At 38.4% G+C, this 246,288-nt stretch overlaps 4 protein-coding genes across 6 annotated transcripts in view; 1 reads left to right on the forward strand and 3 right to left on the reverse strand.

Moving 5' to 3' along the window:
* PTPRN2 (protein tyrosine phosphatase receptor type N2) overlaps positions 1–21,164 on the reverse strand; it is a 630,254-nt gene extending 609,090 nt beyond the window's left edge. Inside the window, exon 1 of the mRNA XM_041487587.1 lies at positions 21,029–21,164. Coding sequence (XP_041343521.1) covers positions 21,029–21,164 — 136 coding nt within the window. The remainder of the gene's footprint in view (positions 1–21,028) is intronic.
* Positions 21,165–37,863: 16,699 nt separating this feature from the next.
* NCAPG2 (non-SMC condensin II complex subunit G2) lies at positions 37,864–78,450 on the reverse strand. Its single transcript, XM_041488895.1, has 27 exons — positions 78,376–78,450; positions 75,061–75,252; positions 73,938–74,052; positions 73,308–73,465; positions 72,464–72,598; positions 67,386–67,480; positions 66,471–66,540; positions 66,006–66,092; positions 63,733–63,828; positions 59,362–59,487; positions 58,280–58,459; positions 57,139–57,291; positions 55,329–55,551; positions 53,957–54,072; positions 53,309–53,482; positions 51,017–51,087; positions 50,611–50,764; positions 50,273–50,446; positions 49,656–49,766; positions 49,399–49,542; positions 48,517–48,616; positions 48,043–48,227; positions 47,115–47,258; positions 45,171–45,274; positions 42,108–42,205; positions 41,775–41,877; positions 37,864–37,941 (listed from the first exon to the last, which is right to left on the reverse strand). The coding sequence occupies exons 1-27, from the start codon at positions 78,448–78,450 to the stop codon at positions 37,890–37,892; spliced, it is 3,435 nt and encodes a 1,144-aa protein (XP_041344829.1). The 3' UTR covers positions 37,864–37,889.
* A 10,001-nt stretch (positions 78,451–88,451) lies between these two features.
* Positions 88,452–169,532, reverse strand: ESYT2 (extended synaptotagmin 2). 3 transcript variants are annotated; one of them, XM_041487129.1, is made up of 23 exons: positions 169,050–169,532; positions 139,127–139,168; positions 138,403–138,537; positions 136,552–136,628; positions 130,717–130,789; positions 129,798–129,887; positions 118,393–118,448; positions 113,530–113,650; positions 112,724–112,900; positions 112,187–112,269; positions 110,905–110,953; positions 110,181–110,270; positions 109,568–109,663; positions 102,080–102,142; positions 100,100–100,174; positions 99,263–99,349; positions 98,358–98,507; positions 96,956–97,344; positions 94,764–94,862; positions 94,096–94,227; positions 92,661–92,766; positions 91,721–91,770; positions 88,452–91,598 (listed from the first exon to the last, which is right to left on the reverse strand). In XM_041487129.1, the coding sequence occupies exons 1-23, from the start codon at positions 169,401–169,403 to the stop codon at positions 91,553–91,555; spliced, it is 2,640 nt and encodes an 879-aa protein (XP_041343063.1). In that variant the 5' UTR covers positions 169,404–169,532; the 3' UTR covers positions 88,452–91,552. The 3 variants fall into 3 exon arrangements, with proteins under 3 accessions (XP_041343063.1, XP_041343056.1, XP_041343072.1); XM_041487122.1 differs by lacking the exon at positions 102,080–102,142 and adding an exon at positions 106,657–106,758; XM_041487138.1 differs by lacking the exon at positions 102,080–102,142.
* Positions 169,533–177,385: 7,853 nt separating this feature from the next.
* DYNC2I1 (dynein 2 intermediate chain 1) lies at positions 177,386–203,128 on the forward strand. Its single transcript, XM_041490091.1, has 24 exons — positions 177,386–177,448; positions 180,012–180,065; positions 180,671–181,085; positions 181,576–181,628; positions 182,236–182,562; positions 183,894–183,952; positions 185,659–185,716; positions 187,211–187,288; positions 188,477–188,672; positions 190,140–190,242; positions 192,381–192,510; positions 193,044–193,155; positions 193,543–193,637; positions 193,958–194,084; positions 194,960–195,132; positions 195,686–195,848; positions 197,064–197,177; positions 198,424–198,485; positions 199,498–199,549; positions 200,763–200,823; positions 201,073–201,169; positions 201,417–201,548; positions 201,856–202,079; positions 202,674–203,128. Exons 1-24 carry the CDS (start codon positions 177,434–177,436, stop codon positions 202,843–202,845), a joined length of 3,072 nt encoding a protein of 1,023 aa, XP_041346025.1. The 5' UTR covers positions 177,386–177,433; the 3' UTR covers positions 202,846–203,128.
* The last annotated feature ends 43,160 nt before the right edge of the window (positions 203,129–246,288 follow it).

Consider the following 246,288-nt stretch of genomic DNA (forward strand, 5'->3'; position numbering starts at 1 on the left):
TCTCAAGGCCATTTCCCCTTCTGCTGTCACTACATGACCTTGTAAAAAAGTCCCTCTCCAACTTCCTTACAGGCCCTGCTTCAGGTACTGGAAGGCCACTATAAAGTCTCCCCAAAGCTGAACACTTCCAACTTTCTCAGCCTTTCCTCATAGGAGAGCTGTTTCAGCCCTCTGATGATCTTTCTGGTTCTCTAGACCCCCTCCAACAGTTCCGTGTTCTTCTTATTTTGGGGACCCCAAAGCTGGATGCAGTACTGCAGGTGGGGTCTCACCAGAGTGGAGAAGAGGGACACAATTCCCTCCCTGCCCTGCTGCCCATGGGGCTTGGATGCAGCCCAGGCTTGTTTGGATTTCTGGGCTGTGAGTGCCATGGTTGAGTCATGTCCAGCCTCTCACCCACCAGCACTGCCAAATCCTCCTGGGCAGGGCTGCTCTCAATCTGCTCATCCCACAGCCTGGGTTGATAACAGGGGTTGTCCTGATCCAGGTGCAGCACCTTGCACCTGATCTTATTAAATCTCATGAGATTCCCATGGGCCGCTTCTCGAACTTGTCCCGGTGCCTCTGGATGGATCCCATCCCTCAGGCAGTCAAGCACACCACTCAGCTTGGGGCCATCTGTAAATGTGCTGAGGGTGCACTCAGTCTCACTGTCCGTGGCATTGGTGAAGACACCAAATAACACTGGCCCAGCAGAGACCCCTGAGGGCACCACTTGTCACTGATGTCAGGATCTCAACCATTGACCACTGGATGCAATCATCCAACCAACTCCCTATTCACTGGACAGTCCACACATCACTGGAGAGATAAATCCTTCTCTCTCCAATTTAGACGGAAGGGTGTTGTGAGGGACTGTGTCAAAGGCTTTATGGAAGTCCAAATAAATGACACCTGCAGCCCTTCCCTTGCCTACTGATGGAGTCACCCTATCACTGATGGCCACTAGATTGGTCAGGCAGGACTTGCCCTTGGCAAAGCCATGCTGGTTATGTCAAATCACCTCCCTGTCCCCCATGTGCCTTAGCACATCTGCCAGGAGCATTTGTCCCATGATCTTCCCACGCACAGATTGAGAGTTCCCAGGATCCTCCTTTTTATCCTTTCATAACATGGGTGCAACATTTCCCTTTTTCCAGTCACCTGGGACTTCACCTGACTGCCATGACTCTTCAAATATCACGGAGAGTGGCTTGACAACTACACCACCCAAATCCCTCAGGACTCTGGGATGCATCTCATCAGGTACCATCAACTTATGTTATATTCAGATTCCCTAGGTGGTCATGGACTTTGTCTTAACCTACAGTGGGAAGCACTTTGCTTCCCCAGTCATAATCAAAAGTATAATTTCAATAAAAAGACAAGTGATATTAGCAGCAAATTGTTTCCTTACTGCAGATGAGAGAAATATCCAAATACCAACAGAAAGAAAAACTGTTTTCATTTTAATTTACCTAAGCCACCAACTGACTCAACAACCCACAAAGTGACTCATTCAGATATAGGTTTTATCCAGATCTCTCAATCATTTTGCATAAAATGTTAACTTCAGAAAAGATAAGTTTTCTCAAATGTCAATAAAATTATTACCACCTTCAAAAGTGAGCTCCATGGTATTTTTATAAAGAACTTTTTGTCATTATGTGTTTTTGGATTGCTGTCATATCCAACTGTTTTCCAGTGCATTGACATGTGCAATTGACATGACTAATTCATAACTTTATGAAGTTTTCTCTCTACTGCTCTCTTTCTATGTGAATTTTTCTCAGTCTTGCCCATTCAGTTCCAGTGGTATTCTTACACACAAGGGTGTAGTCTTTGAGCTTGATCTGTAGGAAGCCACTGTTCAAAACAGAATCCAACTCATCTCTGCCTGCGTTGCTGAATTCACCCGGTGCCTTTTTCTGGATTAGCCATCCTTTACTAAAGAATGGTAACTTTAAACCACAGTGTATTATCCTACTGAAATCCAGAGGAGAGGCAGTGAAAGGATGTAAAATCCAGCTTTGGTCATCATCTACCAGCATGAGACATGGTACTATAGCCAGCTGGACATGGAAGACAGGAATTCTTAGAGATAATATTGTGTGAGATTGTCATGGATGTAACAACAATTCTTGAACTTCAAACAGATTCAATTCTTAGTATTTTTTAACCTTCAAGAAAAGGAAAACCCAAGTATTCCCTCCAGAACATTGTTGTTTCTCTGCAGTACTGTATCTTGCTTTTACGAACTGTACTGCTCTGAGCATATCTTACGTGGTAAATTCTTATTTGGAAAATAAAATCAATACATGCACAGATTGTTTCTGCAGCTGGCAATGGGATTGCACATGTTTCTCTTATGTAATGAACAGGGACACTAAATGTAACAGTTAGTGACACAGTATAATCTCCTACCTATGTATTTTTTAAAAATTCTTAGGATCATGAAGTACAAAGAGAAGGACACTTCCTCATTAGCTATTCAATATGGCTACAGATTAGAAAGAAAATCACCTTGTAGAAAGTTGCTTTCCATAAATAAAAAGCTTTGTATACAGAAATCAAGCTCTGCAGAAATCTTGATTACAGAAAAATATGTTAATGAGTACTACAAAAAGTAAGTTCAAGGAAAGTGTGAATCTAATGTTTTTACATCACCATGTTCATTTAGGAATTTTTAAAATTAGTAAATTAAATATCTCATTTACATTGCACCAAGATCAGAGCTGCCACCACAGTTTGCTACTTGGTATGCAAGCATTACCCACATTTTCAACTCATAAAAACCAGAGAAATGTCCTGATTTGCCTAATGTCACATAACAGGAAACAGGAATCAAATCCTGTTGTATGGCCACTTGACATTCAAAGCCCTTCACAATCTGCTTCTAATATTTCTCTCTTCTCCCATCACCCCCACCTCTCCAGTCCAACAGCTTGAGTCCTCCAACTCATTTTACTCTCATTTGCTATTGCCTTCCTGTTAATACATTTGGAGTTCCCTTTCTGAACCAAGTTATAGCGTCTCTTCATTAATGCTCATCTTAAAACCCAGTCCCTCAGGGCTGTTGTGGGCCAGCACAGATGTCCCTGTGTGTGACCAGTTCTCAACCCCTCCTTACCCATATCCATGGACTTCTCAGCCCCTCAGGCCTGGTGCAGCACCACCCGGTGCTGTCTGACAGCACCACCTGTCTTTTTCAACCCAAACCATTCTGTGATTCTATTCTGATTCTGTGACTTTTGGGTATTTGAAATGCCCCTTCCAGAGCTGGCCTCCTGGATCAGGTGAGCAGCAGAGCCTGGCCCAGTGACAAGATTGGGTCCTCCTGCCCATCATGGACACAGCACCACCCTGGTGCAGGTGGGTTTTCAGCCCACAGTGGTTACAATATTGCTCTTTCTTCTGTGAGTTAAATATTTTTCTTCTTACTACAGTACAGAATAGGATTCACTGTCAAATTAAGTTAACATAAGCAACATATTGTCAACCATCTTTACTATTAATTTATGTAACCTCTAAATCCTTGCATTAATTATACATCCTACCTAATTTATCAACCCCTTCAGGCTGGAAGTGTATCTTTTCAAAGAGCTTTAAAATTTTCAACACGTTAGGTGGCAACATAAAATAAATAGGTTCTACGTAGTTCACTATAGAAATTTGGAAAAAATGCAGTACTTCTATATACAAAGCAGTCCACATCAGATTTAAGACAGGATTATTTCCTAATAAGCACAGGTTAAGGAAAAATCCCTAAAACATATCTCTGAACTTTTTACAGTAACCCAAGATAAGTCAGTACTGGAAAAAAAAACAAACTATGCTGAACATGAGCAAAGCATGATAAAGTAAATAATAATCAAAAATTATGAAACTTGTTATACTGTAGAAGAAGGAAGGAATGTATTTGCAACCAAGTGTGTCAGTGCTGGGGCATTTGCATGATTATATGCCATGGCAAAAAATTTTTGAGCTTAGAAACAAATTGGAATTTAACCGCATATTTTCAGTTTAAAGTTAGTGATCGCTTATTGCTTATTATATTTTAATTGCTTATTTCAAACTATGAATTTATTCACAAACAAGAAGATTACTTTTTTAAAAAGTCAATTGCCTTTTCAAAAATATAATTTAATCCCAAATCATAAGATACTCCATTACTGTAGAGCCAAAATGTCCTTCAAGAAAAAGAAGACAGTGATATCCATCTACAGAGTCCCTGTTACTGTGGTTCTCTTAGTTTTAAAAACTTTGGATGAGAATGTATTTCCCTTCTATCTTTTTTAGGTATAACAAAGGCGCCACTAAAGATTATAAACCTTAGCACTACAAAGTATTCTTAAGACAGAGGATTTGGAAACTATCCCATTTGAAGATGCATTAAGATGCAGATCTGAAGTTTAAAAAAGTTCCTGGAGATATTACAGAAACTTTGGATGGGAGCTCATACTCCTCTACATTTCTCTAATACAGTCTTTGCTCACACTGGAGTACCACTCATCTCCTCCTGACGCAGACACGTAAAATAGGTCAGATCAAGTATGTCCCATGAGCATCTCTTCCCCTTCAGTGACTATAAATGGGACAGAGTGACTGACTCAGCTGCAGAGATCTGATGTAAGATGGATCCCACACTACACAACTAACAATCCAGCAAGTTTTCTCAAAAGAAAAAAGTTGAAATGTTTCTTATCAAAAGCAATTTAAGAAAAAAAAAGCCCAGATTTTAAAATATCTAATCTAACACAGTCTTATTTCTGAGAGAGCACTAAATTGCTAGAGTTGAAAAGGAATTTGGTACATGTTGCTATTTCTCATGAGGTTTGTCAATAGGTGTAGCTTCCAGTCTGTCTGGGATTAGAAAATAATTGAAAAATTGTGCAGAACCCATTTTGCTGTAATTCTCACTAGAGGACAGATACCTACACATTTCGTGATATTTTGTAAAAGCTGGAGCTTTTGAAAGCATGTAAAAACACACTTTTTTTTTTTTTTTTCAACATATTCTTTGAAGACAGTTGAGAAACAGGATGTCTTTTCCTGGTATTAAAAAGGAACTAGACCAGGTGGCAGACACCTCAAGAAGCAGAAGTAAAACAAAACCCCACCACTTTCATGAAAATTTCAGTCACATTCTGCTCTTGTGTAAGAAAAATTAAAAGATTGCTTTATTTTGGGTTGTTTGGGTTTTTTAACAAAACCAATTGACTTCTCTGAACATTCTGATCCTTATATAAACCAAAGCTGATGGAGACTGTCAACAGATCTTTCAAAGAAAAATGCAGTTTTCAGAAAATTGAGGTTCTGCAAGATAGTTCTAAGGAAAAAAAATAGAATCAAAATATTTAAATTGAAGTAAATTTAACACTACAATGCATCTGAGACAGATATAAATGGTGGGATTTTAGATAAAAGAAAGAAGCTGGACAGGACTCTGAGCAACTTGACAAGGTTAAAGATGTCCCTGCTCATTGCAGGGGGATTGGACCAGATGACCTTTAAAATGTCTTTTTCAACCCAAACCATTCTGTGATTCTATTCTGATTTTGTGACTTTTGGGTATTTGAAATGCCCCTTCCAGAGCTGGCCTCCTGGATCAGGTGAGCAGCAGAGCCTGGCCCAGTGACAAGATTGGGTCCTCCTGCCCATCATGGACACACCAGATCTGAGGATACAACTTCTAGGATGAGGACTGGCAAATCCTTCACTCTGCCCTTGGGCTGACAAACCTTGCAGTTCATGCTGAAAAAGTTCAGTGTTAACATAAAACCCCCAATTCTAAAATATTTCAGTATTTTACCTTCTGCAAAAATAACATTTTAAAGTGGTTTATTCCATTAATACACTTTAATTTTCTATTTTATTTTTGCCTTGAGATGGAGCAAAAACAAATGTTAAAACATGAGAGGCTCCTATAAAGAAAAAATTCCACATGTTGAGCAGATAAGCTAAAACCTCTTCAAGGAATACTCTATGCTGCAATTAAGGAATGAAAGCAAACAATCACAAAAACTATCCAGGCAAAACCATCCCAAAATATAATGTATTTCCTTGTTCTGTTGGGTCATGTAAAACATAACTTTAGTATCTGTACTACACTGAAGAGTTTTAATCCACACAAAACCAGTGGCTCAAGAAGTTAAATACAGCAGCTCTACACAGCCACACTGCACTTGGGAGCAATTTGAGATCCCTTGCTCTTCAAGCAAAAACTCACAATCATTGCTCAAATAACCTATATACAACAGCCAGAGATTTGGAGGAACTGCCATTTTATGTCACTGTAGTAATTTTTGAGGAAGAGTCAAATGTTTCCTTCATTATTTTAATTTTAAAGAAAGTGACAAACACATTCCTATAAGTTTGTTTTAGAACAAACTTGTTCTGATAGCTGGAAGATTTGAGGAACTGTTTTGTTTTAAACTGCATATTCAAATAACTAGAAATGCTATTAAAAGGAGCAAATCAGTCTTATTTTTTAAAAAAAATCTTTCACCTTCCTCCTTTAAAGAAGCCTTCAAAAGTTATGCTTCTTTAAACTCAGTGACTTCAAGGTTACAAAATTGTAACAGATCTTGAATCTGAACTGCCTTTCTCATTAATATTATCATCCTTGGTTTGTTTGTCTCCACACTTATTTTTTAAGACTTTGTTCATTTGTGAAAGTAAACCAAGGCAATGGAAAACAATTGGTTCAGCTGTGGTTATAATATCCAGGAATTTGATATAAGATCATGATAAATCAGCCCACTTATTGTACCTTTTTCTACTTTATTAAATTACTTATTTTTCTGAGTGTCCTATTGAGCTATTTTCTCTTAAAATTCAGCACGCTTGCAATTGAATCTTGCCTCTCACACAGATCTCATGCACAAAGATGCACATTCATTATTTCACACCCAAGAAGTAAAACAAATCCTAGTTCTGTTCCTTCCCATCACCTGGAGCACAGCAATTAGCTGAAGGCCACACTGGAATCCCACTTGCACACTCCCAAGTCCATGTTTTCACCTGCTCTCACACGCTGGAGAATACAGAACTGCCACCCAGTCTGAAAGCAAAGGCAGAAGGATGCAGGGGAGGCCTGGCTTGGCTGGGCAGAATGATCTTCCAATTCAGCAGACCATAATAGTCTGTGTGTTCTGCCTTGATGTGACATTTTTCTATTCACGCTTTCTTATCTGAAGTGACAACCAATTTACAATGCAAATACAGGGCTTTTCCTCTCACCAAAGTTAGTTACATACTTTCCATGGCTATGGGAACCCACTGGGAGCACTTTAATATAGAGACTTCTGGCTAGAACACAGTTATAAAAACTCATCTAACTACTGTATTTTCTGCCCACACTTAGCACTGCATTAGCAGCTCAGTAGCAAAAATCCATGGAATTTTGTTTCTCATTAAATATTTCTTATTCAGGGCCTGATGAGCAAATCCTAGCATAAATTTTGATTCACGATTGCTGTGAATATATCTGTTTCTTTTTCTTCTAAGGAAAGTTTGTGAATTCCTGCACCTAGAATCTTTGTCCACATCAGAATTGTTCTATCATTCTTCAGAATACCCTCAGCACTGCAGCCTTCTGGCCCCATCAGTCTGTAAGGGAACCCAAGCATTATTCAGGGCTGCCATTTGTGCTTACTCAGTTTGCTCTTGTCAAAAGGGGTAAACAATACAAAGAATCAAATCAGATTAAACCAAAATCATCCTCTAACAGAAACCATTTGCTGAGGGAAAGAAGGCAAGAATGGGGCAATAGATCATAACACTCACATTGGTGTGATCTTCCCAGCTGCCAGCCATCCATCACTGTGGAATATCCTCAGATCTGCCAGGCCCAATACCAGCCTGGAGAGCTGATCCACAAACAGAGGGTCCCTCAGCAGATCCAAGAAAAAACAGGAATTATCACTTTATTAATATTTTAAAGCCTCATATAATGGAACGGCAACATATTACTGTAGGTAAGACTATTTTTAAAAATCACTATCTGAAATCATCATTTTTGTCTTTGCACCACTTGATTATTTTTTGGTAATTCATCCAACAAATACCATATGTGACTTTGAAAAAAAATCATACTGTGAAATCTGGAAGATACAGTCAAGAAGGACACTAAAGGTTTTTGTCAAATCTGAAAAATACTACTTTCCTGTTGCTACAGTAACATCTTCCTAACAAGCCCTTTAAATTTAAACACTGTCTTAAGAGAGTTCTAGGTCAAGTTAAAAAGCACAGTCAAGCTCTTCAGAGGAATCCAGTTCATATTCAGCATGGATAAGGATGGAACAGAAAAGGTGAACTAAAGTTTTTATCTATTTCCATAATGACTTCTCACTTGCTGAGGTCTGTCCTACTTTCTTTCCCCTTAGCCACCCAGTAGTCCCTCTTGTGAGGAGAGAATTCTCAATGGTCTCTAAGGAAAATTCCCTAATAATTTTTTATCCTAGAGCAACCTATCATCTTCATTAAAAAAAAAAAAAAAAAGCTTACATTTGCAAAAATATATATTTGCAGAAATAAGTTTTCACCTCCTGAGATGAAACCAAGAAAAAAAAAGCTACTTCTAATTTATCACATATGGAGAATAACTACACACAGATCATATATGAACTGAGAAATTGCAGAGTGAATACAAAATTCATTCATGAGGCACCTGGGGATTCTGACACGAATTTATATTTATTTTTTCTGTAACTATGCAATTATCTCACTGGTCTGTAAGGTAAGGTCCAGAGCTCAAGTCATTCTTCGGGGGAAGCATTGGCAATATGCATACTGAAGATCATCTTTGGAAAAGGAGGAATAACCTCTTTCAGTTTTCATGCAGTTGTAAAGCATCAGTTGGTGGATTTTTGGCACCAATATGATTTCAAAGAAATATTCATTTGCATCTTTTTACAGTCCTTCCTGGATGTCAGCAGACATCCTACTCATTGGAGAAGAATGAAAACCAAACCTTCTAGCTCATCTAGATTTGTGCCATATCAAATTTTAAAAAGTAAGTAAAATGCACGAAGTATTTTTATTGCACAAGGCACTACAAACAGCATATTCAAGGCAATTTTAGGAATTTCTATCTAGACTCATTTTAGAAACCCCATTATAACTATCTTACTTGGAAATGCAATGAATTCTTTGAGTAACCTTGAACATGTATGCAAGTGACAGCACTATGAAGTCGGAATTCCAAGTTTTTGTAGTGTGTAAAATTTTGATGTCATCAAAGTGCTCAATTACCAACTAAATGAGTGAAATAAAGGTCTGGACTCTACAAAAATTCAAAGAACAAAACTGCTGTGACCTATATTTTTCCATGCTGAAAGCATAAAGGGTGACCACTCACGTTTACTAAGTGAAAACAGCACTTACTTATAGTTAGGCACATGCTTAACCCTTTGCACTGGCAATCAGTACCAAAATTAAACAGACAGACTTAATCACAGATTTCATGTAATAAACTATTACAGAAATAGCTCTTCTTTGATTTGTGAAGTGAAAAAATATCATTATAATAACTGACACACATTATCCACAAATGAAACATGACTAAAAATAAATTATGAATAAATATAATGTAAAATACTGTGGTAGGAAGAAGTGGTAAGAAACTACTGAAATTAATCTATTTCCAACAGAGCTGCCAGTTCAACTTTTACTTACAAAGGCTAGGAAGAAGAGGTGTTGCATACTGACTCCAACATAACAGATAATATTAGAGTACTCTGACTCCCAGCTTAATAACGTGTGTTCAGGAAGAGCTGTATTGGCAGTGTGTAAATGGTTTGGGGGATTTTTTTGGTTTTGGGTTTCTGGTTTTTTTTCTCAAAGTGGTGTTTAGTTGACATCTGTACAACTGGGAAGGACTTTCCAAAAGTTCCACAGCAATGACGAAGCTGGTCAAACAAAGCTCTGCTAGCACAGCTGAGAGGAGCTAAAGGGCTGGAAAGTGGGTGGAAATCCCAGGTATGAATGAGCCTTCTCCCAAGAGAAACCACAGCACAAAGGCAGGTTCTTCATGTAAAGTCAGTATGCATTTTGGGGGATGAGACTTGACCAAAAAATAATCTGTCCCTGGGAAATGTAATTAAGCATTCTGATAATTACTTTACTCTGACAGTCTGGTAAAGATTACAGCTTATGGAGTGTTATGTGATCTTCCTCTGCACCTATTCTTTTGTATCATAGCTATTTTACTGAACTCTGCACAGAGTAGAATACTTGCTTTTCATTTGACCATGAACGTTGTCTAGGCTTGGGAAGTGACTTAGGTGTGGCCAGCAGAATGCTGCCCTCTGTTTCCCAGAGTGACATTCCCACACAAGGTAACACCCACACCCCATTCTGTGGGATCAGGGTGTAAAATGGAACTCCATCAAACCACCAAAGCCCATCATCTGGCAAGAAGAATTCCCCACACTGAGAAGAATTAAGCAGAGTATCTTTGTCAAGTAGAAGGAAAACATGGGAGCTCCTGAGCCAAGTCTATCTTCAGACTACAACACAGACAATGGGAAACTGACTAGACAGAAAATGTTCAAATATTTATTTGGTAATGCTTTGTATTAAATAGAGCTAAACACATTGTATAGAATCAGGCAAGCCCTGTTTAAATATTTGCTGTCTTAATCCCCTTAAATCCAGGAACCTTGGACTAATACCAGTGGCATCAAAAGGAACTGTACCTGCAACCCCTCTAATTTGCACCAAACACAGAAACAAAGTCAGGAAAACTGCTGAAACTACTCATTAAAGGCTGTACTTTATATGCCTCTCGTGATAGCAGAGTCTCCTTGTGCAGGGATGAACTTTCATCTGAAAGCAACTTGATGTTTTTCTAATTCCACATGGAGAAAAAGAAAGACACTGAATGACAAAAGTGGTAGGTGGCCAAATATATGTAACATAAGTTCAGATTCTGGCAGTTTCATGCAGACTTAGGTAAAGCTCATCCCCTTTTTAATGCACTACTATTTAATATAGTCTCTCTGGCATGAAATTCCCTAAACAGCAAGAGAAAGAAGCACTACCATACTCCTTTTACAACCTGTGTAGCCACCCTATCAGTGGGTAGCTGATCCTTCCAGAGCTCTTCCCTACCTGCTAAACTGTGAAAATAGTTCCATAATCTCAAGAGGATAACATATTGTTCTAGAGTTCTCTCAAGTAAATCTTCAATTAGGAAAGTTTGACAACTGGGTGTGATCAGTTCCTTCATTCAAGCTGAATCAGATTCTCCATCAAAACTGTGTGTTCCACTTTCTGAAACAGCAGCCATTTGACAGCTGTTTATTCTCAAGCCTGTGTGTTGTGTCCATTTCCTCCTCCCTGCTAAGTTATTTACTTTCAGATTACAAACTCGTTAGAGCAGGTGTTACTCAGAGAAACAAAAGCAAATGGACAGAAAATAACCCGCCCTCATCCCTAGATCTTTGTTGGGCAGCATAAAACCCAGCACATATAGTACTAAAACAACCTTCCCATTCTGCTTTTCAAATGTCACTTGATTATAGCATTATAAATTTTATATTGTCTGAAAGTGTGAGTGATTGCTTCCAAAGAACATGATTGTTTTATTTTTCTGCAGCTCTTACGATGGATAGCTTCAGTTAACTTTGGGTTTTCCTTCAAAATTTCAGTTTTCATTCTTGTCACAATTATTCTGAATATACGTTTTTTTATAGCTGCTTTTTGTCCTTGGAATTTATCCTCTGCATCTAACATATGTTAGTAAACTGTAATTATGAGCTGACCTAGTTAACGAAAATAAATTTCCAGGTAGGTAGTACTAGCAAGAATATTTTAACAACTTTAAAATTGAGGTAAGACAAATTTGCAGAACCTGACCTCAGTTTTCAAGAGGAAAATAAAAAGAAGCACAGCCAAACAGACACTTCTTAAATACAGACCAAGCCAAAAAAAAAAAAAATTTAATGAATACTCTGCACTGAAGAATATTTGGGGTGGAGTTATGTCTATCAACTGCGTCACTACCTCCAAGGTGACCTACCTAAATGCTTGATGATATTTAGCTTGATATCTTGTTTTCATTAATATTCTGCTATCTCCAAACAGTCATGACAGATGACTAATCCCCAAATTTCTTTTTCCCCTCCTTTTTTTCTTCCTTTAAGATGTTAAAGTAAGAACTGGGATAGTCACCAGTGAGTACAGCCATCTTCAACAAATGGAAGGAGTTGCACAATCTACAGATTGATGCCATGAAGATAAGAGCCAGTGTTTAGCTGAGGAGCTGGGCTGGGACGTGTGGCCAGGTCTCAGAAGAGGCTTGGTGGAAGATTTTCCTAGTTTGAGTAAGGCATTGAGTGACTACATCCTGAGACTACTGAGCTTTGATGAAATCTAGAACAGGAAGGAAGATTTCATGAGTAATAGCTCACTGAAGGCATTTGATAGTTAACATCTACCACAACAGAGATCAAATAAAGCTGAAACATAAGTATTTCATATACAAATACTTTAAATTTATACTTATATAAATTTCACATTCATTACACACTACAAATTAAAATTATAACAAACCATTTTTCCAAGAGAAATAAACAATAATGTATACATTCTTAAAAGAAATAGAATGGACATTCACATTATTTGGTGGTGATTGATCCACATTAATCAAGGCCTATAATCTTTGATGCTATTTTTTTAATTCAGCACAAAAGTGCAAATACAATGTAATGTCTGACTTATAAATCTACTCTGTAAGAGAGGACAGGCTAATAGGAGACTATCTTTTACACAGACACAAGTCAAGATTTCATGCCTTTGAGACCTTAAGAGTGGCATAAACTAATCCTGCCCCCAAAACCCATCTCCCTGTTGCCATGTCGTAGACACCAGCACCAATACCAGCACTGATTTCACTGCTTGCAAGCAAGGCTATGGTTTAGGTCCATTTTTTTTTTTTATTTTATCCAAAACAATACCTTTTACAAAAGAAAGATCAACAGTCACTGTCAGGAATAGCATAAAATTTTGTTACTGCCATTCTGTACTGCAAAGCTGCAGGCTGGTAGTAGCTGAAAAACACACAGACAATTGCTTAACACACAAACTCTTCCTCAGGCCTGAAGACGAGGCATGACCTTCCAGGTGAAATAAAGTTGTTGCCTGAAACAACTGCTCTGAGTTTAACTGAATTGCATCAACCAACTAAAAAGTTGTAGAGAAAAGACAACTTCTGCTCTTGGTGCAGGGCAGAAGAGTAAGAAGAGAAGAGATTATAATATCTTTACCCCTTTTAGGGCAGCCACAGACAGACAGGTAATCGTCTCCTGCAGAATAATTTGAGCAGAAAATTTCTATGCACCAGAAATTCAAAACACCTCATTCAGCATCCACGACTGATTTTCATAAGGTACCTCATAGAATATATTGAGGTTCAGACTTGAGATCAAAGATTAATCGGAGAAGAGGGAGTAAAAAGGGGGGCTTACATCTATCTGGATATTTCCTGAGTTTTGTTGAACTTGTTAAGTTCGTTGCAATATGTAGTGTGTGTTTGGTCCCTGCTGCATTGTTTTCTATGAGGACATCTGGAAGTATGTGACATTTTGGGAGGCACATCTATGTCTGCACATTACCTTGCTCTTGCTGGCTGTGATTTCAAGCTTATGTAACCATCTTTGCATGCTGCTAAGCTGTGACTGAAAGAAGAGACCTTACACCCACTACAACCAGCTGTACTTCCCATAAAACTTCTAGTTACTCATTTTACATGCAAAAAGAGCTTGTTTAATCAATGTGTTACTTGGAAGCAAAATAGGTAAGCAGTGCAAGCACTAACTCTCTGTCCAGAGACACTGTGTAACAAACTAGGTTTGGTGTAAGTACCATTTGCTGAAACAAACTATAGGGGAAAAAAACAGAGTAAGATGTGGTAATTTACTAAGCTACTTCTCAAGAAATTTCTTCTCAAAAATAATAAAATCTATAAAGTTCCTCTAATCTTTGAAGAAATAAAATTCCTTAATTGTTGGATGAATACAGCTGTTCTGAATGGCAAACTCTTACTGGGAATGCAGTAATGTATTGGCACTGTGAAATGGTTGAGGTAGATATAGAACCCTTCCACCACCTCACAAATAAAGGCCCTAAAACTCACATAAGAAAGCTCATTAATTTATGTACACATTAACATGCATTCTCTTGACTGTCCACAGCTCATGTCTTCATGGTCCCCTTCCTTCAGCTCTCTAATACCAGACTCCCCTGCCTTTTTCTCTGTCCTGCCTGCAGACCTCCTGCACATTTACCTGCTTTTTTTTCCCTTTGCTTGCTCATTCTGTTATGCCCATTTCTCCTCTGTCTCATTTGGAGGTCGTCTTCACTTGTTTGCAATTACCAGAGGCTGATTTTCTCAAAGAAATATCTTTCAAGTATTACAATTATCCATCAGCCACCTCACTTCAGTCCCTTATGTGACAAACCTGCTAGACTACTAACAGAACCTCCCTAAACAGCTCACTGGCAAGACCTATAGATCTCAGAAAGGTTTTGTAGAAATCTAGCTGGTGAGCCTCAAGCAACCTAACTTTAGTTTGAGCTACTTCATTAGTCTCACCTAGTGGGGAAAGAAAGGTGAATCACTCTCCAAATGTGTTTAGCTCTCCCCAGGTTTAACCTGAGCATCTTATTTTTGGAGCTGAAGTGCAGTACCTACCATGTAGATATTTACAGATACTTGCCCTAGCCTGGGAAATGTATTTAAGACAATACTAAGTGGAAAGCAATAGCTGCATTCAGAGAGACATTTAGCTGACCTGTGTTAGATATGTACAGTTGAGTAAAATTAATTGAAACTTACAAACTAGAAATAGGTTAAAAGGAGCCTAGAGTGATTAGCTCAATTAATTACATTTAGTTAGATGATTCCCAACTCTTACATTAAGAGAAATAAATCCTTTCTATTCCCAGAGCAGTTTCTCATAGAGTATATGCATTTCTCAATTCCCTTTTTTTGCCACAGCTTTGGCCTGAAAAAAATGAATTAAGAGTTTTATTTTGCAAATCCCTTATCTTTCTAGTCACCTTCCTTCATTTTCTTACGTCCCAAACTGATATACTGAACATCTCAGGTTTGCTGCTGCAATTGACTGTTTCTTCCAAGAGAAAAGGTAACTCCATTTAATCTTAAATTTACATCTCTACAGATCATATATAACTCACTAATCTCCATTTCTGATCTCCTATTCTAAAGACTTAATTTTTCATTCTGTCCTTTAAGCATTCCAACATGCTTCTCTCTCTTCCTTGGCTTCTTTTCTGCTTGCTTCCCTTCTTCACCTGCTTACTCCTCATTTGCAATTATAAAACTGTTTGACCAACAACAATATTACTCACTGCCTTCCTAGATTATTAATAATGACTACACTGAGCCCAACCAAATACACATCCAGCTCAGCACTCCTGTGATGGAAGCTAGCAGTGAACTTTGCCTCTTGGAGACTTTCCATCCTCTGCCAAATTTATGACCAAAACCAAATCAATCTTTCCTCCAGTTACTGAATTTCCTCCCAAATATGCCTGTGCTGCTTAAACACCAACACAGGTTTTAGCAAGACAGTAGATACACTGATTTTGTAAGAATAACTGCAGAGATTTTAGCTAAATTTTAGGCTACATTGTCAGTGGGATGAGACTAAAATATGTATCATTCTCAGGCAGCTGGAATATACACTGCCTTTTGACTTGCACAAGCCTTCTTACGGATTTGGACACATATGAATGATGGCAACCACCTACATCTGAGCTCATGTTCTTATGCTCTCTTTCCAGGCAGTGGAAATCTGACTGACACAGGGGACCTCAGCTCCTGCTTCTCAATGAGCTCAGCACCCCCAGGGACTGCAGCTGCACTTTCCTCTCCATGGCAGTCTCAGCACAGTGCTGTCTGTAACCCACAGGGCTCACAGTCACAAAGTACACAGGCCACTGCCTGTCTATCAGCAGTGTGTCAACATGACCTGCCCTGGGCTGTTTCAGCAGAGCTGCCCAAATGTTCCGGGATCTAAGGAGGAACGCAGCAGCCTGGCTGACGTCATGGCACCATGATGGTGTGCTGTGGTGAGGTTTAGAAGGGCTGGGGCACACTCAGGTAGGAAGCAGAGACAAGATTATCTTGCCAAAAACTTCTCTGTTTTCTCTTAGTCAGTAAGACAAACAAGAACACAGAAAAACTCCCAAGAAATCCCATCCCATGAACAACTGTAACAGCAGCCTGCAACTGCTTCCTTTGACTGACAGAAAATAATTCACTTCCTGTCCACTTGCAACTTTGAACACAAACAAGTTACAGTAAAAAAGCTGTTCTAGAACAGTCATGGCATGATGCCAATAATATTAATGCATGTTCTTACCTGTAATTCAGTGGAACTGACAGATAGACATGCTTTGATATCAATCTACCTTAAAGCTGCTTTTTAATGTAACTGATAACTTAAGAAACATTTCTAGGATATGCAAAACTATTTTTGATGAAGGGAAGAATCCAGTTTCCTACACTGAATCCTTCACATTCTGAGCACACAGCCTTGTCTTAATTAAATTATTTTGCTGTTATTTTTATTTTCTACTATTATATCATAAATTACACTCCACCATCAATAATTACATCAAATAAAGACATTATTAAAAACCAGAGTGCCTATGAGAAGTTCGAAATTAATGCAACCGGAAAGTCAGGCAATTTTTTTTTGTACTGAACAGATGGTAAAACTCTAATTCTCCTACTTTCTCAGCCAGTCTGCTACAAGCCTCAAACCAGAACTTTGGTCCAAATGCTACTGAAGTCAGTGGGAAGGTTGACATTGACTTCAGTGAGCTTCAGCTCAATTACTGCAATAAGCAAAACTTCTGCCCTCATGGATCTTCATAGCAGTTAGCAATGATGGCTGAAAACAACAGCTACGTTAAGTTTTGTTAAGGTGACATCCATCCCACAAGGACTAAATCAAGATACACTTCTTTGCCATTCCCCATGGGACATCCATAGCCAAAAGCTCTCTGTTGCTTCCTCCTTTGGATAGTGTTCAAAACACTGAATGAAATGCAGAAAAGCTAAATAAATAATTTTTTCACCTGTCCTACTCTTTATTTAACTCTTACAATTTAAGAATCGACACTGGAGAAATGCTTTTCACCAATAGTAACTGAAGTCCCTGTTGTTGCAGTTTCTTAATTCTGATCAACTTTAGCCATTTGCAACTCCTAACCCACCTCTAAAATATTTTTTTTCAGTGGTTAAATATGCACACAGTACTTTGTGAAAGTACTAAACTTAACATGCAACATTTTTTAAGTCTGAGTAAAGTTTCTATCCTCAATTACATTTAAATCCTAGAGAAATGTAAGACACTGTCTTTGCTCACTGTATGTGTCAGGAACTCACAGCTAAAGGTTTAGGAGTATATTTCATATTTATAAGCTGAAATGTGACTTGTCTTTTTGTTAGCAAGTTAAAAAGTAAATTTACACTCATTTGACAGACAAAAATTCTGCCAGTGATTACTTCAATACAACTCTGAAGGAACTTTTACACAGTGTATGGAACAAATTTACGTAGAGCGTGGAACAAATGTTTCCAGAAATTTCCACAGCATATCAATGTACTCATTTAAGAGGAAAATGCATACTGAAAAATGGGATTGCACACAGCACAAAAGATCAAATTATATTGCAAAATTATATTCGCTGAAGGTTATAAGCATCATTTTACACATCAGAGGTCAATGTGAAGGTACTGCAGCAAGCACATTTACTCTGTTCTGAAACATATGAGGACAACTTCTGCTATAAAGTACTGATGTTTCAGTACTAATGAAAGAATGTGATTGAGAATGCTCACAGCTTACTTTGTTATCGAGTTCTCTATCTCACCCAGCCTATCTAAAATGAAAATAAAGTACCACTGCAACTTTCTGAATCAATTAGTCTACTTAAAAGGCTGTACAGTGAAAATATTTCAGTAGTAGGAGCTGTAGCTTTCATTGAAGGTACTGCTTAGTGTTATGGCCAACACAAGAATGGAACAACCCAAACCTTTGGAACTGAGCAAACATGATCAGGAAGTATTTTTCCACAGATGATTACTTTGTAAAACACTTAAAAAGAAGTTCCATAATCTTAAATGAACTGTATCTTATAAATTAATAAAGATTTCTTTAGAATATTAAACTCTCAAGCCCAGTGTTTCATTAAAGACTAATGAATACTACTATGTACTCTGTTGATTTTTTTTCTGTGAAAAAGAGAAAAATCTCTCTCCTGGCCTAGACCTAGGGAAGAAAAAGAGAGAGGAAAAGACTTTACTTTTCCTTATTTTTTCACATTTAAAGTGTTACTATAAATCATCACAGAATGATGAATGATGAAAGGCAAATGTCAAGAAATGAAAGAATATGTGCTTCTGTTGGTAATTGCACCTTAACAAAACACCTCACCACAGGAAGAATCTACAAAGCTTCATGAATTATTGAGGCAGAAGACGCATGAGTCCAAATCGTGTATCTCAGTTAACTCCAACTTTAAATCTTCTAAATTCTTACACAAGTTTGTAATAATGTTACAAAATAAAGGTCAACATTTAAAGATGCTCACTATACTGGAAAGTGCATGCCAAAGTTGACCATAGAAAAGAGGAAAAGAATGAAATTGGATTAATTCATTCCATGAAATGGTAAAGGTCATGAACTTCTGCTTCTGAAACAACTTATAGGAAGAGTTCCTGAAATAATGGGGTAAAAACCCCAATAAAAATATGTTTCTATAATTACTTTGCTTTTAAGACAGTTTTCAGCACACATTCTAGCGGTCCCATAACACATCTGTCTGTCTTCAATTTTCAATTAAAGAAGATGGGACTGAGCACAAGAAGAAACCAAATTAGTATCTTTCACACATAACTACAAATAATCCCAAAACTCAGATACCGTGTACAATTACAGTTATGTCCCTTGATTGTGTCTAAAAATTGTACTCCAAAATTGAACAGAATCTACAATAATAAATAGTCTGAACTCAAGATTAATGAGATCTGAAACACTGGTCAATAAAAGAAATAAAGGAACTCTAATGGAAGAGACAGCTAAAACTGTTTCACTTCAAGCAATGCAAACATTTTCCTGCATCTTGTCAAACACAATCAATCCCTTCCCATCTTTCACAGAGATCCCTGACATATCAGTGAGGCCCTATCCCAGCAAGAAGTAGGGAGGCTCAGCTTGTTTTGCTGCTGTTGAAATGCCTCCAAATTATACCTCCAGAGCAGTGGATTCACTGTGTAAAACCAAGGCTGCTCTTCCCCCAGTCCCTTCCATGCAAGGACAGCCTTAACTGGCAGGCAGGGATCCTTGCCGAGGCAGGAGCACAGGGAAGCTGGAAGGAAGTAACAAACACACACATTGTTTTTGTGTTTCAGCTACAACAAAGTGAAAAAATACTCTGTGACCCAAACTGATTTGCAGTTTGTGTTAAGGGAGAGAGAATCAAAATCGGATTACTTTGAAAGCACAGTGCAGGCTATTGCATTATTAGAGGTGAAAATTACAGCTACTACTTGCAATATTTTTATGCAAGCTTTCTCTTCAGCAGATTAGGAGAAACAGTCTATATCTATAGCAACCAGGAGAGAGGAGAGATTGATAAATCCAGTCCAAGCCATTTCTCCTTAAAACCTTGCATCACTACATTCACTATATAGCAAGCATAATAGCTCATTTTTATTGCCACTTGACTGAAGCCTCATTATAAACATGGTCAGCTGATTTTAATTCCTTCATAATAAACAGAATGTACATGAGGAAAACTGCAGCAATATTCCTCTGGAAGGCTTCTTTTGTTTCTTAAATTTAATTTTTTTTTTGTCTTAGAAAAAGGTTTCTTAGGGATAGTTTGTTTAGCTTTCACTCTGATCTCCATAACCACCCTAGGTAGATATTAAAATGCAAAAAATACAAAATTCTCCTATTCATGACCTTCTTGACTTAAAGTGAGCTTTGGGAAGATATTGTAAGTGAAATGAGACCGACTCTATTAATAGATATTGATATTAATATTAATAGACAGTTCAGGTGAGCATACAGTGCTGAATGTGTCAATGCAAGGAAAGAATTGCCAGGGAGAGTGTCACAGGAGAATTGCATCGATTTGAAACAGACAGAGTTTGTTTTCAGGATCCCTTCATGCCGGTGTGGGTCACTTCCCAAGTGGGGCTGTTTAGTGCAGATGGTACCTTCTAAATGAAGAAGGGGTCGGTCAAGAATGTCTCAATAGAAAGTGGCTCTTTAATGGTCCGCACTGGGCAGCACTGGGGATTTTCTGACAGCTCTGAAAGAGCCTTAACCCGGAGCCAGTGCTGACTTCCACCTCCAGCAGCACGAGTTGGAGGGGGGACTCCGCCAGAGGCTGCATCTGGGGGATTGTCGCCTGGAGATTTCCTGTCTCCTTCAAATGGAAGAGCTGAATCCAGCAAACCGGGAGAAGGGTTAAATATGTGGAGGTTGGAAGCATTTTCGGGGGCATTTTCTGGCGCACCTCGATTTTCGGGGCCTCGCGAGCCCTGGCGGAAGTTTTCGGCTTGCGGGGACAGAAGGTGAGAGCGGCCCCGCAGAGGTGTCCCCCGAGACGGGACACGCCGCTGGGGCAGGGGCTGGGGCGGAGCGGCGGGGCAAGAGGTGCGAGGGGCCGGGAGCGGGTCGTGACAGACCAGGGGACGGGGACGGGGACGGGCAGCGGGAGGCGGTGCGGAGACACCGGCAGACGGGGCTGCTTATCCGGAGCCGGCGGTGAGGAACCAGAGGACGGAGCTCCGGAGCCGGAGCCGGCGGTGAGGGACGAGCGGACGGGGCCGCTTCTCCGGGGACGGTGGAGACGGACGGGCGGACGGGCCCCTCAGCGTCCGCCGTGCGGGCGCGGCCGCCGGGGCCCTGCCGAGCTGCCTGCGGGGAAGCTCCCGGGCAGCAGCGCGGGGTGCGCTCCCCGCCAGCCCCGCGCCCCCTCCCCTCGCCCCACTCACCGATCCGCGCCTCAGCGGCGGCCCCCGCGGAGGGCGGCTGGATACGCGGGGCGGCGGCGAGCACCTGCGGCAGCGGCGGCGGCAGCAGCAGCAGCAGCAGCAGCAGCGGAAGGACGGAGCCGAGCGTGTCCATCATGCCTGGCCCATCGCATGTCCCGCTCCCCTGCCCGCCGCCGCCAGCCCTCACTCCATGCCGCCCGCCCGCCCTGTGCCACCCGCGGCCGCTCCCCGGCCCCGGCAGCCGCAGCAGATTCAACACCCAGGACAGCGACCAGCGCCGCCCGCCCCCGGCCCCGCCCCGGCCCGCCCGGCAGCCGTGAGGGGGGAGCGCTCCCCGCCGCCCGCTCCGCCCTGCCCGCCCCGCCGGGACCGCGGGGAAGCGGCTCCCCCGGGCAAGGGCAGCGCTGGGGCCCCCGGCCCCCTGCCCTCAGCGGCCCTGGCGGAGACCGGGATCCTCCGCCGGCAGCCCCCGTAAAGATGGCTGGGCATGGAAGGGAGTTAATGTGCTTGTTTCACACACCTGTACGGGGAGACAATGGAGCCGTACAGGGGCAATGGCCATAAACTGAAACACAAGAAGTTTCACCTCAACAAGAGGGAGAACTTCTTTACGTTGAGGGTGTCAGAGCACTGGAACAGGCTGCCCACGGAGGTCATGGAGTCTCCCTCTCTGGAGACGTCCAAACCCAGGACATGTTCCTGTGTCACCTGCTCTGGGTGACCCTGCTTTGGCAGTGAGGTTGGACAAGGTGATTCCAGATGTCCCTTCCAACCCTAAAAATTCTGGGATTCTGTGAAACCAGTCCACTCTATCAAAGTTTTGTCCTGAAACGTGTGCCAGCTGAGTGGATCCTCCCTGTGGTCTCCTCAGCAGCTGTTTGTGTACCAATGCTTTCTCCACAGAAAATTCCTGGCTGTTCCAAAGGGTTTAAAGAGCCTTCAGGTAAACACCTCTGTGAGTTTGCCTGGGAGACATCCACATGTGTGACATGTTCATCTGTCCCCTCCTGTCCCCAAATCACTCTGTGCAAGTGGGAGCATCAGTCCAGGCTGCCAGGAGGGATCAGGAGTCTCAAGCTCATGGAGTCCCTCCTGGTTCACAGGCTCTCCTTGTCTCGCAAATTCACTGTAGCAATACTCAGCCACTAACGCAGCAGTCATAGCCACCAAGGTGACACAGCACAGGTGCCACCTCTCCATACAGGGTGATGTGTTTTTGGCCAGGACAGCCAGCTCCATGCCACACCATATGATGTTGGTCCCAGCCCCCCTGTCACCTAAACATCTGCTTTATTCCTCCCTGAAGTTTCAGATTCACACAACCTTCAGGTGAACAGCTCTAACTATACCTGACCTGCTTCATCTCTACCTTTAACCAGACTGAGACACACTCAAGATATTTAAAAAGAGTAACAATTTTAGTACATGAAGTGGCTTTGCCATAGAGCAGAAAAGCAAGTAACAAATGTCCACAGAACAGACTAACCCTGGAAGAGCAGAGACCTTCCCCCTTGCTCACTTCCAAGACTTGGGGCGGGGGGCCTGGGTGGGAGCTCACGGGGAGAGCAAGGGGCACTTCCAGACACCTGCAGACAACACTTGTCCTCTCAGTATTGCTCTGTGGGAAAACCATGAACCTCTGTGCTGGGAAAAAAAATCATTGCTTCTAGAACTGGTGCAAAGTCACCTCCTTTCCTTTGTGGTTAAGGTTGGTGACTCAGATGAAAAAAGGGTAATACTTGATTGAGAAAACTGAAATTTCAAAAAATTGTATGGATGGTCTTTTTGAACATTTCTGCTCTTGAGGTCTGTTACATGACTGTTTATGTCTTGCAGGAGAGTGGTTTCACAAAGCCAAAAGGTCCCTTTACCTCAGAAAAATCAATTTTGACGACTCTGAGAGAAATCTGAGCTCTAAAAGGGGAGAAACAAAAAAGGAGGGAAAAGCATTCTGTGGAAAGGACAAGATGAGAAATGAAAGTGCTGAAACATAAATTAGTATATTCTCATGGGTTATGCAAACCATCTGGCTTTAAAAGCTAGTAGTGGGAACAAGGAAAAAGGTCATCAGAATTAGCAGAGAACTGCAAAACAACTGAAGGTAAGAAAGCAGCAAATGGCAGGCACAGCGAGAGAACAAGTTGTACGTCAAAATACAAAATAGCAGTGATATTACTGAGAATTGGTGCAGCTCTGCAAGGAGTGATTTGCATAGTTCCTGTGAATTTGTGATCAAATACTATGCAGATTTTAAAAGGAAATTAAAATTCTCATAGCCACTCCGTGCAGAGGATTAGCAAAATAACAACATTTGTTCAAAAGCATTTGAAGCAATGTGAAAAATCAGGACAAGAAAGGGCATTCATCGAGGACAGGAAGAAATCCTTGAATATCCAAATCCAGTAAAAACAGGAGTCAGGTGTCAAGGAAAGAGTAAAGAGTCAATCAGTAGGTGAATTAGGCATTTGGAGATAACTCAAGTAGCAATTCTCAGGACTGGGAAGTGCAAGGCATTCCCTGCCTGGCTGTATTTTACAGTTTTGTAGTAGGCTTCGCCTAACAAAGATACACAGATCTGTCTTAAAGCCCCAGGAGCAGACAGATTGAAGTAATGTGTATTAGGTATAATGAATTTTGTTAATGAAGTGTAAAAACTGCAAGGCTTGAGTCTGTGTGCAAATTAGATGAAAAACAGTATCACAGTGTAAATAACGTGTCACATGCATCTTCCTTGCTGCTTCACAGTCATTTTATCAAGACAATTATCAGACAATTGCCAAGGTTTTCAATATCTCATATAATAAATTAAGCATCCATGTTTAGGTCTACCAACCTTGTGAGGCTGTTTTGATTGTGGTTTTTCTTATTATGCTTTCAATAAGTTTCTGAACTGTAGAAAAAGAAATCCTAAAGTGTGCAAGTAATCTGTGAAGATTTCTAGAAAGACTAGAGAAATTACTCCATTCCTGAAGTCAGGGATGCTGTGGGGCTCAAACAGAACTGTAGGACTTGATAGTTTTGAAAAAATGTTATCAGCAAATGATTTCTCTAAGGACATATTTAAATCTTTTTGGTAAGGGATTCGAAAGATATTGAATGGTAGGGTAGAATATCAGTTCTCCCTTGCTAGTGTGTCTGAAGGTGTGAGTCTTCATGAAAGAATGACATTGGGAATTGCAGAACTGAAAAATTCAGCCCAGTGAAAATCCAGCCCAACACCCTGAGGTTTAGCATGCCCTTAATTGCTGAAGCTAAGTCTTTTTATGATGCCCATTTAGATGTGAAAAACATGCTAGGCAAAGTAAAAGGAGAGCTGGATAATCTGTATGATTTTATGCATGTGGAAGATTTACATCCTTATCCATGGCAACCACAGCTGAGCAGGAGTTTTTCAAGGGAACACTTTTCTGCTTGAAAATGCTGTGTTGTCTGACTAAGGTTTTTCATGAGAAATAGCCATGTTTTAATCAAAAATCCACTAGTAAGGGCTAGAAAAAAAAACCCAGAGGGGGACAGAAATGATCCCAGGATAGCTAATTAGCCCAGTAGCCAGGACACCTGTGTGGCCTGGTATTTTAAAGGTTCCAATTTTTTGCTTTGGTTGATTCAAAGACATGAACTAACCACTGGAAATTTAGGTCAGCCTCTCTCAATTTCACTAGGCCATTCAAGATTACACTGAAAGCAAATGGCCCTGCTAGAAAAGACCTTGTAGGTAGTAGTTTAGCATGGGAGAGGTAGATCATTATAGGATTTATTTTGTTGATTTATTACTGTTTAGAATGAAATATTAGGAGTAGTGAATTAATCATCTGGGAATTGAGTTAATGGTAGAATTTTTTAGAGATGTAAGAACAAAAGGTACCAAAATTACACAAACTATTGATTGGATGTAAAAAAGAAACACAGGATTCAGTCAAAGTAGAACACTGCCAGAGAATAAGTTAGACATAAAGATACACAAAGGGAAAATACTCTTAATACTTATCAATTTGTAAAAAATTGTGATATGAATAAAACGTTATAAACAGAATTTAAATAATACAGGTTAGTTAAAGGCTAAGTATTAGAACTTACAACACAAAGGTAACAGCTGAGTTTTACTGTGTACTTAGTTGCTGAGGTCATGTTTGAAAGCCTTTGCAGGTCTGTTTTCTAATTTCAAATGGGAATTATATTTACAAGCACAGGTACACCTGTGTGATTGTAGAAATTGTATATTTTTACTGGATAGAAGTGCATGTTTCATCCAAGGATCACAGAGCTATTTGTCAGTTTATCCAAGTATAAAGAAGAGCCTGAACAAAAGGTCAGTTCCAGCTATGCTAAATACACTCTACCTGCACAGACAAACAAGCCCTTAGAGAAAAAAAACTCCAAACATTAAAATTACCTTCCTCATTTTCTTTCTTCCTCTCATCCCCCTGTCCCCTCCACTCCCCCCTCCCCAAATCAAAACTTCTGAGCACATTAATTGCAGATCATTTGTCCTGCTAATGGGCCCAAAGTCCACAGGGAACAATATCGGGCAGTTTATCTCAGATTCAGTAACCTAGATATCTTGGCAGAGCTTTAAGATGTATTGGGGGGTTAAAGGTGAAAGAAGAGAGAAAGACAGAGAGGCTTGTGGTGTATCTGTGCCCAGAAAAGACAGAATTTACACTTTTTTATTATTTCTATTTTTGGCTTGAGAGGATGAAGGTAAAATATTCAAAGCCTGTAGACATATCTACAGACACCGAGGGAGGTTTTGAAGGCTCTGATGCACGTGTAAATTCACCACATCTTTCTGAGTGCAGCTCGAGCAGCAGTGATCCTCCTGCACCTTGTGTGTCATTTGAGGACTTCTTTCACAAGACTGTGAAAAATGAGGTCACAAAACCCATCTCTAGAGCCACATCTTGGGGTGCCATGGTTACAAGAGGAGCAGCACCAATTGCCACTTTGCAGGTTGTTGGTGTGAGCAGTCATGCACTGGGCGCTCTTCAGGGTGATCTTGCAGAGACACTCAAACAGTGACTGCAGAACTGTTCACACATTCATATCCTGGCATATTTTAGTTACATTGTTGATGGAAAGCTCAAGTCAATAAGATATATAATATTCAAATTATGTGAGGGGGGTATTTCAACTGTATTGCAGATGCTGTAATAGTCCTTGGTATTAAAAACTATCAAGAAAATTTAATAGAAATTTTGTACTATCCACTTAACCAGCAGCTTCTTTTACTCATGTATGTTGAAAAAATACAGATGTGGTTATATAGCTTTGTGTATTTGATCCTTTCAGTATGAGAAAATGTATAACTTACTCCATGTAAACATTTTTTAAAATATAGAATTTAAATAGTTAATATTTTAAAGCAATTAAGAAGGAAAGACTTTACTCTGCAATAGTTATAAAAAATATGCCTAAAAAGACATCCAGTGCCTGAGACAATGAGAGTGTTTAAAGCATGAGAAGCTCTACAGAAGAAGCCTGGATTACTGAGACCTAAAGTCATACCAGTCTCTCCACAGCAGTACAAATATTCAAATTTCAGTTTGGTGGTTGTATTCTGAATTTGGGGACAAAGTTTTAGGACAAAGGAATAGAAAGTTCCTAAAGAGAAAAGTCTTTAACTGGTGTGAAAATGTACAGTCCAAGGTCATATCAGCAGTGATTGTGGTCTTTTTCAATTGTTGAATAATTCATAGTGTAACTAAAAGTATTTGAGAGGATTTTAGCATTTGATACAGAAATTACCGATTTTCAGTATTTTTTATTTAATGTCTATAAAATTAGCAGAGCCTTAGATTTTTTTTTATGAATTCATACTGAATACAGTTTAGCACGAAAATAAATATTTTCAGGGTCTAGAAGATATCAGACTGCTTGACGGAAGATAGTGGTATGACTAACTTTATGAATATCATAGCAATTCTGTTATATCTAAGAGTGATGTTGTCTGGCTGTTCTCAGCTATTTTAAAGCTTTTTTCCTTGTTTCCAAAATTTTATTAGAAAATGCATTTGCTCTGGTGCACACTAAAAGTTTTACTCTAGATATTTTAGCATCATTGAAGAACAAGAGTTCAATACAGAGCCAGAAGGAAAAATCCTAGAGAACTGTGCAAGTGCATGACTGATGAAGTTTAAAAAGGGGAAAAAAAAAAAAAAAAAAAAAAAGGTAGGTTGGTTTTAGTTATGACTGCTAAGATGTGAGCCTGTCTTTTATTCCCTGTGCTGTAACTGAATGATAATGGTTTTTATGTGTTTCTGGAAAGGAGCCTAAAGTGGAATGTTCAAGGCCTAAGAGATGAAATGCAGCTAGAGAAAATTACCAGTGAGAATAGCAGGCGATGTGACTTACATTAACTGAAGACCTAAACATCTTTGTATATGAGTGCTCAGGGCTGACTTCCAAGGCTGCAAGAAGCCTTGGTAACAGACCAGCCACTTCAGTATGCATGTGTGAGGAAAATTTCCATAATCTCTCCTGCTGGTTTGCTAGGGATGCTGGAGAGAGCAGCTTCTGCTAATGTAGGCATTTGCAGGTCTGGATTGAACCCAAATTCATTTAAAACTCATCTAAAATTCTAGCTGACTTGTTCAAATACCACTGATGGTGATACCTACAGGAAACAGGTTGCTGAAGCTGCGTTTGGTGTGAAGCTGTTGGAAGAGAAAGCAAAGGTGGAGTGAAGCAAGTAAAAAGGTGTGGATGTCCAGAACCTGTGAAGAACAGAACCCTGGTGTCTCAAGGCGGGGCTACAGTAACTGATGAATCCAACTCTGAGGCCATTCTGACATCTTTATATCTGGTGTCAAGCTATAAAAGGGAATTTGGGCTTCCCTGGGAGAGGGATGGCCTCTGTGAGGATAAGCACAGGTGACTGAGGTGTTCTGGAACTGGTCGCTTTTGACTGAGAAAGGCTATATGTATTTCCTGCTAATACCCACTGTCACCTCAGTCCAGCACAGGCTGAGCTGGGACTTGCCTGCTTTGTAGTCTCTGGAGACAGACTTTAAAACAAAACCACATGAATTTCTGCTGACTTTCATGGGCATTTAGAGGCCTCAGCACAGCTTAAAAATTGCTGTTTGAGCACACCATGATGGGATATCCAAGTGAAAGGATTAGACAATTGTTTTTTGATAATAGGTTCATATTCTTCAAAACCATCTTGAAACCCTTAGGTATGCAATGAATAATTAGATTTGGTTACAACTGATCAAAATTGATTTGAAATGTCAACAGGGAGCCAATTTTTAAAATTAATTAGGTTCTTTTAATGGGATGGAGTTCAAAATCAGTTTAAAAAATGTTTTCATCCAGCTTTGTTAATCTGTAAGACTTGATACTTGGTGAATGGATTCTACAAGTAACTAATCCCCTGGGATACCCACTCCTCTTGTACTCAATTAAAGGATGAATGAGATTACTGCACTTCGTCTTTCTGAAAAAATTGGCCCATAGTTGACTGAAGCTGCTGGGGAGGCTCTGGTTATGTGTCCCCCACTTGCTGTACCTGACTCAGATCCTGCAGCCTGGCTCCAGTGCTAAGCACCCACAGCTGGAGATGGGTGTCTCGAGGCAGCAAGTGTTATAATCTGACAAACATGGAAAAAATCTGTGGAAATTTTTTACCTAAGTGTCACTGTGCATTTTTAAGATGGTGTTAAGTAAACCTGCAGGGAGCTGGAAAGAGGCATGAATCACTGTGAAATTGTGGGACTGCAGTAGTGCAAAGGTAATGTCATTGCAGAAGGAGCTGGGTGTGCACAGCAGGCAGCAGGCTCAGTGTGGAGCTGTGTGCTGAACCATGAGGGGATGAAAGCACTGACCATTTGCTGTGTCATCAACAGCAAGGGGTTTGCATGATCCATAGAGCAGGTACAGGAACAGTTTGTGTAGAATAAGTAACTTCTAATGTGATTGAAGGTATGTCACTTGACACATCACATAATCACAGGAGAGATTTAAGCTGTGCACATCTTCATTTTCATATCACTTGACTTTTGAGTGCATGACTTTTCAGCTCCAATAACACTCTTAAACCGTGTCTTTATGTGTTTCAAAGAATCGTAGACTCTTTAAGGTTGGAAAAGACCTCCAAGACCATTGAATCCAACTGTTAATCCAGCAACCCTGTGTTTGCCACAAAACCATATCCCCAACTGACACATCCACACATCTTTTGAACACTTTCAGGGATGGTGATTTCATTCCTTCCGTGGGCAGCCTATTCTAATGTGTAACCACCCTTTCAGTGAAGAAATTGATCCTAATATCCAGTCTAAACTTCACCTGGCACAGCTTGAAGCCATTCCTCTCATCCTGAAAACCCAAGAGGGAGGATCTGGTTTCACAAAGCACAAAGTGCAGATTCTTGCATTTTTCAGCCCTTTGCTGTGCTGGTGAGAGGAAGTGTGGGACAGCAAACTGTCACGAAGTCACCTGTGCTCCTCTCCATTATTTTCTCCAGCATCTCTGTCTCACTTTGGCTGCCTGTTACTGGAGACAATCTGCCTTGGGGGTAAGCTCATCCTCAATGTTCTATCCAGGAAACATTGTTCTGCTTACTGTAAAACACAGAAGCAAACCTGGTGGTTGCCCAGAGGTTAGAATATTTGCTATAGCTGCTGTGTGTCTATAAGCTTGGAGTGTCCTTGAGGATATTTTCTTCCTGGTACACTGTAAAGAAAATGTAGAATTGACCAATATGTTTGATAGCAACTCAGAATGGAGCGGGAGCAACTGAGCTCAGATCCTTTTCACTGCAGTTTTATAACAATGCTTATTGGCATAGGTTATTTTGAATAGCTAAAAACAAATAAAAAATAAAGTAAGCATATAATTTCCAGTTTAAAAAATTAGGAAGTCTTGCTGAAAGCATTCTGATATCTCAGAGTACAAGACTGCTTGGGGCTGTGATGCATTTCTTTTAAAGGAGGGTCCCTTTTTGAGGGTATGCTGTGATCAAGGAAAAATAAAGATAGGGAAAGTTCATGGTAATGACAGCTGGGGAGAGGAACATTGTTTAGACTACACTGAAATTACATTATGTGTCTCTGCAAGTACAAGATTATGTTGAGAACAATCATGGGTTTTGAAGAAAGTATTAAAAGTTGAATAATAGAAAAGACAATGCTCTTTTTCTGTTCTGAATCACCACTTTAAAAGCCTTCCTGTTGCTCCCTGTTGTAGTTCAGAGTGTTCCAATGGAGCACCAAAAACCAAACAAAAATACCTACTTTGCTTCTCAAGGGAATCTCCCTCCTAGGCTGGGCATTTCTCATGGAGTTTTCTGCTCTGTATAACAGAGCTTCTACTGTGCATGATGAAGAGGTACACAAACAGGTGACAAGGTTCTTGCTCTGAGGTGTGAGATGGGTACTTAATATTCTATCATTTCACCTCCTACATTGCCAATGAAAAAAGGAAAATCATGGTTAAGAAATAGTAAAGGCACAAAATTCTACTGGCAAGAATTACAGTAAACGCAATTAGAAAAAATACCAGGACAAAAATAAACTTGAAACTGGCATTTTCTTTCATTAGCAGATGAATAAAATTAGAGATAAAAGTCCTAAACTGGAACTGCAACAGGAAGCTTGAGAGCCAAGAGGACAAAGATGGTCTTCACAAATAGGTTTATGAAAAAAATTCTTTGCTTCCCTGTCACTATAATTAAAATAAACAAACAAACAAAAAAAAACCCAACCAACCAACAAAAAAAGAAAAAATTCTATGTATTTTTTCCACAGTTTATTTCTAGAGTCAAAAGCATTACACCTGTTCAGATGTGCTAATTGCCCAGGAGAGTCTCATCAGATAGCACAGATAGAGTGCTTTCTAATATTAGATCACACTGAAACAGGCCTGCTTTTAAGCATTCAATCAATGCATCATGATCCACTGATAAATTAAAAACTGCAGGCTACTCCCTGATCTCTATGTGCTGCTACTCAGGCAGTTTAAGGCTCCGTGATCTCAGCTGGGAAGATAAGAATCCCCCAGAGGCTGGCTGACCTGTGATGGATGGCTTAGGAACCAAAGTTTGCTGTTAGTTCCAGTGTAGATCAAATCAGGGAACCGGGAGGCTGTAATCAGATCCCTTGAGCTCTATCTTGCATCACAGTTCTCAATTTCATGGCAGGTCGACTGGTTTTATATCCTTTTTGAGCCCTAGCATAACATTAACTTTTAAAATTCTGACAATTTTTTGTAGGAGACACCTACAAAAGGAGAAAAAAATCTGATCTGGAAAATGGTAAACCTACCACTTTCATTTCAAAATCAGATTCTTGGGACAGAGAGAGCACCATGCAGTGTCCATCTCAGACATTTTTGCTACTGTCCTTGAGTTTGAACATAGGTTGTTGTGATCATTGCACATTTCCCAGCAGCTCTTGTACACAAGGCAAACTCATCTGCTGTGCCCAGTGACCAGCTGAGGCACTAGCAAACAAGTGTTTTACACACTGTGGGGGGACAGACCCACGAAAACCACTGTCCTGCAGACCAAGAGAGCAGCCCACGAGAGGGAAACTGGGGACAGAAGAGAAAGGTAATGATTTTTGTCAGGAAGGATGATCCTCTTTAATAAAAGACCACTTTAAAATACAGAACAAGCCTGAGAATTTCTCTTTGTGCAGAACTGAGAAAATGCTGAGAGTAAAAGCCTTTTTTTTATCCTGTGTATTGGTGGTGTCCACCACAGAGGATGGTGTAAGAAAGGACACAGTTTTTGTCAGTGTGATCAGTAAAATCAGCCTATCCAGTCAAAGGAGCTTTGCCTTCAATGCAGGACAGTCACACTGTCCTTAAATAGCCAGAACTAGAGAAGTAAGTAGAGTTACTTTGGGGTTTTGTTTTGTTTTGTTTCTAAGTACTGTCCTAGACTGGTCTAATTGAATTTATAGGCTCTTACAGATGCTGTATTTTTCCTTTAGAGGCTGTTCTAAGAAAATAAAGTTGCAAACACCTATTTTTAATAACCACAGCAAGACAGCAAGACTTCAGAAAGGTCTGTGCATGAAGCCTGAATTCCTCACTAAGAAGCTTGTGCTCAGGTACCATTTTAGGCAGTGGGTAAGTAAGGATGTCAACAGGTAGGAAACAACACAAAAAAAAAAAAAAAAAAGCTAAATCAATATTCTTTATTCAGATGGAAGCTGAGCTAACACAAACAGTTTACCTAAATGTTTAATAATTACCCCAAAAGGCAGGAAGCACACATCACTGCACATTGCAAAGAACTCTGAAGGAGGCTGGGCTGGCTCTATCCTCTATGTCCTTTGATGTGGGCATGGGGGCACACAGGATTCAGGTACCTCTCCAGAAAGAGCTGCTAAAATGTACCTGCTTAAAATGTAAGGCTTCACAGCAGAGCATCTGCTACTGCAGCACAATAAAAATGTATTAACCCAAGACAAGGATTTATTGTAGGTGTAGTAAGATGGGTAAGGAACCAATTGAACGGAAGAGGGAATTAGATTAGGCTGAAAAGTAATTACTAATGATGTTTTGGAACAGCATCTTATTTAATATTTTCATGAATGACAGCACAAAAATAAGCATAAACCAATGAAGTTTGAACATATATTTGAAACTGGGACAAGCTGACAGAGTATAAAACAAAATACTAAAATGTAACATAGGAAGAATTTAGTAAAATGATGTCCTAAGCAATGAAATAAACAATTGTCATGTTATGTGTTTGAGAACCAAGTTATTTTGCTAAGAAAAAGGTGGTCCCCTGGTTAAAAAGAATGACACAAGAGAAGAAGATTGGTAACAGCTTCTGCTTACTAGAGTCATGAGCAGTAACAAAATAAAAGTAACAGAACTCCTACTGCCACACTGTTTTCAAACAGTAATGACAGATACAAGAGAGAATGAAATTTCCTCAGTGCCTCAGCATATCATTTTTGCAACTTTGCTAGAACCATGATGTGGAACTGGAGAGACAAAGGACTCTAATTAGAGAAGACCCAGAACACATCTATGCTGAACACCCTAACCAAGTGAAAACCCCCCAGTGACTGCAGAGTAATGAAAGCCAAAGGTTCAGCACTGCTGGAAGCCTGGGGCTGTGCCTCAGGTCATGCTCAAACAAGCAGCCACACAGAGCCCAGGACCAAGAACTCTTATCCAGAGCAGATTAGGCAAGATCTGTGCCTATTTGCAAGTGTTTAATGAACCTGAAGAACTGCTGGCCTCCCGTGGAAAATTCTGCAGCTGCTCCTGAAAGCTGCCCTTGGCCAGCTGCTTGTCCAGGTGCCAGCACTAAGCCATGCTCTTCTCTGACAGGGGCAGCAGCCACAACAGGGACTCCTGGTACAGGCACTGTACCAGGACCACTGCTGGACTCTGCAATGGTCTTGGTTTGCAAGACCCTGGAGCAGATCAGCAAAGAATATGGGAAGTTCACTGCTGTGTGTCATGGTTTCACATCACAGTCATCAGCAGTATCCTTCACTAAGCATCCTTCAGATAAGCTGAAACACTTTGTCCAAATTAGTCTGATTTCCTTCTGAAAGTCAAAAGACCTCAGAACACTTGAGAGCAGCACATGGGAGTTTAAATAAAAAGTGAGTTTCAGCTCTCATGGAGTAAAAAACAGGTGCAAGATGGATTTTTTTTAACTTCCTTGGCTATTCTGAAGGTTTGTGTGCTTGGATCCATACCTGAAGACATTTATTTGCTAAGAAAGAAGCTTGAGAATTTATCCTGGTTTTTCCTAGCTCACAAGTTGAACCTGTGATAGGTGGCAGATGCAGGGCTTTGCTTCCCATCCAGACAACAAAGGAAATTAACATTGTCATTACAAAAAGGGCCCAAGTCCTTACAAAAAATGTTGATTAGTGAAAGTAGCTTCATTCTCATTGATCCTGAATGCATATCCACAAAGGGAAGAGCTCCAGACATGGCACTCACAGGTACAAATGTGTCCAGAATGTTTCTTCTGCAAGCAGCTCTTCATCATCAGCACCTGCCAGTGCCAGTTGCCCAAAGGAGTGTCATAGAGTGATGTTTTCTTGCTCATTTTTCAAGAAATTTTACTAATCAAAGTCAGGTTCAACTTCTTCAAACAGCTGAACAGATCTCAAAGGGTCTGTCTCAAGATTAAGGGAAGTTTTCAAACATACCCAAAGAACACCACCTCTTCCGCAACAGCACTTTTGATTAATAAGATGAAACAAATCTGTTTTACAGGTTTACAAAAGATAGCAGCTTAAGAAATGGCCTATATATTTGTCTCTTCCAAACAGAAGGAAAATATAGATTTAAATTTTTTGCAAGATTAAAGTTTGCAATGAGAACAGCAAGTGAAACACAGAACTTCTCTGATATTCTTGTGAAATTTGCCACAAAGGCCTAAGGAGAAAGCCCTGACAGACCTTGACTCAAGGAATGCCAACACCATTACTTGTATTGCAGAAAGCCAATGTTTTTTCATGGCAGAGCAGTTTAGTAGAGCTGGACTAGAAATTGAGCTGAAATATGTTCACCAGCTGCAGGACTAACAGAAAATTATTTCAACCCTCTTAAGAACCACTTGAGTACCAGCCACCAGGAAAAGAAAGGTTTATCTTTAAATATTTTACCTTTCCTAGCAGTATCGCCTCTGAGTTCTTCAAAGGAAATCCACCATATTTCTGATGTTGATGGAATGACCTTTATTTCCTTCTTAGCTGACAGGACTATTGCATCTGTACCATGAATTCCATGAATAAAACAAAATTATACACTGAGGAAAAACAAGGCAGTAAATTTGGATTCTTTTCTAATCGAATGATATGAGCAAATACTGAGAGACTGAGAAGCAGAAAAAAGAAACTTATTTACATATTCATTGAGTAATTTGTATAATCAGAAGATTTAAAAGGTCATTACCGGAACACCTGCCTGTTAACAGATGTAGAAGAATGAAGGCCAAAGAACACAGTTTTTATAAAGATGTTGATAGATAAACAGTTGGCAGATTTGCAGCTACCTGCTGGGGCAGCATTAGTTCTTTTGGTCAGGCCACTGTTGTGGATGAGGTACATCTGGAACTCATGAATCCATGCACACACTAACTATCCTGTTGCAAAGCTTACCAGTTGTTTATTAAGAACTGCACTGCTTTAAAATATCACTATTCCACCTAAAACAGCTTTTATCCAGTAGGGAAGTTTTATGTACTAAGCTGAAGTATGGGTCTGATGTTTGCACAGACAGCAGATACTAAAAAAACCTTACAGTCCCTTATGATGGAAAGAAAACCAGCACAGCAGATTGGAGGTACAGCTTTGCACAAATCTTAATCAAGAATGAAGAGCCTGCATTAGTTTGGCCAGATTAGTTAACTTCAATGTCAGTGCCCCTCAGTAACACTGGAGACTCAATAGCCATTTGCACAGGCCCACCCTGAGAATCACTTCACTTAACTGTACATAACCAAGAGCTTCATGTCCAGGTCTCCAGGTCTAAGCTGGAGGATGCAACTTTGGTCTGTGGCTGAATTGTTTTCTGGAGATTCCTATTAAATCTCCTAAACCAGACAAAACTAAAGCATCAGTAGCTGTGGTTCTGGCTGAGATAAATTCCTTCACAGTAGCTGTCATAGGGCTGTATTTCAGATTTGTGCTGGAGACAGTGCTGATAACAGAGATGTTTCAGCTATTGCTGAGCAGGGCTTACACAGCATCATGGCCTCTCTGCTTCTCACCCCACCCCTAAGGAGGCTGGGAGTACACCAGGAGTGTGGAGGGGACACAGCTGGGACAGGGGACCCCAAGTGACCAAAGGGATGTCTCGCACCATCAGAACAAACTGCAGGGGGAGGTTGTGGGGAGGGCACTGCCAAGGGACTGGCTCAGTCGTTTTATTTCCCTTTCTTTTTATCTCTTTTCCTCACAATTTGAAAAAGTACTATTATTTTTTCTTAATTATTCAAATGTTGCTTTTTGACTTGTGTCCTTTCAGTCCTGCCCCCATGTCCAAAGGGGTGGAGGCAGTGAGGGAGCAGCTGGGTGGTGGCTGGCTGCTGGCTGGGCTTGAACCACCCCATGAGGTCAGCCAGGTAATTTACAGGCATCTCCATTAAGGCAAAACAACATTGTGCAATCAGCATTCTTTTAGTCTTGGTGATGCCTCAGGTTTTAGCTTTTATATTTTTCACATTCTGTACTGCTTCAATTTGTAGTTCTGAGCTTCATATTAGGGGATAGTAAGCTCTCTTCACAGAATAGGGAGACAAAACAATTCCTTCTCTATCTGAGGACCAAGGACAACCAGTCTGGATCTCAGGCCCAAGAGCCTGATAAACAACATGGACTGAAGAGAGAAAAACAAGGATGGGACTTCATGAGCTAAAGCTGTAACTGGACAATTAACTCCAATGCGCTAATGCACCAGAACTGATAAAAGTGAGAGAATTTATAAAAGTGACCAGTCATCCATTTTGTGACCATTTTGGTTCAGCTTGGGTGTAGCCCTGGCTGGGCTCTTGTGCTGCCCAAGGTGTAGTACACCTTTTATTAAATACCTACTTTATTCCTTTAACACTGTCTAGCCCCTATTCTAGGTCAGCCTTCATAAGGCATAATTGGGAGAGCATCTGGTTGCATGAAGAAAATTAAATAAGTGGCTTAGATGCCTGCAATATCTGCATCCTTAGTACTAACTGATCAAAATAGCTATAATTTTTAAAAATAGTTAAATATAATATAATTTATATATTACTCAAGCCTATGTTTAATAATTAAGACATCTCCCTGCAGTGTATGAGGTGTTGAATCATCTGAATATTCAATATTCAATACTCCCCCCTTGTCAGCCAAGTTCTGCACGTCTCCAAGGATGGGTATTCCACAGGCTTTCTGAGCAACCTCTTCCATTTCCATTTACCTCTCATAATGATTGTTTTTCATGTCCAACAAGAAATTCTCTTGCTCAAGTTGTTTCTGTAGAATCATATTCTCCTCCATTCATCTCTGGGGAAAGTCTTTCCTTTACCCTCCTGCAGGCAGGTGCAGGTAGCAAGGAAGCTGCCCTCGTGCAGGTGCCTGTGTGGGTGGTGCAGGATTTTTCCATCAGCTCCAGGTCTTTGCTGAACATCAGGAGATGCCCCTTGGTGTCAGCTGTGGTTCCCAGCTGCTGTCATCTGCCATCAGTCCAAGGCTGCTGCTCACCCTGCCACCAACCAGCCCTGGCAGCAGGGCCTGCCCTCAGCAGTGCCACAGCTGCCAATCTCATCCCTTAGCAGATTATTCCTCCATTCTGATGGTCCAGCCAGTTTTCCACTCATCTGCCAAGTCTACCCATCCATCCCCTCTCTCTCCAGTTTGGCTGTAAGGATACTGTGTAAGACGTGTAAAAGTCTTTGCCAAGGATAGGAAACAGGACATGCTGTGCTCTCTCTTCTACAAAAGGGAGGGAAGTCAGGCTGGTTAAGCAGAGTTTGCCCCTGGAAAAGCCATGATGGCTATTCCCAATCACCATTTTGACCCTCACATATCTCAAAGTAAGATTCATTTCCATAACCCCTAAGAATATGCTCTAGTCCTCCCAGGGCCTGAGGTTATGTGTGACCTCAGTCTTAAGAGTATCTATGATATAATTAGTATTTGTTTTACAAATACTAAGATATAAAAATATTGATTTTACACTTCCCCCAAAAAGACATTTTTATACAGAACAACCCCTTTGCAGCTGTTGAAAAATATTTACTATTACATAATTTCTATACATACTTTTATACATTTTGCTTGCTTTAAATGTACAGAATAAGAGAAAACAGTTTTAAGCAATTCACAAGTTTACAAGGTAAGTTTTTTACAAAGCAATACACCTTCCGTCAATTTTCATGACAAAAGCTTCTGCGTGCTCAAGGATTGAAAAACTCATCCAAAATTTTCAGAGATGATTCACACAGGAATCTGAAATGCCAGAAAACAATGCATAACAGAATCAGAAATACTAAATGCCAAATCAATCCTCAACTATTTGATTCTCAGAGTACAGCCACCACGTGATTTCTTTGACCAGTTAGTCCACATTAGTTTATTAAAATGCCTTTACAAATTACTTTTGAAATAGCTGGATTCTTTTTCTTTCAACTTTTCCATTTTTCTCCTGATCATCTCTGTCTCTAGAATAACCAACAGCAAACCATTTTAAATTACTATGTCAATTCAAGAACATTTTCTAATATTTCATCATCTAGTTAAAGAACCCACTCATTTTCTGCACAGCATTGTTACTCTTTTATTCAAACAAAACAGTGAAGTCCTTTACAGGTAATTCATTCTAAGACTACTTTTCATTTGTCTATTTTCTTCATTTCTCCCTCACTCTTCAATCTTTAGAATTTTTCTTCTCACCTGTGGCAACTTTTTTCCAAGCCTGAGCTTTCACTCTCACCCTTATTAGCAGCTGCCTCCTCGAGCTGCCCTCACACTCCTCTTAGCCCTGCTCTGACTCTGATCTCTAATCTCATGCTCCTCTCTGTAGTGCCACAGCCTTTAAGCCAGGATGAAACTCCAGTGTCAACTAAAGGTAATGTACAAGGTACTACAGAATTAGGAGAATTGTTAAGTTCTGTGGGTTTAAGCACAATGCTGCTTTGTATAAATTTTATTTCATTACAGTTTATCAAGGCTAAAAACCCAATGGATTTGTAATGTGGGACCATTGGCACGTTGGCCAAAAGCCATCACTTGGGATAATTCTGCTCCTCCCAAACAGACAAGCTAAAGTCAGTTTTACCAAGTACCTTCCTAGGGAACTTAAAGATGGGAGGCAGAGAAATCATACCCAGTTATACACCAAAACAATTCAAGAGCAATAATTTACAGACACAATGACAGTGCAATTAAGAATTTGGGAACCAGCTAAATGATAATACTAAAATAAAATATTTCAGCACAGACATTAGCTAAATTTAAATTCTAATATTCATATATCAAAATGCTAAATAAATACACAGTATTAAGTAAAGGCTTATAATAATAATTATTAAATTATCCTATAGCACATCAGGTTTTACAGAATATGAGACATTTTTCTCTAGCCTCCAAATAACTGCTTGACAGCTTTATCTGCATGTTTTTCTTAGGCATAAATATTTGCATTTTATAAACTAATGTGTGTGCCATTACTCTTGAGGAAATTCTCTCAATACACAGTATGTTGTCCAGATTTTTTAAATGCACTGAACAGCATTTTTAAGATAAGAGACCCACAGGACCATCTGAAACCACTAGCTCAGCTGAAGAGGGAAGAGTAAATTGCAGTGAAAAGTTTTGCTTCTGAATTAGTGCACCAATTCCTTGTATAAGGGCAGCACCTTAATTACCACACCAGACAGCTTTTTTACTTTTTTCTTTCATTGCTAATATGTAAGAGATTACTGCTAAGTCTGAAGTTAAGATGCTGGCACAGAATGCCAGTTCTCTTGGGAAATTAAAGAATGTCACCATTTCCTGGTATACCTGGGTATTGAATAAAATAATCCCTCAAGGAGTTATTAGGAGATAATGCATTCAGAAGCAAAAGATAGTAATATTATTAAGAATGAGTTAAAATCCAGTAACATATTTTAGCCAGCAGCAGCACAGTAATGTGTGTTAGAGGACTGTCTTCAAATTAATGACCAGAGATCTAGCTTGCAGCATTACCATAACTAAAATTTGTTGTTTGGTAAAACAACAACAAATGATGATAAAATAGTTTACAAACAATAGGGCATGCTTTAGACCATGTATAATCACATTTTAGCTACATTAGCACACAAGCAGCAGAGCACTACAAATGGCACATCAGAAGCCACCAGAGGCCCGGCCCAGTCTGACGGTCTGTCTTAGCTGTGAGACTGCAAACACACTTTAATTCATCATGCAAAACCTGATCACTGCAGAACTTCCTCCAAACCTCTTTCCAGCATCAATTATTTTACCCTTCTGGAAGAAAAATTCCCCAACATAACTGCACAAATATGAAATCCCCCCAAATTCTGCAAAGCTGTGTGATAGCTTCTGAATTTTATCATGGTGTGCAATTTCGATTCATAGAAAAAAATCTTCCCATCACATCCCTAACCCTTGAATTTTGTCTGCAACTGCCTCCTGGGTTGGTATTATACAAAGGTAGCCACTCATATGTCACGAAATTAAAACACTGTGTAGCATCTTATGCTCTTCATCTGCCCCTACATGCAGGTTGATTTGTCCCAGTTCACTGGGCAGAGACAATCATATAGATTCATAAAGCAATTATCTGTGTTCTCACTGAAATTTATAGTCACTAGTGCTCTCAAGTGGCAGCAATTATTCACTTTAATGTGCCTATTTATTTAATCATGTTAAGATTCACTTTAATTTCACAGCTTTTTCTACTGTCTTGATTAGAAGTGCAAACTGAATCACAATACCCTGCTGCTCTCCTTCTTTTCCAGATAATTATTATTATAATTGTTAAAATATTCTAGTAGGACACTTGGCAACCCATTGTAAAATAATTTCAAGGGGAAAAGAATGGGGTTTTGTTTATTTGTGTTTGATTTTGTTTCTAAGCTAGCTCCTGACCAAAGGACATCTTGTGCACAGCCAAGCAACTCTCCAGCTTTCCTGCAGGTCTCTTTGGGGTACTGGAAGGGACCCAGAGCACCATCCTCTGGACGGAGGCATGGCTCAGCCACCAGTGTCTATGTCAGGTCACTAAAATGCCAGAGAACAATGTGCTTCAGCCGGGGATACATGAGAAGAGTACACTGGGGAAGAGCTATGCAAGAAACTGTTGAGTAAATGAAGCTCCTATACAATGAGGTTCCTATACAATGGGCTTTTTGGCTCGTTTGGGAGGCTCTGATTTGGTTTTTTTCTATTTTAAAGTCTGTCTACTCAACATCCATTGTTTGACCCAATAGTAAGGATCACTAGTTTGAAGAATGAAAGACTGCAAGGGCCTCTGCATGTTCAGGCCTCAATGGTGTGCTGCAAACTTTCTCAGAAATTTTGGATTCATGTCCATAACCCCAGTCAGGTTTTTTCACATTCTGTATTTGTGCTTATAATGTCTCCTTTGCACACTTTCTGATTCCATGGGCAGTCCAATACTTAGGCAGAAATCAGATGTTCACAAATTTTAAGAGTTAAGCAAGTTTGAGGACTAAAGGCCAAAACATTTACCTTGACAGGCCTGAGATAACTGATTGCAAATACAATGCAGCCAACCACTTTCAAAAAACTTTTCACGAAAGATACACAAGATATGACTTGAAATCCCACCCCAACAAAAAGAGCAAAATAAAATCACCTGTGGAAAGGTCTCAAAGTCATTGTTATATTCAGTTAAATTTTTGCTACCTGCATAGATTTGGATTTATATGCCTAATGCCAAACTGGGAGAAAAATCTTCTAGTGATAAGAAAGAGTAACTGGACTATTTGCTTTGTTCTACCTCTGCTGCAAACAGACCTGGATTTGAGAAGTGAATCCTGCAATATACAGGATCAAGTGATAACACATTCAAATTAAATGAAAAAAGCCTGAAGCTAAATATGTAAAGATTGCAATCACAGCAGATATAAGGGCAGGAAATTTAATACTGTGCTGGGCTCAATACCTCCCACTTCCCCCCCTCCCCAGTATTTTAAACCTTGCAATCAATCACTCAGAACACTCTTAACAGTGTTATGTAAGTACAGAGCAGAGCCAATTATTGCAGAGAGGGGATAGGAGAGCTCAGCGCTCCTTTCCTACAGCACACCCACCTTTCAATGCCTGTGGATTCTCCTGTGGCAGCATCCTTGCATATTATCAGCTTCCTTTGAATGGCAGGTGCAATATCCTTTAGAAGTGAAGTTTTGTGCTTACCTATTTGAAATGAGTTGGACAAAAATAATAATGTTGGACAAAAATAATAATTTATCAAAAAAACAACCCCACCCTTCCACATTTTCATAGACTAACTTTAAACATAAAAGATTGCTTAATGGAAGATTAGATATTAAATTGGATTTTCACTGCCCTGGATTAACTACTGTGTATTTCAATGCAGTACATAAAAAGAAAGATGGAAAAAGGACAAAAATGTTTTAACTGACCTTTAATTAGAATCACAATGCAGACAGTAGCTGTTAGACTAAAAATCCCTTCAATTTCTTCAGAGAGAATGGACTCCATTAATTCATTTAAAATTGACCTAAGGAAAAAAAAAATTTAAAAAATGTTATAAACCACATTTCTTTCAAAACAGAACTGAACAGAACATGTTTGTAATTATGCTAGTCTGCCACCACAGCTTCAAAGACACCATGCAGGACAAAGCAGTGTGGCTGGGTAACTGAAAACTATGTGCTGCCTCTGGATCTGAGAATACCAATGCATGGTAAATTGTTTGGGAAGAAAATAAAGTCTGAAAACAGAAAAAGTGGCTGTTAAGAGAAGTGAAGAGCTTGTGATACATTTTAGGAAAGTCAATCAATGAAAAAACTACTGGTTCTACTGGAATTTAATTCCCAGAATTTGTACTGAAATTTCTAACTCAAATTTCTACTGAAGTTTGAAAAAATATACTTTATGACTCCATCGGTTTGCTAGTACCTACTCAGGCTTAATTAACATTTTGATCTTAAATGTGTTTCTCATAAATATTAAAATAGATGTTTTTCCAATTCCAACCCAGTGAAGATCATTTATAACTGAACAAGGCTCTGAAACACATCCAAGCAACATTTTAGTTACTGAAACTATGGACAGAATAACAGAACCATGACAGCAGCTCCTTGTAAAATACTAACTCAGTATGTATCTTAAAGAGATTTTGTGACTTCTAGCAAGGGATGAAAGTATTACCAGAAAACTCTAGAGGTCTTCTGGGATATATGTCAAGGTAAGAAAAATGAAATGAGAGTCCCAGATGGGGTCCAGCAACCAAACTAAACTGCAGGGGGGATTAAGTCAATACCACAGAATGGAAACTAACTGGTCATTAGTGTTTGTGGTAAAAAACTCAAATTTAACTCAGAAGCAATTCTCAAAACCAGAGAAAAATAAAAGAACAAAAGCGATAAAACAGGAGATGGAAGAGATCCATAATCCTGATACTCCTCAGAGCACAAAGCAAAAATATCTGTGAAGAACTAAAGGGAAAATTGAGCAATGCTACAGAAACTTTCCCTAACATATTTCAAAAAACCTTTAGCAATATTATTATCTGTTATGAAAACTGAAGATCATACATTGCCAGTACTGACTTCAATTTTTCTTCAGTCTTTTATTGTGCTAAGATTTCAAAATGAAATATGCAGTTAAGAACCAATTCAGTAGAAACGTTTTGTAGAAATTCAAATATTGCTTCTGAGAGCTGAGAAAGATGAAAACTCTTTAGCTTCAGAGATAAGCATTATGAAGTTGCTCATGCATTGCTTCAGTTTCATTGTATCATTGTGGACTAATGTGACCAAGCATTGATTCCATTTCACCTTGCTCTTAAATTGCTAATGGACAGCACTGGGATCAGAGCCCTGACTTCGTTGTTATCATTGTTTGGGTCACTAAGCACACTCTTAACCTCCATGAAGGAACACTGGAATTTCATTAACCTGCAACAAGACTCACTGAAGCTGCCTTTTCCCACCTCCCTCTGAAAAAGGGTCACATGAGCCTGCAGGCAAAGATAAAACAGAACAGAACAATAAGGTGTTTAAAATACATATAAGGTTCAGAGGTAAGTAATTGGCTCCTATACAGATAGTTCCCTACTAAAATGAAGGATACTCACACAATTGGACAGATACTGCCAAGCCTCCCAGTATTATCACTGTTAGGGGGATTGAAATTCAGTGCTAGAGACTGAGTAGTTGGTACTGAAAATAAAACAGATTCTGCAGAACTCACAGCAAGATGACTACGAGCTCACAGAGCAGAAGCTCACATCAGATTTCGTAACATCAAAGGGTTTCATGTTGACAAAGATTTTTGAAATACTGAACCATTCACTACTGGATTCTGATTATGGCCTATCAATACAGATTTATAAAAAAAGCCTTAAAAGTAGTCTCAATTCTGAGGCACCAGTAGAACCAGATGGAAATTATCTCCAAATCTTTGCCCCAAAAACATAAATGCCAGAAGATACATTTTTTCCCAAGTACACAGAAACAATTTGGCTCAAACTTGCAGTTTTCTCCACTAAGAATGGACAAGATTCACTTTGGTTACTACAAGAAAAAGTTTCAGAAGAATTAACTGATTTTCTGCAACTCTTTTGAAAAGAGATGTGTAAAATAATTGTTTCACTAGAAGAGAACACCTTGAGCTGCTGCCTCATGGCAAGATTTGGATTAGTTGGACTATTGCTGGAGTCTCCGGAGTCTTTTGTTTTGAAAGTTCAACTAGAATTAGAGAAGGATTGAGAAGGAAAAAAACACCTCATAACAGCAGAGACAGGGGTATTCAGTGCCTGTCAGATGAGGAAAGAAGAGGAATTAGCTGTGGTAAGTCAGGGAGAGCAATAGGACTTCTAAGCCCCCTTATAATTTAAAACAAGTCTAGTGTGTAGAGTCATGTTAAGAAAAATTGAATATGAACAAACCATGCAAAATGAAATACAATTGTGAAAATTTTTAGAAGATATTCAGGGCCCCCACTAAATAGAGCAAATACTCTCCCAGTTTAAGTCTTAAAAAATAAATAACATCAGCTCACTTTTGGAGGCTTTCAGCACTCAGATACTTCCTATTTTAAATGTTGTGACTTTAATACAGCCACAGGTACACATCACCTCATTGCAGATGTTCAATCAAAGGATTAATTCTATTTCTGGTAAATATTTTATCTCATCTTAATATCTCTGTGTTGAGGGGACTCAGCTTTATAAGTGTCTTATGAAAGAAGCAAGCCAAGATGTATGATTAAAAAACTCCTAATGATTAACAGTCTTGTAAATAAGAATCACCCTTGGTTAAAAAATGGACTCAACCCCAGCAATCAATACCTACAGGCAATATGTCAAGAAAAAGGGATTATTAAATAGTTCAGATTAATTTAGAAAGCAACTAGTTCTTCAAAATTTATTTGAATTTAGAAATTAAAATTTTATTGACAACATAGAAACTATTCTATATTGGCAAAAATCTTGGAGAAATTAATATAGAAACATTTACCTGACAACATTAACTGACTTCATAATTACAGTCATTAAACTGCTTGAAAGAGGGGGAAGGTCTGAAATACTCTTTGGCATAGTCAAGTCTTTTTCACTGGAAGCCTAAAAAAGAAATAAGTCAACAACTGTTATAGCTCAAGAAAGATATGTATGCAGAATATTATATTTCAATAATTACACTAACAATTGGAACATTCACAAGTATTCTTTGAATAGCTTTAATTCAACTGTGTTGTGTCCAAATAAACAAAACTAATTTAAATTAGAAAGACTGAAACTAAACCACATAAACATTATTTGTACCAAGGCAAATATTCTCTGCAGTTGCTTTCACCAGAAGTTTCATTCAACAACATTGGTGGTCAATCTTTACCAAGGCACAGCCTATTAGACATAAATTGAGTCCACTCTGTAGCTCCAAGTTGAAGTCTGCATCCATGATTTCTAAAGGAAACTTCAGTGACAGTGATTTTCTGGATACCTGCTCTGTTTGATGTAAAGTTCTGAATAGATGACAAATATGTAGTTAGAACTGAATGTTGATTTACAACAACCTGGGGGGGTGTGGAAAACCCCAGCTCGGATAGGTGACTGGAATGAACACTCAGTCTCTGAGTATGAATCTACACTATATTCAAGCCCAGAAATGTTTCTTCTGCATCATCTGTAAAGAGCACCTGTCACCCCACAGCCTCTCAGCTGATACATCAATATCTGCAGGCAAACAGCTGGTACTGCTTCAGTGCCTCCTGTATAACAGAACCTTGGAATCTGCTCTGTGGTTCCTTCTGGCAACTGTTTCTTGCTCTGTTTCTGACACATCCAGAACCCACAGCAAAAGTACAGCCTCTACTAAAGAGCCTCTGCTCTTCCTTTTTAGTTCTCAAAGCTTCCAATCTTACTAATCATATTTGCTCCTGACAGTACCTGCATTAGAAAAATGGGGTGAGAATGTTGCCCTTCTCCTTCAAGCACAGTTGTGGTTCCTGGGACTTTCAGAACGTGAAATAACCTCTGTCTACACATTCTTTTCAGTATCAGAGACTCTTTCTTTACTTTCCAAAGCAACACAGATCAGATATTTGGAAATCCTCTGCACAAAAACTAAAGGAACCATGTGAAATGCCTCTGCATGGAAGTAGAGAATGCACCAGCGATCAGTGCCAAGGAGGGCATCAGCCGTATTTGGAACAGGACTACAGAACCTTACGGGACCATTCCAAGAGTTGGGAATGGGAATCCGTCACACATCAGCAGTTCACTTCCAAAACCCCCTAATGCTGGGTGGGATGAAGTGAGGTTTGTTTAGAACAAGCCCCTGTCCTCCTCCTTTTCCTGAGCCTTAATTGCTGAACACAACACTGCATGGCCTTTGATCAGTTTGGGTCCATGGTCTCAGCTGTGTTCCCTCTCAGCCTCTTGCCCATCAACAGCCTTACTTTTTTTTAGAGTGAAGGTGAAGGAAGCAGGGAAATATTGACACTCTGCAAAGCACTGCTCAGCAACAGCCAAAACAAACTGGTGTGTCCTTAACAATGTCTTGGCTACAAATGCCAACCATAGCAGCACAGGGACTGCAGGGAGGAAAGCTGACTCCTTCCCAGCCAGACTCAGTACAAAAGCACAGAGGGAATATCCTAGAACCCATGTTATAAATTCCCAACACTGCCTAACTGCTAAGTTCTCCTGTCAGAGGCAGATACTGAAATAGGCATCAGGACAAGTGTGTTCCTACACAGCTGTAGTCAGAAATCTGAGAGATGAACACTAATACAAAATTATAGCAAATAAAATTTCCTGTTTGTTCCATGCCGACACACACAAAATCCTCATCTGCAGTGCAAAGATCAATTTTCTGAATAAAGCTCTGTCCTTCCAACATAATATTTAAAAAGCAGAAGGTGTTAAATAGAAAAAAGAAAATTAAAAGGATTAACTTTACCTTCTGTAGCACACAATTTATCTCTGCTACTATTGCAGCCAGGAGAGTGGAGAGTACCCCCTGGTGAACTGCTGGGAATGTGGAATGCCAGCACTGAAGTGCATGGATGAATTCTCCAAGAGGTATCTGAATGGAGTGAATCAACTAAAACCAAAAAGAAAAACACATCTGTTTTTTCAGACTGCTTGAGTATAAATATATATATATATCAGCAAACTTCTCTGTGAAATGTGGACCACACTTTGAAAGCTTTTGAGATATTCTAGTCACTTGGGATCAGAGGGGAAATCAGCAACAACAGGGAAGTCTACTCATAGATTTGAGAAAGAAACAAAGCAGTGGTTCCTACAAAAAGAACAGAAAGTTTTTCAGAAGTCCTGAAAAGTAGATCAGCAAATTTCCCAGTGTGATCCACCCATTTCACTACTATTTTGTATCTGTTTTAAAATACAAGAAGTCTACTTTTCTGTGAAGATGTGAGATTTTCAAGAATGTTAGAACATCATACATATTTTGAAGTTGGGATCATTAAGGCTAAAAGAAATAAATAATAAAGAAAATTTCTCCTCCCTCCAAGATCATTATATATATATATACACAAATCATTTGCTCTGGATTGAGGAAGTTAATCTAATTGCAGATTAGATTAACAGCCTAGAAGTACCACCACTGTCCAGAATCATTGGCAACAGAACGCATTTGTTCTGCAATTTACTGGTTCTTCTGTCAGACCAAAATGGATCAAAAAAAAAAAAGGTAACAAGAAAACTTTGAAAATTTAACTGAAAATTTAATCATGTGTCTATCCAAACAGTTGGTAATAGCAAGGTAACAACCTCAAAGTGTCTAAGTATACCCCATTGCATAAAAATTATGGATTCATCTACACATTAGCAATTACATAGCAATTTGAACTGTAATATGATACCTGAATTCCTTCTTCCTGTCCTTTCTTAAGTCTATGTGCCATACATTCTAAAATTTTCTGAAAGACGCTCTGTAGAGTGTGGAAAAGATTTGTCACTTCCTCTGCCTCAGTATTCTGATTTAAAGAAGCTTCAATAATTTCTTTTAGAACACACAGCAACACTGGAGCACAAAAGCCACCTCTTTCTAGAGAAAGAGATAAATGCCACAATATAGAAGTTGTAATATTAATCAGGTACAATCTTAGAATGAAACTCAGTTAGCTACAACAAACAGTGATAGTTTACAAGCGTAGACAATACATTTAGTTTCTGAGCACCCTTAGCTGAAATTTTCATCCAGTCCAATTAACATTTGAAGTATGAATCCAGTGTTCCCTCCAACTCTTAAAAGTTAGGGATTAACTAACTTGCTAATACAAGAAAAGTTAGCCAAGTACAAATGCAGATGTTGCTGTTAGTATAAAATAGGGTACCTGTTTGCACAATTTGAAGGGCCATTTCTAAAAGGTGTGCTTGAAACATGACATTTCCCAGGCCCACCATTATGACATCTTTACACACTGTCAGGTAGACCTAGAAGAGAGGTGCAAAATTATAGGAAACCCAAACTTTATGTAAAGTAAGCATTCAGTAAAACTCAATAAAACCATGAACTCTTAGCCAAGGTGCCTTGAGAGCTGGTGTACCTACCTGGAGTTACTCAGTTCACACCTGTTGGAAAGCATGAATTCCAAACAGTCCTTCAAATGCTTCCATTGCCCTTTCCCAACAGTAAATGATTTCTCAAAAGGCAGTAAATCCTCTCTTTTTTCACTCAGGCTCAGTGTAAATGATAGGTATCAATGACAGGCATTGATACCTATCATTTACTGAAGCAAAATATGACACCTCTACCTGCCTTCAATAGCAAAATTAAAATCAGCAGACAAAAAGAGTGTTTCCCTACAGACTAGTTGTTACATACTAAACAGATTATGAGATGGAAGTACAGACAGAGTGAGTGAGAACTTTTAATCAGTCTGTGTATATATGAGCTGGGTTGCTCAAAGACACTGACTGGGATTAAAGTCAGCCAAATCTTTCCTTTCACCAAAATCTGGTAAAAGCTCAGTACTAAAATGCACCTAGGGTTAAATGAAATGTCAGAAGAATGCAACAGAAACAACAATTCAGAACTAGCTAAAACCTCACCCACATTATATCATGAAATGCTTTCTTTGAAGGGCTAATCAAGATCAGGGGTATGGGACACTGTAGGTGATGACACAAATGCCAGCGCAGTTTGTCTGCATACAAATTGCTACACCTACAGCTTTTCAAATTGAAAGCAGCTTGATTTATAAGAATCCTCTAACCTGGATAATTAATTCAGAAACATCATTATGTTTCGAAATACCATCCTCTTCATCACTTGCTAGTATAAAAGGTACAACTTCACTTTCTATCCAAGCACCTGTCTTCGTCAGAAGTGAAAGGTGATCTTCTCCTTCTTCAGAAAACTGGAAAAAAAAAAAACCCCAAAGGGAAGTTTACCAATTGTCTCTCCAGTAGTTTTGGTACTTCCTTATACTGTCAAAAAAAAAAAAAAAGCTATGGAAAGCTATAACCATACCTTGTGCTGAAGATGAACAGCCAATCTGCAAAAGAGGCTGAAGGCTCTTAGGCTGGTTGCTTGATTCCAGCCACCAGAATCTATTCCTTTCAGAATTGAGCCAAGAACCCTCTGAAATATCAAGGTTAACATTTATATTTTTCAGAAAAACCTTTCAAATATTTCTTTACTCAACAGCTTTAAACAAAAAAAAAACCCTCAAACCCATAAAAACAGCAAAGCACCAACCCCAAATAAGCAACAAGCGTACTTTAATTACTTCAATTTTTCAATGCCATAACTGATTTTCAGACTATTCCTTATTCACATATTCTAAAAGTCAGGTCCCTTAAAAACACTCAACACTAGATCACAAAATTTTGAGACATCTAAAACTGAGAAGCTGGTCAAAATCTGCCATCTATAAACATTTTTGAACTACTATACTTTTAGTTTAGAGTATTTGTTGGAAATACAAACCAAAAGGAAAATCATTTTACCAAAAAACCTTTTTACAAAGGGAGAGGGCATTATGAACCTCAGGTATTTGTTCTTGCAGGCATTTTAGTTTGACTCAGGCAATATATGATGTTAAGCACTGATTTTATAAACACTGTTTATGAGAAGGAGAAAACTACCTTTGCAGCACCGAGGATTTTCAAAAGCTTCTTCAGTTTATTTTTAGGAACAGAAAGTAGGCAACCACAATTGACAGGATGAGTCAATAAATACTCAATGTAATCAATTGCTAAGTCTGGCTTTGATTCCTGTGTTATATGGATACGTACACGACGCCCAGATGTTTTAGTATTCTGAATAGGAAGAAAGCACAAAACCAGTACAACTCTGTTAGTATCCGACTTTAGAACTGATTACAAAGCAGAAGAATACAGCATTTGAAAGTCTTATTCTATTTTAAAAAAGCATGGTGCCTTAAATCAGTCTGGCAATTCCTATACTCCCTGCATATGCACACCTTTGTAGGGGTGAGTGAGTCAGACAGCCAATCACAGGCTAATTCCATAATGTGCCCCACTTGACCCCAGCGGCACAGGCAGTCGATCAGGATAGAATACTTGTTTTGGTCAGCTCCACTGTCAATATTTCTGAGTCTGGAAACCACACCACAGCTTAAAAGAAAACAGACAGACAAAGAGACACATTACCTTCACACCCATAAGTGCAGAAAACAATTAGTGTAGTACAAAAAAAGGATTCACCAACAAGACAGACTTGAACATCACAAATTTTACTGACTTATCACAGTTTTAGTGTCTTAATTTACCCAAATGGGCATTTAATATATCAGATTGCAAAAAAATGAATGAATACAGCCAGTAAGAAACTTCTTGTCACTTGTATTTTGGATTTCCAAACAGTACCTGAATGTAGGAATAGCAGCAGGGGGCATAAAGGATGCCAGAATAATCAGTGGAGCCATGCACCGCTCATCCTAGGATAAAAGAATTACACTGTATGACACAAAGGTACACATGCAAGCAAAACTAAAGACTGTACTGAAAAACTGTGATTACATTTCCTCAAATTAAGGATTTCCCTTTTCCACTACAAACGGAGCTGAAAAGACCTCAAAACAATATGGCTTGCAATCTGAAATGTCTGTTTCCTGTTTTTGGAGGTCAATTACCAATTATCATATCCTTCACTTTCTGCCAAGCTGCCAGCATTGACTACTATGATAGTCATGACTCCATTAGGTTAATACTCATTGCAAAAGAAATAGCAGCTCCACATCACTTTTTTTTTTCCACTAGAGACTAAGGTTTAATTGCACAACCATGACACCATCTAACTCCTCTCAGCCTTAAGTGCCTTAAATTCATTCACAAGACTAACTTATTAAAAACACTAAAGAAAAGGGTTGTTAAATAAGGATGGTAATGTTTAACATGTCATAATACATGGTCTAGGTCACAACATAATCTCACTCAGGTTATACACAAACCAATGTATGTTAAGAATGCTTCAAAAATGGCTTCTCTCTATGTCCAAGCTTCATGGAAACAGCCAGATGAAATTATCATCTACTTAGCCATTCCAAGATCTAAAACCTTTTTTTAAAGCTCATATTTTTAAAAGAATTTTTAAAATATATTTGTAGCTTTTTCAGGAAAGAGACAGGCAGCTTCAGTATGTTTGTAGCCTTTTAGGAACTAAGCCTCTGATGACAGGTCCTTTTAGATCCAAAATGCATACTCAGTATATAAGAATATCAAAGTCAAAGAGGTTTCTTGCTGAAGCTGGATATCTTGTCTGTTCACCAGACCCTTTCAGAAAGGATGCTACATCCTCTACCAAAAAAGATTTGGAATGTCTTTGACAACTTCCAAATGCTTTCAGGGTAGAATTTATGTATCTGTGCTGCAGAATAATATGTAGCAATGAGTTGCTTTTCACTCCCTGATTATCTAACACAAAGTTGCAGTGGAGCAGCCACCACATTTCAGGATACTTCAGCATAAAAGTCATCAACTAAGAGAAAGATATCCAGTATGTAATCCTTCCAAATTCATTGTGGGCACTCTCAGGATGGCATCCTCCTCAAGAATAACACTAAAACAACCAGAGCAAGGAGACTGACAATTTGAAAATGACTGATTTTAATTAACTGCCTATACTGAACCAAAGCAATAAATAAATGCATCGACAGATCATTAGAGAATAGATTTAAGTTAGCAGAAACCTCAGAATCGCAGAGTGGTTTGGGTTGCAAGGGATCTTAGAGATCATCTTGTTCCAACCACCCTGCCATGGGCAGGGACACCTTCCACTTAGCCAGGCTGTACCAAGCCCTATCCAACCTGGCCTTGAACACTGCCAGGGATGGGGCATCCACAGCTTCTCTAGACAACCTGTGCCAATGTCTCACTACCCTCACAAAAAAGAATTTCTTCTTATGTTTAAACTAAACCTACTTTCTTTTAGTTTGAATCCATTCCCCTTGTCATGTCATTACACTCCCCTGTAAAAAGTTCCTCTCTGTCTCTCTTGCAGGCTCCCTTCAGGCACTGGAAGGCTGCAATTAGGTCACCCCAAAGGCTTCTCTTTTCCAGGCTTAACAATCCCAATTCTTTAAGCCTTTCTATTTAGGAGAGGTGCTCCATCCCTCTCATCATCTTGGTGGCCACCCTTTGGACTCACTCCAGCAGGTCAGCAGGACATGTCTGGCTTTCTGGCCTGCAAGTGCATTCTGCCAGCGCATATTCAGTGAAAAAAGAGCTGCAGCTGCTTCAGTTGCAGCTGAATCACAAGAAGTGGTGCTGGTGGGAAGAGTCTGGGGGACAATGGGTAGGAAAACACGTGGACTTCAATGTACACTGAGTATTAATTTTTCAATGGCTCTTTTGTATTTACTGTTTTCCAAAAGTTCCAAAACATTCAAAAGAATAAAACCCTAGAAAAACCTTACAAGGAGAGCAATTTATTGCATAAGTATTTTTGAGCTATTTAGATAACCATTCTTCAGTCAGACACTGCAGCTGGAGAATAGTTTCTGCCCATTTGTGGGATCCCAAGAAAATTGCTGCTGTTTATAGTTTACAGCAACAATGAAAAAGAATACTTAATGCCATAAAAATAGATAAAAGACATAAAACATGAAAGCATCTGAAGAAAATACTGAGAAAATACAGGAAAATCTAGGCTTTCTTTACCTGAAATATTTTAAAATATTCAGGAAGTACAGAAGCAAACTTCCTGATAGCATAATCTTTGGCATCTTCATTGTGATCTAGTGCTTTGTGGATGCTTCTCCAGAGTATTACAGTGATCTCCAACAAACTTGCCATGCTGGCCACATCATTTACTGACAACACATTATCCAACACCTGAAATACAAACATTTAGATGATATTACCCATTATATTTTCAAATAGAAATTTAAATTAAATTCTAGTGTCTTTAAAGACACTAGAAAAAATCCTTCTAGACCCTTTAGAAAGACACTGTGGTTGCTATAGAACAGGAACTTCCACAATTCAGTCTTAATCTCTCTAACTTCACATATATTGCAATAGTAATTTTTAAAATAATTTAACTGCAAAACCAAACCAATTTATAATCAACACTGGAATTAGGCAACTATTAATTTAAAATATGCTTCATATTCCTTCTATCTTCTTCTAGCTACTTGACCAGATTTCTGCTACTGCAGGACATGAAAATCCAATAATGGCAGTTCTCCCCTTCCAATTCCAGAGATGCCCAAGGGCATTCCTTTAGACCTTCTGCCATATTCTGTCTCACATTAAGCACCACTGAAAAGAAGTTACCAGAAGTTAGAATAGAGTGGTTTTTCTTACACTGTTCTCCTTTTCATTTCCATCTTCATCATCACCCCCACTATCATGAAGATTATTTTTCATTGCTTTCTGGATGCAGGCATTCAAGCAGCGCCGAATAGTGAGCATCAATTTAGCTATATTTAAATAGAGTAAGAATAAATTAGACATTTACTATTTGCTAAGAATGTTGTTAATAAGTGCTTCTAATTACAATGGAAAGCCAGTATGAAAAAGTAGGCAACAGAACCAGAAACAGCTAGGAAAAAATGGAGAAAAATTCCTTGTAAAGGAAATGGAAAAAATGTGAACATGTTTTATATCCTCAAGTATGAAGAAGAAATGACAACATTATCGTCAGGGTCTGTAATTTTATTGTTAAAACAGTATACTAAAAAACCCACAAACAGCCACCACCTTATCAAATCGGAACCAGAGGAAGCTTCCACAACTCCTACATCTAATCTGGCATAGCTGTTAACCTAATGACCCACATTCAAGAACACATTCCCTCCAATGTCAATGTTCACTCCTATGTCGATTCCCATTCCCTCCTGTGTCAATTCCCATTCTTTGGAAAAGATGTAGCCCAACCATTGCACTCCTGAACGAGGAGCTCAGCTCTAGAAAAAGTGAAAGAGTTATGCCACTCTGGTGGAAGTACAAGGTGATTTCATAACTGTGATTTCATAGCCTTATCAAGATGATCAGTGAGAGGTAATGGTTTGGGCATTTCACCCAAGTCACTCCATGCTGATTACTTGAGTTTTAACAGAACTCCTCTGAAACAAAATTTTCCTGATTTTACTTGTTTCAATAGAACTTTTCTAAGCAGCAGTGACATGCTGGGCAGCACATGCCCTCTTCACTGAAAGTTTCAGCAGCTTTCTAAAGGAGGACTTTTTAGATTTCCCCTGAGCAACCTGAAAATACTGATCCACAAATCCCAGATACACAGATTATCAGGTGTAAACATTTTTTCAGTTTCTATATAATCTTTCACATGAAGATCTCAAATCACTTAAGGCATCAGGGTATTTGCTACGCTATTTCTACATGAGAAATAGGTATCAACTGAGAAAATTTTAAGGTACGTGTGGGGAGAAAAGGGACCCAGAAGGACCACGTATCACCATGGGCTGGAGTGTACAGTACAGCATCACAAGAACAGAGATGAAAAGCTTTGATCTCCTCGCTGTTGAAAAAGCTGATGACTTTGCCTGCTGTGCTCATTGCTGGTGTCAAGAATTTCCAAAAATACACACCAATAGTATACTAAACCCCACCCAAAAAACTAGCGACAATGTACCACTGTTACAGAAATAAGAAGATAAAAGCATTTACATAGCATGATATCAGTAATTCCAAAAGCTCACAAGGTTTTGTGCTTTACCTATATTGGTGGGGGCAGTGAATTCATAGGCATATTGATAGAACTTCCTGGCTGCTGCTGGATTCATCTGGATCAGAGTGACACAGCGCTCGCACCACACATCCTCAGGCTGGGCACTGGGGAAGAAGGAGTTCAGCAGGAGGTTCACGATGCGCCGCGACACCGGCCGAGAGTCAGCTTCGAGGCGAGACAGAAGATGCTCCATGGGACAGATATTCCAGAACTTTGTGAAATGAGAAAAAGATGTTCAAAGGAGTGAAACAAAAATAGAGGAAAAAACCCATCACCTTCATTAAGTGAATCAAATACAAAGAACGTCAACCCGGAAAACATGAGCATTTTTGATTTTTACACCAAAGTGTACTGGAGGTCAAATTCTGCTGCAATAATGTTATTCTGCCGTGCTGATGTTTTACATCTCCTGGTATCTCTGACTCACTGCTAATATTGTGGTTCAAGCAATTCCACTTCAATACACCTGCAATACTAATGCAATTCCATAGATATAGGGAAGAACTATTTACCCTGCAAGGATATCATCATAAAATACAATTATTGTCATTATGTGCCATGTTTCATATTCTCCTCACAGGACAAAGTAGGACCAAACTACCTACAAGAATTGAATACACCTTAAAAACCTGTATGTATCAACATCCTTTACAAAACCATCCCAAGCCTTACATTACTAAATAGTGACTGCATCCCATTCTTAGCAGAGCTCTACTTTATTCGTAACACAGAAATCAAATGCTATGAAATTCAGAAAGACTACACAGCTGTTTGCCAGCTGCAACACTACATTTGTAGTTTTTGTGAGAAGATTCTGAATTAATTATGCTGGACAATTACAAATTAAAACAAACAAACAAACAAAAAAATTTTCAATGCCAAGGAACTTCTTTTACTCTTGAGTAGAAATATTTGTATCAGATAATTACCCTGTGAATTCAAACTGTGGATGATCCTATTAAAAATGCCATAAAAAGTAAGTTTAAAGTGATCCCAGGACTTATCAGAGATACACATTACAGTTTTTAAATCAATAGGAGTTATTGAAAAACATCTACCACTCACTAGGATTTTTTTTCTTTATTTAAACCTGATCTTTCCTTCCCCTAAAAAATCCCTGACATTGAGAATTATCTTTTTTCTCTGTCTTTACTGGCAGCAAACTCAGAATAATTCACAAACAAAGTGACCTCAGCCATTCCTTGTATGGCTTCCCCTCTACACCCTTCACCATCTTCAGAGCCCTCCTCTGGATGCTTTCTCATAGTTTTATGTCTTTATTAGGCTTAGCAAGAGACAAAACCATTGTTAAATTAAAATATAAAATTGAAATTAAGAAACTATTAACATTAGAGAGTGGAATAAGAACTCACAGATGCTATTATGTCTGTGGTTGAACAGTACCACCATAAATAAGAGTCCACAGTAGAACACAAAATACATTAAAAATCAATATAAAAAGACACCAAAATCCAAATGGAAGGCCACAAAGTAGAAACAAACATTATAAAAACAGGAGAATCAAAGCAAAAAGACTACTGGGTTAAGGTGTTAGGCATTTAGAAGAGCTGGGCAGCTGAGGGAAGTGTGGCTGCAACCCACTGCTCTCCCCTGCCCATCCAGAGAGAACAAGGGCCCACAGAGCACTCGGGATACACAGACATTAAGAGTGCTACCAGAGCAAAGCAAGTTACTTCTTTCTAAGGAACACTGCAGCAGTCTTAAAATGTACTTTTTGTTTTTTAAATAAATGCCATTATTTTGTCTCCTTGCTACTTATCAAATGTCATTACCCTACCTTAGCAGCCTTGGTAGCCTTCACTTTGAGCAGCATTTCCACAAATGCCACTCGCACCTTCTCAGAACTGTCATGAAGACTGTGTTTGGTTGCAGGCAGGAGCTGTTCCAGGAGTGGGTGACTTAGTTTGTTGTCCAAAATTATTGGTAGGCACTAAAATAAACAAATCCAGAAAGAGTAGAGCTGAAAAATCTGTAGCTAAAAATTGCTGAAGGGGACTGTGATACTTCTCATGTTAAACAAAGCAGTGGCAGACACTATGCATGCTTATTTTTCTTGTCATATTTTCTTTGGTCAAAACTGCTTTGATTACTTCAAATTTAAAGTGAACTGTGTTCAGTGAACTCATTTCAGCTGAATCAGAATTTCAGAACTACACTAAGACCATGGTCTTGCCCTCTGCCTGAGGACATAGCAGCTCTCTAAAATACGCTGATTTCAAATTAGAAATAAATTTCTTTTTTCCAATTCATTTTTAAATCAGCACTTTCTGCTTATCCAGGATAACTCCCTCATGAAGTGGAGCAAGTGAGGATTAACAGGATGACAGCTTCAATTTAAGGCTGAACTGACACAGACAAAATCTTCAAGTGAAAACGTTGACTAGTGAGTTCATTTTTCTGTCCAAGCTACCAGTTATTTCGCACATGCCAGAAAGATGTATTTCTTTCTAACATAGTGACCAATGCATGGGAGGAGGCATCACCAGACAAACTGTGGAATTATATCCATCCAAACCTCAGAGAGACAAAGTGGGATACAAAATCCTAATTGTGCAGATCTTGGGATGCCTTAAAGTCAATAATGTAAGAAATTATGGCACTGCCTACATATATTTTCAAGTCTAAGCATAATTTCTAATAGCTAAAAAAAAATTAATTATTGGGTCCAAACAGTGTGTGTACAACTGGAATTGAAAAACCTTAAGAGTCAGAAAGCCAATCAATTATTATTTCAAAAGACATTTGTTTTCCAAATATGTGGCTTTTATGAAATGTGCAAAACCTCCATGTACTAGGAATTCTATTCCCTAAGACATTTTGAAGAACAAGTAATTCCCTTGATTTAAAGTGGCCTATACTAGAAACCTGTACATCAAGTAAAATAGAAAAATTACTATCATGATAAAAAAAACATTTACTTTAAAAACAGAACATCGAACATCAGCAGATGTTATATCACATGCCAGATCTCCAGTTATCTTTTTTAAAAGATCAGCAAGAATTGTTGGAGGAATCATCTCCCAGTATTTGGATATGATCTGAGTAACTCCAAGTACCCCTGTAGAGCGGACGACTGGATGAGGATCTTCTAAGAGACTCTAAAACAAACAGAAGAATAATACTGTGAGCATATGGGTTATTGTGACTCTACTGCTGTTTGATCTGGGCCTGTCATAAACAAAATGCATTTCATTACCTTTTAAACATTATGAAAACTGTCATACAATAAAAGAACTGTAATATTAATAGTCCCTCCAGGCATTTTACTATGAAGAAAACAAGGAAATTTAAATCAGAAGCAAAATTAAGGTAACTCTTGGCCAACTTTTTTCATTGGACTTTTGAAATTATTTTTTTTTTTAATAAATCAAGTCTAAAATTTGTGACTTAATTAAGAATATTTGTACTTTATTTATATGAGTCTACACTGATCACTGTTCCTATGGAACAACATAACAACTTTTAAATTCATTCAATTATCTGATATCTACTCAGGAATCCCCAAACATTTTCTTAATGAAAATACCCACTGCCCATGGGTATGAAAATGCCCATTCTCACCCATCTGGACTGGTAAGGGAATTTTTAGGTTCTCTCCATTATGCTTAATTTCAGAAGTATTTAGTAATACAGTACTGAACTTTGATTGAGTGATTCCATAGTAACTGTGAAGCTCTCCCCCACAATCCCAGGTTAAATAAGGATCAAGATCATTATTCATGCATTTAATCTTTCAAAGGCATCTCTCATTCACAGATTACTGAATAACAAACCAAAATTCTTCCTTTTTAGAGTTTAAAGTGGTGTATAGCATCTGCAGAAAACATACTACAGAAATTTAAAATATTAGTTTATTTTTGTATTTTCTGTGCCACAGACCTCTTTTTCCCCACAATTACCCAGAAATTCCATAAATTTAGTTGCATCAAAAAAAAAATATTTTTTACGTTAGTTCTGACAAAAGTTTCATTTTTAACATTTTAGTTTCATTAAAACTTACAAAAAGTTCTTCAAACTGTTTCTGAATTTCCCTGTCCATCTCTTCAGCAGTAAAACTGGGATCACGAACAGGAAAAGCATCAACAAACAAAAATGCTGCATTTGCTCGAACTTCTGAGTTTCTGGCCTGTTACAATGGAGGAAAAGAGATTTTTTCCATAAGGACCAACTGCTAACATCCAAAGTTGTATCCTGTCAAATACTATTCTCCAAACATTTAAACAAGTGTTTTTAATTAAGCAGATGGAAGAGATTAATTTACAAATGGATGGAAGAACTTAAAAGTCACATATGAGTTTTAATGTTTTATCTTACTTTTCCGCCCAGTCAGTAAAACCTGAGTTATTGTTACAATCAGCTTTCAACTCACATCAGCTGCAATGACCCTGAGGAATCACAGTCAGAGCCCTTCTGCTTTCTGTTATGCTGAATAAATTAAAAGCAGTTGAGATTTCTCTTGGTGGCCTTAAAGCTCCTCTTCAGGACAGAAGACTTGAATTCAATCAGACTGGATTAATTAACTTGCTTGTCAAGAGACAGGTGATTTAATTGAAAAGCTCAAGCCTGTTTCTTCAAGAAAATAGTATTTAGTAACTAAGTACCAGAAAGCTTGGAGCGTAACTTATCCAGCAAAAACATATTCAGTTCTACATCTCTGCACAAAAGTATTAGGATCATGTTCTGAGCTCCAGGCAGCTCATCAAAAATCCATGGAAAGCCTCACAACATTTTACCATATTTAACAAATTTCACTGTACTCCACCATGTATTTTACTGGTTGCAAAGCCACAAACACAAAAAAGGAAAAAGGGGCATATTTAGATACTTATTCAGTGAAAGATAATTGATCCTGTGGGCCCTTAAAGACAGAAAAAGAGAGCAGACAATGAAACCATGAAGAAATTCAAGGCATCTCAAGGAGAAAGCTGAAATCTAACTACCAAACTACAATTTGTCAAAGACAGCAGTGCAGTGATCAAGAGCCTCTACTGACTTCTCTTGGAAAGAAGACTTGGAAGGAAGAATTTTGTCCAGATTTTGTGTCCAGTAAAAAAAATAAAAGCTCTCAATATAACAAGCAAAGTAGGCCTAATTTTAACAGCAAGATGAGATAATTCAGGGAAATTCTTGACTATGCTAATCATCTAATCTTCTTCCCTTGTAATAAAGCACACTGAGATCAAAGCAGGGAAAAGAAACATGGCAACAACCATGTAATATCTAGACTTAAATAAACCAATGACAAATAAAACCAGAAAACACAACAGAAATGAGTAACAATTACTTAATTTACAATCTGTTTCAGGTTTCTCTTCTTGACCAATCCCGATATGGTGGAGTAGGACCATAACATGCCAACTTCTTCATGTCAACAAAATTACTAGGAATTTTAAATTGAATACTACAAAAGCAAATAAAGCACAGACATACATTCTTTAGTTAGGAGCTTGTGTTTTCCTTTACATACTATGGATAATGCAAAGACTTTAAAGGTGAAAAGATTGTAATTCTTAATTCTATCCTATAAAGTTATAGAAATTCCTTTAACTCTGAGCTTGTCTATATTTAAGAATTAACACATAACAAGATAATATGTGAATTCAGCGTGAAATAGCTCTTCTGCACTAACATTGCATGTGAAAATTAATTCAAATGTGGTTTTGTGCAATAACCTAGACCTTGTCTACCATAGCCATTCCAGAAAGTTAATTTCCATAAACTTTTTAAGTGCATTACACTGAATTCCATTAAGCTCACTTTTAATTCTGAACTGAGTACCCACAGTTCAAATTCCTGCCTTTAATTAACTGGAATTTATCCCAAATGTATTTGCATATTCAGGCTCGTACAATGTCTTCACAGAGGTAGAATCCAAGACTTTAAATTCATGGCCAGTTTTAATCCACACTGACTTTTCCATGCCAGAGACTGCAGTAATTTAAATGACTAATATTTCTTTACCATTATACTTGTACAATTCTGAGGAACTTTCAGAACCTTTTAAAACAATATTTTACGTTTTTCTTCAGTTAATTTTCACAACTTTCTTTTAAATTTTAGCTGGTCTTGCAGGTTTTGAAATTAACTTCAAATTATTTAAAACACTGCTTCCCCAGGACATGTTAGTTTAAATGTGTGGGATGTTAAAAAAATATTAGAAAAGACAACCAAACACTTTAAAAGAGTCACTTCCTTCAACAGCTTGAATTCCTGGAAGAGTGGTTCTTGACTTTTTCAGCTTGATAAGAAATAGCTTAATCACTACTTACACTAAATAATCATATTTTTATATCTATATATCTTCTCATACTAACAAGCAATCACTGCACATCTCTTTTATGTTTGTATGACACTTGCTTTTCATAATAAGAAAATGAAAAAAAAGATGAAATTACATATGGCCTTATATTACAAAAACTTAAGAGTTGCATAAAGGCTTATAAAAGATGTACAGGTAAAAGCCCCAACAGAAGCTTGTGCAATCTAATTATTTGCAAAGCAATTAAAGAAAAACAGAGAACTGCATTACAAAATGAGCATTCTCAGTTTCAAGATTTCAGAGATGAAATCAAGTAGTTTCAGCATCAACAGTTCTGGAACTCACTGTATTCTTACAACAGAAGTATTTTTGCCCTCTGTAAGAAGGAGGAATAAACAGACCTTGTGCGTCCTTTCTGTTTCATAAACAATGTTCTAGAACAGAATTTGTTCTTCACTATATTAAATTAGGGATTTAGCTAAAATAAGAGTGTCAAACTAGTTATCTAAAATTAATCTGACATTTCAAGCTTTGGAGGAGAATCCATAACAGTTATAAGAACTGTTAAAAGCTTCCCTTCTTAGTTCTGTATTTTAAATTACTGGTGATTCTGAATCACAACAACAGTTCAAAACACCAAACACTTCATGCAGTACTATATGATTTGTTCTAGCCATGGAACCATTAGTGATGTGAAAATTATGAATAGCAGCTGTTAAAAATTTCAGCTGCTTGTGGAATCTGGAATTCTCCTATTGTCTTGCTGCAAATCAATCAGTAACCTTTTTTTTCTAGATCACACACCTTCTGTTACATTTCTCCAAATAAATGTATGCAGATTTCATAAGGTTTGACAGAATCTTCCTCCAAAAAGTAGTCTAGTCTCACATTGGAGTCCTGGGCTTTGGCAAGTGACTGTGACCCTCCACTGACAGGCAGCAACCCTCTTAAAAATGGAGCACTGTATTTTGTTAACTTAGCAAAAATCAGTTAAAACACCTATTCTTTTAGAGACAGAAATGTAGAAATTAAAGGAAGTCATGCTTTGTAGCTATCATTCTCTGGCATTAGGACATAAATGTTTCATCCAGAGTGCTCCTTGTTTATACAAATTCTAAAAGGATGGGATCCAACATTTAATGTAAGACCAAACAAGATACTGGGCTAGCAATGACTTTTCATATTCCCACCTCTACCACATGCTTCTGTTGAAACCAAACAGCTCTCAACTCCTTCCATTAACTCATAAAATCCATTGTAAACAATTTTTGAAGTTAATAGTGAATACTTTCAACACTGAGAATTTCAAATACCTTTCTCAGTCTAGAGAAGATGCTTATGACCAACCAGACACAAATGAAATTTATGTAAATGTTTGCCAGAAATTAACGTGGCTGTATGTGTATGCTCCCACAACAGGGATTTCATCACTTCAGACAAAATAAAAGCTGTCACCAAAGAAGGAAGCTTGGCTCCTCTTGATCACAGAATGTAAGTGAGTAGATAAACTGCAGTGGGTCCCCTTTAGTCCATGCATGCAATCCACAGAAGGACATGCACACACCCTGAAAGAACTACAAGTAAGAAATTTCATTCTGAGTGCACATCCATACCATTAATGTCTGTCCATACAATCCAACTAGAATAAAAGTTTCCTAAATTAATACTCCAATACATTCATTGAGCTGTATTCTAAGGCTGGTAATTAATCAACAGGTGAGACTAAACCATCCTCTGAACACTTCTGGCTCTGATCAATAAAACACTGATAAATCCCTAAAGATCTTGGAAAAGATAATACAAGATTACACAGAGTTTCTTCTTCAGATTGAGTTAAGAATACCAACTGCAATCCTGGAAAGCAATCTAGGTACCTGTAAACAAAAGTGAATTTTACAAGTAAATTATATTAACAAATTAGAATATTATTGTGCATGCTATGCCTAATTGCAACTTTAAAAGTTATGCAGCTACATCTGTGATGCCAAACACTCATTTTGGTTTTTGTGGCCATTCATTTTAAAAGCAAATAATAAAAACATAAGATGTGGAAGGGGCCCAAAATTTAATAGCTGGAGAAAGACATTTGTATTTTCTGAAAAGGATAATTACCTTGAGTGCTCTCCAGAGGATGGGCTGATACAATCTATAGAGCATTTCTTCAACTCCTTGACGGACTTTACTTTGTTTATGAAAATAACTCAGAATCTAAGAAAAAACAAATAAACAGGCCCCAAAGCTATTTTAACATTCTACATTCAGGAAGTGGTAAGGTGTTGTTGCATTTCATAATTATGTAAGACCAGAGTTTTCATACTATGAAAATTATAAAACTAAACATGTTAATTGACACTATATCTTATTAGGGAAGTCTCAAAAATAGTAAAATTAAAAGTCTAATAAATATAATATTTTATAACTTTATAGAGTCATTAAGTTTATATAAAGATGTACAACTAGGAAAAAAAACATGGCTAGAGAATTTCACAGCAACACCTCATTTTTGTTACTATAAAAAATTATTTTTAAAGTTGCTGGCAGAAATACTTTGAAACCATGAAATTATGAACTACAGATAAATAAGCTTTTTCTCTGTTAAGAACAAAGGAACTTTTGGTAAGTGGGGTTACCCACATACACATGTACAAACCTAATAAATTTTTTATGCCCTGATGAAAAGCAAGTATCAGCACTCTTTGGGACTCAAAACTGTGTTTAATTAGTTAAAAATACTGTTATTTTCCGTATCTGAATTATGCAGAAAAGAAAAAGAAAGTGGAAGACCAGAGCAGAATATGAGAAAGGACATAATGTAACTTGATACGAAGAATTCCTCCACTTTGAAACACTGAGCAGTTTGAGCTGTGTGCAAGGTTGGTAATTAATCAGAAAGTGAGATGAGATCATCCTCTGAACATTTCCGGCCTTGATCAATACAGCACTGATAATTCCCTGAAGATCTTGGAAAACAGAATACAAGATTACACAAAATTTGAAAAGAAGCTGACCCTCTAGTGGTCAGTTCAAATTTATTCCAAGACCTACTCCTCTTGCAGCCCAAAGACATATTTATTCACTGTCCTCTTTCAAGGTCATAAGCCCCAAAGTCTGAAAAGCATGAAATGCCCTGTCAAAAGCCTGTTCAATCGATCAGGAATCACAGGACAAGGAAATCCTATAGCTATGAGAAAACAAAACAAACACCCTAAAAAACCAACCCCAAAAAATCCAAACCAAAACAAACAAAAAAGCCACTCTAGTATTGTACACTGGTATGTCAAGCTGTATATTGCACACAGTATGCACTCTAGAGTCTGGGTATTTGGGAGGAAGCATGGGAGGGGAAGGGGCATTTATCAAATACAAATGTCTTAAAAAGCCTTGTGCACTTCTCATTCTGCTTCAAATGCTCTGCTCATGACTGAACGCCACAGACAGACAACTAGAATCAAAGCTTGTCCCTATGAACCTAAATAAATCCCCTACATACAGTAAAAAGAAAAAAGCCAAGTCTCATTTCAGACCCATGTACTAAGTTTGCCTCAAGAAGGTTATGACTGTTTGTCCTTGTGATCATCGATGGAAAAGTCAATTCTACAGGTAAAGAAAGCTTAGACAACAGACAGCAAAAACTATTTCTGGCACTCTGGAAAATCCCCTTCTACTTTTAAGCAGCAAAGACAAATCTGCTGCAAAACTATAAGCAGGTTCCTCCTAAAATTTGTTTTAACATTATTTCTCAGAGTATGCTATTTTTTAAAGTATTTGTGGCAGGTTGGCCCTAGTCACCAGCTAAGCACCCACAGCCATGCACATACTCCGTGCTCAGTGGGGAAGAAAAAGAATTGGAAGAGAAAAGTAAGTTCATGGGTCAAGATAAGGACAGTTTAATAAATAAAGCAAAGAGGACCCAAAAATCCCCAAAGGAGTGATGCAAATGCAACCACTCACCACCCGCCACAAGCAGGCCAATACTCAGCCAGCCTCCCAGCAATGGCTGCCTCCCTAAAACCCACTTTCCCCCAGTTTGCTGAGGGAATGATGATTATATGGCATGCAATATCCTTCTGGTCAATTTGGGTCAGCTGTCTCAGCTGTGACCTCCTAACTTCTTGCTCATGCCCAGCCAACTCCCAAGGGAAAATGTGGGGAGGAGAAAGCCTTGAGACCACACAGGCACCGCTCAGCAGCAGCCAGACCATTGCTGTGCCACCAGCACACCCCAAACACAGCCCCACACAGGCTGCTATGAAGGAAAGTATTTCCATTCCAGCCACACCTGGTATGGTATTTTAGTATGAAATGGAAATTTTCCACTTTATAGCAACTGATCTCATTTTGATGCTACCAGTTCATGCTACTAGTTGTGCTTTCCTGGAACTTACCTCTCTAACTTTAGAATGAACAGAAGAACTTCTGGGAAGATGAATTCCATGATGCATGAAATCCTGAATGCAGTTATATTCAAGTACCTACAGTAAAACACACACATGCTCCTGTTAACACAATAAAACAATAATAAGTACTGTAGCTATTCAGCAACTATATTTTTCCCTAAAACATGCAACTGAAAATAGTACCTGCTATTATTTCTTACTTGGCTTCTGCTTTGCCCAAATTTTTCCATGCTGGGGGCCTCAGTCTGCCTCAACCGATTTTCAAAATTTCAGAATCTACAATTAAGCCAATTGTCAGAAGCCAAAACTCCTTGACAATGCTGAAGAAGCCCTTTCCTTAGGGAAATAATTCTTTAAGGCTTGTTAAAGGAACCTCTCTGTAGTGGAAAGTCATGAGTCTTTCCCACCTTGAAATTCAAAACTATCCAAATGAAATTTCAAACATAGTGTTACCTCTATGAATTCTCCTGACACTTTCTTCCAGGCCCTGAAGTAAACTTCTGAAATGTATTCCACCAAGGATCTGTATTAACATATAGGAAACACTGTCAAGAAAGCACACTAACCATACCTCTGTACAATTCATAAAGGTGAAACATGAAGTTTTGTATAAGAACCAATATTGTTCTTAATTCTGTGCATCAAATTGGTTTTTAGAACAAATTCTCTTTTTCAAGTCTACACCCATAACTACCGAGTTAACTCTTAATGAACACAAGCACTATTACATGATACTTGAAATACCTCCCACGTGGGAGAGCCAAAACATTCAGAGAGATACTTTACCAGTTATGTCATGGAAAATGCCTGACATTCTTTATAGACATGTATAGGAATATATTATTCTACATGAAAGCATTAGAAAGCCTCTGATTTTAATATACAGAATTACTTCAGCAATATTTCACTGAATAATCAAAGAAAAAAAATCTCCATATTTTTCATCCATCAGCCAAGTTCTCAGGCCATAATTTATCCTACAAGTCACTTCTTATTAGAATGCCTTATATAGAAATCTAGAAAATTAAATTAGAGATTGCTTGTAGGAAAAAACAGGAACACCCTACAAAAGGAGAAATGGACCTGCAACCCTCACAGCACTGCAAATAATGCAGTCCAATTTCTATCCAAAGTCATTTGCTTTAGCTAATGGCAAATAAACGTTTACTGCTCCTATAACTGTACACTCAGGCACATCAGAGCGACTATTAAATGAAGTTGCTGAAACAATAAAGCAGTAATATTCAGAAGATTTGTAGGTTTCTGGATATTGATATATTTTTTCAATACACTAGGTATTTTTAGAGTGAGATAAACAAGATTTTAGACAAGCTCTTACTAATTAAGTACTCTAACTGGGATGCATACCTTGGAAAGAACTGTAATTGGTTTTTAACAGTTCCATGTATCATTTTAATGAAGTTTACATTCCAGCTGAACAAAAAACTCAAGAGTCTTCTTCCCTGTGGGGAGGGGAAAAGAGGAAAAAACAAAGGGAACTCAAAGGTAAGAAGAATACGCAATTTAAGAGCTACCTCAAAAATCAGCAAATACAAAGGAAATTGCATCTTTAATTTTAAAATGCATAGGTGAAATGGAAAAAGCTATTTAAGATTTTTAATTATTAAACAGAATTCAAGCACTACTTTTATTCATACTGTAGAAAAAACAGAACAAATGAACACGTGGATCACATATCTGCCTCCACTCTTTCAATGTCCTTTCTGTAATGGTGTGCCTTCAAGCAGCATCCCAGAATGCCAGCAGCCTGTGATCAGCACCCTCATCGAGGCCAGAGCACCGAGCTCTGCCAAGTGCAATATCATCCCAGGATGACACTGGTATCATGGTGAAGGCATAAACAAAACACCACAACTCTACCAGCACTGGATGCAGAAACATTTTTAACAAAGCCACAGAGAACAGCTGGCCACTGAGGAAATTAAATGTTCTGATCAGCAAGGACAATTCCTTTCCTCCTGCCACATGAAAGGTAATGTTGTGAACCTTCTGGAGCTGCTTTCATTCACGAAAACAGAAACTGTTTTTCCCAAATGAGTTTTCTTCCATTTTAACAAGTTAGGAACCGTGATGACAAATTTGATGAGCAATAGAATTTTGTAGCAAAAGGCAGTGGAAGGCTGTGGATGAAGGAAATAAGCCAGTGCTCTTCCAGAATCAGCAAAATCTGTCCAAGGAATTGGAGACTTATACAGTATCTGTACAGGCAGCTTCACTCTGACTTAGCTTACAGGTGAAGGTAAGACTTCAAAATGTCTGATCATACATAAGGGTGAGTCAGCCAGTTGTAAGGGTCCTTATCTCACAGCTTTCTAGCCAAAAATAAATTAGGTATATTAATATAAAGGAAGTGCAGTAGTAAAGAGCACATTGAGAGAAGGGCTGAATAAACAGCAGAGGTTCAGAGGCACTTCCATTGAGAGCTGGACCAAGAGTTGTGTTCACACCTAAGACCAAACAGAGAAAATAAAATACCAGACACACTTGGAGTTGGAACCTCACAGAGTAGGGGAGGGAGATGGAAGCACAGTCAGAAACTGCACTGTAGTGCAATTGATAGCTGAAATGCCTTTGGGTGAAGAAGTAACTCAGAATCTCATAAAAATCATGACCCAATGGCTAAATACAAGATTCTTGGCTCCAGGTCTGATGGAATCCTTCCTGTTGTCAACAAGTGTTGTCTCTATCTCCAACTTTGGTGGCCTAATATAAACATAGAGGAGTCCCACTTGGCATGTCACACATCAACATCCCTAACAAAACAAAAGGTCAGGGGAGTTTTGACCTGCAGTTCTTTCCTCAAGAAGGCAAACTCAAACTCATCTCATCTTCTACAACCCCAGCAAGACAGATGATAAAAAGTCAAAAAATTGCTTTCAACCAATTCTTTTTAGCCTTAGGTTTTAAAAGATTGAGCCTGCTCCTGAAAATGATGACAACTGCCTCTAGCTTAATCTACTGCTTGTGATTAATGGATCTGAAATAATTACTGGTAACAACATTCTCATTACCGTGAGAGATAACCTGGTGATAGGTGAATGAGACTGTGAACTTGTCATTTTTGGGACTAATGCAGTATCAGGGTCAGGTGTCTGGCACTGCTGTGCTTGTGGACACAGAGCACATGACTTTGTTCTATACACACAGAGAAGGTGAGCAAGGAAAGAGCACAACAGACCCACCTCTAAAACACAGTAACATGCTCTGCAGCTGTTTGACTGCAAATCCCATCTGAACAAGAATGTTTTCATAAATCACAGAGAGATAAATTCAGAGGATCACTCCACTAATGCAGCCTGATGATAAGCCTCTGAGAAATATTACTGTGTGTTGAACAGCACAGCCTGGGAAGGCAGAAACACTGAACTCCCTGATCTTACAATGAGGTGTAATAAACGTGCAGTTCTCTATTGGTTTAATATTGATTTAGAACAGATATACCGCATTCCTGACCCTTCCTTTCCTTCAGTCTTGCATATGATGAACCATTCCAGACAGTTAATCTGTCTGAAAAATAATTTTACTGGGAGAAAACAGCTACCTCCTTCAATCAACACATGATATTGCTGCTTGAACATTAGACAGTGAAAAGGAAAAGAGGAATGCTAGTCCGTGGCAACACAGGATCATTGCAACCTAGAGTTAGAGCAGCTTAAGCTACTATAGTACTGAGCTCTGGGATATGTACTCTAAAAAAACTAGGATTACTTTTCTTAGGAACTGTAGAAAAAGTCTGCAGGCATTAAAGGGAGTATTAGGCCTGGTATACAGAAATTCACTTTCAACTCAAAGCAATTCATACATCATGTTGATACCTGGTATTACTACAAGCATTTTAGAAGCAATACAGGATGCAAAAAAAGTCCAGCAGACATACTGGGGGAGTGTTGGTTGGTTTCTTGTTGCTACAAGAAATCTAACATTAGTGAAATGAACCAGAAAGGGAAATTAGAGAACATATATAAGGTGTGTTACCACTACAAATGAACTCCCACAGCACACAAATCCAAAACAAAAGGACTTGCAACTGAAGTACAATGGCCTCATAGCAACAGGAAAATGTTTTGAAAACTCTGAATCTCCTGTCTGCAGAGCTAGGAAAATCCAAGTCAGTTACCATTCTGGATAAGTGATGGAAGTTCATACAGTTAAGTTGGATTTCTGCTTACAAACTGAGACATGAATTTGGATGTCTAAGTCCCTGAATTGTTATTTGTCTGAAGAGTGATTCGTGTGATCAGCTGTTTAGTTACTGTTTTATGGAGCTAAACTGTTCTGTTGACTCTTCTGACTAGGGTTAATATGGCACACCCTAAACACAGAGCAATTTTACATGCCCAGATGGTTTTCCAGAAGGCAGAGATCTATGACAGTGTTTTACGTGCCAGCCCCACATGGATGTCTGAGGCAACTTAGGTCATTTACTGTAGCATGGGTCATTCACTTAAGCAATCAAATCCTTCCCAGGACCTGCACTGATTATGCTCCTGCACAGATGTCTAAATTTATTTCAGACACTTAATTTAACTGAACCCTGTCCTGGGATCTGTCCAGCATGGGTTAGCTTTTATTTTGAGCTGTTATCTACCAGGATGTAAAGAGACCTGTGTGTAGGGCTGGCATGGCAAGGTTTTGGTGGTGGAGGCCTGCAGAGGTGGTTTCTGTGAGAAGCTGCCAGAAGCTTTCCCCGAGCCCACAGAGCCAATGCCAGTGGGCTCCAAGGCAGACCCATCACTGGCCAAGGCTGAGCCCTTTGGCTACAGCTGGGAGCTGCTGCTGTCATCAATGCTTCCAGTCAGAAAGCAAAGAATCCAGAACTGAGGATCTGAACCACTAATGATCAGACAGAGCAGAGAGTGCAGTAAGGTGCTCTCTATATCTACCCAGAAAGAGATAGGCCTATGAAAATGCAAACTTGACAAAATGTCAAGAAACAGAAATCCCTGGGAGAGTGAAGAGAAAAATCTTGTGCAGGAAAGTGAAATGTGCAAAGCGTGGCCAAATCTGCATTCTCACGGAGCAAAGTGGATGAGTTTTAATATGCCAAGAAAAATATTCATTGCTGAGTCTGATTACCACTGCTTTTTTTCCCCCATATTTAAAAAAAAAAACAAACCCATAACAAAACCACAACTTTTATACTTTTTCACTCAAAGATTCAAGGTGCAAACTCCTTTAGAAAAGCTGTGTAGTAATTAACACATTATACGAAAAGTCTCACATGATGTGGAATTAAAAAAGAACTACAAGAATTTGCTTCTGAAGCCTAGATAGCAGTCATATTTTACATATATAATTACCAATTATTTACTGTGCCTTTATGAAGATGAAATATTAAAGTAATACAGTGGATTCAAACATAACAGAAGAAAAAAAACCATACAGAATCAAATATAGTTAATGCATTTGAAGTACTGTGACAAAGAACACACACAAGTACACACTTATTCCAGACGACAAAAAATGGCTTCAAATTAAATATACCAAAGACACAAAATTGGTTGTAAACTCTGTCAATAAAACCTTACTTGTCTTTCCTCTTTCCACCCACATTTTCTCTTCTTCCATTCCCACCTCTCATATTGCCTTGGTACATAATAATTTTACTCAAAACTAAAACAGCTTAAAATATCATATACAAGTAACAAAAACCCCACTAACTTCGTGGCAGATATCCAAACCCTGCTCTACCAAACATTTCACCTAAGTCCTTGGCTACCTCCATTTTTAAAATGGCATATCCTTAAATTGCCACAATCATGCAGCAATCTCAGGGCTCATTTTATGAAAGAAGTTCATATATTCCACAGGGGAATAGAGTTAGAACTTCAGAGACAAAGTCTGGTGGTCTGGTCACCCAACGAGAAAACAGGCTTGGACACCACAATTCTGGTGCATTGGCACAATCCAAAACCAACAAAACAGCAACTGTTCACTGAGAGAAATCTATGTAGTTAAATGAAGTAATTCTCGTTTTTCTGTGAAGTTGGGTTCTTTTAATGCTACTTTTAAAACAAAATATGGCAACACAATTTTGTAGATGAAGTAATTTAGAAGAAAAATTATTTTGCTACAGTTACTTGTCTTGAATAAAAGAAGAACAGCTAAAAAAGGAAAAAAAAAGAATTACACCAGGGAATGTTTTTAAGTATCAAGGGAAATGTACTTGAAGCAAAGCACTTGATTCTTATTGCCTCAGGATAAAAGAACTGGACTGAAGATTTAGACATAAACTTTCACACTTTAGTCTGGAATAGAAACAAGTTTTCCAAATGAAACAGTATCAACCATTTATAACTTGGAGTCAGAGCTGATTTGTCTCATGTTGCTATCTACTGTACCATAAAAAAAGACAAACTGCAAAACTATTAAAAGCAACCAAAGCTCACTGGCACAAAACCACAGTAGGATAAAAGTTGGCTTACCTCTTCTTTCTTAATGTGTTTTACACTCATAAAACACTGAAGCAACAAGTCTTTGACTTCATTACTCTCATCTGAATCATAATCAAAACAAAGTAAAGTCTGATGTAGATTCCATACACGAACTACATCTGCACCCTGACAGGAAAGAAGAAGCCCACATTAGAGTGGAGTAGCTTTGCTTTAATGCAAAAAACTTTGATTTAATGCAAAGCTGCATTGAGAGGATTTTAAATAAAGAACTTGAAATGCATTGTTACAGATTGTGAAAATATGAATATTCATTTCATCACATTACTGGAAAAAAAATATATGTGACTGCAGAAATTCTGACTTCCAACAAATGAAGATATGCTTAAGTACAGAAAAAAAAGTTGCCATTCCATGCAAAGTAGGTTAAAACCACATCCTTGCACTTTTTAAACTTCATACAATACATGCAGTTAACAGGGAAAAACAGGAGAAAGACATAAGGATACATCCATTGGGTTAGTGCAAAAGATGTGTATCACAATACTCCAAGTAACTCACACATTTTGAAAAATGAAAGAAAAAAGCAAGATAAAAAGATAAAAAGCAAGAGAAAATGAAGCTTCCTACAGAAGTCATTTCCATGCTTATCTGAACACAGTACTTAAAAATCTGAGTTAACAGAAAGTTAATTGCAATAAAAACCTTGGTCATTGGACTGGACAAAAGGGTGAAAAGATGAAAAGGAATGCAAAAAAAAAAAATCCAGTTTACTTGTGAAACTGATGCCAAAAACCTTTAAAATTTGCTCTAGAGAAGGCAGTTTATTGGAGGGATTATCTTTCTTGAAATATTCAGTAATAACCTGAAAGCCTACCGTAGCAGCTTTATTCAGGCTTTTTCTCAGTAGAATGGCAAACAGAGTCTTCCCCAGCTGCTCCTTCCCATCCAGCCCCTTCTCCCACCACATTTCACACACATGCTGGATAGCATCCTGTAGGATTTTTTCAGACGCAAGTAATGCAGGAAGAATACCTACAAGAGTAATGAAATAATTATTTACTGCAATGAACCAAGTCATTCCTGTAAAACAGCAGTCTGTTAGCACAGTAACTACACCTCACGGTGTCAGCTAGCTCCTGTCACATTTATACACTTTCATGGCTTATGCTCACTGCAGTATTTAGGCAACTCTAAGGTTTGGCCAAAATTTTTGGATGAGTAACAATGGAATATTGAGTTTCTCTTAAAAGTAATAAAAATCACCGAATAATCAAAGTTACCTTCCACTGGATGAACAGCTGGGAGAAAGAAAACTATTTACATTCCAACTTCTAAATTGTGCAGCTGATTTTTAAGTAAACATTCCCCTAATTTTGTCTCATAAATATGAACTCAAACCAGTACCAACTTTTCTCCTGTGAATTCTGTTTCACAGGCCAGCTGGATTTCAGTCAGATCAAACAGCCTCTGTAAAATGCTGCATTCTGTAGAGAGAAGCACTCACCATTTAGTATAAAAGCGCATTCTGCAAGAGCTTTGTAGTTTACATTTTCATCCACTGCAGGTATGGAAGCAATAACGACAGCTGCCACTCCTTGGATCACTGCTACAGTTTGTTTCTAAAAGAAAGCAATGCTGAGGAAACACTTTTGCAGTTTGTTTTGGACTCAGAAAATAATTCAAACAAGAAATGAACCTTAGCAACAGAGAGCAAAGCTGAATTGTTATTATGCTTCCATTCTGAAGAAGGAGTATACTGGCACCAAAAACCTTTCAAATAAGAGGCAAAAGAATAGATTTTTAAAGTACATATTTTCAAAAAAGTTTGAAAAGGGTTTTCAGCTCCAGTTAGTAGATAACTTTGTGACTGCACCTGTGCATCCATTCCTGCACTAAAATCCTCATCTGCAACAAACCCATTCAAACACACATCCATTTCAGAGCTGAAAAGCCCCTAACTAGCAGGGTCGTGTGTAACTCAGAGTTGTACATCTGGTGACTTTCACTCCAAGTGTGTGATTCTACAGGCCTCTGAACAGATGACTGATTTTTCTGCAAGCCTCTAGGTTTCCCTAATGATTTCCCCACTGCATTTCTTTTCTTCCCACCAAAATTAAATAGTCTTTTCCCCCAGTATTCTCGAGGCTACATAGACTACAGCACAGAAGGCAGTATATAAGGGTCTGAGTCAGAAAAATTCTATATATTCCAAATTTGTGGAAGGGGCAGTCAAATCTAGATGTTCATTAAAAAAATGACATTACAAATCAGGTAGTGAATTTCTTATACTATATGCCAGCTACTTAAACTTAACATCTGCAACATTAATATTTGTTTATTGAAATAAGACATAGAGAAAGCCCATTCAACTCTACTGAGAAAACTAAGTCACACCTTTCATAATTAAAATTATCAGCAGAGCTAGTCTTTTACAGCATAGACCAATCCTAAGTTCAGCTTAACTCGAGCATAAATTAAGTCATTTAAAAAAATGGGCAGGAAAGTGATATTTGGAACTGGTCTTATTTGATAACCCTTGCATGTTTTCAGATGTTATGGAAATATTCCATTTTATTTCCCAAAAAACACGAAACACTCATCACGTTTTCATTTTACAAGATTCTTACCATTTCTGGAACTAGCTCAACTTCCATGTCATCATCACTTTTATCATCTCCAGTCCTGTGCCATGTTTCCACAGGGTTCTCCATCAAGCTCTCTGTCAATAGCTGTGTCAGTCTCTGCCATAGCACTTCTTTTTGCTTTCTTGGCAATTCTTGAAGTAGTTCATTCAAGTCAAAATGATCAAATGTATTTTTCTATAAATCATCAGAAGATACCACACAATCTCACATCAGCAAAGTGGCTTATACTTCATCATCATATTTTCTACATTTAATCTGGGTTTTTACATTAATGATTAACTTATATTCCTCTGCAGTTATAGAGATGAAATACCTTCTATAAGTTTTTTTCTTTTTTAAATAGCATAAGAAATTCCTTCTAGTTAACTCTTTATCATGAAGCAAGAGTGCTGCTTTTAAGACAGAAGACTTTAGCCCTTGATAGCAATGAAGACAATTTCATACCCTTGACTAAGAAGCGCAAAACTGCACAGAATTTAAGTCCCTGATTATGTCTTTGCTCTCTTAAATATGGATTGATGATGGTTGTTTAAAGAAAATCCTTAGGCAAGGACTGGAACCGTAGCAGTCAGTAGAGCCATGGGGCCAGCACTGATTTGGGATACGATCTGCACACATCAGAGCTCTCCACACTGCACACATCAAACCCAGCTCCTGAGCCCGTTGACCCCACACCTCCTGCTGCAGCCCTGCTGACAGGGAAGCCACCATCAGTCTCCAGTAGAAACTGCACCACGAGGCTGATCTGAACTATTTCCTAGAAAGAACTTTGCTAGGAGAATTTACCTCAGGGACACAAGGAGTCTGTTAGCATCAAAGAATGGTAGGCAAACTGCTAGGAAAGGGAATATGCAGAGAGAAGATAAGAAGGAAGACCAGGCACAACCAAGAGAAAGAACAGATAATTTCTGAGATGTAATTTGCAATATGGAAGTGAAGGTTTACTGAATCAAAAATACTTCAGAGGAAAGAGAGAGAACGCCCGTAATCTTGAAATAAATCTATTTTTAGTTTGCAGATACACTGCAAGGCATCAAAAAGAGAAAGTCGAGGTAAAAACTGAAAAGAATGAAAGAAGCAGCACTAAGTATTAGAATGTTCTCAGAAGGGTATGAGAAGAAAGATCCTGATACATATTTATAAGAGAATTTCTATTCTATTCTAAAACTGAAAATAAATACAATAAACCAAAGGCCTCACAGGGAGTTCTGCAGCCCTGTGCTTCAAACAAACCCAAAAGACAGGATATTAAGATTGTAGCCTTTTGAACAGACAGAATGAACGCATAATAAGATCAGAGCTTTTAGATTTTTCTTTGGGATGATATGAGACAGAATTATTCCAAAATCTATGAGGAGAAAGGATGACAGTGAATGACAATCATATCTGTGATTCCTATTTTTCTAAGAAATTACGTATTTTCTTGACTTGGAATGGGATTTAGTGGAAAAAATTAATAGCACGTGCTGAAGATCTCAATGAACAGCACCACAATATGACATTTTTTAAATCTTACAAAAGAAAAAAATGAAAAGCCCATGAGAAACCTTGAAGGAAAATTAGCAAAGCCCTGGAATTTTAGAAGACATAGATGAATCTAAATATTGAGAGAGCAGAAGAGAAACATTCAAGGGATAAGTAAAAGGGGTGTCAGGGTGTGTGTAGAAAACAGACACTGAAAGAAGAAGCGATGCTAAAAACTGAACTTTGAAGAGAGTTTAAAAGGCAAATTCCAAGGCTAGAGCACCAGCTAAGCAGCAAATATAAAACAAAAACTAAGGAAAGTAGTGAAGCTTTAATGATGATTTATTTAACCACAGCCTCCTCCAGAAAAGCAATGAAGAATTTTTCAAGGGAGACCATAAAGGAGGATCCTCATACTAAGACAAGACAGGGTCACACATCCTCCATCGCTGCAGGTTTCAAAAGGAAATTAATAAAATAACCAGAGTATCTTGGACAGTCAAAAAGTCATGTGGATATTCATGTTTCCTTATGCTACAAAGGCATGAAGACAATTTCAATCAATACACTCATTGTAGCTGGTGACAAATTTTCCAGAGATATTGGCAACAACTGAACACTGTTGCAAGAGAACTCCTGTGAACTGGTGATGAAAAATAAAAGGATGAAAAAACCCAACCATTTTTAATCCAAATAGCCCATGGTTCATTAAAATAAATTACTGAATGCAGATGGCAGAATCAACACAACCAAATCAATTGAAAAAGGAAACACTGCAAGGGAATGCTAAAGTGAATAGTGAATAGTTTTTTGCTAAGTGTTTAGATTTAGGGAGAAATGGAAAGGAGACTTTAGGCAAAGGCAATCTGGCAATAAATTTATCATCCATAACTACATAGAGGCACACAAATGAAAGAAATAGCAAATTTCTTGGGGAAAGATTCAAGGACGTTTGGGAGATAAACCTTGTAAGCTTATACATAACAAGATTGTGGGATTAATATAGTTGCTACATGAAATAAGTTCATGCCTCTGTGCACATGGAGGTCAACTGATCCGCTTTATCCTGCCACAGGCACTACCAGGAAAATACCCATAGAAAGCTTCAGAAACAAACTTCACAATATCATTTATGGCAGCAAGCAAAAGATGTTTAGAAGAGCTCAGGTATATCTTAAGACCAGACAGATTGAAGCTGAGTGGAAAACACCTCAATGCAAATTATTATCTCATTATTATGCAATATGTACACAATGTGAAAATAGTAGATTTCAGGGGATTTGTTTTGTTGCTCCTCCCTGTTCTCTCCACATTTCATTTAGAAAGAGCAATCTACCCCTTCTCTAAGCATTCAGTGATAGAAAGAACAATTCAAGTAAAATTAACAATGGACCAAAGAACAAGTGGACAGCCCAAACTATCAAATGAATGAACAAATATTAGTGAAACACAATTCTGTTACGTTTGTACATTAACTCTTATTCATTATATACCAATAAACTATTTCATGGGTTGAAATTTAGTAATGTAATATTTCAGCAACATGAAATCAGTATTTGTTTAGAATTGCACAAACACTAATATTTTATTTTTAAAAAACAGTATGTGGAACAACCAAATATCAAAAAATTAGTTGGTTTATAAACATTCATATTTCAGATTCCACAACCTTTTCAGCCTATATTCCTTCAAGTGCCATTTTAACTTATTTCCTCCAGCAATCATTCCCACACATCTGCAAATACCAGACAAATAATTTCTGTCCCTTTGTCACGATTTCTGTAACAGACTCATGACTCCAGAAGTGATCTATGTATACACTGGCTCACTTACAGGATTCTGAGTGTAATGCAGGAAGTCTTCAATTGACTCTTTAGACACAACTTGCAAAAATGCTTCGCGTTTCATCCTGGAATTGGTCTTCCCTACTTTATAACCAAAACATAACATTAGAGAAGATACTGTATATCAAAACAAGATCATTTTGGTCTGCTGTAATAATGTATCAGCTATATACATAGCATTGATATCTATTTATGTACGTTATATATTACAGTAGTTATATATGTACTACATAGTTAAAGTAGTTTTCCCCTCCAACATATTTTAATTATCTGAATCAGGATTTAGATTCACAACATCACTAGGCTGCAGGGCTTGCTTTCTTTTTTGTTTGTTTTTTTTTTTTTTTGTTGTTTTTTTTTTTAGTAAATAAGTCTTAAAACAGAATAAATTGTTAATGGATACTTTGATTTTTAAAAAGCACAATGCATTCTCCAGCACACACCCACTATTTAACCTGGTCATCATTCCCAACAACAGTATTTATTGGTATCAGAAGCACTGAGGGGTAGTAAAATGGTCTCTTCTCGACCATCAAGTGAAAATCACGGGAAATGGGCAAGGCCACCAAGAGCCTTATTTCCTCACGCAACCACTCCCTCCATCCCAGGTATCTCCTGACGTGCTTTTCCAGGTGGGAAAGTGACTCACACAGCATTTAGTGTGTGTGAAGCCACATCACAGAACGGGGCTGGGGCCGCTCCTGGGCCCCGTCCCGAGCCACCCGGGAGCTCCGCCAGGCCGCGGTAGAGCAGGCAGCGGGAAGCCGGACGGGCCGCTTACCTCGGGCTCCCTCAGAGCGGCCGAACCCTCATGGACCCGCGGGACGGCTCCCAACGCCGCGGCGCCGCCCCAGCGGAGCGGAACGAAGCCGGCGGACACGCGCGTAGAAGAGCCCGCGGCGCACGGCAGCACCGCCGGAGGAGACACCGGCCCCGGGAGCAGCTCAGAGGGGACACCGGCGAACAGCCCGGGGCACCTGGGGACACTCCGGGACGGCCCCGCTCGCTGCCTCCCTCCCCCGCCACTTTTCGAATCCTCCCGCGGCCGACGTTGAGCGCGCGCCGCGGAACTCCCGTCTTGTCTCGCGAGAGCTCGGCGGCCGCCCCCGCCCTTTCCCGCGCGCGGCGCCGCTGAGGGCGGGGTAGGGGAAAGGCGGCCTTGGAAACCCCCTCGGGCCAGGGGATCGTATTCAAAACTCAGGGAAGCACAGGGTCAGCTGGGCTGGAAAAGGCTTCTGAGGTCATCGAGTCAAACCTGTGACCGAACATCACCCGGTCAACTAGACCGTGGCACTGAGTGCCACGCCCAGTCTTTCCTAGACCCCTTCAGGGAGGGCACCTCCACCACCTCCCTGCGCAGCCCATTCCAGTCGCCCTTTCTGTAAAGAAATTCCTCCTAATGTTCCACCTGAACCTCGTCTGGCGCAGCTTCGGGCTGTCCTGTTGTCGTGTTGCTGGCTGCTTGGGAGAAGAGCATGACCCTGACCTGGCTACACCCTCCCTTCGGGGAGCTGAGGAGAGCCACGAGGTCCCTCCTGAGCCTGCTCTTCAGGCCGACCCCGCCTCCGCAGCCGCTGCCGCCGGGTTTGGGCCGCAGCCCCTGCCCCGCTCCATGGCCGAGCGGCGGCTGTGCCCGCAGGCGCCTGCTCCCGGCAGCTTCGGCCGCGCTGCAAGGCTCCTTCCTCCGCTGCTTTCTAGCACAGGCTGGCTGGAGACACGGCTGGTCCCAGGGGAGCACCCATCAGTTACCCAGAGGCAGCTGCCATGGTTCAAACCCACCGCCCCGCTCGCTGTTCCCTTTCTGTGCCTACCTGCACAGTGTCAGTGCTTCCAAATGGGGATGAGACATAATCAGTTAAATTCATGTTCGTGCTTAAAAAATGGTATTCCTTCTTCCATGGCTCTCTGGTAACGTGGACATAATTGCTTGTACAAAACATCACACATCTGATGACACTGGTGGCTTTTTTCTCCAATAATGTTATTGTTGCTATTGCTGACAGGTATGCTTTTGCTCACAGTCCTGGTGAACAATACGAGTACTTTGCACTCTTCATCCAAAGCAATCAAGAGTTAAACAGCCTATATGCCAGAATGTATAGCAGACTATGTAAATCAGATGATATTTAGAGTTTGATAAGTAAGGATTTTTTTTTTTTAATGTATCAGGAAATTATATCTTCTGTTTCTTCTTTGCAATGTTTGGAAATAGAGTCAGATTTTGAATTCTATAATATTCTCCATTCCATTTGTTTGAGCTCTTCTGCAAACCAAAACCAGTCGAAATGTCTTGTTAAGGGCTTAGTTTGTATCTTTCCGTTTGGCATTTTCAGTAGCATTTCTCAGTGTTGGCTGTTAGAAGAGAGAGGTGCATAACTGAAGTAATTTATTTTCAATCTGTAGAAGCAGTACAGCATGTGCTGCTTTGCTGTGCAAACAAACAGAAAGCCAACTGTAATTTCTATAGAAGTTCTCACATCTGGTTAGACTTCACAGGATTGTAATTTTAAAAATATAATTCAGATTTTATTTAGTATTAAATGTAAAAATTCACTCCTTTAAAAGTAGCATTTACATCTTCTGCTATTTTAATTTTTAACATAGAATCTTCCTTAATGATCCTGCCTTTCACAGTTTTAGTTTACATTAAAAATTAAGATTTTTTTGCATTTTCTGCCACATTTATTTGATATGAGAAGCTGGCTTGTGTCAGATCCTGTGGACCTGACTTTATATCCCAAGTTACGTGTTCAGCTAAGTGCAAGGAGCCTGTGGAACAGTTTGCTTGGAGTAAGTTGCATAAGCAATCAGCATACTTGTAGAATTGTAAAAACAAATCAGCATACCTGTAGATTGTAAAAACAAAAAAAAAAGTGTAACACCTGACAATTCTACATTATGCTAATGTCTTCCTATATTAAAATTTGTCTGCATATATTAAAAATCTTTGCCATTTTCGATTCAAACTGATGGATTTATTCATCATGACTCATTTATACTGAATATTTCATTAATACCTTGATTAGTCTTTTAATTAGATGCTACATTAGTCACCTGGTTACTGTTTATTTAGTTGGGCACGTATCATTTTAGCAAACAAACTGAAACATATTTTAGTTTTTAATTTCTGTTGCATAGCAACCACAGAATGGTTTTTTTCATAGTATTGAAACTAGAAGTTGACACAGATAACAACAGGCTGAATAACACCAAGTGATTCATTTTAAAAGACCATACAGAGAAACCAGAGAGACAGAATAATGTTTTCTAGGTTTTTTTCAAGAACCGTGCATGAACTGCAAGCCAGTAATAAACCTACAACTCTATTTTCAGTTTCTCTAATATTCTCCCTTTCAAGGGTACCAAATTACATGCCTCTCTTTGACATATCTGTTCATCTGTTCAAAATAATCTATACCCTGTGATAATAATCTCATATTTATTATCATTTTCCTGTCAAGTTAAGGCAAAAATGAAAAATGGGCCTCTCATACGTGGTTGCTGAGCAACAGCAAATAAAGATTTGCTTTTGTGCTACTGCTTCATGAACCACTCTTCGTGTTGGTGGCCTGCATTAGAGATCTCAGGTGCAGATGGCTCACACCAGAATGTCGTTGTTTGGACTAGAGCAAGCCTTCCTTTTCACCCTATAAGAGTCAACAACATCAATAAAAAATAAACAAGTAGTTCCTTGAAAGTCAGAAGCTTTCTTGACAATATTCTCTTATATTTACAATGTTATTTGGTAGATAATAGTTTCTTATGAGATTATTTCACACGTTATCTACTACCATGTTGGAGTTGTAACTTCTATTTCGTTTTCTTTGAATATGTAATAAAATTTGTTATAGTTAATACAGTATGAACAAAATCTGCTCATCCTCTGAGGCAGGCTGTTAATAATTTACATGCATGCATTTCCCTTGATTTTTTTTTTTTTTTGATCTTCGCATACTTTGATAAATAATCCGAACAGCATGGGAGAGAGATGAAGTTTCACACTATTCCACTTCTCCAGATCTCCCCTTGCCTGAAGGTAATCCTGCCAATCATGCCATCCTTTATTCAGAGGCAACTGTCACTTCTCAATGCTGGTGTGATTAGACCGTGAAACGGCTTATTTCCCTTAAATTATTAATATTAACATGAATCAATTTTAGAGTTTAAGAGATTAACTAGAAAAAAAAAATCACTGCAGAAGAAAAAAAAAAATATCCTTGTTAACTCACACCAAAATAAGGAAATAAAATGCGCAGAGGGAATGCAAAAGCTGCTCGGGAGAGCCACTCCCTGGAGTCGCTGCCGAGGTACCGAAGTCCTGAACTGCCGCCCCGCGGGAGCTCCCCGCTACTGCCGGCAAGGGGCCACGCCCGGCTCAGTTCAAGCCGGGAAAACACAGCAACTTCATTTTCCTGGCTTTGTTATGATGCTTTATGACAAAATACTTCGGTATTACATCATGAAGAGGGCTGGAGCATGGAAGCAGGCTGAGAGAGCTGGGGGTGTTCAGCCCGGAGACCTCTGGAGAAACTTTAGAGCACCTTTCAGTGCCTGAAGGGTTTACAAGCAAGGAGAGGGAATTTTTATAAGAGCATGGAGAGACAAGACAAGGGGGAATGGCTTTGAACTGACAGAGAGCAGATTTAGATTAAATACTGGGAAGAAATTCTTTATTGTGAGGGTGGTGAGGCACTGGCCCAGGTTGTCTGGAGAAGCTGTGGATGCCCCATTCCTGGCAGTGTTCAAGGTGAAGTTGACTGGGGCTCTGAGGAACCTGGTCTAGTGGAAGGCATCCCTACCCATGGCAGGGGTGTTGGAAATACATGATGTTTACAGTCTCGTCCAACCCAAACCATGCTATTGGTCCTATAATTATTATTTACTGTATTATTATGCCCTTAAACTGTTACCACTCGTTCCTTATAAACAGTGCTACAAGTCACTGTAATTTTTCTCTGCTCATTATTAGTACCATGAAAATGGAAAGATTTCTAAAATGTTGTAAGATACAAAAAGAAATTACAATAACAGTATTTGCATAGCTGAATCCATCCCACAGTTCAAAAAAAAGGAAGTGGAATTTTTCATTGCAACTATAGCAAACATTTTCTAGTATAAAGTCATTGTCATCTTTCAGAATACTATGTATCACTGAGTAAATTTATAATATTAGTTTGTCAGTTAATTTGTTTCAGATATAAAACACTCCAGTTACAAATGCTATTTCTGTATTACTTTAACCCTATTAAATTAAATTCTGATAATGATTTACTGCTCTTCTAAGTGTCCTGTCTCCTTGCAGCTCCCATTCTATTTTAGTCTTTAAGAGAAAAATTGCTTCTAAGGTACAAAATCATTGTTATTATTAATTTTACAAGTGCTCTTAGAGGTTTCATTGTGATAGACGTGCATCCTTTAGATATGACACCATCTCTGTTCCATCTGCCTAGTACAAAACACGAAACTGCAGTACAAATATCAGAATGGACATGATTTGCTCATCCATATTAGTTTATACATATATAAACACACACAAACACACAACAAACTGCTTTACATTGCTTGGGCATCACACCAGCATTCACTTGTCTCTCACATCTGTGTTGGCCTTGTCACCAGGGGTGTTCCCATGTCCTTGATCCAGACCAGGCACCTGACCAAAGTCCTCTGGGGTTTTTTACAGGCTGCATGTCCTGCTGCCTTCCTGCAGAACTGACAGTAGTGTGCTATCAGCCTGGGGAGACGTGGAGCCAGGCACCCATGAGAGCTTCCATTTCCACTAAGTTTAGACATACTTGTCATTTATTCCTGTTCTGGCCATCAAACAGTTTTATCATCACAAGACCTGGTGTTTTAGCAAACTTTCTTATCATGTCCCTAAACAAAGGAAAATTGATTCTTATTTTTTTCTAGTAGAATTTTATCTGTTTTCCCTTTACCCCCATGTTGATTGTACTGCTCCATGATGGATTTAATTGTTAGCCACATGCTTGAATCAACAATAAATACTTAAAGCATAGTGATGTTTCAAATGTGCTGGCCGTTTTCCATATCCTGAACTGTGATTTCACTTCTGCCTGCTTCTGACTAATTTCAACTTTTTGCACTTAATCTCATTAAAGTTGTGTCAGCAACTCAAGGGGGTTCTAGAATCAAATCTAATTTGGTATCTAAGGCATGAAACACCTATGATGAATTGCTGATAGAAGCATGCAGAATTTCTGGTGAACTGAGAACTTTAATCTTCCAGAAGTTTCATGTTTCCTCACATAGTTTTTTAAAATTTCCCTGTGCCTTATGACTAAATACCTCTACAAAACCATTTTGGCAAATTGAATCCCCCATTATGAAACTCAATTCTTTTAGGATCTCTGGTGCCTCAGAGAAAAGGGGGAGAGCAGAGCACAGTGAGGACCATACCTGCTGTTCACTGCATTTAAGCCAGGGTGACTTGAGGCTGCCTCCCAAACATGCCTCTCATCCAGACCACTTCCTTACGGTACAAGAAATTGCACAGGCAGCAAAAAAGGATTCTGAGAAAAGGGTCTGCACTACCATCTAGTGGAATATAACAGTACCTTCAGAAAGAAACACTGGGCATTAATGACTATACATGGAGAAACTTTAATGTCTCAATGTGAAAAACAAGACAAGCAAAACTAAAATGTTTTCATTAAAATATTAGAGATTAAGCATTTTTTATGTCTCAAATAATCTGAACTTGAAAAAGCATATTGAATAAAAAACATGGCATAGAACAAAGTTGCCTAAAACTAAGATTGAAACTTGTCAGAAAGCTAATCTTAGTATTTTAAACTTTTGATTCCAACTTATTTTACATACAAATTAATTAATGATTTACCAAATAAAACAAAGAACCAGCATTGCTACCAGTATCATTAATGAGTCATGAACATCCATTTCCATTAACCCATTTTTGCCCTTTATTTCATTGTCATCACCTGGATAAATGACAGGTCTGGGGACAATCCAAGTCTTTTGTTTGGATGCTGTTGACAATTTATCAAATGTATCCAGTGGAACTCTGAGCTGAAAGTTACAACAGAGCACCCATTCAGTGGCTATCATAGTTACTTGAGCTCAGAGAATTTCATGATTCATGCAAAACTAGATAAACTTTCCTATAAACTGTAGGTGGAAAACATTGCAACACAGTAACTTCAACTTAACCTAAGAGACAGCAACAGCAATCATGCAAAATACATCAGGGATTTCAGCCTATCCGTTGAAGTATTTCTCCCATGGGAAGTCTGCATGAAACTATCTTGCAAAATATTCTGTATTAAATTATTAATCATTGTGACATGCTTAGTAAGCTCTAGTTGTCAGGCTCTCAGAGTTTGTAGAATAACACTAGCTTGCAAATTCAACTAGAACAAAAACAAAAAAACTTCTTTGAAATTTCATGCTGGAAACAACCTCTGTTAAATGTATGCACCTTTTTTGGGTTTAAGAATCTTGTCCCAGTTATCGAGTAAAATTAATGACCTTCATTCAGTACCTACAATTACCATTTCACTAGCATTATCAATGTTACAACTCAAGTTCTATGCACAAATTAATGTATTTTTAATTCCTGTCAAATTTTTGCATCCTGACTCAGCAAAGCTTGCAGCTCCCAGCTGTGTGACTCCTTGTTTCTGCCCAGCTGGAGTTGGGCTACATGCCCATCCCTGAGAGCTTGGGCTCAGGAAGAAGAATGCCCAGAAGACCAGCATCACAGCACAGGCTAGGAGTACACAGCACATTTACCTTAATGTTTAACAAAATATACTTGAGAGCCATAGAATTGAGGTTGGAAGGGACCTCACCACGTAATCTAGTGCAACATCCTGCAGAAAGGAGCCATTTTGCTTAAATAATTAATAAATAAATTTGATCATCAATTAGATCCTTACCACACAGCTGATGAGTGAATTCACAGGACACAGCTGGGTGCAGGGACATCACAATTTTCTTGTGTCATTTCGTGCACAGAGGCTGAGGTGCTTGGTGCCCAGCTCTGAGGGCTGGGTTACCAAGTCCTGCAGGAATGGCCCACGTGTCCCCAGGCCACAAAACACCCCGGGCTGGAACAAGCCCTTCCACTGCTTGGTGTGAAAGGCTGGAATCTTGTCTAGCTTTGGGCTGTCCTTGGACATGTTCCTATATGGATCTTAAAGGGAAGAATGATCACTGTTAGGCCTTAATTCCCTTGCTGTAAAGTTTACAGCTACTGAGGACTCAAAGATTAACATGAAAGACAGGCTGGCTTCACTTTGGTGGTGTCTGAGGAAACAGAGATGCAGGAGCCTGCTCAAATTGGATTCCACTGTAGATGACTGGCATGCAGCAATATTCCCTGCAGACAGGGAGAACAGAGAGTATCACCTCTATCACATGAATACAGATTAGAGAACTTTCCTCCCAGAACTGCCATCTACTCTGGCAGCTAAATTTTCTGCGTAACACTGAAAGAAATACAAGTAGATTTTTGCATTTCTCATAAAATGTATTTCAGAAAGTGCCTGAGAATATTGTTGAGAGCCTGACTGCCCTAGAAATCAGTAGGAAAGCTACAACAGTTGGACACTTTAGAATATACAAAGCCACCATTTGGGATTAAATAACCTGACTGCTTCAGCAGCCAGCTAAAACCACAAACGGGTCCAGGACAATCTGCAGTTTTGGTTCATTCTACCAAAGGTACCATCCAACATTCAGAGTTTGTTTGGGGGAGAACATAAACAATTAAATTGATTAAAAGAGGTACTTCAGAAAAAACAAATTTTGTATTCAGGTCTTAGCTGAGAAAATACTGAAAATAGCCACATTGGTAACTTTATTGGCAAACACTGCTCCTAGATGGAGGCTGGATGAATTACAAACCCAAACCAGTTTCAATATTACAGCAAATACTGGTACAGAATCCTGGGCTGGGATGGGCCCATCAAATTAATACCAAAGCCATCTGCAGGAGTGCCTTGCACAGTAAATTCTGCTCTCTAATAAGGTCTGTGAATAGAAAGATGAGCACAAGCAGTGCTGATCCAGGTACCACTTGTCTTGCAGGACTGAATAGAAGGTTTGATCTTGACCCAAGTCAGGAAAATGCTGACACCTGATCAGTACTGGCACTGCCAGGGAGTGTGCAATCCAGAACCATCTTGCCATGAGGGACATGTGGAGACAGCTATGCTTTTCCTTGGCTTTAGCTGCCTTCCCACTGATTAGCAGATGATTTTTATTCTGCTAAAAAAGGGACATATCTCCTTTTAAGGAAAAAAAAAAAACCCAAACCAAGGTGGAACATAATTTTGTAGTTAGTAATATTAAAGATTATGCAGTTGGGCCCATTCTAAATGGGATAGTGCCTGGTTGATGAAGTTTTGCAGCTTTTACTTATGGCTGGTGAAAACTGACTGAATATTATGAATTCAGACAAGCTGTAATTATTTATGGAAAGAGGTTATCATAATTAATGGTAGAATTATAACTAATTATAAATTAATGCTTCATGCAGGGAGCATGATTTCCATGGCAGTTTTTCTGGAATGGATAGAGGATAGAACACCCTTTTTCTTATTTATGCAGTACATCATTATATTTTTCATCAATTAGCCTTACCAACGTAATGAAAGAATAGGAAAGAATGCCATTGGTAGAAAGCTGCTGATTCTAAATCTAAGGCAATTAAATAAAGTTCTAGGTCCTTTTGAAAGATAATTAAAGACAATTAATTAATAAGTGCTAGAATTATGACAATTTGTTCAATTGATCAATTTAAGAGAAAAATAAAATTTAGACACTGAAATTGAACAAAGGATGTACTGTTCCAGAACAACAAGCACAGAAATCCCCATGAAGTGTCCTGCACTTCTCACTCCACTTTCTCTCATGTAAGATCCAAAAATCTGCCTACAGACCTTATAGCAAGGCTCCTTAGGTTACAGGAGTCTGGATACAGGACTATTTTAAAAATCCAATTCATTGTATTACCAGTTAGAACAGGGATATGCAAGAGAGGAGAAGGGGTCTGTGTGTAGAGGGAAGCAACACGCCGACTTCCATACGAACCATTTATTGAATAAATACATGCATCATAATGTAGAATTACATGAGCAAAAAAGGCAACCTGTACAAAATTGATTACCCTTTGTTCTCATTTTAACTCTCACCATTTGCTGCAGCTCTGATAAAGGATTCAAGACAGAAAATTAAAACTTTTTTAGTCCACTTCCAAGTGATATGCATGCTGATTTGAGTTTGAGTTATACCACTGCTGTAGTTAAGAAAGCTGGTTTTCTTGTCAGTGAAGCAGAGTAATTCTAAAAACAGTTTCAATAGTACAGAACATGTGTTGGTACATACAGGTAACAAAGCTTATTTTTTAACCATTTCTTAAACATCTTCATATGTTCATATTTTAAGGCACAGGATAAACAAGAACTACATGAAAAGCTATCAGTTGACATTGAATAAATGACTTGATAGTGAGGTGCAATTTTTGCCCAGAGGCAAAATTGTCCTTCCTACTTCCATATAAATGGAACAACTGGAATTTGGTAATACAAAAGTTGCATCCACTATCCAAAGAATCAATCTCATCTAGGCACTCACAGTCTGATCCAAATTCACTCAGAATGTTTCTGAAAATCTGGCATCCAGAACTGATTATAGACTATGGGAATTCTAGTTGCTGAATTGCAATGACAGTTCAACTTCTTTATTTCAGATTCCTAAATGGAAAATGGGATCTCTAAGAACCAATCCCTAATTTTAGGTAGGGAGCTATTTTGAAAACCTGCCCTATATTCTTTATTCAATTACTCACTTTGTGCTATTCTTTCACATTTGCCTGAACACAGCATTATTTTCCATCTTGAGACTTTAGAAGACAGAAATGTTTTTTGTTCAAGTGCAGTTTTCTGTCCCCAGACTTCACTTAAGACTTGAAACACTGAATCAGTTTAACACCCTGTTTGTTGGCTGCAGATCAAACTCTGTGCAGCTGCTGGCCAAGATGTAGAGCAAAAAATCCTTCCACCTCAGACTGAAGAAAGGCAAAAGACAATTATGCTGAACTGCCACTCTTAGACCTCATTTATTCAGATTAGCATTTGGAACAACTGCATTAAGAACAATTCTCTGTCTTTCCATTCTTAACATCTTAATGGAGAACTAGCAAAGAAAATATATATTTCATAATGTATTTAATATGAAGAGATGAGTGAATATATAGCTACTCATACATTTCAATATACAGTGAAGCCTTCAAATGGAAATGTTTTCTTACAAAGAATCTCTATTGTCCAGCCCAGTGACAGCAGTTACAGTACAATTTACAATGTAAGATTGTTTGATAAAATTGTCATGTATAAAATGTGGCAATGAGAAGGCCATCACCGTATAGAGGTGTATGGTGCAGGTCACACATAACCATAACAAATGTTCATATTAAATTGAATTTAGACAAACTTAAATTTTTAGACTTGAAAAAGACAAAAAGCTACATCTATGGTAGGCACTTTGGTACATCTAGTAATGTAGGCAAATTCTACATCTAGAGTTAAGGTTCTGTCAGTTTTCTTACAATAAAGCTAATTTCAGGAGTTTATCATTCTGCTTTAAAATTCTTTCTTGGCTGAGACATCATTCTAGAATCGTAGCTAAATAATATACTTTGTCTAATTGCATACTTCTCAAAGGATGAGGACACTGGCTTTCCAAAAGCCAAGCTGTTCTCTTGGATTCTTAATGCACATTTTTCTAACAGTCTGAAAAAACTTAGCAGAAAAAGAAAAACCAGTTCTGAATACAAAAAAGAAGTCCCATAATTCATAAAATTAGAGTTATGAGCTCAGCTGTTGGGGCTGATAGTCTCCCTTCAGATCCTGCCTGCCTGGATCAGTCTGTGCTGATGGTGTGTCCCTGCTGCCTCCTGCCCAGCCCATGGCAATGCTTCAGGAGAAGGACAGCATTGCTCAGAAACCTGCCTGGACCACTGATGTGCATTTTGTTCATACACCAAACATACTAAGCAGCAATGAAGCAACTGTCAAGGACAGTCAATTTCATCTCAGTTCCCCACTTTCTTACCTACTGGTGTTCATTTGAGGATTACAGAAGGTATAGCATAACATACTATTTTAGCACAGTACTGTATAATAAAAATAACATATGTCTTGTACATATGCCTGCTATGTGAACTGAACTTGCAAGCTGATTTGTCTACTTATAAATCAGTGAAACATGGTGGTATGGACAGTTTAAAGTGTTTAGACATCTTTATCATACAGAAAAATCCATGTCCTCATACCTTCAAAAGATCACGTCTAGTACTCCAGAGTACAAGAATAAATAACAAAATCCAACTGAACCTGTATAATAAAACTGTACTGTTTGTTATGTTTACTCCATTAAATGAAAACTCGGATTAAGAAACTGTTATTTGTGGACCTCATCCTGTATTTATACAATATTTATAGAATTCTCTTTTTTATTTATAATATTCTATAGCATGATTTCCCAATAATACATTTATATATAAATATTAAAATGTTAATGTTTTATACATTTTAAGCTAGCCCCACTGGGCCAGAAACACAATAAAGTAAAATGTTTTTCTGCAGTTTCTTTTTGCAGAGTATCACAAAATGATTAAGACCATTGTGCTGCAAAGACAAAGAGATTAATCTGAAGAAATTAACATGCATTTAGAAGAAAATATCTGCATCCTTGTCTAATTTTCTTCTGAATTCAAACCAGCATGAAAGAATTATAAAAAAATAGTATATATTTACATGGTACAGTATACCTTGGTGAGATATAAAACAAGGCAGGAAAACAGCAGAACATGTTCTTTTCACTTTCTAATAGGTACAGCCATCATAAAGATCAATTTAAATACAAAAGGTTACTTTACTGTACTATTGCACATTACAGTAACACATAGAACTGTTTAGCAAAATAAAATATAAAGTTTAACAATGAGGAAGGTTATGTCTACATAAAATGACAAAGTGTTATAAAATTATTGGGGATGTGTCTAAGAACTAAATCAGTAAAGCTATAAAAATAACATTGGTACATCTCTGAAAACAACGCGTTAAAAATATATAAAGGTTGGCAAAATTATGTGTGAGGAATTCCTGGTGTCCATGGACCTAACTTGCACCCTGTGGCCTTGTACCATCTTCTGTCAAATCATACCTGAAAAAGAAAATACCAAAGGATTGGTTTTTTTACATTTAGCATGTATTATTAAAGCTATTATTAACACAGTAGTTGTTAGTATGTAGTACTACTATTAAAAAAGGAAATGTTATACTTACCACTGGGTCCAGCCTTTAGCAAGTTCTTCAGATGCCAGAGGTATTAATAACTGTGGAAAGTTAAATTACCAGTCAGTGCACTGTGTGTGCCTTTCATTCTATTAAAGATCAAACGTGACAATCCCGTGAACTACAGTGTCAGCAATGCCATTGGTAAATGATGTATTTTATATCCTTGTCATCACAGCTCGCTGCTATCTGCCTAAAGTTTCAAGTTGCTGTTTTTGACCTTAAAATCCATACCCTTCAGTGGTACAGTCCCAGAGCATGTCACAGCATGGCAGTGGCAATCAGCAGGTGTGTTCCTACTAACAGCCTTCCAGATGAACAGGAAAATTGAGGACACTGCTCACCATGAACTGACCATGAGTCTGTATCTCTCTCATCCTCTTCACAGAGCTCAGATATGGCAATTTGAAAGGGTGTAGGAATTTACTATTCCTTTTTCATGCTCCAAATCACGTGTGTAGCAAATCGAGTGATTTAATGTGTGCCTATAGAACACTGAAGTTACAAACACAACAGCTGGTGTTGGCATTGGGAATGTCTCCAGTAGCAGCTCTTTCTCATGGATTTTACAAACTGGGAATTTAATTACTGTGTGTTTCCCTAAGTACTCGTTTGTCTTTCCAGTTTTGTCTGAACATTTTCTGAAATACTGCCTGGTTTCTACTGGTTCTTTCCTTTCTCTGACAGCATGATTAGAAAGTCTGACAAGCACATTTCTTTTGTTACTGTGAACTTACCACTCTCATCTTTCTAAGTCTGGCTCTGCAGTTTGGTCCTTCCCTTAATGAAGCCTGACATCTAAGGCACCTGTAATTTTTGAAAGCTTCGTACCTGAATCAGGCTTCAATCCACACTAACTCATATGTCAAGAGGATTTTTCTTTTATATAACAACAAGCTGTATTAACAGAATTTGCTTATTGTCAACTTACTTTGCCAAGCAGCCCTTTATCTTTGGACAAGAATCCACCACTGTTCTTCACTGCTACATCTAGTGTTCTTCTCTGTACTTCAGGCAGGGAAACACTGAAATCAAACCTGACAGGCAAAGAGATGCTTTAGAGGGAATTCTACACCAGAGATCCAAGTTCAGTTCCTACAGCCACTCAAATCAAAACCAAACCATCTCCCTCCCCAAACTAAAAAATGAGGTCTGAGACAAATGAAGAAAAAAATCCCAATGTTTTGCCTAAATTTTTTCTTGAAAACTGTGATTAATATCAACATCAAATGTTTGAGACTTCTGTTACCTTTGGCCTCTAGAGGCCACTAGTAAGATAAAACAAACACATGAACAAGACAAAAGGAAGCAAAGATCAAGCACCGACTCTAGAGAAAAGAAAATGTGGAATCCTACTGTACTGACAGCTCAGTATTAGCATTTTCCAAAAGGAAAAGACTGGTCAGTCTTACTGATCCTTGGTACTTGATAGCCAGAGCTCCTTTTCTTTCCTTGCTGGCTAAAGAGAACTATCAAACATAGCTTTTTGCTAGAGCTGAAACTTAGACAAAGTCAGGACAAGGTTATACCACAAACTAAATCTATTTGTCACTACAGTTCTTAAACAGCTTTATTGCTTTGCAATACATTTCCCTTGGAAAGGGCATGGTGAAATAAATCTATTACCTGGAATGAACAGGAGAGATCTGCACTACTGAGAAAGGAGCCTCTAACTAATGATTTACAGATCTGCCTTGGACAGAAGGGACTGAAGTGGTGTTTTCTCTGAGTTTATTTGCTGTCAGTAGAGAAAGGTCTTTATTGAAAAATGATGGGTGGCAGAGTAAGGGGCAGACATGTGAGTGAAACTACTATCAAAAAGATGAGTGCAAGGATAAGGATTTTTATGCAATATAATACTGCATAAGCTGGTACAACTTCCAACATATGGGCCAGGATATAATCTACAAGGAAATTTCCTGACTCCCTGGATGCTGAGAACTGCTACAGAGTGACTGAGCAATGTGATCATGCACAGGCAGTGGCTGGCAGCATCAGCCAGGCACTCAGCCCGCCAAGCTTTCTGGCAGGAAGGGAGATCAGCAGCACTGGCCAGCTAAAGGCACTCGTGTTCTCACCACCTGCCAGGAGAGCAAATCCTGCAGCTGAGCTACCAGCACAGGGGCATGGAGCTCATGTAGGAAGGCAGAAAAGACACAAGTGGCTGCTAACAGCAAGAAGGGCTATAGTGATAACAGGGAATGGAAGGATAGAAGAGCTGTTACAGCAGAAGAGAAAAGTATGATTAAGTCTAATGCTGACAACCAGGAACTTAAATAGCTCACCCTTCAGTAAGCACAGAAATCTTGATTTGACAGCTTTGTAATTACATGATACAAAACTACTACACATAGTTTAGAACTTACATTTGATCAAACACTGGGTTTAATGTCTTCTTTGATACATGTGTTTTTCTTCTTCCTGATCGTCTCTTATCAGGCAATAAATACATTCGCACGTAGGGATCGGATCCTTCTTCAGAAAACGCTATCAGATTTCTGGGAAAGTGAAAACCAAGGAAAAGCACTTAGAAAATCAACACGACATTGCTGAATATAAATGTCTACACTACCATCACGTAATTTAGTACATGAAGCAGTTCCCCTGCACAAAATATGATGTGGAGTGACTTGTACAAGACCAGATGACAAGTAAGCAGAGAGCAGAGGTAGGAATGCAATGTTTCCTAAATTCTAATTTGAAGTTTGGATATGGCTTTTTAGAAATCATATGTTTTGGTCATTCCATAAAAAAATCAGTCTCTTAGAAACAGCTTTCAGATACTGCTGATAAAAATCGGAATGTCATTTTCATTTAAAATCTGACAGAGGCATAATAGACAAATATAAAATCAGAGCAAAAGCTTCCACAAAGTTTTTCCTGATTCTGAGTACAGCTTTGTATATTTTTGTATTTATGCATATGTTGTTTTAAAAATAATAAAGATTAACCAATCCACTTAAGAGTAAGTCAGGATAGGACACACTTTATAATGAAATATGCCCAGATATGAAATTGTGTATTGTATGCTCACCTGCAGGAATGCACCACCACAATCAGTTTGTTTCTTTGTGAACTATGACGAATTGTTAGCTGAATCTGTCCTAATGGAGATTGCCCCAGAGTTGTCCCACTGCAGGAAAAAGCAGAACATTATGCTTAGTTTTTAAAATACACATTAAAAGTAAGCCTTAACTGAGCAGCTTTCCCAGAAATTATCCATTTAACTTCTCTAGACCAATGGGAAAGAAGAGAACATGTGTAAATGTGTGAGCATATCCTCATCAGATTCTCGTACTTCAGTTCCTTGGCCAACAACTCTGCTCTCCAAAATAGGCCAGGTATTCTTGTCGTTAGGAATATGGGACTTTATTCATTACAAGTAAAGAACTTGCTTGCCCTAAAATAAACATCAAAGCAGCATCTAGAAAACTGGAAAGAATAATAGTGCTAACTGCAATGAAAACCTCAGGCATGGGCCATTCTTACCTAAGGCCAGAAGCCAATTAGAAGAGCAGCTCATTCTTTTCTAAATTCTCGTATCGTAGAAATGTAGATATCCTTGGCACTAAAATAGTGATCATTTAAATCTACTTCCTGTCATAAAAGCTCAGTATAAACACAACCATTTTACTTTTCTATAGTTTGTATCACCACGAAAACAAGATTAGAAAAAATTTACACTTAAAGGTCATGTTTAAGTAAAAAGCAAGCACCATGCTGAAGAACTTGTGTTTTATGAATGGCCAGCATATGCAGTTCCCTCATCTCCATGAAATGCTCATTTTAGTTTGTGTGAACTGACTGTAAGTTTTTTCCATATCACACAGGACTGTATGTGCCATATTTGCCATTTCTCAGTCACCCAAAGGATATCTTATCTTCAGGGGAGAAGAGTGTCTGTTTTGTGAATATCTACTACAAAGTGATTGATCCATTAAAATTCGGAAGTAATTCACTTTAAAAAAATAGAATGAAGATTTAATTTCAGTATTTTCTTAGTTGAAATTAAAAAAAATAATAATCAAAGTATGTGGTCTGCAATAAAGAGCCTCATTACCTGCAGCTTTACCACTCTTACCAAATGACAAAGTATGACATTTGTGCATTGCATGAGGAGTAGTACTTCAATCTTTGTCACAATAACAAACTCTAACTCAGTTTTGGACTAGGAGAGAGCCTGACAAAGTCAAGACTAGTTAGCATGTGACTATGAAGATAAATGGGGGTCTGGAGCACATAAGCAGGTGGTGTACTTGTACAAATTGAAGAGAGAGCCAACAGCAGACTCAACTGTAGCCCTTCCATTACTTAAAGCAGACACTTTAGAGAAGACAATTCAGAATACTCATGGCTGCACACAGTAAAATACCAAGAGACCATAGTCAAGCTGCAGCAAGACAAATTTCAATAGAAATAAGGAAGAACGTTTTAACAGTGGAGTGGTTAAGCACTGGAGTTGCTGAACAAGCTATGGCATCTCGATCCTCGGAGATAACCAAAAGTTGTTTGGGCAAGGCCCAAGAAACCTGATCTAACTTTGAAGAGGAATCTGCTTAGAGCAGAGGGATGATCAAACAGAGATTCTGTCCAACCTCTATGACTCAGTTGATTCTATGAACAGAACAGAACAGAGAAAAAGATGAATTGGTTCAATCCCTTGCAAATAAAAAATTAAAATCTTTCTACTTAGATTCACAGAGAAGCTTGATGAATAGGGAATGAATAGTTTCCAGTCTCCTACTCAGAGCAGGATGGCTGCTCAGCTGTCTGTACTTGGTAAGTATAGCTGCCCACTGAGACAAGTAAAAAACAAATTGAAGAATTTAAAAAAGCATGTCTGCAGCAATCTTCAGTGACTGCATAGTAACTGACTACCCATTTAACATTCTTTATAGTCTAATATCCCTCTGAATTATTTTAAAAGACCAACCATTTCCAGCTTAATTGGCTTCATTAGTGCTAATAGCATTCAGTGGTGAAACAGGCAACTACTGCCATGAAACTACAAAGTGCAGCTATGAGAAGTGGGACTTTATCTAGCAGACGATCACAATGGTAAGGAACTTCTAATTGCAGCTTCTGTCTGAGATACCAGGAAGAAGCAGAAAATCCCAAAGACTGAACAGTAAAGAACATTTCTGACAGGTGAACTAAGCACTCTTGCTTGGTGGCACTCTGTGAATCAGCTGGGATGTGCTGCAGAAGCCACCAGTGAAGCCGTACTTCTCGAGCTGCCGGAGCCTCTGGCGCAGCTCCTGCGTGGCGATGGGCAGGGAGATGTCCGAGGCGATGCTGGGCGTGGGCTCCTTCACCGACAGGTGGCTGGGCGAGTAGGAGAAGTTGGAGGCGTGGAGACTGGAGGAGCTGCGGCTCAGATCTGTTGGCCACTGCGGGCTGGCATTGGGAGGCTGACTTTTATCAGCTGTGTCAGTCTTTTTATCACTGTCAGTCACTGGGGATGCTGGAACGGGCTTGTTTGGATCAGATGTTGGCGAGACAGGAACCTGAGGCTTAAAAGATGATTTTCTTGCATCTTTGGAAAGAGACGGCCTTTTTACTTGGGCTGAGTGTTGATGATCTGGAGATCTTGCCTGCTTTTCAAGAGAAAGGACCTGGATACAGGAAAATACACATAATGTTACTATTTTGTAGTATAAGAAACAGGAACAAATTACAAGAATACTGATTAGTGACAAGTTGTAAAGCTGAGACACCGAAGCAGGACCAAAACCATTCACAATTACTAACTCTTCACTATGAAATGCTTTACATGACAAAACACATCTCTACCTTCTTCATGGCAACTGCAGTAACTATAAAACAATGTAAAATTCTCTATTCATTAAGAATTATTCTCCTCATTATTCCCTTCCCATTTTCTACGCACTTCTGGTGTAAATGCTATTTACTCTGCAGTTCTAGCCATCTGGAAAGATATTCTGTAATTTTTTCTTCTACTCTTTTGAAATTTAATTTTACATCACAATTTTTTCTCATTAATTGTTCTTACTTTCTCTTTTATACATTGCTTTAATTTATTAATGACACCTAAGCAACAAAGTGCCTTAGAAAGAAAAATAATGTAAGTGTGACAGTGTTTGCAAAGAGATATAGTACCTTACTAAACCAAGTAATTTAGATGGAGAAAAAACAAACTAACTTTCAGGTATGGAAGTTTTGTTTTCGAAACTCCAACATGCTTGAAAGCTGGTTTGAATTGTTCCAGTACTATGCAGGTACTTCCTTTCCTTATACACTTTATTTTTTAAAACCATCAAAACCTCAGTTCCATTTCTAGATGGAGGCTTTTTCACTGATCTGTAGCCCACTGAGTTCAAAAGAGATTTGAAGGAATTCAGGTTCCAAACATGATTTCCAAGTCTAAAATCACAGGGGACCTTGGTTCTAATTAATGCAGGTGAATGTTGAGCATTGTACAGTTTTCAAATGGAATATATTTAAATTAGAGGCTATCTCTGTGTACTGATAGCTCTGCACAACCAAGACACTTGGCAGGTGACATCAAAGGAACTGCACTGGCTTCTTCAAAAGCTGGCAGACCAGGAGTCACCACAGCCCCAAAATATGCTTTCAGATGTTTGCAGTGGGAAAGGTTTTAGAGTACCCTGAGTGCAATCTTCATGTTTATAGTGCTGTTGGGACCAGAGTTGCTCAGGTGGAATCGCTGATGCATAGTTAAATCTTCACTCTCTAGCAACTGGCTTAGAGGCAGCTTGAAGTTCCCCAGAGAACACTGGTGTTGTTCATCCCTCACCTGAAGGAACACGGAAATTAAGTTACTTTGTATCATCTGCTTTGTAAGAATTCAAAGAAAGAAATTACATTTTTATTCAGAAAAAAAAATACAAACAATATGGAAAGTAGTTTGTTCTTAAACCAGATTTCCCTGATTTTAAGATTACTTTACATTGAAGGAGGAAAAAACAAATATACTCAATGCCTTGTTTCTTCAACCTTACCTTCTACAGCAAAAGTAAGACAGAAAAGTAACCACCACCACATCTACATCTATCAGACCTTTGAGCAAAATAACTACAGGGTTTCCAAACTGTCCGTGTGAAAATGAATTCCCACAGCTATTAGAGAAAGGGTGACTAAGACAGTCCTCATTTACACTTCAGTCTCTTAAAACTATGTAAAGGACATGTCAACAATGTAAAGGGACACATATCCAAAGTATTTGGATAAAGTGAATACTTCCTTGGTGTGAGAGAGGAAAGATTCCTAGTTCCAAACTGGTATACCAAATTTACTTTTGGATTTTTTTTTAAATTAGAAAAGACAATCATTAACTATGTTATTCATATGAGAGCCTGGTTATAGTCTTTCTTCCTTTTAGTAGTAAAGGGAAATAAAATTTCATTTCCTGGTCTAAAAAAATACTTTAAGTATAATTTGAATCATGTTCACATTATATTTAGTCTCATTTCATAACAGCCTTCAACGTGTGACTTTTACTGCTGCAACATCTTAGAAAATAAAGGTATCTAAAGACAGTGAGACACATACCTCAACTTCAAGATCTTGTCTTTTGGGATTGTGTACAAAGAAAGTAAAGTTTTCCTCCCATACTGGTTCATTGGTCTTGTATCTAATCTGAAGTTAAGAAAAAAGGAAGTACACAAATTATCAAACAGTTTGTCTAATAGAGGTGGTGTTAAGATATGAGCACACTTTTCAGTTTGGTGTTTTATTTGGTGTGTGCAGAGAAGGGCAGCAAGGCCCAGAAAGGACGTAGAGAACAAGTCTGATGAGGAACAGCTGAGGGAGCTGGGCTTGTTTAGTCTGGAGGAGGCTCAGGGGGAACCTTATTGCTCTCTGCAACTCCCTGACAGGCAGCTGCCTGAAAGGAGGCTGTAGCCAGGTGGGGGTCAGCTTCTTCTCCCAGACAACCTGACAGGACAAGAGGAGACAGTCTTAAACTGCACCAGGGAAAGTTTAGCCCAGACATTAGAAAAAAATTCTTCACAGAAATAGTGACTGGGCACTGGATGGGCTGCCCAGGGAGGTGGTGGAGCCACCATCCCTGGAAGTGTTTAAGAAATACTGGATGTGGCCCTTTGTGCCATGGTTTAATTGATAAGGTGGTTTTAAGTCATAGGTTGTAATCCGTGGCTGCTTGTTGCCAGTTTCAGTTCTGGTGCTGGATGTGGCCCTTTGTGCCTTTGTGTTTAGTTGATAAGGTGGTTTTAAGTCATAGGTTGTAATCCGTGGCTGCTTGTTGCCAGTTTCAGTTCTGGTGGCAACTTAGTGTGTGCACATGTTCCATGGTTTGTCAGCCAAATGCCAAGCTCACTGACCTCCCAAATATGTGAAGACAGAGCCAAATCTAGAGAAGGAACTTACCTTACTTTCCTGCGCCTTGTGTCCAACTGACAGCAAAACAAGTGGGTTGGGATTGCTGTTTATTTTCTTTCCTGACTGGTAAAGAAAAAGCGAAAACTTTGCCTTCAGAATAAAGCAAAACCTCTCCCGTCTGAAACTTAAATGTTTGCATCTTAAAATACAAATCATATGCATTCTACTACATGCTTCTCTATTATTCTCAGTATTTTATTCAGCTGGCTGGAATGGCAGACTAGTGAGTAGCTGGTGAACATACCAACATGAAGGCATCCAACTACCTGAATATGCTGAAGCAAAATGCTACTAATAAGCAGGAGTTTTAGACTAATTTCCCTTTTCTTTAAATGAAACTGGTAAGATGCAAATTCTTATCTTTTAATGAGCATTACAATCCCCAAAGCTAATGAAGCATAGTTAAAACTGCCAAATGAATATTGCATGCAGATGGAAGATATGAAGAAAGCACAACTCAGGAACTTTATATACAGTGCTGTAGAACTATTAAATTGGATGTGGTATCCAACACTGATGTTCCCTACTTTTCATTTTTGGGAGAAAGAATATGCACTAAAATGTATGTGAGGGATATTTCTACAGTTTACCAAATACTCTTTATTAGAGAATCAACCATCTGCCATATCTGAGCCTTGCTCACCAGCTGTATAGCATTACATCAAACTGTGAAAACAAACATCAGTTTAGAAACAGATTATATATGCAAAGGAACATTCCAACTACAGGTTTCTTTCATGAATTTCAATTTAATCTAACAAAAATTCAATTCAGAAAGAAAATTTAGACATGAAAGTTAATCATCTCAAGCAGGTGTTAATGCAGTTTAAAAAGCCTAGAAAATGTAGGATACATGGTTATTTTGAGTTCTACCCTGTAGAAAAGTCAGGTATATCAACAGAAAGTTAGTTAAAATCTTGATGCATGTAAGGTCACAATTACAACCAAGTGATTCAAATATTTTGTATTTTTAAATTAAGAAAGTGCATAGTTTAGATATATTTTTTGATCTGAACTTACATTTTGGACATCATACTTCCACTAATAATTCTCAACTTTAATGCCACATACTGCTTAGAACCATACTTTCCTTTAGAAATAAAGCAGTTAAGAAAGCACTCCTTTCTTGGATGAATGCTGCCTTTCTTTTTGTATGACTTTTAATAAAAAAATATTAAGCACTGAATACAAATGTTTACAGGACAGAAAGAAAGCCATACTACACTGCAACTGATGGTGTTTTAAAATGGTAGGTGACATTATCTTCATTTTTTCTTTGTCCACAAAATGGTGCCTGAAACTTTCTTCATAAAATGATGAAATTACAGGAGTTGACAAAAGACCCTATCACTTATGCTGATATGTGAAAAGGAATAATTTTTAATTCAAATTAAGCAATGTGCACACACATACAATGTACCTCTAACACCAGGTACTGACAGACTCATTGTTGACAGCCTGTTAAAAGTCTGTCCCTTGTTCAAGTTCCTCCAGCTGAACATCAGCACTTTCCAAGTTTGCCTGCCAAAAAGCTGGCCCACATTTCTTTAGCAGTCATATAAAAGATGTAAAACCTACTAAAAACATCTTGCAGGAACAAGATTATTCCAAAGCAATCATTCAGGGCTGAGTGATAAGGTATCACTCAGTATGTAAAAGATGCCTTAGCTTTCATGTCAGCTTCATTCTTTAGTTACTACCACAAATCAGTTCTCAGCACTTTCCCCAGTCTTCTCAAGCAGCCTGAACTCCACTAATCTGATCTAGAGTTCAAATTACCACAGAGCACAGTATTTTAACAACATCCTGACACTGGCTTCTTGAAATCAAATTCAAGTGAAACAGAATTACACTAAACATGTATCTGGCAATAGAAATCCCATCCAGTGTTGGAAGCGGAGTGTTGCAGGCATTCGTGCATTTCCAATGACTTTTGTGACCTTAAATGGACAACTATATTAATGTTACCTTCAGGGCTTTCTGAACAGCAGCCTTCTTCAAGCCATCAGGGTTAAATTCTAATGGATTATTCTTTTAAGTCAGGAGAGAATGAACATAGGAAGGGTTAATAAGACATGCAATGAAGCAATTTCACTAGGTTAATTAATTATGACATGACAACATAGGACAAAGCAGGGGAAGAAAATCAACCTAAAAAAAAAGAAACCAAAAAAACCCACAACATCTTTCAAACAAAACAAAACAATGAAGGACCACCACCACAACAAAAAAGTCTGACAATTTTTTTTTCCTCTTCTCCTTTGGATATTTTTATTCTGCTTTAAAACTAATATACCAAATTTCTGTCTGCTTGTACTTCTCTGATCATTTTTTTTTACCCTAGTAAAGATAATTCACAAAATATTGTTATTGAATGCCTGATGCCCTAGAACTGCCTTCTGAATTATCCTTTTTAGAATTTGTTTGAGCATATTTTCACAACCCAGAAGTTTCTCTGATGATAAGTCAAGTAATTATGCAAAGGAATTCTTTTATAGGAGAAATTACAACATCTAATTGATAGGGACTTATATCATTATAAAAGTTAAAGTTCTTTAAGCCTCTTCAGAAAAGTGATGCAAACACTGCATGCTAACTAGAATGAGGGTCTGCTGCTTTACTCTGTTGAATGAAGAGATGCAAATACACTAAAAATAGGAATTCAAACTGGCTAAGCAGGACAAAACCTCTGACTGCTTTCCATTAAATTTGGAAATTTTAGATTCTTATTTTAAGATTAATATATTGTTCTTTAAGTGAGACAATAATGTCTAGAAAAATTTGCATTCAATTCATAAGAAATCATTTCAGAAAATAAGATTTGGAAATAAAGCAGACTTCAAGTTAGTGTACTTATGGCTGGCTTTTTCTTTAGAAACATATTTCATTTTTTGTTTCAAGGAATAATTATTTTTTAGAAGCTGTAGATTGTGGCAATAAAAAAAATTGCATAGTGGCCTTTCAAAATATTCTGGTTTATGAACAGGAACTGGTATTAATGCTTTGCCAAAAGAAATGCCTTTCTGAAATGAAAATCTAAGTGACTAAAATTTGAAGAGATTTAACCTTTATGCAGAGATACTACTTTGCAGTTTCTTTTGAATGTCATATACTCCAGTTGGCCAAAATATTCCAAAGATTATTGGCATCCTGCTTGAAAATTTCTATTTCAGAATGAACATACAATATCCAGGACAAAATCATAGAATATTTTGAGCTGGAAGCAACCTACAAGGAACATCAAATCCAACTCTTAAACTTGAGAGAACCAGAAATAAGGTTTGACTACTTTTGTGGGGTATTTTTCTTGAACATTATATTTCTTAAAATAAAATCAAGGAATTGTCCACAGTTATTTACCTGATACATTAGGAACTTAGTATTGTACTCACAGAACCTCAAAGATGGAGACTGCACACTATCCCTAGTTGAAACTAATTGAAACTAATTATTCCTATTAACTGCTAATTATAATAACTAATTATCCTATTAACTGCTTTTCATTAGGAAATTTTTAAATGCTCAACAGGTACATTCTTTGCTGGGGTTGAAGCACTGTTTTCTGACAAAGATAGAAGTGTCACTTTGTTTGCAGCAATTGTGGATTCCCGTGGAAATGTTCCAAGCCAGGTTGAATGGGGCTTTTGAGGAAGCTGATCTAGTGCAAGGTGTCCCTACCCATGGCAGAGGAGTTGGAAGGCGACCATCTTTAAGGTCCCTTCCAGCCCAAACCCTTCTGTGGTTCCATGATTTACTTCCTAGGGCAGAAGTCCCTTTCTCTGCTGCCATGGTTACTGTCTCTCTCATCATCAGTGCTGTGCTCCAGACCTTAAATTGCTACAGCCAAGATCAGGGCCTTGGTAATGGCTAAGTAGAACAAAAAGATTAGACCATGCTTCTCACAGGCTGCATTCCTCTTTTCTACACAGAGCACAATGTTTTCTTTCATAATAATATGACACAGCATGACTACAAATCACTTTCTGTAGAAAGATCTCTTTTCAAATCTCTTCCTTTCTATTTCCATCCCACATTTATAAGGATGCAATGACTGTCCTCTACAGAGAATTACCTGATTTTTTCAGGTGGCATCTACAATTCACCAAAATAATTTTGAATGTTAAACTGCCACTCAACTTACTGGACTTTTTTCCTTCCCATCTGCACCTGCATATTCAACACAAACCTTTCCCCTCCTATATTATTATTTCAAGGAATTTTAGAAGTCAAAACCAAACCTATGTGATCATGCGTAAGGGCAGGCAACCACTGACTCCTGGATTTTGAGAATATCTCAATTCCTCTGGAATCATAGCAAGGACAGGCCAAGAGGGACATCAGCTGGGGCAAATATGTTTAAGCCAGGCCTCAGGTTTCAAGGGAAGAAGCTGCAGGTCCATGAAGATGGTGGCTGAAAGGCTGGGAGGAAGCAGACTCAGAGGAGTAAAGGGGATACTCAATATAAAAAGGGAAGGTCTTGCTTTGGGTGACATAATAGTCTTGTTATGGTTCTGAGTGTCTCTGCAGTAACAGGAAAAGAGATGGGTTATCCAAGAAATACACTGATAATGACACAGTGGAATTCTCTAACAGCCAGTGAGATTTGCAGTAAATCCTATTAACAAACCCATAAATTATACAAGTAACAAAGTCGTTTGTTATTCAGCCAGCTCCTGATTCAATATGCTTTGGAGAATGACTCATTACTTCTTCAGACTCACTAAGTGTTGCTTGGGGTATCTCTGAGTGCATCCTCACTGGAAAACCAGAAGACAGTCACTACCTGTAAGAGCTCATTTAAAATTTGGATAATTTATAAATTACACAGACCCCAAAACTGTTATGAACTACTGATTATCATAAAACTCGTGTTACTTTTGGAAATTAAACTAACACGTTTTTTATACCTTAATTTCAGCTAAATCAGATTTGCATGGGTGAATGTCTTGGTGTCACAAACCTAGATTTGCAGCAGTGAAAAAACTATCTAGAAAGGAACAGAGATCACTCAGAATTTTCCTCTCCCCACAGGACGTGAGCTCCCTTTTCAACACTTCCCCAGTAACTCATGTTCCACATGAGACTGAGCTTGCAGGTGTGAATGTTTGTGCAACAGCCCATGTGTAAGGATGCCCTGGGAACAAGTGCAGTTCTAGGGCTGCTGGAGCTCTTTTTATCCCTGGGCTACTTCAGAGCTCTCCTGTCCCCGGCCTTCAGCCACACCCCTCCTCCTCCTCTTGCAGCAAGAGCAGCACCCAGGACACTGCAGAGCCAGGCAGTTCCCAATGCTGCAGAAGGGAATCCAGACCCAGCTTTCCTTGAACAGCTGCTGTTCCACTCTGCCTCACAAATCCATTCAGGGATTTGCAAAGTTTTGTCTGATTTCTAAATACATGCTCTGTACAGACAACCTGTCTTAGCACAAAGATCCTAAGACCCACAAAAACCATCAGGTTTTACATCCTTAATCCAGCATTTTGATTTTTTTTAAATAATAACTAATTTAAAGATATATCTGGTATGTGTATAACTAAAAGAAGTAGCAACTCCTTAACAGTTTTAACACCAAGATGATGGAACTGTAGGTTATTAATTGTCTTTCTCATTCATTAATTTTTAACAAGATTATAGAATGATTATAACTTTTTAGATACTTTAAAATTAACCTCTACAGAGAAACTAACAGAAAGGATTTTGTTGGGCTTTGGAAAGGTGTTTTAAAATTAAGGATTATAATGTAGCCAGCCAGTTACAAATTTATCTGCACAATCTCCAAAGACAAACCCACCTCTCTCTGGCAAAAAGATATTTATTCTGAAAAGATTCTCAGTCGTTTTGAAGACGCCAAGGTTGTACTTCCAGATTTAAGTGTAACATACTCAGAGGCTCATCAGCTTTTAATAGTTTTGTAACATTAAATTCAAGCAAAAAATATTACTTGTTAGTTCACCCTAGCCTGAATTCTCCCAACTACAGACTAATTTCCAAAAAAGAAAAGGAGCTTGGGAATTTGCAAAACAAGGAGCATCATGGAGTGAGATAGAATTTACAAGGGAATTTATAGTCTGGGAAGCACAAAGAACTGCACCCATTTTTAAAACAACTTGAACCAGTGTGGAAAGGTTGCAAGTTCTTACAAACATTGAGTGTGTCACCTTTTGACAAAACTATTGGTTGCAATATTTATTATTTTAATTTCTTTGCAATAAAAGCCAACAATTAACCAGCACGCAGTGTGCTAGCACAGTATTCATTTTATTTCTCAATGAATCAGCAATTTAAGTCAAATGTAAGAGCTTTTACAACAAACTTATCTTGGGTTTTATCATAAAAGGTTAATTACTTACCCAATGATATGCTGATCAATGAAATTTAAGTAGCCTTTAAAATGCAATAAAAATAGCACAAAAACAATGCACACTTGTTGAAACCATGCAGGAAAACAAATTGCATGCTCTCATTCCACTAGAGTGAGTGGCTTTAGTAGCACTAATCCACACTCTGGCAGAGAAAAGGTACAATACAAACAATACCAGAGAACTCACAAATAGTGCTCTATAGAGTGAGGTAGTGTTTTCACAAAAGACTAGTCCCGATGCTCTCCTCTCTTTTAAGTATCCACACCCAAAGTTTCCCTCGTAGATACTCTTAGGAAGATGGAAATGGAAGGAGAAAGCAGAGTGATGGGATTGTGGCAGAATGAATGCATAAGCAGCTTTACTACACAGAAAAGTCAAGGAAAATAGTCAAAGGATTCCAGAGAAAACAGCAGGTAACAACAAGTAAGTAATTGTCATTACAAATAGTTTCATCCATTAAATGACTTTCTGTAGCACAGCAAGGTGGAATGCTTTTTAATTTATTTTTTTTTAATTAATTATTCAAATATCTTAACCCATTTTCCAGGCTCACTCTTGATAGTCCAGATTTATATGGCAGATCCAACTAATGTTTACTAACTTAGAAACCAGCCTTCTACATCATTTCTATTTCTTTTCCAGATCAATCATCCCAGTGTGCCAGAAACTCACAACTATGATGCAAAAGAAAGGCCTGTGTTGTGGTAACTCAACACTGTAACTCCAACAAAACAAGGCTGAAGGCATGACCTAAAATGTACCAGTGATAAGCATTCACTTAAGGCAATTTTCAAGGTAATTAAAAGTAATTATTCATGTAGAAAACATTTCACTGCAATGTTAAAGTGGTGCACAAAATTCTTCAAATTATTAATATGGGTCAGTGTAATTTTAACCATTCTCTTTGAATTCTCTCTTCTCCATAAATACAAGCAATCCAAGAGATTAATTTGCTATTTCTCTACATAACCCCTACCACTGAACTTGAGCAAAACATGAGAAACCAACAAATCTCATGTTTAGTCTTGTAAATGTTGCTCCATATTAGAATCCTATGGCCATAAAAAAGCTCTATTTACTACAATTAACTGCAGTTCATGTAGAAGCTCCATGACATTGTCTTTCTAGAATGTACAGGAACCTTTTCAGTTCTCCTGCATAAAAAAGTATTCCCATGGCATTTCCCCCTATTTGACATAACTGTGACGCCTTTCAGTCTCTGGTTTTAGAAAATTTGATTTAACACAGTATCACATCATACGTTTGTAGTAAACTTGTACATGGAATTTACAATTGTTCCATGTTATTTTCTAATACATTCTTTACAACACCGGAAAGAAAATGACTTGAAGTTAAATATTGAGTCATTTGTTGCAACTGCTTTTCTGGGCTGGTAGAGAAAGAAAAAAGTAAGAGGATTAGACAGGTCCCACATTATGACCATCATTCTCAACCCACCCAGCCAATTCTTGTACTGTAGACAGAATATCAGATGCAGCAACAGAAAATTCAGGATGCTGTTCCCAAATCTCCTAACTTGTCTGCTTTGTGCAAAGAATTCCCCCTTTCTACGCCCTAGAGTTTAGAGATCTACTGATTAAATGCACTGAAGTTAAAATGCTGTCTGCAAAAAAGATAGAACTTGAGACCTGCAACCTCATCTTTCTAAAGGAGAGAGATAATGTTAGAGAATGTTTGTTTAAAACAAAAACTTTAATTTATGACAAAGCCTCAGTATTTGCTGGAGAATGTAACATAGAGCTATGTGGAAAAGACTGGAATTGGTGTAGGAGAGAACTTTACACCACTTATTTAAAGTAAGAGGCTTTAGTGTATTTTACCAAACATATTACATTTGTAGCTGTTTCAGTAAAATTCAGTAGTTGAACAAGAAGATGCATAAATTGGTTCAACTGAATCTACTACACAAAATAGATGGCAGACAGACTCTTCCTATCTGTCGCAGTACTCTGAAACTGATGCTAAGCACACCATAATCCTATTCTGTTCTGTTCCTGCTTGCTCTGTACTGTAGTAATTCTATTTTTTTTTCTTCTAAGTTACAGATTTTGCCTGAATTTAATATACAGTGAGGTTAAAAAGGAAACATGAGGATCCATTCCAAATGAGTCTTTTTAGCTTTTAAAATAGCCTAGAAATACTGCTTCCAAACTCTGCTCTATACACCCTGGAACAGACATGAAATCACTAGTCAGTCATGTAAATTGTTTGGGCTACTAAGGTTTCATTTGTTACCACTATGATTTAACTTACTTTTAACCTAAATTTCAGCAGTCACATCTGCAAAATGCATGCAAAAAATCCAAAGCTTGAAAACTGTATTCTCTGATTAATATTTTAGTCATCACTTCCAGAACAACTCATCTAACAGCAATGCAGAAAACCAGCAAACTCAGTTAAGTTTCATGTATCTCTTTATGGTAGAGTTAACTTTATTACTGCTATCAATTACAACCAGGAACAGTACTTTACTAATCTGAAATAAACTGCAAAACAAGTTATTTCACAGTCCAATAGGATAAATCCATAGAGAGAGAGAACATGACTTATTTCTATGTTTTGCAAAAGCAAATAAACCACCCGGCAAAAAACAATCTGGTAGAAATCTCACACAAGTATTCTGGCAGTGTAACATCAACTGCACAGGACTGATTTCATGGTGAGGACTTCAGTACCTCCAAATCTCCAGCAATACCCTAAGCCAAAGCAAGCAAGTTCACCTGAACTTATGGAAGTGGATTGTTCCTCAGTTAGTTCCTTAAAATTCCTCATGCTAATCCCATACCATGTATGGAAAACATCATATAATAAAAACATGCAGCCTTTCAAGTCCAGGAAAGGAGCATTCTTTAAAGAAAAACCACAGTGATTAAAGAATCATGTTTTATTAAATATATAGCTAAATACTATGCTACTAAAAAAGTGGACCTTACATTACACGTCTTGAAAGGAGAGGAATTATAGAGAAGATGGCACAATGTGTGTTAGTAAAGCAGTGTCACACTACCAAGCAAGACATGCTGGGAGTACCCAAGAGACTCTGTGACAGAAGGGTATCCATGAGAACATAACTTACAGGCAGATTTCTTGCTGAGTCCAAATACAGAATAAGCAATGCAGATGAGAGCCCATCATTAGCTTGGTCCTTATCAGCTCTAATGCTTGTTAGCACCTAAAGCAAAAACACACTGTAAGCCTTTCTGGAAACCAAGTATTACTATTTCTGTCCCATTTCTGAAAAAAAACTAAACCAAAAACCATCTGCCAAAAAGCAAATATTCACAAATTCAGAGCATGAAGCATAAAAAATAAGTTTGCAAGACTCATATAGACATTTCAAAACCATTTGCATGGAAATTTGCACCCCACTTCCTACTTATTTTTTTTAGATCGGACAGATTGTAATACCATATCCATCTTTACCTCCCAGACTAATGAAATCTCAAACAGTAACATTAAGACAGAAGAAGAGAACCACAAAAGCATTTGAAAATCTCATTTAAACCATTGACACTTATAACTGGTTTGAGATTTCTAAAGACAGACAGCTTGGAATAAAGTTACAGGTTTCTCCAAATTCACAGCAGCTAGAAATCTGGTTACATACTTAACAAATAAACAAAAAAGTCACAACAAAATCACCCCAAAACAATTAAGATTAGATGGAAAGTAATGGGTTCCTTTCATACCTTGTCTAGATTGTCAGCAGTTGGCATCAATGTGAGCCATTCCAGTTTTAAATGCAACTTTCCTTTGGACACTTCATCCAAAGTAAACCACTGAAAATTAAGCAAAGTAATGTGACATAATATGGCAAACAAATCTATGATTGCAATTATTTCTTCAGGACATTTAGGAAGCACTAAAGTCTGCTAAGAATCTCTCACAGGTGAAGTCCACATAACCTGAAAGATCTGATCCATGAAAATGTCGTATTTTGCATAAGGTATTACAACACAGAATGAGAAAAGACAAACATTATACATTATATGATAAAAGCATCTTTAAAATACCAAGAAAATTCTTAAAGTTCTGTAAAGATGTTCTGGTAAAACAAACCATGCACAATGTTCCTATAAACTCTCTCTTACATATAGGACAAAAATTAGTCTGCCCAGCCATTACTATTCTCTTGCAATAAAACTTTCACTGAATATCTAAGTTACCATTTTTTGCATTTGCATAGGAGTAACCTTAAAACCCCAAGACCAACAAAGAATGTCATTATTTTTCCAATTTCACCAGTTTAAATATTTCTTAAACCACTGTACTGATCATCAGGGCATCTATTTCTACAGCATTGGGGTTATTCTTGCACATACAGGAATTATGCCCAAGAAAAAAATAATCCAAGGACAACAACATGTACAACATATGGGCCTTGTTAAACCAAAACTTACTGAACTTGATTACCTCATCTAGAAGACGCTCTTTTTCAACTTCAATTAAATCAATCATCAAACTAGAAAAAGAGAGAAAAAGAAGTAGTATTTTAGCCAAGAAACAAAAGATCTAACACAGAACTCAAGCACCACCCTGTGCTTGCTGAGTATCCACTGAGATCAAAAGAGCAGAATACTATTCTTTTAGCACCTAATAAAAGAAGGAGCAGTGAATGAAATGGCTGAGCAAAGATGAGTGCAGGATTTCAGGAAAATGCCTACACTAGAGCCCATTTTGTAGCCATGAGGGCAACTGGCACAACATAACTGACATATATATGACCTAGCTCTCAAAACAGAGAGCACATCCAAACTACCCACTGCAAATAGCACCTGGACATATGCTATGACCAAATTCATGCTTTGGCAGTGTCTGGCAGAGTTCTAGTTCACACAAGCTAAAAATGTAGCAGGGAAGGAATCTGCTAAAAATTAAGCAAAGCAGACCTCAGCATGCCAGTGCATGAACATTTGCCTGGATTTTTATTTTATTAGTACAGATGTACACATTATGTCACTTCCTCCCACCATTCCCTAATCAGTAAGATTAGGGAAGTGCAAAGAAAAAGAAGCCTTTGTACTATCTACTTCTTTATTTGAATGAGAAGCAGGTACTGTTGCTCCTGTTAAGAGAGGAGCTGGAAAGGCAAGGAAGCTCTGCTCTGTATGGAAAGCAACAATGGGAAGTTCCAAAACTTTGCAAGAAATAAAGGTGACAAATTATTGGAGAAAGAAGCTGGCTAAAACCCTGAAATGTTTATGAGTAAACACCTATGGAGTCAAAGAGTGAGTCATGTTTGTAAAAACATTACAGTAAAAATTTTTCTTTAATCAAATAGTTAAGATCAGCTCTTAAGAGGAAAAACAAACTCAACACAGTCATTTAGAAGCTATGAAGATGAAGAAGATACAGAGTTATAAAACTATATTAACTTTGCCTGAAGGAAGAATTAAGACTTAGTGCTAGCTCGCAGACATTAAAGAAGCTAAGGCACAACTCTGGGTACCCACAATACTCACTTGTTTTTTTTCAGAAAGGATGTAAACTTATAGACATGTATATACCCAAGCACATTTGCATAAAAATGTATTTACATACATGAAGTAGTTAGGGAATTACCACCAAGATAATTTATTTATAAATACAATTAGATAGCAGAACAACTGCAATAAAATAAAAATAATAATTGAAGAAAAATTACAATATTTAATCTCTTTCCAATACCTACAAACATATTCTCCGTAACATTTACCTGCCCAGGAAGTCATCTTTATCTGGATCTTCATCAAAGAGCTCAATCTCTAGCTCCTGTCCTGGATGTTCATACACTAAGGCCTGGAAGTTCATGGAGAGAACATTATCAGTAAAAATGACCAGCTTGGTTAAATGGCATAATAACAGTAAAACACTGAGCTGCAGTTACCTTTGTACAATCAAATACATTAGTAAGCAAATGCTTTAAAAAATTGCAATTTAATGAGTAGAGCAATTTTAAGAGCTTTTCCGATAAAATTTGTCAATGTTGGCTCTAAAAGCCCAAACTACTTTTTCAGAATTACTGATGCTCAGTCTAGACAAAAAAAAAAAAAAAAAAAAAAAAAAAAAAAAAAAAAAAAATAAAGGGAGAATTTCTGTTTTGTTGCAGAACTTTGGGCTTCTAGAGGGAGACATCCAGAAGCTCCTTAAGGACACCCCCAAAATAACCTCTTTAACAAAAGAAAGAGGATATTTCTTCTTTTGTTTCTTCCATAAAGAAGAACATACAACAAGGTATTTTTATTGGTAATACCTCATAAACTTCATTCCATTTTGGATTGAGATTTTCTTTGATGACCTTGCTTTGGAAAATTTGGTTGCCCACACGGATGATTCCATAAGGATCTGACTTTCCTTTGACAATCCCTTTTAGGTAAGTATCTTTCCCCTCTAGATCCTGAGCTTCAATAAAGTGTATCCTTAGAACACCCTGAAAAAGGAAAAGATGAGTTTGTATAGTAATCTGAAAGCTTCCATGTCATCACAATTTACACAAAGATGTTTTATAATTTCCATTGTCATTTCCTTAACATGAAACTTATTTTGGACATACTGTAAATAGAAGATATCAGTGATGATCCACACACTCAACAGACCTAGCACTCAAGAGACTCCTGAAAAGAAAAACTGCCATCAGCCATCAGAAACATGCCAGTTACATCAAGAAATATCATGTTTCTGGAAGTGAGTAGCAAAAAATAGCAACAACTGTTTAGTGAAGCACATTAATAGTAATTTTCCATGATAATATAAAACACATGCTACTTTTTTTAATCTATACAGTTAAACCAGATTGTAACAATCTAGTGATTGTAAAAGTAATAAGTTTAAGATTAAAAAAAAGAATAAATAAATAAATAAATCTTTCTTGGTGTTCTTTTGAAACATTAACTTCACAGAAATTGTTTATAAATTAAATCAGTTATTATCAGGGATTGAATTCACAGCAACTTGTACCAGGGAAGTAACTGTATTTCAAAATTCCTCCAGACTGCCTTGAAAAATTAGTACAGAAGAAACTAAATGCCCAATTATGGCTGTGAACAGAAACCTGCTTACCTTTGGTATAGGAAACCTCAGCTGAGCGATCTGCACTTCACTGACCAGGGGCACTGTAATTCTATTTGGAAGGACCAAGTAGTTGGATATGATATCCAGTATTATTGTATCTGATAAACCACTGTTGGAGAAAAGAATCCTCAGTTACTTTAAAAAAAATTCCTTTTGCTGCTTAACAATCTAAATGGAGAAAATATTTGCCTTCCTGGGAAAGCAGAAGACACATCTGGTTTGTAAACTTAAAATAAAGGATTCTTGCCCAAACGGCCACCAGGTGGAAGCAGCAGACACTGAACAGCAGAAACCACAGGGATGAATATCAAGTTCCCATTTCCCTGCCACAACCAAATTTCCCTCTCACCCTTGCCTTTTAAAACCAGCCTGGGTAAAAGGCTATTGCAGAAGTTCTCTTGCCTCTAATGCATATAACCAAGCAGATGGTAACTGTTTAATTACTTTTGTACTTCAATAATGATTTATCTGTCCTTGCAAGTTTGGCTACCCCTTCCTGTATTGTTATGAAACCACTTGTCTTCTTGAGCTGGGAGGACCATCACTTAAACCACAGACACACAGAACACAAGCTCATGGCTGAGTAAAACGTAGCCTAGGGAAGCAGAACTGGTTTTGCTCAGTGGAAAGGGAGTGGCAATGCAACCACACTGGTAATGAATCACATAAAACCCCACACCCCTCCACAAACACAGAGGAGAGAACAATTTCCTCAGCCACAAGGTCACCCAGCTGGGGTCTGAACTGACAACAAATCATTGTCAGACCAACAGCACTGGTTCCACAAATTGCCTACACAGGCAGAAGGCAGAACACAGAACACAAGCAACCAGGACACCTCAGGAGGATGTACAAAGGTTCAGAGAGGTCATTACAACAATACTTGAGATACTCTGAACTGCAGAGGGACACTCTCACTAAAGCTGGTGGAGCTGAGGTTTCTCCTCCTAAATACTCTCCATTATTCCCTTTTTACAGTCTTTGTGAAACCAAGATGCAGATAACGTTTGATTACTTTGAACATTTTCTGGATGAAGCACTTGTGTGTGAGCACCTTGTGAAGTTTCTAAGATTGAATCTGAAGCTGGGAATAGCTCTCACTCAGGAGCTAGCATATAAAAACACAAAAGCTGCAGTGAAACATGATATGTGGTAACAGTTTCATTTGGAAGGAAAATGTAGGGGTGAGCAATTAACATTATGCTAGAGATGGGCAACAGAACAAACCCATTAAATACAATCTGGCCCAGTAAAAATCCACACTGATTTTCATGCCAGAGATTTGCAACCTGAACAGCCTGCAACCCCTTGGCTGCCCACTTCCACTGGAAATCCAGGTAAGTACAATACATGATGGAACATGGCTGACTTTGTAATGGTACTCAGAACAGCAGGAACAGAGGGAGCTCAAGGCTGCACCAAAATCAATGGACAGGCCTGTGCACGCTTCTGGTTAGAAAGAAGAGACAGTGGATAATGTTAAGATACTGCTCAGAGGAAAAAAGTTTCCTCTCAACTTCTGAGTTAATTCACATGTGCCCTAAAGAGTCTTCCTTCCCCTCCCTTTCATGCAGAGCTCATCCAATCACATTTACAGAGGTTGTCATTCTATGTGAACCCTAGAAATTCAGTTTCAGTAAATCTTAAGACAAATACTACAAGATAATCATGTTATCTGAAGAGCAGCTTCACTTAGCTGTCATTTTAACATACTGCTTTTCAAACTTTAAAGTTTCATTTTGCCAAACATCTCGCTTTCAATTTATGCTCTCTGAAATGAGCCAAGAAAATAGAATTCATTATTTTGTCAAGAGGTGACAAAAAATTGTAGATAAACATCTCAACCAGTGTTAACATTAAAATGAAAAGAAAAACCAAACCCAAGCTGAAGTGATGGTAACTACATATGCAACAATCACACTTTTCAAAATACAAGTCTAATGACAAAGCTCTACTAGAGATCAGGTAAGCTTTTTTGTTCCTGCTTTGGTTAGTGTCCCTACTTGGCAAGAAGAGAAAGCTCTGCCTTCCTGCTCAGTCCCTTAAGAACAGGTGACTAATGGAGAAAAACAATTGACAGAAAGCAAAGGAGCCATGCAAGGAAAGCAATGGTACCAGAGCTTGCCCTGCTCTTCTCTAGTATTTCCTTAAGATCACAAACTTTACGTGATCACAGGCATAAATAAACCTACTCTGGACCTGCATAAAGGTTCAGAGACTGACTAATGTTCAAACAGAGCTACAGGAAATCTCCTTAAATAAGAGAAAGAAACACAGCCCAAGCACTGGGAGGACTCACAATCCTTTATGCCAGAACCAAACCCCAACTCTGGTTCCAGAGGTCAGTCTCATAATTTTATCCCAACATTACTACTTGGAATTTCACAAAAAACACCTGAGAAAAATGAGGCAGCATTAATGAAGTTTCACCAAGCTTTACACAGAGAAACTGAACTCCTAGAAGGTAGCAGATACCCTAACTTTAAATACAGAGCTGAAAAAGAACACTGAAGATTGTATGTGACTAATGAATTAAATGAATGCTAAAACAACACGATGCTTTCAAGCTGTTTAAATCTCATCTAGTATTAGCCAGCTGGGGTGCTCTTGGATGCAAAGTATTCTTCATGAATACAAGGCAAAAATGACAATCCTTTGCATTTTTTGTTATCTAAATTAAGTGGCCTGATCTATGGAAAACAGAGACAAAACACTGGAAGCAACAGAGAACGATGCAACAGAGAACGATATAAACCCTTATGTTGATGCATCATTAAAAACCAGCTTCCTAAGATCACAAAACTTTAGTCAATGATTCTATACAATTATTTCTTCAGTTAAAAAAAAATGAAGTGTGCAATGTTTTATATTGTTTATTATACTGTCTTCAAAAGCTCAATTTCACTGTAGAATAATTGTTAGTTTCCTACTCTTTTGTATTGCTCTCTAATTAGTTCTACTTAATTTTTATCAATTTTCATCAGCTGTGTACTTTTCCTGCACTGTCTTTATTCATACTGCAGAGACAGCACATTTCTGACTGCATAGAGTGTTTTCACAACTATCTCAAGCAACCCCAACATCTCATCATCCACATCCCCTCCTGAAAGCATGTGAGTATTCTCACAGCCTGGCTTCTCCTCACACAGAGATTTTAATTCCACTTCTCCACAAGCTATACTAATCATGGAACATGAATTACTTGTGTGTCCTTCTCCTTGTGGAGTCATATAGGAAAAGCAATGAAAAAATTGTTAACAGCTGACAGGGAAGCTTCCAGCAGCTAATGCTGAAATTCAATTAGCAGAAGACATTTGCACAGAGTACAAATAAGCAGTTCAGCGTGTAGCCAACAGCCATAGGATTATAAAGGTACCTGTGGTGGCAGCAATCTCCTGTTCATCATTGTTTGTAACAACTACAATATGTCAAGTTGTCAGACCAAAATACACAACTTATCTATACAGATAAGAAAAACAAATACAGCACTAAAGAAACCTCTTGGCAAAGCAGAACACGAGTCACCCCAGTTACAGTTTCTATAGAAACTATACCACGTCTAGATGGCACTGGTTTGTGCATATGTGGCCAAGTTTGGTTGCTCTGGAAACCATAAACTTGAGATATTTAGCGAGACTTTGTTTACATCTGAGGTTTTGTGTTTGCAGTCAGGCAAATATGTAGCAGGATGTGAGTCTCAGGAGCCTAGTAAAGTTAAGCACTAAATGTAAATTTAGTCATGTTATATCAAAAAGGGGAATTATTACTCAGGAGCTGTATTTTGGAAGCCATTTTCTCTCACTCATCAAGAAAACCTCTTTCCTCAGAGACAGTCTTATGCAGGCTTGAAACATAAGCAATTCTTGGAGCCATTAACCTACTTAATGCAAGTTCTAATTTCAAACTGTTCAGCTGGGATTCCGTGCAATGGCTTCACGTGTCTAAGGAAAGCAAAACCCGCTTCAGTCATGCAATTGATTACTAAGGGATTAATTTAATAACTAAATTCAAACTCCTGTTTTGAAACAATAAAAAACAATTCTGGACTCAGCCAACTCTTGAGAGTATGTGGTCTAATAAAAGGGGTAGTCACAAAATCCAAGTGTGTACCAGATCTGCCATTATCTCCTCTGCCATTGTCTCCATATTAAAAAGCCCCTGGGTAACTATTAAAACCGGATAAATATGAATATATTAATGGATTTAACTTTATCAGGTTTATAATGATTGAAAGCAGCCTGATTTGCACCTCTGTTGATGCTTTTTAATTTGGGATTTTATCATGTGGTATTAGGAAAAGCTCTGAATAAGCTAAGCTATTTTATAGCCATATACAGTCAGTGTTTTTGCTACTCCACTTGATCTTCACATAATAAACTGAAAGCTTTAAAAGTAAACACTTGAAGATATTAGAAATTGTATTTAATTTGAATAATCTTAAGATCCTTCTAACGACCTGTACACAAGCAAATAGAGATGGATTGGCATACAAAGCCAAGACCCAAGATGTCATCAGCCCACTGGCATGAAAGGAAGGTTCTGTGTCTTTCATAGGAGATGGCAGATAGGAAATTCAGAAGATTCTGGAAAGGCTGAGAACACTAAAAGAAGCACATTACAAATTATATTTTCAAAGTGTTTTTTAACAAGACTTACTATATATACTTATGGCATATTTTGCCTTGTGGTGAAATCATTACCTTCTGCAAATTGAGCAATTTCATACACTCCTACATTAAGAGATAACTGCTCAGAGTCATCTAACCTAGAAACTATTCAACTGATGGTCTTGAGATTTTCTGGGATCTACTGGGGTGCAGATATATCAAACACTGCTTTAGGTTTACTCACTTCAGTCCTGGAACATCCAGAAGATTGGTCAGTCCAGTCCAGTTAATTTCCAAAAGCTGTCAATTGCAGAGAAAAGATGGAGGGGGGAAAAAAGGACAGAAAAAAAAAAAAGAAAAAAGAAAAAAAAAAAGCAGTTTAGAATTGGTAACAGTGAAGAAATAAACACAATTGTTACAGATGCTGATCAGTGGAGAATTAAGCAGTTTCCAGGATTTTCTTGAACTCTTGAACAAACAAACAAAACAACCCTCTTACATTGTTAAGAATTTTTAGACTTTTTTTTTTTGAAAGTTATAAAAAGTTTCACCATTCTCTTATCCACTCTTCCACCAATCATATAAATATGCAACCCCCAATATACACAAAAACACAGGATCTACTCTGTACAACCCATATAGAATAATGTAATGTGGTCCTATTTTCAGGAGAAATATTTCTGGAGTCACCATAGATAAACAGTCATTAACATGAATTTGCAAATTATAATAAACTGATAAAGAATCCCACATGAGACCAGGAAAAAAAAAAGAGATCTAGAAGACATAGCCAACAGAAAGAATGAAGAATTTGGATTAAGAAGGTGGCAGGAAGATGTGATAACAGCTTTCAAACATAAGAGGCTGTTTTCAAGGCACAAGTTCATTCTATCACTGATAAAGAAGAAAGGTATCAACAGGATTAAGTATCAGAGTGAGAAAAATCCTCAGAAATAATTAAAAGGGATAACTCATTGCTAGGTCATGCATACTTTCTTCACTGAAAATCTTTGCAGAATATTATGCTGTATAAAGGTATCTATTCTGTTTCAAGATTGTTGCCATTAAAAACTAATTTAAAACATCCTTTTTGATCCTATAATATTCTAATTCTAGATAACAAAACCAACAGACCTGAATTCCCTTAGTTCTCTCTTCAATGAATGATTTCATTTAACTCCACAGAAGTTACCAGAGTATTTAACATTGGATTTATGTGTTAGCAACACATAAATCCAAACCCACCCATTTACCACCATGTTTGCAAATCCAACTCTCTCAATCCAAGGATAACTGCATGAGAAAAGGATTTTGATATTCCTCAGTTAAGAAACTAATTGTGGCAGTTCAGCTAAATGCTAAAACAAAACAACAAACCTCTACAAGAACAAATGTGTATTTTCACAAACAGACGAGAATCATCACTGTACCTTCACCTTCTTTTTTTAAAAATAGCACATACCATTCTTTTACAAAGGATCTATTAATAGTTTAATTAATGACTTCCTTTGCGAATACTTCCAGTAAAGATAACACATAATAGATTAACTCATATAAGAAGCATTGTTTCTTAATATACTTTTGAAATGGTGGCAAATATTTCAACAATGTTACCTATGAACAATATTATCAGGCCTATCTGTAAAAAACAATTAAGCAGGGAAAATCATTATCCTTTCAAGGAAGAAAATAAGATGCAATAACCAGATACTCCAGAACAAAAGGCAACACAAATCATGGGACATACTGCATGAATCTACACGAGCACCATGCCCTTGCCACAAACAGGGCTCAGGCTATCCTGGGCATCGTGAAGATGATTAAGGGACTGGAGCATGATGTCATGAGAGATGCCCAGTTCCTTCATTATTTTTGTGATCCTCCATTGGACTTATTCCAGCATGTCCCTGTCTCTGTTGTACTGGGGAAACCCACACTGCACTCCAGATGTGACTCACCAGTGCTGTGGAAAATGGAAAAATCTCCCTCAACCAGCTGGCAATGCTTCTCCTAATGCAACCCAGGGTGCTATTGGCCTTCTTTGCCCTAAGTGCACATTTCTGACTTCTCTTCCCCCTTCTGTCCAACTGAACAGCCCGTGGCTTCTTCAGCAAAGCTTCTTTCCAGCCAGTCAGCCCCCAGCCTGACATGGGAGACAGGGTTATTCCTTTCTAGACACAAGACTTTACATTTCCATTTGCTGAACTTCATGAAATTCCTGTTGGAACATTTCTCCAGCTTGTCAAGGTCCCCCTAAACAGCAGTACAACTATCAGGTCTATCAAGCACTCCAAGTTTTAAGCAAGCAAACTTGCTGAGAGCACACTCTGCCCCAGCATCCAGGACAGCCACAAATTTGTGCTGGCCCCAGTTTTTACCCCAGGGTAAATCACTGACAGTCTCCCAGCAAAACTTCACGTTGCTGACCACAACTCACTGAGCCTGAAGAGTTTAGCCACTTTTCAACCAAGCTGCCCATTCATCTACTCTGTGCTTTACTTTACTTAGCAGTTTACCTACAAGGATGTTGCAGAAGGCTGTGTCACAAGCTTTACTGAAGGCAAGGTAAGCTGTATCCATAGTTCTTCCCTCATCCACTGAGCCAGCCTTCTGATCACAGAGGGTTACTGGCTTGGGTTCCATGATTTCCTGTTCATGACTCCCTCCTGGCTACTCCAATCCAATCCAATCACTTTCTTGTCTCTTCAACCTTACCAGCAGGAGGGAGCTCACCACCTGAGCCCCTGTGCCCTTGAACTGCCTCCAGAGCCACGCTGCAGTCACCTTCCAAGCTTTCCAGATCTCCCCTGGAGTGGTGATCCCCACATGGAAGAGCAGTGGGTAATGGTCTGAGGGCCAGACAAGCTGTAAGAGTTGACAACAAGCTGAACCTGAGGTCCAGGCAAGCACAACCCTCAAGAGGAAACAGGTCAGGATGGCACATGGGGCCAGGATTCTCCCAGAAGTGACCACCTCCCCCTTTCTCCTGGTGCTTCAGTGCAGCTCAGGCTCTGCTGGCTTGGATGCTCCCAGGCCCTCCTCTGCTACACTGGCCCCAAATCTGTTCCACAGCTGCAAATCTGCTGATGGGGTAGGACTCATCTTTCTTGGGGCAGAAAATTTCCACCTTTCCCCATCATGGAATAATTCCACCCAGTAGTTTCTCCAGAAAGTCAGAGATCCTGTTTCAGACATCCCCTCTCTACAGAGTCACGCTATGTGAGGGAAACTAAACTCAAACTAAGCCATCTATCTGATCACATCCATTTGTTATGGATGAAACCACTGTGGGAATCTAAAGTGGAAAAATTCTTCAGCAGTTCTACAGAGATTGCTGACTTTCTTGACTGATTCCTTCTTTAGGTGAAGAAGGGCCACTTTTATTCAATGTCTTTTTTGAAGCACTTAGTTTACAGCTAGCTTTGCCCACTTTCTATTAGAGTACTAACTAGCAGGATTTTACTGAGAAAAGGTTAATGCTTCTCTATTTATGAAATACTAGCACAGCTAAATGGAAGTAATACCTTTCAGAAGGGAATAAGGTCTTAGCTACAGCCCATACTGTATACTGAACAGTCTTTTTTTTTTCTTTGAGGTGCTGTAATTTTTTTTTCTACATGATTATCAATTTAAAGCTCTGAGGTTTCTAGTTTCCAAATGTAAAAAACCCCTTATTGAAAATAATTTGTTGCAAAATGGGTTCTTTTACATTGGCATGTAAGCTTTAGCTGTACAGTTCTAAAAAAACAAACTATGAGCTAGAACACAGAACATTTTAATTTAGGAAAACTAAGATGATTTCAGTACATTCCACTTTGAAAATTAATTGTGCAAATTATTAGTATATTTTCTCAAATCTCCTCCTTAAGTCTGAAAAAAAAAAAGTTAAGAAATAAATAATTGAACCAGGATGAAAAGTCCAACTTAGTGTGAATAATTTCAGTTTTATTCTACTTCCTCAATCATGTAAACCCACAGATGTTTAAGTAATATAGCAAACTAGTAGCTTGGTAGTAGCTGATAAGACTAACCACAAATTGAGTATTCAGACTAATTCTCTTGTTCTAATCACAAGTTTTGACTGCACATTATTATAGACACTTTAAAAATCTATGCAGTCTACCAAGCTTCTAGAAGAAGTAGTTTTATAGTCTTTTAAGACAAAGAACCCAGTCTATGATTTATTTTTTCTTTATTCATAGGCAAAATAGAAGCAAATGGACACCAAAAATACCTTTCAAAAGTGGTCCCTACCCTGAGGTGCTCATACCTGTATCCTGTATTTAACAGTTTTACATAACGATGTTTTCAGATTAAATAGCAAATGAGAAAAGATTTGCATTTCCTTTTTTTTTTCCTATTTTGTGCAGTGTACTGCATACAACAATTAACACAGTAAGTCCTGTGCTTCTCCTAGACAGACTTCACTGAATAAATGCATTGAGCAACACAATGCATGTTGAAATTCAACATTGAGAAACATCTCCTGCACCGGACTGAAACATTTATCACATTGGTTTCTCTATTAACTGCCACAGCCCAAAAGAAAGCCAGGAACAACCAAGAAGATGCCACTGAGAAGTGACACTTTGCTTTGATGTGACTAAAAAGCATTTCAAAAGGCTGCAACACAGCCTATGAAACAAAACAGGGCCTATGGTACAAGTTCACTGTCAATATTTTGATTATTACACACCTCTGCTAAAAAACAAGCCTACCCATTCATTCCATCATCAGTCTTTACAGCATGAAACATGAAAAAACAATTACACAAAAAACCTGAGATGTTTGCCACTAAGAGTGGTCATTTAGACAAGAAATACATATAATATCAGAAATTCTCTTCATCCACTGAATGTAGAGGAATAAAGATAAAGACCAGTTTCAGAAATGTTAAAGTCAAATCCTCTTCCATTTGAAGCTGAAGCTCAGAAATTTAAAAAACATTATTACAGCTAAGAACTTTACAGGGTTATTAAAAAAGCTTTGCACATAAATCTTAAGCCATGAAATGTTTTGGAAGGAATATGAGCCTTCAAACTCCTGGCATAATCAAGCTTTCACTGTTTGGTCTTCAAATGTAAATTCCCCTGTCAGATAAAGTTTGTTACATTTGCCCACCCCAGAGCTTCTTTTTGAGTTCTACCACAAGCACCCAGCAGCAACACACACTCTAATCTTAGTCTACAGGTATTAGGGAGAAATTTTTGTTTTGTTTTCTCCATTTCTGGTTTTTTTAGTGTTCTATCTCCCCCTGTCTTCACTTCACCTTTCCTTTCAAATAAGTTGTTTCAAGTCTGCACTTGGTTTCGTTTGTTTTCTCCATTTCTTGTTTTTTTAGTGTTCTATCTTCCCCTGTCTTCACCTTTCCTTTCAAATAAGTTGTTTCAAGTCTGCACTTGGTTTCCAAACACAATCAGACCTGCAATAGATACACTGTTTGCAACTTAAGAAGAGTTTTCCAAAAAGCAACTCAGGAAAGAAAAAAATCCTTATACCTGTGAAAGTATAGAGATAACACTGACAGCAGACACACACAGAGCAGAGTGAGAAGATAGGAGGAAAATAATTTCTTCATAAGCAGGAGCGAGCCCCCAGCCACAGTCCAGCAAAATAACAAGGGATTTTCATTCTGTATTTTGGGCACTGCCGTGCCATGACTTGCTGGAGAAGAACAGGACCTTCTAACGTGGTTCTGACAGAAGTTACAGCAATGTTGCCATCATAACTAACTGAAGAGTCCTTTGGAGAAAAAGGAAGCAAGCAAGGGACTCCCAGCTGATGAATCTTTTATAAAGCACCAAATCTAAAAACTTTCCATATTTAAAAAATAGTTTAACAATATGATTTTCTCCTCTGTCACCATTTTAAGCAATGCATAATTCTCTTAGTTTAGCTAAATTCAGAGAATGCCAGCTGGTTCTCTGCAGCAGAACTAGCAGAGAAATTTTCCAGAACACTGGAAAAACTGCGTGCAGAATTTGTAACTAAATGAAATTCTGCCAGAAGCCAGAAACGATGGTGTCTTTCCACGACACACTGCAGCTGAGAGAGGTGATGTGCCTTGCAGACTCCACCAACCAGCTCACTGGACAAAGGCAGGATTTCAGACACCAGTTACACTTTCCAATGAAGTAGTCTGTGTGTCTTGTTACTCAAACCTCTTAAAATTCTTCCTCTGCTCAGAGAAGTGAAAACAAATTTCCATTATCTGCCTGAAAGCCAAGAAATTCACATCTTCCCAAAGCTCTGTACTGAGAACAAATGCAACACATACATTGGAAGAGGCTAAAAAATAAAATTAAAAAATAAACCCCTTCAGCCAGTAAGAAAAGATAGGCTAAAAACTAATGAACATCTCTATACACATTGGGTGTTCTCAAGACCCTAGAAACCTTTACAAAGGGAAGAATACATGCTAGAATGTAGAATACACAAGGTTATAAATAAAGTTCACAGAAGTACAAAAAGCAGCCTCTAAACACTGCCAACCTTGTGGCTTGATTTGGCTGCCATAAACAATACTAATTCTCAGAAGAGAAGTCACAGCATATTTTAAAATGCTGATTAACAACTTCCTCCTAAATGAGTTATGGAAGTGTAAGACTTTAGTAGGAAAACTTAAGCTCTACTGCAGGCCACGAGGATACAATTCCACGGGATAAGGTGTGATTCTTCGCAGAAATGTGTTACAAGGAGGGGACAAACTTGCCCTCCCTCTACTGTTACTTGTGAAAGGCCATACAGAGACATGGTACAATTTGTTTGTTAGTAGAGCAAAGCCCATCACCACCTACAATACTGAAGTGCTGGCATTGTTGTAATAATTTAATATGAAACATTATCCAGTGTATCTCCCAGGAAATACACAATAAACTCAACCTTTCAAACAACACTACAGAGAGTAGGTGCTGTAGTATTCCCACTGGTTGCTATAGGAAACACAGCATATCTCTGCACAGAAATGGTGTTTTAAAGTTTTTCAGTTGTAACTCGCTGAAGATTTCAAAGAGACAACTGCTAGAGACATAAGATGTATATTTGAGGTGGTAGAAGACACAGCAGGCAAGTGAGCTGAAGTGACCAGAAGCAGGATCACAGTTGACATTGCACAAATCCAGTGCACCTGCTGTTCTCCATAGTGTCAGCTACTCGCAGTTTTATTCAAGCCAATTCTCTCCACCTTCTCTACTCCTTCCTACCCTTCTACAAGTCTGCATTTTGGCTCACACCCTCACACCAGTCTTGAAACTGTCCTGACTTGAGTGAGCTGGTTCAGGCAACTAAATTACACCTGAAGCACAGGAAACTGGGCATTTCTTATGGTGTTTAATATCCTGCCAGTTCGTGTCCCTTAGCCAGCTTCCTCCAGCAGCACCAGTTTCAAAATTGGTGTAAGAGAGACAATTGAATTGAATAGGAGGGCAGAGGGAGAAAATAATAAGGTACTGTGGAAACACCAACTGTGATGGCCCTTAAAACATCCCATAAGCTACCAAAATCTAAAATCAGTGAAAAAAAAATGTAAGCTGTAGCAAATTTTAAGTATGCTGAGTAGCAGTGCAAATCATTCACTTCATAAGCAACAAGAATAATTCTTAACAAATATTATTCTAACAGTAGCTGTGCATCAGCATTTATCCAGGTGTTCCACAATCCTGACAGTCCCATATGTTCTAGAGACATTCTATGTATTCTACATAACCACTTTGTTTATTTCCAGCCATTTCACTGGGATTCATTATGGCTGCAAGCACTCCTTTTTGAGCCTAATTTTCATCAGGACTTAAAATTTTGAAAGTCCCATCCAGCCAGTATAATTTTGCAAGTTCCATCCAGCTAGTTTTCCAAAGGCAGACAAAATTAAATGAAATTAAACTGATATAAAAATTAATCAAAACTACAGGACAGAACCAATCTGTAAAGTGAGTAGAAGGAGAGTAGTACTCAAGTCAGCAAGTCAAGGAAGGCAAAACTATAAATCTGAAAACGAGAGCTTTGGAAGAGCTGCCCATTTTTCCTGGAAGACATCCTGTTTTCCAGCCATTGTTCTTTTTAGAACATTAGTATTTTTATGTGTTTGTCTTATTGGGAGGGTTTTGGCTTCTATTAAGAGAAAATGGTTGGGTTAGGACACAACCTCAATTCTGAGTGTGCCACTGAGCAAGCTTTTGAAAATTACCCATTTACAGTACAACTATAAGCCATATGAACTTCTGTAACTGAAAAACAAATCAAAATAACTATGCACTGATTCATGCTACAAGTAAAACAATAACTAAAACTTTGAGAACCAACTATCTGGTAAATGTACATTATATTAATATAGTGAGAAGTATGCAAAGAACCTCACAAATGCTGACTGCTAATCCAGTGCCACCTTCTCTCTAGCACTGACACTCAGAGATTTAAAAGACTACTTCAAACATTAGAATACACATTAGAATATTTCCCTCCCTTGAAATGTCCTACATATCTGGACTTATAAAATAAGCTGATGAAACTTTTAGCACCTTCTTCACAATAACAGCAACAAAATACAGTATATAGGAAGTTTCATAAGATGTAAGAACTCTTGAAATAGCAAAATCTTTATGTGTTACTCAGAAATATGAGACTGGTAAACTCATAGGCCATGTTGCCTTATATAGTCATTAAGTCCAGCAAACAGATGATACAGAGCAAGAGGAATTGTTGCCAGTTACTTTAGACTGGAAAATATGAGAACAAAATCTAATGCCAGCTGCCAGCTAATTCCTCTTCTCTTCTAACAAAAATATTTAAGAAAAGCTTTCTTTGGCTGCAGCCATTTGCTCTCTAGTAAGAGAACAGAATTTGGTTCTTGCTATAATAAGCTTTATTTTACATTTTTCTACACAAGTTAGAAAAATAAACACCGAGAAAACACACTGCGGTGGGGAGAGAAGTCTGTTTGGAAAAAGCTGAACAGCCATGGACAACTGTCAAAGTTATGGGCTATCTTAGATTATTTTTGAACCATCCACCTTTAGGTTTGCTTGGACCTTGACCACTACCTTAGTTTTTAAATGAAAGGAGGGTGAAAAACACTTTTAACATTTTTGTAACTGAATACTTTTGGGGAGGGCTTGACTTTTTAGTCCAAGCTGATACTCTGCTCTATTTCCCATCCTTCTTTTGCCCCACTAATAAAGTGTCAGTGGTAGGACAAAAGACAAAATTTTTATGGACAAAGTATTTCCCAAAGTTCAGAAACTGACCCAAAATCAGGGGTGTTTCACTTGATATGTTTTCAGTTTCTTCTCTCAGGTGCAAGTTGTCCTAGTTAAGCACTTTGCAGATGCATCACACTTAGAAAAGAGAGGGCACAGGTACCCGAGTTAGAATCTACTGGAGAAGGCTCTGGGTGTACCACAAGTGGAAGGTTTGGATACCTCCTACCAGAGCAGGATGCTGGGAAGCAGAGCAGTGCCAGGAACTGCTTCTAAGGATTCCTGCTGCTGATCTCTCCCTCCTACCACTGCCAGCTTTCCTACCTCTCCCCCAGAAGGCACCAAACAGAAGCATCTGCAGGAGGTACCCCAGGGCAACCCAGACATACTGGGTCAGGTCATGGCTCCAGCACAGACTGTGTCAGAATGGCTTCTGCAGAAGGACTGCACAAAACAGAACTGAGAGAGACAACATAAACCACATCTAGACAATGCAGAAATGGTATTCCAGTAGGAGAAAAAGAGGCAGTGCCTCTCTCCACACAGCTACACTTTTCTCCCTGCTCCTCTAAACCAGAATGTTTGCATTTAACTTGTTTATTGGTTGGTCCCTGGAATGAGCTGGGGACTGTACTGAGTATGGAAGTTGTTTAGGAGAGGATTAAATAGCAAAATGATATCAGAGAGTATGCTAACAATTACATAGTGCAAACCAGCATAAGACAGCATTCAATCCTTTTCAGGGCCATGCTTACTTTGTTAGGATAAACATGAAGATTAACAGCTGTCCTACACTCACGGCTCAGCCAGAGATTAAAAATTAGGTGAAACTTAAGCAGACATCTCCTAGTGTTTAGGCTCACTTCAACAAAATCTGTGGAAATCCAAATTTGGTTCATCCCAATGTACTTCCTCAACTATTTCCAAATAAGAACAACAATGTCTTACCAGTTTTGCATAAACAAATTCACTTTTACAAAAACACTGACTAAATCGGGGACAAAATATTTCTGAATTCTTGCATATTTTATTAAGATTTAAGTCTCCATTCCTTCTACCCAAGCACACACGGTTTCTCTAGACAGATGAAACAAGACACATAAATACACAAGTGATGTAAGTTTTTTCTAGGCCATACATAAACACCTAAAACCAAACCTATCTTTTCAACATGGTAGCAAAAATTTATCGTGGGACATTTGTTCAAAAGAACTGTATCACAGGAATGTGATTTCTTTGAAGGAAGTAACAACATACCTCCTAAAGCTGTTGAGGAATTCACTCTCACCCCCCAAGCCTAGATCAGCTTTTCAGAGTTTCAGACTGCTGATGAAACCAAGATTATCATTTTGTGATGCTTCAAAGTGTCTAAACCCATGCACTTGTAATTTGTGACCTGCCAGTCTGAAACTGTTAAACCTTGACATAGTAGGTTTTAATGTTTAATTAGAACATCTTCAAGGAAAGCTTCCAATGGAAAATAGACTTTCAAGTAAGAGATGGAAACAATTTCTTTAAAGAAGTCTATGGAGCGTAAGAATTTCCACGTTGTTCACATTTTCTGTTAGGCTCTTACAGATACTTATTAAAAGCAGCTCCAAACTTCAAATTGCTGAAACTGCCTCACACACACATATACAACATCAAAGAATTTTCCACCAGCCAAGTGCAATGTGTATTATGTTATTCTTTATGCTTTTATATTAAAAAAGATTTGGTGAAGTACTGTGCCTAAAACTGAAAGCATTTGAGGGCTGTCCTCTTGTTTACATATGCCAGTTTGGCTGTATCATTTTCATAGCAGCAAGACCTTGTTGGCTCACCTTTGTTTCACTGTTATTCCTGCCCAAACATGCACTTTGGCCTAGTGCATTTCCCAGCTGAATTCTGTGACCTTCTCTCTGCTTTCCACTTTTGCTGCTATCATGGTCATTTTGAATTTTAATTCCATCTCACTATGTGCTTCATCCACCTTGGTCACTGGTAAATTGCCCACTTGCTATCTAGGACAAAAACTTCACAGTAGGTAGGTAATTTCCCATTTTAATTTGTGTTAACATCAGCACTGGTTTTCTTAACAACCTTGCACAGATTTTGTGAAATTTTAAGTTATATCTACAGAATATAATGAGAAAAGCAACAAAAGCTTTTCTACAACCAATTTAGATGGTATTTATTGATCTTTCCTTACCCAGAGGACTTGTAAGAGAAGTTTGACAGCTTTCACAAGACACACTTCCAAACACAAGACACACTTCCAAATTCCAATGTAATTATTATCCATCTTGGTTCCTGCTAGCATTCATAAATTTTTTTCAGTGTTTATTTGCCAAAGTTCAAGCAAACAGTAGTGATTTCCCAAACTGTTTCCTTTTGCTGCTTAATTCTTGCTCCATCATTTTCTATCTACCATCAGCAGCACTCTAAAAAAATTGGAAAGGGAGATAAAAGTGCTTACAGGTTTTCTAAGGAAAAAAAGAGATAGTGCTCCAATTAGGGGCATGTCTCCAATTAGTGGTTCCAGGATAACCCTCATGGTGCCATGGATCTGTGAAAGGGGAAGAAAAAAAAGACAATGAAATTTACGTTGGTCAAATTTTAAATAAAATTTATTTGCTGGCAATGTTCACACGTCTAATTCATTAAATTCTTGTTTACAGAAAAACTTTATATATATAAAAAAATTCTTTCTTTATATGTCATCCAAACCCCCAAAAATACTCATACAAGCACTTAACAGTTGTGCTTGAAAACTCATTACATACATCTGTATCATGCATGTTGGTGGTAATTTCTTAAAAATGTGAAGTAGATTATTTCTACAGCTCCATGTAAACAAATGTGACACAAGAAGCACAGTGGCACCACAGGTACTGGAGCAAAGCAGGTAAATGCTTACAGGTATGTCAAGACATACAAGCAAAAGAGCTAATTCTGCTCCTTAGGGAGAGATCTGTTATCAGAAAGTTCAGGAAATCTCAGAAACAATATCAGAAGGCAAAGCTACTAATAGCAATTGCATCTAAACCAGTAATTCTATCTGATGTTTAGATATTGCATGAAATAAAATTTTAAGCTCCATGGTGCCTTTAAAAACTGGCACATCACTTGAACCCATCACATCAGCTTGAAGTGAAATTATCTCTAGGTTTTCCTGAAGTAAATGTTACATATTTGTTCTACATCTTAAATGATTTTTTTTCTTATGTTAAGTCATGTTACTGAAATTCTAATGCAGTATCAATACCATTCAAATGGCTGGGGGGGGAGGGAGAAACTAGAAAACTACACAATTACTGTTGTTTTCTTACAGATGATTTAATCAGAAAATAGTGATTTAGGGATATGAAAATCAAAAGAAAAAAACTGAACTTCACCTGTATGCTTTTCACACCAGCTCTGCAGAAGTATCTCTTGATCTCCAAATCAATTTCACAGTTTCCAACAAAACTAAACCAAAAAAGAAAGTACACATTTCACTTTTACAAACTAAATTGCAATAAACTGTTAGTTCTGTTTTGCAGTGTCATGACAACATATTCTGTCTCCCAGTGTATGCACAAAAAATGCCTGTTGAAATATTAGAACATAAAACAATGTCAGTTTGCTTAAACATTCCTTTCAAAACATCACTGTCATCAGAATCACTCAAATTAATACCTAGTTTTGCTACCATCTCCAGAAGGATGCATAAGAAACAAGCCTTACAAGAGGCCTTACTTTTGGGAAATAATGGACACAGAACTCACACTCCATTTCAGGAAAGCTCTCCACAGATCTCATTGACTGTAAATGTACCCAAATCCACTCTCATCTAACATAATCATGAGAAGCACTAGACAGAGATGGTGGTTATGCTGAAAATGAAACTTGTCTGAAATATTCATAGACTTGCAAAGCCAGTCGTATTTAGAATTTCAATAAGCAGGGCATGCTGAGCTGAATGATCTTCTAAGCAAGTTCTAAGCCAAAAACAGTTGAGCCCTTTCTGAAGGGAGAGAAGGCAGGAAGCAAATTAGAGGACATTAAAAACTATGCATATTTTTCCCTGAACAGTTCTTGCATCCCATTTTTGGGGATGCAAGTTCAAGTGATTTGAAATTTTCCAGATGCTGCCCTGTATTTCAGATTTGTCAAAGTTGGTAAAAACAAGTCCCATCTATTTTGCTATGCTACAAGGCTACAAGATTATTCACACACAACTCAGGCTTGGATTTGTAACTGCTTTCCCTGAACCTTCATCCAGGTCAACCATGTACCAACAGAGCTGAGCAAACTTTTTTTTCCAAAAGCTGGCACTGCTGGGAGACACACTGGTTCTGAAAACAAACTAATTTTAAGACTCAACAAGAAATTTAGGAAGAAAGCTTTAAACTCTGATTTAGCATGGAATTATTCAATGATTCTACAGAATGAGAGCTAAAAGCAAAACCCAAGAGGCTGAATACCATGCTCCAGGTAGGGAGAGATGAGCTGGGCTAGGACACTCTCTAAGAAGATAGAGGCTGTAACAGAAGCACAAATGAAATCTGAAGAGATTTCTGAACAGACTGCCCAGGTAAAGAAAATGGAAGAAGGAGCCAAGTGGGATGGAGATGAGCCAGATGAAAGCCACACGCTGCTGAAAGGAGGGGGAAATTGTTTCCTCTGCAGGGCATCCTGTTCCAGATTCTGCAGCAGAGCTCAGCTTTCTGCACATTAGTTCCTCAGACCTGGCCTGCACAGTGAAACACTGTTAGCTGTGTTTGGGAGTATGAAGTAATCTTATTACAAAAATGTTTGGGGAATTGTGAACAAATGGAATTGCTCTCTTAATTGGCTATTCTAGGCTCAAGTCAATATAGAATAAATTACTCCTACAGTAAGAGCAGAACAGCAGGATTGCTGTTTCCTTCCCCTGAGCCTGAGGGGCACAAAGTACTACCAAAAGAAAAGACAAGGTGAGAGCTGCTGCATTCCACATATCCATTATCCAAATCATCTGCATCCTCCTCTGCTCTGTGTGTGGTGGTGCTGTCTTTGAGATTTCAACAAATACAAATCTTATCAATCCCTTAAACAGAAATAAACAATAGTACCAAGACTTTCCTGTAAACATCCATCACTGGAATTTATTTTCAACTATTCAAAAGACAACACTATGTAGAATCTTTTTTGTTTAATGGCCAGTTTGGGGAACTGGAAGACAACAACATGATGGGGTCTATGTCAAAGGAAGGTGACAGTTGCTTTCCTTGGAAAGAATGTAGTGTGACTGTACAGTTTAAAAATAGGTATGTAACTTTTAATAAACAATTTAAAACGATGTAATTTCTATTTTTAACCTATCTAACTATATATAGAGATAGTAGAGATATATATAAATACACTCCCACATATATATATATATATATATATATATATATATATATATATATATATATATATAATTGCATAACAGCATGACACAGAGAAGCAAGGTCAATTAAAACCTGCAACTGAAACCTCAATCTCGACACTCTGCAGCATCAGAACTATTTGTGTTACGAAGGCAGGGAAGCAATATGCTTGTTTGAAAACCCATAACAACATGATGACAACCTGGAGTAAAAATAGTAACAAACTGCATTTGAGGGGACTAAGTCAACAACATTTAACTTTATAATAAAGCTAAATATGATTTTATCCCCCAAGATATTTGGCTGGGTCCATTAACAGTCGATGCCTACACAATTCCACTGTAATACACCATATTGAAAGCTCAACTTGAAACCTCATTTAGTAAGCAAATTCTATACATTCAGTTCATAATATCCCAGAAATATTTATGATCCCTTTAAGGTACAGAACGCTGAGATAGATCACAGAATGAGGACACTCTTGTAAGAATATTAACAGCAGCTGTACTGAATCAAAAGAGAAGCGTGATGTACTGCCTGTGGTCACTGTAGCCCATGGAAGATACCCAGAAGAAAAAATAAAAGGTTATGGCAAAAATATTTCCTATATTATAGTGATATGTGGTTCTGTACACAGGACTATCTTAATTGTTTTTAGAAAGTTTTTAGGCCCTATTTTTACATCTGTCCTCTGTCAGTATAATGTAGTGAGTCCTCCCATTCAAGTATTCCACGTTTGAAAAAATCTGCCATGAGTTTCAATCTGCAGCCTAAAACTCTTTCATTGCATCAATTTTTTTGTGTCATGAGAAGCTGAAAAAACTCAGGCTATTTACAACGTCTTCTTCAATCTCTCAATCTTCTTTGCTTTCTTTGCTACAGTTCACATTTAAATTGACTAAGTTTATCTTGTTTTCTGTTGATCCATAACTTTTATCCAAGTATTTACTACATTCACACACTTTAGCAAAGGTAAGATTTCTTTTTATTAACAATTTCTCAAGATTTTATCTTCATTTGCTCAAGTGGTTGAAATTTTTCCCTTGCACATCAAGAACTAGACTTTTAAACTGTAATGAGTTTTGATAATTTTTTTTAACATAAACTCCACAGTAAGAGAAAGGCAAAGCATTCCCTTCACAAATGTGGTCCTCGAACTCAGCCTTTGAACACATTCTCCAGTGAGTGCTTTGTGGATTAGCTATTCAAGCTACTTAGAGTGAAGTTCTTAACTGGACCCTGAGTGATGCACAAAACCTGCTCTGAAGAGTTCTGAAAAACACTCTGAAGCAATGATTGTAATGCACTCAGTATCCTTGCAGAAACAATAGAAACTAAACCAAAACACACTCCTTTTGCAATTAAAATTAAAAGCAGACAAAAAAAAACAAAGCCTCAACGATGATGCAAAAAAATACTCTAGAGTTTTAGAGACACATTGAAACTACTTTAATGCACTATGGAAGGTCCAAAACAAATGCACACACCCCACCACAAACAAATGACAGCAGAAAGGGCTAAAAGAAGCCACAATAGTGGAACTGCAGGATAAAAGGGGATTCTTAAAAGAATTAATGTACTTTAAACTGAAAAAAAAATATAAATAAAATCTTTCCTTCCTTCCCTCACCACACACCCCACAGGGCTTGGCTTCCTACAACTATTCTTATGAATGTTTAGAGAGATTGTTTGAGAGGTCCTTCTCAAATGTATTTAGAGAATGAAGGGTTTATAGAAAGCTCCTAACTTTAAACTTAGAAATAAATTAAAGTTATAACAAATTAATTTAACTGGAGATTAAAATCTACAGGGATAAATACTCCAAAGGATGGACTTTTCTCCAGCAGTGAGACTGCTCTTTATAATCTTGCAAAACTGCAATATAAGACATAATTTAGGGTTGGTATCTGTATTTAACTCTTTATCTAAATGTATCAAGAGGCACTTATTCTTCCTGTTATGACAGAAAATCCCAGTGATAAAACTCTCAGAGGAAATATAAATCAAACTACTGAAAAGCAAACAACAACATCAAGCAGTAACAACTGGTACAGGGGGCCAGGGGGGCTCTCTGTCTTAAACTTGCATACTAAAACCTTTGGAAAAGAGCCCTTTCTGAATGAGGAGCCAAGCACAAGTCTTAAATATGAAACAGGACTTCCTTTGATGATGGTTTTGTCTAAGCCTTAATTCCTAGAAGCTGTGATAGCCACCCCAGAGCACTCATTTCCGTTTTCTTCCTGGAAGCCTGTGCCACTGGCAGTAGGGACAGGATGTTGGGCTCAACAGGCACCCAAGTGACCCAGCTCTATTAGTGTTATTTAAACCACTTCAAGGAATTTATTTCAGCCTTTTAAACTGGAATCTATTGCAGCTGTCAACCACTTCTCTAGGTTGCAAGGTAATAATATGAGACATATGGGTAAAGATCTCCTTCAGGTCTGCGTAACAGGACATTATTCCTGAAATTTTTGTACAAACCTACCGGCCTTTTTACTTTTATCTAATTCATGAGGATGAGCAGAAATTAAAAAAAAAAAACAAACTAGATTTATTCTGTCTTCCTGTGAATAGTTCTGCCTTAAATGGAAGAAGTGGTTTTGGAACAGAAACAGATTCTTAAAAGCAATTTCTATGGACTGTTTGGTCAGACAAGATTATTTCCCTGAGGGCTCATCTCTGAAGAGGTGAGGCTGCTCTCCCAGCTGCTGTCAGAAGTGGGAACAAAGAGAAAACTGAAGGAAGTTGCTCCATTAGGGCTAACACATTCATCCAGTGAAATACGCTCTCAAGAGCCAATCCTGCTGGTTTTGGTCCAGCAACACCAATCCCTGATTTGGACAGCTCTCTTTTTCCTACAGAAATAAAAAGATTCGATTCAATACAGACTGGGCTCTGCTCACAGATGTAGCTCCCACCTGCTCTGGAACCCAGGGAAGGTGACAGCAACCTTTTCTCTTATCACTCTGGGGCCTGCCCAGCTCTGCCAATGCAGCAAAGGCTTCAGCATTGCTGAGCTTTAGACAAATAATTCAAATTTAAGAATTACCATGTTCAAATTTTGGAAGTGCCTCTGAAGCTGAGCTGCCTGATGACCCTCCTGGCTCCTGCCAGGGAAGCAGCGAGGAGCACAGAAGGCTGCTCCTTGCTGGACTGTCAGTGACTGACAAATTTGGCCTTTCCATAACCCACAAGAAGGCAGAAGTAGCCACGGTAGCACAGACCTATGATGATCAATTATAAAAACATTGCTGGGCTCACTGACTGAACTTTCAAAAAACTCTGCAACTGCAGATTGTGTTGAGAATGACTTGGGTAAATGTAGGGTAGACCTACTGAGAAACCTATATAAAAGGAGTCATGATGAAATAGCAAAGAAAGCTGAAGCAATGCAGCACAGTGATTCTGGCATTTTATAATACATAGATTTACTCTGATAAAGTAAACACCAATTGTTCTGTAGCTGTCATTATTTTTTCTAATACTATGTTTATAAAACAATCCAAGTAACAAACTCAAAAAATCTTACATCTTAGATTTCAGACTACATTTAATGGCAAAGTATTAATGCACTAAGGAAAAAAGTCAAAGATAGTGCTTTATCTTTGGAAAGTATTTTTTTATTAAGAAACATGACTTTAATGACGAAACCACACAGAGCTGATATTTCATTGCTGTTTACAGCATGCAGTTTCTTCCTCCATTCATACACAATTAGAACTAACTATATTTGCATAATGAATGATTCTCCTTTCAGGCCAACATAACTGCCAAATCAAACAACATGCAGATTATAAAGCATGGACCCCATTGTAATATAGTAACAAAGTTTACCTGATTTGAAGGTCCAAAATGATCTGCCTTTTGTCCACATTTTCAGTGTACACTTTTACACCATTTATCCTCAGAGGCTGGAACAATGAAGCAAGTAAAAGTTGGATTCTTCTACAGAAGTATATTAAACTCTTAACTTTGAATGAAAGATTAATATAGGTATATTCATGCCTGAAGTTAAGAACCTACTATAAACATTAAAAGGTGTGAAGTGAGGCTATCAATTTAGTTCAAATTATTATTTCAAGGGTAAAAATTACCTTGCTGGGATCCAACTAACTACAATCATTCTGGAATTACCCTGGGTATGGACCACTAAACTTCAAGATCTATAAAATATTTAACAATCAAGCTTTCCCTCTCCCCTGCTTAAACTGACTTCTCTGTAGAGGTATATGTCTAACACTCCCAAAGCATTCTTTTCTGTGTAACTACAACAACAAGCTAAATTTAGTTCACAAAAAAAACCAGTTGCCTTAAGTGGAAATTAGTGAGAATAGATGGAAAAGAATCTGTAATTCCCATAAAAAGTTGCGTCAACCACTCTGTGCTATCTTTCTAAATCACTGTGTTCACACTCTCCCCTCTCTCCCTCACACAGAATTAACACTTATCAATTACACACTCAAGCCCCAAACATCCATCAAACACTAGGCAGGAGTGGGTGACTAACAACGTCATTTTTGAGTTTTTCCTTTCTTGAAAAATTTTCGTATTTCTATTTACACCTTTTTGATAATTTCTGCAAAATCAAAATCTCACTGCTGTGCTGGGGCTGTGCAGCTCAATCATCTCCATCAAGGTTGCAGTATAAAGTAAGAATAGCTCTTTGTCATGTCCAAGGTTACTCAATTCAGCTGCAGAACCATACAGAGGTCTGGGAGCTAAAACCTACTTAAAATTAGTATATCTTAAAAGGAATGCTACAGTCTACAATACAAATATATCTAGGGCAGGACAAAGGCCCTGTGTAAAAGGTTTTACAATTTAAAAAAATAATAAACCCAACACACAAAAGGTGCAGTAAAGCATAATGAACTTTAACCTACATGAAATAGAGTCACAAAGAGAGGAAAAAAAAATCCCCTCTACCACACCTGAAAATTAATTTCAGGTTTCCTAACATTTGAGGGTGTGTGGGGGTGTTGATTCTTAAATCCTTATTTGAAATTCAATTTATGACAAGCAATAGAAACATGAAAGACAACTTCAAACAAAAGCTGTTAAACTGTATCTAAAGTTCTGGTTAATGCAGGGAAGATTATGTAGTGCTGAACCTGCTGCAAGCAGAGGGGATCATTCTCAGCTTGCACTGGTCAGACAGGCTCTCCTGCAGATATTAGACCCCTTCTTTCACAGGATGGAACAGAAGACAAACATCTGTACGCCCCTTTATACTGTGTTTTGTGCAGTCCTTGAAAAGCCAAGCCAGCAGCCCTGTCATTGACTCCACACACAGCATGATTAGAATGCATCTGTGACAAGAAAACTGCACTTGGACCATCTGGTAAAAGGATAATGGTCCCTGTTCACTTAATGTAAAGTATTGCATGAACATTAAATATTGCATGAATATTAAAATCACATTGCTGTGAGCTCTTCATGTGACCAGGCATTGCTACACTGAGTCATCTCCAAATTCTCAGTCAGGTTTCTGAAGCACAGATCCCAGGAAATGCAATAAAGCCTCTGCTAAAAAACCCACACATTCTTATTTTAATGTTACAACAGAAATCAGAATCAGGCTTACGACCAAGGGTCACTGAGAAATATTTCTGTGCCGATTCGAACTGGCTACATGAAAATGTTGTGTAAAACAGGGTCTCTTAAAAAACCTCACCAGACACTGACCTGATGACCAATATCAATCTTTGTAAAACTGAAGGTACTGAGGTGGTTGTTTGCTCCTCTTACTGCTGGTTCTATGGTTTCTCGGAAGAGTTTCTCAATGAATTGACATATAAAAGGCCACATCTGTTTTACAGTCTAAGGAGAAAAAAAAAAATCTACATGGAAGTACAGTTCTTAAATACATGAATAAGTTATAAATGCAAAAAATCAGAACTTCACTGCATCTGAATTTTCTATCTGAAAATTCTATATTGCTTTTTTTTCTTACTATTTTCCAATTAACTCACATTCTTCTATGCTCTTTGAATGAAAGATATTTTTTAAAAAGTAAGCTACATAGATTTATATCTTAGATTATCACACACACAAATCAAAACTGCAAATTTCATTTATTTTAGATTGTAGGTCAGGAACCTACAGTAACTGGAAAGTATCCCAGACAAGTAGAAAATTAAAGATTGTGTTTACAGCTGCTATGGCTTCTACGCAATTATAGCTGTCATTACTGTAATGCCACTTTAAATCATTCATAAAACTCACAATTTCAGGACCATGAAGCTAAATTTAATCTCTCTTGTGACTAACTGGATCAACAACCAGAGACTTCAAGTGTATAAAGAATAAAGTTAAAACTACTCTGTTCTCAGATTCTTGCCTCACCTTTTGTTTTAAAATCAGCCTTCCCTCCTGCCCCTTCCAATTTGAGAGCAATGTTTCTCCTTACCTTGTTGAGCCATTCTGCTCTCTCTGTGTCTGGAAAATGCACCTAAAAAACAAAAACAAATGCAAAACAAAAAATTAATACAAATAGTTAATTGTGTCTTTTAGTTAATTGTGTCCAGTCATTTATAATACCAGAAAGCTTAGGGATCTCCCTAGACAGTGGACAACATATTGAGCAGTCAACAGTCCTGACAAGAGAATTAAAATAAAAGCAAATTAAAACACAAACTCATTTCTGAACTACATAAATATATGCTTTGACTTGTTTCTAGTAGTAGCACCTGGAATAAATACTGCTGTAACACCATGGACAAACTAAAAAACAAGCACAGCCATCCCAGCTTGTGTCAACCAATATTAACATGACACACACGACTGCCAGAGTCCCAACTGCAATTCTACTTCCTTTCATTCATGCCAAATCTTCTTCGGTGTCAATAAATCACAGCTATAAATATTTAATCAGTGAAGTTGAAGCTCAGGAATATGGATTAAGTTCGGCCAAAAGCCCTTTGAAAGACATTTCTAGTGATTTCTTTTCTCAAACAATTGCAGAAACCAGTCAGAGACAAAGTGACAGTTTATATACATGACAGAAAGTACCCATGGCAGTAGGAAAACATCAATTAAATGCTGGAAGAACAGACACAGTTTGCCTGACATAGGAGAGCACAGTTAGTAGCTTTACCTTTTACAAATACACATACACACCAAAAAAAAAAAAAAAAAAAAACCCACAAAAAAAAAAAAAACACCCACACAACCAAAAATCCCCTCCAAACAAAAATAAAGCCCTGAAGAACCAGAGCTAACAAAAATTTCCTTAGAAACTCACAGGCTGTAGAACAAGATGCAGATCACACTTCCCAAACACAAAGAGCCTTTGAACACACTAAAAAACCGTGACCTACATATGGTGACTTTTGTGAAGCAATGTCTCTACTTAACCGAATTGCCAAGTCTTAATCTCTTCATAGCATAACAGATTGCACCAGTGGCTTCAGCAGCAGTTATTTTTATTATGCATATCCCAGATGTGAACAGTCAGTGAAAGACCTACTCTTTAAACTGTATTTTCAACAAGATGAATTTGAAAGCAAGCCCCATTAATGACTTTTTTCAGTTTTTATTCGCTTCTTGCATTAACAATCAGCACTAACATATTCTTCATATACTCAATCTAGCCTCAGAGCAGTCCTTGATTTCATCTAAACCCTCAAACTTTTGCTATATAGTTTTTGCTATGCTGCCCTTCAGCAGCATAATCAATAATGTCAGACTTATCTCTCCAGTCTGTTTCTTTTTCAACAATCCCACATCAACAACAAAGATATGCCCCATGTTCCTACAAATACTTGAAGAAGTACAAATGCTGCTGTCTTCCACTGTCAAGAAAGGCTCTCAGCATCTTTTTCAAGTATATCACGTATCTCTCAAAAGTTTTACAAGTGGTGTGAAAGTGTCCAGTGATCTGTTTGGCTGAGAAAAAACATTCAACATAATTTATTTTACTGAAGTTAAAAGAATAGAATTATTAATAACGGAACAACTTGGGAGCCATGTTATTTTATTTACTTAGAATTAATTTCCTAGAAAATTATGGTGGGTAGAATGTCATAACTCTGTACTTAAGAGGGTTGGGCATGGTGTCTGCCTTTTGAAAACAAAAAATACTTAATTTGTTTTTTACTTTTGCAACACAAGTAGTTACAAGTATGTACATGAACTTACAGCTGAACAGAGTTTACACAGTTTTTGTCTTGCAGGGTTCTCATGTTGCTCCCAACGGTAAAAAAGTTAAAGGAACAGAAAAAATGAACACTGTTAACCCCAACACTAATAAATAACATCTTGATCTCTCCTTTAAAATATTTGCCTTCTGAATCGGCAGACAGAAAAAATGTCAATTCTCAGTAATGACTTGTGTGTGATGTTGGATCAACATGTTTCATTGTGATTTGGGTAGGAGAGATCAGTGATGTTCAGTTTCACAGGGTGAGAGCTGCAGAGCTGCTCCACACAGGGGACACCAATGTAATCCAAGAGGAAATGGTCAGCAACCTGCTACAGCACCTGGACAAGCACAAGTCTCTGTGGCTGGAAAGGATCCACCCAGCGGTACTGGGGCAGCTGGCAGAAGAGCCACTTCTCCATCATTTACCAGCAGTCCTGACTAACTGGGGAGGTCCCAGGTGACTGGAGGTCAGCAAATGTAACCCCATGCACAAGGGCCTGGGGAACTACAGGCCTGTCACTGACCTTGGTGCCAGCAAAGGCCATGGAGCTGATGTCCTGTTATGACAGCATGATTTTGTGGACGAGGGAAAGGCTGTCAATGTGTTAACCCAAACTTCAGTGAAGTCTCTGCCATGTTTTCCCACTGCATTCTCCTGCAGAAACTGGCTGCTCATGGCTTGGACCAGTGTACAATCAGCTGGGTAAAAAACTGGCTGGATGGCCAGGCCCAGGGAGAGTAGGGGGAACGGAGCTACATCCATGGTTGTAACTCTGGCCAGTCACAAGTGTGCTCCACAGGGCTCAGTGTTGGGGACACTCCTGTTTACTGTCACTATCAATGATCTGATATGAAGGGATCAACAGCACTCTCAGTGGATTTGCAGGTGACACCAAGCTGGGTGGGAGTGTTGATCTGCTGGAGGGCAGGAAGGGTCTGCAGAGGGAGCTGGACAGGCTGGACTGATGGACCAAGGCCAGTGGTATGAGGTTCAACAAGGCCAAGTGCTGGGTTCTGCATTTGGGTCACAACAGCACCAGGCAGTGCTACAGGCTGGGGACAGAGTGGCTGGAAAGTGGCCCTGGGGGAAAGGACCTGGGGGTGCTGGTTGACAGCAGCTGAACACGAGCCAGGTGTGCCCAGGTGGCCAAGAAAGCCAAAGGCATCCTGGCCTGGATCAGAAATGGTGTGGCCAGCAGGACCAGGGCAGTGATTGTTGATTGTCGCCGTCCTGGGCACTGGTGAGGCTGCACCTGGAATCCTGTGCTCAGTTTTGGGCCCCTCAAAACAAGAAGGACATTGAGGTGCTGGAGCATGTCCAGAGAAGGGCAGAGGAGCTGGGAAAGGGTCTGGAGCACAAGCCTTAGCAGGAGCACTTGATGGAGCTGGGGTTCCTTAGCCTGGAGAAAAGGAAACTCAGAGGAGACCTTCTTGTTCCCTTCAATTACCTGAAAGGAGGTTGTAGCCAGGTGAGAGTCACTCTCTTCTCCCATGTGAAAAAGAAAGAGGATAAGAGGAAATAGCCTCACATTGCACCAGGGAGGTACAGAATGCATTTAAGAAAAATTTTTTCATGGAAAGCGTTGTTAAGCATTGGAACAAGCTGCCTAAGGAAGTGGTAAAGTCACCAATGCTGGATGCATTGCAGCTGTGGAATTTAGGGTCACAGTTTATTGGTGGATCTGGCAGTGTCAGATTAATAGTTGGACTTGATGATCTTGGAGGTCTTTTCCTAAATTGTATGATTCTACAGGCATTGCAATGAACAGCAACAAAATAAGATAAATAGAAACAACAACTTAAACACACAGATGAGGAAAGGAAAAGAAAATTCATGGAAATACCAAAAGCAAACCTGTTTGCTGTGCGTAATGCAAGATATAACAGTTGCCATGTTCACAATTCATTTTTAGTCTTCTGTACAAGTATCCAGTTGACATTCAACAGAAGAGACACTCTAGACTTGAGAGAGGCTTCCTGCTCTAAATATAACCTCAGCCCAGATGAAATGCACCTTCCTCCAAAGGGTGATCCAACCTCCCAGATTCAGAGTATAAACTTCTGAAGGCACAGGCCACATCCCCTGCACCATGCACACAGCTGACATCCACTACAGCTCTGTGGAATGAGGAAAAGAGGAAGCATCTCTCTTGCACCTATCAAGCACTCTTCACGTTCAGTCCCAAATTATGCAGAAACACTTGAGATAGGTTGGGAAACAAACAAGAGGCCACAGATACTCAAATCTACCCACATATGCTAATTTATTAATTTTTTATTTTATCTACTGTACAATCTTTATTAAGACCTGTTTTAATAGGACATGACTCTTAATTCTCCCATGGATTTAATAATTACTTGTCCTTTGGTGTGCCACACCTATCATGCTCCTACAGTTACATGAGCTGGCACTAAGCCTGCTCCTCAATTATGTAAGCCTAGTTTACTCGTGCAGTTGCATGTGATAATAGGCAAAAATAATACAATATCTTCTATTGTTGTTTCTCATCCCTTTTCCATTCTTGCTTTTATGCTTACTTACTCCAATTTTAATGTAGCTCAGTTTGGTGCCTATTCTGACACTCAAAACAGAAAGCAGAGAACCTTTTATTTTCAAGACTCCAAAATTTTTATTCAAGCCAACCTTGAATCAAAAGCTGGGCTTTGCTTAATCTTTAGATGCTCCAAACCCAGGTTGTCTGAAAACAAAAATAAAATATTTATCCATCTACTAATCCCATATCTTTTCAGCCTATATGAGACTGCAATACTAGTTGCAAAATTATTTTTTGCTTTAGGAGTTTTTGACTTCAAATACAATCCTATGCATAGACAACAGGAAAAAGCCTGAGGGACAGAAGTTGGTACACTGGATCAGTCAGAACAGTGACAAGAACATTGAAGCAACTGCACAAACATTTTTATGGCCAGAAGCAAGAATCAGACTAAGTGATGTGCAAAATCTGTTAATTATTGTATAAAGATCTATTGACAAGCATGATAGAAAGAGACAGAAGTCAAGATTTCAACTAAGATATTTAACGAGTAAAAGCATTTTCCTCTTGGCTCCTGTTAGTAAATTACTCATGCAGGTTTGGCAAGTAGTGTCATTTCAACCACTTGCTGTAGCAATTCATTATTCAAAGCAAAGTGTAACAAGAGAGAACTGTTGCAAGAAATGCCCCAACGACCACGTTCAACACCAAAACCACCATAATATTACGTGTTCCAGGAAAGTTCTGTTATTAAACGTTTTCTTGCAAAATACTTGGAAGTGCTCAAAAGATGCATTTCTGCACATTAAGAAGACACTATCTGGCTTTCTCACACAACTGCTTGTGCTTAGCTCTGAACAGCTTTCACATTTACTTTCTATTTCTGATCCTGCACTTTCAAAAACTCAATTCAGAACACAGTACTTTTTTGTAACGGTCAATAAAATACCAGAAAGAGCCCAAGGAATACAGCTCCTTGTTCTGTCCTGGAAGACAGTAAAAGAAAAAAGGGACAAAAGAAAACCACTTACAATAACAGTAAAAACAGCAGAAACGTTTCTTATTATTTTATTTTCTAAACTCTCTTCATACTGGCTAAATTGACTCAGTTTTCTGGCCAGACTAACATCTGCATCTTTCCAAGGAAACAAGCTAGACACAGAACTATTACTCTCAAATGCCATGGACTACGGATTGGTGGGAAATTTTGAAGAGTCAAATAACAATCAGGAAATAACATGAAATGAGGTTCAAAGTGCAAATAATAACGTTAATGCCTTAAATATATTTTTTCATTCACATAACGGAAGTTTCACTTATCTACATAAATTTCACTAAAAGCAAGCATTGACAAGAAATTCAGAAGGAAAGGCATGACAACACCCTTCTGTAATGTTGAAATAATCTCAACACAAGTCACAGGTACTAATAATCTACTTTAAAACATAAATTGCATAATATCTGTTACTATTCACTGATCCTCTCACTGTAAAACATTTTTCTTTTAAAAATTATCTTTGAAAGCTTTCTCCATCTCTAAAGGTATTTATGAAACAACCCTAGATAAATTTAACATTTATTTGATGATTATGATTAACATATAGGCCCTAAGTATTATCTACACAACTCAACCAAAAAACTGAGCACCTGAACACCTTTTGTACTGAAAGTACAAAACTACAGGTATTGACCAGAGCACTTAAAAAACTGCTACAAACCAACCTCTTTCTAATGAATTGTGTATTAAAGCAATGGAAGAAATGGAAGCAATAAAAGCAGATTATATTTAAAGAAAAAAAAAAAAAAACCAAAAAAAACAACAACAAATAAAAAGCCCCAAACAAAACCCTCAAAAATTTGCGGTTTCTTCCATTTTACATGCCAAGATTAAAGGTAAGAATTCCAATGCTCTCAGGCACATGGTATGATTCCTGGGGTGCCCTCCATAGGTGCAGGAGTTAGACTCAACAATCCTGATGAGCCACTTCCACACACTGTAGAATATTCTACATTAAAAATAATGTACTATCTTAGCTATGTTTAACAGATACTTATCTGAGTCAGCATTACTTAATTTAAGCTTAGTTCCTTCCATTTGCACTGATTGTTGCTCCAGATGTAAATCTTAAAGAAACTATACCAGTCACTTTAAGGTCACACAATATCATCAAGTTTATTGATATAGTTACAATGCAGCAAAATTTGCTTTAGCACTTTTCCAGCTATTTCACAGATATCTCTTCTAATAGATACTGATCCCTTCTGCTTATTTTGGAAAGCCAAAATTACATATAAAAATCCTCCACTCCATCAAAAGGGCATTTGTCTAGTTTAAATGTAAAAATGTATAAGGGTATCACAGTAAGTTTTCATAGTCTCTTCATGCATAATCAGTTGGTAGGGAGAGACCATACCACAGAAGAAAATTCAGGACAGAAGCCCAAATTAGGTGCTCTAAAACCTTCTGAATGTACAGCATAAGCAGTTATTTAACCATTAAGCCTAAAGCCAGTGGTGTGGCAAAAAACCAAAACACACTAAAATTAAATTTTCCTTTGAATTATAGCTGACAGTTTGTCTAAACTCACTGCACTTGTAACTCAAAAAGGCCAGAGAAAGATACTAAAAGAAGAAGCCCAGCACGGACAGAATAAATCGTGTCATATAGTGATATTCAAGCTCAATTTAACAGCTATTCACTCCAGTGTTTTCTGGTTGGTAAAGCAGGCTGGCCTAAGGACATTTTAGGTAAAACAGAGCTGAGCAGGGCTAATAGCTTAATCCCCTGTATTCCAGCCAGCAATCCCCTCTCAGTCCCTGAAGCAACAAGGAGCAGCAATAGGTGAATGATTTGCTCCTTTCCCCAGAGTCTTCTGCCACTTGGCACAGCCTGAAGAGGCTTCTCCTTAAAGCCAGGCTGAAGGGAGGACCCCTCCTTTCTGACAGCAGCTAAAGGGGGGCTGGGAGGAAAAGCAGAGCAGCCAGGCTCTGTCACTTCAGTTAGTCACCTCTGGGGTTAACCGAGCAATTCTCCTAACTTCTATCAATACCAGAAATACCCTGCTCTCTCCTCTTCTAAGAAAATCCTACAAAATATTTACTGTTGCAGAACTGCAGGATTCAGTATTTCTGAAAGAAAAGGTTAAATGCTAATAGTGAGGGCTCCTTAGAAATCCTGCAGGCCCTTGTTACAAAATTAACAATCAACTGCTATTTCCATTACTTCTGGTAATGTGATTCTGTTTCTGTTTAGCATGCCTTGGGATGGATTTTGTGTTTGCAGTTTTAAATACATTAAAATGATTCGCCTTTGTACAGCAAAATTCATGCTCAGGATTACAAATGTGGTGTGCTTGCAGTTTGAGGATCAAGCCAGGACTCTCGAAACAGTTTCCCTGAGAATCATTACAGATGAGCTGCACGTGCCCCATCTTTCAACAGAAACATCTGCAAGGTCCAGAAACAGACTGAATATAGAAAAACAGTTTTGTCAAACACACTATTTATGTCCATAGGGTACTTCACAGAATAACAGTTAGAAAGACCCTTATAAATCAGTATCAAGTAACCTGAAAATGTTACAAAATAAGCAGTACAGATTTTGACTATAATTGCCCATAAACAAACAAAGGAAAAAATGTTTTAAAAAATCAAACATAACAGAATTAAGGGAAGGAAAAAATAAAACTACTCCCCTCCACAGAGAGTACACACACACGGAGAAAGATACAGAGAAAAAGGAGGTGGGAAAGAGCCCTAAAATTTTTGCCATGCCTCTATGATCATTATAAAACCTCACAGTAAAATGAAAATATTGGAAAAAGTGGAAACACTTAAATGAAAGAAACAGCTGAAATACCAAGCAAGGTAAAGGGCTGTATTTATTTATAAACTGGAACATAAGCCATTTAAGTGCTTGGACAACACATTGGAAAACAAAATAAACCTTTATGAAAGAAGCAATTACATGCCCTTTGAGTCAGATTTGCACCTAAGACAAGAGTGGCTTTAGAAACACACACTTGGTACCCCACCAAATGTTCCCAAAACACTCTACCAGCACAAACACTGTCATCCCACGTGAGCTGCCTCTATCAGTTCAAGTCCTGTGAGGTGCCACAACAAATTACAGACAGCTGTTCAGCACAAGTTTTCCAGGGTAATCTCTGTATTCCCCACTATCCTAGGCTATCTGCTTCAGCCACTGTGAGCATTAGGGTGAAAAGTAATTTCTTCAACAACACAGCAATTAAAGTCAAAACAAGCTGGTGCTTGAAGAAATTGAAACAAACAGCTTTTCACCACCTCCAGGGTTCAATGGTAACACAGGAAAGCTACTACAATAGAATTCATACACCTCAAGTAATAAAAGTGAAATTCTTTATAAGGTATAAAAGGAGGAAATTTTAATTTCCTTACAACCTTCCTTGTTACTTCTGTTCCTCATCCCGTTCTTAAAGGTCTAAAGAAAAGCCTAACATACCGAGTAGTTGAAACCTGGAATAAATGGCACTTCACATACACAGGACATTTCAGCATCCTGGTATGGCCTGAAAGACATTATTTCTTAATATATATTCCCAAGTACCATATCTGGGGGACATGGAAAACAACAGGCAGCATATAGGCTGTGTCTTGTAAAGTCAGGCTAAACTAGCATAAACCAGACCTTCCCAAAATGCTGCCAAGAGCCACCACTGCCCATACACACACCCTTTGAACCTCACTAGAGCCCAAACTCCACGGAGGGATCCCATATCCAACCTGTCTGATGTGCTAAAATTAAAGCATGCCATTAATTCAAACTATAAAATGCTTTTTTTACATTTTACCAATAACCAGAAATGTATATGTATTTCTCATTTAAAAAATATACAAACATGCTACTTTGCTAAGATTTTTTAAAATATATTATATATTAAATGCATATACAGGACTGTATTTGAGAGAGTTGTCCTTCTGTTTTCCTTCTTATTGCAGAATTCACTGGAACAGCATTTTGAAAATCAACAATCCTCCAGTTTTTGCTAGCAGCCCATCAAAAGCCTAATCAGCTTATAGTTTTGGCAGCTGAGGGTTCAGAATCCATCCTTATGCAGCCCTGCAACATCACCAAAATATTCTCACCTGGATATTCTCCCCAATTTCTATGGCAAACAGCGTCTTTGGCAATGCAAAATAATGCTGTATTTGAAAAAGATTAACCCTGCCTAAAAAGAGGCTCTAGAGCTCTGATATGACTGAAAAAGCAGTCTAGAACTAAGTCCCGCAATTCAGAAGTGAAGGATGCTGAGCCATTTCAAAGCACAGCAGTTTCTTTTTTTTTCATGAACATCTTTCACTTCAACATCTATTAAATATGCTTCACTCACAGTGGCAGAGTGACTTGTCAAAAGCTGCATTACTTTTCAGCAATTTAACTCACCAATACCAAAACTAGATAAAATTTGCCTAAGTGCTGCTATTTTTGCAGAGATGGAGCAAGCATGCCATAATAGAAAGTTACCCAGAGACCTCCTACTTAGCAGCAGCTTGCTCTAACAAAATCCTCCGGGATAGGCATTATAAGCAGCTGCTCTGGAAGAATGACAGAACAGAAGTCTGCTAGTAAGGGAACTGGAAAATCCTGCTTCTTGCCTGACACTCAGCCTCTGCAGCCCAACTGGAAGCAAGGGCTTGAGCCTAGAAATTAAAAACCAATCATCATTAACTTCCAGAAGCATCCAGGCTTAATCACCTCATAAATAACATGAAACAAAAATCTCTTTCTCCACCAGTCTCTTTCTCTCTCTTTTACCTCTTTCTGAACAGAAAGTTTGAAGCTTTTAGTCCCCTACCACAGATTCATCTTCTAGCACAGCCTGATTTCAGAATTATCTTCAAGTACTCATATATTAGTAATATATAGCATAACTCAGGCTTCAATACAGAGATGACAACTCTGTAAAACTGGTTTATTTTCACTGCAGTTTAATATCTTGTCATTTTTCCTGAATTGCCATGTTCACATTTCTTTTTCACTTTCCACCTCAAAAAGGACAAAGGCAAGTTTTCAGTGCTTAGTTTGGAGTGAGACAGGACAGTAAAAAAATAATAAAGAAGTAGAAAGCATATGGGCATTAGGCTGCAGGAACCTTTTAATGGTTTCCACTTCTGAGGGGCTGACATCCAGAACTTCTGACAGAAGACTGATAACCTGACATAGGGTTAGACATTTTTCACATGTACCACACCTGTTGAGCACATCTTAAAGTGAGAAAACATAAGAAATTAGGTTTAACATTTTGACTGTTTACTATCCACATTTACAACAGTGTTTTTGCCTATACCACTTCCCCATTCAGAAGACCAGAACCCATGAACTCTTAGGACAATAGGATGTCCTTTTACAATCTCACCTCTACAGGCATTTACAGCAGTAAAAACTGTATTTTATAAATGCTGATGTCCAACAGAGGGCCAGGACAAGCACAGTTAAAAAAAAAAAAAAAAGATTAGTAGCATAAGACTCTATACAAGCAAAATATCAAAAACTGGATTTATACTGACCAAAGTCTTGATCTCACACCATGTTACAGAGAAGTAGTGCAACCAAGGTTTACAAAATGAAACAACTAATGTTTCATAAGCCTGCATTAGCACATCTCCAAATTCCCACAAGCATTGCAATTACTGAAAGTAAAGACCCAGATTGTAAATGTTTACACTGCTAAAGGCATAGGATGAACCATAACTCTCAGGACTCACCAAATTTTACCACTTAAAAAATCTTGTACAGTACTCTTTTTTGACATTATTGACCTTACCCTTGTATTCTCAGGAGTAATTTAATTTCTTCTTCTCCTTCTACAAATCAAATCTTAATACCTTGCAATTCAAGCTTTTGATTTTTAAAATAAAATTATTAAAGCATTAGCACGATATTTTCAATTTGTCACATTTCAAAAACACAACCTCTTTTGTACTTTCAAGTCTCTGTAACAAATTCCTTTTCAGTTCCCTTGAGAATCCAGGCATGTTCCCACCCCACTGCATGCCAGAGTGTCTTATTCTCTTGACAGTCAACAGAAGACAAATTTTCCTCTCTGGACTGCTAAACATTAGCTTTCAAAGCAGCTTATACAACCAGTGTCACAGCACAACTTACTATTCTTTGAACTGTCTACAGCTGTGAAAAGAAGTGCTGGGCTCTGCACCAAATTGCCAGCCACCCTTGTTGCTGGTATCTACAATAAAACACTGGAGGGTTCTTCACCTTTTACTCCACTGACCCGCTGCCCGATTCCCTCACCCTGCAGTCAGCTCTGATCCAGACTGATTCCTGCAGCAGGGAGAGCTCATTCCTGTAGCCCTCACTACATTTCACAGCTCATCTCTCTAAGGGAACCATGCAGGTGTTCTGTGAGAGCTAAAATTGGCATCAGCTTTCAGAAAAGGCAAGTGTTAAGAAGCAATGATCACCTTCTGGTAGACTCCTCTTTCTCAGGCAGATGAAATCTTCTTTCCTGTCTTGAGCCTGAAACATCTCCATGTACTGAAGCCCAACCGTCTATTCTTTCTAATTTAATCTCTAATTCACAACACATTTGAAACAAATGTATGTGAACTATGACAAGTATCATTCGCTTTGTATTGGTTGGGAATGAGCAAACTGCATATTTGTATTTGAAAACAGAAAAGAGCAAAATTGAGAACTTGGATTTTTATTTTTTTTTGGTGGTATCCAAAAAAATGCAGCATCATGACATAAAAATTCAAGCTAGGTTAACCTGTATCCTAAGAAGTCAAACAAGTCTGTAGAACACACTCAGTAGTTAAAACTTAATGCTTGTTTTGACTGACTATGACCCAAAACCAGCAAAGGTGTTTAACTTCTGCATACTGCACTGCATGCAGTATAATCCAGCCAGAGCTTATTAATATTAAAACATTTTTGAAATATAATCAGAAATCATGCAAGATACAACAGGCATTTTAAAATCCCTGTTTCATTTCTAGCTGAAGCGCTAGAAATATATGTAAAATCCAGAGAGTAAAAAGAATGCCAGACTAACAGTCTGGGAGTTTCATGTAACTTTTAAATAATCAGTGATTACCCCCTCTCTGAAACTATAAACTGCTGCTGACAAAGTAACAGAAAGCAGAGCATTCTAATAAAGTGAAAGCAAAAAGAGCTGCAGTGTTTAAATCGGGTCTCAGTTAATGCAGTGACAAACGGCGGGGAGGAAAGCCCCAGCTAACCTGACAGCACCAGGTATCCATGACAAACTTACATGTGTAACTCCTTCTGGTTCTTTCATTCAAGCATTTAACCAAATTCTTATACCAGCTTCATATACAAAGCTCAGTATTTCTAATAATTAGATAGACGCTGCAATTTTTAAGGTTTGTAGGATTTGCTCTCTCTAGAACAATTCTGTCCCACTCAATGGGCTGTATATCAGCACCGAATACAGAACAGTGTTATTTGTTAGAAAAAGATCTGCTAAGCATCTCATACATTTAACTGGCAACACATTACATAGCAACTTCTGCACTAAGCAAGATCAAACGGCCAGCTAATACAGCAATCTGAAGTGATGTCTAAGGAAAATCCAAAACTAAAACAGTACTATGGAGTTATCCTTCCCCGAATGCCGTCCCAGCTTCTGCCAAGGATGGCTGTAACCCTTAGCAGCTGCTGGCATCCTCCAGCATCCCTTCTATCTTGAGGCATGCTTAGCCCCTACTAAAGAAAACAAGTAAAAAAAAAAACCCATAAACAATTCCATTACATGAATACTTTCCAGGTAAGTTTACTTAAAACAAAAATGATGCTTTAGAGGTTTTAGTGCAGCCCGTAACCTCAAGAGGATCATACTGAAAATGCAAGACCAACAAAACACGTAACTGGAAAATACTCTGACCACTGAATTCCAATCCCCTACAATTGCAGGACTCATTATCCTATTTTTGTTTATAAACTCCACCTTAAAACCATGGAGTTTGCTACTGTTCCTCAGTACAGAGCAGGAAGGGGCAGCTCTGGTGTGTTTTGGTAGGCTGGGTTGCTAAGGAAAGGCACTGAAAGCACTCCCTGCTAAATCAAGTTTCTAAACTTAGGAATCATATGTTAGAGCTACAAGGTGGAATCAAAACCCAGACTGCCTCCCCAGCTAAATTAACCATTATCCTTAAATATCAGCCTTACTATTTTGACTCTACATGTTAAGAAAAGGTACTTCAGAGGAAAAAAGTCCTCAAAAATGGCAGAAAGTAATGTTCAACATAAATAAAAATCCCCACCCAGTAATATCACTTTGTTTTAAAACAGAAAAAGTATTTTCATTATTTATTGAAAAGATTTTACAAACACATAGAAAGATTTTTAAATTTGTAGCCACAGCCTTTAATTCTTGTATTCACACAAATCACATTTGGACAGCCTATCTTCCAGCTGGAGTATCTATCCCATGACTGAGCTTAGCACCTCTTATCCAAGAAGCTATTTTAGAAAAAGCAAAGTAAGTGTACTTAAATCAAACCTGCACAAGGACAGGCTGCTACTGAAACTGCACCCTCTGAGGGAAATTCACGTGCTTATGTTGCTGGGCTGGCACATACAGCATCTGCACAGTGGAACATCCAGCAAGTTGCAAATCTCCTGGGCCTGCAATGTCTCTCTAGAACCGTACAATGATTTTCATCAGAAAGTGAATTTAATACCAAAGTACACCATCCACAGCAGTAGGACATTTATGTTCATCCACAAACAGATGGACACTGCCTGGCAGACACATCACAGTCTGCAACACACTGAAGTTCACACACAGCAAAAAAGAAGATAAAGCCCCTCCAGTTGAACTGCAGCAAATGAGTTAATGAGCACCCAAGGCTGGCCTGTACCTTTTTTTCAACAACACAGTATTACATGGTTTAGTATTTTAGTTAAAACACACCTGGATATTTGACAGTCCTGTTGATCCTTTGACTTGTGTACACAGCAACATTTGTTCAGTTACTTGCCCCACCACACAAGTTTTTACACCTCAACAAAGACAAGGGAAAAGAAATACTGCTAATATGTAGGAAATCTGGAGTTTAAAACCATCGTTTCATCTCTTGGGGAAAAAAAAGGAAAAACAGTGATGAGGTTTCAAGATGTTGATGTCTTTTAAGACATCAGTAGTAAATACAAAAATACAAAACACTAAACAGAAATTAAAAGTCCACTCAGTTTGCAATGCTCCCCTTCACCCTACCAAAATTCCTCCAGGCCCTGCTTCCAGGAAACATCCCCTAAGATTCCAGCTTCCTGCAGACCAGACACTTTCTCTCATGTCAGGACTGCAAACCTTCACCGATACAGTCTTTTGACGTAGCTGTCTTGCAATGCTCTGCATCAAAACATTCTTCAGACTCTGTTAAAAAGTTTTTCCATCTTAAAAAAGCAAGTGATCATAAATTCTAAAAAATGTAAATCCTCTTTCTAAATTAAGCTTTTTTTAAAAACAATACTGGAAACTAAAGAATCTGCTTTCTCCAGTGTTTTGGGAAGTTTAACATTTGGCCATATACGCTTTAAATGATACTCCATTTAAATTTCTCTGCTTCTAATGTAAATGAATTTATTTTATTTGCATGTGTTTGGAGAGGAGTTCCTGTGGTTTTTTGAGAGAATATACTCTAGTTTTCACAGAAGCAGTTACAAAACCAGACCTTCAGTGGAAGCACAGACTGTGGACAAACTACTATCTTGAGTCCATACCTAACGTTTTCAATAATGCCATCAGTTCACCTCTGGAATGGCCAATCAAATGTGCAGTGCTGACCTGAATTACATAACTTTGCTTTTATACCAGCCAAGCACCACTTGGAGGAAGATGTTTTACCCACACTTGAAACCAGCCCTTACATAAAGGCAGCTTCTGCCCTTCAAACAATGGGTAGCAAGCAGCTGAGTGATTTAGATTCAGTATCTTGGACTTAGGAGGAGGAATGTTCCAGCATTAGAATTGTTGGGTGTTTGACAGACAGAATGGAGAGGTAGCAAGAGTGAAAAAAGAGGAATTGGATACATTATCCCTCTTATAAATGCAACACAGAACAGTCACCTCTCCTATTACTGATTATCATCAATGCTGAAGATAAGCCAAGAATTTGGGGATCTCTTGAATATTCTTTACCCCTAGCTCAACTCTTACAAACACACTATGTTCTTTCACTTTGCCATTTAGCAGCAAAAATAGCCATCATAAATCAATACCATTTTAATTAATGACAGCAGTAGGCCGAGTCACGTATTATAGATACTGCCTACAATTAATCATAACATTACACATCTAAGAGTCTTTAAAGACTGAGCAGTTTATAACTGATGCTTAAGCTCACAATTTCTGTATTTTAATCTGCATCTACTGTCCCACTTTAGCTGGAACTGTGACAATCAGATCATACTACCACTAGATCTTGGTTGTAGTTTATGACAAAGGAAAGACGAAAAAAACTTTTTACATCTCAGCAATCCTTTTACCTACATATGATTTCACAGCAATTTCAATGACTTCCAGTTAAGATTCAAATATCGTTAATAAGTAGGCAATTGCAACTCATGAATTATTTTTCTCTAATTCTGAAAATTTTGTCTTTTATATGTCCAAGAATAAACAAGTCACTCTACATCTGCTTTATCAAATAAAAGAGAAATAACGGCCTCTGGACAGATCTATCTGACATCTTGAAGATTTTCTCATTGTCAAATACAGTCCTCTGGAGATGGGTATACTGACCATAAACTACAACTAATTTGCACCTACATGTTTAAATTTATGTTCAGCAGATTCTAGTTCTAAGGAGAAACCAAACACCTAGTGCCTAAAACCCAACTTAGTAATAGCTCTGTAAATAAAAAGAAATTTCTGTTAATTCTAAGACAACTGCCTGAACTGCCAACAACCACCTAGCAAATAAGTTGTCTAAAATCTAGCTCCAAGAAACCTTGCCCATGGCAATGCCAATTTATCTGACTGCTCCTAAGCAGAGCCTTCCTAAAGCTGAATTTCTCGTGGACAGGTTAATCTTTGTGCCCATGCAGGGAAAAATATGTGCAGCCAAGTCACTGTCAGCTCTGAAACTCTCAGCAGATTTTATAACAGATGCTAGTAATTTTTTTAGAAGTTCTACCACAGAATATTTACTACACGTATTAATTAAAATCTAACAGTTGTGGCCCAAATTATTCCTTGATAAATTTAAGCATGTAAAAAGCAGCAGCACAGTTAGGACCTCATTACTGCAGGTTCCTATTATACAGAGAAAAGGGACCTCCTGCAAAGAGCTCTGTTCACCCCTTCCCATTCATCAAAGGCAGGTTCCAGGGAGAGACCTTCATCTCTGGAATGAGATGCCCAAGTATGGTATCTAAATTTCAGTTTGCTCCAGGAAATGTGACTGTGTGTGCTAACTGGCAACAGATTCTCTTACAGGTTTTACTGTTTACTCTGCTGTTCCAGGCCTGAATCCCAGCGCTGTAGAGCTACCAGATATTTTCAGCAGTCTTAGATCTGTACTCAGCTTTTAATCACATGTAATAACTTTCTTGCAAAAGACATCACTTGAGATAGAAGAATGCAGTGATGACAGTTAAAATGAAATCAACCCCCTTGAGTAAAATGCCACAGTTATTTTCAGAGATCTGCATAAATAGCAGCTAATTTGCAACTATATCTTCCCAACTCAAAAAAGTATTTCCAAGACTTTGATAAAGTCTTTTCCATGTACAACTAGGCACTGAGAAAAAAAAAAAAAAAAAAAAAAAAAAAAAAAAGAAAACCACACACCACAACAACAACCAAGTATTTTACTTCTTTTCAACATCAAGGGATGCTGAAGTCAAGTCCACCGCCCTTGTTGCCATACATGATTTGCCCTATCTGATACAGTACTGACTGCTCAGCGTATTTGAGAAATCATTACAACGTGAATACTCAGCTGCCAAACTTCTCATTTTTTAAAAATACATTAAAGAGGTCTCTTTTAACTGAACAGTTTAAGATTGTATTGGGTGTATGTGGCAAAATTTTTGGAGGGTGGAGGGTTAGGGCCACAAAGGTGGCTTCTGTGGGAAGTTGCCAGAAGCTCTCCTATAGAGTTATTTCCATATTTCACTCCCAGCAGAGCCAATGCCAGCCATCTCCAAGAAGGACCTGCTGCTGGACAAGGCTGAGCCCAGCAGCAACTGTGGCAGCACCTGTGGGATAACTTACTTCAGAAGAAAAAAAAATTATTTCACAAAAGTAATTCTGTCCAGGGAAAAGTGAGAACATGAGAGAAACAACTCTGCAGACACCAAGGTCAGTGAAGAAAGAGGGGAAGAGGTGCTCCAGGAGCCAGAGCTGGGATTCCCCTGCAGTCCATAGAGAAGGAGGTGGTGAATCAGGAAGAAAGTGAAGCTCAGGAAGGAGGGAGGGGTAGGGGAAGGTGTTTCTAATTCTTTTTGTTTCACTTTTCATTATCCTACTCTGATTTGACTGCTAAAAATCTGCGTTTATTTCTCCAATTCAAGTTTGTTTTACCACCATAGGTAACTGGTGAATGATGTCTCTCCCTATCCTTATCTGAACTCTCAAACTTTTCCACTGCACTATTCTCCTCATCCATCTGAGGAGGGAAGTACAACAAAGAACCGCTTTGGCGGGCATTTGGCATCCAGCCAGGGTCAAACCACAACTGAAATTAACTTGTAAACTATGTTGGGAAATGTATTTATTTCAATTTTCACAAGCTCATATAGTTACTTTCTTTTAAATTAGTGATATCTCAAATCCCTTGTCATCGACTAACCTGGACTGCTTCAAGTCAAGAGCTTTTTCTATTTTACTTACGCAGTGGGAGATCACAATGCAAGAACTTTACTTATACATTGTCTTCTCCACTGGAACATGACAGGCAGGAATGTTATTTCCATGTGGCTGACAATGCAAACAACCACAGCAGCAAACGGCAGAGCTGGAGCTCATAACTTTGCTGGAAAAGAAAACTAGAACAAATGAAAACACTCCAGACAACTGGGGTTGACAAAAAGAAAAACCATTTCCCCAAGCACTGTAAGTCACCAGCAAGAAAGCAAATGACCTTGTAAGTTCTTGCATGTTAAAACAAAACTAGAATCTTATGTGTTACATGGGAATCAAGATTCAGAACTTTACAGCAAAGGAAATTCCAGAGTGATTTGTCAGAGCTTAAAATCCATTAATTTTAGGAACACCGATGAACTATTCTTCTCTCTCTGGCAAGTGAATACATTCTACTGCTCTCCAATAAATTGAACCTACAGTTTATCAGCTTGCTCCCTGAGGACACAGAGGTGAATCAATCTTATTTCACTCAGGGATAAATGCTTTAAACCTGCAATCACTTCCACCCCTTTAGCAGAGTTCACTTCAAGCACAAATACCTCCACTTACACTAAAAAACGTTCTACAAAATATCTGCTAAATATTCTACATCCCAAATACCAAACTCACTCAAAGTGAATGAAGATGAAAGTTTAGGTGTCTCCCACCAGAGCCGACAGAGACTGCCTTCCAGTATCCCTTCAAGTCTTCCTATTGCCCATTTCCCTTGGTAAATGTTTTAATATCATCTAAAATTACCCATTAGTCCTCGATGGTCCTGCCTACACTTATTCCCAAACAAGAACTGCCACCTACAATTGTCTGCCACTCCTGAATCCAGAACACCACTGTGCAGACCCTCTCCCCAATCCCAACAGAGGTTCAAGCACTTTGTCAGATTTACTTTGTCAGACTTCCTCACTGGCTGTGCCAGAAAACCAAGGAGTTCAGCATAAAGGCAGCAGGTAGCAGGCAGACCAGTAACAATTTGTGTGCACTGGAAGCGAAGCACAGAACACTGAAATACTGCTTAAAAGAACACTTCTGTAATTCCTCAGAACTTTATTTGTAAACTAAGCAACCTCCAAATCAGATCTACTGTCAGGCTGTCACTACGGTTCTGTGTGTAATGGATTACCTTAATGAACTAACAAGAAAAAACCTCATTAGAGCTTTTCTTTTGGTAAATCAAAAGTAACAAAATGAACAGCTTGGTAACATTTTGGTTATTCACTTGAATACATGAAAGATATGACACAAGGGAAAGAAATGTCAACAATTATTGCAAAACTTTCAAAACACAAAGGACCTGAGAAACAATTGTTGGCAAATGTTTTCTGTTATTAGACATCTATGTTAAGACCTGAAAAAACCACAAGCATACATTATATGCAACTTCTTTTAAAGCTTTATACATAGCCAAATGTACCAGAAAATTAATTCCCATTATAAACACTTACATGAATGTGACAGAAAAAAGTGATTTTATCAAATGAACATGGACAGTTCAGGCACATTCACATCAACACCGTACTCATACCTAGCACACCCTTAAAAGAAAAAAGAAACCCAAACACTTTCAAAAGCCCAATATCTTTCCTAAAATATAAACCAATATAAAGATTAGCATGAACAAATAGAGAACAAGAAATTACTGCAATTTAATCTAATATATCAATCTCTATTGAATATTCTTTTAACATGTACAAGTCAGATGACTGAGCACTGGTTTTCTGTTCCCCCCATGAAACACCTCTTATCATTTCCTGGCTGCCACTTGATATTTAACTGGCAGAGGGTGGGTGGGTGGAAAAGCATTCTTTTTCTAGTTCAAGTATTTTAGGAGAAAGTCATTGAGTGAGGAACACCACAGTTTAGGATACAAATTTAGTCTGCATCATAAAATTTATTACTAGACTAAGGCAACTTCCTAGCCACACACAAGAGAGAATTTAGCATTCTAGTTCAACAATTAGCAAGATGAATCAACAGCCTGGGGGAGGAGAGAAGACTTGCCTCAAAACAAACTACAATTTTTCAGAATTCTGGACCAGCAACCTTACTGCATTAGGAAATACTAACAAATGAAGAGAAGACATTTCCTCATTTGAATCATTTGTATAATTACATTCATTACATTAACAGTCAGCTTGAAACATGCAGAGAGCTCAAACATGCTAAATATCAAGAAGTCCTGAGAGTTTGCCCTGTAAGTCTGCACAAAAACTCACAGCTCAGATCATGTCTTCTCATACTCTTCCCTGCAGAATAAAAAAAAACTACAGGAGTTCTTGTTGAGCTTTTGGATATGAAGCTGTAAACTTATTCATTAGTCTACAGAGTATGCTAAGTGAAGAAGGGCATCTGAGAAAGCACAGACATGGGTTTTTTCCTATCAAGCTATGCAGATCTGAAATAAGGCATGAAGAACCACACAGTACAAGGAAGCAGTAATAATGCTTAAATATAAAGCAAGCTGTGAGTTCTCTGAGCTGTGAAGTTCCATTTCAGCTCTCCCTGCAAAGTTTTCCTCCACATAATTAATTTGTTTTTAGTAAGCTATTTTTAAAAAGATCACCTACAAACTTGAAGAGCAGAATTGTGGATCATAACACTGCATAATTAATTCAAATCTGAGCAAGCAAGGTTTTACAGCTACCTTCATGCTTCAGCATATCCTGTGTTTACTTTTAAAAATGAAACAGGAAGGCATTTCATTCTTAGACATTCACCTTCTTCCCATCTTCCTGCTAAGGACTGACAGTGACAGAATATGACACGATGGATTGTCAGTACATTTAATTTTACATTCTGTGTTGCATCTTTCAAAATTTTCTCAGAGGAAACTATTTCAGTCTGCTTGGATAATTCACTGAGCCAGTATCTAACTAAAGGAATGCAAACAAAGGTTATGAAAACAATAGCGTGGTCTGTACTAGACTCCAGCTGAAGTTTTCACATAAACAGATGCCAAAAGTTATGCAATTTACACTGCAAATATAAATCTCTCAGGTAAAAGTGCTGCAACTGAACTAATGTAAACTCGACCCATGCTGCTATACGATAAGGACAGCCAAATGACAATGCAATTCTTGTCTGTCATATGACAGTTATTTTCAGCCAAGTAAAACTAGTTTCGTGTTTCTAGTATAGTAACAACTTCATGGTACATAAATCCAGGCTGCTTCAGCTGAAAACCATTAGTCCTGTTTCACATTTTTGGGTCTTAAGGAAAATTCTGTAGTCACATCAGGGTGTAGCAGACAAAACTTTGTGCAATGACTCATTATATGGGAACGTTGGTCTTACAAAGGTTATTTATATTACAGGAGTTCCATTTGAAAAATAGTGTGTTTTAACATTTGCTGCACAGAACTTTTAATACTATCTACTTAGCTGACAGGCATCCAAATAATTTAAAAGGTGTCACGACATCCAACAAAATACCTTTCTAAAGATAGCATCTTTTTAATTTATTTTCTTCCTAGTACACTTAATATTTAAGCAAATACTCATATTTTATGCAGAAAAGATTTCTTATAATTTGTAAGCCATAACTGGAGATTGAAAGCTAATTTAATGACAGCTTAAAATAAAAAGGAAGATGATAGAATAATTCAGGTAAGAAGAGATTTCTGGAGCTGATCCAATCTAATCACACACTAAAAACACGGTCAGCTTTTAAGCTGAATCAAAATACTGAGTTTATATGCCTGATAATTAGATTAAATGTTAAAAAATGTTATAAATGTTATAAAAGAAGTTAGATATGCAAATTGACATTATAAACACCTCCCATTCAACCTCTGCTTCCCCACAAAGATACCTCAGCAGCATTTTTTTCCACTCTTTTTCTAAGAACAGCCTCTTTGTGCAGGCCATTGCTCTATCTCACTTTAAACCTGAGCACAGGCTTCCACCACTTCCCTTCCATAGGCACTGGCACTTTTGTGGTCTCATAGTAAACTCATGAAACTCATCCAGCTGAACACCCAGCTTGGCAGAAAGCTCACAATTAGCTGGCCAAGTAAATGCTAATGTTGGCTCAAGGTGGCACTGGGAAAGTGCAGTTGGATGCAGAATATCCTTTTTGTCAGGAGTGCACATTTACTTCATTTTGAAACTGCAGAATCAGTTCCTTTACTAACCCCCCCGATCCTCTCTGCCACAAGCAAGAATTCAGAGCAGAGCCTACAAATAAAATTCAAATTATCCTAAATAAGGACTAAGTTGAAAAAAGATTTAATATTCTTGCTGTTGCTCTAACTTTTAACTGTATCAAGGAAGCACATAGAGAGAACAAAGCCAAACCAATCAACCAAAAAAACACAAACAAACCCGTGCCATTTAAAATGAAATTAAAACTCCACCAATGTAACAAAGACTGAAAGATTGGTACATGAAGCTTGGTAAAGCTGTTGGGAATAAAACACTGGAAGTAGGTTGGGGATGGGGATCCAAAGAAGTGCAAGAAGGCACAGAACACCTCTTTTCTTCCCTCTCCCAGGAAGCCTATTAATGGGATTCAAGGGATGGGACACAGCTTCTTACCTGAACCCTGACATTAGGATGGAAATTTTAAGGCCTTTATAAAGGAACAAGGGATCAAAAAGTATCTTGCAAAGCTGAGGTAAATGGAACAGACTTCCCAAGGCTAGTGTGCTGCTTTAAAACAGACCCCTAAAGCCAGGAAATGACTCCTAATGCTTGAACCTTGCTTTTGTAATGAGGCCCTTACAAAGCAAGTTAAATTTGAATTAATTCCAGTCAATGAAGTAGAAGCCTACTATCAGTATGTCCCTAGCTGATGGGGCAAGTTTGTACAACCCCTCTTTCCACTCCTGATGATCTATTATTGTCAACTAAGAAACAGAGAAAATGGCATATGCCAGGAAAAAACCCACATAAATCTGGCAACTGGGTTTCACCATTTCACACACTTTTAGCAAATTCCTGGTTTAATTCCTCCCTCTTGTTTCTTATCAAACATTTTCTTTCTCAACTTCACAGAACTCCCTCCTCATTCAACTGAAAAAAGTCTTACCCAGAATCAAAGTGCCATATGATCTAAAAGCTATACAAATGATAAAGTGTCAGACTTCTCTAAACAGTTCAGTTTCAGAATTTACTGAATTCTAACAGTTGTTTCAAATAAAAACACTCTCCCCCTATTCTTATCAAAACATTGTTTCTCCAGTGTTATTCAGATTTCATTCTATGTTGAACACACCTAGTTTGTATATTCTTTATTTTCATTCAGTGCTCACAAACAGCAGCGAAAGATAAGGACTTAATTTTCTTCTTTGAAGTGGCACAGTATTTACCTTGAATGTGCAAAAGCAGCCCTACATATCCTGCACTTGAAATTCTGCTGCCCTTTCAAGTTTGGTACATAACCCTTAGAAGCTGGCCCCTGCGAGGACACAGGAAAGCTCCAAAGGTGCTGGTGGGGTGTCCACTCTCCACTTCCTTAGGAAAGGGGAATATCAGATTTAATTTATATTTTCCAAGAGTAGAGAAAAGCAAAGACAAAGATAAGATACCACAGCTCAAACAACTCTATATCTAAACCAGCTAAGTCTCATACCAAATCTACTATTTGTGTAGTACGTACAGAAAAATCATATTCTTTTACTGATTTCCTTTTATCTACATATCAGAACATACCAAATCAGTGATATAGATTAATTCACAATCATTAACTTTTACTTTCAGAACCTTATATATATACAGTTATAAGACTCTGACAAACTCATTTCAGACACTACAGAGGATATTGAGAAAATAATGTTGTTTTAAAACTTGCTATTATTTGAAAGAAAGTTTTTTAAAAATAAACAGATTCAGTATGGGTATATGGCCAGCAAAGCTCAAAAGAAGCTATGCCAAAGGCAATTTCAGCAACTAGAGAACTAGTGATAAATTGATAAATGGAGATAAATAATTTGGTTTATATTACAGTTTAAGTCAAAGAAATTTATCTTACCAGAAACAATATGCCACCTCTTCTTTCATTTTGAAGAAAAAGAACAGGACACCAAAGAACACTTCAAATGTATAAAACAGGCTTTCATCACCATAAACTGCAATAAAAATGTTTTGACAATAATCCTGATTCAATTTTATTTCCCAGAAAGTTCTCATTTAAAAAAAAAGAAAAAAAAATTAGATTACATACCCCACCACACTATGATATGCCAACAATCTCAAAAAGCAGTTGTAATTTAAAGTGAGAAGAATCTTGTAGAAGAGGCAGAAAAGGTTGTTATCCTAGGTTTCTTTTTCTTCCATAAAACCTCAGTCTCTACAGACAAGATCTTTCTGACTCCTGCATTCACAGATATGATTGAAGATGGGCCAGTCCTTATATGCAAAGGCACTTAGGCATGGAAACAACAGTAGCAGACTAAAATGCAAAATTAAAAAATAGCAAATGAGTAAACAAAAAAAACCTAAGGAAACCTCTACACATCCTCCTTAGTTATTCAAACAAACTGCATATTTAAATAACATTTACAGTAGTCCCAAGACTCAGTAGTCATTTCTACATAATAATAATTTGTTAGATGAAAAAAGAATGTATTATAAGTACATATTTAGAAATCCCATGTAACTTACAAAGAGTTCAAGAAGTGTACTAATACTTTCAGGCTGATGTTTTTCTTTAGTAGTTTGATATCATGTTCATAAACATCAACTCAACATCAGGGTTTCTACCATAAACATTTTGTAAAGTGATCTTTATATACGAATCACATAGTGAGGCTCACCACATCACTACGTGAGAGAAGGTGTTTTGGGACAGACATTGTCTCAGCATAGTTTTAACATACTCAGCTTGAAAACTCTGAGAAACAGGGAGATAGGATCAATTGTCTAATATCTTTTCTTTTTTTTTTTTTTCCCTTTGGTTCTCCATTCCCAAACCCATTATTTACATCTCTCCTAACTATGGGGTGCTCTTAGGATGTCACTCAGGTTACCTAAATTTCAAGAAGTAATACTGAAACAAATTAAACTTCTTCCTTTAAGAAGAAAGGCCAACCACAGAAACACACACAACCCACAACACACGGATGTGCATATTCATATACTATGAATCAGCTAGAACAGAACACAGTTTAAAATGAAAAATAATCAGGCAGAAGAAGGACACAGAGTTCAGTTGTTAAGTACTCACAAGTTACCACTCCATTCTTACTCACACCTCTCCACCCTTTCCAGATGCAGGCTGGCAGCCCAGAGCAATGGCCACCTGCAATACTCACCACCCAAACTGATGAGATCCTGCTAAACACTAAGTTACTGTACATGGGAGTTGTTTTCCTTATAAATCACCCCTTGGTAAATTCCATCTAACATACTCAACTAGGCTGGAGAACAGATCAGAAGAATGTGTCAAAATGTCTCATTGTCTTCAAATTTCATATGCTGCAGAAAAACCCTCCAACAGTTCCTCAACAGCTGCAGCAATAACAGCAGCAACCAAAGGTATAAGGAGAAGAGGAACATCTTTTTCTTCTATGGCAAATAACATATATTGAACTGCAGAAGTCCACCTGTTTATCAGGTTTACTGAGTACATAACATCCATCAGCAGGGATTCTTTGGAGATTCCTGTCCTGAACCATCTATCTAAGATCTAGATAGCAAATTTGCCTCTGTATCACCAAGAAATAGTCATATCAAACACACACAAGAGCAGAACCACCTCAACCTTCTCTGCAAACATCACTCAGTACTGTGTGATCCTGCAGTTAGAGCTACCAAACCACTTTTCTTCCACAAACACTGGCTCTGCCTTTCCAACACCAGGAAAAACCAAAGTCTTTGTTGTTCTAACCATACAATTGGACATTATCCCCTTTCTCTAGGTGTAGCAGTGGTACAGCAGTTCAGTGGTGACCCACAATACTCACAATCTGAAAAACTTCATACAGCTTCCCATGACAAAGAAGACCTACCAGATTTCTTTATGATAGTATTCCAAGTAAGTTTAATTTAGAAGATTATGACAGCTATTTAGATTTAGGCAGGCTTTTTCCTTTTTCTTAAGTAGATGAGAAAATAAATCAAGAGAAAAAAAAAAAACCCCAAGAATATAAAAATCACTCCAAACTAGAGCAGAAACTTAAGCAAGTGTGTAGGACCCAAAATGGCACAGCAGACTTGTTATTAATGTTCTAGCATGTCACCACTTTTACTGCAATCACATACAGTATTTCAGTTTCTGTATAATACACACTTAGGATTACAAAAAAATTGTCTAAATCTGTTTTCAGAATAAATTTTTTGAAAATGCTAAGATTTGTTGCTATTTTGGTCACCTGCTGATTGTTGACAGACTGCACATAGATACAGCTCCTGGTACCAGGCCAAATTTACATTTAATCTGGGGAAAATAAATTCAGCATGGCTTTTTATCTGTATATTGAAGAAAACAGGAGCCAAAGTTTCACTAATCCAAAAACATGTTGAACATGGTATGTTGGCATGTTACAAAAGTGGCACTAAGCAACAAGAACCACTACTAAAATGGAAAAATTAGATTAGCTTTTTTGGCTGATCTGAGATAGAACAAAGTAAATTTGTTATTATTAGATTACTAAATTCCATTACCATTTTTAAAATAAAAGGCAACATGATACCTGGCCTTTGAAAACTTAAGAGTCCTACCTTTAAGTTTCCTACCCTTGCTCCTCTACGTAGTGATACTTAAACTGCCACTTTCCTTTTATACACGTTTGTGACTAAATTACATTCATTCCAGTATAAAATACATCTGGTGCATAAAAATGCTGCAAATAAAGGGAAAATGTCTTTCTCTAAAGAGACTTTTTCATGTCTTAAAGTGTCTCCACTTAAAGACAACTTTGATCTCCAGTTCTTTCTCATTTTAAGTTCTGCTGCCTGGTTCTAAATTATTTGGAAAAGTACCCACCTCTGCTCCCTCCTACCCCATATAATCCATGACACCTTTCAAACATGCAGCACAGCTATAACTACATGTTAGCAAGTCTATGAGTACGGATCTTATTTTTTTAAGACAGTAAATGTGGTATTTTTCAATGCATACTTATTTGTAGTTAATTCTGTGTTGACATTTTAAGTAACGTAACTTGTATTCATGTTGAATTAATTCATTTCACATGCACAGTACAGAATATTCCTGATATATAACCACCTGCTCATGGAAGAAGTAAATCTAATTTAGGAAACTAATAATTAACATTACGAACTCTATCTAGTATGGTGGCACAACTGTATCATTTTCAAACTGCAACTGAGCATATTGCCAGCAGAAAAACATTCTCCTGAAATAATCACCTTCTGAAAAATAAATAACTCAGTGCAGTATTACTGAGTACTTAATATGAACCACTAAAGCAACAGACAATACCAAGGTGTGTGGGGAAAGGGAATCATACCCAGCACACAAAGCTAAAGCTTTTCTCCAATCAAGGGCACAGGAAGATACCACATGTCAAATAAATCCAAGATACCACATAATTTTAATTGAAAAATGGTTTATTACACCTCAGTATCAGTCCCAGAAGAGTACAAAGTTTCCTGTATATTCCTAACACAGCACTGTCCTACTCAAGCAATTTAAAACTTATTTCCATAACAGAAACCAACAGAAAATACTTCAGTTTGGAGTTCATACTGAGATGGATAAAGCTGATCCCTATCAGTGATGTCAGGTTCCATCCAGTATCTGTTACTTCAAATATGACTGAAATTCGTAAACCTCCAGGAAAACATACATAATGCAGAAGGAAGAACAACAGCAGTTTTTCAAGACACATTACAAAAGCAGCATAAGACTCATATAAACCTTAAGGACTATGACAGCAGGCAATGAATACCACTTTTGATTTAAGCAGGTTTTCAGTTTTCAGAAGTCTTCTGTTTTCCAGATTACATTTATTCTGGAAGCTACTTTTATTTGAAAGAAGGATGCTTCCAGAACATAGCAAATACATCAACAGAAAGAAAATAACCAAGACCTTTAAAATTTAAAAACATAAAGAAGGAAGAAAATATTTTTTAAAAATCTACATCCATTTGCCAATGGGTGTCTGAGAGGGTCACACTTTTGGGACACCCTGCATATTGATCAGTTGCTTTCTCACAATGCCATAGGATATATGCAGCTGCTTGCAGCCAGCACTCAACTCATATTTTGGCCTCTGACTTCAAACAGGAGGCCCCTTTCTAAATATTTAGTTATTTGGACAACTCCAAGCAGAAATTAATTGCCATTTTATCAAAGGTAGCAAATTGCAACTTAAAATAAAACTTACGCACAGCACTAAGCTTGAATATCTACAGCTTAGTTACCAGCAGATTGTTACTATATACAAGCCTCCACTACAAATCTAGTTTCAATTAATTCATTTTAAATGCAGTGTCAGAACATTACCATTATATGGCTGTGTGATTACAGGGAAAACCAAACACCACACACAGGTAATGTAAGAGCTATTAACTACATTATTTGAGACTCACATCTCTGCTTCAAGAGGTAAAAACATGATAAAAATTAGCGCAGTGTACAGGAGAGATTAAATGATCTTCCAACAGAACTTTGGCAAAAGATATGATGGAAGAGGAGTAAAAGCCTCCAGTCTCACACCTACCCACTCTATTCTCTCTTATAACTTCCTTAGTAGAGCTAGAACAGGTCACATCAGGTATTGCAATCTGATCAGATGAAAACACTACTTGGACTCTTATCATCTCAGCACTGCTGGATGCACTGTCACTGCAAAGAGTCCCCAGGAGAGATGTGGATGACTACAGGTCAGGAGCAGAGAGTGGTCAATAAAAGAATCGCACGGAAAGAATCAGCAGAAACCCTCGAGATTTCGGGTATGGGCACTAAGAGAGCAGCAAGCTCTGCACAGCGCATCACGGGGGCAGAGCAGGGCTCAGGCCTGGATGCACACTGGCACTGGCAGATGCATCAAAACTATCATTAATCCTCCAAATGAGAAATTACAAACAAAAGATATCCAACTTTGAAGCTGGATTTAAGCTAAAACAAAAAAAGTAAGTAATGTTAGCTCTGAATACCTAGTAGAAAACCTAAAACTTTCAAAGAAAGATTTGGGGAAAGCCTTTAAAAACCCACCATACCAATGCACAGATAACGCCACCACGGCCCCTGTACCTCAGTGCTCATGTCACAGCCCTGAAACCACTCAGAAACACCACCTCACTTCTGGTTCATCCCCCGTTTGGCAACACTACAGAGAGACCGATCAGCATTAAGCGCCCGATTCTATTTCCCTCTCATCTCAACTTTATAAGGAACGGCCCAAGCCGCGACGTCCGCGTTCTGCAGAGACCGCGCTAGAACCAAGCCGTGCGTGTCACTGGCACCTGAGGGGAAGGAAACCCAAACCCTGCAGCAAAGTTTATTTCTGCGAGGGGGAACCCCGGTCACGGCAGGCTCCGGCTGTCACCGCCGTCAGCGCCGCGGGCGCAGCGGAGCGGGCGGCGGGGACACGGACAGGCCACCCCGGCGGAAGGAGAACGGCAGGGAAGGGACACGCTGCCCGCCCGCTCCCGCCGCTGCACCGTCTCGCAAGGGGCTGGCGAAGCGGGACAAGCAGCCATGGGGCGCGGGAGATGCAATGCCCTCACCCCTCCCGCCAGGCCGGCTCTGGGGCTCCGGCCTGCGGCGCAGTCCCGCGTGCCGGGCCGGGGGGAGCGCGGCGGGGCTGGGTGTCACGCAGGTCCCGGGGAGGTAACAGGCCCCGGCCCGCCGGGCGCGGGTGCTCGCGGCAGCGCCGAAGGGTGTTGGCCACTCACCCACGCAGGCAGATCCGCGGAGGAGACGCTGAGCCGCACCGCCTCCTCCTCGTCCTCCAGGAAGGCGAGAGCCCGGCCCAGGCGGGAGCTTTTGCCGCCACGGTGCCTGCGGATCCAGAAGAGCCCGCACAGGGCGATAAGCACCCAGCTGAAGCTCAGCCCCAGGTAGCCCAGCACATACACGGGGAAGATCAGCACGAAGCTCCTCGCAAACTGCGACACCAATCCCGTCACGTCCACGCTCAGCAGCGGTGGAGGCGACTCCGCCACAGGGTCCGCAGCCGCCGCGTTCTCTGCGGCGGGATCCGCGGCGGACCCCGCGTCGGGGGGCTGCTTAGCGGCTGCCCCGCTCATGCTACCGCAGCGGCGGCTCCTACTGCTGCTGCCGCTCCTCCCGCTGCTCCTCCTCCTGGGGCGCTGGCTGCGAGCGGGCAGGGGGCAGGGCGGCGGCGGCGCCTCCTCGCATCCCGCGCCCGGCCCCGCTCACCGCGCTCCGGCACCACCCGCCGCCGCTTCCGGGCCCGGCTGGCCCAGCTCCGACCGCCGCTGCCGCCGGGAGGAGGCGGCTCGGCCACGACCGCCGCTATTGGCGCCCGGCCGCCGCACGAACGCCTCTGTTCGCCGCCTCCCCCGCCCCGGGCAGCCTCTTCCCCTCCCCTCCGCCGCTCGCTCATCCCTCCCTCGCAGGCCTGCCCGGGAAGCGCGGGTTCGCGTTGCCGCTGGGACCCGCGTCCGCTCGGCGCCCCTGCCCGGCTGCGCTCGGGGCCACGGCCATCGCTGCGCGGCCGCCGGGAATGCGGGGAGAGTAGCGCGGCTCTGGCGGCCGCCGCCAGGACAGGGGCTCTCGGTGGATGGCAGGAGCAGAACGAGCGTGCCGAGGCGTGTGTGCGCTTCCTCAGGGGCGAACCACTCCGTCTCCCGTTCTCTTCAGTCGCTTATGCGGCCGGATGGTTTCTACCTGTTACGCCCTTACAACCTTCACGTCTCGCCTTGCTCGCTGTTGCTGGGTGTTTTTAAAGGAGAGACTGATCAATGCCACGGAAGAGCCAGACGCTGGTCATTCCGCGCCTGAGTTACAACAGGTGTTTCCTGAAGTTTTGCTCACACATCCTCACATAAAGCTGCCTCCTGTGTCGTCTTGTTAACACACACGAGTACCGAGGGTGGCACACTCAGTGTCTTGGGACTTATTAAACTGAAAAAGCTAATTTCATAACAGGCTTGTGTCCTGCATCCCTTTAACACTTGATTCTCACACCATTTCTCCTATAATTTCTTTACCTTTTCAAACAACTTTGGTGTAACTAGGAGTTTCGTAAGAGGCAGCTGTTGCTTGTCCTTAGCTATCAGGTCCTAATCAGTTTGCTGGTACACAGATTAAACTCAGCATTTACCAGGAGTTTGGGGTTTTTTATTTGCTTTGGGGGTTTTGGGTTAGTGTTTTTTTTTGTTGGCTGTAAATAGCTAACCTTTCACTTAGTGGGAATAAGGTTCCTTTCTCATCTTTTCAGATGCCAATTTTCACAAGATGTGTAGGACTTTGATACTTCATATTTGCAGGCAATGAAGAGGGCAGAATTACTTAGCCAATAGGCTGAAAAGTTATGAAAACACTCACAAGTGGACAAATAGAAAAGCTATAAAAACTTCATTTTCTTAGGAATTGAAAGTAACTTCATCTCAATTATCCAGAGAAAGTCAAAAAGGCAATGGCATCAAAGGAAAAATTGTTTGCTTAGTGTGGCAGAGCAGAATTGGAAAAAGAATCCATGTTCTGACAACTGAGTGTCGTGTTCTGTTTTCTCATCTTTCCAAAATCCCTCCATGTGTGCCATCAGAGTCAATGGACCACTTAAGCTAAAACAATTTCTGGCCATGGGCTGCTTTTCTTTACTTCCTCTTTACCACTGACACTGTATTTACTCCATCTGTGTATTTAGATTACTCAGGATGAATATTCAGAACAACCAAATGATACAAAAAGATGTAACAAAATCAGTGATTTACAACTAGGTGGTAATCCAAGCTTTGAAATTATAATTTACTTTGGGTCTTCAAGAGAATTCAAACCACCTACAGGCTGTAACGGTGAAGGAACTGAATGAAGAGCACCATAAGACCCTAGGAAAGCTTGTGACCTTAAAATGAGGGTATCAAGTATGATGATCTGAGCCCTTTGGACACCAGTGAAATTAACTACGGTAAATCTGAGGGATTTTTTGCATTTATTGAATTCCTCTTCTAATTATTTACTCTGCTTCTAATGTGACTTTAATGTCACTCACTCCTGAGTTTCAGTAACACCTAGTGCAAATAGCCACATTGTATGTTGGCTCCCACCATTACAACCAACACTATTAATACTCTCATTTTTTCAAGTCTCTTTTGTTCTCAGCCTTGGAGTCCATTGTCCATTTTATTTTCCTATCTGGCCTCACATTGTCTGAGTCAGAATACAACTGTACCACAAATTTAAATGAAAATTAAAAATGAGGGGAAAAAAGTGATTGAATTAATGTGATATTTGGCAAGTAACACTTTACCATAAGCTGCATGTTATTCTGCTCTCATGTATGTCCAGCATGTATTTTGAAAATGAGCTGGATATAGAATTTAGAGAAGTTCCCCATACAGTCAAATTTAATACAATGGAGAAACACAACAGGAAATAAAAATTAATCTTGTAGTAGCATTTAGGATGACAAACATAATATAATTCCAGAACAGGCAGCCTAGCACTGATTCTGCACAGAGTAATTCATTAATCGATGTGGAAGTTTGATTAATCAGAACTAAAAGTGGGTGATTATGTCCCAGTCAAAGAGGAAAACAGAAGTAAGATCTTGTAGCATGAATTTGATAACATTTATCTGTAACATCAAGAGGAAGTTCTGATAAAGAGTTTACCACTGACTTCTAAGAACTTTTGTAGATAACTGACTTGGGCCCACACAATATTTTGATGAAGAAACTGGGTGCTATGAAATCAACATAGCCATTGTTGTATAGAGACAAAAGAGTCTTGTTAAAATCAAGATATAAATGTTGCTGCTAGGGGATAAATTAGGGTTAGTTAGTTCATTATACAATTTATAATAAAATGTTGTAGATGAACACTAGTTATTGTTTATTCTAATCTTCTGGTGTGGATAAAGAGTTTAATAATTTGCTCAAGAATCTTGGAAATGTTAATTCACGTATTTCCTGACCCTATAGTTTAATATTTTAAAATGTGAAAATTAAAAAAAAAAAAAAACAGTAAAATTAAAAAATGTGTGGATTAAAAAGGTAGTCTATTGTGCATGCATTAGGAACTCCTGAAGATAATAATCTATGGCCCAGAGATTGTTCTGGCTTCTTCTTAAGCATCCTCTAATCAATTGTATCATCTACCCAGCTGATTATATTTATTTCATTTAGATAACATTTATTCTTTCCATTTATCCTGCCTTTTTTAGTCCTGTTGCATTATTAGAATTTTAATTAATACTTTTTGTTAGCAACATCCCTTTGTACTCATTCTTAGCCATATGTGTTTGCTTCTTCTTTTTGCTCTCTCAAATGCTACAGCTTTCATTGCAAAGTAGTGTCACCCTGTTTGCCTTTACATTGTATCACTATCGGATTGCCAGGATGATTTGTTTTCCAGTAAATACCAGCACTACTCTCCCAAATAACTTCCTGAAAGATCTTGTTTCTACATCATTTTTGACCATGAGGAAAATTGGGAAAATTCAGTTTATGTGGTAAAAAAGAAAACCTAATTTTCCCAACTTTTTTAGAGGTCACACAAGAAAACTTGTTTTGGAAGCAATTTTAATTGTTACTTCATGACCATTTTCAGTAACAGTTTATTTCCCTGAAGGACATTATGTGGTATTACACCTAATTTTACCCAACAATGTTATTTCAGTCTAATGGTTCTCTCTAGACTTTTTTGCTATTGAAGAGAAATTTTTATTGAATGGAAATCTAAGAATATTTGCTGATGAACATAATCCTTAAAAAATTGCATTATTAATGAAAATATAATTTACATGAAATTTTACCCTAGTAGATTCTCATGATGGAATCTCTACTTCTGTGTTTGATTTTATGCACCTGTCTCAACCTGCTCCAGGTTATCTAGCATAGACCACAAATATTTTCTGCCTGCTTCAATTTATCTAATATATAGCACAAAGAAGAGCCAAAAGACTCCAAAATACCTGAGCTTCTGCTGTTTGGAGAAAAACTATGTATGTCTGATCCCTGCTATCACCCAGGCTGGCTTCAGTTTCACTGAATGCATAAATTGTACTCTCATGACAAGATCCTCAAATATTTATTGTTCCTGAAGACAGAAATACTTTCCACTAAGATGTGTTTCTTACACATTTTCACAATAATTATAGTCTCCCCTTTTTCCCCTCATTGGATTCTTACAAGTTCAAAACTAAAGAAACAAACTTTACTGCAGTAATCCACATTTTTGCTGTTTCTATTTATGAACCTGGAGAACTAACAAAAGCATTTTGACACTTTGCAGATCATTTATGCACGTCTGCTGATAGAAATATTTAAATTTTCTTCTAACCTTCAAAAGACTTCAGCAAAAAGTGGTTTAAAAAAAGGAGGGGGGGAACACTACAAAGCTAAAAGCTAACAAGTTCCTTTTTTCATTAAAAAAAAAAAAAATTCCTAATAATAGAAGAGTCTTGATTTTTAAGCCTGGTGGAAAGTTGCCATTTGTCCCTCTGAGGGGTAATATTTCCAGTAACTTTTTGGTATAATACTGTGATGTGTCATTCCACAGAGGTGAAGAAAAATGCAATAATGCTTCACAGGCTTAGAGGAACATCAGAAGATTAAAAACAAACAAACAAAGGAAATTTATTACTACAGAATATAAAAAGCTGTGCTATTTTATCTTCCTGTTTTTCAGATAACAGTGCAAGTGGAGAAGGAGATATATGTACCAAGCCAGACAAGAGAAAAACCTGTAGATGCTAAAATTGTAATAAAATTCTCAGGGCTACCAAACCCCTCGTTTACAACACTTTTATTGAAAAGAAAATCTAGGGCATCCTTTGATGCTGGCTTTACACAATAGATATGTGTCATTTTATTGCCTGCATTCACTTGAGTCCAACACACATTTTATAAAAGCAGTCAGACCAGTGGGTATTCATTTTCTCCACTACATTGGTGACACACTGTAGTTTATTTTAATACATGGTGGATACATTTACGCATGAACAAATTTTAGTATTGTTATTCCAAGGGTGCTATTCTACCTTGTATTCTCATACAGCAGTTAAACTTCAGTTTGATCCCTAGATTTAAGGTTTGAAAAGTTAGTTCCAAACCCTCTAGTGGCACTTTCCCACATCTGTATTTTTTCTCATCTTAGAGATGCCTGACTAGTATACTATCATAGGGCTAAGAAGAAATGCTATTAGCAGCCAAAACTGGTATTTTTTTTTTTTTCAGTAAATACATATGCATTTTCTAAAAAGTAGACAAGAGAAACAGAACTTGGAAAAAAAAGCTGCTTCCTTTCAGTTCTTGGCATCGTTGTCACATTTGCTTACTTATATGCATTTGCTATATTGTTGTTAAAAATAAAATCCAGTTAAAAGGCTGTTTTCTCCTTCAGTCTCTACATAGGACAGCATTTCTGTAGAGATCACTTCCTAAGCAGATGCCTAGTTCCATGTGTTTATACACTATGCCTAAAGAGCTCTTTGAGTTAATCCAAGATGGCTTTTATGCCTATTATTATTTGTTCAGTGAAGAAAATATAAAATCATAGAATTATAGGAAAGCTTGGGTTGGGAGGGACCTTTAAGATCATCTAGATCCAACTCTCTTGCGATGGGCAGGGACATCTTCCCCTATTCCAGGTGGCTCAGAGCTCTATCCAATCTGGCCTTGAACACTGCATCCACAGCTTCTCTGGGCAACCTGTGCCAGTGCCTCACCACCTCACTGTAAAGAATTTTTTCCCAATATCTAATCTAAACCTACTTTCTTTTAGTTTGCATGTCCTGTCCTGTCCTGTCCCCACGACCTTTTAAAAAGTCCTTCTCCGTCTTTCTTGCAGGCTCCCCTCAGGTGTTGGAAGGACACAATAAAGTTACCCCAAAGCTTTCTCTTCTCCAGCATGAACAATTCCAATTCTCCCAGTCTTCCCTTGTAGGAGAGGTTCTCCATCCCTCTGATCATCTTGGTGGCCTCCTTTGGACTCACTACAAGAGGTCCATGTCTTTCTTCTTCTGGGCACTCCAGTGTTGGATGCAATATTCCAGTTGGGGTGTCACCAGAGCAGAGTAGAGGGACAGAATCCCCTCCCTGCCCTGCTGCCCACAGTGCTTTGGATGCAGCCCAGGAATGTTTGGATTTCTGGGCTGTGAGCTGACCTGTTTCTGAGTCATGTCCAGCCTCTCACCCACCAGCACCCCCAAGTCCTCCTGGGCAGGGCTGCTCTCAATCTGCTCATCCCACAGCCTGGGTTGAAATCGGGGGTTTCCCCAAACCAGGTGCTTACAGATTATTACTGTTCTGCTAAAACCAGATAAGTAATCCATTAGAAGGCTTGTAAATATTTTAGTATCCATAGATGTTTATATTTAGTGGATACAATTTAGCCCTTAAAAGTCATACTTACATTTAATGGTGTGTTCAGGCTTTTTTTTTTTTTTTTAGCTCATAATTGCATACTTGATTTACTTTTCTGCTACATGATAAAGGAAAATATTTCACCGTTTAGACAAAAGGAAACTTTTACAACACTTTTAATTTATTCTGGAAACATGAATACGAGGCAAAGTATCACAGGTTTGTACCTACTTGTCAACTGACTATTTAAGGCCAAGTATAAGGGGTTAAATTTTATCTCTGAACTCAGCCACAAACGCCCATTGAACTATGGCAAGAATGTTTCTCAAATGCAAAAATGCATCTTCTTTTGCTTCCTCCACTTCCCACCCCCAGTAGTCAGTTTTCTACAATCATCAATATTAGCAGGAGCAGCTACATATTAACTTTTTTTTTTTTTTTTTTTTACACTCTGAAAATAGGGAACAAAGTTAAAAGAACTCAGAGGAATTTTCACTTGGTCTTTTAAATTGCACATGTTAATGGGTTGTAAATATTTGCTGTGAAATAGCACACGCCTTTCCTGCAGGCAACCATCGAGCTCATTCCAGCTGTGTTTTGTGAGCTGCCACTTGTGCTTTGTTGCAGAAATCAGCTCTAGTACTTGTCACTGGGGGAATATTATTAGCATTTTAATTTATTTATACAACTGTTCTTCATACCCACCTCTACCCAGCATCTGGATAAGTGGCAGATCCAGCACAGCACCCTTTTACATTTTTTTTGCCCTGCAGTAATTGTGCACAACTTTATTAAAAGTGAGTCAGCCACGATGAGGGATGGTTTCATAGTACACATGTCACACCTAGATTAGGTCAGTGCTGCAGAGAACAACAGTGCTTCAGGGCTGTGGGGATGTGTCCCCCGTCCCCAGCTCACAGGGTCTGAGCCCTCACCTGCAGAAACCCAGCTGGGCACCAACTCAGAGTCACAGAATGGGTCAGGCTGGAAGGGAGCACAGTGGGTCATCTGGTCTTTCCATCACAAGTCATTAACTCACCTCTTTTCACAATCAAAGAGGTGATTGATGTAGTAGAGTTAATGAAATTAGAATATGACCAGTGGGTCATCTGGTCCAGCCTCCCTGCTCAGTCGGGGTCACCCCAGAGCAGCCGGCACAGAACTGCGCTCAGATGGTTCTGGAATATCTCCAGTGAGGGAGACTCCACAGCTCCTCTGGGCAGTCTGCTCCAGTGCACGGTCACCTGCACAGTAAAGAAGTTCTTCTCATGTTCAATGTATCATTTTCTGCCCATGGCCTTATCTCCTGTTGCTGGACACCACCGAGCAGAGCCTGGTCCATCCTGTTGGCACCATCCCATAGATATCTACACACATTAACGAGGTCCCCTGTCACTTGTCTCCTCTTGAGGCCGAACGGAGCCAGCTCCCTCAGCCTTTTCTCAAAGGAGAGACGCTCCTTCATCTCCTTTGCTGCCCTCCGCTGGATCCGCTCCAGGAGCTCCTTGTCTCCCTTGTACTGAGGAGCCCAGAACTAGACACAGACTCCAGATGTCCTGACGAGAGGAGCAGGAACACCTCCCTGTCTTGCTGTACGCCAGGACTCCCTTGTCCTTGGCCACAGGGCCAGCCCGGAGCGGGCCGCCCTACCCGCGGCCATGCCGCCCCTCAGGCGGCGCGGCTCATCCATCGCTCGGCGAGCGGCTGCCGGCCCTGGTTGCCGGGGCGGGCCCGCACGCAGCGCCGATCCCGGCCCGCGGCGGCGGACGCGGCCTCCCGGCCCCATGGACGGGGACAAGGTGAGGGGCAGCGGCCGGGAGAGCGCGGCAGGGGCGGGGGACAGCGCCGAAGTTTAATCTGCTGTCCCCGAGAACCCCCGCGGCTCTGCTGGGGCCGGCCGGGTCGCTTTGTTTTGTCGGCACGGCGGTGAATCGCCCCGCAAGAGCCAAGCGAGGAAATGCTTATCCCGAGGCTGAGGGGGAGGTTGTGCCAGCCGCGCATCCTCCTGCAGAAAGGGATAGCTGGTTACGGAAATACCCCTTGTTTCACCTTCTAGATAAAAGTGTGTTTAATAATTGATGCTCCTGTAACCGCTAATTGTCGGGCTTTAGTTCTTCGAGAACACACGTAACTTCTGCATTAAGGTGTTAAATTATTGAACGCTTGTAGAACTCCGGAATAAAGGAAACAAAACCACATGAGCGTGCTAGCATCAGTTACTGGGTGACGCTGTCACTGGCAAAAGCAGACGTGCCAGAGCTGTGAGCCAGTGAGCTGTGATGGAGAAGTTCAGCTTTGACCTGAAATATCTGCGGTGTGTCGCTGTGGGAGTGCCAGAGAGCCAGGGGCAGAGCAGCCACACGGAGTGAGGAACCCTCCTGCTGCTGCTCTGGCAGCCGTGCTCTTACCCGTTTGAGGGCTCTCAAATTGGCGGCTCGTACTGGAAATAAGAAAGATAAACATTTACGGCCACAAAATAAAGTACTTTTCACTGGCTTAAAAATTAAAGACAAAATTTTGTCTTACTGTTCTTCAGTTTCTTGTTCTTTAGAATCACATTTAACTGAGTTCTTAAATTAAAACCAGTATGTTTTGAAAACCTCTTGTCTTTCTAGTTATGAGTGAAGAAACAAACTCCTGTCGATCTCTTTCAAAGTTTATCTAGAGCAACAAGGTTTCTTTTTCCACCAACTGCTTTATCTTTAGATTAAACAGATTCTTAACTGGTAAAAATGTTCATAGAATCTTTTGAGTTCAGTAAGTTTGTGACCTTTCATGTGCGCTGAATGCTCTCAAGTGGATGAATTAAGCTAAATCCCAGTGTCATTTAAGTAACAAATCTTAATCTGGATTTAAATGAGTATATAAATACTTCTAAATTAGCAGACAAGTGACAAAGTTCAATAAATCCTTTGAAAGTTTGTTTGAAGCATTATTGTTTGGACATTTACTTACAGAGGGACAGAGGTCTCAACCCTTTATAAAATATCTCATTTTCCCTGTTCGTTTATTATACTTCTTCAAAAGCAGAGATTAAAGTGGAAAATCATCATTCACAAAAGCAACAGCTTCTGGTTGTAGTGGGCAGGTGAAAACTGCAGACCCCAGAAAAGTGACAGATGCTTATTCTTGTGTGCCAGAGATGCACCTGTGAATGCTCGCTGTGTGCTTTTTGCCTCAGCTTTGAAATAAATCTGAAGCAGCCTCATCTGATGCTGTCTGTTGGTCATGCTGATTTTATGCTATTAACGTCATTAACATTCTTTGTTTGCTGATGCATACCTAAATATTATCTAAATCCAAAACATGATTTTAAATAGGTTACTGTTTGGGACTATAGTACAGCATTCTGCTTTCTTCCCATCCATATCCTCCCTTCCAGCTTAACATTCATACAAGTTCAGTTGAATTTCTTAGGCTTTGTTAAAGCTTGACTTAAGAAAATTATCAGCTTTGTTTTTACTTTCTCACCTGACTTTCTGCAGTAGTAAATATTTGCATTCTTGGGTTTTTTGCCTTTTTTAGGGATCAGAAGAAAATAAAACTGAAAGGGCACTTTGTTACAAATACTGCTTTCTTGGGATTTCTCATTGACTTTAGAAGTTTACCAGTCCACTACAATTTTCTATAAAATCCAAGTTTGAAAAGACAAGATTTTTTTCATGTAGAATAATTTAAAATATACATATACTGTTAAAATACTGCCTCCATATAATGAATTAACAAAAAAAAATGGGCATCATATGTTTATTTTCTTCTACCAGTGCAGCTCATCATTACAATATTTATCAGTGATTATTTTGTTAATCTTCAGTAGCTTTTGCCAAGTCTAAATTTGTAAATAAGGATAGCTTGATCATGTCACTTGGGATATGGTCATCATCCTCCAATGTACTAGTAAAAATATTCAATAGATTAAAATTCCTCCTTTCCCTTAGTGATCTCAAACAATATGAATTTTTATTTAGTCTTTGTAACAGCAGCCAAGCAGCCAAGTGGAGGAGCTCTGCAAATGCAGGCAGAAGAAATAAAACTTATTTTATTAGGGAGCACTCTAAGGAACCAATCATGTGTACTTTGATTGGTTTCATTATCTTTTTGCTTTTTACTTTCAGTGCTACATACAAATATTTCATGTGCTGTCAATTTACACATGTAGTCTGAGCTTCAGGCCTCTTCCAGGTCCAGGAAGGTGAGATTTACTGTAAATAGGTGTTAGAGCTAAATCAAATTATTGTTTGCATTTCATTGAGACTTATCATGTGTACCTTGATCCTTTCCTTGGAAATATGATTCATTGTTAAATGATTTACTTCTCTCTGCACATTGGTTGCTCAGTCTTTTCTGCATTTTCTGTTCTAGAAAAGAACCAAAGAAGATACTTGGAAAGCAGAAGAACTTAGGAAACATCTAAAGGTGGATTTATTTTATTTCTGCTAGTCTTGATGTTAAGCTGCCTTAGAGCACTATAATTTATTGGTGGTGTAAGCATGAAGAATTGACTCTGTTCTAAATTAGGTGAATGGAAAGAATGCATTGTTACAGTAATCACAGAGCAGCAGTCAATGGGGTCTGATTTGCTGGTCACCCAAATCCAAGTGACAGCTCTGCTTTGTATATATTATTCACTTTCCTAAAATGTATTATCTATTGTATTTATTATCATCATCTATCATGTTTGTTTTGTGTTTTTAAACTGGTTAATTACATTATCCCCTGGTCAAATAGGCATTCAGGCTGCAGTCAGTTACATCACTGATATTTATATTAAATTTGTGTTTTATTTTTTAAAAGCTGTTTTCCAATATGTGTTATTATTATTCAATTTATTAGGTTTTTTTCAATAAGCACAGACATAATGTTAGTATTTACAAAGTATACCTAGAACTGTATCAGCATTTTAATACCATTTGGGAAATTAAATACATACTTAGTAATCCAGCAATTTTTTTTTTCTCACATGAATATACTCCTATCAAAATAGATTGCTGAATTATAATGATAGATTTTTTTTATTTCAGGCATCACTACAAGATAGTCAAAATGAAGACCTAAAACACAGAGAAAAGAAACTGTGGAGAGAGAGGAGTGTTCATGACATAGACCCTTACAGACATGAACACAGAGGCAGAGAGAAGAGCAAGGAGAGAACAAGAGAGAGGTTTAAATCCAGTGAAAGGGACAGGGATAAAAGGAGAGAGAGAGAAAGGGAAAAAGAACACCAGAGAGAAGACCGAGAGAGACACAGAGATAAGGTTCAAGAGTCATGGTTGGAAGAGAGACACAGTGTACTAAAACATAAAGACAGGGATTCTGATAGAGAACGAGACAAAAAGCACAAGACATATGAGATTATAGATCCACAAAATTATCTGAAATCATTTGAAAGAAGAGATACAGAACATCACAGAAGAAGAGAAATCAGGCATCGTTTGGGTAAGTAACTTGGGGTTGCTGTTGTCCTCAGAAATATTTGATATTTAGATAGGAATACTCTGAACCATACCCCGTCTGTGCAGAGAGGATAAAACAAGCAGGTGTGAGTACCTGCTGGCGTGTTTTATTTTGATGCTTTTAAAAAAATTGATGTTTGTTTCCCTTCCTCTGAAAGAGGATGGATGTCACTGGTTTTGTTGGTCAGTGCCTAGACACTGTCCTGAGTGATCCCTTCACTTGCAGGGTGATTGCTGAAATCAGTAGCATGTGTCATTACTCTTACCATGACACAAGACTGGAGGGATTCATTAGGAGAGAAGAAGGAGTAACCAGCTTTGGAGAGAGAATTTCAACAGAATTCCTTTTTAGAAAGATCTTATGTAAGAAAAAACACATTGCTAAAATACTATTTTCTGCATGATAGAGTTAATTATGTACAGAGTTGGAATTTTATAAAATCTGTTCCCTAATTTATACATCTGTTTTCTAGAGGAGGAGAAAGCAAGAACTGAAGAGCGAGAAAGAAGACATAAAGCACAGAAGGTAAAGGGAGTTAGTGAAGTGTTTCCATAACAGAATAAGATAAAACTGTAGAATAATGAAGAAACTGGATCAGACTGTATTTCCCAAGAAATCCAAGAGATGCATAGGTAGTAAGGTGATGGCAAGTGTACAAAACAAAACCAAAATATATCTCAGCTACCCGATTTTAAGGACATATTTTATTCTCTTTTTTAAGTAAACATGAAATAAAATTTTCATAGCAAAAAATGCATGCTTTTGGTACAGCTACATCAAAAGTTTCCATCTGCTATTTATGTCCTTATTGCAAGGGTAATTGATGAGTGTACATCCTACTTTAGACCACCTAGTAGACAAGAATTAATATTTTGTGTGAAGAACATATAATTCAAAGAATTTTGTGTACAAAGTATGCAGTGTCCTAGAAGAAACACCAAAATCTCAAGTGCAGCCATAATTTGAAACTTGTTATCATAGGAAATGAAAAAAATGGCTGGAAGATCCATGTGACAAAAAGATTAGGTACTTAAAATTCAATCATTTTAATGGTCAAATCTGGATAGATTTGTGAAGATAGAACTGTCTTGGAGAAGTTTTTAAACATTTCATATTATTTTCCTCTTTGCAGGATAATGATTTGAGAAAGCAAATTGAAAAATTTTTGGCCTACAAAGTTGAAGAAGGTGAACGTGTACACAAGTTTGAGAAACATCAAGAGCTGGATAAAGAGAGAGAAAGAAAACACAGAGAAAAAAAAGAATATTCTGCTGGGACAGAAGAAGAGAGGCATTCTAAAGAGAAAAGTCATAAACATTACAGAAAGGAAGAGGAAGGAAAACATAAATCAAAGAAATCTAAAGAAAAATCTTCCCATGGAGACAGAGAAGGGCCAGCAGAAGAAGCTGAAGAGAGAGTAAAAAGTAGAGAAAAGGGAAGAAGGAAATATGATCTAAAGGTAAGTTTTGCTAACACATTACCTTATCACTTAGTTTATTTATTAGTATATTGTCAATAGGGGAATGATAAAAATGCTAGGATTTTAAGTCAACATTTTCTGAGATTTGAGGCTAAAGTGGTGGATGAAAACACTGCACTTGCATTTAAGTATGCTAATTCAGAATTGATTCCCTCCATAAAATTTGAACAAAAAAACCCCTGCCTATATGTTAGAAATGTCTTTTTTTCATAAAATTCTTTCTTGCTATGAATTTTGAAATTTTTGCAAACACTTTGAAGTGGAGATGTCATAAGGCTTGAGGTCCATTAAAGTTTATTGGCTGCCTTTATAGCAAAGAAGATTTTAATAGAAGTTACTTTTATGTTGTCTGTGAAGGGAGCACATCAATCCAACTCGTAAGTAGGCAGGTGAATATAGACCCTTTATATTTGTGGGGTTTGCCTCTACTTCTGAAGCCACAGAATATCTTTTATGTTTCTAATATGGAGCATGATGTTGTATCCTAGAGACTTAATCAATAATTTGTCTTTTTTTACTGATTTTTATAAGTATTTATTCAACAAGACTGAGAGAAGGAATCTCCAGTAATTTGTAACTCTTAAAATCAAATGAATTTTATGAGACATATAGACATACAACAGTTGAGATGGTCTCGGGTGGTTTCTTCTGCTGCCTAAAGAGTGAAGATGTACAAGCATCTGAAATAGAAGTTCAGAAATATATTTTCTGGTGACAATATGAGTCGTTTTCAGTGTAGGAGCCCTCCATGAGTGATTCCTGTAACTGACTGACTGCAGCAGACAACAAAAGTCTATCAGAGGCTTGCTCAATGTTTGACTTTCTTGGAAGTCTGCTCAGGTAGCTGTTAGAGAACACACACACTGATCCTTCCGTCCCAGAGGTACATTTTATTTTCTGTTTCTGGATAATGACCTTTATCATAACAACCTATTGAATACATTTCCAAACTTAAGCAAACCTTCATAATACAGAATTTAAGATTCAAGTCCCTCTGCTGGGGATTGAAAGTGCCTGAGACTGTTCTTTGTCCCTCCATCCAGTTTTTGTGAATTGTAGTACATACTGTTAAAGTCTCATACTGTAATTTTTTGGAACAGGCTGGCCACAGCCTTCCAAGGTCAGCCTTTAGGCCCTATGAGTTTTTGAGAGCATCTCACAAGCAATGACTGAAATAAAAAGTAGTCTGTAATTGAAACAATTCATTAGCAACCTTTTTTGCTGTTTGATGAGAGTACTACTAATACAGGTTCATATACATATTCCCTCCCAGCATTTCTGACTCATCAATATTGTGATTTCTTTCACAGAACAGTGAATCCAAAAAAGAGGGAAGGATTCAAGAAGGAATGAGCCATCAGCTTGTAAGGTAAATTCAGAGATTTAAAATAATTATATACTAGATGGTGTCTACTAAGATTCATTCGCCACCAAATCAATAAGCATAATCTCACATATCTGGGGATATATTATTTTCATAGGCCCAATAGTACAGCAGTTACAAAAAAAAATTATGTATTTGTATTCCTTTAATTATTTTTCTTCATAAGGGTAGCAAGATATATTTTTCAGTCATATATATTAATCTGGGCACTTCGTTTTGGAGGCAGAAATGCTGAATTTTACCACCTGGAAATTCACTACATAGTCAAGTTGACACATGTAATGTTCACGATGAACTACATAGAACTCTATTTTGTTGTTTAGTTTAATTTGAGTATCAATACTCAGTTCCTACCCTAGATGGTATCTAAAACATTGTATTTATATATATAGCAAGTTTGCAGTTGAATATGAAAGGAAAAGTTCCAGATACCCTCAGTAGGATCAGTTAAATTTTGGGATTTTTCTGTTTTATTACTAGCAAATAGAAATCTTAGAGAAGTTTCCTGTATATCTAGTACTTAGAATTCTTTAATTCTTGAGCCTTGTAAAATTCTTACACAACTTTCTGAAGTCCAATTCTCTGGGTACATGGTTGCTTGCAATCGTCACTCTTAAACCCTGGTTTAGCTTCCTGGCTCAAACAGGTCTGGGTTATTTGCTTCTGGGGACACAGGCAGTGAAGGTACTACCAGTGGCTGAGTATTACTAATGTTAAGCATGGGACAAACCACTTTGGCTGAAGTGAATTTCTGGAAGTGTGATCCTATAAAATTGAAAAATTAAATATTTCAGAATACACTTGCTGGGATGCTGCCTGGCAGCAGCACTCAGCTGTGCCAGCAGTGCTGAATATTCAGGCAATGTTTTGAAGCTGCTGCTGGGGCTGTGGCTGAGTCATTGTTTGTGCATCGCTGGGAAGAAGAGTGTTAGCCATTCCTGGATGGCAAGAAGGCAGTATGGTTTAGTGAGATGTCCTGAAACCCTGGTTCAGCTTCATGCACTGTTAATGTTGAATCACTCTGATTTGTTATGACACAATCCAGCCAAATTTTAATTTTTATTGTTGCCTGTGTTTGTCAATCCCAACAGCAGTAGATACAAATACTCACATAAGAAGTAAAATATTCTCTTCTTGAAGTTTGACACTTTCTACTTACTCTCTACATATAAAATAATCAAATAGATTATTGAGTAGCAAAGCTTGTTGTTGATTTGCTCCTGCTCTCTGACCCTGATTGTATTGTCCTCATAAATAAGACCCCCGAATGAAAAACCAGGTTTGAAATCAGTCTTTGATTTATAGCTTTTGAGTGTATTGCACCAAGCTGATCTTGATCTCTGGTTTGCTGCAGATATCAATACAAGTAATAAATGTGTGGGGTTATGAATGTTTTTTTCCTCACTACTTTTTCGTGCCTTTTGATGCAATTATAGGTGGTAAATTTGGACAAAGTTTCAAAGTTTGCAGGTTAATCGCTTGGTTGTTTTATTATCCTTTTGTATCACAGACATCTATAAAAATACTTCTAGAAATATTTCAGTTAAGTGGACATTTCCAACTGTTCTTTCCTTTTCAGGAAAAAAGCCTTTTTTTTTTTTAACTAAAACAAAATCCCCAAAAACCAAAACTGAAACAGAACTGCTTTCTTATGAGTTAACCAATAAAATTGTTGTTCTCTTTTTGAATAGGACTGTAAAAGATAAAGGAAAACTCATTGAAACAGAGGACATGGACACAAGACAAGAGGTAAAACTAAGGAAGAGGAAATGATTTTTATATTTTGAAATTGTTTATTTTAATATTTTTAAGTGGACATGTGCAGACAGAACCACATTTTCAGCAAGTCTGAAGCTGTATAGACTTGGGTTTATATGGAACAGTCTGTGCAGGTACAGCCTAACTCTACTGTAAAAATTTTAAAAAGTTTTGTGATATTTTCAACTCATTAATTCAGCTCATCTTTAAGGGTGAATTTCTGTGGTGAGGACCTAAATTTCATTTCTAGTTTGTGGCGAGAAATAGGCAGTTCAGTCCTCTTATATTTGGTCTCCTTTTCCATTATCTTTTCTGTCTTCATTGGCAATAGGAGGCAACACAGGAGGGCAAAATTCCTACTTAAGACCTGACTCAACAAGGACACTGAAACTCCAGGGATTTGCATTCTATGCTGTTGATTTTTTTGTATATTTGTTGCTCCAAATGCCACAGCCTTCGAGATATTCCAGCATGACTTCCTAATCCTGCTTTGCATTGACAATATATAGATTTTCTCTATAAATTCTTGAAAGCAGGAGCCCAGACAATACTGACAGGTGGAGGTTTTTAGTGAGTAAAAGCTGTATGTGTACATCTGTGTTATTAATAAAGCTGACAGCTCTGTACCTATGATCATAGGTAATAAAAACTACAAAGTAGCCTAAAAGCTAATAAAGACTCACCTTTGAGTGTGTTAGTAAAGGTGTCTGACTAAATGGAATAAGGATTTATTTAAAAATCATATGAGTTAAACTATATTAATTAGTTACTGCAATCTTGTAGGCAGAAGAAATCAAAGAAATTTCTTACAGCCTAAGTTATATTGGGGGATTGTCTGTTAATAAAACACTGCAAATGTTGAAACCAGGAAAGCTGCCATAAATAAATGGCATGATTTTAATCACCTTAATAATCTAGAGAAAGGAAATGTATTTGAAGGTCTTGCAGGGATACCATAAATCTTATTCCGTGTAAATAAAGTAGAGGATTCAATGTTAGCAAAATTATTTATATATAAAAATTATCTTGTTCTCCTGTTACATCCATGTCTCTGCTTTCCTGGTTTCAACATTTGCACTATTTTATTAACAGAGTGAGTTCCCCAGTATAACTTAGGTGTAGGGATAATTTAGTCCTCAAAAGGGTAGGGCAGTCTTACTTTATTGTTAGCACCATCAATGAAACTGTAGACAACACAGCAGTTTTTATGTCTTTTCCAGTAAAAATACTATTAGAAAAACAGTTGGTCTTCCCAAGATAAGGTTGAGGTCTGTTTTTCTTCCTGTACTGTTAGTTTAATTCAGTAATTAGCACTTGATAATATAATTTTCTTTATCTCTATAAACTACATGCTATATGTTTGCTTGAAAATGTAGAAGTATCTGAGAATAGCAACTATTAATCTATTGTATGCTAAGATTTGGCAGATAAGAGATTTTTTGGGGGTAAGATTATTTAATGGTTTCATTTATTTCTCTGATTTAGGAAATGAAAGATACGCACATCTCTAATCCAGACACAGGACTTGAGGATTTTTCACTGAATTATGAGGATGACTTTGAAGTAAGTAAAAGTATACTGTTGTCTGTCAAGTAATTCTTAAGTATCAAAATAGAGAGTAACTTTGTTCACAGAAGTAGATGGGATATTACCTGGCTTTTAGTTATTTTTTTGGTGACAGTGACCTTAATTTGGCTAACAGTAGATAGTGAGTAATTAAAATGTTATGTAGAAACTCTCTGTTATATATTTAGTTAGTTTTCATCAGAGATTGGGAACCAACTTTTGATTTTTTAGTTGAAGTGTTCACAAAATGTTTTCTCTGCCTTTGTGGACTTCAATTATTTAAATGACTTTCTGTGAAGAATACTGAATTATTTAAACAATCAGAGCTAGTAATTTCAGATAAAAATTAAAAAAAAAGCCTGTTAATTTATCATTGAAAAAATATCATAGGAAAAAGGTATTGACACACAGTATTCACTTCACTAATTTGTTTCATTGAATTCCCTATTTTTAGCTCTCCTTTGTCTACTTTAAAGTTATTAAGATACAAGAGAGTGTGGGATGTGCTTTCATTGTGAGCTGAACTAGAACCATCTTTGCTCAGTGAGGGTAGAATTCATCTCCATTCATGTCAGGACTGATGATTTCCACTGTTGAGCTGGTCACTGCAGTAGCCCTTTACCATTCAGTGAAGAGAAGTAAGCACATTTAAAACTTGTTCATATCATATGTGTCAGGTGATTCTTTTAGCATGACATGAATTGTCTTATTTTGGAGAATTTGTTAAAGGATGACCCACCCTTAGACACAGACAGGGAGTGTGGAAGTTTAGTAAATGTGAGTCTGCCATATGTTACAGGACAGCTTGAATTAAAACTGTCAAATGAACAACTTCATATTTCCCTGAAGCATTTATGCCACTGAACACTGTTATTTTATTTCTTTAAAGAACACATAATTCACCTAAATTTACAGTATCTACTTTAGAATATTAAATAAAAATACTATTTTGGGCACTTAGAACAACACTGAGGTTATCTTCTCGTGATTAAAATTACTGCAGAATCAGGAGTTGCTGTTTTCTTCCCATCAGTTATTTTAGAATACCTTTCAATAGAAAGAATGTCTTTTATCGATATCTCTATGAGGTTTTTATTTGAAATTTTATAATTTCTGTTCAAGATCTTGAAAAATATATCTATAGTCTGTGTTTACCAAGTATTAGAAGTTTTGTTACTTTCAAAGGTCTATGAAGATGATTTTGAAGATGATGAAGACAAAAGTGATGAAGTAGGAGGTGCAGAAGAAAACCTAAGAGAGGTTCCATTTTCCAGAACATCAGAAATTGAAGAAATTCAAAGAGCTATTACTGCAGAAAATGATAGAATTTTTAATCCATTGCCAAAGAAACTGGAAAATGAAAAAAAGGAACCAGTCATGGGTATGTGTCTAGATACCAGCCTTTTTATATTCAATGTATGAGTAACACATACAACTTACAAGTCAGCTGGCCACTTTTTCTAACAGTCTGCCTAAAGACCAAAATCTGGTCCTCAGGATGAATCATGCAGATTTGTGGTAAGCACTGTAACGTCCACATTACTAAATGATTCACAGGCATTACTAATCATTTAAATTGTAAAATATAAAAAGTACAGACTGACATTTAATACATCTTATTTTGGGTAAGAGGAGCATATGAGAGTCTGGGTTTTGAAAACTTGAGGAGTGCTGGAACAGTCTGGGGCTTCCGCTGGCATTAAATTCACCTTTTTCTTTTAAGCTAAGCTGAAGCAACTTCTCTGGAGGGAAGGCAAGAAAAATATCAATACTATTAAAATATATAGCACTTTATAGTTTTTAAATGCAAGCTCTCTCTGAAATGCCTGGTATTCAGTTGATCTGACGCCTGTGAGTTCCAGAGCTGCTTATTTAAGTACAGTTGTGGTTCTCCTTTGCAGTCTGCACTTAAGTGAACACCCACATAGAATCATTGTGCAAAAAAATATTAAATAGCTTTTTAGTCTCGTTCAAAGTTAGTACAGTCATGGAAGAATGACATGGAGTTTCTGTAAGTCTTTACAGTATTTCTTAAAGGTCTTTTCCAGCCTAGAAGAGTCTCTGATTCTGTCAATAGATTTTCAGTTAATGGTCATTGCAGCAGAAGCCAGCATGCTGGAATGTAAATTTCTTCTTGTATAAGATTTATGCAATTATTATTTTTTCTAATGAAAAATACAGAATTTATAAAGATTTTTAAATTTTAGAATTGTAGCACTTGGTGGTTTATTCTTAATTACTCAACACATTCTTTTTTTGATGAACTTTTGTTCTTGTTTGCTTAAAATGGTGGTTGTTCAGTCTGGCAATTATTTTTATAAGTTAAAAAGCATTTTACAAGTATTGCCTAAAAAGGCAGTCATCCTTTGAGGAAGTTTTTCAGGGAGGTTTTCAATGTTTTCCATATTCATCTAAGGATATTAGTTAAGCCTGTGTTGATGAGGTTCTCCTCTACCTGAGCTCTTACTCAGAGGTGTAGTGTGCACATGGTGAAGTCTGTGTGACTTGAATGCAATCTTTAGAACTGATCACAGAGTGTTTTACTGTACACAGGGGAACAAGGCACCTGCTGATGGCAAAAGAAAGAGACACTTTCTGCATAAATCTTCTAAAGCAAAAATTACAATGGTCAGTCATTTTGAACTGATTGATAAAGAACCACTGTAAGGGTCATATGCTGGCCCATTACTGATGTTAAACTCTTTTTACTGAAAATGGTGGGGAACATGTGAACCATGAACTTTCAGCAGCTGTATTGTAACAAATCTGCTGCTTTTTAGACTTACTGCTTAACATTTTCATGCACTTTTAAGTGTGAACTGTAACACTGTGTTTTACAATATCACAGAAAGGCAAGATTCTTCTGTCAGAAGCTCTTTTTGTGGAATATTCATGGATTTCCAAATGGCAAACCAAAGACAAAGCAGCCGAAGTATGGCCAGTAAGCAGAAGTAAGTGTATTTTAAATAATCCACAAAAAATGGCAGCTCACTATGTGATATGCAGGGTTTTTTTCATTATATTTGAAATATGTGAACTTAATAAACTTGAGTCTTATGGAATCAAATATTTTATTAACTTGCAGTAATTAGTTCTTAAGTATATATAATTTACAGGTATTGCTACTTGTCATTTTGTAAGAGAATTGTGTCTATATATCAGTTTATGTGCATAATTTTATTACAGAACATGTTGCCAGGATTGTAATTTCTTTTTTTAATGCTTCAGTCATTTAATTAGATATTGACTTAAAGTACTAAAGAGTAAGCCTTTTAACTACATCAGGCCTCTGCAGAACTGTAACTTATTGAAATAATCAAGAATATGTGGTGCATATAATTGCCAAAATAGCACATTCCCTTACAGGGATAACATTGATTGCTGTAAAAACATGCTATTACTGATCTAAAATGGATCTAGATCTGAGATACCTAAGACATCTCTGTTTTCTAAAGAAACAAATTAATGCCTGTTTTTGGGGAACTGGACAGGAGCTCCAGATTTGTCTGAAGCACTGTATATATCTCAAATTTTCTGTTACAATGTTTGGATGCATAAAGCTAGGTTATTAAATGTTATTGTTAATACCAGATTCCACTGTTTTGTGGCTGTACATCAGTGGCTAATTTTCACATAAGGGAGATTTTATTGTCTAAGTTATTTAATTCACATTACCTAAAATTATATACTCAAATTTTACACAAGTTCATTGTCTAGGCTTCCTCTCTAGACTATAGAGACAGATTAAGAAACTCACAAAGGCGTCTCTGGAGAATTGCCTTCTGGAATGTTTGTCATCCTATGCTGATTAAGTACCATGACTGATTATGACTATGTTTATAACTCTGTGTGCATGCACAGCCTGTGAAGATAATGAGCATTTTCATGGGAAGAGGAAGGGGTTGTGGAATTTAATGTTGTGATGATACATTACTACCAGTAAATAGACTGAAAGCATCCCATAAATAAGTTTTGGCATTTCAGAGTTGTAAATTATAAATACAAGCTTATTAGTTTAGGGATTTGTCTGCATGTATCATTAAGATTTGTAACTAGGAAGCAAGTTTATGTTTGAGTTATATCTCAGCAATCTGTGCCCATGTTTGTGAAGAGATGATACATTAGGAAGCACAAGTTAAGGTAAAACGTCCGTAAGAATATGCAATAGGTGTCATCAAGTAGCAAAAAGGAGATGTGAAAATTGTCCTTATGCATAAAAAAAATTCACTCTAAAATACTGATGAAATTCCAGGTCTTGTTACTTTAGTCTTTTCCCTTTTCAAATACTATCTTGCCTCAGCAAGAAGCTGTAACTAGAAAATGCATCTGCAAGAGTGTTTAGATATGGAATTGCTATAGATCCATAATCATATCTGGTGTGTATTTATGTATCACTTTTAAGTACATCAAAAACCTGCAAGTGCAAGAGAGGAAAAGGGAGACTGCAAAAATTGTCTAATTATCAAAGACTACAACAAGAGCCTGGAACTCACTTGTAAGCAGACATCTTTGTGTAGTTCAAGCAGTTCACTCTAGAAATGAAATATCTTAACAGCTTTATGGCATTAAAGTAGATAGATAGTTGTGTGAATTGTGACAAGGACTGTCAGTCTTCTCCTACATATGTGTAACAAAGCAAGGACATGACAGAAAATCTTTATAAAGCATGTACACATATGAGTGATGTGAGTTAATAAGATGAGTTTAGGAGAATTAGCCACTGTCCTAACGATAGAAGAAAGAGACATTCATATGTTACCTCACAGAACAGCTTTGGAATACTTAGGCAAGATGATCTGCTGAGCTTTTGATAGTTTGGCTTTAGCAATAAACCATTTGAAGTTTGCCATTTGCAATTAGTATTGCATTTTCAGATATGATTATCTCAATGTAACATTAAATGAAAACTCTAAACAATAGTCTATGTATTTCTATTGTTACATTTTTATCTGCTAATTAATTTCAGTACAACTTCAATTCCCAAAGATTAAAGGATTGTTAGATACAAAATCAGGTTGTCTTTCTTTAGGAATACCAAATATTTGTTCTTAACCATTTTTATGTTTCTCTCTTGTAATTCATCTTGAAGAAAACGGAGTTCAGAACTTCTCCCGCTAATTGACCTGGATTTCTCAGTTAGTTTTTCATTATTGGATTTGCCCCCTGTCAATGAGTACGACATGTATATCAGGAATTTTGGTAAAATGAACACTAAGCAGGTGCGTAACAAATACCTAGTAACGGTTCAATCCTCAAAGGGCTGATATTCCTTCTGGAAAAGAATTTTCCTTAAAATAAAGTTGCTAAAGCTACCAGGACATAAGGTAATAAATTAATCATATTCTTCTCTAAGCCTCAATTACTGTAAAGCAATGATCTCAAAACTTTTGGCCAGACAGGCAATTTCCTTTCTATGTTAGAAGACAACTCTCTCATTTTCCTTCTTCATTTTCTAAAGGGCTTTTTGCCTGTCTGTGGCTCAGTGTCCCCACATATGCTGGATTTGCTGTTTACACGCCATGGAAGACATTCTGTATTTTTTGCAATATTATTTATTTAGCACTCTGGTGTGAAATGTGGTGAAATGTGCATGCATGAAATTGTGACAGTGTGTCAGTATGCTCAGGTCTGAATTCACAAACAGAAGAGGCTGAGCTTTAAATTTTGGTTTTGAAATTACTAAGTTCAGTTATGTGCTGTCAGTCTTAGCTGTGTCACCCCATATATTGATAATTTAATCTTTCTACTTTAGGCATATGTTCAGTGTAATGAGGACAATCTTGACAGAGACATTCAGACTGAGGAAGTTGAGACACTGGAGAAATGGACACAGCATCCAGGAGAAAGTGCTCTTGTATCTGGAGGTGAAGAACATTTTAATCTTACTCACTCATAGATGAGTGCATGTCACATCAACTTTCTCTTTGGTATTCACTTCTTGTGAGAATCTGTAGAGTAGCAGGCTGCATTGATAGCAAGCTGACATAGGCACTCTGAATCCTCATGTGGAAAGTATGAAAACTAAGTGGCAGAAATAATTTTTCCTTCTGGCTTGATGTTTCTGTTGGCAGCAGAAATGAGTCTCCAACAGATCTTGTTCTTCAACGCTATTATTTCTGGAGATAAGTTGATTCCTGCCACGCTCCTCTTGCTTAAAAATTAAATTGTCCTTGCACTTTTCCTAACTGATTCTCTTTTGAAGCCTCAGGTTTGGTTTTGTTTTGGTTTTTTTTTTTTTCTGTTTTTCATAGGTCCCATAAACAGCCAGAATACATCAGTGAATGGAGCTCCAACACCTCAAATTGATTCACAAAGATTAGCAAATTTTCTCCGGTCTGCATGCCAGGTACACTTATATCCTTAGTATCTCTTTGAGCTGTTTGCATAAGTATACAGTGTGATAAATCACTTACAGTTCTTGTTCTGACTAATGTAAATAAATTACTTAAGTAATACTTGTTATCAAAGAGAATACTCTGCAAAGGAATGGAATCAGAGCTGTGTAACTTCTATATCTGTAAAGCTGTATTTGCAAAGTTACAAAATTAACAAAACAGTTGATAAAGTTTTATGAAATTAATCCACGTAACTTTAGAAAGCTACAAATAGCAAAGCTGAAAGATAAGATGACCCTTTTATTTCTATAAATGTAATTATGTTTGAAAGGTGATTGCTGTTTTGCTAGAGGAAGATCAAGTTGCAACACAACCCAGGAAACTAAGATCTCGACAAACCAGTCTGTCTATTAGTGATAGCTGTTTCCAGTTAAATACTAACCAGCCATTCCTCCATGGTAAGGGAACTTTATTCTACACCTTTTAGTGTACAGAGTGATCTCTTCTTTCTTATGCAAAGTGCCATGTTCTTTGTCATTACTGTGCAAACATCACATATCAGATGATGTAAACCCCCTTTCCTTTTAATTGCACTAATCTTGCTGGAGCTCTGTGCGGATCGGTTTCACACAGGGAACATCAGAGTATCTTACAAGAAATATATTCTATCCATTCCTACCAGAAATAAAGCCAGCAATTAACATGATAGGTGTAATTTATTGTTCCTATTGTTGAAGGGCCATACCAAGGGGTGTAATTTTGTTTGGGCTCTTTATGCTGACAGTAGGGCCAAAGTTACAAATAAAGGCAAGTTATTCAACAGGGACACTGTAGCCTGACATATGTGTAAAGCAATTATATCTTCTCCATATAAACAGTAGCAGTTGAGATGAAAAGTGAAAAATAGAGCATCTGTAATTATGTTAGGAAGGCCTATTATAACACAGAACCCTATGTCATCTAACATGAATATGTTAGATGGAGATAAAAGAAAAAAAGCTTGGCCTGTGCTGTTTCCTGTTTGAGACTCAGTTTAATTTTCAGTGTATATACTGACATCAGATCAGATTGGCTTGCTTATGCCCAGAATAATTATTCTATTAATTTCCCGACTCTCTTCCTTTTTGCTTTCTACTTCTAGTATTTTGAATTCCTTCTTTAGTCCCTACTTTTTTATTGTATAGCTTTAAAAGCAACACATTGTTAATAGAAATATTCTTCATAACTGCATCTTAGTTTGTTGCTATAGCAGCTGAATATGCTTTTTCATCTGCAGTGAATATGCTTTTTCTTTCATTGCTTTTCTTTCTTGGCTTTTTTTAAAACGGTTTAGGCCGAAAAATCCCCTGCTTGTATGTCTCCCAAGTTCAGAGGCAGACACTACTTTCTGCTCATGGATTACCTGAAAAGGCAGGTGTGGGTTTGCTGAGCAGAAAGAGCCTTATATGTGTTTGGAACATCTGGCAGCCCTCCAGTCCTCAGAAAGTTTTAATATGTGATTCAGAGGTAGGTTTTAATAACATTGTATATTTTTCCATCAATTACAAGACTATTTAAAGATTTTATTTTTACTTGGGGTCTTTTTTTGTCTTGCTGAAAAATATGCCATCTTCTATCTTCTGATAAACGTATTTGAGCCTAGTGAACAAAGACTGTTCTCGTTCTATTCTGTGCTCCAGAACCAGGTTGTAGTGATGGTGTTTTGTTGGTTGTTCTGATTGTTTAATTTTGATTCTGTTTCATGGCTGAAGAGTGGAATGGACCTAATACATCTGGTTTAGATGTTCTTAGGACTTCTCTTTACTCATCATTCCCATACAGCTGAGTCACCTCTTTCAGCTTTGTGACAGTAGATGCAGATTACACAATGATTGTTTTGAAAAGGGAAGGCCTGCTGAAGGTCTTGTATCCTACTTCCCTTTTAAAATAGATTTCCCTTCTGCCATAACACATGTAATCTGTATCTTCTCAGTTTCCATGCTCACAAACCTATTTCACGCTCATCAAACCATTGATCTTTCACATAATATCAACCCTGCATGCTTTTACTGTTTTACAGGTGATATGTTGCTGCTTTAGTCCCAGTAAAGCAACGTTAGTTTTTGCTGGAACAGTTGATGGTTCATTGTTGGTGTGGGACCTTCGAGAAGACTCAAGAATGCACCCTTGTATGATGATCACTGAAACTGAGTGGACATTTAGAGTTCCCACATTTTCCACAGGTGAGTATCTGTGCATCCTGCTCAGACACTTCGTGCACAGCGAAATTGCCACCTAAGTTTTGATGTTTCTGTTATGTTCATGCAAGACATTCCTAGAGTGAAGAATAACATAGAGCAATAGTTTTGTAAATAATTTTATTAGGAGTGTAGGTTTAGGTTAGTTATTAGGAAGACATCTTTTCCTGTGGGAGTGGTGAGGCACTGGCACACGTTGCCCGCAGAAGTTGTAGATGCTCCATCCCTGGAAGTGTGCTAGGCCAGGCTGGATGGGGCTCTGAGCAACCTGGGCCAGCAGAAGGTGTCCCTACCCACAGCTGGGGGTTGGAATGAGATGATCTTTAATATCCCTTCCAGTCCAAACCATGCTATGATATTCTGATTTAACTTTGGCTGTGGTACTATTAGCTTTCTAAAACACCCCACTATACACATTTACAAAATCCTCTTTTCTTCACAAGTGTTTCTAATTGCAGCAACCATGTAAAAGTAAACAGTAGTTGGTTGTAGATAGACTTTTCATTTTTTTTAGTAGGTCAAAGATCCTTGGTGTTGTGTTGCATGCTGGTAGTCAAGTGGATGTGTACAGTTTCATGTAGTTGCTTATGTAAGCAGGCAGGTTTAATGCTGGATGCTTAGGAAGCCTTAATGCCTTCAGTCTTAAATGAGATTAAGTTCAGTGCATAGGGCAGTCCAGAAATCATGAGTATCTGGCAAAGAACACACATTGAAATTACTCTAAACACACATTAGCCTTAAAATGTTATTAAAGGGTAAATACATATTTTCTTGTGGTGAATACTTTGTTTCAGGATTTTTCAGGATACTTTCTACTAAGAGTAATTTTTCTTCAATTTTTTTCTTCTTTTATAGCAAATAGTGATTTATTTCTACCCCTATTGTTTATGGAGCTTGAAGTAATTCTTTCCATGGTAACCCTGAAATGGCAGATTTCAATGAAATGTCTGGTACAGTGGAATAAATGGTGCATCAGTCATTTGGAAAATGAGAAGTGAATAGAAATATTGGAACACTGATTTATCTAGTAGTATTTTGTTGATTTAGCAGTTTGCAGTATTGTATTTGAGACTTGTGCAAAGTTCATTATTTGCCATTCTTTCTTTGTAATCATCATTCTCCCATGAGCTGAAGAGTGATTAAGATTTGTTGTTTTTTGTGGAAAGTACTGTGTTTAACTTTCATTATCCTCATTTACAGATGGCATTCTAAACTCAGTAAACCACACCTCTCCTATACTGGCAGTTGAACCTGTCTCAACTTCTCTCAACAATGACCACAGTTATGGGCTCTCAAGCCTCTCTTATCATGAGGGTATGTAAACTGCTCTTCTAAGCATCAGTACATCTGAGTCTTTCTTTAGGTATCTAGTGAAATAAATATATCATAGCCAAAATCCAGTTTATAATCCCAGTCTGCCTCTCAAGTTGTTTGTAGTATCAATTGCATGCAATATTCATGTTTGTTTTGGGTTCTCACTTTTATGTAATGATCATTCAGTGTAGATTTACATCAGATGTGGTCATGTGCTTGTTATATGTCTGCTTTCTAGACCATATTTCCACGATAAAACAAGTTATCACTCTAAAACTGTGTTTGGAAGAGTCTTAGTGCTTCTCTAATGTCCAAAAAAAATCCCTGTCTGAGTCAGTGGAGCAACTTGCTTTTATCTGAAAGCACTTAAAATGAGTGGCTGTAATTGGTGGTTTTTCCTTTGCCTTTTGCATGTTCTTTTTATGACCAACCTTTGCAAAGAAACTCTAATCCTCACATCCTCAAATTCTCAGACAATGTGCTAGTGAAGAATTAGAATTATCACTTCCATTGCAGATTTGTACTTTGAAATCCATAGTGGTTTGAAGAAATGTGCTGCCTATTGCAGGTTTTACAAGATTCCATCTGTTTCACTTTATGTTGCCTTCCAAAGTCCACACAGAATCCAGACATTTTAAAAAAGATGCAGGCTGAGATCATTTGCCTTTCTGGTAGGACAAGCTGCACATACTGGAATAGACCAGACTAGACCATATAGAGCAGACTGTTTGAGTTGGAAGAGACCTACAAAGATCATCCAGTCCAATTGCCTGATCAGTTTGGGTGACCAAGTTAAAACATGTTAAAGGCATTGTGCAAATGCCTCCTCAACACTGACAGGCCTGGGGCATTGACCACCTCTCTAGGAAGCCTGCTGCAATATTTGACTACCCTGACAGTAAAGAAAGTTTGTCTTTTTTTCCCTTTTGGTAGAATTAGGGCACTTTCCCTTTTTATGGGCATTATGCAAATGCTGCCTCAACATTGACAGGCCTGGGGCATTGACCACCTCTCTAGGAAGCCTGCTGCAATATTTGACTACCCTGACAGTAAAGAAAGTTTGTCTTTTTTTCCCTTTTGGTAGAATTAGGGCACTTTCCCTTTTTATGCAGCTGAGAAGACTGCAGAAGTTTCAGAGGATGTATTAGTGTAGGAATTATTAATGTAGGAAATGTTTCAAATCCTTTGCTATTGTTCAGGAGGAAAGTCAGTGTATGAATATAAATTGTTGCCATTCCTTCCATAGAAATGTCAGGCCCTCCATTTCAGATAGCTTCAATGGATGAAAATGGAATCCTCAATATGTGGGTGAGTATGGATGAAAAGAGAGAGTATAATGTGTCATAAAATACTTCAAATACAACAACCCAAATTCAGAATTTCTTAGGAGAATTGCCTCCATGAAAAGTACAGCAACACTAACCAATCTGTTGGAATTCTCCTTAAAAGTTTTGATCTGACTCCCTAATGTTATCTTTAGGCAAAAGTATTAACAGGTACATGAATTCATGAAAAAGGCAATCAATTGTATTACTTCATAAAGATATGTTCACATATTTCCAGCACTCAATTAATAGTCCTCAGTCATCTTTCACCCACCTACCTTAATTTTAAAATCACAGTGGTGTCAGAGATGATACTGAATGTAGGGGAGAAATTAAATTCCTAATTTATGTAAAACAAATGTTAAAGAGATAAAAAGTGAAAGTCATAGGATAAGATTTCCTTGCCTAAAATATGATGGTTATGAAAGCACTAGGTCTGCTGCTCTTAACTACTGTCCTGACAACTCTTCTATCACATGTTTTAAGTGGGTTTTTTATCTGATGCAGCTTTGGCCCATCTGCTGAACTTGTGAATAATAAGGGATAAAAGTATTCACCTCTGTGTCAGTAATTAAGTTCCTTAAAGCCTTAACTTAGTTTAGTAACTTAAGTAGCAACAGATTCAGGCCAAATGATCTACCCTTTTTATTTCATGTATAGTTCATTTTATTCATGTACAGGAAAGCACAGGAAATGTGTTACAATTCCTTGTTTTGAGTGGGTTTTTGTGACTGGCCAAACCAGCAAGATGCCAACTAGCAATTAAGTGTAGAATGCAGCTTGCCATATTCTGCTTTCCATCAGGGAACATCCATGAGGCATGTGAAGCTATTTTTTGAATTGCAGACATTGACAGGGAGTAGAAAATCTACCTGTAATCATTGTAATGTTAGACCTGCCTCTCCAAACAGCCCTTTAGAGTTATTTCTTACTGTTACAACTTTGAAGTCTGGTAAATATTTATTGTTTATTAATGTTAAATATTGACCTTTCAGGTAGTTGTTGAATTGCAGAAAGCAGATCTAGCTGGTTCACAAACTGACTTAGGTGAGTACTGCACTACTGTTAGAGGTAGAATAAAATGCTCCAGTTTTGGGACTATGAAGTTAAAAGAGAGAAGAAGAGTCAGTGATGCCAAGAAGTAGTTTAGAAGAAGGCAAAATTACTGAGGAAAAGATTTATTCTGAATAATTCATAGCTGATGTTTGGGGTTATTGGTTAGGTAGGAGAATAATTTTCACCGCTATCTAAATCTCATTTGCTAATTCTGTACTGGTAATTGGCACTAGACAGCCACATTTCTTACAATGTCAGAGTAGTTTTCTGTGTTGTCAACAGGGTTTATTTTTTTCAAAGAATGTGTGATTTTATGTCTTTGTACTCCTCTTTGTTCTTCAGTTTTAACCAAACCTCTTATAGTGCTTTTGTTGTTGCCTGTGTCTCCATTTTGAGATTATCCTGAAAGCTCTTTTTTAGGTAAGACTTAACTTAGCCTGAGAAGTTTTCTCTGGAAACACAGAAAACCCAAGTCCATTCAGCCCTTTTTGAGTTACATAAATGGAGAAGATTACATTCTTTGTTCTTTAAGCAAATTTACACTTATATGCTTACCTAACTGGAAAAGGCTATGACTAAAATCCTTTTACATTGAAAATACATAAATAAACAATGAAGTAATGACAGCAAACTAGAGTTTTTTATGAGTTTCTACAAGCTCACGTGCAATGTCAGTCTATATTAAGCTGCTAAAGCTGGGTATTATGTCTGTGGAGAGGTACATTTTAAAGCTGTGGTCATGTGTTGATACATTTTTACTGCAACCAGCAGTAAAGTTTTTTCCTCTTCAAAAAATTATCGTCTTAGAAGGATTTGCATTATTTATGTTGTTCTCTGCTAACAAGTAACATAGACCAGCTTTGTGGATGCATTATTGCACTATTTTATAACTAAAATTAATTGTCAAAGATCCAAGTAACATAAATGTGCATCTTAACCATTTCTAGAATTGAGTCTTACAAAGTGCTGAAAAAGAAAGGTGTAACTATGTTTCTATTTCTGTCAAAGATTGTAACTTCAGATTTGAAGGCTGAAGCAAATAGTTCTGAATTATGTAAGATTCTTACATGTCAAAGGCTGTATATGCAGTAAACTAATTATGAAATATCCTTTAACTTACTACCTTACGATTTAATTTATTGATTGCACTTTTTAAATGCAAAGTGCTTAAATCAGTTCAAATAATAATTTTTTATAATTTTAGGTTTAGTTCCTGGAGGGAAAGTGAAGTTAGTACATAGTTCAACTATGGAATTGAGTAACAGGTAGGAAAACTGGGACATTACAATTTTACATGTTATCTCACAAAGCTAATTTTTCCTATACTTTACTAATTTGCTGTTACATGAGATATATTTAACATCGTTTTCTATTTTGGGGGTTTTTTTAAATACACATTTCTTCCTAGATCTAGCCATAGACATTTTAGATAAAGAGTTTCTGTATGTACTTGCACAGCTTTAGGAGACCATTCACTGTGTTAATGTCCTCTTTTGCCTTTTCCATTTCCTCAGCCTTTTCCCAAAGGATATTAGCCAGAGAATGCCACAGACACTGACTATTAAATTTCTGTCTTCTAATCCCAATCACTTCATTGTTGGAACCAACATTGTGAGTACCATCCTGGAATTGATCTTGTTGTTAGTTTTTTTGGTTTAGAAGCTGTCTCATTTAGTTGGGATTTTACCAGTAGACTATATAAAATTTATAATTTGAGCCTGTTAGCTGTTAAAATTTGTTAGCTAGTAAGGATCTTTTAAAGTATCAGCTCATTAATTATTTACCTCTTGCCTGTAATACTAATAATGCAACTTTTTTTGTTGTTTTGTTTAATTAATTTTCTTTCTATTGTTCATAGGGTCTGGTAGGCCATGGTACAAGGCATGATTTAAAAGTTGTTCCAAAGCTATTCAGACCCCAGGAGAGCAGACTGAGATCAATAAGCATTACTGCAATTGATTTCTTCCCTTTTGGAAAACCACTGTTTTTGGTATGAAAGCGTTTTAATAGAAGTTTCATTTTTTAATTACTTGCTGAGGAAGTATTTGTAATTTGATGTATTTAACTAGATGTGTTAGTAGATTTACCTCACTAATCCAAATCTGCCATGAAGGGTGAACAAAAAAAATAGAATAATAGGATAATTTAAGTTGGAAAAGACCCCCAAGATCATCAAGTCCAACCTTTAACCTATCACTTCCAAGTCCACCAGTAAGCCAGGTACCTAAACACCACCTTTTATATCTTGCTTAGTTTGTTTTGTCCCAGAAGGTATTTTCTTTTCATTTATGGTGTAGGTTGGCTGTTCAGATGGAAGTATTCGGTTACACCAGATGACATCAGAGTATCCCCTCATGCAGTGGAATGGCAGCACAAAGGGCCAGCCAATTATTGCCCTGCAGTGGGCTTTGACAAGACCTGCTGTGTTCTTTGCCCTGGATGCATCATCCAATATTTACATCTGGGATCTTCTGGAAAATGATTTGTTGCCTGTGGCCAAGCAGACTGTCCCATCAGAGAGGTAAGTGCTCTCTTTTTAACAAAATATTAATATTGCTGCGTGGGTTTTTTTTCTTGATTTAAAATGATCATTAGAATTTGCTTTTCTAACTCTTATTTTGTGAACTACTGAAGGTGTGGAAAGAAGGTACAGTGAGCTAAATTTTGACTGTCTTCCCTAGCCTGAAGTTAGTCTTGCTGAATATCCCTCTAACTGAAAGTTTTCCTTGTATCCTTGTTAACTGTAGCAACACATTGCTAGTTTTTGGGGAAATTACTACAGTTGTAAATTTTAAAAAATTTTAAATTATTTAAATTTTAAATTTATTACGCTGTACTGTAAAATGCAATCAAACATTGTTCATTTTTACAAGCTAAAAATAATTTACAACCATGATTAGAAATTGATGATAAAATGCATGGGGGAAGAATTGCTTGTGATATTTACATTAAATGGTTGCAACTGGTGAAAAGCTAAAGAACATACTGGGGCCTGAGCAGAAAATAAGAATCATTTAGTTGACTGTAAGTAACCTGATACAAACATGTTTGAAAGCACTAATTTCTATTTATTTTGCCTCAATTAAAAAACACTCCCCTGTTCTTTTGATTTCAGGGTTGTAACTATGACTCTGCTGGGAGAACCAGAAAAAGCAAATGGATTGTTAGGCATTGTGCTGGCCAAGGAATCTGGACAGATAGACATTCAGTATGTAAAGAAGAAGTGGGCATTACCTCAGCCTGAGGAATCTGACAAACTCTATTCTATTTTATTGCAGTCTTTTTAGAAACAGGGTTATACAATTTATTGCAAAATGTGTAGTTTATTTTTTACTTTAATTAAAAAAAAAATTAATGTAATTTGTATATAACTTGTGTATATTTTAAAGTCTACCAATACAATATTTCAACTGAAAAAATATATTTTATCATAAAAAATAACAGAATCAAATTTACCATTATTGTAATAAAAAATATGTTGGCTGTGTTTCATTATTAAAAGCACTCTAGATGTACATATATTTTTTAAAAATAGCAAAAATGCATTCCTATAAATTGCACTGCTGTTTCTCCTTATTTCACTCTGAAAGAAATCACAGCAATACTTTGGCAAACATAAAGTTGTGTTTCTGTACAACCTGAATGTGAAGAGATTTCCACCTCTGGGCCTCTTAAACATTAATGCTTGGTAAAACTTTATTGTGTCTACCTAAAGACAATATGCAAACATATCAAAACACAAATTACATCACACATCTCTATCTTCTGATTTTGACCATGAAACTGCCAAGGGAATACCTGACTAACTCAGGTTCTGAGATGTACACTCCCTGTTTGGATTGATCTATGTGAACAATATGTCTGAGAGATTTTCTGAAATTCTAAATCTGTTGTGATTGCTGACATAAACCAGAAAGTACTTACCTGTTTAATTCTGCAAATAATTTCCAAAGCTCTTGTGGTGAGAAAGATGACAGCTGTCCATAATATGCTAATTTTTGTATGCTGTTGTTAAGGGTTGGACCAAGATGAAGAACTGAAAATGTCTTTTGTAACTTAAGAAAAGCTGGCTTAAAGAACATGAGTAAAACCTTGATTAAACAAGCTCAGATTTGGTGAAAAAATTACAATTCACAGACAATGCAGTCAGTATTTAGTGAACAGATATATTTAAGGCATGTACCTTATCCTTCTGAAATAGATTGAAATATTTCTAAATTTAAATTAATTAATTGCAAACATTTTTCTATGTAAATTTTTACTTAAGTTGAGAGAACTCAAAGTGGCCACATGATGGTGCCAAGTCACAGCAGTAAAAAATGAGTTCTTTATGAAAACAACATCCACCACTTGGGCAGTGAGTGTGTTTGTGTCCATTGCACAAATCCAGAGAGCCCAAAGAACTGATGGAGAAATTGATATTTCAGAGGCCATTTTCACAAATCCTAGGTCCTTGATTAGTCATGGACTTTCTTTTTAATGTCCACAAACACAAGTGACCCTTCTTATCTTCATTGCTGGCAATACATTACAAGTTAAATAAGAATAACTTTAGTAATCCAGATAAAGAAAGGGCAGGCAGTTTTTCCAGTAAGGTATCGGAGCATTTCTGATGACACCCATCATGAAAAAAGTCAAACACAAATCTCTCACTCTTTCCATCCCAAATGGAGAGACACACACTCCTTTCTCTCAGATCAATCTTCTGAAAGAAATCCAATAAAATTTCATCACTTTCAGGACTTCCCATCCTGAATTTTCTCTACTGTACCCAATTCTGTACATGGAACCTATAAGCAAAAGTTTGGGATTTGTCTGCCTTGTGCTGTGTGCAGTTGTGGTGGGTTTTTTCAATATGCAAAAAGGAAAAAATAGTGTCAGGTTTTGCACAGAAGTACCTGTCACTGCGTTTGAGCAGCTGTTGTTAGGTATGCTTGAATTCAAACATCCAGATATTTTATGATATGCTTGTACTGCCTGGAGAGTCAGTTCCTGTAGTGGGCCTGTGGAAAATCCTAAAGGATTTTCCTGTCTTGAACTGGAAACCAATGTAAGAATATCAGTAATAATAAAAGTGTCCTGGGCTGGCAGTTGCTGTTACAAGAATGTGAGGAAAAAAATTTGTCCTTTTTTGCATTTTCTCAGTGGGTAAATGCAGATCATTAGAGTGCAGGCCATGCACTCTTAGCAGTTGGACATTTGGATGTAACCATTTTGGAGTACATAGCAGCAAAGTGGGAAGTATTGGCAGGCCACAGTACAAGGAAAGCAATTCCATGCATAAGGATTAAAGAAATTGTTTCAAACAAAACATTTCATTTTCCATCAGCTACTTCTAATGATTGTCAGGTTATATAAGATACTGGATTTTATTCATAAGAAGGCAACATGATTAATTAGAAATTAGACTCTTGTTAAAGAAAAAACGTTCACTGCATTTTCATATGAATATAATTTTTACTGGTACCTCTGGTTCACAAGCACACACATTCAGTTGAATGATCTTTATGTAGAATATAAACATTGCTATCACGTAACATTTCAACCAGACCCAGTAAACATTTTTTCCCACCTGTGGGCAATTTTGGAATAAACACTCAGTATGAACTATAGTTGAAATTAACTGATCCACATAATAGAGAACATTCAAATGATACAGAAGTTCACCTATATTAATAACTTCTATAAAATATGTGTACTTGCTCTTAAACCAACAAATCCTGGCAGCAAGGCTGATAAATTTTAAATTTGCAAAACGCCAGAAAGTTTTGTATAAACTGCTGTTTTTATTTTCCACTTTATGAACATGGTTTGAAAGCCTCTTCTACTTGGAACATAAATATTAATACTGTTTTTATTCCATTTTGTCAACTCACAGATGGGAAAATCAAGTTTTCAGTAGCTGAATAGTAAGTTAACCAAGGAACAGAATTCTTGAATCAGATGGCTGATTTCTTACAACTGTTTGGAAATGCTTCTATTAACCTGTCAGCCTATATTTCCCTCAGAGATTGGGAGAGCAGGAATAGAATGACTCTTCTTTAGTCCCAGAACATTTATTTTTATTTGTACTGAAATACAATTTTGTCTTAATTAAGTATAGCTGTCATTTAATTAAGTCATATTGAAGGGTATGGGTGCTTTGTAGTCTCCAAAGGAAGGGAATATTCTGCAACCTGGAATATTTTTACCAGAACACATTTAAATTGTAAAAATAGAAGCTTTCTTCTGAGGAGTTGGACAGTTCATCTAGGTCTGTGCTAGGTGTAGAAATTGGCAGGACTAAAACAAATACTGAAGTGTCATTAAATTGCAGAGACTGTTGGAATAGGCCCATGTAGAATTCACCTAGGATGTAACCAGAGTTTGGCCATCAGCCATGAAATGCAAACCAGGAAAAGTTTTGAAGGTACCAGGACAAGGAAATGGCTAATGAGACATATTTTCATTATTAGCTTCTATTGTAGTCTATTTACAGACAATTGCTTGTTTGTCTGTGTTTCTGAGCCTCCTCAGCTGTGAGGAGGGAGGCAGATAAGAGTCAAATTGTTTGATAGCTCGAATTGTTTGATGGGCTTGATTTGAGCACAAGGAAATCTGTGCCTTTTTCTTCATATTGGTTACTGACACAGTGTCAAATACAGACTCAAAAGTACTAACATTTGCACATAGTTAGAAAAATCTGTATTTTTCATGGATGTAGCTTAAACTTTTTAACACTGTGCCACTAAACTGATGGAATTTCAGCTCCAAATAATTTATATCCTATTATAAATTAAAGCAGCCTAAGGGCTCTGTTTCCCAGTTTTACCCTGGTGCAACCCAATTGAAAATTGCAATGATACCCTATTAAAAGCAGGAGTAAAGTAATACAGTAATGGCTTATACTACCCATTGACATTTAAAATATGATTATTTTTCACCTTTAGTTGAACCCTTGCTTCCCTTGGATTCATTAAATTTTGTGATATATTTGCTGCCCTTTTCTCCCAGATGTCAAGTGGGTTTTATTTTTGGGAGTCTGAAATATAACAGCTCCACTGGAAACTAATCCCATGCACAGGTCAGACAATCTGTTGTTGCTGAATAGGTTCAATACAGTAAATAAAAAGCAGGTAGACTATATTATTAGTCTTTTTAGTCAGGCTTTGAAGTGCTACAGTGTTAAGAGGTCTTTCTGAGCCAAAAGCTCTGCTCCACCAGCTGATTATTTCACTGCTGTTCCTCTTTTATGTTTTCTGTCTTGTGACCATGAAAAAGCATTCAACTTGTCCACCCCACAATTGTTGCACATCAGGGATTTCATAACTTTCCTCAAACTCCAACTGCAATGTTTTCTCTCTTTTATAGAAAAAAAGAGAGGCATAACACAGCAATTTGTTAGGCACATAGTTAAAAAGCCAAATTTTTAATCTGCTTGGTACTTCTTGGGGGAGAGAAAATGAGAGAGCTGGGTAAAAAAGTGTTGCTTAGGGAGATTGGGGAATTCTTCCAGAGGCATAAAGAACAATCCATAAGTCCACAATCAGACATTTGCTGTAATTTTGAAATACCAGAGTCAAATAGTGAAGCCTTACAGTGAGTTAAATGAAGTTGTGCATTACCCTGACTGCAGTCAGAACTCCAGATTTCTAATGCTGTATCTTAAGGGCAAAGAATTAAGAGAAAAATTTCATAAACTTTCCTCATCTAGAAGAACTTTTATCAATCATTTGGGAGTCAAGTTCTATTACACTATTGAAATAAGTGACCAAGAAAAGTCTGTGTCTCACAGAGCTTATATGAGGTAGGTGGAGAAGATTTCTTTTTTTTTTTTGATTGCTCCATTTATTTGCAGTGGTGATAGGATACTCTTAATGCCCATGCAGTTGAGCCAAAGGACAGGCTGATTAATACCAGAAAAGTAGGATAAAGGAAAAAATGGATGTGAAACTGCCCTTCTAACCTTCACTTTAAAAACTAACAATTACTTAGGTTACTTTAGATATCCAGCTATTTTTCACATTATGAGGCAGTGTCAAAGGGCCTCATTTAAAGATTAAGTCAAACAAAATAATGAAATTCACATTGAGTAGAAGGAAATTCCTCCATTGGTGCTGTGGAATGCAGGACATAGGTTAGACATCACATTACTGTAGATTCCCTAAATTCCCTGAGGCTTTTGCTTTACTTGCTCCATACATAGCATTTTGGCAATTCTGTAAGGTTGGTTCATTAAGCAAATTCGTTACTAATTATGTGGGTGTTGCATGGAGTTCAATGGAAAACTACCTATCCACAATCTTCAAAGACGTTCAGTGTAGTTTATATTTGTTTAAGTTCTGATTTGCATTCTTTTCATACTTTACAAAGATAAGGATTTCACAATATATTGCATTTCTTCATATCATTGCATCCATCTCTTTAAAACCAAAAAACTTCATTTCTCTAATGTCATTACTAATCTCTGAAGTTTAAAGTCTTTCTGAAAAATCTACCCATACATGAAAATAGCTGTATTCAGGCAACAGGTTGATCGTACCCCACCCACAGAGGCCAAGAGCAAATGCTGAAGGAAAAAGGCAGAATAACAGGGGAAGCAAGAGGAACATGCAGTGACACTTTTCTTCCAAGTTTGGTGTGTCTTCCAAGCTGCTGGCAATCTGGAAACCAGTTCCTTGATGGCAGAGGAATTTTCTTACTCAGATGGTAGCAGATCACTGCTCTTAAGGGAGGAATTTTTTTTCCCAGTGATTCATCCATCTTTTGAAAACGATTTTTAGTTTGTCCCCAGAATATTTTGTGGCAATATATTCCACCAAATAATTAGACTGTGTAAATAAATACTTCTGTTTCAAGCCTGCTGGCTGACAACATCCTACATCTTGTGTTATCTGAAAAGGAAAATTTTAACAAGGAAATAAGTAGGAATATTGTTATTTCTCATAGTATCTCTGTCTATTTATTTGCTTTCAAAAAGTCTGTTCTGATTTTCTCATAGAGAAACTTTTCCAAATTCACCTCCGTGTTGAGGTGAATTTCATTTAGACCATGCAAGGTGTTTCCTGTAACAATCATGCCTGGGAATACCAGTAAATTGCATCAGACCCTGCTCCAAAGACATTTGTTTAGATGAGGAAAGTAGATGTGTGATGAAATCAGCCTTGAGCAAATTATCAGTGGAAGCTATCAATCAATGGAAGTTTTAAATATTAATGCTACTTGAATAATATAAATAGATAGATGTATATTTCTCTGTATCTACATCTTAGACACCTCTTCCCAAGCAGACTGAGCAGAGGAAAAATCAAACTATAATTAAATAAACAAATCTTGCTGTTGAATGATCTGTAATATCAGGTTGAGACATCAAACAAGTCCCATTTACTTGAAAGCACTTTGAATCCTTCATCATCCTGTGATGCATGATCACACCATCTCCCATCATTTGCTTTTATTAAAGGGGAAAAAAACAACCCCCACTTAAAGTGCCTAGAAATTGGGTTTCAGAGCAACAAATGTATGAGCTGAGATCTAGTGGAAGAACTCAGAAGAAGGAGGTGGTCCCCAAGCCTCAGATAGTTGGGACATTTAGAAATACTGGATTATAAGAGAAATGCACCCAGACAACTGGAAGTACCCGCCAGTCTTAAAACTGAATTGGTTTTGTATTTCATTTATCAGTGTCTTTTTGTTGTCACTTTGTAATGAGAAATGTGATTGCTCATCCAACCCAGATGAACCATTGTTGGTGTGCCCCTGCCTTGGGTGTGCTAAAGGTGACCCTAAAGGAGAAGCCCACAAATTCAAATCCCACTGTGTTACAATCCCCAAGGAATCTATGTGCCCTAGCACATGTCTAGGGTGTCCTTAGGCAAAGAGGGTTTGAGAAGGAGTCTCCTTATGGACATACAGCAGTGCTGCCCTGAGCTCCGAGCAAGCCTTGAGCAGTGACACGTGTCCTAACAGTGTCAGGCTTTACTCTGATTCTAAGGAGGTGCAGTACTTCTCTTGGGATATACAGAAAAGGCTCTCTGCTCTTGGAGCACAATCTCTCCAGTACTTTCCAGTACTTTCCCACAACTTTATCCCTTTCCACTTAGATACATGCAAGCTATCAAAGCAGCTTTTGGGCACAGAAGTCCATGTTTGGTAAGTTATTTTTAGTTATTCTATCTGTTGAAACTCATCCAGAATGTAATCTACTGTACCAGCAATGTAAGACGTGTTGTGAGAAGAGGTCAAGCATTGCATTTCTGCTCAGCTTGTATTTCAGAGCCTCATACTAAATTCTGCTGAAGGTTTTGGGGGTTTTACAATACCATTATTTATTTGTGTCTATTTAAAAATTCCAAAATAAATGCAACTCTTTTATATACTGTCTCTGCTGTCTTCCAAATTAGGGCTCTTCTAGGGGTTTTGCTCTTGTTGACACCCAATCCAAGGTTATTCACATTCTATCAGAAAAGAATTAATGTATTTGATTTCAAGCACTTTCATATTTTGGGTAAAATAGTTGTCACTCATTATTTTGTCAGTCTGTTGCATCCATTGCATTCAAGGCATAGCAATACCCAACTAACCATGTTAGTGGCCAAAAATCCATCAGAAATTTTGATGTCTAACATGAAGACTATGGCTCATAAAACTCTGCTACTTTAAAAGAATTATCAGCTGCTGAAATCACTTCAAAGTAATTTTCTGTTCCAAATTAGAGTGCATCTTTGCAGCTTAATCAAGTAATTTAATTTACAGCCACAGTTATTATTTATGGCTTATCATTCATATATTATAAGCAGTTTGCTGCAAATTACATTTTAATGTTGATAGATTAACATACATAATTTAAATCAATACATTTTAAAAGCTAGAACATCCCTAATGGACTAGTTAACAATTACTGTGATGCCTTCAAAATGTTATCAAAAGCACAGGGATTGTCTCACAAGCTGTTTGCATTAGAGCACATCTATCAATTTGCAGTAGTAGCAATAGCATTGTTGCTATTTCTAGTTAAAAAATGCCTCTAACACAGAGTAAGATCATTAACAGCAGGAAGAAAAGAAAGGGGAAATATTTTATCCAGGTTTCTTCAAGGATAGGAAGACATATCCAAATATAAAAAGTTGCCCACAGAGAGTTTCACAGTTCAGTGACGTGTGTTGGCAGATACATAAACGAATATACTGCAGTGCTGGATCATGCAGAAGGACATCATGGAATTCTTTGTCTTCCACCTGCCTGATAAACTTCTGACCATCATCTGAATAAAAGTTCTTATGTTTTCAACTCCTAACTGCAGTCACAGCCCAGCCACCTTGCAAGGAGCTTCAGGAATGTCACTCACTGCATTTAATGCTTAAACACCATGGAAACAGCTGCCTCAAAAGAGTCATCCAGAACAGCACAGTCATCCCTGCTCATTGAATCTATCTTTCCAAGCATTGAGTTGTGAGCCTGTGAAAATAATTAAGCACAGGTGTTTGAACAATATGAATGTGCTGCTGTAACGGTGCTGTAACAGTATTTTTCACACACCTGTGAAAAATAAGTATAAAATACCTACAAATAAGTAGAAAATAAGCATAAAATTCTACTAGCCTCCCTTCCTCTAGTTCTGTAGGAATGCAAGGGCCAAGATGAGGTGGGCACTGACAGATCAGGGCCTATGGGCTTGGCAGGATTCAGCTCTTGGTCTATTTTCCCAGCATATCAGTATTCTGGTATCTATTATTCTCTTGTCTGGACAACAGTTTTCTTTGTTCACACTCAGGGTTTTTCCTCCTTGTCTTGTCTTCATTCCAGCTTTCACTCCCTTGTCCACCTTCTTGCACCAGCACATTGTGTACCACAATGCTGCCTCTCAGGCTGTCCCAAACCTGTCCATTGTCTTTCCACAGCATCCTCCAACCATCCTCACAGTCAGTCCAAATGAGGCCAACAACCCTCTAAGATATAATCTGTCCTCTCCTTCCAAACAGCTACAGTGACAACAATCTGTTCTCTCACAGTTTTGGATCCTGCTTATTTCAGTTCCCATTGCTTTCCCATCAATGAAAATAAGTAGATGAATAAATTAAGTTTTCCAAAGACATAAAAAGTGTTCCTGAGAATTTGGATGATGCAACATTTGTGAGGTAAATCAGATTTTGCCATTCTGTTTTGCAAATGGCACATGGAAAATTTATGGTTTTGTCACCTCAATGAAAAGCTGGTATTTCAGCCTGCTGCTGAATTCCATGATGGGTATTCAGTGCTTTTCCATCATCAGCAAATCCAAAATTTTCCAAACATTACTCGTTAGGGCTTTAAATACCTTTTTGCTTTTGCCCTCGGGTTTCAGATATTTAACTTTCAGGCATCCATCCAAGCTCACAAGTGGAATGAAAGAGATGTCCCTCCTCAGATCTGCAGATTTAACTGTGTCTCATGCCTGAAACGTTATCTCTGGGCTAGCAGTGCTGGCAGCCTTTTGCATCGGGGGCATGGAGCAAAGCTTGAGCATGACTTTTGTTGGAAGTTCACAATATATCCTGTTCATTCTCTCCCAAAAAATGCCCAGCAGCACTGAGTGAAGGCTGGCTTGGGCTGCTGCTCTGCTGGGGGAAAGCTCCTGCTGGGATAATTCAGCCTCATCTGGACAGGGTAAGTGACAGGTACCTCCTGCAAAACACTGGCTGTTTCCAGCTCAAAGCTGCAGCCTCAGGAGGTAAATGCATTATGGATAGCACACAGATATCTTCAAGAGTAAGGGCTGGTTCCATGAAAGAGCACAGATAAAAAAGCCCTGTCTCTCACCTCTGAGTTTTTCTGTGTTTGCATTATTTCCATTTATAAAATGCTAATAAAGGATCAAAAGCATTGGAATAGCTGTAAAGAAGCTACCATCCAATGGCTTATCAGTAGTGCAGCTCTCCTGGAACTTTTTCCACTCAGCTTGCACAGAAGAACCCACTGGTATTCCATCACCCATGCAGATATCTTTGGATGGTGGACCATGCTAGCTTTGACTGCACATCTGGGCTGCTGCAAATGATATGAGGTTTTGGGGAGAGTGCCCTTTCCAGGAGGGGATACCTGTGGTACTAACTTGACTCCAATTCCGTGGCCATCCTTTCTTGTGTATCCCTGCAGGATTTTCAGGGACAAGAGACAGTCATAGGGATTTATTTCACATTCCTTTGTCAGTTTTGTTTGGGCTAAGGTGATCACTTCAGCTTTCTATCCATAAAAAACAGGAAAATTCATAGTCAAAGAGAAAATGCACAGTCTTGACCAGGAGATGGACACTTACTGGTAATTGAAACAGTCAAAGAATACCGATGTGAACTGATAGAAATAAATATTCTAGTAAAAAACATAAGGAATAAGTTCAGCTGGGAGGAACATGAAACTTATTAGGAAAACCTGAGTCCTGACAGGCACTAACTAAACTAAAATCAAAACAGGCACATGGCTATGTGCTTGGATCCAATTCATTAATTGACATATCAAGAGTCAAGAAAGTCTAATCATCAATCCTTCATTAAAATAGTTTGTGCTTCTGTGTCCCAGCTAATAAGGCTCCTAGAAAGAATTGTTAGTATGCAGTATGAGGAAACTTGGGGTTGTGGGAAAATTGCACACTATGGATGCAGGGCAACACCTCAGGCTCAGCTACTGCTGTGAGACAGAGTCTGTGCTCAGTGAGGGCCAGGAGAGGAGACAAGAAGGAACCATGGAGGCAGCTCAGAGGGAGCTGAGGAGCAGTTCCCAGGGTCAGGATGAAGAGTTCTGCAGAGGAATGGACACCATCTATTCAAAGCACCAGGCCTGGCTTACCCTGGTACTCACAACCCGCTTTTAACTTCAGCATTGCTAAAGAATGCTTTTATCCCTTATCTGCTCTCACAACACACCTGTCCTTAGCTCCTGGGACCAGTACTTGTTCAACCATCAGAGAGCAGACAGGGAAGGAGCTGCATGCAGGAAAACTCCCCTTGGATGGGTGTTTTCTTCCTCCCAGCCTCTGCAGGTGGAGCACGGGGGAAGCAGCAGCTTTGTGCAGGCAGAGAGGGGCTACTTCATGGTCTGGTTTCATGCATGTGGCTTCTTCTGTCTGAAATCCCAGACAGGCAGGATTTGAGCTGCTTTTCTTTCTGATGACAGCTGCTCCTCCTTTGCACTTGCCTACCAAGTAACTGTGATTAAGAAACATTTATCACCAAAAATTGTGTCATTGTCACGAATAAGTGGAATAACGTAAAGCAATTAATTGTGCTGAAACCCACACGCCGAAATGTCTGAAGTAATTAAACGTGTTGTTGTAATGAAATTACCTCAAAACATTTTCAATACTATGCAAGCTGATCTTGAGGAGGAAGGAAGCTGGTTGACAGTAGTCATTAATGTTTGTTATGTGATTTTCAAATGCTCAAGACTGGAGGTGTTTCGAGTGGGCAGAGGGGCCAGCACGATGCCTGCTGGCAGGGGAGCCATTCCCTGGGCCCGGGTGGATGCCAGCTCCCTGTGGTGCCTCCTGCAGTGACTTTGCTTGGATTATTGCCATCTCTTTCTGTTTCAGCAAGAGCACTGAGTGCAACTCTGGAGCAGCTGTTGACAGCAGAGACAGCAGAATATGTTTGTGATTCAATATTTAAAACAGCTATCCTACATTTAATGACCTTGAGACTGAAAAAAGTGATAAATTGGAGAAAGACAGAAAAAAACATTTTCCTTATGTGTGGGTAAGCAGAAAAGGTGGGCAGGTAAAAGCAGGTGGGAATTTCAAAAGCATTTCAGTGGATTTTGTGCCATTTTAAAGGTGCACCAATACTCTGAAGACCATGAAGGGTGTCAAGTTGCCAACAGTAACCTGACAGTGGCATTTTCTACCAGACCTGCACAACACACTCTTTTTGGTTTCTCTTTAAGTTTCACTTTCAAAGCTTTTAATGAAACTTACTTTTGCACATCAAATGTTGCTGTGTAATGTCTTGGCTGTACCTGTCTCATGGTGAAAGATTTCTGGCATTTGGAACAAGAAGTTTAGAGCTGCAAGTTTGCTCAGAGGAATCACAGGGGTTGTGGTGTCCACTGACATCAGCAAAGCTCCAGTGGTTGCAGTCACCTTGCCTCAAAGCTCAGCGGGAGAAATCATGCATCCCTCAGTCTTCTGCAAAGCCAAGTAGTGCTGAAATATGAAAAAAACACAACTCAGTAACTGATTTCTGATGTCACTTGGGACAATTCTGAGATTTGCTCTCCTTTACCCGCATCATCCCTGCACCAGCCTTTTGTGCTCACATGTCAGAGCGGTGACAGGACTTTCTTCTGAGCATCATAACCAGAGGGGAGAGACTGCATGCCAAGGTGAACAAAATCCCAGAGAGCGGTGCCTATTATATGGGCTGTGCCTGAACATATCACTATAAATAAGGGGGGGAAATGCATGCAAAAGCAGTAATAATCTTAAATAAACTAATATTCTAAATATGTGGAGCAGATCCACTGTCAGGTGGAACAAAGCAAAAAAACTTTTAGAGTAGATAAATGCTGATCCTATTAAGTGAAGGATAGAAGGAAGGAAGGAGGTATCCTTCAACCTCTCTTTTAAGATAGGATGAACTGTTCCCTCATGTCTCCATGATGACTGTCAAAAGTTCTCATGCCTTCTGTCTCAGATGGGTGAAATCACAGTGTCTCCTCCACAGGCCAGGTTGCATCTGTGAAAGTATGGGCAACATTTTAATAACAAATTACATTTCTTTTCATTTTTCAACATCCTCCTGGAAACCAAAATGCCAAGATAATGCAAAGAAGAATGAGGATGTGTTCCAAAACTGACAAAATCAAAACTGACAAACATCTTCAGAGAGGCTGGAAAATGGAGCTGATAAGAGTCTCTTTAAGTGAACATCAACATAAAGGGGGAAACTACAGGAAGGACTTGTTCAGTTTTCACACAAATGCAGCAAAAAAGGTGCTGGTAAGTAGTGTTGAAAAGACCTCTGAAATGCATGGGTACAATTTGAAGTAAATTCCAGATATTTCCATCAGCATCATGGGAGATTTCCAGATGTGAGATTGTGATTTGGTTTATTTCTCTGAAAGTTCTGCCCAAGGGACAGAGGACAGTGAGGGGAAGGACCTGACCTGGTCACTGCTCAAGGGAAGCAGTTCTGGAACTGAGCACAGGAAAGGAGCTGCCTTTTAGAGTGTGGTGGCTAAACTCAGTTAATCTGACTTCTCACACCCAAATCCTCATCAGCTAGGCTAATCATGGCTCCTAATTCAGCTCCATTGAAACTCAGGGATGTTTTTTCCTTTGGGGAAGTGGGGTTAAGTGGAGCGAGTAACCTCTGCTTGCACGTACACAGTTTGCTGCCAGCAAGTGTGGCCTTTGCTTGTCTCTGAGAATAGCACTTGTTGATAGCCTGAAGTCATAGATGCACTTATTTTGCATGTCATCACCACCCCTCTTGGCCATGATAGTGCTGCACCCACCTATCACACAGAACTGCTGCATGATGCTCTGCTGAGTGCTGAAATTCTTCCCTCTGCAAAAATAACACACAGGTCAGCCCACTTGTTTTCAGCTCACAGCTTTTCACCACCCTGCAGTACAAGCTGTAATGAAGCATCATTTAAATGTCTTTTGACACATGCTACTAAGAGCACAGCATGGTGCCTCTGCTTGTTGCTGGCGTTTGAACTTCTGTAAATTGTCTTCCTCTGGCCCACAGACTCCCAGGAGCTGGGAACTGTCCTGGATCCTGTGTGTGCCTGTTGCAGAACAGAATATTCCTAACACACCAGCAAAGTTCTAGATCCCATCAGCTACCTTTGGAGACTGGTCATATGGTATGAGAAAGAAAAACTAGATAAGCTCAGCATCGATTATTAAGGGTGAACTCACTGTGGAGTCAGGGAGTGAAGTTAAGCTGCCTTTGTTTTGTGTGGCTGCTCTCTGTGCAATATGCACAGAGATAATTTCAAGTGGTTTTTTTTTTTTTGGTTTTTTTTTTTTTTGTGCTTGGTAACATCATTGATCATTGTTGCAAGTTGAAATATAAAATGAATCTTGAATATCTGTACATCAGTGTTTGTTTTCACATTCAGTGCCTGGCTGGGTTTGCTCTGTACAACTCTTCAATTGCTTTTTGAAAGTACAGTTCATTAGTGTACACAAAAATTGGTTTGAGTAAAAGCAAGGGAGAACACATTTTTCTCTAGCTCCTTCTGAGTCCTCAGAGCCAAGTTAGCACCCTTTGATTAATTTAGGTTAGGATCACCAAACCCTTGGTGAACTCAGGTTTTGTTGGTTAAGGGTGAATTTCAGAATTCCCTTGGAAGCAAGTATGTGCAGCAAGAGTTGCAGTGCCTGGCTGAACCTTTGCTTGGTCTCTATTAAAGAACCAAATCTTGACCAGATCTCTGCATCTCTTCTAGGTGGCTTTAGGCCTTTTCTCTGCTCAAGAGGGAATAACTGCTCTGGTACATTGGCCACCACTCACACACATCCTACTTGTAGAACAGAAATCTCTGAATGATCCAACCTCCAGTTCTAGTTGCATTTCCCTGCCTGGAGCTATCTGACCTCTGTCAGAGAGGAGCCTGAATGTGAACCAGCTCATACTTTGCATGGGCACTGAGGAGGGCAGAGTCTTGCTGAAAAACTGGCTGTGCCTCACCATGAGGGAGCAGACCAGTTTTCTCTGTATAATTTTGCACATGCTAAAGTCTGCTGATAAGCTTCCTCTCTTTATCTCACTGTTTGTAGCCATGGTGGCAGTTTGTGTGGACTGTTCCCAGGAGAAACAATACTGTCACAGATGGGCCAGAGAGTTCAAAGCAAAGGAGCTCAGATAAAAAAATTAGTCGAAGCATCTGCCTCTTGTCAAACGAGTATGAGAAGATACCAATGCTGAGCATGTGGACAGTCCCTGCATCAGAACAAGTCACATGACATGTTAGTTAAAGCATCTGCCTCTTGTCAAATGCCAATGCTGAGCATGTGGACAGTCCCTGCATCAGAACAAGTCACATGACATGTGCAGACAGCACAGCAAGTTTTGGCTTCTGGAGTTGATAGATTACTGAATTTGGGACTGTCCCAAAGGTGCTGGGACAAGTCAGGTGGCATAAGCTAACTCATTTCACTTTGCAGTTAAGGTAAGTAAAAATGAAGTGTTGGCCCAGCAGCTCTGTGGAGATGAATGGAGAGCCAAGCAGCAGTAGCTCAGTTTCTGATGGTTACAGAACATCCCAGAGGATAAAGAAGGAAAGTCAAGCAGAGAAATATGAAATACCTGGGTGTGCAAATTTGACAACTTTTCCTCCTACTGATTCAATTGTTGTTACAGCAAAGAGATGGGAAAGTTAGTCCAATTTTGTTGTATGCATTTACGTATTTTCTGGAATTCACAGGTTTTGATTAAGAACCAGGTGACCTGATAACTCATATACTCATATGTGTCCTGCAATATCTTTCTCTAGGACTTTTTTTTCCCCAGTATTTTATAATTCAAAAGTGCAGTAACCACTTATAAAATGAAAATCCTTTCTCCACTATTCTTTTGTTTGGCTATTTTAAAAATACTGACAACATTTTCCTATTAACTTGGCTCAGTTTCTGCTCACCTTATTTAGTTCTACTATTGATGTATCTTCTACAGGCCTGGATGGTTATTTTTATATGCTAAACTGCTGTTTACAATTTTATCTTAACTCGCTATGTTGGATTTAATGTATTTCTATTTAGTTATTTCCATCATCAAGACACTATTTAGCCAAGCTGCCCTTTGCATATTTATTATAGCTAATTATAAAAATAGCATCTCCTACCTTGTTAAGAGTACCTCAAATTTTTAGAACAGAAATCCATAAATAACGTGTGGGAAACCCTTTGATATAACTCTAGTTAAATTATCTGTAGTAATAATAGTGGAGGTAGACTTTAAAAAAGTTATTCAAGAGAATAATGCAGTGGCTATGAATGTATTAATACACAACAGTAAGTAATGGAAAGTTAAAATAATTGAGGTTTACATCACTGCATGCAGACATACCAGTTTAGGCAGAAGTCAAGAGCTCAAACAGAGCATAAAAGAAAGACAATAGAAAGTTTAAAAGTGAAAAGGAATCAGTAAAACGTACCCAAGAATGCTGAAAGAAAATGTTAGTCTTCTGAGAATCTCACAGCACCTTGAGGAGCCTTAGAGAAGAGAACAGGCTTTTCAAATATTCCTTTTTATACCATGCTGGGGAGGATGAAGAGGGGTTTGTAGGTACTTCCTGACTGGCCGAGTGCAACTGAAGGGAACACATGGTTTGTGATGCCAGCTCCTTAAGAGGGTTTAAAAAAGTGAGAAAGTCAGTGAGGTGAATACTACAGTATTTCTTTAGTCTCCAAACCAGTTTGATCAAGCTGCACATTTCCCACAAGTGGGAAATCCCACTTGTTTTCAAACTCTCGGACATCTGGAATTGGTAAGAGAGGAAAATGGTGGCTGAAATCCCGAAAAGACTGCCAGGTAGAGAATTAAAGGCCAGTGGCATAATTAGCTCCAGGCAGCAGGTTTTGTATTGAAAACTGACCAAACAAATGTATACCCAGTGATGGAAACTGCCTTTGTCTTGGGCTGTGTTACCAGCTGCACAGGTAAGGCAGGCAGGTGTGTGCTGCTGGCAGGGGTGTGCTGGTGGCAAGGGTGTGCTGGTGGCAGGGGTGTGCTGGTGGCAGGGGTATGCTGGTGGCAAGGGTGTGCTGATGGATGGCAAGGGGTGTGCTGGTGACAGGGGTGTGCTGGTGGCAGGCGTGTGGTCGTGGCAGGGTGTGCTGGTGGCAGGTGTGTGCTGGTGGCAGGTGTGTGCTGGTCCATTTGGCAGGGCTGACTGCAGTGGAGAGCTGCAGGAGCCAGGAAATGAGAGGGGATGAGGGGAGTGTGTAAACCTGCACAGGGCTGCTCTGCCATTTTAATGAGCACACTAAGGGCCAGTAAGGGAATTAGGGAGAATCTCCAGGGACTTTTACCTCCCACTGACTTTCTGAAGTTATTCCAAATGCAGCCACTGCCAACAAAGATTGGCAGCTTGGTTTTATTCCAAACAAGGACCTGAAGGTATGGTGCACAAGCCCAGTATGCCTTATATCAAGCAGTGAAAATAGTTCACAGCTGTCATGTATGGCCAGATGAGCTTTTACAGACTACAGAGAGTCAGATTATTCATTTGCTTTAAAACAAGGTTGTGTTCCCACAGCCAAAAATGATGGAATTGTTGCAGTTAAATGTTCATGGCTTTTTATTTTTTTTCCTCTAGTGCTTCTCATTTTTCAAGAATATTAAGTGAAATATCCAGGGCAAATTGCTGTCCTAGAGCAACAACACTGTGAAATAAATTAAGCTGTTTAAAGGGAATGTAAATATAGAATTACTTGCACTAAAAATAAAATTATTTCAAATTGCCATTAACTGTTTCTATCACAATTTTCACAGAGCAAAGTAAATCTGTCATTGGTTGACCTGCTGCCAGTATACAGCACCACTTTATACATTATTATTTAAAAGACAATTCAAAAATATTTGTCCTTTTTCTCTGTTTTCTTACTGTTCCCATTCAGCAAGACACTTTCATGGCATGAGTTTGGGTGGTGCCATTTGGCTCCTGCAGAGGAAAAAATGGACCAGTTTTTCTGTTATGCTGGCTACCATTTAATCCTGATTTATTTTCTACCCTGAGTCCTGACAGCATCTTTCAAGTTTTGTGGCTTTGCAAAGACAAATTGAAATGCAACTTGTCTTCATTTTAATACCTGCTTGATTAGGCTCCCATCCTGACTTCACTGGATGGCAAGGGAGGGTTACACATACCACAGCTGGGCTGCAGTGACACCTGGTCTAACAGAGCAACGAGGAAAACCTAGTGCTTATGTCCTCCCAAAGATTAATTGTTGTTGAAGATGAGAACAGAATCTCTCCAATTATTTGAATTTGTATACCTGGAAGAAGAGGTGTATCCTTCCCTCTCTGGGTTAGCACTTATTCTCTGCAGCTGCCTGAAAGAGAAAAAAAACATTTAGCTTGAGATGGATGATAGTATGAAGGAAATTTTTATTTCCATTTAGGTACAGAAATTCTGCTCTAGTGCTGAGACTTTGAAATGAACAGGAGGCTGATGTGCAGTAGGACAGAAGCCATCTCCAGCTGTGGAATTGGCCAAAGTCATGAAAGAGGAAGTGCTTGTTTTAAAGTGTGCGAGACACTGTCCTGGCTCGCAGCATAAATTATGCATCTTCCCCTTCCTGCAGGCCTGCACTGTGTGTCCATGGCTGAACACACAGTTCTTGGCCACAGTGTCTGGATAACAAAGGAAGTGGAAGATTTTCTCCTAGGCAGAGCAGTCATTTCTCACCGAGCCTTGTCCTTAATGACATGGAGTGTGCTCTGGGGATGGATGCAGCTACTTTGCTGAGAAAGGAGCACTATCTAAAAGCAATCACTGCTGCACTTCTGACAGCCATCCCAAGGAATTATCACCTTAGTAGATGAAAGGGAAACAAAAGTCAAAACACTTGAGGATAACTCAGTGTCTGAAAAAAAATTCTTTAATGTTTTCTCATTCCAAACTGCACATCTTATTGATATTATGGTCAAGCTCACTCAGACCAGACTTTCTGCTCCTCTTCCTCCCCCATAGAAATACACCATTTATTAAATACATATCCAGACCTGGTCTAAAGCCCAGTCCCCTTTAACATTCACAATGTAGAAATTAGTACTTATTATTACTTGCAGTGATAGCAAATGCTGCCCAAGGGAGCCACTTTTCACTGCACAACCTGCTGACTCAACAGTTACTGTGAAAGGCATTTATAATGAGCGAGGGACAGCAAAGGCATGGAGTGACTTCAGGGACAGGAGAAACCAGGGATGAGTTGGTTGTCCTGACTAGCTGAGCTGTGTCTCTGTAGAGAAACCCTCAAAGCCAAGAGAAGAAAACCAAAAGACAAAATGTGTTTGACCTTGGCTCCTGGCTACAGAGCTGTGTCCTCTGGAAAAGTGCCTGGGAAGAGTAGCACACCTTCAGGTGCCATGGGAGAAACATGACATGTGTGTCACAGCCAAGAGCAGCTGTAAATGTGACAGAGAGAGAGCAGCCATTAGCAAGGCACTGACTAGTTTAGTTTAAATTAGAGAATAGTCAAGCTATGGCAGTGATGCAGATCATATTCCTATAAAACACAGAGCTATCTCTGACCCTTACAGAGCTGCCCCTTTATATTTCATTGTCACAAAAGTTACTAACTGCAAAGTGCTGCTTGGCCCCCATAAAGCTGTACTCAGTTTTTGAGTGCTTTATTTATGGGATAAGTGGTGTGATGACATTTTAAATGCTTTCTCTCTGAATGGGGATAATGATCTAATGATTATTTAAGTGATTTTCTCAAACAGTCCTGCACTGAAGAAACTGAAATATATGAAAAGTATTGCCATGCAAATGTCAGTGAAAGTAATTAAGTAGTGAGAAATTGAAGAAGGTATAATTTGTTTCATTTTCCCCTCTTCTGTGGAGATTTTAAAAATGAGCAGTACTAAAATGTCCTGGGAAATATTATGGGATAATAATATTATGATTTAAGGCATGATTTAAGGAAGGTTTTCCATCTCCATTGCAGTTGTCACTTGGCATTTCTGTAAAAAATTCAGACTGAAGTAAAAATGAACAGTACACGGGATCCCTAAAGTAATTTAATGGCATACATTCACTTCTGAGTGTAAACTGCTATATCCATTAGAGCAGAAAATAGTTTATCAGGGGACTACTCACTGGAAAGTTAATGAGTATTTCAAATTTTTAAAAAAATAGGCTGGTAAGAAGGTTGTCCAGTGATTCTATGAATTTCTGTTAATGGAAGATTTTTAATACAGATGAAGCTATATGTTTCAGAAATTGTTTAATAAGGTTTATCAGGAGAGAGCCTTCAATCTTCACAAAAATTATGAACTAATGGCATAGATCGAGCTGATCCTTGGGGACAGGAGTTGCAAGTCAGTTATTTTCATGAGGTCTTGTACAGAGGATTGAGGGTTCCTTAATTCTCTGATCTTTTTTAAAAATCCAGTCAAATTAAGATTAAAAAATGACAAGGCAGAAGTCTGTAGGACTAAACAGAAATATTAGATTAAAATCTAATAATTTTCTAATAATCTTTCTGTGTTTTATTTTTTTTTTTTAGGTTTTGTCTGTATACCACTGAGAGGTTCTCTTTCTTTTCTTGTATATAAACAGTAATGCAAATATCATAGTGCTGATCTGTCTGTATCTGATTCATTTTTATATATGCCATGTTCTTTACTCAGTGAATTCACTCATTAATTTTCCATGCAGCAGCTTGTATTTCATTAGATATTTTTTCCCTCCTGCAGGCAGAAATAGCTCTGAAGAAACATTTATCACTGATTCCTGCAGAAAATATTCTTGAATTGTGAGCAGTATAGTGGTTTTCTTTCTTCTGATTTCTTGACTTATTCTGTTTTTTATGTAAAAGTTATTTCCAAAACAAAATCTTGGAATGTGTGGCCCTTCCTTCAACTACAACTGATTATTGAGTTCAATTATTTTTTCTGAAATTAATAAGGCTGCATTATTTTATTAATATTTCCATTATTTTATAGATATTATAATGCAATTTTTTTTATCTTGAACAAATGATGGCCTCACTATTTGCTTAAATAGATATTTTACTAACAAAACAAAATAGAATTAAGGAACCATCTGTTGCATGTAGGTAGTGTTTTTCCATTGTTAAGGTAGTGTAAATGTGTTTATTGTGAATATGCAACATCCAGATATATAAATGAAAGTAGAAAAGCATTCTGTATCAGCAGCTTAAAAGCTGAGATTTCTGTAGCTGATGATGGAAATTATATTTGATATATTAATACTTTGCTTCAATGCACAGAAACCTGCATGGCTTTAATTGAAAACAGAATTTATCCCATCACAATGGGAATGCACTGCAACATCCTTGCTAAGTGTGGCATTCCTGATTCAGGCAGGGCACGTGAGTTACCTGGTGAGTGTTCTGGGAAAAAGAGGTGCAGGGATTGGAGGTGCAGTTTAGAGTTGCTGAGAAGGCACAGCTTCTCACCAGGAGATGTGACCTGCCTGGTGGGGCCAAACTCAATTTTTATTTTCAGGTCATTAACAAGCATAAAGTTTTTAAGGTTAAAAACCAACCAACCGATTAAACAACAGTGATTTTGAAAGCTGACCACCTCCTAACATCCCCAGAGTTAACAACAGATAAAAAGATCTTCAGGAAGAAGGTTCCCACATGAGTTGGCAAAGAAAAGCATTTCCCCTGGCCAGTACCTTACAGTTATGTCCCCAGTCCCCTACGTCCCATACATCCAATATAGGACTGTTTTTGACAAAATTGAGAAAAAATTGTTTTAGCACTCCTCTCATCTGCAGCAAGCCTTGGTTCACTGGGCAGCACCTTTGACCTGCCATGTCTCAGTCTGCAATTGCACAGGGGCAGAGAATGATGTCTCAGCTCTCAGCTAGCCCCAATGTGCAAAATTTTGCTCTGAACTTTAATTAACAGAAAACCCTTAGGAATAGCTGCATCTTCAGAAAGGATCTGGTGCATAATAAGCTACTTAGAACTGGTGAGAAATGCCATGAACCTCAGCAGAGAAAAGAAATTATTCACTGCCTCATCTTCTTGCTTCATAGCCTAGCCATGGCTCTGGACATCCCATTCCTATGCTAATGACATGTTTACCTCCTGCCCTTGGTGCAGTGGGAGTGTCCCTCACCTCACACTTCATCTGGACTGCCAAACAATCCTAAGGCCAAGAACAAAAGGTCTTTGTGTTTGATTTTCTGTGAGCATATTTCGTTAAGTAGTTTCAAAACTCTACATATTTTAAAAACATTAGTTGGATTTATCGCCTGTGATTTCATGATCTTCTTCCAGAAATTCTCTCTTTGAAGTGTTTTTCCAGAGAATATTACAACTATGTCTGTTACTCTGTAAACTCACTGACACTACTCTGTCTTTTCAGATAGATAACACAAGCAGTTCCCAGGCTGCTATAATTTAAAGTGATCCCTTAAGCATGCACCAGAGACTATAGTGAATAGATATCCCTGATGTTCTCATGCTATGGAGACTCCAGAGCCAATGGTTTCTAGGAAAGGAAGAATCCCTGCCAAAATTATACCTGGTCTAAGCCCTGTGACTTTTCCTATCCGCCTTCAGATGTCAGTACTCAAGGACATGATGCTCCTGAGTGTAAAATTGGAGAAAATTGGAGGAGGGAGTTGGGGTTGGATATTATAAACTCAGAGTTGGGGTTATTCAGAGAAAAGAAGAATCTAGAGAAAAGAAAAGAAGAGAGAAAAGAAACCCCTGGTTTTTTTTTTTTTTTTTTTTTTTTTTTTTTTTTTTGTTGGTTAAGAAAAGAAGCTCCATCCAACCTGGCCTTGAACACTTCCAGGGATAGGGCAGCCACAGCTTCTCTGGCCAACCTGGGCCAGGACCTCACCACCCTCACAGGGAAGAATTTCTTACTGTTATTAAATCTCTGGATATTATGAACTCAGAATTTCTTTGAAGATGTATAATGCTCCATGAAGAAAAAGAGTGGTCCAGGGATTCCTGTACTCACGAGGACAAGAGAAAGGCCATGGTCCAGAGTCACAGAGTTCCTGTCATTCGGACATTGGTGTCCATCTTACTACCTCCATTTCTATATTTGTGCCTTGCAAAACAAAATGAGAAAATCCTCTTGCAGAGAAAGAGAAAAGAAGCACCTGCAGCTCTCTACATGAGTTTTTGAAAGCAGTTTTTCAGGAGGTGAATAACATCCCGGTCTCCAGTTCAGTTCAGAGGATAAGGGAGCATTAGTCTATCATCACGATTCCACCCTGAAGTACTGAACTAACAGCCTGGGTTCTTGCTCTGAGAGTTACCATCTTGGCATTTCATCTTCTCCTTCTCTGAGTTCCTGTTGGCTTTGTGTGGTCTGCCATTGTAGCAGTAACCACAGAACACTTGATCTGGTGGAAACAGCTCATGAGAGGAAACCCGAAAGTCACATTAATAGTGGGGTATTGAAATACTCTTCTAGGACTGACCACACAATGGGTTGGGATGGAAGGGACCTTACAAACTATCTCATTTCAACCCCCCCTCCAGGAACACCTTCCACTAGACCAGGCTTCTCCAAGCCCCACCCAACCTGTCCTTGAACACTTCCAGGGATGGGGCAGCCACAGCTTCCCTGGCCAGCCTGAGCCAGGGCCTAGCCACCCTCACAGAGAAGAATTTATTACTAATATTTAATCTGAATCTACTCCCTTTCAGTTTAAAACTATTGCCTCTTGCCCTATCCTTCCATGCCCTTGTAAGGAGTCCCTCTCCAGCTCTCTCAAGTAGCCCCTTCAGGTACTGTAAGGTGTTTTAAGGTCTCTCTAGAGGCTTCTTTTCTCCAGGCTGAACAACCCCAACTCTCTCAACATGTGTTCATGGGATGGCTGCTTCATCCCTCACACCCCAAAAGGTCCAATTTATTTTTTTGGAGCCTGGGATATTTGAAAGTTGAGACTTAGCAGGTTTAAACCACTCTTCTAATGAGGGAATAAATATTACTAAAAATACTTAAAATCTTGATTGCAGAGGTTGTAGAAGATGGTTTTTGTACCTCAAGGCACTTAGACAGAAATTTGAAACATGCTAATAGTTTTGAAAACTACTAGGAATTAAATCTTGACTTTTATCCCAAATGCCGTAATCCCCAACACTGTTTAACATGGATTTGTTATTCTTGTAGGTGCCCTTTGTGTTGCTCTTCCTGATAGCATCACTGTTCCCACAAAATATACTGCATTTTGTTCTTTAATGATTAATCTCTCCACTTTCCTATTAACAAAGCAGCAAATGGGATATTAGTTTCCTTCCTCCCTGCTGAGCAGATCCTCACAACAGACAGAAAAGGAGAAATGGAGACTGGTTACTGTGAATTGCTGCTATGGATACAAGTATCTTCCCTCTCCCAGGGTTTTGAGGCTGCATGGAGTGCTTGTTAGCATATTAGCCAAAAGGCATTCAATGCTGACTATAGCTGTATTATATTAAAGTCTACTGCCCATCTCATTTTCTTATAGTCTATTCTGTAGAAACAAATGTCCAAGGTTTGTTTTCCCTGTAAACTGTTGAACTTCAAAACTAAGACATACAAAGCTTTAGTGCTGATGTTAATGAGAGCTGACAGCCTCACAGGGAGCATTAAAAAAATCAGAACTGACTAAAGAAGAATTTACCATGCATATAAGCCTTTTCTGCCCATATATCAAACATTTTAAAACAACACTTTAAACAAAATTTGGAGGAAATTAACTTCTGCTATTGTTTGTACAGTGATCCTTATGCTAGTGCTGACATATTTGTAGGTCACAGCTATTTAGCTGCAGAACACCAGTGTCTCTTGCCTAAAGACATCCATCCCTTTGATGTCAGAGAGCTCAAACATAAAAGCAGCAAGATAAACAGGCAAAAGACATCAATTTAATTCACTACTGGAAGGATATGGGTTGTACTTCCTAATAAGATTTAAAAAAATGAACATTTAAATGACTGCTCTGTGTGAAATGACTTGATTTTTTGAATGTATCCACTCAGTGTTGTGTTCACAGAAAATCTCACATGAACGATAACAAAGGAAACAGTTCTTGCATCTGTTATTTGGCTGTGGTAGAAATACAATACACAGTTACTGTGCATGAAAATTTATTGATATCATTCTGTAAGTCTCTCTGATACTTTTTTCATTTTAGGCTCTATGTAGGTGATGTTTTCAAGAGCCTTCACCACTGAGTCATGTAAATGATGAAAATTAATATTTGCATAATTGAACTGTGCTCTAGCACACACAAAAGTATGAATTATAAGATTTTTCCAGTTTCCTTGAAAAAAATCCAGCTTGAGAGGTGCACACCGAACATTTGCACCCAATGAACCTCAGCCTTTTCTTGAATGTTACTTTTAGTGTCAAACCACAAGCTTAAATAATTGGAAGACAAAACCAACAGAAGGTAACATTTTAACAGTATATAATATTATTTTCAGGACCTCCAATAACTAACCATATGGAGTGTTGTATGCCCTCTCTTTACTCTGTTGAGTTATGTAGCTTTCATAAAATAAAATGTCAGGACCTTTTCAAGCTTTTGCTAGTTAAGATGATGTTTGTTGTAAGGAAGTAGACCACTGCAGTCTGGGGCTTGATCCAAAGTCTATTTAAATCTCTTGAAAAATCAGGTGATGACTGCTCATACTGTATCTTGGGCACATGCTTCATGTTCATGGGATTCTTAATCAAATGTGTTTTCCCAGCAAAGCAAGCACATGAGTGACTTGTTTAGTCAAGGTCTGTGAAAAAAAGAGATTATCCTGTCAGCACATAATGATAATTGTTTTGTGCTGCATGGCTTCTGAGGCACTTCCTTATAACTTGAAATAATTCAATATTAGCTTACTGAATACACTAAACCATGGATATTGTGCCATGAAATTAACTTAAATACCTTTTTGGTAACTCAGCAGCAACTCAGCTGGTATTGCAAATATCTTTATCATCCTTCATTGATTTTCCCTAGTGTCCTTACAATTTGATGTCTTTTACTGGAGCTACTGAATGAGAGATTAACAGTCCAAATATTCCACTTGTTTTCTTTGAGCAGCAAATGAAATTATTTCAAAAAATCAGTTATGTTATTTTTCCCTTGGTGTTTGATCTCACAATAATCTTCTTAATGTTGAGATAGGAAATGATTATAAAACCAAGCTTTGCTTTAAACTCATTGACCAAATTTTGAGACTGTCCAAGAAGCAATTTAATTACCTGTTCTACAAATTGCACACAGCAAACACAACTGCAAACCACAAGACTTTGCACAATTACAAGTTTTGTTTAAAAACTGTCAGAGTAGGCAGACTTGGATTTATCTGAACAGATTTATTTACTTTGAAACTTTATGCCTTGACTTCACTGATGTACTCAGCAGATGAGAAATTTCATAGATTACATTTGGAGTAACCATGTGCTAATATTTATGGATAAATGTCTGCTAAAAACTTGTTCAAGTTTCATTTTGATGGAAATCTTCATGAAGCAAACCACTCATGGGAGCTGTTGCTATGGCATAACACATGATTAATGGGCAACTGAGGATGAGCCTTGATCACTGTGAGGGGCTCTTAATGAAAAAGTCCACAAAAAATTCATATTAAGAAGGAAATTTATTATCTGGCATTGTTCAAGAATAATCCTTACTAAATCCAGAAAGAACAGGCTGTCATGGTTCTGAGAGCCAGACCACAAGGCACTGACCCTCTGCCTGCAAACGGAGCCTGCGTGGGCAGACAGGAGCAATCAGTGAAGATTTAAATATTTTATTCAAGAATTAGATTCAAACTGGCCAAAAGGACCAAATAGACCTTGGTGGTACCTCAGGCACAAAACCCCTGGCTGGTCCAAGGAGGGAATTGTCCTGCTCTCCTCTGCTCCGCCCTGGTGTGGCCTGAACTCGAGCATCGTGTGTGGTTTTGGGCAGCACAATATAAGAAGGAAAAGCTATTGGAAATTGTCCAAAGGAAGGACATGGAGATGGTGAGGGCCTTGAGGGAGAAACAAGAAGTGGCTGAGGTCGGTTGGTCTGTTCGGCCTGGAGAAGAGGAGGCTGAGGGCAGAGCTCACTGCAGCCACAGCTTCCTGTGAGGGGCAGAGGAGGGGCAGGCCCCGATCTCTGCTCGTGGTGACAGGGACAGGACCCGAGGGAATGGCCTGAGGTTGTGACAGAGGAAGCTTAGCTTGGATGTTAGAAAAAGGTTCCTCCCCCAGAGGGTGGCTGGGAACAGGAACAGGCTCCCCAGGGCAGTGGTCACAGCAGCAGCCTGACAGAGCTCAAGGAGTGTTTGGACAATGCTCTCAGGCACAGGGTGTGACTCTTGGGTTAGGAGTTGGACTCTGTGATCCTTGGGTCCTTTCCAACTCACAACATTCTATGATCCCCTGATTCTATGGAAAAGACTAAGAGTGCCAGAGGAATTCCAGATCACCACATTTTATTTAAGATATTAGTATAACATTAAGATTTGTTTTGCAAATAACTCAGCTGCTGCTAAACCCTGCAAAAATGAGAGAAATACCTCAGATAGTCAAGTGGCTAAAAGATACAAATTAAAACTTCAAATTTAAGGTTGATTTGAGGATTTTCATTACAAAGGTGAAGGTGGGAAAATCACAGCCCTGCTTTATCAAAAGTAACAAATCATTTATCACTGACATGAGCCTGATGCCAGACACTTTAATGGCAATAGTGTGGTATGGTCCTTCTGAGAAATGCTTATCAAAATGTCATGCTTCCTGTACTGGGAAATACCCTAGGGAAAAGTAGCCCATTATCTATAAGTGAAGGTTTTGCAAGAAATATTTATTGCAAAAGCACAAAAACACAGAAGGAGAAAGAAATTTTTTTGTGTCGGAGAATTTAAATACACTTGAGTGTATGGTAATAAAATCTCTTAGAAGTTGAATAATTGTAAGTGCTATGGCAAAATACACAACAACCAGTTAAACATCAGCAACAAATGACTGAAGTGCCCCCAAATAAAATAATGTAAATTGTAAAGCAAATGATAGGAAGAGGGAATATTAAAGTCTGTGTTCCTCCTTCTCATTGTTCCTGCAGAAAATGACCTTTCCATTAGTGCAAGGTTTGTTTCTTGCAAGTTCTGAAATTATGAAGTGTCATAACTGTACCTGAACTGCAATTATGAGAAAGCCAAAATCAGAACAGCTACAGAAGTGTGTGTTGGAAAGATCATCATTCTTAGATATAAGGAAGAAAAAAACCAAACCAAACCAAAAACAAAAACAAAAACAAAAACAAAAAAACCCCCAAACAAATAGCAAGGAAAAAACCTGTAATATGGAAGTAAAAGTGAAGACAAAAGCAGAATGGAAAAACCCACTGTTTTCATGATTAAGGCAGACTTTGGGAGGACTTGGCAAGATGGATACTGGCTAGTCAAAACAGCAGTGATTCACCACATCAGTGCTGGCTCTGGCACGTCAGTGCCTCCAAAGGCAGCTGTGGCTCAAGGACATCAGGACTGGATAGAGAGGGGAAGCAACCACAGACACTTATTTGCCACAGTATTTTTCAAACTGATAATGGCACTCTGAGTTTAAACTGAGTTTGGGAAGCCTTACTTCAGGCTCTCAGATGTTCCTGAAGATAAGATGTTACCTTATCTTTTAACTTATTATTAATTATTACGTATTTTCAAAGAGAAGAATGGTGGAATTTCTGTTGGGTTTAAAACACTTAGCAACCATTGACCACATGTCTCTCTGGAAAAGTCCTTCATTAGATATTTTTATTACTTTGGTTTAACTAGAAGGAATTCTATGAGATTATTCTCCTGCTCATATTTTTTCCATTTCTAAACTGTTCTGATAATCCATGATAAACTAATAAGCATGAATTGCTTTTCACTGAAATTCCTCTCATGGTCTCTTAAATATTCTGGTCATGATGAATGAACTCCTAATGAATAGGAGTTATGGCTAGTATTTGAGAATTAGAATTTATGTTTTCATTTATTGAAATAAAACCATTTCTATTAAAGGAAAAGGCTTTCTCTTACAACCTCTCCAAATACAACCACACCAAAACTGTGTAGTTGAAGTAACTGTTTTCAGTAATTGGGTTTGGTTTGGGGTATTTTTTTTTTGTTTGTTCAGTTGGGGTTTTTTTGTTCTGTTGGTTTTGGCTTTGTTTTGCCTTGGGTTGTGGGGTTCTCTTTTCACTTCCCAGTTGCGTTTTTTTTTTGTTTTGTTGGTTTTGGCTTTGTTTTGCCTTGGGTTGTGGGGTTCTCTTTTCACTTCCTTAGGAATCTAATTACACTAATTAAGGGGTGTTGTGGGGTTCTCTTTTCATTTCCTTAGGAATCTAATTACACTAATTAAGGGGTGCATTGATTTTACTTGACTGCATTGCAGTATTTCCTAAGACAGGGGCAAAACCACATAAGAAAAAAAGGAGAGGCTCAGAGGAAGATGGATGTGAAAAGAAATGTATATTATATAAAACATTACATACTGTTTTCTACTTATTATAAATTACTTTTCAGTCAAAATACTTCTGCTGTGTCATGTGTTACAGAAAAGAATATTCTACTGACAGAGAGATTCAAATTCATGTTCAGTAATTCATTTTGCTCAGCTATTTCATGTAAATTCACAGGACTTCTGTGCTGTAAAGCTTCCAAGGTAGTGTGTTGTGAAAAGAAGAAATTGAACACATTCTGAATGAGATTCAGAGAGTCCTGATGCATTCTTTGCTGAGGTTCATTTTGATTTAAGTCAGTTTTGTTCTGGAAGGTATGCCTGTCAAAAGATGAGCAGCAAAACCCCCAGCGGTAGGTCTACATGGCATAAAATGAGCCACAAACATAGCAAACATGCTCACTCAGAAAGGTGCCTTCAGATAATTTTGTGAAAATGCTGTCTTGCTGCTTAGTAATGGTCAAAAGTCAAAGAGAATATTAAATAAGGATCTTCAATTAAGATCCCTTAGTACGTATTTCTTAACAAACAGTAATCATAACTCAGTCATAGAAATCAATGGTGGAGCCATTTCTTTATCACTGTGTGCAGCTCTGGTTCCCTTTGGGAAGGAGATGCAGCAAAACTAGAGATGATACAAAGAGGGCAGAAGGGCAGGGTCAGAGGCTCAGAGCATCTACTGCACTGGAATGTATAAAAGAGTTGCTGTGGGTTGGTCCCAAGAGGCAGCTCAGCCCCACAGAGCCCCATAGGCACTGAACCTCCCTCAGCAGGAAAGGGACAGAAACAGAAGGGTGAAAGGCAGAAAACTTATAGGCTCAGATAAAGGCAGTTTAACAGGCAGAATAAAATACACACAAAGCAAAGTAAAACAAGGAATTCATTCCCCGCTTCCCATGGTGGGGGGTGTTCAGCCATACCCAAGAAAGCAAAGTTGCATCAGACATAACAGTGACTTGGCGAGACAGTCATTCCAAATGTACCCCCTTCTTCCTTCTGCCCTCAGCTCTTATTACTGAGATTTCATGTGGTGTGGGACATCCCTTTGGTCACCTGGGGTCCCCTGTCCTGGCTGTGTCTCATCCCAGCCTGTTGAGCACTCCCAGCCCTCGCTGGTGAGGCAGTGTGAGAAGTGGAGAGGGCTTTGATGCTGTTATGGGCTGCTCAGCAATGTGTTATCAACACTGTTCAGGTCACAAATCCAAACCAGCACCCTACAGACTGCTATGAAGAGAATTAATCCAGTCTCAGCCAAACCCAGGAGAGCTTGCAGGCACCACCTGGTTTAGAAGAGTGGTGACTGCAGAGAGGCACTCATCACTCTGGAGCCAGCTTGTGAGTGGGGCAACAAGAGAAGTGCTGTTCATGACTTCCCGTAACAGAAAAGTTAAGGGACACACAATTAGATAATTAAGTTGCAGTGTTAAAATAAAAATAATTACTTTTTCTGACAATGCATAGCAAAATTGTAGCACTCAGATTTTGAGGATGCTGTGGCAATCAAAAAAGATGAAATTGTGTTTAGTTCAGGTAATGGAGGACAAGTGTAACACAGAGTACTAACACTGGATGCAACTTTGCCTCAGGATGCTTCCAGGCTTACAACAAGCTGGAAACTGGGAGAAGGGACTCAGGAAAGAACACATTTACTCATCATTTTCTTCCCATTCCTTTTCCTCCTGCATCCACCACAAGTTCCTGCCAGACGCAGACTAACCACCTGGGCTGATCTCTGGGTCAATACAATAAGGCATTTATGTTCTTATTCTCCACAAAGTTTTTAACAGGTGAGCACAAATCAACACTGAGGGAGGGGAAATCATCATGTCTCAGATGTGCTGGTGTGGCTGCAACCACCTTGAAACATCACACTCCAGGACATTAGGAAACTCAGTTCACACTGCATATTAATAACATCTCCATGAAAACAAGTAAAGAGCTTTAGTAAAACTAAAGCTCTTTGGAGATGGGAATTAAACAGTGTCACCTTGGTAAGCAAACATTTAGAAGAACAGAAAAATCCTCCATGTTATCCACATATTTATATAAGCAGTAAATGCAGGTTATGGGCAGATGTTGTCATAACCCAAGCTCACAACCACCTTGCTATTCTCTGCAATTGCCAGGGGAGAACATTGCTACAAAAATATAAAGACAAGAGCTCAGTTAAATTTAGTAGACTATTTTAATCTTAAAACTGAGCCCCTAAACACATGTAATTGATAGTATATGAATGAGTCATGGAAACTTGCTTTTTATGAAGAAAATTACTAATGTTCAGTTCTAGCTCTTTTCATTACTTTTTATATCACTAGCTTTCTTCCAGTATGCAATTTAGTGATCCTTGATCCTCAACATTTACAGCAATTTAAATGTAATTCAGATGCTGGTAACATGGCTCCTGCCATTTCAAATGTTCATGAGTTTCCAAGCTATTCTGCTTCCATTTTTGCTCTTTATGAGCAAATCATTATTTTTGAAGTCTTTAATGATAAACTCCTGCTTTCCTTCGGGTGGAACGCATCCCTTTCACAGACAGCTTGCCAAGTCTTCTGCAGTGCACTTCCAGTCCAGCACAGCTGGGAAGGGCAGCTGTGATCAGCAGGGAAAAGCACTGGGAGCAGAAAGGCACAGGAGGTTCTGGGTGATTCCTGGTGGGTATCTTGATGAGCTCACAGCAGCTGATCACAGAATCACAGAATCTGCTGAGCTGGAAGGACCCACAAGGATCCTTGTGTCCAGCTCCTGGCCCTGCACAGAACCAGCCCCAAGAGGCACACCATGTGCCAAGAGCACTGTCCAAACACCTGAGCAGTGATTTCAGGAGGTGTGGGTTTCCAAGTGAGACATTTTATGCTGCTTTAGTGATGTGCTCAGGGGCTTTAACTTCAAAATGTGCTAAAAGAGGATAGGACTAGGAGTCAACCAGGATTTGGGATGTACCTGCCTAGACATCTGAATTGTAGAAAATGTCGTAAAACAAAAACTATTTTGGGGAGTTTTCAACAAAATTTCAAGATTCAGTGGAAAATAATTTTAACAAATTAATATTTATAAAAAGTAGGATAGAAGTGAAATTTAGAGGGGATTCTGGGGTGGCTCCAGTCTGGACTGTAGGATAAGTTGCAATGTTATCTTTTCACTTTTCTTCCAAAGTTCTGAATAATGCTGGATTTGAGAGATTCCAGTATGCTGATAAACTGATGGCAGTAAGGAAGGAATAGAGTAAAAATTTGCATCTTTCAAGAAAAGCAGGTCACAGAGACTATCTCTTTTCTCCAGAAAGATTTCATGACAATAGTCCAAGTCAGTCTACAAAAGTTTAAGTAAACTGGCACATATTTCATGAACAGGTGAAAACCAATGGCTGATTTGATCTTGTCATCCAGAAAGGGAATAGGTGATATCTCATCATGTACAGTCTGCATGCAACCTTGCAATGTCTCCATTTAAAACTTTCAAAAATGTCTGTATAGTCCTTGAAGTTTCTGTGTTCTTTCTTCCTTTTCAGTGTCAAGCCAGCCACCCTGCTGGTAGATTTGGGGTCATGTCCATGCAAATTTTCACCAATAGCTTCAAAAATTCATACTGCTAATCTTATTTTGAATTAATTTATTGTTGTTGTTTTTGGTTGGGTTTTTTTGGGTATTTTTTTGTTTTTGTTGCAGTGGTAGGAAGGAGGCAGGAGAAGGAAGCTCTTTTGGATTACAAAATGTGACTCAAGTCAAGTCTAAGGAAAGCTGAATTTATAGCTAAATACAGGGCTGATATTCAGAAGATCTGGATTATATCCTGGACTGCCACAGACTTCCTCTATGATCCAAGCATATGAGAAATATTCAGTTTTCTCCTAGGAAAAATGTGATTAGTTCTATCAAGGTAATAAACTGGGAGAATTTATTGACTGATATTTTTCAAGTACTCTGACATATTTGTTTGAGACAGTATAGAGCTACAAAAAATGAATATAAATTATATTTCATCACTGTGCATAACAGGGTGTCTACAGCTGGAACCTATTCTCTTTCTTGGCAGAAGTTTAAATTATTCATGCACTGCACATTTTTACCATTAAATATTAGTATATTCTTATCTCTCACTTGGTAAAATTAATTTTCTTTGATTTATCTCTTCAACATTCATTTTCCAGCCCTTTCTCTTGAAGCTACTAAATTTTCCCTATATTCATACTTTACCAATTGCTCCTATTCTATGGAGGTTCAACTTGCAGCTCCTCTAAAAGGCCACAGGTAGGACTTTATATTGTCCCCACACATGGGCACAGAGTGACATGTCTTTCTTTTTGGCTTCAGCAGCTTCTGGCCCTTTTTTTCCATCCCCTTTCCTTTGTTGACAGCTCTCAGTGTGCCAAATTACCCATTTGCAGGGGAACATGACGAAGATAAAAATAACCATATCTTGCGGGGTGATTTTCTTTTGGGACAGACATCCACAGACAGAATGCTGCCCTGGCCAAGGTACCAGAGAGAAGGTGAATTGGTCAGCAGCACCTCTCGTGTCTGTGCTAAAACTCTCTGCCATTCCCTTCCCTCCCCTGCTGGCCCAGGGTCTTGTGAAGATTTCTCTGCAGCACCTCCCTGCTCCTGCTTTTGAAGAGAGAGGCAGAAACCGACCCTCAGCTTTCAGCTCCACTTCAGTGAAACTGATCTTACACGTAATGAGAATTGACAGCCCCTGCAGGATCATTAACCAAAGAGCTTGACTGCTTAATTAACTGCCTGATCAGTCTTGCTCCTTTCCAACACAAGCAGTTCAATTGTCCCTTCCAGTTGTAAGCTGGTCTTTCCACAAAATCACCCAGAGCTGCCAATACCTGGTGTATGCCACATTATTTGAATTCTGGATGTCACCCTCAAAAATAAATGCTGAGAGCTGCAACCCACAAGCACAGCCAACATGCCCATGATTTATTCATGAATGGAACAGGATATGAATGCAATCCTAAACACCACGGATTAGGGAAAGGGATATTAGTCAAATGAAGTCGCTTTGTTTCAATCTCACCACCTGTGGTATCTTTAGATCTTTTCACAGCCTCGCAGGCAGAAAACAGCTTTGAATCTGGCAAAAAATGTGCTTTGAAAATTATTCATATGATGCTACAAAAGGTTTTACTAACCATTTTCAAAAGGACATGATATATGAAAGTAAAAAAAAAAAAGCTGAATAAAAGTATAAAATGGGAACCATTACACAGTTTCAAAGACAAAATTTTCCTTATTGGGAAAATAAGTATTGTAAGACAGCAGCCAGAAACAAACAGGTAAGGTTTTGTAGCAGGCAATGGGTACAACAAGGCTTTCTAGCTTGCATGAATGAAAGAAAATGCTGGTTTTTGGTCCTGTTTATATAGAGAGCAAAAAGCAAGAGAAGGCAGGAATCTTAAAACTTCATCTTAACTTCCAAAGTTAATTCCACCTTCATTGAAATTGGGATGAAGGAGCCAAAGAATTATTTTATAATTAAATGCATTTAATTGATATTTTGCAATTTTAATTTTTCTTGCAAACCTGTAAAGTTCTGAGACATCTGATGTGTGATGAAGCTTTTTATTCTTCTGGGAGTGGAAATTTTGAACAAAATCATCAGTACATGGGATTAATTTCACATATGTAAGCAGCCTGGGAACTGCTACCCTAAGGGCTGGGGAAGGGCAAAGGGCATCTTCCAGCCATCAGCAATAGCAAGAAAATGTCTTGGTGTGCAGGAAAGCAGCATGGAGCTGCACAGGGAAATGCTTCAGCCCAGAATTCAATAAGGAAATTCAATACCTTAATTTGGAGACTTCAAACTAATGCAACTTCTGTACTATACAGCAAAGAACTACTGAACTTAGAGAATGCACTGCTCAGCTCAACAAACAGAGCTGAAAAGAAAGTTACCCTTTAGAAAGGACAATGTACAGTGGGTAGGATTGGCAAGCAGAGATTCAGTCTCAGGAGAGTGTTAGGGAAGAGCTGAAAGGTGTCTCATGTGTCTGGGTGTGAGTCAGGAACTCTGGGTTAGAAAGAGACCGAGCAGAGGTTGCACAGTAAAAATGTTGATGCGTTTTTCCTGAAGCTTTTGCTATTTGTGGCCATTGATTTGATCTAGTATGGCATGTTGTACTAGCTATGATATAGCAATGCATTCAGAAATGCTTCCAAATAGATAAATAAACAGAAAAACCTTCTTGAAAACAAGCAGACATACACAGAGTTTATACTCAGTTTGTAACAGGCAGTTGCAGTCTTAATTTTACGCCAATTATTTCTCTTTGTAGTGATATCTCATAGAACCCAGCTGAATGATTCTCAGAGTAAAATGGTATTTGAAGTAAATTTATGAAAATCTGAACAGTGTACAGATAAATAGGAAGCCTCACTTTTAAGCCCACAAAGTTGTCTATTTCTGGAACACTAATTTTATCTGTAAGCAAATCTATGTATTTCCATCACTGCTGACTTGAGAAAGTGAACTCCAAGCTTTCTTAATTTTCCCCATCAAAGACAAGGCTTTAGGAACAATTATTGCATTTCATTGTGTGACTTGGTGGAGATCCTTGAGTACTTTAAATACACTGAACATTCTCAAGTGCACTCATTAATTGCACAGAAACTTCTGCACCAATTCAGTGTCTTGTGTCAGTGATTTAAATCCTGTTTTTCAGTGTCCAGGCATCATCTCTGGGGTTTGTTAATTTGGTACTAAAACATCATGTCATAAATCACAAAAAATATTGCTGGGGTAGTGGAGGGACACAAGAAATGACAAAAGAAATATTATATATGGGAAATAAAGCTTAGGAAAAAACAGGAATTAATATAAAATGTCATTCAGGATTACCATTTGGTATAAATAATACTATAGACTACTGTTCTTATTGTCCATCCATAGATGGACAATACAAATGTTTTAAAAATAGGTTTGCATTGGAGGTTGCAAGGAAAATCTAGTGGACTTCTCTCTCCACTTGTTTGAACTCCTTATCTACATTACAATGTCTGATTTTTAAAGTGGTAAAAATCACTTTAAAAATCACTTTAAAGCTAAGTGATAATGCAACCTAGATGGACTTGTCTAAGTGTTTACTTGTTTACTGCCAATTGAAATTCAGCTAGAAGCTTGGTTCAAGTTATTATTCACCAAGAAAAGAAGAAATAACGTTGGGCCTAATGGATGTCTGCATCTTTGCAGGTTCTGTATTCTCAGACTCTGAGACTGCTTTAAATTTACTCAGTATCTCTTCTTCTACAGTAACAGTCACAGGCCTGGTAGGAGTATTCAAAGTATCTCCTAAGTTCAAGTTCTTAGTAATTAACTATGATAAAAGCCATCTTGATTTAAGTAACTGCCATGAAATTAAAACAAACATTTGTGAGGAGATATCTGAAAGAATAAACAGAAAATTTGAGCAGTGACAGTGAGACCTTCTGATGTGTGAGCCAGAGATCCTGATGGAGCCCACAGCTGGGAGGTCACACTGCAAGTCTGGGGCTGTCTGCACTGCTGTCCAATGGCCCCAGACTAGATTAGTGTGATTAACCACTCACTGAAAAAAAATCAGCTAAAGCCTTCAAAAGAGCTCCCTTAGCACTGCAGCACATCCAAGCTCTCCCCTGATGCTCTTCTAGTGGGCTGTCAATTTATGTCAACACCAGGATCCCTTAGGAAAGGGTTTCTGACCCCTTGTGGGAGGCTCTGTGGTACCTCCTTGGCTCTGCCTGTGGCAGGATGGGTGCTCAAGGCTCATTCCTGCTGCACATTGGCACTGCCTTGGGCTTCCAGCTCCCTGCCCTGGCACCCTTGGCTCGGTGTTCCAATCTCTTTTCTTCCCCCAAGGGTGTCATGACTGCCTTGCCTCAGCTGTAGCTGTGATTTTGTTTTCCTCCTGCCATAACAATTCTGAAAAAAACATCAAGAGAAAATAAATATTGTATCCAGATAACAATGTCAGCAAACATGTCCGTATAAATTAAAAGGAAATATGTCAAACATCATAAAATACCCACAATATTGTAAAAGAAGAAACTGCATCCTTGGTGAAGTGCAAAAGATGAGTTACAAATATGCTGTAAGATGGGTAAGTATTGATAAGGCATTCTCAAGATCATATATAATTTACACAATGGAAATCATAAAGCATAGGCAGGGATGAGCAAGCACTGTTGCTCTAAACTGTGTTTATGACCAGCAAAATACCAGATCAGCATCCTAAGTTCTGCTGATGTTTCAGGACTTAAGTATAGCTTAAAGCTTGAGATGTGTGCAGCTGGATACCCGAATGAGCTTGAGAGAACGTGGTTCTTTTGTAGGAAATGGGCACATATTCCTAGTTGGTACCAACCCGTCACTTGTACCCCCAACAGATACAATAATACAGTAGCTGAAAATTTGAATACTTAAAAGCAATAAAAATTTATGGTAAGCAGATATCCAGATGCTTTTGGGTTTGGCACATTGTAGAAGATGAACTAAAACATATTGCAGAAGACTTATTTTAGAGCAGCAATTAATTTCCTTCAAATGACTGCTATGTGCAATGACATCTGTGGATCTCATTGGAGGAAGAACTGTACACAAAGCACAGGTGTTTCTCCAACCAAAGTTTGTGAAAAATGTCTTCCCTGAGAGGATTTTTGCCCTCTTAAATCCTTCAGTGCCTGTTGCTGAGGACATGAAGTACAGATTGAATAAATATGTCAGGAATAGCAGAGACATAGTTAAGGCTGGGATAGGTCACGGGTCATCTTGCAGGAATTTGACTCAGCATGTCCAAAATTCATGGATTTACAATGGCAGATGGCAGAATTTAAGCTGTATTAATAACAAAACCAAATGCCAACCATTTTCAAGCAGAAAATGGAAGGGCAAATTAATCAGTTGTACTTAAAAATTGACTTCCTACTTAGCTGGTGTTGAGCTATGCTTTGATACTTGAAAGCCTGCTGAATACTGGGATTGTACCTTTAGTGAAGCATTTGCAATAAAATAGGTACAAACTGGATACTGGTGGAAGAGTGAAAGCCAAAATTATTGGGTTTTGGTTTGAGAGAATCATAAAATAAATATTGAAGACATATGAAAGCATAAGAACATTATTTTTTCATTAGTGACTTTGGCTGTGGAAATCACAGCACACATAATCCATCAGCTGACACATCTAATGCCACAGTGTTTAAGTTTGATAATGAGATCAAGATTCACAATTTATGTTTAATGCCCCAAAATATACTACCTTATTAGCTTACTGGTGCAAAAATGTTTTCTTGGTCTGGTGATGTAAAAGGTTGCCTTTTCTGTCTTAGAAGATGAATCAGTGTTTTCCAATTCTCTTATTTCCTTGGAAAAGTTTTCATTTTTTCATATCTAGAGAGACAAAAAATGCTGTTCATGTAATCTAAAATGTGTAAAATTTGTACATAAAAAGACAGGAATGTAGACCATCCGTTGATAGGTGGATTGTACCTGAACACCTGAATTTTTCAGACTGCATATCTTAGCTGCAAACTGGAGCAAAACTGGAAAGGTTTTATATGCAGTACATGTTTCTGAAAATTTAGGTTCTACTTTAGGTTCACACATACACAATGGAAAATATTTGGCAATATCATTCACAGTTCCTCATGAAAATGGTCCTCAAGTAGTGATTGACTGAAATGGGATCTTCAGCACAGCTCCTTGCTTCCTATCACAACCTATTTTGTATTCACTTCATTCTACATGTGCTTCTCCAAACCAAGCCTTCCTTTCCACTTTCATTGTCCCAGAGCATAACTGTATTTCCTCAAAGCCAGATCTTAGCTTTTACCTCAGTTTATTCCCCAACTTTACATCCTTTTTCTTGATGTTTTTCTTCTAATTTACCATTTTGCAATAATATGAATTTTTCAAATGTGCTAAAGCAGTGAAAATCCAGTCAACCACAAGTTAGTTGTGAAGGTCAGAAGCCATTTTCCATCCCATGAGCCAACCAAATACTTCAGAATCCAGATTGTCCAAAGAAACTACTATTTTTGAAACCTGATGACACATTGCATGAGGAAAGTTAAAACCACTTGAAAACATTGCCAAATGCTGAGATGAATAATTACAACTCAGAGGAAATAAAACTATTCAGCCCAGACATTTGGAGAACATATATAGCAGTACAGTTGCACTATTCATGGATCATCATATGAATAGGAAATTGGAAGAACTTTTCTAGGCTTGTGATGAATACAGAGCACAATAGAGGGAGAAGATGAACTGAGACTAAAAGTCTCTTTGTAGTGCTCACATTTCTTCCAAAGTATCTACGTCACAGCAGTTTCCATTCATGCAGGCACAATGGAGCAGCACCAGACTGAATCTACAGCTGGAATGGCATTAATAGTGAGTTTTGTAATAGCAGTTGACAGCAGATCAAAACATAATGATTTTTGTGACTAGTTCATCTGTCTTAACTCTCTGATTTGTATAAGTTTATAATGCTTTTTCTAACTTTTCCTGTTTCTTTCCAAAACTTTGGACATATTAATGCAGTTAAGATCCCATAGCCTGATGGGAGTGGAGAAAGTATAAGTGTATGAGTCATGAGGTCTAATCCCTGTTTCTTTAGACTCTTAACATGTCACTCCTCCTGAGCTATATAAAAAGGAACATAAAAGTGGAATTTTCCTGATATGCCATGAAGCTTTTTCAAAACCTCACTCCTCTGTTAATTGCAAATAACTTTCTCGTTTCCAGCCTGTTTATGTGATGCCAGTCAATATTTGGCTTATTCTTCTAAATTTACATAGGAACCAGAACCATAAAAAATACCTGCTACTGCTTTTTTTTGCATCCAAGAACAGTTGTAACTCAAGTTTAATCCCTTAAATCCATTATTATGTTTGAAAGCATTGCTCTAAATTCAATATTTCATTGCAGTGAAGCCAGAAAGGGTTGTAAAGTATCTTCCTACTGGATATCATGAAAATGAGACAATAAAATCAGGGATCTCATGGTTTAAATAAAGATTCAGAATTTTTAAGCTGCTGAAAGAGTGGGAAAACTTCACCATATCTATGACACAGCCCTGTCAGAGCAGCAGTGAGAGAGAAATTCTGTGTGAGGGGCAGCAGCAGACTTGCTGAACCCTCTGTGGGGACATGGGACTCCCCCTGGCAGCCCCTCGTAGGCACCAGGCTCCTCTGGGGCAGGACATGAAATGTCCAAGAGGCAGGAGCCGTCCTTGGGCTGGGCTTTTAGCCTTACATTCAGTCAAAAAAGTGGAATTATAAGTAGAAACTTATAAAACTTATAAATAGGAGCTGCTCTCAGCTCATGTTTGGGGCATCAGGACAAGCAACCAGAGCTATACGTTGATCAAGATATTTGCTGGACTTTTAAAAGGTTTTTTAAAAACCCCCTACTTATTAAAAATATTAATTCCATATGTTTCATGACAAAAAGGTACTTTTGAGTGCCTAAATTGATAAATTATCCTAAACCAAGAAACAGGATGTTATGGCCTTCAAAAGCAAAATGAAAATGATTTTTAAAAAGATGTTGTGTATTTGAGGGAAACAGTGGTTTTCTTCATGTTTTTGTTGTTGAGTAATAAGGTCAACTAAAGTGTTTTTTGAAACAGGCCATATGATTTTGGTACTTATCTGAATAACAGAAGCTATAATCTGCAGGAATGATTAAATTGTCCAATTCATCACCTGGCTAAGGCACAAACATCCTCTATAGCACAATTTTACTCAGATTATGTTTTAATTTTCAAATTGCTTCTTGTGAATGCAGTTCTGTGTAACAAAATGTCCCCTTGTAGTCAGGACCCATTATTAATTATACTGTTATAAACTTGATTACTAATTCCCTCATTATTTCCCTCAGTATTTTTTCATATCCTACAGAGACAGGCAGGCAAAGCCCAAGGCACTAATTAAAAGCAGGTGAAGAATATAAGCAGGAAACCAGGGATAAGCAGTGGCCAAGGGGTATTACTAAATAAAGCCTTTCTGAACAGAGAATTTCACAGCTTAATGGGATTGTGTTGAGAAGCAGTCTCAATTACAAAGGCACCAACTGAGAAATCCAGAAGGATTTCAACATAAAGCACAGCTCTTCAGTTTGATTTCTGTTGCCTTCCAAATCCAATATCCATATTTAATGGAATATCATAGGGTAATTTGTAGGATATTACATGAAAAATATTTATTTATCCTGTGTGAAAAATCTATAACTATTTTGTTGCAACACATAGTTATTTAATGGTTTGATGCAATGTATACTTATTTATTAAATGCTTTGTATCAATTATTCAACCTAAACTGCATGTCAGCCAGCTCATAATACATCCCAGTCTACGTTAAGTTAAGGATATTAAAATATAGTTGATTGCAAATAATAGAACTTAACTAACAGGTAACATATTATTTTATCCAGTTGGACACATATGGTTTGTTTATTTAGGACTTTTTAAACATTGTGCAGGGAACCTATTTGCAAACTGGAATGACCTGTACCTGGCCAGAGTGACTGCTTTAAAAAAGTCACCCCCAAACTCCACAGACAGGGCAGTGTTGCAGGGAGGCACACTCACATTTGGCCTTTGCAGAGCAGGCTGCAGGGTGTGGGGGAGATGCTGCTTTTCCTGAGCATGGGCTCTCCTGAGTGCCCTGCTCCTCCTCATGATCTGTGTCCCCCCCTTTTACATTGTCACTGCCACCTACGGGCTGACCTCTGCCTTGGTACAAGCAGCACTGGGAACAGTGATGGGAATAGCACTGGAACTGGGAGATAAATGGGATTTGGCTTATGCACTGCTGGGGAAAACAAGGTGTTCTCTAAAAGTAACCTCATTCTACAACCCACACCAAACTGGAGCGCGCACACACACACACACACAGGGTGCAATACCGTTTCTCTAACTGGCTGCCATAGTTCTTTGGTTCAGCTCTCTTACAGAGATGAAGACAGATGCTCTTTCTGACTCTTCCATCCACTGATCTCCTTTGCCTTTTCAGGTCTCCCAGTCAGAAACTCCTCGGTGCAATCAGAGGAAAGGGGGGGTGCGTGTTCACGTGCAGTTTGTGCTGTACTCACAGCTGCCTGTGGGCCAATGGCTACAAGTACAGAGCTGAGAGACCCCTGCAGCTGATGCTGCCCAGTGGGACCATGCAGGAGTTGTCAGAGAAGTGCTTCCTTCTTTAAGCTGCTTCCGAAGTGCAGACTCCCTTATTCTTACCCTCCACAGTACACTGCTTGTATTTTGGGATAACCATTCCTCTAATTATCCAGAACTTTTGTAAGGGATCCACTTCTACATTTGAGAGGACTCAGACTTGCCATGGAAACCTGCGGGTGCTGTTGCCAAAACTGATGGGACCTTGTCCAGTGTCCCTGTTCATCTGCACCCTGGCTGTCCTGCATGCTCAGGCTCAGCAGCTCCAAAGCAGCTCGTGCAGACATCAGGGTGATGTGGCTGTGGGGCTGCCCCTTTAGCTCTGAGGGACAGAGGGCATGCATGTGGGCAAGGACACTGAAGTGCTTTGCAGACGTGCTGTTGATGCCAAAGGGTCCAGACTGAACCTCCTACAAGAACTCACGTAAGGTGGGAGAAGATGAGAGCTCAGGTTGCCTAAAGGCTCAGAAGAGCCCTCTGGGTGGTGTGGCTTCTGTGAGTCACAGACACACACAGGAGGGGAAGGACTCTCTGGTCCGTGAGAGACACCAGAAAAGGCTCTGTCCTCTGTCCCTGCTTGGTGTCACTGCCAGGGCAGGGATTGCCCCATGAGCTGCCACCTCCTCCCCCACATGTACTCCCCTCTCTCTCTGGTCCCATCAGCAACACACCACTGCCAGCGTCTTCCTGTGCCCATTCCCATTACAGCTATAGAAACAGGTACACAGCTTTTAGGGAAAAAACCCCATGATAGATGGTGTTGCCTCTACAGGAGAGACTTCACAGCTTTCCTTTGCTCTCACTGCATTATACTGTACTCCAGACAGACACCTGTACTTCTGACAGATAACTGGGCAATCAAGTTTTGATAAATCAAAAATAGCTGCTGGCCATGGAGATGGTGCCATACACAACATATGGGATCACTTGGTTCTGCTCTAGCTGTGTGCCATTCTCATGCCCCTGTAAGCACAACTAGGTTACAAAAAGCTACAGATTCCTCAGTAAAGCCAGGGATTGTTTTTCTTCAACATGTGTGTCTAACAGCTGCTGAATTAAAAAGTGAAATATTTACTTAGCCACATCCTTCATCATGGCCATGACACACTGAATCAGTAAGAAAACTACATCACTGTACACAATTTTTAAAAAACATAAATAATAGATTTTTTGTGCAAAACTTTTAAAATTTTTATTCTCTGATTCCTCTTCAGTCCATTATGGTGTCATTGACTACTATTACCTGTAAGAGCATAAAGATGTAAACATTTATTTGTTCACAGCTTTATATATAACATCTCAGAGAAGGCTGTTAGGTTTGTGACATTAAAAACTGAAACCAGAAAAGAACAAAAGAGCAAAACAGAAGAAAACTATAGTGAATTACAGTATGAAATCTATTTACACACATTAATCTATACAACATCATAATCTGTACATTTTGTAAAAAATAATCACATTCATTTACA

The sequence above is a fragment of the Pyrgilauda ruficollis genome, unplaced genomic scaffold, assembly GCF_017590135.1.
Source record: "Pyrgilauda ruficollis isolate IOZ18807 unplaced genomic scaffold, ASM1759013v1 scaffold12, whole genome shotgun sequence".
Lineage (NCBI taxonomy): Eukaryota > Metazoa > Chordata > Aves > Passeriformes > Passeridae > Pyrgilauda > Pyrgilauda ruficollis.

Coding starts and splice junctions, on each gene's coding strand:
- NCAPG2 (XM_041488895.1), bottom strand. CDS start 78,450: ATGAAACGCGAAGCATTTTTGCAAGTTGTGTCTAAAGAGTCAATTGAA. Junction 63,829..66,005: donor TTCATTCTAAAGTTAGAGAG/GTAAGTTCCAGG, acceptor GTTTTTTCTTAG/ATTCTGAGTTATTTTCATAA. Junction 53,483..53,956: donor GAAATGAAAAGGAGAACAGT/GTAAGAAAAACC, acceptor TTTGTATTTCAG/GTGTTGGATAATGTGTTGTC.
- ESYT2 (XM_041487122.1), bottom strand. CDS start 169,403: ATGAGCGGGGCAGCCGCTAAGCAGCCCCCCGACGCGGGGTCCGCCGCG. Junction 97,345..98,357: donor ACATGAAGATTGCACTCAGG/GTACTCTAAAAC, acceptor TCCTGTATCCAG/GTCCTTTCTCTTGAAAAGCA. Junction 91,771..92,660: donor ATAAAGGGCTGCTTGGCAAA/GTAAGTTGACAA, acceptor AACTTTCCACAG/TTATTAATACCTCTGGCATC.
- DYNC2I1 (XM_041490091.1), top strand. Junction 193,156..193,542: donor AAGTGCTCTTGTATCTGGAG/GTGAAGAACATT, acceptor TGTTTTTCATAG/GTCCCATAAACAGCCAGAAT. Junction 201,170..201,416: donor TCATTGTTGGAACCAACATT/GTGAGTACCATC, acceptor TATTGTTCATAG/GGTCTGGTAGGCCATGGTAC.